This window comes from Ranitomeya imitator, chromosome 3, assembly GCF_032444005.1.
Source record: "Ranitomeya imitator isolate aRanImi1 chromosome 3, aRanImi1.pri, whole genome shotgun sequence".
NCBI lineage: Eukaryota > Metazoa > Chordata > Amphibia > Anura > Dendrobatidae > Ranitomeya > Ranitomeya imitator.
The window spans coordinates 229,971,023-230,211,912 of record NC_091284.1 but is presented as its reverse complement, the minus strand read 5'-3'; the positions used below and the strand labels follow the sequence as shown (position 1 = coordinate 230,211,912).

The following is a 240,890-nucleotide window of genomic DNA, read 5'->3' as shown; positions in this document are numbered from 1 at the left end:
TATGTCACGAGAAAACAATGTCAGAATCACCAGGATCCGTTGAAGCGTTTCGGAGTTATAACCTCATAAAGGGACAGTGGTCAGAATTGTAAAAATTGGCCTGGTCATTAACGTGCAAACCACCCTTGGGGGTAAAGGGGTTAATGTCGTTGGCGATTTGTTTCTCTGTAGATAACTTGGCTAGCTTGATTTCTTTTTTACATTTCTTATTTTGATTATTATACTCCTGAAATGTTATTTCCGTATTCTCGGCTTTCACGATTTTGAATGCCCTTTGTTTTTGTCTTATTGAACTTTGTACTGTCTTATTCATCCATAATGGGTTTTTTTTTCATTCCTTGAGATTTAATTACCAGAGGGTATAAGTTTTCTGCAGTATTCTAGTAGTATTTCCTTAAAAATGCCCCATTTATGTTCGGTATCCCCAGTTACCATGACGTTGTCCCAGTCTATACGATTAAGCCCTTCCCTTAATTTGTTGAACTCAGCTTTCTTAAAGTTCCAGGTTTTGGCATTTCCCCTTTTTAATGTTTGATGAAAATAATAGTGGAATTTACTATGTTATGGTCACTGCTTCCCAAATGCTCCCTGAATGTTAATTCAGATTACGGTATATGTTACTACTATACCAATAAAAACCCAAAAGAAAAATGGACACTAAGAGCTAAAATATAACAATTTTATTAAAGAACCATATAACTAGAATACAAAAAAATACATAGATAAAAACCAAGTAATGGGATGCAATGAAACAAGATAAAAGAGGCGACACTAGTGCCACACACGGAACAAATGACACACCTATAGAGCAAAAAAATATAATCAAAAGAACTATTCCAAAGTTATGGACCGTTACACTGATACCAATAAGTGCACAATATCATACATAGATCACTGCGGTTGATGTGCATTGCGTAATGTACATAATGAGATCATACTGGTGTTCCACAAGAGTAACTAAGAATAAAATATAGAACATATAATGATTGCTCTCAGATAAAGTGCCAATGCAGGGAGATACCCAGTATGCAAAAGGATATAAAATAAAGTGCCTAATGCAGGATATATTTAATTGCTATCCATAAAGTGCATAATACGGGCTAGATGTATATAATGTGGCATATATAATACTAAGGCTACAGGTAAGAGTCAAATATAAAGGGAAAGTTCCATACAATAAAGTAGATAGAGCCTATAATCTGCCTACATAATACTGATGAAAAGGTACACATACAGAGTACCAACCTGCTGCCCCCCGAGGAAGCAGCACATGCGAAACGCGCGTCGGGGCTCCCCTCTCCGCACACGGCAGCAGGTTGGTACTCTGTATGTGTACCTTTTCATCAGTATTATGTAGGCAGATTATAGGCTCTATCTACTTTATTGTATGGGACTTTCCCTTTATATTTGACTCTTACCTGTAGCCTTAGTATTATATATGCCACATTATATACATCTAGCCCGTATTATGCACTTTATGGATAGCAATTAAATATATCCTGCATTAGGCACTTTATTTTATATCCTTTTGCATACTGGGTATCTCCCTGCATTGGCACTTTATTTGAGAGCAATCATTATATGTTCTATATTTTATTCTTAGTTACTCTTGTGGAACACCAGTATGATCTCATTATGTACATTACGCAATGCACATCAACCGCAGTGATCTATGTATGATATTGTGCACTTATTGGTATCAGTGTAACGGTCCATAACTTTGGAATAGTTCTTTTGATTATATTTTTTTGCTCTATAGGTGTGTCATTTGTTCCGTGTGTGGCACTAGTGTCGCCTCTTTTATCTTGTTTCATTGCATCCCATTACTTGGTTTTTATCTATGTATTTTTTTGTATTCTAGTTATATGGTTCTTTAATAAAATTGTTATATTTTAGCTCTTAGTGTCCATTTTTCTTTTGGGTTTCTATTTGATATATTGTGGCGGAGCTTTCACCTCCGATGCCCTTTCTGTAGGTTTAATAATACTATACCAATAAACTACACTGTATTAGTAATCTATATATTTTATAGCATTCTGAAACATATTTAGATATGAACTTCTTTACCTGCTAGACTGGATTGGATCCTTGCAAAGTCTATCTGGCGAAAAAGAAGTACCTGAAGAAGCATGAAGCTGAGGAACTTAAAAGGCAAAGAGGATCTGTGTTCATGAAAAGCAAGGCAAGTCTGAAGCATGGAATGAAAAGAAGTCGTGTCTGGTTTGGCTTTCATCCACTATCATGTGACAAGGCCCTTTATAGGGTTGTAATTAGTGATGAGCGAGTATACTTGTTGCTCGAGATTTCCCGAGCACGCTCGGGGGTCTCCGAATATTTGTAAATGCTCGGAGATTTAGTTTTTGTTGACGCAGCTGCATGATTTACATCTGTTAGCCAGCATAAGTACATGTGGCGGTTGCCTGGTTGATAGGGAATCCCCACATGTACTTATGCTGGCTAATAGATTTAAATCATTCAGCTGCGGCGATGAATACTAAATCTCCGAGCACTAATAAATACTCGGAAGACCCCCGTGCGTGCTCGAGAAATCTCGTGTAACGAGTATACTCGCTCATCACTAGTTGTAATTGATTTTTAAGATTGATACCTCCAATAGGTACCAGTAGAGTGCTACTTGTCTTCCTCTCTGAAGAGGCTATATACCATTTTTTTTAAAAAGAACAAGTAATAGTGTGAAAATCATCTTGCATATTAGACATCATGAGGTTTATTGCTAATAATAAGCAGATTAGTTTCATAATACACCAATATAAAGGTAAAAGCTCTATTTTTCTGACACAAGATACTTGTATGATACAAAGATAGCTACCAGCAGACACCACTAGGAGGAGCTTAAAAAATGATTAATTAAATATTTATTTTTGAGCTCCGTTATAAAATCGTCCTTATTCATCTCTACCAGTGCTGGTTACAGGCACTAAATTTTGGACCTATTAGATTTAAAAATGCACAAATGAAACACAGATATACTCGAGTATAAGCTGAGATTTTCAGCCCATTTTTTTAGGCTGAAACTGCCTCTCTCGGCTTATACTCGAGTTACCCCCACCAGTCTGTCTCCCCTCTTCTCCGGTCCGTCTCTGTTCCCCAGGAAAGTTTCTTACCCCCTCCTTCACAGCAGTGGTGGAGCAGTGTGATCCTGGCATGTATTGAGTCCCGGAGATAGCTGCGTGCCAGTAACATATGGAGCAAGCGGTAGCCGTACAGCAGGTGGAGGTTGCTGGCAGCCTGTATTTTTAGTGCCGCACGCTTCACTTCCGGTGACGTCACAAATATTCATAAGCCATATAGAGCGGGACTGGAAGTGAAGTGTTCACAGCGAACATACAGGCCTCCCGCAACCTTCACCTGCCATACGGCTACCGCTTGCCTCCATGCCTGCTACTGCTGCTCCATACGTAACTGGCATGCCGCTACCTCCGGGACTCCATACATGACAGGATGGCGCTGCTCCGCCGCTGCTGTGAAGAAGTGGGTAAGAAACACCCCCATGGGAGACTCGCGGACCGATGGGGTGAGGGGAGACTCACGGACCCAGTAGCTGCTGCATCTTTCCCATCAGCGTATACTCGAGTCAATAAGCTTTCCCTGTTTTTGAGGTAAAATTAGGTACCTCGGCTTATACTCGAGTATATATGGTATATATACAGTACATTTAAAGGGAACCTGTGCAGACTATTTTACTACTAAATTCAGTTGTTTGTTGATGCAATTACACCCCAACCCCATATACCTCCAGGCTAATTTACAAATGACTTTAAAGATTGACTTCTTAGTATTTGTTGTGGAGACATGTGGGTCAGTAGGTGCTCTTGTCCACTGGACTCGCTGTCTTTAGAAAGACCTCATGGGCCGCGGGTTCCTCCCACTGAACGCCCGCACTCCTTCCCTGTGGGCAGAACACTACTCAGACAGCACAGGGTAAATGTACCACACTCCGTTAAGACTTTATTGGGTCACCAACAGTCAACAGCATATATTACATTCCCAGCAAGGATACAGGATACTGCAGGAGACAAAGTCTCACCCTCCCACTCACTCGTCAGGGATTAGAACCTCTGTGACTTCAAGGCATCTAGGGCCAACTACCCCAATCAGCTGCACCCCACTTTTGGCGAGCACCCACTGAGAGAAGGTAGTGGCAAGCTTAGAAAGCTGACCAAGCACAGAGAGGTATGTGGCCAGGTGACCGGATTTTCCCATCCTGAGTTCTCCAGACGAACTTGTGTACTCAGCGTTGAGCAGTGGAGCAGTTCTGTAATCCACGAGCTGGAACCATGGTCCTTAGGCTGAAGTCCTGTAGCATCACACAATGACAGGAGCAGGCCCTTTTTACATCTGTTACCTCCCTTTTCAGGGCATTGTTCCCTTATAATATATTTATGGCTGTTTCCTTATTGTTCGCTAGTTTAATTAGAGCGCAAAATTGTCCTCCAAATGATGCAGACTAGTACATCTCAGGGAGCTGATGCAATCTGTAATCAGCATGCAAAAAGGGGCACTAGACAGTCTCACATGAAACAATGGCTCGTCTCATGATTTACTGAACAAAGGAATAATAGGTTTGGCATAGTAAGAGTAGTCTACCTCCCCCCCTACCCCGCACATGTGGCCAGATTAAGAGTCATCACACTTGTACATTGGATTACGACAATACAGGACTATTAGGCTATGGTCACACTATCAGTATTTGGTCAGTATTTCACATCAGTATTTGTTAGCCAAAACCAGGAGTGGGTCAAAAATACAGACTTGGTGACATGTTTCTATTATAGCTTTCCCCTCTGTTTGTTCCACTCCTGGTGTTGGCTTACAAATACTGATGTAAAATACTGTCCAAATACTGCTAGTGTGACCGTAGCCTTATTGTAGTAGGATTTACACACGGGATACCACTTGTGATGTTGTACATGTAGTCCGAACTGTGAACAATGTGGTACAGAGAAGGAGAAGCAGAGCAGAATGACATATTTATTTGTTGAAAAAGTCTCAGTAAAATGTATTCATTGACAACCCTGGTGTTTATATGTGTGAGAGTCCAATGGGTGGTCCTAGACATACAGGGAAGACTCTCAATCACAAAGTAGGACCGCCCACTGTACTCGTATGCATACAGATGCCAAGGATTTCAAAGAATAAAATAGAAGTTTTCCTGAATCTATGCCCACAAAAAGATCAGGGGTAGACATATACAGCAAGTGCCCTGCCAATTTACACTTAAGAAATCACTGATATCTATTATTGCAATTCAGTCTTGGATATAATAATGTTGACATGGATTTGTCACCAGATTTTACAATATAAAGTGTATACATTATTACTTAGATCATATACCAGATCTACTTACTTTGAAAATCTGTGTCAGAATAGCTTGATATTTTTTAGATTAAGGTTAGAAGTGCTCATTTTAATATCTAGAGAGACATTTTTCAAAAGGATTATACAGTCATTCTGCCATGTATTATCAAAGCTAGAATACCAGCCACATCAGTTCTAAGAAAATCTATTGAGTAATGTATGCAGTTTGGAGTATAAAATTTGGTGACAGATCTAGGTATATGTTCAATTCCCTTCATTACAATGTTTTTTTTTTCAGGAAAGTTTCGCTCTAAATGGCAAATATTCTGATCACATTGTTCAACAGGAAAAAGGGGCATACACATGAACATATTTATTCTTTGTTTTTTCTGTCATGCAGACATTATCACTGCAAGAGCTGCAAGAGGATTTTGATGCAACATCCCCAACTGATTCCAACAATAACAGCACCGTGAGCGGCACAAACAGTACCATCAGTTACATAGCGTCAAATACGCTGACTGTGGAGGCATCATTTCCGGTCACTATTCCGAATGGTGTATCAGCCCAAGCACAAACTGAGGATCCCATCATCATGGCACCTCCAATTGTCCATTTCCATACTGTCATCATTGATATGAGCGGTGTGTGTTTCGTCGATCTGATGGGTATCAAAGCATTAGGAAAGGTAGGGACTGTCAGGTTGCTGTTGGTCACACCCTGCTAAACCGTGCACAAATTTTTAGAAAAGTGGATGGAAGTAAAACATACAAAAGTTGCAAAATGTCTTTTCTACTACGGTTTTGCGCAAAAGTTTGTAACTTTTATGTATTAGGAAATTGGTGTAAGCATTTTGATGAATTTCCCCTTAAGTGTTTTTTATGATTAGAGTTTAAAGAGGTTCGGTCAGCTATTCTGTGATGACTGTTTAAAGGGATCCTGTCAGAAACTTTTAACCCCTCTCCCCATACCATTAATTTGATTGTGTTGACTTTGAAAAGATAAGTTAAACATGCCTCCATCACACCTATCCTCAATAAGCCCTCTCTTGACCCATCCTCTGTATCTAGTTATCGCCCTATATCACTTCTCCCCTATGCCTCCAAGCTACTGGAACAACACGTTTACCTTGAACTGTCCTCCCATCTCTCTTCTTGGTCCCTCTTTGACCGCTTACAATCTGGCTTCCGGTCACACCACTCCACTGAAACTGCCCTAACTAAGGTCACCAATGACCTGTTAACCGCCAAGAGCAAGCGACACTACTCTGTCCTCCTCCTCCTGGACCTGTCGGCTGCCTTTGACACAGTGGACCATTCCCTATTATTACAGACCCTCTCATCCCTTGGCATCACAGACTTGGCCCTATCCTGGATCTCATCATACCTAACAGACTGGACATTCAGCGTCTCCCACTCACACACCACCTCCTCACCTCGCCCCCATCTGTCGGAGTCCCACAAGGTTCAGTCCTAGGGCCCATGCTCTTCCCCATTTACACCTTTGGCCTGGGACAGCTCATAGAATCTCATGGCTTTCAGTATCATCTCTATGCTGATGACACACAGATCTACATCTCTGGACCAGATATCACCTCCCTACTAACCAGAATCCCTCAATGTCTGTCCACAATTTCATCCTTCTTCTCCGCTAGATTTCTGAAACTTAACATGGACAAAACAGAATTCATCATCTTTCCCCCATCTCACGTGACTCCCCCAACGAATCTATCCATTACAGTAAATGGCTGCCCACTCTCCCCAGTCCCACAAGCTCGCTGCCTTGGGGTAATCCTTGATGCTGATCTCTCCTTCAAACCACATATCCAAGCCCTTTCCACTTCCTGCCGACTTCAACTCAAAAATATTTCATGAATCCGTTCATTCCTCAACCAAGAATCTGCAAAAACCCTAGTTCATGCCCTCATCATCTCTCGCCTTGACTACTGCAACCTCCTGCTCTGTGGCCTCCCCTCTAACACTCTCGCACCCCTCCAATCTATTCTAAACTTTGCTGCCCGACTAATCCACCTATCCCCCCGCTATTCCCCAGCTTCTCCCCTCTGTCAATCCCTTCACTGTACTCCCTATTGCCCAGAGACTCCAGTACAAAACCATAACCATGACGTACAAAGCCATCCACAACATGTCTCCTCCATATATCTGTGACCTCGTCTCCTGATACTTACCTACACGCAACCTCCGATCCTCACAAGACCTTCTTCTCTACTCCCCACTTATCTCCTCTTCCCACAATCGTATACAAGATTTCTCTCGCGTATCACCCCTACTCTGGAACCCTCTACCCAACATATCAGACTCTCACCTACCATTGAAACCTTCAAAAAGAGCCTGAAGACCTACCTCTTCCGACAAGCCTACAACCTGCAGTAACCACCGATCGACCAAACCGCTGCATGACCAGCTCTACCCTCGCCTACTGTATTCTCACCTATCCCTTGTAGATTGTGAGCCTTCGCGGGCAGGGTCTCTCCTCCTGTATCAGTTATGACTTGTATTGATTAAGATTATTGTACTTGTTTTTATTATGTATACCCCTCCTTACATGTAAAGCGCCATGAAATAAATGGCGCTATAACAATAAATAATAATAATAATAATAAGTCAGTCGATCCCTTTGTGACCCCATAGTGCTGCTGCAGCAGCAAGAGATCGTGATTTGAAGTTCAGTATTGAAGTGCATTGGGGCACGACTATGCACTTACAGCATCGCCTCGGTTGCATTCTCAAACCAACAGCACCTTTTCCTGGCTGACTGTCAGGTTGTTTGCTCTGGTACATGGCCACTGACCTGTCAATCAGCCAGGCAGGGGTGCTACTAGATAGGCAATACAACAAAGGTAAAGGAAGTGCAAGTGCACTGTCAAGCCCCATTGCACTTCCAGACTGAACTTCCCTTTGGGATCATAATGGGATCAACTGGCTTATCTTTGAAAGGGCTACACAGTCATATTAATGTGTTCTTTCTTTTGGGTGAGGATGTACAGGTTTTGTCAGGTTTCCTATGAGTAAATACTTGTATGTCACAAAAAAATAACAATTTGTATTTTCTAATAACTTTGTTATACCTCCTAGATATGAAATAATAAATTGAGACAGAGGTGTAACATTTCTCAAAGGAGTGTGTCCCTACACACAATTGTTCATTGAACGGAAAAATCTGCAGTGGGGACAGGTCCTCTTTAAATGAAACCTGTCAGCAGGATTGTGCACAGTAACCTACACACAGTATCAGGTCGGCGCCGTTATACTGATTTCAATGATACCTTGGATGATGAAATCCGTCTTGTGGTTGTTGTTTAATCTTTATTGTCAGTTTTGAGTAAAGGTACCTTCACACATAACGATATTGTTAACGATATCGTTGCATTTTGTGACGTAGCAACGATATCGTTAATGAAATCGTTATGTGTGACAGCGACCAACGATCAGGCCCCTGCTGGGAGATCGTTGGTCGCTGAACAAAGTCCAGAACTTTATTTCGTCGCTGGACTCCTGCTGACATCGCTGGATCGGCGTGTGTGACACCGATCCAGCGATGTCTTCACTGGTAAACAGGGTAAACATCGGGTAACTAAGCGCAGGGCCGCGCTTAGTAACCCGATGTTTACCCTGGTTACCATCCTAAAAGTAAAAATACAAACAGTACATACTTACCTACCGCTGTCTGTCCCCGGCGCTGTGTTCTGCACTCCTCCTGCACTGGCTGTGAGCGTCGGTCAGCCGGAAAGCAGAGCGGTGACGTCACCGCTCTGCTTTCCGGCCGCTGTGCTCACACAGACAGTACAGGAGGAGTGCAGAGACGCAGAGCGCCGGGGACAGACAGCGTTAGGTAAGTATGTACTGTTTGTTTTTTTTACTTTTAGGATGGTAACCAGGGTAAACATCGGGTTACTAAGCGCGGCCCTGCGCTTAGTTACCCGATGTTTACCCTGGTTACCGGCATCGTTGGTCGCTGGAGAGCTGTCTGTGTGACAGCTCTCCAGCGACCAAACAGCGACGCTGCAGCGATCCGGATCGTTGTCGGTATCGCTGCAGCGTCGCTTAATGTGAAGGGGCCTTTAATGATATGCTCGTGCTCCACGGCCTCTGGGGTAAGGGTCTGCATGTGGTGCTCTGATTAGGTATCCATGCAGACTGCTGACAGGTCACTGATCCCTCACTGACCTGCCCCCTAGTTTACATAATGAATATTATATACACATAATAAAATTTAAAAAAAAACATCTGCAGGCAGGCACCAGCCGTGGCACCTGCGCTGCAGCATAATCGCATGTGTAATGTGCATATGATTATTATGGATGAGGTTATCCTGATATTTAAAAAAAATCCATTTGAGAATAGCGCTCGCCACACCTGCGCAGTAGCAGGTATCAGTGTATATAGAGGTGATCCGATAGCTGCCGTGCCATCTTACTATTTTCAAATGGATTTTTATTTTTTAAATATCAGGATAACCTCATCCATAATAATCATATGCACATTACACATGCGATTATGCGATTATATAATATTCAGTATGTAAACTAGGGTATAGGTCAGTGAGGGATCAGTGACCACTTAATCAGAGCAGCACATGAAGACCCAACACACACACACACACACAGGCCGCCCCGGAGCACGAGCATATCATTAACTCAAAACTGAAAATAAAGATTAAACAGCAACCACAAGACTTATTTCATCAACCAAGGTATCATTGTAATCAGTATAACAGCGCCGACCTGACACTGTCTGTAGGTTACTCAGCACAATCCTGCTGAAAGGTTCCCTTTAAATATAATTTTCATTTTAAAATTAACATTTACTCTAGTGAAAATATAACTTTTATTTTTAATTATCTCTATATCTTTGATATATTGACTATTTGTATATGCACAGATTAGGTAAATATTGTACATATGTTTGTGCAGCACAAGGCTGCCGCCAGAGTAGGGTTATCAAACACATTGTTTGAGGGCTACATATGGCCCCTGAGGTGGTCATCTGCGGCTTGCAGGGCACTGGAGTTCCCGAGACATCCTTGGGACAATGAAGGGCACATAGAAGGAGGACCTTTAATGGGATCACGCTGGAGTAAAGGGTGTTAGAGTGCAGTGTCTTGGGGCGGAGACGTCGTTTTCCTGCGCTGCTAGTGATAGGTGAAGATGGAGAAGAGGATTTTTTTAACCTGTACCAGACATCCATTGTATCAGTACGGCAGAATGAAAGATGATGCAGTCCAAGAGCAGAGCTGGCATCATCATCAGTGGGTGCCAGTTTTATATCATAGCTGCAATAGTCATAATTAGTATTAGTACCAATATTGGCCGGTTAACACCTTAGATACCGCTGTCAATAGTGACAGCGGAATTTAGATGAATATTTGAGGTATTGGGCTCAGTCTTTAAGCATAATCAGCACACTACATTCTTGGAGTACCAGTAGTTGCCATGCAACCTGAGGCCAAGTAATAACCTTCAGGTCAGACAGCTACGGTGGCCTGTAAGGTCCTACAATAAGCAGGGTGTAACAGGTGAATTGTCAGTGTGAGGCTACAGTCACACAATCAGTATTTGGTCAGTGTTTTACCTCAGTATTTGTAAGCCAAAACCAGGGGTGGGTGATAAATACACAAGTGGTGACGTGTTTCTATTATACTTTTCCCTTGATTGTGCCACTCCTGATTTTGGCTTACAAATACTGATGTAAAAAACTCACCAAATACTGAACATGTGAACGTGGCCTAAAACTGATAGATCTAAATTTCTGCAGTACAGAAGTATTGCAGGATATTAGATCAGTGATCAGGCAAGTAAAAATTCCATATAGAGTTAGTAAAAAATGTATCAAATTAAACAAAAAAATCAAAATAAAGTAAGGAAAAATAAAATATTTTTCCACCAAAAACCCTATTTTATTGAAAAACAAAACACATTTGGTATCATTGCGACCTAAGATATGAAACTGTTCCATAACCCATTTGATGAACATAGCAAAAAAAAATACACAAAAAGGTGCAGCTTTTTCATAATATTGACAGACAAAAAAAAAATAAAAAGTGATCAAAAAGTTATATAGAAAAAATGTTATCACAGAAAACGTCATCTTTTCCCACAATGAAAGCAGCCCATCAATTTCCATTTTATTCTATGAGCGGCCCAAGTACCCGGCCGGGTTTGAGAACTCTGCACTAAAGCAAATTACAACTGGAGCAAAAAACAGCTATATACAGGCTCATTTTCAGTTTGCTGCCCCTAGTGACAGCTTTGTGCTATAGCAGTTTACCTGTGCATGGAAAGATTCTGACAATACTATTGAATGAATCCATTTCTTCCTGTCTCTTTCAACAGTTGTGTTCCAGTTACCAAAGGATCGGAGTGAACTTCTATTTAGCAGATGTACAAGGTATGAAACACTTTTCATTCCCTACTCAACCCAAGAGTGCAGAACCTAACCACAGATCTCCGCGCTGACGATCTGGCCAATTACTTCAAAGAAAAAATTGATCATATCCAACAGGAAATTATCTCCCAATCCCCTCATACCATGCACTGTCCTCCTTCCCCCTCTGCACCTAGCTCACTCTCTGACTTTGAACCAGTCACAGAAGAAGAAGTAAGCAGGCTCCTTGTATCTTCTCGCCCGACCACTTGCACTAGTGACCCCATTCCATTACATCTCCTCCAGTCCCTTTCCGTGGCTGTCACCTCTCACCTAACAAAAATACTCAACCTCTCTCTCAGTTCTGGTATTTTTCCATCCTCATTTAAGCATGCCATCATACATCCATTACTTAAAAAACCATCCCTCGACCAAAACTGTGTCGCTAACTATAGACCTGTCTCTAATCTTCCCTTCATCTCTAAACTCCTCGAACGCCTGGTCAACTCCCATCTTATCCGCTATCTCTCAGATAACTCTATTCTCGACCCTCTTCAATCTGGTTTCCGCTCTTTACACTTTACTGAAACTGCCCTCACTAAAGTCTCTAATGATCTACTAACAGCTGAATCTAATGGTCACTACTCCATGCTAATTCTCTTGGATCTCTCCGCAGCATTCGACACTGTGGATCATCAGCTCCTCCTCACTATGCTCCGCTCCATCGGTCTCAAGGACACTGTTCTCTCCTGGTTCTCCTCCTATCTCTCTGACCGATCCTTCACTGTATCCTTTGCAGGTTCCTCCTCCTCTTATCTTCCCCTTACTGTCGGGGTTCCTCAAGGATCAGTCCTAGGCCCCCTTCTCTTCTCTTTGTTTACCACCCCTATGGGATAAACAATCAGTAGATTTGGTTTCCAGTACCATTTCTATGCTGATGACACCCAATTATATACTTCTCCTGACATCATGCCTGGCTTTTTTAGAAAACACCAGTGACTGTCTTACCGCTGTCTCTAACATCATGTCCTCCCTCTATCTGAAACTGAACCTGTCAAAAACTGAACTCCTCGTGTTTTCTCCCTCTACTAACCTACCTTTACCTGACATTGCCATCTCCTTGTGTGGTTCTACCATTACTCCCAAGCAACATGCCCGCTGCCTTGGGGTAATACTTGATTTCGAGCTTTCATTCACCCCCCACATACGATCACTGGCTCGCTCTTCTTACCTGCATCTTAAAAACATTTCTAGAAATCAACCTTTTCTGACTTTCGACACTGCAAAAACTCTTACTGTTTCACTTATTCATTCTCGTCTGGACTATTGTAACTCTCTACTAATCGGCCTCCCTCTTACCAAACTTTCCCCACTCCAATCTGTCCTGAATGCTGCAGCCAGGATCATATTCCTCACCAACCGTTACACCGATGCCTCTACCTTGTGCCAGTCATTACACTGGTTACCCATCCATTCCAGAATCCAGTACAAACTTATTATCCTCATCCACAAAGCACACCATGGCTCAGCACCACCCTTCATCTCCTCCCTGGTCTCATCCTACCACCCTACCTGTGCTCTCCATTCTGCTAATGACCTGAGGTTAGCATCCTCAATAATCAGAACCTCCCACTCCCGTCTCCAAGACTTTTCACGTGCTGCACCAATTCTTTGGAATCCATTACCCAGGTTAACACGATTAATCCCCACAGTTTTAAGCGTACCCCAAAAATGCATTTGTTCAGACTGGCCTACTGCCTCAACGCATTAACCTAACTATCCTTGTGTGTCCCATTCAAATAACTTAAACCATGATCAGGTTCCTCGCATCATGTTTTCACACTTTATGCAGTTAATAGTCCTCTGTGTCTGTACTGCTACATACTTAGGCAGTTAACTGGTTCATGCAGCTTTACATGAACACCCGAGCCTTATACTATGGCTGGGCCGAATAACTAAAGCAATTGTTACCATCCACCTCTCGTGTCTCCCCTTTTCCTCATAGATTGTAAGCTTGCGAGCAGGGCCCTCATTCCTCCTGGTATCTGTTTTGATCTGTGTTTATTGTTATGCTGTAATGTCTATTGCCTGTACAAATCCCCTCTATAATGTAAAGTGCTGCGGAATATGTTGGCGCTATACAAATAAAATTATTATTATTATTATTATTATTATTAACACTTGCATGTGTTATGTTAGGGGTTGTCAAGAATTTTCCTAAACGTTTATCTTGTTTCTGCTACTCTCCTGAGTAATACTTTTTTTTTAAATTCCGCTGTAAAGTTTAAAAGATTTGGGCCTTTATAATTAGTGCAAATTTTAATAGGGGCACGGCTCATAGGTTTTTAATGCAGAGCGGTTTAAAGACACGTCCACAGAGAATCCCATGGGCACCGCCCCCTTGTATAAACCATAAATATTGTGCCACATCTCTGGAACTCTATGGTGAAATTAAAAAGAAAACATGTATTACTCAGGCGAGCAGGGGGAATAAAATAATAAAAGCAAATACTTGACTTTTTTTTATAAGGGTTTGGGAAATAAAACTGAAACTGTCAGCAGGTTGTTGCTATATAATCTGAGAGCAGCATAACATAGGGTAAGAAAGCCTGATTCCAGGGATGTATCACTTACTGGGCTGCTTGATGTAGTGATTGAGATTTAGTAGAGCTAAGTTTTCTGCTCTTTATATCCCCGCCCACTCCCCTGACTGGCAGCTTCCTGTGGGCACTGTGCATTGTGAGCAAGCTACTACTCAGTGGTGGGGGGCGGGGTTACGCTGATTAGCCTGACTACTTGGCACCTGAGCTGTAGTCCGGTAGTGATAATTTTCTGCTGATAAAATGCTGATTGTATTGAAACTGGTACAACACGCAGCCTAATAAATGATACATCACTAGATTCAGGCTCCCTCACCCTATATTATGCTACTTTCAGATTAAGTAGAAAAAAACTGTTGGTAAATTCCCTTTAACTACTTTTGACCTGTTATTAAGGGCTCAGTGTTTGGTCAGTTTGTCAGTTTTTGCTGTTCCATAAGTGATTTGATTTCTTCATATAAAAAAAAATTAATGGCAAAATTTCTCCTAAATATTGCTATGTTAGTGCTGTCCGTGTTTTTTCTCAGACCCATAGACTTGTATGGGTGATTTTGATTTAGGATGAAAAATGAACACATGTGCATAATTTATACAATGGGCTGTGCTCAAATCTGTGAAACACAGTAGTACACGAACGTGGTTCATAGATGTCTGAATGGAACCCAAGGTGAGCGGGGCTGAGCTGCGGTACTGCGGCATTGCATGCCATATTATGAGATATTTTCAAATAGAAGTATTGCTACTAGGGGAAACGTGGTGCCTTGTGGAGGCATTATATCACTATACACAGGGAATCCCTGCTCTGCTGTACAATGTCTATAGATATGGCAAAAACAAACGATGAATCATGGAAGCACAGGAGAAGGCTGTGGACTGATTCACACTTGAAGTTAAGGTATTTTACATTTTTTTCTCCAACATTTTGTCTTTCAGCTCAAGTGTATGATGACATTGAACTTGGTGGAGTTTTTGCTGAGGGCGGTCTGAGTCATGATCACCTCTTCCTCACTATACATGATGCTGTTCTTTATGCCCTGGCAAATAACACAGGAACAAGGCATATAGCATCTGAGAAGGTATCTTATCTTATGATTCATATATATGTTATAATGCAGCCAATGAAGCAACCAAAATAAGAAACTTTCACCACCTGTCAAATCTAAGAGACCCATAATAATTGGGACTACTGTCTATCTAGTATCTATTTAGGGGGAACTCCAGGTTTTCATGGGTCCTAGGCGAAAGAGTCTCAGTGGGCTCCTTTAACACATACCACAATTCATGATGCACAGATACGGCAGAGAAATATAGGTGCAGTACAATGCCAAAGATTTCACTTCTTACATTACATGAGTGATATCAATAGCTCAGAAACTGGACAGTACAGTCCTCCATACAGTATTATACAGAATAATCAACCCTATATATTGCTCCATACAGTATTATGGGCACCACATAGCGCTCTATGCAGAGTAATGAGCCCAATATATTGCTTCATACAGTATTATGGACACCACATAGTGCTCCATACAGAATAATGAGCCCAATATATTGATCCATACAGTATTATGGACACCACATAGTCCTCCATACAGAATAATGAGCCCCATGTATTGTTCCATACAGAATAATGGAACTCATATAATGCTCTGTACAAGAATAATGAGCGCCATATATTGCTCCATACGGTATAATGGACTCCATATTATGCTCCATACAGTATATGATGGGCACCATATAATGCACAAGTATATGATGGGCCCCATATATTGCTCCAAACAGAATGGGCCTCATATAAAGCTCTATATATATAATTGGCTCCATAAGATGCTCCATATATAATTGGCCCCATATTCTGCTCCATATGTTATTGACCCCATATATTGTTCCATATATAATTGTATAATTGGCCCCATAAGATGCTCCATTTATAATTTTCCCCATATATTGCTCCATATGTAATTGGCCCCATAAGATGTTCCATATATAATTGGCCCCATATATTGCCCATATGTAATTGGCCCCATAAGATGCTCCATATATAATTGGCCCGCTATACTGCTCCATATATAATTAGCCCCATAAGATGCTCCATATATAATTGGCCCTCTATACTGCTCCATATATAATTGGCCCCATAAGATGTTCCATATATAATTGGCCCCATATATTGCCCCATATGTAATTGGCCCCATAAGATGCTCCATATATAATTGGCCCGCTATACTGCTCCATATGTAATTGGCCCCATATACTGCTCCATATATAATTTGGCCCATATTCTGCTCCATATATAATTTGCTCCATAATTTGCTCTAAACCTTAGAAAAAAAATGAAATCCTCACCTCTCCTCGCTGGTCACTGTACTGTTCTGGACTCCTCGGCATCTTCCGGCTCTCTGCACTGTGACTGCTCAGGCAGAGGGCGCACACTAATCAAGTCCTCGTGACCTCTAACCTGAAAGTCAGTCACAATATGGAAAATGCCGCAGGGCAGGAACAGGGAGAGATGAGTATCACAAGTACTGGGGCTCGAAGCAAGCTACGGGGGAGCCCACTTGCGGGCGCCGACACTAGCACAGGCACCGAAACTCATAGCGCACCGGTGTTGCCGACGTCGAGTGGGCACCCCTGCCTGCTCAGTGCCCCGACACTTGCTCGGGTCCGCCGATGCTGCCTCTACTAAAAAGTTCCTATGGTACAATTAGCGGATATTACTGTTTCATCACTGGACGATGCAAATTGACTGCTTTAAAAAGGTTTGCGCAAGATTACAAAAAAAGATGTTTTCTTCCAGAAACAGCCAACTTTTTGTACAGGACTGTCTTGTATTGCAGATTTCTGCAATAAAAATCTAGGACCAACACATGGATTTCGGTAAAGGGTGTGCTAGCAGATCCCACACAAGGATTAGACCAATTGTCATTTCAAAGGGAATCGGTCAGCAACATTTCCCGACAATCTGTTTATATGCACATGTAGCTCTTCCAAAGACAACTCCAGTAATACCTTTAGATGGTCAGTCCGTTCCCCCATTACTAAGAAATCAGCATTTGAATTAATATGCAAATAAGGCTGAATGTTGTGAATTCTGTGGCTGAATTCACTCCTGTGGTCACAAGTGGTACTGCAGCTTCTGAGCTTCCTCCCTCAGGTGTTCTGGTGAGTTCGTTAACTGCTTCATTACTTAACTCCGCCTGATGCTGCTATCCTTGCTCCTTGTCAATGTTTCAGTGTTGGATCTGAGCTTCTCCTGATTGTTCCCGTGACCTGCTGCTCTGTATAGCTAAGTGCTTTTTGTTTTTTTTGTTGTTTTTTTTTTTTCTGTCCAGCTTGTCTTTTGTTTTGCTGGTAGCTCTGAGACGCAAAGGGTGTACCGCCGTGCCGTTAGTTCGGCACGGTGGGTTTTTTTTGCCCCCTTTGCGTGGTTTTGCTTTAGGGTTTTTTGTAGACTGCAAAGTTCGCTTTACTGTCCTCGCTCTGTCCTAGAATATCGGGCCCCACTTTGCTGAATCTATTTCATCCCTACGTTTTGTCTTTTCATCTTACTCACAGTCATTATATGTGGGGGGCTGCCTTTTCCTTTGGGGAATTTCTCTGGGGCAAGTCAGGCCTATTTTTCTATCTTCAGGCTAGCTAGTTTCTTAGGCTGTGCCGAGTTGCCTAGGTAGTTGTTAGGCGCAATCCACAGCCGCTTTTAGTTGTGTTTAGGATAGGATCAGGTGTGCAGTCTACAGAGTTTCCACGTCTCAGAGCTCGTTCTTGTATTTTTGGGTATTTGTCAGATCACTGTGTGCGCTCTGATCGCTAAGCACACTGTGTTTCTGGATTGCCTTCATAACACCTGTCATTAGCAAACATAACAGTACAAGGAGCCCCACTAATGATTCTCAATAGAGGGAAAGAAAAAGTTCTGACATCATTTTTTTTTTTTCTGCTCTGTGTTCACTTTTTTTTTTTCCCCTAGACATTTGGGTGATTCTGGACACAGGTGTGGACATGGATATTCAGGGTCTGTGCTCTTCAATGGATAATCTCGTTATAAATGTACAAAAAATTCAAGATACTATTGATCAGAAATCTATGTTAGAACCAAGAATTCCTATTCCTGATTTGTTTTTTGGAGATAGAACTAAGTTTCTAAGTTTCAAAAATAATTGTAAGCTATTTCTGGCCTTGAAACCTCATTCTTCTGGTAATCCTATTCAACAGGTTTTGATTATTATTTCTTTTTTGCGCGGCGACCCTCAAGACTGGGCATTTTCTCTTGCGCCAGGAGACCCTGCATTGAGTAGTGTCGATGCGTTTTTCCTGGCGCTCGGATTGCTGTACGATGAGCCTAATTCAGTGGATCAGGCTGAGAAAAATTTGCTGGCTTTGTGCCAGGGTCAGGATGATATAGAAGTATATTGTCAGAAATTTAGGAAATGGTCAGTACTCACTCAGTGGAATGAATCTGCGCTGGCAGCTTTGTTCAGAAAGGGTCTCTCTGAGGCTCTTAAGGATGTCATGGTGGGATTTCCTATGCCTGCTGGTTTGAATGAGTCTTTGTCTTTGGCCATTCAGATCGGTCGACGCTTGCGCGAGCGTAAATCTGTGCACCATTTGGCGGTACTGCCTGAGGTTAAACCTGAGCCTATGCAGTGCGATAGGACTATGACTAGAGTTGAACGGCAGGAATACAGACGTCTGAATGGTCTGTGTTTCTACTGTGGTGATTCCACTCATGCTATTTCTGATTGTCCTAAGCGCACTAAGCGGTCCGCTAGGTCCGCCGTCATTGGTACTGTACAGTCCAAATTCCTTCTGTCCATTACCTTGATATGCTCTTTGTCGTCGTTTTCTGTCATGGCGTTTGTGGATTCGGGCGCTGCCCTGAATCTGATGGATTTGGATTATGCTAAACGTTGTGGGTTTTTCTTGGAGCCTTTGCGGTGTCCTATTCCATTGAGAGGAATTGATGCTACACCTTTGGCCAAGAATAAACCTCAATACTGGGCCCAGCTGACCATGTGCATGGCTCCTGCACATCAGGAAGTTATTCGCTTTCTGGTGTTGCATAATCTGCATGATGTGGTCGTGTTGGGGTTGCCATGGCTACAAACCCATAATCCAGTATTGGATTGGAATTCCATGTCGGTATCCAGCTGGGGTTGTCAGGGGGTACATGGTGATGTTCCATTTTTGTCGATTTCGTCATCCACCCCTTCTGAGGTCCCAGAGTTCTTGTCTGATTATCAGGATGTATTTGAAGAGCCCAAGTCCGATGCTCTACCTCCGCATAGGGATTGTGATTGTGCTATCAATTTGATTCCTGGTAGTAAATTCCCTAAAGGTCGATTATTTAATTTATCCGTGCCCGAACACGCCGCTATGCGCAGTTATGTGAAGGAATCCCTTGAGAAGGGACATATTCGCCCATCGTCATCACCACTGGGAGCAGGGTTCTTCTTTGTAGCCAAGAAGGATGGTTCGCTGAGACCGTGTATTGATTACCGCCTTCTTAATAAGATCACTGTTAAATTTCAGTATCCCTTGCCATTGTTATCTGACTTGTTTGCTCGGATTAAGGGGGCTAGTTGGTTCACTAAGATAGATCTTCGTGGTGCGTATAATCTGGTGAGAATCAGGCAAGGAGATGAATGGAAAACTGCATTCAATACGCCCGAGGGTCATTTTGAGTATCTAGTGATGCCGTTCGGACTTGCCAATGCTCCATCTGTGTTTCAGTCTTTTATGCATGACATCTTCCGTGAGTATCTGGATAAATTCCTGATTGTTTACTTGGATGGCATTTTGATCTTCTCAGATGATTGGGAGTCTCATGTGAAGCAGGTCAGAATGGTTTTTCAGGTCCTGCGTGCTAACTCTTTGTTTGTGAAGGGATCAAAGTGTCTCTTCGGTGTGCAGAAAGTTTCATTTTTGGGGTTCATCTTTACCCCTTCTACTATCGAGATGGATACAGTTAAGGTCCAAGCCATCCAGGATTGGATTCAGCCGACATCTCTGAAAAGTCTGCAAAAGTTCCTGGGCTTTGCTAATTTTTATCGTCGCTTCATCTGTAATTTTTCTAGCATTGCCAAACCTTTGACCGATTTGACCAAGAAGGGTGCTGATTTGGTTAATTGGTCTTCTGCTGCTGTGGAAGCTTTTCAGGAGTTGAAGCGTCGTTTTTGTTCTGCCCCTGTGTTGTGTCAGCCAGATGTTTCTCTTCCGTTCCAGGTCGAGGTTGATGCTTCTGAGATTGGAGCAGGGGCGGTTTTGTCACAGAGAGGTTCTGATTGCTCAGTGATGAAACCATGTGCTTTCTTTTCCAGGAAGTTTTCGCCCGCTGAGCGTAATTATGATGTGGGCAATCGAGAGTTGCTGGCCATGAAGTGGGCATTCGAGGAGTGGCGTCATTGGCTTGAAGGAGCTAAGCATCGCGTGGTGGTATTGACTGATCATAAGAACTTGACTTATCTCGAGTCTGCCAAGCGCTTGAATCCTAGACAGGCCCGTTGGTCGTTATTTTTTGCCCGCTTCGACTTTGTGATTTCGTACCTTCCGGGCTCTAAAAATGTGAAGGCGGATGCTCTGTCTAGGAGTTTTGTGCCCGACTCTCCGGGTTTATCTGAGCCAGCGGGTATCCTCAAGGAAGGAGTCATTGTGTCTGCCATCTCCCCTGATTTGCGGCGGGTGCTGCAAAAATTTCAGGCGAATAAACCTGATCGTTGTCCAGCAGAGAAACTGTTCGTCCCTGATAGGTGGACGAATAAAGTTATCTCTGAACTTCATTGTTCGGTGTTGGCTGGTCATCCTGGAATCTTTGGTACCAGAGAGTTAGTGGCTAGATCCTTCTGGTGGCCATCTCTGTCACGGGATGTACGTACTTTTGTGCAGTCCTGTGGGATTTGTGCTAGGGCTAAGCCCTGCTGTTCTCGTGCCAGTGGGTTGCTTTTGCCCTTGCCGGTCCCAAAGAGGCCTTGGACACATATTTCGATGGATTTCATTTCTGACCTTCCCGTTTCTCAAAAGATGTCAGTCATTTGGGTGGTCTGTGATCGCTTTTCTAAAATGGTCCATCTGGTGCCCTTGGCTAAATTGCCTTCCTCCTCTGATTTGGTACCTTTGTTCTTTCAGCATGTGGTTCGGTTGCATGGCATTCCTGAGAATATTGTTTCTGACAGAGGTTCCCAGTTTGTTTCAAGGTTTTGGCGAGCCTTTTGTGGTAGGATGGGCATTGACCTATCCTTTTCCTCGGCTTTCCATCCTCAGACTAATGGCCAGACCAAACGAACCAATCAGACCTTGGAAACATATCTGAGATGTTTTGTTTCTGCAGACCAGGATGATTGGGTGTCCTTTTTGCCGTTGGCTGAGTTCGCCCTTAATAATCGGGCCAGCTCGGCTACCTTGGTTTCTCCATTTTTTTGCAATTCTGGGTTCCATCCTCGTTTCTCTTCAGGACAGGTTGAGTCTTCGGACTGTCCTGGTGTGGATTCTGTGGTGGATAGGTTGCAGCAGATCTGGACTCAGGTAGTGGACAATTTGATCTTGTCCCAGGAGAAAGCTCAACTTTTCGCTAATCGCAGACGCCGTGTGGGTCCCCGACTTCGTGTTGGGGATCTGGTTTGGTTATCTTCTCGTCATATTCCTATGAAGGTTTCCTCTCCTAAATTTAAACCTCGTTTTATTGGTCCGTATAGGATTTCTGAGGTTCTCAATCCTGTGTCTTTTCGTTTGACCCTCCCAGACTCCTTTTCCATACATAATGTATTCCATAGGTCGTTGTTGCGGAGATACGTGGCACCTATGGTTCCATCTGTTGAGCCTCCTGCCCCGGTTTTGGTGGAGGGGGAATTGGAGTATATTGTGGAGAAGATTTTGGATTCTCGTGTTTCTAGACGGAAACTCCAGTATCTGGTTAAATGGAAGGGTTATGCTCAGGAAGATAATTCCTGGGTTTTTGCCTCTGATGTTCATGCTTCCGATCTTGTTCGTGCCTTTCATGCGGCTCATCCTGGTTGGCCTGGGGGCTCTGGTGAGGGTTCGGTGACCCCTCCTCAAGGGGGGGGGGGTACTGTTGTGAATTCTGTGGCTGAATTCACTCCTGTGGTCACAAGTGGTACTGCAGCTTCTGAGCTTCCTCCCTCAGGTGTTCTGGTGAGTTCGTTAACTGCTTCATTACTTAACTCCGCCTGATGCTGCTATCCTTGCTCCTTGTCAATGTTTCAGTGTTGGATCTGAGCTTCTCCTGATTGTTCCCGTGACCTGCTGCTCTGTATAGCTAAGTGCTTTTTGTTTTTTTTGTTGCTTTTTTTTTCTGTCCAGCTTGTCTTTTGTTTTGCTGGTAGCTCTGAGACGCAAAGGGTGTACCGCCGTGCCGTTAGTTCGGCACGGTGGTTTTTTTTTGCCCCCTTTGCGTGGTTTTGCTTTAGGGTTTTTTGTAGACTGCAAAGTTCGCTTTACTGTCCTCGCTCTGTCCTAGAATATCGGGCCCCACTTTGCTGAATCTATTTCATCCCTACGTTTTGTCTTTTCATCTTACTCACAGTCATTATATGTGGGGGGCTGCCTTTTCCTTTGGGGAATTTCTCTGGGGCAAGTCAGGCCTATTTTTCTATCTTCAGGCTAGCTAGTTTCTTAGGCTGTGCCGAGTTGCCTAGGTAGTTGTTAGGCGCAATCCACAGCCGCTTTTAGTTGTGTTTAGGATAGGATCAGGTGTGCAGTCTACAGAGTTTCCACGTCTCAGAGCTCGTTCTTGTATTTTTGGGTATTTGTCAGATCACTGTGTGCGCTCTGATCGCTAAGCACACTGTGTTTCTGGATTGCCTTCATAACACCTGTCATTAGCAAACATAACAGCTGAAGTGCTTTCCTAAGTCTGTGTCACTCCGGCTCTATTCTCCGCCCAGTTCTACCTTCTCCTGCTTGACTGCTGTGTGACTTTAAGAAAAGAAGCTAAAGAGCTATAGGAGAAGCAGGAGAAGACGCTGGGCTGGTAATTGGGCCAGAATTACAGAGGCTTGGGCTTTTTTAGCCTGATTCAAATGCAGATTGCTAAGTCAGGAACAGAGGAACAGACCGACTAAGGCATTGTTAAATTCTATAAATAATTGGGAGGGAGGGTCTTGCTGACAAATGGCTTTTAGATCAATAACAATCTTGTAGTGACGTTTTACATAATATTTTCCATAAGAAATTAAAATGCCATTCAGTACCCTATTAGGCTGGCTCTATTTCAAAACTGATTAAATAAATACAGATTATTGTGCTTATAATCAGGAATAATTGCAGTCACTGTTTGGGCTGTTTTGGAATCTTGTATCTGACCAGGAAAATAATTTTTGGAGTCTTTGCTTCTTCCGCACCAACCTTCTGAAGGACATGTAGCCTTAGAAGTCATGTATGCTTAGAGACTGAATTTACTGCCTTTATATTGTAACGAGTATAAGATTAGTTGTTCATATTGACATTTTTCTACTGTACATTCCTCTGGTGTGTGTAATAGATATATGCTGTACTATTCACAGATAAGAACTGTAGACTTGAATTTCATAGAAAATATAAGGTCACTGGGGTCATCTTTACCAAACATTAATTCAAGGTCTCTGCTTTTGACTTTTCCTCCACTGAATTTGAGATGCTTCTAAGACTGAATTCACATGTATATTGTCATCTCTGTCCTGTAATAGCAGCGGAAAACTGAAGTTTGAGATCTGCCACATGACTGATACCAATGATTTATAATGTGGTCTGTCAGGTTCTATCATGGTGCCAGTAACTTTTTCAGATACCATATGTCTGTGTGGGGAATGCAGGTCCTTAGTTCAATATTAGATGTCTACTGACTAGGCAATCTATAGATTAATGTGTAGACAAAAAGTTGAATATTTGGCCAGAGTTACACTACCGTAGAATATGGCCAAGTGCTATGCGAGAAAACATCCAGTGTTACTCTATCAGTGTTTTTTTTTTCTCAGGCATATTCGGCGTGCATGTAATATCACAATAAACTGCGATTGGCACCGAGACTCGGCTGAGACTCGCAATGCAAGCCTGTGGGTGCGAGAAAAAAAAAAAGATGTTAGTGACATAGATAGAATAAAAGCCAGCAATTCAGCAGGACCTGACAGGATAGAATAGATGGATTATATAAAGTATATACACATAGAATAGATATATAGATGTCAGTGACAAATACAATTAGTGCAGTGTGTGTGCAGCTCACTGTGCATGTATTTAATTAATAAAAGATTATTTTTCAGAAAAAAATCGTGTTTGAGCCCGCGTAATTTTCTTAACCAGCAAAGGAAATGCCTATGGCTGGGGGCCGATGTTTATAGCCTGAGAAGGGAGTAATATCCGTGAAGATTCCCAGTCTATTAATATCAGCTCACAGCTGTATACTTAGCCTTTACTGGTTATTAAAATGGTGCACCCCTCCAAAAAAATTCCGTAGGGTCCCCCAATAATTTATAACTAGCAATGGCTATGCATACAGCTGCAGGCTGATATCAATAGCCTAGGAAGGGGCCATGAATACTGCCCCTCCGAGGCTAAAAAATATCAGCTCTCAGCTGCCCCATAAGAGGTGCATCCATAAGCTGTGCCAATTCTGGCACTTAGCCTCGCTCTTCCCACTTGCCCTATAGCGGTACAAAGTGGGGTGATAGTTTGGGGGGTTGATGCTACCTTTGTATTGTCAGGTGACATCAAGCCCAGAGGTTAGTAATGGAGAGGCGACTTTAAGACTCCCCCATTACTATCCAAGTCCTTTACTTGAAAGAATGAATCAGACTCCTTTAATAAGTCTTAATTAAACCATACACACCGCAACGCCCATCCCAGTTATGCCAATGTCCTCTGCAAAAGAATTAAAATAACAAACAACAATATTCCTCACCTTTTCGCAGAGAAGATGATAATCCATTTGTCTCACGACGGGTCCATCTGTGCTACATCTAGATGGCAGGCTGCATTGTTGCATGATGAGACCAATTCAGCAGAGACACTGAGCAGCATGTGCTCAGTGTCTCCCTGTGAACTCCTATTACCTGTCTGATGGCACCACGAGCGTGAGAAAGGTCATGAGAGTTTACAGCCAATGAACTCACTTCACCTAACTGACGTCAGCGCTCGCACTGTGGGAAAATTTCTAATGGCGCAATAGCATGCATCTTGCCAGAAATATTATTCATGTCAAGGAGTGGAGTAACATTTCTGATTTAAAGTCATCACTTTACATGAATTTTTGGGGGGCTTAACCACACCCCATTCCAGCCCCTCTCCAGCTTCACCATTTTGGCACAGCTACTTGAAGCTGGCGTGAAAATGCCAAAAGTTGCAAAAATGTTACAACTATTGAAAATATTTATGCCAATTTTCTGGCATAAACATTTTGATGTATTGACCCCTGTGAGTCTTGTGGCCCACTTAGTTATGTAATCTGAATAAAAAGGCAGCTTTTCTCAACATTCATTGCACTTTAGAATCTCAAACTGTTCAAAAAAGTTGAAGTCATGCCAGGATCTATCTTATTATTTATTCTGAGTATGTTCACTCAGTCCAAGCCCATTATATCTACACCCTTTTAATGATCCAGCAACTTTGCTTAGGAAATATAGAAACTTCTTTTTCCCAACTATTGTCTTTCATAGTAAGCTACTTATATTGATATTTTACTGGTATCGTATTTCTCCTCAATTAAATGGCTCTGCCAACATGTTACAATACATCAATAATGACGCCCGCATCTATTTCAGGGTTCTGGTGACACAGAGATTTGTGTGCAGGACACACAAGATGAAATCAGTGAGGATTATCCAAATCTTGAAGAGGTGAGTGAAAATGAACTCAATGGTGGACACTGTTTAAATTAATCTCCATGTTGCTATCAGTTTTCAAAAGCCGTGCGTTGCGTTACTGTATAACTTATATGGCTATGACTTGTAAAAAAAAAAAAAGGATTTTAATCAACAATGTGATGCGTGTCATAAAAAAATACAATTATGTCAAATCACAAAGTAAAGCTGCTGTGAGCTATTTAATAGGTAGATTGTTAAAGCTGACTTCGTGTGTACACACTCTGAAAATATTAATAATGAATCGGCTAGGTAGTAACTTTAAAGAGTCTGTCAGCATAAAATGACTGTTCAAACCAAGCACACGCCCTTGGCGCACTTTTGACAGTGCACCTTCCCAACTATTTGTTTTCAATCTATCTGCACCTATCTTTACAGGAGCCAGAGGAGGGTGGAGATAGATGACAAGCAAGTAGGTGGGAAGGTGCACTGGACTGTTTGACCACACGTGTCTGTGCTTGGTGTGAACACTCATTTTGTGCTGTTTCTACCTGATTTAACACAGCCTAGCTTGTCCCCACAGTCCCGATCAGCAAGTCTAACTGCTCATCGGTTACGCGTCCTATTTCTTTCTCTACTGGCGCTCTGGATCTACTGCTTGGGTCCCTCACTAATCCCATGAACTCAGTCCTGTTACCTTCGTCATTTTGCAAACTCAGGGTCTCATGACACTTCGCCCTATCCAAAGACCCCTCTTTTGTGGAAGGCCACTCTGTCTCTTTGGTCACTTCAAGGTCGTGCTGTTTCCTTGTCCCCAAGTCTCCTTTTCTTTAGTTTACCCACAACGGCAGCACTGCTCACATACACTTCCTACTTGAACATGAGCTTGTTCCTATCTGCGGAATTACAGTAAGTGGTCTCTTTCCCTAACCCTAAGACCCTCCCACTATGGGCTTGTCCTAAACATTAACTTTATCCTTACCCTAACGTCACTTATCCAACTACAGTCACTATCCTATCACTCCTATCTTATGTCCTGAGCCCTAAACTATGTCTTACATAACTTATAACATAACTATACATAACTTATAACATTACTTACACACTACACATTATTCACATTCACGTGATTGGTGTCTTTAGTTGTAGGAACGCTACAGCCTTTGGCCACTACCCATATACATGCACCACTGTATTCATTGAGCTTATCTTTTTTTATCCAGGCTATGTTTGGCAGTATGTTCCAAGCTGAAATCCAAACAGCGTTGTGAAGTCTAATTTGAACAGTGCAAATAAAAACAATGCTTCATTCCTTCTAAAATCATTGGTTGGTGACACTGGGGTCCTCAAGGCACAGTTGCTAAAGTAATTTCAAGCCAAGGAATCCACCCTCTTCAATTTTGGAAAAGCTAAGTCTACTGCTTTTTAATAAAAAAAGAAAAAAAAGAAGGAAAGAAAGTGACTCAGGTGACATGAAAGCTGCTTGGAAAGTGAATTCCCGCTCGTACCTCAGTCCCAATACTGTTATTGCGTCCGTTTCAATGTGCCTGTTGTGGATGAAAAGTTCATCAGTGTCTCCCAAGGATCTTTTATAAATGTAATAAAGGAAACAAAAGAAAATGGAAAATCCATGCTAATATATTTTTCAGTGAACTCAGCTATGTATGTACCAGAACAGTTAATGGTTTAAGGCACTGTAAAAACTTGATAATTTTTGGACCAATGTTGACTTTGCAAACAAGCGCAAAGTAATAAATAATTATTTTATGCTGCTTTCTGAAAATCAAGCAATGAATGTACAGACTTAATATTTATGCCAGTAATTGAAATCAAACCATTTATGAGAAGTCGGAGCTTTAAATCACTACCTATTGCAGGGATTACTAGCAGATTAATGTTATTATTATCATCCACAGATGTGAAGTATGCACCATCCTGTACTACAAAATAATACCGTACAATGAATGTCAATAGCCAAGGTGTTTACGACTTCAGCACTAAAACTGCGGAGCCAATAACACGCTATGCTGCAGTCAAGAGATAATACGCACGGCGTTTCTAATGTATATAGAAGAAAAAGTTCTACAATTTTATTTATTATATGTGGATGTTGGTCCCTGTCTTTGCCATTGTAAAATCTCATGTATTAAACTATTGGTCACAAGAGTTAAAGAAATTACATTATTTATTGTCCTGTTACTGCCTATAGTTTTATACAGATATATTTGAGACAATATATTACCAATCATCCTTGCTTTTGTTTTTTGACTTCGGTAACACCAGCATAGACAAAGCAATTCAAGGACAGAGGAATCGCGCCGACCCTTGTAATTAAATTCATGTTTTTTTGCCTTTCATATCCAATAGAGATCCAACAGTGGAATCACTAGCTCATGCAATTTAAATGGTAATGTGAATTACTAAGGCGACGCACACTAGCAGAACGCTAGTGTGAACGTAGCCTAAAGCTGTTGCTATCATAAAAAAATTACAATCTTTATTTCATTCTAATTAAAAAGTGCATGATACAGGTAGGCAAGTAAAATCCATGCAGTTTTTAATAAGGATGAAATAAAGATTGGAGTTTTTTATGATACCATCAGCTTTTTCTCTTCACATTAACACCAGCTTAGACTTGATCTACTAGAATTTAAACAAGCACTCCTCCCTTCAAAATTTTTATCCCCTTAATATATTTCAGTCAGCACTATAGCATTATATAGGGTCCCATGCACCTTGTCATATACGCACCCTCCCACATTTTCACTGTTTTTCTGCCCCGGTCCGTCCCACGGTGTAATCTTGTGACCGCAGCTTCTGTGTGGCCGGAAGTCATAATCTACGGCACAAGCCCTCCATGAAACACTGGAGCAGCAGGCAGGTCACAAACTGCAGGAGACGGACTGGAGCGGCGGCACAAACAGAAGAAATCGAAGGTTGGAATCAGACAGGGGGCACAGGACTTGGATTTTAAGCACTACTCCAGGGGTGAGATAAAATAAAAGAAGAGATGGAGTGGTGCTTTAAAAAAAAGTCGCCAAACAGAAACCAGATGGACCACATAATAATCAGCATGGTTTCTCTGCTTCCGTTTGCATCAGTTAGCAAAAGTATTCCTTTTGGGTATGAATTCTTCCAGACTCGGTTCTGAAAGCCAATGGTTCCATCTGCAGTACCTGTGATTTGTCAGTTCTCCTTATTAACTAAAATGTGCCTTCTTTTACTACTGAAAACTACCGGAGTAGAAGAGCATCCAACTTCAGGGACCCTCCATAGCTGAAATTGGACTATTGTAATGTAGCATACCTATGCAGTATTATATCTTTCTGGAAGTGCAAATCATTTGTTGTGAACAATTCCTTAAAATTCTGTAAAGATTATCAGTAACTGGACTATACAAAATTGTCCAAAGCCGTACAAAACAAATGCAAAGCTCCCTTTAACACTACTTTAAGTGGTTACTTATTTCTGGGGAAGCATCCTTTATTAATATATTAGTATATTTGGCACAAGTACAGCACCCTTTATTTCTACATTAATATATTTGGCACAGTACTAGTCAAATGTTTGGACACACCTGGATGAAAGTATGTTTGTTAAGCTATTTTGATGTAAAGGCTTATTATTAAATGCCTAATGCCAATCAATTGTGTTATGACAAGGAAGGGTGAGTCTTAACTACTCCATTTGGTAGCATGCCATGTTCTTTGCTTGTATTTGTCAATTATATGGTAAAAAAAACAGTTTAATTTAGCAGAATGAAATAGCAGCTCATCAAATTAAAGATAGTCAGTACAGAAAACGGCAACAGCTTTTAGGGACTGATTTGCAGAGACAAAAATGTACCAAATCGTCCATTTTTAATATGGATTTTGAATTGCAAAAGATAATCTGCAGCTCTCCAAATTTCAAATCTGCACTGCAGGCCAATTTAGTCTGAATGAGATTTTATGTAGATTATAGAATTTACAGAGTTTCACAGTTAACCCCTTTACCCCGAAGTCTGTTTTCACTTTCATGACCAGGCCATTTTTTTTCAATTCTGACCATTTCACTTTATGACCATTTCACTTTATGAGGTCATAACTCTGGAATGCTTCAATGGATCCCACTGATTCCAAGAATGTTTTTTTTCATTACTTATTGTACTTCATGAAAGTGGTAACATTTCTTTAATATGACTTAAGTTTGTTTGTGAAAGAAATCAAAAATTTGGTGAAAATTTAGCAATTTTTAAACTATTAATTTTTATGACCTTAAGGTTGGGGTCACACTTGCGAGTATGATGCGAGAAACTCGCATGAGTCTCTCGCATCAAGCCCGGCACTGCCGCAGGCTCTTGGGAATGGAGCACTCAGATATATAGAAATACATGCAGCCGCACGCTCCGAGTGCCGGCGGCAGTGCCTGGTATTGACGTGTGAGAGACTTGTGCGAGTTTCTCGCATCACACTCGCAAGTGTGACCCCGGCCTAAATCAGAGAGTCATGTCACACAAAATAGTGAATAAATAATATTTCCCACATGTCTACTTTACATCAGCACAAATTTTAAAACATATTTTTTTTTTTTTGCTAGGAAGTTATAAGGGTTAAAAGTTGACCCGTGATTTCTCATTTTTACAACAAAATTTACAAAACCATTTTGTTTAGGGACCACCTCAAATCTGACCCTATATGACACAATATACCCAAAAGGGACACCATTCTAAAAATGGCACCCCTCAAGGTGCTCAAAACCACATTCAAGAAGTTTATCAACTCTTCAGGTGCTTCACAGAAATTAATGAAATGTGGAAGGAAAATATAAACATTTAACTTTTTTCACAAAAATGTTCCCTTTTTACTCTTTTTACCTTCACAAGGGTAACAAGAGAAAATGGACCATACAATTTGTTGAGCACTTTCTTTAGAGCATGCATACCCCATATGTAGGGGAAAACCACTGTTTGGGCACACGGCAGGGTTCGGAAGGGAAAGAGTGCCATTTGACTCTTTGAATGTAAAATTTGCTGCAATAATTAGCAGACGCTATGTCTTGTTTGGGAAGCCCTTGATGTGCCTAAACAGTGGAAACCCTCCACAAGTGACACCATTTTGGAAACTGTACCCCTCAGGGAACTTATTTAGATGTGTATTGAGCACCTTAAAACCCTCAGGTGCTTCACAGAAGTTTATAACGTTGAGTCGTGAAAATAAAAAAAAATCACATCTTTCCCACAAAAAAGTTTTTTAGCTCCAAATTTTGCGTTTTCAGAAGGGTAATAGGAGAAATTGCACCATACAATTTGTTGAGCAATTTCTTTTGAGCATGCCGATACCTCATATGTGAGGAAAAACTACTGTTTGTGCGTACGGTAGGGCTCGGAAGGGAAGGAGCACCATTTGACTTTTTGTATGTAAAATTCCCTGGAATAATTTGCGGATGCCATGTCACGTTTGGAGAGCCCCTGATATGCCTGAGCAGTGGAAATCCCCCATAAGTGACACCATTTTGGAAAATAGACCCATCAGGGAACTTACCTAGATCCGTGGTGAGCACCTTGAAACCCCGGGTGCTTCACAGAAGTTTATAACGTTCAGCTGCAAAAATTAAAAAAAATCACATTCCCCCCCCCAAAAAAAAAAATAAAAAAATAATAATGTATTTTGTATAAGGGTAACAGGAAAAAATGGACCCAAAAATTTGTTGGGCAATTTCTCCTGAGTACACAGATACCCCATGTGTGATCGAAAACTACTTATGAGGTACAGTGCAAAGCTCAGAAGGGAAGGAGTGCCATATTACAGTGCAGATTTTGCTGCACTGGTACGAGGGTGCCATGTCACATTGGCAGATCCCCTGAGGTGCCAGAACAGCAGAACCCCCATAAGTAACCCCAATTTAAAAATGACAGCTCTCAATGAATTTATGTAGGGGTACAGTGATTATATTGACACAACAGGTGTGTAGCTGAATTTTATACCATTGTGTAATGAAGAAAAAAATATTTACATTTTTACTTTCAAGATTGTGTGTTAGCCCCAAATTTACATTTTCATAGTAAAGAAATGGGTAAAAATGGCACTACAATTTGTTCCACAATTTCTGTTGAATGTAGAAGTAACCCATATGTGGCTGTACAGTACTGCTTAGCCACACGGCGAGACTCTGGAGGGACAGAGCGCTCTTTGCCTCATGGAGCGCAGATTTTCCTAGAATAGTTTACAGGCACCATATACAGAGCCCATTACTGCTAAAAAAACAGAATCTCCCCTCAAGTAACTCTATTTTGGAAATTATGCCCATTTGGGAATTTATCTACAGGTGTAGTGATGATTTTGACTCCATGAGTGTTTCCTAGAAACAAGCAGTAGTGGATGTTGCTGAGTGAAAATTGCAAACTGAAATTGTAGTGACCAGTACATTATGCCCAGCTCATGCTTCTGGAGACACGCGCCCGTAAATTAGGTGGGCTCTCATCACTACAGAAATACCAAACATGTGGACGCTAAATATGGTTGAGGCACACTGGAATTCAGAAGTGAGGGGGGCATTTGGATTTGGGGCAAAGAATTTGCTGAATTACTTTTGTGAGGTGGGGAGCCATTTTGTTTTTCCAGAGCCTGTGTGTTACCAATAACGTGGAAGCCCCCTATATTTCCGTTAACAGATGGCGGACCCGAATGAGGACTTGCTTTTTTTTGTTGATTGAGTTGAAACTTTTATTGGAAACATTTTACACAGCATTTGGGATCACATTTATCTGGCGCTTTACGCTGAACGCTTACTTTGGGGTTTGCATGTAAATCTCTGAGTGACATGACAGATGAAACCCCTGAGGGATCAATTCAGAGGCAGCAGAGTTACTCTGGACTCCGTCTGGCCTCTGTTCAGCCTCTTTTCAGAAGTGCACAAAACAGCGGTCGACCGCGATATTATGCAATACTAAAAAGACAGACAACGCCGGATCACAGGTCTTAGGCAGTTCCTCCATCTGCCTCATCATAGGGTATCTTCCGCCGGGGGTTCTGTTTCGATCACATAATTCAGAGATTTTCATGGAAACCCCGGAGTAAGCGCTCAACGCAGAACTCAGAATAAATGTGCGCCAAGCCTTACTGTGATCATTGGGAGGCAGAATGAAAAAAAAAATCAACAGCATGTGAATAATTGTTTTTTTTTAAATTTTTTGTGCAATTCCTCATGCGTTATAAGTGATTAGGTGAATTTATTTATTCTTCGGGTCAGTGCGATTACAGAGATACCAGATTTATATAGTTCTTTTATGTTTGGCTGCTATCACACACTAAAAGACGATTTTTATTGCAAAAACGAGCTTTTGCATCTCCATATTTAGACAGCTATAATTTTTCTGTATGTCAGCCGACAGTCATGTGAGGACTTGTTTTTTGTGGGAAGAGATGAAGTTTTCATTGGTACCATTTTTGGGCACATGACATTTTTGATCGCTTTCTATTCCAATTTTTTTTAAAAACAGAATGAACAAAAAACAGCAATTCAGGAATACTTTTAGTTTTTTTATACTGTTGTTCTGTGGTAAAATTGAAAAACAGCTTTATTCTTGGGGTCAGTATAATTACAGTGACACCGAACTTATATATTTTTTTATGTTTTGGCGATTTTAAACAATAATTTTTTTTTTTACAAAAAACAATTATTTTTGCATTGCTTCATTCTGAGAGCTGTAGCTTTTTATTTTTCTGTTGATGGAGCTGTATGACAGCTTGTTTTTTTTAGGACAAGATGGCGTTTTTAGTGATAACATTTTTATTTACATTTGTCTTTTTGATTGTGTTTTATTGCACTTTTTGCTTGGCGGTATGATGATAAAGCATTGTTTTTTGCCTCTTTTTTATTTATTTGTTACGGTATTCACTGAAGGGGTTAACTAGAGGGACAGTTTTATAGAGTGGGTCATTCCGGATGTGGCGATACCAAACATGTGTACTTTTTTTTTTTTTTACACAATGAAATGTTTTTATTGGATTAATATTTTTTCGTTCTTTATTTGGGGATTTAAAAAATATATATTTTACACATTTTAATAATTTTTTTTCACATTTTTTACATTGTCCCAGGATGGGACATCACTGTATTGTGACATAGCTGATCTGATACTTTGCAATGCTTCTGCACTGCAGGTCATCAAAGCAGCGTATGACAGGCAGGGAAGGAGGCGTCTCAGCTCCTGCTCTTAGCAGGCACAGAGAAGTCACCTTCCCTGAAGGATCCCGCTGTCATTTTGTGGCCAGAGGTCACCATGGAGACCATCAGCACGCTGTGCTGATGGAATCACACAAAGAGACCACTCCCTGTGTGATCGCCTCAATGTCGCTGTCACTATTGACAGTGACATCAGAGGAGTAAAAGCTGTGGTAGCACTGATCGTGGGCATTGCTGCAGTGTGTCAGCTCTCAAACAGAGCTGACACCTGCAACTGCTTGTCGTGGGTCTCTGCGTGAGCCCCCGCGATTGTGCAGCAGTACATGTGGAGCGCCCCCGTAGGGCCGTGGGGTACTCGGATCTGGGCCCTTCTGTTCTCAGTGGGGATGTCACAGTGGCTGACCCGGTCCGTGGCCCTCGGGAGGTCCGTTGAAGTTGTGGGGAAAGGTCTTTAAAGGGATAATGTTCATGACGCCACCTGTGGAATTCGGTCAGGGTAACCGACGCTGCTTAGGGGTCCGCTGGGGTGATGTTATGGCAGCTCAGCTAGATGGTATACCTTCCCACAGGTGAAGTATGTTCCCAGTGAGTGAATGATGAATGGTGGATGTTGCAAGGCGCAGTGAATAACGAGGACACAAGGTTGCAGTCTCTTTACCTTTTACTGAAGGCTTCAGCATCCACAGTCCAGGGTAGGGACCACAGGGTAGGCAGAGTCCGGCCGGTCTGAAGGCACATCCAGAGTCCCCTTATCCGGGTGGAATTCAATAGCCTTCCCCTAGCGCACAGTAATACAGCAGGGCCCTACTTGCATAAGCTCCAATAAGGTCCTCACTGTTGTTACTCCTCTCACTGTTCCCCGTGGTCGGATAGAACAAACCCGTATGACGGGTGGCCTGGGTAAATGGTCGGGCAGTTAACGTGGAATTAACTGTCCTGCCAGTCTCTGAAGTAACGGCATAGAGCTCTCTACTCCCTCGGTGTTCTGGCTACCGGTCCTGCGCTTCAGAAAGAGGCAGCTTGCTTCTAGCTGGTCTCCCTCTGATGTTTCACTCCTGTTGCTATGACTTCATTGCTCACTCACTGCAACACAATTCCTTTCATGTCCTTTCTTAGGATGCTGCCGCACGTGGGGCAGGCGCAGCTCCGTGTCCCTTCCTTCCGAAGGCCGCAGTCTGGAGCTGACTGGAACCCAACCCAGCCAGCCTCTGCCAAACTCGGTCAGGACCCACTGACCATCTCCCTCGCCCTCCAGTCAGCTTCTGTCCCTTTCTCTGACTAACTTCCTCCCCAACCCACGAGTTTTACCCAAGTGTGAGGAGTGCCCTAATAGATAAAAGCATGGTTCCCCCTGGTGGACTGGAGTGTGAAGTGTGTGTAGTGGTTGTGATACCTGGACAGAAGATCTCCTTCATTGCCTTCAGACGTAACAGCACTCCCCCTGGTGGAAGGATAACATTACAACATTACTGCAAAGAGCCAGGACTCTGGGGTGCTGTACAGCCCCCCATTAAGTCTAGTACTCCCGGACTGGGAAAAAGAAAACAACAACACATCAGCAAAAGACATGCAAAATTTTTGAAATGCTAATAAACAAGTTAATGTATAATAAGCTTCCCTTTATGGGAGGGGAGAACACTTGAACGTTACAAACAACAACATATTTGCATTGTGTGTACAACTTTCAAAGGCAAATTGAAAAACAATTACTATCTAACTATGAAACATAATTACCCGTACAGGTATTCTACCTTACTAAGTGCAAGTACCCTCTAAGGATATTAATTGAAAAAAAGAAAGAAGAGAAAAGTGGAGCTGCACAGCCATATATGTATGACAGCCGTAACTCATGCGTGGTGTGCTGGAGGAACCCGTCTTCAGACCGGAGGTGCTCGCATGAAAAAAAGTAGTGAATCCATGACACAAAATAGAAAATGCGGCAGCACTCACCGATCTTGTGTGGTCCGAATACTTTATTAACCCCTTAGTGACAGAGCCAATTTGGTACTTAATGACCGAGCCAATTTTTGCAATTCTGACCACTGTCACTTTATGAGGTTATAACTCTGGAATGCTTCAACGGATCCCGCTGATTCTGAGAATGTTTTTTCGTTACATATTTTACTTCATGTTAGTGGTAACATTTCTTCGATATTACTTGCGATTATTTATGAAAAAAAACGGAAATATGGCGAAAATTTTTAACATTTTGCAATTTTCAAACTTTGTATTTTTATGCCCTTAAATCAGAGAGATATGTCACAAAAAATAGTTAATAAATAACATTTCCCACATGTCTACTTTGCATCAGCACAATTTTGGAAAAAAAATTTTTTTTGTTAGGGAGTTATAAGGGTTAAAAGTTGACCAGCAATTTCTCATTTTTACAACACCTTTTTTTTTTAGGGACCACATCACATTTGAAGTCATTTTAAGGGGTCTATATGATAGAAAATAACAAAGTGTGACACCATTCTAAAAATTACACCCCTCAAGTTTCTCAAAACCACATTCAAGAAGTTTATTAACCCTTTACGTGCTTCACAGGAACTGAAACAATGTGGAAGGAAAAAATGAACATTTAACTTTTTTTTGCAAACATTTTAATTCAGAACCATTTTTTTTTATTTTCACAAGTGTAAAAACAGAAATGTAACCATAAATTTTGTTAAGCAATTTCTCCTGATTACGCCAATACCCCATATGTGGGGGTAAACCACTGTTTGGAAGTGAAGGAGCGCCGTTTGACTTTTTCAATGCAGAATTGGCTGGAATTGAGATCGGACGCCATGTCACGTTTAGAGAGCCCCTGATGTGCGTAAACAGTGGAAACCCCCCACAAGTGACACCATTTTGGAAACTAGACCCCTTAAGGAACTTATCTAGATGTGTGGTGAGCACTTTGAACCCCCATGTGCTTCACAGACGTTTATAACGTTGAGCCGTGAAAATAAAAAAATCGTTTTTTTTCTACAAAAATGATTTTTTGCCCCAAAATTTTTTATTTTCACAAGGGTAACAGGAAAATTAGACCAAAGAAGTTGTTGTGCAATTTCTCCTGAGTACGTCGATACCCAATATGTGGGGGTAAACCACTGTTTGGGCGCACCGCAGAGCTTGGAAGTGAAGGAGCGCCGTTTTACTTTTTCAATGTAGAATTGTCTGGAATTGAGATTGGATGCCATGTCGCGTTTGGAGAGCCCCTGATGTGCCTAAACAGTGGAAACCCCCCACAAGTGACCCCATTTTGGAAACTAGACCCCCCATGGAACTTATCTAGATGTGTGGTGAGAACTTTGAATGCCCAAGTGCTTCGCAGAAGTTTAGAATGCAGAGTCGTGAAAATAAAAAATACATTTTTTTTCCACAAAAAAGATATTGTAGCCCCCAAGTTTTTATTTTCATAAGGGTAACAGGAGAAATTGGACCACAATAGTTGTTGTCCAATTTATCCCGAGTACACTGATGTGCCATATGTGGGGGTAAACCACTGTTTGGGCGCACGAAAGAGCTCGGAAGGGAAGGAGCGCTGTTTTGGAATGCAGACTTAGATAGAATGGTCTGTGGGCGTTATGTTGCGTTTGCAGAGCCCCTGATGTACCTAAACAGTAGTAACCCCCCACAAGTGACCCCATTTTGGAAACTAGACCCCCCAAGGAACTTATCTAGATGTGTGGTGAGAACTTTGAATGCCCAAGTGCTTCACAGAACTTTAGAATGCAGAGTCGTGAAAATAAAAAAATATTTTTTTTCCACAAAAAAGATTTTGTAGCCCCCAAGTTTTTATTTTCACAAGGGTAACAGGAGAAATTGGACCCCAAAAGTTGTTGTGCAATTTATCCCGAGTATGCTGATGCCCCATATGTGGGGGGTAAACCACTGTTTGGGCGCACGGCAGAGCTCGGAAGGGAAGGAGGGCTGTTTTGGAATGCAGACTTAGATAGAATGGTCTGTGGGCGTTATGTTGCGTTTGCAGAGCCTCTGATGTACCTAAACAGTAGTAACCCCCCACAAGTGACCCCGTTTTGGAAACTAGACCCCCCAAGGAACTTATCTAGATGTGTGGTGAGAACTTTGAATGCCCAAGTGCTTCACAGAACTTTAGAATGCAGAGTCGTGAAAATAAAAAAATATTTTTTTTTCCACAAAAAAGATTTTGTAGCCCCCAAGTTTTTATTTTCACAAGGGTAACAGGAGAAATTGGACCCCAAAAGTTGTTGTGCAATTTATCCCGAGTATGCTGATGCCCCATATGTGGGGGGTAAACCACTGTTTGGGCGCACGGCAGAGCTCGGAAGTGAAGGAGGGCTGTTTTGGAATGCAGACTTAGATAGAATGGTCTGTGGGCGTTATGTTGCGTTTGCAGAGCCTCTGATGTACCTAAACAGTAGTAACCCCCCACAAGTGACCCCGTTTTGGAAACTAGACCCCCAAGGAACTTATCTAGATGTGTGGTGAGAACTTTGAATGCCCAAGTGCTTCACAGAAGTTTATAATGCTGAGTCATGAAAATAAAAAAAAAAAATTTTTCCACAAAAAAGATTTTGTAGCCCCAAGTTTTTATTTTCACAAGGGTAACAGGAGAAATTGGACCCCAAAAGTTGTTGTCCAATTTATCCCGAGTACGCTGATGCCCCATATGTGGGGGTAACCCACTGTTTGGGGCGCACGGCAGAGCTCAGAAGGGAGGGAGCACCATTTGACTTTTTGAGCTCAAAATTGGCTGTCGTGTTTGGAGACCCCCTGATGTAACTAAACAGTGGAAACCCCCCAATTCTAGCTCCAACCCTAACCCCAACACACCCCTAACCCTAATCCCAACCCGATCCATAATCCTAATCACTAACCCTAATGATAATCACAACCCTTACCACAAAAGAACAACCTAATGTCAACCCTAACCATAACCCAAATCAAAACCCTAAATCCAACACACCCCTAATCCTAATCTCAACCCTAACCTCAAACCTAACCCTAATCCCAATACACCCCTAATCACAACCCTAACCTTAACCCTAATCCCAAACCTAACCCTAATCCCAAGCGTAACCCTAATGCCAACCCTAACCCTAATACCAACTCTAATCCAAACCCTAACCCCAAATCTAACCCTAACTTTAGCCCCAACCCTAGCCCTAACTTTAGCCCCAACCCTAACCCTAGCCCTAAGGCTACTTTCACACTTGCGTCGTTTGGCATCCGTCGCAATCCGTCGTTTTGGACAAAAAACGGATCCTCCAAATGTGCCCGCAGGATTCGTTTTTTTGCCCATAAACTTGTATTGCCGACGGATCATGACGGATGGCCACACGTCGCGTCCGTCGTGCACTGGATCAGTTGTGTTTTGGCGGACCGTCGGCACAAAAAATGTTCAATGTAACTTTTTTTGTACGTCGCGTCCGCCATTTCTGACCGCGCATGCGTGGCCGTAACTCTGCCCCCTCCACCCCAGGACATAGATTGGGCAGTGGATGCGTTGAAAAACTACATCCGCTGCCCACGTTGTGCACAATTTTCACAACGTGCGTCGGTATGTCGGGCCGACGCATTGCGACGGCCCCGTACCGACGTAAGTGTGAAAGAACCCTAACCCTAAATTTAGCCCCAACCCTAACCCTAGCCCTAACCCTAGCCCTAACCCTAGCCCTAACCCTAACTCTAGCCCTAACCCTAGCCCTAACCCTAGCCCTAACCCTAACCGTAGCTCTAGCCCTAACCCTAACCCTAGCCCTAACCCTAACCCTAGCCCTAACCCTAGCACTAACCCTAGCCGTAACCCTAGCTCTAACCCTAACCCTAGCCCTAACCCTAGCCCTAACCCTAACCCTAATTTTAGCCCCAACTGCTCTTCTTCTGTTGGCCGGCAGATGGCGATAGATGGCGGGCGCACTGCGCATGCGCCTGCCATTTTCTTTTCCCCGGCAGCCAGGAGGAGCAGCAGGAGGATCCAGGGACACCGGTAAGTATAATAGGGTCCCCGAATCCCGCTATTTCTCTGTCCTCTGATGTGCGATCACATCAGAGGACAGAGAATTACAGAGAGTTAATTACCGGCGATCGCAAAACAGGGGTCGGTAAAACCGACCCCGATCATGTTCTTTGGGGTCTCGGCTACCCCCGGCAGCCGAGACCCCAAAGATTTTCCCGGTGCCGGCCTGCGGGCGCACTGCGCATGCGCCCGCCATTTTGAAGATGGCGGCGCCCACCGGGAGCCACGAGGAGCACCGGGGAAGATAGGTGAGTATCGGGGGGCTATCTGGGACCCCTTTTCTCTGTCCTCTGATGTGCGATCACATCAAAGGACAGAGAAATTAAAAAGAGATCGCGGTTTGTTTTTTTTTGCGATCGCCGGTAAACGGTTAATTACCGGCGATCGCAAATGCGGGGTCGGTAAAAAAAAACCCGAATCACGTTCTCTGGGGTCTCAGCTACCCTCGGCAGCCGAGACTGTTATGCTGTGCTATCAGGCAACACAGTGTGCAGTAATCAGCGCACATACAGTGATATGGCAATAACCCAAAAACAATAGAACAAGCTCTGAGACGTGGAATCTCTGCAGACTGCAATACCTGAACCTATCCTCACACAACTAAAAGCAGCAGTGGATTGCGCCTAACACTACCTATGCAACTCGGCACTGCCTGAGGAGCTGACTAGCCTGAAGATAGAAATACAAGCCTGACTTGCCTCAGAGAAATACCCCAAAGGAATAGGCAGCCCCCCACATATAATGACTGTTAGCAAGATGAAAAGACAAAACGTAGGAATGAAATAGATTCAGCAAAGTGAGGCCCGATATTCTAGACAGAGCGAGGATAGCAAAGAGAACTATGCAGTCTACAAAAAACCCTAAAGCAAAACCACGCAAAGGGGGGCAAAAAGACCCACCGTGCCGAACTAACGGCACGGCGGTGCACCCTTTGCGTCTCAGAGCTTCCAGCAAAAGAGAATAGCACAGCTGGACAGAAAAAACGGGAACAAAAACAAAGTAACACTTATCTAGCAGAGCAGCAGGTCACAGGAAAGATGCAGTAGCTCAGATCCAACACTGGAACATTGACAAGGAGCAAGGAAGACAGACTCAGGTGGAGTTAAATAGCAAGGCAGCCAACGAGCTCACCAAAACACCTGAGGGAGGAAGCCCAGAGGCTGCAATACCACTTGTGACCACAGGAGTGAATTCAGCCACAGAATTCACAACAGTACCCCCCCCCTTGAGGAGGGGTCACCGAACCCTCACCAGAACCCCCAGGCCGACCAGGATGAGCCACATGAAAGGCACGAACAAGATCTGGGGCATGGACATCAGAGGCAAAAACCCAGGAATTATCCTCCTGAGCATAACCCTTCCATTTGACCAGATACTGGAGTTTCCGTCTAGAGACACGAGAATCCAAAATTTTCTCCACAATATACTCCAATTCCCCCTCCACCAAAACAGGGGCAGGAGGCTCCACAGATGGAACCATAGGTGCCACGTATCTTCTCAACAACGACCTATGGAATACATTATGTATGGAAAAGGAGTCTGGGAGGGTCAGACGAAAAGACACCGGATTGAGAATCTCAGAAATCCTATACGGACCAATAAAACGAGGTTTAAATTTAGGAGAGGAAACCTTCATAGGAATATGACGAGAAGATAACCAAACCAGATCCCCAACACGAAGTCGGGAACCCACACGGCGTCTACGATTAGCGAAAAGCTGAGCCTTCTCCTGGGACAAGGTCAAATTGTCCACTACCTGAGTCCAGATCTGCTGCAACCTGTCCACCACAGAATCCACACCAGGACAGTCCGAAGACTCAACCTGTCCTGAAGAGAAACGAGGATGGAACCCAGAATTGCAGAAAAATGGAGAGACCAAGGTAGCCGAGCTGGCCCGATTATTAAGGGCGAACTCAGCCAACGGCAAAAATGACACCCAATCATCCTGGTCAGCAGAAACAAAACATCTCAGATATGTTTCCAAGGTCTGATTGGTTCGTTCGGTCTGGCCATTAGTCTGAGGATGGAAGGCCGAGGAAAAAGATAGGTCAATGCCCATCCTACCACAAAAGGCTCGCCAGAACCTCGAGACAAACTGGGAACCTCTGTCAGAAACAATATTCTCAGGAATGCCATGCAAACGAACCACATGCTGGAAGAACAAAGGCACCAAATCAGAGGAGGAAGGCAATTTAACCAAGGGAACCAGATGGACCATTTTAGAAAAGCGATCACAGACCACCCAAATGACCGACATCTTTTGAGAAACGGGAAGGTCAGAAATGAAATCCATCGAAATATGTGTCCAAGGCCTCTTCGGGACCGGCAAGGGCAAAAGCAACCCACTGGCACGTGAACAGCAGGGCTTAGCCCTAGCACAAATCCCACAGGACTGCACAAAAGCACGCACATCCCGTGACAGAGATGGCCACCAGAAGGATCTAGCCACTAACTCTCTGGTACCAAAGATTCCTGGATGACCAGCCAGCACCGAACAATGAAGTTCAGAGATAACTTTACTAGTCCACCTATCAGGGACGAACAGTTTCTCGGCCGGACAACGATCAGGTTTATTAGCCTGAAATTTCTGCAACACTCTCCGCAAATCAGGAGAGATGGCAGACACAATGACTCCTTCCTTGAGGATACTCGCCGGCTCAGATAACCCCGGAGAGTCGGGCACAAAACTCCTAGACAGAGCATCCGCCTTCACATTTTTAGAGCCCGGAAGGTACGAAATCACAAAATCAAAACGAGCAAAAAATAACGACCAACGGGCCTGTCTAGGATTCAAGCGCTTGGCAGACTCGAGATAAGTAAGATTCTTATGATCAGTCAATACCACCACGCGATGCTTAGCTCCCTCAAGCCAATGACGCCACTCCTCGAATGCCCACTTCATGGCCAGCAACTCTCGGTTGCCCACATCATAATTACGCTCAGCAGCAGAAAATTTCCTGGAAAAGAAAGCACATGGTTTCAACACTGAGCAACCAGAACCTCTCTGTGACAAAACCGCCCCTGCTCCAATCTCAGAAGCATCAACCTCGACCTGGAACAGAAGAGAAACATCTGGTTGACACAACACAGGGGCACAGCAAAAACGACGCTTCAACTCCTGAAAAGCTTCCACAGCAGCAGAAGACCAATTAACCAAATCAGCACCCTTCTTGGTCAAATCGGTCAATGGTCTGGCAATGCTAGAAAAATTACAGATGAAGCGACGATAAAAATTAGCAAAGCCCAGGAATTTCTGCAGACTTTTCAGAGATGTCGGCTGAGTCCAATCCTGGTTGGCCTGGACCTTAACCGGATCCATCTCGATAGTAGAAGGGGAAAAGATGAACCCCAAAACTGAAACTTTCTGCACACCGAAGAGACACTTTGATCCCTTCACGAACAAGGAATTAGCACGCAGTACCTGGAAAACCATTCTGACTTGCTTCACATGAGACTCCCAATCATCAGAGAAGATCAAAATGTCATCCAAGTAAACAATCAGGAATTTATCCAGATACTCACGGAAAATGTCATGCATAAAAGACTGAAAAACAGATGGAGCATTGGCAAGTCCGAACGGCATCACCAGATACTCAAAATGACCCTCGGGCGTATTAAATGCCGTTTTCCATTCATCTCCCTGCCTGATTCTCACCAGATTATACGCACCACGAAGATCAATCTTAGTAAACCAACTAGCCCCCTTAATCCGAGCAAACAAGTCAGATATCAATGGCAAGGGATACTGAAACTTAACAGTGATCTTATTAAGAAGGCGGTAATCAATACACGGTCTTAGCGAACCATCCTTTTTGGCTACAAAAAAGAACCCTGCTCCCAATGGTGATGACGATGGGCGAATATGTCCCTTCTCCAGGGATTCTTTCACATAACTGCGCATAGCGGTGTGTTCAGGCACGGACAAATTAAATAAACGACCCTTAGGGAATTTACTACCAGGAATCAAATTGATAGCACAATCACAATTCCTATGCGGAGGTAGGGCATCAGACTTGGGCTCTTCAAATACATCCTGAAAGTCAGACAAGAACTCTGGGATGTCAGAAGGAATGGATGACGAAATAGACAAAAATGGAACATCACCATGTACTCCCTGACAACCCCAGCTGGTTACCGACATAGAGTTCCAATCTAATACTGGATTATGGGTTTGTAGCCATGGCAACCCCAACACGACCACATCATGCAGATTATGCAGTACCAGAAAGCGAATAACTTCCTGATGTGTAGGAGCCATGCACATGGTCAGCTGGGCCCAGTACTGAGGCTTATTCTTGGCCAAAGGTGTAGCATCAATTCCTCTCAACGGAATAGGACACCGCAAAGGCTCCAAGAAAAATCCACAACGTTTAGCATAATCCAAATCCATCAGATTCAGGGCAGCGCCTGAATCCACAAACGCCATGACAGAATACGATGACAAAGAGCATATCAAGGTAATGGACAGAAGGAATTTGGACTGTACAGTACCAATGACGGCAGACCTAGCGGACCGCTTAGTGCGCTTAGGACAATTAGAAATAGCATTAGTGGAATCACCACAGTAGAAACACAGCCTGTTCAGACGTCTGTGTTCTTGCCGTTCAACTTTAGTCATAGTCCTGTCGCACTGCATAGGCTCAGGTTTACTCTCAGACAATACCGCCAGATGGTGCACAGATTTACGCTCGCGCAAGCGACGACCGATCTGAATGGCCAAGGACATAGACTCATTCAAACCAGCAGGCATAGGAAATCCCACCATGACATCCTTAAGAGCTTCAGAGAGACCCTTTCTGAACCAAGCCGCCAGTGCAGATTCATTCCACAGAGTGAGTACTGACCACTTCCTAAATTTCTGACAATATACTTCTACATCATCCTGACCCTGGCATAAAGCCAGCAAATTTTTCTCAGCCTGATCCACTGAATTAGGCTCATCGTAAAGCAATCCAAGCGCCTGGAAAAACGCATCAACATTACTCAATGCAGGGTCTCCTGGCGCAAGAGAAAACGCCCAGTCCTGTGGGTCGCCGCGCAAAAAAGAAATAATAATCAAAACCTGTTGAATAGGATTACCAGAAGAATGAGGTTTCAAGGCCAGAAATAGCTTACAATTATTTTTGAAGCTCAGGAACTTAGTTCTGTCACCAAAAAACAAATCAGGAATAGGAATTCTTGGTTCTAGCATAGATTTCTGATCAATTGTATCTTGAATCTTTTGTACATTTATAACGAGATTATCCATTGAGGAGCACAGAGCCTGAATATCCATGTCCACAGCTGTGTCCTGAAGCACTCTAATGTCTAGGGGGAAAAAAAAAAACTGAAGACAGAGCTGAGGAAAAAAAAAATGATGTCAGGACTTCTTTTTTCCCTCTATTGAGAATCATTGGTTTGGGCTCCTTGTACTGTTATGCTGTGCTATCAGGCAACACAGTGTGCAGTAATCAGCGCACATACAGTGATATGGCAATAACCCAAAAACAATAGAACAAGCTCTGAGACGTGGAATCTCTGCAGACTGCAATACCTGAACCTATCCTCACACAACTAAAAGCAGCAGTGGATTGCGCCTAACACTACCTATGCAACTCGGCACTGCCTGAGGAGCTGACTAGCCTGAAGATAGAAATACAAGCCTGACTTGCCTCAGAGAAATACCCCAAAGGAATAGGCAGCCCCCCACATATAATGACTGTTAGCAAGATGAAAAGACAAAACGTAGGAATGAAATAGATTCAGCAAAATGAGGCCCGATATTCTAGACAGAGCGAGGATAGCAAAGAGAACTATGCAGTCTACAAAAAACCCTAAAGCAAAACCACGCAAAGGGGGGCAAAAAGACCCACCGTGCCGAACTAACGGCACGGCGGTGCACCCTTTGCGTCTCAGAGCTTCCAGCAAAAGAGAATAGCACAGCTGGACAGAAAAAACGGGAACAAAAACAAAGTAACACTTATCTAGCAGAGCAGCAGGTCACAGGAAAGATGCAGTAGCTCAGATCCAACACTGGAACATTGACAAGGAGCAAGGAAGACAGACTCAGGTGGAGTTAAATAGCAAGGCAGCCAACGAGCTCACCAAAACACCTGAGGGAGGAAGCCCAGAGGCTGCAATACCACTTGTGACCACAGGAGTGAATTCAGCCACAGAATTCACAACACGAGACCCCGGAGAATATCCGACTCTGGGGGGCGCTATTTACTTTTTCCACATCGCCATTAATTATCGGCGCTGTAGTTTAAGTACCCTTAGCGGCCGCCGTTAAAAGGCGTATCGCGGTCGCTAAGGGGTTAAAGACAGTTAAAACAACGACATCTTCACGGCTCGAGGGAGCAGAAGCTGAGGGGAGGTGAGCAGGGAATAACAACGATGGCCGTTTCGCGCCGACAACAGCGCTTCAACGGGTCTCAGAGGATTACACTCTAATCCTAAATTGGTGACCCCTGTGGCATACACTTTATGATCTTTGGGTTCTACGCCCGAAACAACATGTTTAGCTTCTCCTGCCGCTACCGCTAGGGGAAGCCTATCGGGATTACACTCTGTCCCTAATTTGGCGACCCCTATGGCAGTTATCTCAATATTTTCAGGTTTTACGCCCAAAACAGTGCATAAACACATTCTCTGCTGCAACTGCAGCGCCTCTAGCTGCTGCTGCCAGAACTGCAGCTCCTGCTGCGCAGACTTCGTGGACCCGCCTATCCACAGCAAATCTTCGTAACCCCACCGAGTTACCGCCAGAACCCTTCAATCTTCATGGCCCCGCCGAGCCACAGCAAGACAGTCTTGAGAAGAGAAGAAAAAAAAATCCAGCTGACTTTGCACAATGCTATGCAGCACGCTTTGGGGTATGCCTCAGTTCACACAGCCCTTCGCATTCTCCACCATATGTAAAGCTGCAGTAGCATCATACGCAGTGAAGAAGCAGTGACCCACAAATTCAAACACAAAAGTCTCTTTTAATGTGTTTCTTCACAGCATTAAAGTCCAATTCACATAAATGCATATAACTTCAGTGGATATTATCAGTGACCAGTTTACACCAGTTCAAAGCAATACATATCACATGGCTTTAGATTTGCGGTCCCTAAACAGGCCAGACTTCCCTTGTCCAGTTTCCCTTGGCGACCGCACGCCATTTCACAGTCTCTATACGTCTCCATAGACACAGCCTCATATGTTGCAGACACTACACACGCCAGCCCTCTTCTGACTAGTTCTCGTGGGTGTCCTGCATCGCTGTATCACAGTCTCTTTACAGACTCTTTACTCACACAGTCGTACACAGTTCAGGATATCCTCCGGATAGCAGCCGGGCACCATATCCACCTGTTTGCAATCGTTGCACATGCTAGTCCTCTTTCGGGTACAGGACATCCACCTCCGGGCACAGGACTGTCCACATCCGAGACCACTACCATGGACGACTTGCATCTCTGTGTACGATGCGGGTGCCAGGCTATTCAGCTGCCCTGGGTGCTGGCTCTGCTGGCCTCTGCCTCCATGCACTTGGCAGACCAGCACACACCAGACTGACACTGACACACACTTGGCCTCTCCTGGTCAGACACCTGACACCCATACTCCTTACTGCAGGGCTTTTAAACACACACAAACCTGTGGCCTTCAGCCACATGGAAAACCCGGAACGGAGATCCGTGACTCTCATGCACACCTATGGACTTCATCCGTCTGCATGCACATTCTGGGGAGAACAAACAGCGCCTCCTAGCTGTATCAGAGGCCACAGCCTCACACCACTCATACTCATGGACCACCCAGTAAGCCCCATATTTTTGGTGTGAAGGGGTAGAATCAGTGCCCACGTGTAACTTCTGACACCAATCCTCCAAATGTCCTGCAGAGCAATTGTCCTCCGCCTGTTCAGATGGGACCAAGGGTTCTGTTGCTTTTATTGCATTATCATTAGCAGTAAACAGTTTAGCAAGTGTGGCATATCTGGGTAAGTACAGCGCTTTCTCTCTCCACAGTTAAGGACCCCCCACCCCCCTTGCGGACATCAACCACCCCTCTGGCTGTCAGGATGGTGGGCCTACTGTCTGAATGCACAGGTTCTACCAGGGTCTGGTAGTCTTTACCTCTGAGGCCTATTGCTGCCCGACACCAGATTAACATTTCACTCCTGGGGGTTATTGCAGTGGGGATCGGATCACTCACTGTGACACGTCCAACTTCTCCACCAGACAATTCTACCTGTTGTCTCTGCATCAGGGCTCTGATTTCTTTTTGCAGGACACGCTGCTCACTGGAACCAGCAGTTTCGGCCACCTGTTGTAACAAGACAATAACCTCGGCAAGACAGTTTTCTGTGACATTAGTACCTAAGGTCATCATGGGGTTACATTCTCGCCGGTCAATATCAACAATCACCAGTCCTTGGGCCTTCAATCCTACCCGTGGTAGTTCATGCAGCACCCAGATGGCCCTGTCTTTAAAGGGACACTGTCACCTGAATTTGGAGGGAACAATCTTCAGCCACGGAGGCGGGGTTTTTGGGTTTTTGATTCACCCTTTCCTTACCCGCTGGCTGCATGCTGGCTGCAATATTGGATTGAAGTTCATTCTCTGTCCTCCATAGTACACGCCTGTGCAAAGGCAATCTTGCACAGCGCAGGCGTGTACTATGGAGGACAGAGAATGAACTTCAATCCAACACCCCAAAACCCCGCCTCCATGGCTGAAGATTGTTCCCTCCAAATTCAGGTGACAGTGTCCCTTTAAATTGTGCAAAGTCCAGGTCAGGGTTTTGCAAGGCCAGGATGCGCAGCTGTGTCCTGTGGGTGCTGGACTGGAGTCCCTCATTAAACTGCTCCTTTAATAGGTTGTCCCCATCCTGCACACTGTTAGGGTCAACCTGTTCAAAGGCCCGTAGTGCTTCCTGGAGATTAAGGGCATAGTCCCGTATGCTATCCTGTGCTCTTTGTTTGCACCCGAAAAACCTCATCTTACGGCAATTTCTGCGGGTGTCAAAAGTGTTTTTAAGTTTGGCAAATATCTGCTTAACAGTTCTTTTTTCAATATCCAGCCAGGATTTCACTTCTCTTTGTGCTGCGCCAATTAATTGATCAGTTAGAATGTTGACCTTTTGATGTTCTGTCAGGGGATATAGTTCAAATAGGCTGCATAGCCTTTCCTTAAAGTCACTCAGAGTGTGGGACTCCCCTGAATACTGTGGCAGCCAGGCCACTCCTGGCATATAGGGCATGGATAGCGGCATTATAGGAGATGTTACTACGGCGGGGTCCAGCCGGTTTGCAGGAGCTGCGGGCACCGCAGGGCCTAGTGGCATCATGGGGCCTGCGGCTGCGACCGCAGCCAGATCTCCTCCTGGGTCGGACATGTCCCTTCCCCCATGCTCTTCGTGCTCTTTTGCAGGCTCCGCTCACAAAGGTATGCCCCTTTCTTCTCGCGCTCCACACGGCATGACAATGGCGGCTTCCACAGTTTAACACAGTCTATGGCACACAGTACCTGGCGATGCCAGGGCATGGATCCTGTTCATGACGACAAGTTGAGTCGCCTGCCAGGGCCTAGGGGTATTCGGTACCGGGTCTGGTCATTGTTAAAGGGGAGGTCACGGTGGTGGCGACCCGGTCCGTGACCCTGGGCGCCAAAGAAAAAGGGGAACAGTCTTTAACCCCTTCATGACCTTGGGATTTTTCATTTTTCCGTGTTCGTTTTTCACTCCCCTCCTTCCCAGAGCCATAACTTTTTTATTTTTCCGTGAATTTGGCCATGTGAGGGCTTATTTTTTGCGGGACGAGTTGTACTTTTGAACGACATCATTGGTTTTAGCATATCATGTACTAGAAAACGGGAAAAAAATTCCAAGTGCGGTGAAATTGCAAAAAAAGTGCAATCCAACACTTGTTTTTTGTTTGGCTTTTTTGCTAGGTTCACTAAATGCTAAAACTGACTTGACATTATGATTCTCCAGGTCAGTATGAGTTCATAGACACCTAACATGACTAGGTTATTTTTTATCTAAGTGGTAAAAAAAATTCCAAACTTTGCTAAAAAAAAAAAAATTGCGCCATTTTCCGATACTCGTAGCGTCTCCATTTTTCGTGATCTGGGATCGTTTGAGGGCTTATTTGTTGCGTGACGAGATGACGTTTTTAATGATAGCATTTCGGTGCAGATACGTTCTTTTGATCGCCCGTTATTGCATTTTAATGCAATGTCGCGGCGACCTAAAAAACGTAATTCTGGCGTTTCGATTTTTTTCTCGCTACACCGTTTAGCGATCAGGTTAATGCTTTTTTTTCATTGATAGATCGGGCGATTCTGAGCGCGGCGATACCAAATATATGTAGATTTGATTTTTTTTTATTGATTTATTTTGATTGGGGCGAAAGGGGGGTGATTTAAACTTTTATATTTTTTTTATTTTTTTCACATTTTTTTTAACTTTTTTTTTTAACTTTTGCCATGCTTCAATAGCCTCCATGGGAGGCTAGAAGCAGGCACAACGCGATCGGCTCTGCTACATAGCAGCGATCTGCTGATCGCTGCTATGTAGCAGAAATGGAGGTGTGCTGTGAGCGCCAACCACAGGGTGGCGCTCACAGCCACCGGTCATCAGTAACCATAGAGGTCTCAAGGACCTCTATGGTTACAATGGAGACGCATCGCCGACCCCCGATCATGTGACGGGGGTCGGTGATGACGTCATTTCCGGCCGCCCGGCCGGATGCGGTAGTTAAGTGCCGCTGTCTGCGATTGACAGCGGCATTTAACTAGTTAATAGGTGCGGGCAGATCGCGATTCTGCCCGCACCTATTGCGGGCACATGTCAGCTGTTCAAAACAGCTGACATGTCCCGGCTTTGATGCGGGCTCACCGCGGAGCCCTGCATCAAAGCAGGGGATCTGACCTCGGACGTACTATCCCGTCCGAGGTCAGATAGGGGTTAAAGGGGATGTGAAAATAATAAAAGTTTGTGACGCCACGTGTGGTTCTCGCTCAAGAGTGACCAACGCTGCTTACAGGGGTCCTCTGCGGGTGATGGTGCTGCAGCAAAGATGGTTTCACTTCCCACAAATTAAGTGGGGTCCCCAGGGCTCCCGATGTGTTTGGCCAGAGTGGTGAGGTGCCAGAATAAATGACGGACACGGCGTTGCAATGTCTTTACCTGGTTTACTGTTGGCAGTCAGTTTCAGTCCAGCGTACTGGCAACAGGTGACGGTGGAGTTCAGGCAGCCTGGAAACGGATTGAACCCCCTTGGTTAGGTCAGATTGGGAGCCTTCCACTATGCACTGAATATTAGTACCTTGCTGCCTGCGGCTTTCTGGTAAGGTACGCTATCTCTCCTGTCCTGGGACAGTACCTGCACGGTAGGCAACTCGAGCCGTTTCTTTGTGGTCTCTGTTAACGGTGTCTCCGGGCTTTGGTTGTTGCTGTACCTCAGGTGTAATGCGGACAAGTCACTTTCAGTTTCCTGCCCTCCAGATCTGCCACAGGACTTGTAGTTCCACACAGCTTCTGTCTCCCGGTGCCCGGTTTCTGCGCTTTAGCCTGGAAGGAGACCAGTCACTGCTCCCTTCCACCTCTTTGGTTCTCCTGTGCTCCATCTCTGTTCCTTGTATGCACGTGACTAACTAACTCCTCCTCCAGACCAGAATGTATATTATCTAGGGAAGCTCCCCTGAAAACCAGGTTCACAGCTCCCCTTTCTGGCCTGGAGTCAGAATGTGTTGAATATACAGCTTACCTTCCAAAGGGATTCTCCTCGTTTCCAGGCATGGCATCACCCACCTCAAGAGAAAAGCAATACCACTGTGGTACCTGAACCCCTGGGGTGCAACAATTGTGTTAGCTGTATACTGCAGAGAGTCAGCGCACTGGAGACAGGAACAGAAGCAGAGCGCCAGGAAACGGGACCGAGGTGAGTATGTGGTGTTCTTTCTTTTTTTCATTTGCATGGGTTGTCTGGGTGGGCATGGAGATGCTATGGGGGTATCATTCTGTCAATGGGGCTCATGCAGCATTTAGGGAGGCTGTGTGGGGCTCAAGCAATATATAGGGAGACTGTGTGGGGCTCATGCAGTATACAGGGAGGCTGTGTAGGGCTCATGCAGTATATAGGGAGGCTGTGTGGGGCTCAAGCAATATATAGGGAGACTGTGGGTCTCATGCAGTTTTTAGGGAGGCTGTGTGGGGTTCATGCTGTTTATGGGGAGGCTGTGTGGGGCTCATGCAGTATATATGGAGGCTGTGTGGGGTTCAAGCAATATATAGGGAGACTGTGTGGGGCTCATGAAGTATTTAGGGAGGCTGTGTGGGGTTCATGCTGTATATGGGTAGGCTGTGTGGGGCTCATGCTGTATATAGAGAGGCTGTGTGGGGCTCATGCAGTATACAGGACGGCTGTATGGGGCTCTTGCAGTATACAAGGAGACTTACAGTTGTGGCCAAAAGTATTGACACCCCTGCAATTCTCCAAAAATAGCGCTAAGCAAAACCGAATAGAATCATATAAACTTTATTTAAGACAAAAAATAACAAAGATAAAAACATATATATAATCAATATAAAATAGGGGAAAACGAAATGCAGGAACAACCGGCAGGTATGGCTGAAAAAGTGGCTAAATGGACATAAAATTACCTGCAGAATTTCATTATATGTATAACAACACGCAGCATCACTTGACAAATGTGGAATATGTAGAATATGTTGAAAAATCTTGCGTATATATCACAATTTCAGGGGACGAGCTTTCCTTAGCGAAACGCGCGTCGGATGTGATGGGTCCCTGGCTGGTGGCTTCCATTAGGTAATTATGCTCCTTTCTTCACATACAGTGGGTATATGATTATACTCCCCGACACCGCGGCTGGCGGTGATCTTGCACCCTATGTTTATTTATTCTTATATTCCTTGTGACTTTGCACATTTGTGGTTATATATTAATTGATGCTATTATATATGTGTACTTTTTATGTATATGGTGCATGATCTCTATCAGCTGCTGTGTCAGTGGGTGCCCCATGTAATAGGGGAAATTAAATAAAGTTTATGTTCGTGATGCCACCTGTGTTATTCGGTCAGTGGGGACCGATGCTGCTTTAAGGGGTCCTCTGGGGTGATGTTATGGCAGCTAGATGATACAACTTCCCACAGGTGAAGTATATCCCCAGGGCTCCCGGTGTGTAGATGGGGGATGGTGAATGGTGCAGTAAAGAACGAGGACACAGGTTTGTAGTCTCTTTACCTGGTTTACTGAAGACTTCAGGCAGCCACAGTCCAGGGTACCAGATCACAGGTCAGGCAGGGTCCAGCCGGGGCAATCACGGTCTGTCATGTGGCCCCTCTGGAAAATGAATTGCCCACCCTGCCTTATTACATAGCATCATCTCTTGTTATGTACAGCACAGCCCTTATTATGTAGCATCATGTTATTTATAGCACCATTCATTATATAGCGGATTTTATTGTTATTTTTGTTATTTTTAGACCCCTGTCTTTATTTCAAAATGTCCCCTCTTATCAGATATAAAATAAAATGACTGCTAATGGAATAAGGGAAAGCTTCTTTTTTAATGGAGGATGCTAATAGACTAGTCTTTTTGCCAGTTGCTGCTCCTCCAACAGTTACCGTATATACTCGAGTATAAGCCGAGATTTTCAGCCCAAATTTTTGGGCTGAAAGTGCCCCTCTCGGCTTATACTCGAGTCAAGGTGGGTGGCAGGGTCGGCGGGTGAGGGCGTGAGGGCGCTGAGGTATACTTACCTAGTCCCGGCGCTCCTGGCGCTCCCCCTGCCGTCCCACGGTCTTCTGTGCTGCAGCGTCTTCCCCTCTTCAGCGGTCACGTGGGACCGCTCATTAGAAAAATGAATAGGCGGCTCCACCTCCCATAGGGGTGGAGCCGCGTATTCATTTCTCTAATCAGCGGTGCCGGTGACCGCTGATAGAGAAAGAGGCTGCGGCACCGAAGACAGCTGTGACAGGCAGAGGGAGCGTCAGGATCGCTGGGACTAGGTAAGTATGTCATATTCACCTGTCCGCGTTCCAGCCGCCGGGCGTTGCTCCATCTTCCCGGCGCCTCCATCTTCCCGGCGTCTGCGCTCTGACTGTTCAGGTCAGAGGGCGCGATGACGCATATAGTGTGCGCGGCGCCCTCTGCCTGATCAGTCAGAGCAGAGACGCCGGGAAGATGGAGGCGCCGGACCGGACGCTGGGAGCTGCAAGCAAGAGAGGTGAGTATGTGTTTTTTTTTTATTGCAGCAGCAGCGGCACAGATTTATGTGGAGCATCTATGGGGCACAATGAATGGTGCAGAGCACTGTATATGGGGCACAGCTATGGGGCACAATGAACGGTGCAGATCACTGTATATGGGGCACAGCTATGGGGCACAATGAACGGTGCAGAGCACCGTATATGGGCACAGCTATGGGGCACAATGAACGGTGCATAGCACTGTATATGGGGCACAGCTATGGGGCACAATGAACGGTGCAGAGCACTGTATATGGGGCACAGCTATGGGGCACAATGAACGGTGCAGAGCACTGTATATGGGGCACAGCTATGGGGCACAATGAACGGTGCATAGCACTGTATATGGGGCACAGCTATGTGGCACAATGAACGGTGCAGAGCACTGTATATGGGGCACAGCTATGGGGCACAATGAACGGTGCAGAGCACTGTATATGGGGCACAGCTATGGGGCACAATGAACGGTGCAGAGCACTGTATATGGGGCACAGCTATGGGGCACATTGAACGGTGCAGAGCACTGTATAGGGCACAGCTATGGGGCACAATGAACGGTGCAGGGCACTGTATATGGGGCACAGCTATGGGGCACAATGAACGGTGCAGAGCACTGTATATGGGGCACAGCTATGGGGCACAATGAACGGTGCAGAGCACTGTATATGGGGCACAGCTATGGGGCACAATGAACGGTGCAGAGCACTGTATATGGGGCACAGCTATGGGGCACAATGAACGGTGCAGAGCACTGTATATGGGGCACAGCTATGGGACAAAATGAACGGTGCAGAGCACTGTATATGGGGCACAGCTATGGGGCACAATGAACGGTGCAGAGCACTGAATATGGGGCACAGCTATGGGGCACAATGAACGGTGCAGAGCACTATATGGGGCACAGATATGGGGCACAATGAACGGTGCAGAGCACTGTATATGGGGCACAGCTATGGGGCACAATGAACGGTGCAGAGCACTGTATATGGGGCACAGCTATGGGGAAATATGAACGGTGCAGAGCACTGTATATGGGGCACAGCTATGGGGAAATAATGATCTATTTTTATTTTTGAAATTCACCTGTAAATGCTGCATTTCCACCCTAGGCTTATACTCGAGTCAATAAGTTTTCCCAGTTTTTTTGTGGCAAAATTAGGGGGGTCGGCTTATACTCGAGTATATACGGTATTTTGATTTGTAACAAGAGAATGCAATGAATAACGAAAATACCTAGACATATATGGCGACCACTGATTGACAGAAATTTTACTATTGACATTTACACACTGTGAAGTTCTTGGATCTACTACCAAAAATTGTATGCACCACAAATTATCATTTTATGGGGATCGGCACCCTCTTTTTGTGAAACAGAGTTTGAAATTCCTTGATTTCATTCATACATTTGTGACCAGGATGTAAACATTTCAGTCCGTTCCTGTGAAAGAAAGTAATGTAAGGCTATATAATTGGTTGTGATCCGGGAATATTTAAAAATCATAATTATTTTTTAAGCAGAACAAGTAGCTAAAAACATTCAGCACCCTCTAGCATCTTCTGCTGGTCAAAATAGATCATTTTTAAATATATGGTATGTCTAGTGCGGTCATTTTCTCATAGTCAGAATGTGGCTTAGACTTTAATATATAAACTGTGTTATCAATAATACTCGATTCACATTACTATCAAGGCTTATTATTCTAATACATATCTAATGGTTTTCTAATAGGTCACAATGGTAACGTAAATGGAAAACATAACAGATCTTAAGTGAAAATATTCACTTTAATCTTGAAAATTGACGATTGAGATCAACCACAGGGTCATTCCACTGATCCATACTGAAGATCTACCATGCTGCTAGTAGAGACAGCTTTGCCTCTGTTGCATGGTAAAAGCATAGGTGGGACTGAAGTTGGTTGGATTCAGCAAACCGGCCAGCTTCAGAGCAGAGTGAGCAGGCTCTAAGGCAGGTGTCACATTTGTAAAAATCGCAGTCGCCAACATTTCAGCAGGATGTGCATCCAAGGATGCGCATTCAGCTGAAACATATTTGGGTGCAGAGACCCGTTGGGTCCCTGCACTGCAATATACGCCTCTGGGCAGTCAGAGACCGGCAGCTGGTGACAGCGTGCCAGTCACAGGTGGTGCATCGCCCTTAGCACATATGCCAAAGGCAGCTAGCGGTTTCTGCGCCAGTTATAGAAAAGGACGCCTCGCGTCATAGTAGAGTGGGAAGGGAAGAAGAAACAGGGTTTTTTTTCTTCTTTTAAATGTGTTAGAGAACAGGCGCAGAATGGTGGAGGTTTGGGCCAAGGAGCTGGGGCATCATACCAAAAAGAGGCTCCGAATGGGGGACATATAATATTGGAAACGCTCAGGATGGGGACATTACACCAGGACTTGTGGCATTATTATTGGAAGGGGAGCAGAATAGGGTACATATATTACTGGAAGTGCTCAGGATGGAGACATTACACTAGGATGGGGGACATTAATACTGGAACAAGCTCAGGGTGGTTGACATATTACTGGAGAAGGTCCCAGGACGAGGAACATGTATTACTGTTAGGAACCAGTATGAAGACATTACACCAGGATAGGGGACATTATTACTGGAAGGGGCCCAAAAGGGAGGACATTATACCAGGAAGGGGCCGAGGAGGGGGCCATTATTACATTACTGGAGAACAGCCCGTATGTCTTTATATGACTTAAAACACTACAAGAGCAAAAGAGTCGTCGCCAGGGCCGTGAGGTACCCAGTACCGGGTCCCGTGTTCACAGGGGGATGTCACGGTGGCTGCGACCTGGTCCATGGCCCTGGGTGCCCATGTAAAAGGGAAAATCTTTAAAGAGGTCTTAAGAATAAAGTTTGTTCGTGACGCCACCTGTGGTATTCGGTCAGTGGGGACCGACGCTGCTTTAAGGGGTCCTCTGGGGTGATGTTATGGCAGCTAGATGGTAACTTCCCACAGGTGAAGTATATCCCCAGGGCTCCCGGTGTGTAGATGGATGATGGTGAATGGCGCAGTAAAGAACGAGGACACAGGTTTGCAGTCTCTTTACCTGGTTTACTGTAGGCTTCATGCAACCGCATTCCAGGGTACCAAATCACAGGGCAAACAGCGTCCGGCCGGCTTGGAAGCGAATCCAGAATCCCCTTTACCAGGTGGAGTTAAAAGCCTTCCTCTAGCGCGATGGTGTTGTAGTCCCTTATTTCCTATGGCTTCTAATAAGGTCCTCACTGTTCTTCTCTGTCCCCCATATTGGATAGGGCACAAACCCGTATGGCAGGTGAACAGGTGACTCAAGCCTTTTAACAAGGACTCTATCATACCCCGGGCTCTATGCGTCACTGTGCCTCCTGGGTATTGAGGCGGACAGGTAACTTGCAGTTTAGCTGTCCTGCCAGTCTCTGCTGTAAGTCGTAGAGTCCTTTACAATTTCGGTATTCCGGCTACCGGTTATCTGCACTTCAGAGGGAGGCAGCTCATTCTCAGCTGGTCTCCCCTGATATAACTCTCCTGTGCTTCGATCTCCTTCACGCTCACTGAACGATGTTCTACTTTCGGAATTATCCCTGTCCAGGAGCTGCAGCACTTTCTCGTGGCTGCACGGCTCCTCATACGTTCTTCCTGCCTCAGACTCCTCCAGTCTGCTCTCTGGCACTATCTGACTGGAACTAACTCACTTTCTCTCCAAACCACATTATATACAGTACCTCACCTAGTCACCTAGGAATAGGATCAAAAGCTCCCCCTTGTGGCCTGGAATGTGAACATGTTGTGTGCATTGTGGTTACCTGATAAAGAGATATCCTTCATTGCTTCCAAGTGTAACATCACTCTCCCCGTGAGGAAAGCAATATCACTGTGACGACCAGGACCCTGGGGCGCCACACTAATACAATCTGACCAACATGTAGGAGGGGACCCAGGTACAAGTTTTGCACTGGGGCCCATCGAATTTTAGCTATGCCACTACCACAGTCTAAGGCAAAGAGTCTGCAAGTGGCACATGTTCTTTACCTGTGTAACTGGCCATTCCTGGACCACATGCTAGCCCTGTAACCTACGCAACTGTAAGTGGATGTCTTTTCAGCTCTTAATAGCATTTCCACTGATGGGATTTGCACATGCCACTACTTTAGCCGGTCCTAGGGGAATCTTGGCCTTCAGCTTTTAACCCCCATACAAGACTCTGGACTTATGCAGGCACCCTAGGTTACATCCATGGAGTGGCTGTTGTCCTATGCAGTGAGATGGAAGAATGTTCATGATGTCAGGTAAAATTCTGGAGATTATTGTTACTATTATATATTTTTAGAGCACCATTGATTACATGGTGCTATACATGTGGAAAGGGTTTATATACAAAATATAACTATACATTACAATGCAATGAAGAAAATTACAATGACAGACTGGTGCAGAAGGGGCAGGGCCCTGCCCTTGTGGACCTACGGTCTATAGAAATGATAGGCACAAAAACGGTAGTCAGAATAAAAGCCGCGGTCAGCAGCTAAATAGGCAAATACCAGAAGCAGTCCTAAACTAAGAAACAGACCAGGGAAGTAGCAACTTATATTTGGCAACACTGGCAAGCTGCAGGAGGTTTAAATAGAGTGTGGCACCACTCAAGACTCACAGCATGAAGCTAATTAGCATAACAATAAAAGTACTAACCCAAAGGCTTCTCAAGTCCTAGAAATCACTGAACAGAACTGCTTTTGTGCTACCTCACATTGTCTGCAATGAAAATTCAGCCCTCACTATACACAGATGCAGAGGTAGTGGGCGAGTTCAAGCCGAGATGTTACAGTACCACCTCTTTAAAGGGAATCTGTCAGTAGGTTTTTGCTATGTAACCTGATAGTGGCATATTGTAGGGACAGAGAGTCTGATTCCATGAATCTGTCACTTGCTCAACAGCTTGCTGTAGTTTCAATACAATCAGAGTTTTATCAGCAGCAAAAGATCACTATGTTCCAAGCACTCCAGCTAATTTGTGTAACCTTGCCACTGATTGGCAGCTTGCTGACAATGTACACATGAAGCTGCCAATCAGGGGTGTGGACGGGGTTATACACAGCTCAGCATTCTTAACACTGCTACATCTACAGATCAAGACAACAAGTCCTTACATATAGCAATAGCCCATCAAATAAGGGCATTCAACAATAATAGACCCAGGCGCACTACTATAATCAAGGGTAATTAAGAGATGCTGCTAAAGCCAGTAGTAAAAACAACTGATGAAACCAAAAAGAAGAAAAGCACTACTGCAAGGCATGCACACTACACCAAATAATAACATATAATAATTTTATTGACACACAATTACAAAAAAAGCAATCATAAAACACAAGTAAAAACATGTGAGAACACCACTCATACCCCCTGCAATAAACAAATTCAGTAAATGCAGTGATTGTAACAATCTGATAACCCTGAAGCAATAAAGCTTCTGATATATAGGTAATCAGAGCATATATAGATTTGGACGATCCCTGGTATGCCCTTAAAGGGACCAAATCAGAGTGAAAAAACTTCGTGCTCAAAATCCAGCACAAAGCACCCCTGCAATTGGGGTTGTAGTGGAAGGACCCAAACCCGGGTTATGATATAAACGCTGTGGGTTACAGATCAGTCAGATAAGACTGATAATGGTGAGCGATGGCTGATGAGTCACTAAAAGGAGTAGTCACCAAAACAATGGCCAAATATGCCAGAAAAAACACTCACAGTTATATAGCTGGGAAACGATGAGCCAGGCAGGAACATCCAAACAGCTGGGGATGTGAATGGGGGACCCCGAAAAGACCCCACGCGTATCGCCGTAACCCAGAGGTGTATCTAAGGTTTCTGGCACCCAGGGCAAGAATTCATTTTGGCGCCCCCCCTCCACCAAGGACATATGCGATTTGCACACTTAGTAATGTACCCATGAGCTCCTCTCCCTAATCCACTCAATATTCAGAGGAAAACTAAGAGAAGCAAAAGAGAAGCTCGATGTCACAGGACCATAAGTATGAAAGTTGCATGTGAGTGAAGTGTCCATGTGACGACTACTGGAACCTGCAGAGCTGAATCCTGACATCGCAGCTTCTGAATTCTCACAACTAATGCACTGCACACTTTTAGGATTCTCCCTTGCTGTTAGACAGTCATGTCAGCACAAGCATGTGGTTTATATATTTCTGTCCACATTCCAACTAGACGTGCCCGGCCTCACTCAGTTCATTTTCATTGACTGAGGCCACACATGTCTAGTCAGCATGTGACCGCATGTATGTAAATCACGGACACAAAGAGAATCGTGGCAGCGTGCAGTGCGCACTGTGAGAAGTCAGAAGTCTGCAGTCACAAAGAATGACTGCAGACTCATTACAAACCTGGACATCCCCTTTAATGCTCTTAACAAATAAAAACATGAGAATTAGTTAGTATCACAAATAACATTTACATCCAGGTACCTTAAAGATGTCGTCGTCTCTGGAGCCGTTCTTCTTTTCTTCATCTTGTCCAGACCCCATGATGGGTTTTCTCATCCACAGCTCGTCTCTGCAGACTTCCATCTTCTCCACTCTTCTGCAGAAAATCTCCACATGATGCCCTTAAAGATACAAGTGCCATTATAATGCTCCTGAATAAAAAATTGCCCCTCACTAAATTGTCCTCACAAAATATGACCCCCACATTGTCCCTCTTATGGTACATGCTCTTTACACTGACCTCTCCTTTCCATACCTACCCCTCTTCACACTGTCCTCAAACATTGTGTCCCCCCTATAGGGCCCAGTGTTTATACTGTACCTCATCACACTCCCCCTCCTTGGTATACTGTCCCCTCCTGGCTGTGCAATTACAATGTCCCCCCATGCTACGCCCCCTCTACTCAGTTTCTATTCTGTGGCCACTCACTTTTCTCCCCCCATACTGTCTCCTCACACTATTCCCCTCCCTCCTCATACTGTCTCCTCTCACATCCCCCCTGTTTGCCATACTGTCTCCTCATATATTTACCCCCTCACTTTCTCTACTGCCTGCTCACCTGACTCCCCATACTGTGTCTGTACACATACCATCACCCTCATTCCCCGTACTGTGTCCACATACATTTTTCACATCGCTAGTCACACTGCGTCCGCATTCATTTCCCCATTTGCTCCCAATACTGTCTGCACCTCATATATGCCCCAATTCCCAATACCTCCATCATTGCTTTCTGCTTCACCACCTCATATCATTGCCCATTCCACCACCTCCATCATTTTTTCCTCCCCCACCATTGTCTTTTACCCCACCACTCCCATCATTACCCCATTCCACCACCTCCACCATTTCCTCTTCCCTCACCACCCCCATTATCGCACTTTCCACCCCCGCCGTCATTGTTCTTTCCACCACCATCATTGTTCTTTCCACCACCTCCATCATTGCTTTTTCCCCCACCATCCCATCATTGCCCTTCCACCCCCTCCATCATTGCTTTTTCCCCTACCACCTCATCATTGCCCTCTTCATCACCCCCATCATTGCCCTTTACACCACCTCCATCATAGCCTTCTCCTCCACCACCCCATCATTGCCTCCTTCCCCACCATTCCCATCATTGTCTTATCTACTACCACCATCATTGCCTTCTCCCCCACCTCCATTGTTTCCTCCTCCCCACCATCCCCATCATTGCCCTTTCCACCACATCCATCATTTCCTCCTCCCCCACCATCCCCATCATTGCCCTTTCCACCACCACCATTGTCCTTTCCACCACCATCCTTGCCCATTAGACACCTCCATCATTTCCCCCCCTCCACCATCATCATTGTCCTTTCCACCACCACCATCCGCGCCCTTTCCACCACCTCCATCATTTACTCCTCCCCACCACCATCATTGCATTCTACCCCACCACCATCATTGCCCATTCCACCACCTCCATCACTGCCTTCTCCTCCCACCCCATCATTGCCATTTCTACCACATCCATCATTTCCTCCTCCCCACCATCCCCATCCTTGCCCATTCCACCCCCTCCATCATTTCCTCCTCTCAAACCATTGTTTTTTCCCCCACCACTCCCATCATTACCCCATTCCACCACCTCCACCATTTCCTCCTCCCTCACCACCCCCATTATTGCCCTTTCCACCACCGCCATCATTGTTCTTTCCACCACCACCATCATTGTTCTTTCCAACACCTCCATCATTGCTTTTTCCCCCATCACCCCATCATTGCTCTTTCCACCACCTCCATCATTGCTTTCTCCCCTACCACCCTGTTGTGAGTTCCGTTCTGGAGCTCCCTCCTGTGGTTGCTAATGGTGTGTTTGCGAGTTCTGCCCTTGGGCTCCCTCTGGTGGTTTCGAGTGGAATTGCTGCTCCGTTAGGTAGCTGTAGCAGCTGCCTTCACTAATCGCCTTGCCTGGGTTTGTTATTTAAACCTGCTCTGGGCTTTAGTCCACGCCTGCTGTCAATGTTCTTGGTTGGATTTGATTCTTCCCTTGGATTTCTCATATGGCCAGTCCTTGTCTGCAAAAGATAAGTTTTGCTAGTTTGTTTGTCCATTTGTTTGGACTCTATTGCTTTGCATTTTGTCTCTTTTGTCCAGCTTGTCACTATGTCTTATTTAGGCTAGCTGGAAGCTCTGGGAAAGCAGATTTGCCCCTCCACACCGTGAGTCGGTGTGGAGTTCATTTTTGTAAACTCTGCGTGGATTTTGTAGTTTTTAATACTGACCGCACAGTATCCTTTGCTCTCTGTCTATCTAGTTTAGTATTGGCCTCCCCTTTGCTGAATTCTAATTTCATTTCTGTGTTCGTCATTTCCCTCTCCTTTCACAGTCAATATTTGTGGGGGGCTGTCTTTCCTTTTGGGGGTTTCTCTGAGGCAAGATAGCTTTCTATTTCCTTCTTTAGGGGTAGTTATATCTTAGGCTGTGACGAGGTGTCTAGGGAGTGTCAGGAACATCCCACGGCTATTTCTAGTTGTGTTGTTAGGATTAGGGACTGCGGTCAGTAGAGATACCACCTTCTCAGAGCTCGTTCCATGTTGCGTTTTAGCCACCAGGTCATTTCAGTGTGGCCTCTTAACCACCAGGTCATAACACCACCCCATCATTGCCCTCTTTATAACCCCATCATTGCCCTTTTCACCACCTCCATCATAGCCTTCTCCTCCTCCACTCCATCATTGCCTCCTTCCCCATCATTCCCATCACTGTCTTTTCCACTACCACCATCATTGCCTTCTCCCCCACCTCCATCATTTCCTCCTTTTCCACCATCCCCATCATTGCCCTTTCCACCACATCCATCATTTCCTCCTCCCCCACTATCCCCATCATTGCCCTTTCCCCCACATCCATCATTTCCTCCTCCCCCACCATCCCCATCATTGCCCTTTCCACCACCATTCTTGCCCATTCCACCACCTCCATCATTTTCTCCCCCCTCCACCATCATCATTGTCCTTTCCACCACCACCATCCTTGCCCATTCCACCTCCATTATTTCCTCCCCCTTCCACTCCCATTATTGCCATTTCCACTACCTCCATCATTTCCTCCTCCCCCACAGCCATCATTGCATTCTCCCCCACCACCATCATTGCCCATTCCACCACCTCCATCACTGCCTTCTTCTCCCACCCCATCATTGCCCTTTCCACCACATCTATCATTTCCTCCTCCACCACCAACCTCATCCTTGCCCATTCCACCACTTCCATAATTTCCTCCTCCCCCACCATCCCCATCATTGCCCTCTCCTTCCCTACACACACACAGCATCATTTACCTCTCTGCACATTCCCCCGCAGCGCTATGCATGCACACACACAGCACCTCTCACCTGTCTGCACGCTCTCCCGTGACATCATCCAGCGGCGCCGTTATCTGTATGAGAGAGAAAGTGCGGGCAGGAAGCAGGACAGATCGCTGCACATGCGGTATGTCCACTCATGTTCCTTTGCGGACATTGCGGACCGCCGCATTAGGCGGCCTGACTGCACTCTCCTGCCAGCTGCACCTGGGGCAGATGCCCCGGCTGCTCCCCCCTTAGATAGGCCCTGCCGGAACTTGAATGGCTTTGTCAGGGGAAGGAGGTCTCTAGGTCCTGTCAGCAGCACTCTCTAGATTCTTGTGTCATTCAGGTACAGTTTATTCCTTGTTAGGATAATATATCATTGTATTATTTGCCTCACCTATCTTGAAGCTCTCTTTGTTTATTTGGGCTGTCTTGTGATTTGGCGCTTGCATGCCTTATTGGTACATTTATGCCTTATTTATTTGCACAGCTTTATAATATGTTATCAATTATAGATAGAAAGGGCATTTATGTCATCTGCAGTAGTGCTTGCTTTTTTCTTTCTTTTTTGGCATTTCTAAAAAAACAAACTTAGTATTAGCCTGAAAATAAGCAACAGCACCATCTTGTTGTCAATTGATAAATTACGGTGATACTAATTTCTGATGCTTTTTTGCACATATTTGATTTGATTTTTGGCACCATGCACTTTATTCTGTTGCTGATTACAACATTATATATTTCTATAGAAATCATGCTAAGACATATTGTTTAGACCACATCAAAAAGGATGATCAGAAGGCGATCGTTAAATAGTAAAAAAACAATATTTATTGAAAAACATCATTTAAAAACCATATTACCAAGGTGTATACAAAGAGAGACAAAACTTCCCATTAATCACAACCATCCATATTCCACGCACAACTGCGGGTAATACTTGGCTGTTATATATATGTATCTTTAACTATCATGGGGAGTAGCTAGCACTAGGTAATACATAAATAAATATATAAATAATTTATACCAAACTATGCACAGGAGGGAACACTTGACCAATCACCAATCATGTAATATATCAAATCCTATAGCTGGTCAGGGATACAAATCCTTACATAATTGCTTCCATGTTAATACCTGTGTCATATTGCCTCCACCCCAGACTATAACACACCTCACCACAGCAGGTATAAAGCTCTACTAAGGAGCCACACATTTATTAGCAAGTGCTCTGGTAATTACCTTAGACCAACTGTGGTGGGTATGCCACTGACACTCGCAGCAGCGCGTCTGCCCCGACGCGCGTTTCGGACTCCTTTCTCAAGGGGCCTGATATGCACACACTGTCTCCTCAATTTATATTACCCGGCTGCTGCGGAGTGCACCGCGTAACCGGAAGTTACATTCCCACCCCCGGATATGACGCGTGTCGTTGCCTAGTCAACGGCAACGCCGGCAAGCGTCGGCGTCATAACGAGGGCAGTGCCGGGGCGGGCCCTTACCACATCAACAAGCAGGCACGGCAGTGAGGGGACCCGGCACGCGTCAGAGGAAGGAATATGGAGACCAAACACATACATACACATAATACAATACAATTGCAGCCGGTAGGGAAACGGTCAGCGACAATGCACCCAATTGCTATATGTACAACACAAATTGCACAGAATGGAATATCAACAAATACATATTGGCAACAGAATAACAATATTAGGGCACAAGCTCTGTACAACTGATAGTGTTATCCGGATTAGTTTGTTTCATAATTCATCCAGGGCATGTGTCCATTTCTTGCCGCTTCCCACACCTCCTCAGGTGAACTGTGTGCACATGAAGCGAACAAATATTAAAAGGTAAATAGTAAAAACAATATAATTAGGAAAGAAAACAATGAAAATTAAAAAAAAATGAAAAAATAGAAAATAATAATAAAAATTAAAAAATATGGGGACAGTGACAAATGGGTTATAATAGTGGGACACGGTTACAAAAAGGGGGCATAGCTAATATTCTCATTGAGTCCAGATGGATGGACTGTGCCCAAAGTCCATATCCACCTGGACTCATATTTCCCCCCCGAATGTCCATATCGAGCATATCAATCCCCCGTAATCCCCATTACAATCGTGGTACCTTCTAAAATGACAGGGAATGGTTTTTAATGCTGTGAATCCTCCACCGTTGCCGCAGCCACAATACCCAAAACATGTTCTCGAACTCGTATTTTCAATGGCCTAGTAGTCATACCAATATAGATCTTCCGGCATGGACATACCGCATAGCAGATCACATGTCTGCTATTACATGTGATCCGCTTTTTGACCGTAAATATACGTGACCCATCCTGATTCTCTAATTTGTCTACTCGGTCGATGTTAGTGCACGCCACGCAGTGGCCACATGGAAAACATCGATTCCGTGCTCTCACCTGGTCCAGGAATGTATTACTAGGTATTCCAGTATAATGGCTGCGGACCAGGTGATCCCTTAGATTCCTAGATCTTCTGGCTGCAATTGCAGCCTTCTGATGCTTTTTTGCACATATTTGATTTGATTTTTGGCACCAAGCACTTTATTCTGTTGCTGTTTACAACATGATATATTTCTATGGAAATCTTGCTAAGATATATTGTTATCAATTGGGGACAATATTTAATGTTTTTCTTTTTTGACATATGAATAATATGATGGGGATATTTTAGAGTAGCCTCAATTTTTCCAGTTACCTTTGTTCCTGAATTTATACTTTTTTAAATGAATTAATAAAAATTTGAATGTTTTATATGAATCTTTTTGGTCACTTCAATTCAGTTTTTTACCCAAGGGAAATATCTGATGGGATGTGCAAAAAATAAGGTGATTTATCGACAGCTGCAGAAAAAACTGTGCCAAACAGTTCAGTAAGTGACACATCGCTGGAATGAGGCTCTCTGTTCCTACAGCATGCTGCTCACAAATTCCATTGCAAAACCCTGCTGACAGATTGACTTTAACAGGGCCCATAGGATCAGGTTTATAAGGAAAGAACTGATGGAATTTCCTTACCAGGCTGTTGGCAAAAAATATCTCTTCATTGGCCCATAACCTTTCCAATGTACAAGATACTTGTAAATATCTCACTACCTGGGAATCTAAGAAGACAAAATGAGATGCAGCACCAGCTAACCGATGTGTGGGTGCAAAGCTTCCCAGGCAAAACCCGATCTTATAGATATGTAAAAAGTAAGGAAATGGCAGCACTTCAATGCCCCCCAAAATGACGGTATTTATTTGCCCAGCATGGCAACATGTTGGTTTATGTGTGATCCTTTCTCAAGGAAAGTATAACAACAATATGCCAAAATACAAAGATAAAAACTGATTTGTGTATTACATATAATTTCATATTTGCATACACAGTATTCCCTTACTACAATGTCATGGTCCAAAGTACATGCCATATTAAACAGTTATTAAAGTGCGATGCAAACATAACTACTCAAAATAGGACACATGTAGAATTAAACACAATCCAGACTCACCCCAACAGTAATGCATGTTACATTCAATTATCACCGTCGCCGGCATCTAACAAACTTTACTGTGCCTGCCCTTGACATAAGCGCTCTGCAGGAAACACCACGCATGCTCTTGGCCGCACGGCACCATATTGGTAAGGTGCATACTAGTGCGCATGTCCACGCCAGCGCACGGCTCACTCAGCGCAACTTTATATGGAAACCTTTTCCTATGTGATAAAAACAAACCCCCGCATGCGTTTTGGCTCCGTAGAACCCTAAAACTTCAAAATATAAAAAAGGCTACTATTGCAGGTGTTAGAGTCGCCTGCAATCATCTGACCACGCCATCGCTGTGACATCAACGTAGACCAGTATTTCCCAAACTCCAGTCCTCACGGACCCCAACAGGTCATGTTTTCAGGATTTTCATAGTGCTGCACAAGTGAGAGAACTCCTGATACTTCCATCACCTGTGCAATACTAAGGAAATCAACTGTAATTCATTGACAATTGCTGCCCCTTGTCAATCAAGATCCCCCCCGGCTGGCGCCAACCGGAGGACCCATGCATACAATGATTGGATTGGGGAAGCCATGCATACAACAGGGGGAGCCACACATACCAGGACAGGACGGGGAAGCCATGCATAGCAGGACAGGGATGAGGGGGCAATGCATACCCGGCTTATACTTGAGTCAATAAGCTTACCTAATTTTCCGTGGCAAAATTTGGTGCCTCGGCTTATACTCGGATCAGCTTATACTCAAGCATATATCTATTTATTAGGTCTTAGGTAGGCTATGTGCACACAGTGTGTTTTTGATGCGTTTTTGCTTCATTTTTTTCAGCATGGAAATGGGCCACAAACTCTATAGAATTCTTATGTAAGCTAATTCAATGACAATACTTAAGTGTTGTGCATATGATCAGTAATTTTCCTTTAGTATTTGCAGTGCTTTTTTTCTGCAGAATGTCAATCTTTTGTGCGTTTATGCAGCGTTTTTCACCCATTGACTTCAACTGAGTCAGTCAAATCCACAGCAAAAATGCAGGTATAAAAATGTTTACGGATTTGTTGAATTTTTGTTTTGCATTTTACCCTCTTCCTATAGTGTTTCCCACGCTGTCATCTGCATGACAACGTGGGAAACACCGGTGCAGTAGTTCTTATTGGCAGTAACGCTAGAAAGCTCACCGCAGGTCAGCAGGCGTGCGCTGATGAGACTACTGCTCACATCGGGCTACACCTGCTGTTACTGATAACAGTGACAGCAGGAGCTGCTGATTGGAGACGTAGTCGCATCTGCAGGTGCCTGTGCTCACAGTGAAAAAAAAAGTAAAATTACATACATATTGAAATAAAAAAAAACATTATACTCACCTAATACCAAATCCCTGATGCCCTTGTCTCCTAGAAATAATGTAAAATAATAAAGCAACATATACTCACCTGTCCGCCTAAGTCCACATAATCCCGAGTGTCTCACAGCGATCTCATGTGTAGAACAGTCACATCGGGAGATGTGAGCGCTCTACCCAGCTGCCGGCGATACACTTACAGGAGGTAATCGCTCCCACAGTGTATCACTGAGCTGCCATGAGAGAGTTCACCGGAGTTCATCTGCTGATCCGGTGCTCTCATGGCACAACTGTGCGAGATCTATCTCACGGCAGCTCAGTGAAACACTGCCGGAGCGATTTCCTCCTGCAAGTGTATCACCGGCTTTGAGAGCAGTCACATTAGTGACTACTCTCAAAGTGATCAGCATTGTCGTGGGACATTATGGATTATCTTCTCTGCAGACAGGTGAGGAATATTGTGGTTTAATATTTTATTTTTGTTGCAGGAGACGTTGGCTTCGGTGGATTAGGTGTTCGGGTAGTATGATTTAATTAAGATTATTTGAAATAATGACAGACTCCTTTAATAAAGGACTTTATTCTGGGTGTCTGTGGTTTTATACAGTATCACTATGGGTTTCCTTTTTTCCCATTTTCTATGGCAGTAATGTATCTTCAATGTTCTAGAGTAATCATTCTTGGTAAATCATGGTGCAACCTTTATCATTTTTAAACTTATATGCTTTTTTGTTTGGCTCCTGTTCAAACGACCTTGGTTATGCTGGTATTTTTCTCTATTTGTCTTTGAGAGCAGTCACATCAGTGACTGCTCTCAAAGTGATCAGGATCGTCGTGGGATATTATGGATTACCTTTTCTGCAGACAGGTGAGGAATATTGTGGTTTAATATTTTATTTTTGTTGCAGGAGATGTTGGCTTCGGTGGATTAGGTGATTAGTTAGTATGGTTTAATTAAGATTCATTAAAAGAGTCTGTGTCATTATTTCAAATAAAGAACTTTATTCTGGGTGTCTGTGTTTCTATACAATATCACTATGGAGTTACTAATGGATAGGTTTCTTATAGACGCCTCTCCATTACTAACATGTGGGCTTGATGTCACCTGACAAGGTGATGGAGTGCCCCGTCAGGGCAGTGGGGTACTCGGTACCAGGTCCTTCGGTTCATTCTGTATTCAAGTGCAGAACAGTTTATCAACCTCCATGGGCTCACTGCATTTTCCTTCAATTTATTCAAAAGTGCTCTATAATATCAGCTACATACTTTCGGCCATGTAAAACACAATTCTATTTTTAAGTCTAATCTGGCAAAGTGCAATAATTCACATTCCCTTTAAGGGCGAACTCAAGTCTCTTTTCTGAGGTAGTGCAAAATATTAATACTGTAACAACAGGAACGATGTGAGGGACCGTTATCAACCCCCAACGTTGGACTTGGGTGGGCTGCAAGGCGTGTATCCCGACCTGGAATTCTGCCACACCAATGGGTTTTTCTTTAGGTCTCTGTAAAACAAAGCAGTTCTCGCAACAAGATTAGCAGCAGTCTTTCTTAGAAGCAGTGTCTGTAAAAGCTTCCTTTTGTAAAACCAGTAGGAAGCACCTTTAAGAAGGTGCAAGCTATATGCAATGGACAGTTTTTGATCATGCACAGTTCATGATTCCCAGTTCTTTTAATAATAATAATAATCTTTATTTTTATATAGCGCTAACATATTCCGCAGCGCTTTACACACATTATTATTGCTGTCCCCATTGGGGCTCACAATCTAAATTCCCTGTCAGTATGTCTTTGGAATGTGGGAGGAAACCAGAGTGCCCGGAGGAAACCCACGCAAACACGGAGAGAACATACAAACTCTTTGCAGATGTTGTCCTTAGTGGGACTTGAACCCAGGACTCCAGCGCTGCAAGGCTGCTGTGCTAACCACTGCGCCACCGTGCTGGTTGCATGAGTTTTAAGCAACTCATGCAAACAGGTGCAAAACTTGTGCAAACATAGGATCCTCCTGAAACTGAGGACCCCTTTAAGAAATAACCCTGGTCAGGTTTTAAGCAGCAAAAAGGCAAACGGTTAACTATTTACAGTCTTGTTCCATCATTTTACTTGGGCAATTTCCAGGGCAATACTTGGCATTGGGTTCCTCTTGGCCTGTGAGGAATCGGTTCCAGAATCACACCTGGTGCTAGAGAAACGTCATGGGTTTGATCTTCATGAACGGTTAAGTCATGTGCAGTGATGAAAGTTTGCGTAGCTTGAGTACGCGTGAGGACTGACGAAGTTGTCACTGCTGTCTGTGGTGGAATCAGTACACACAGTTGTTTTTGTCACGGTACAGGCAGGAATCACAGTGGGAATAGTGGCTGTTGCAGCAGCATTGTCACTGGAGGGTGCTGTTGTGGTGGTGGCCGCTTCTGCGCTAGGTGGCACTGCTAGTACCTTCACTTGGGCTGGCTTTGGGGTAGTGTCTCGATGTTTGTGGACATTTAAAGCATACCAATCCCTTTTGCCAAAATGTCTAGTGTAGGTGACACAGTCCCCTGGGCACAGATCCCTATCCGGGTGTCCTTCCCACAAGTGCAACTCCACGTCCTTCCTGTTTACGAAGATCTCCGCATAGAGTCCCTGCTGCTTAATAAAGCCCCAGCCTCCTTGTAGCTTAAAGGTGACCACTTTGCCCTGCTTACACGGGGCCTGGTTGACAAAGCGGTCCTTGTGGGCCTAGGCTTTGGCCTGCAGATCCCTTTTGTCAAAGGCTCTGCGTTGGGCCTGGCATTCTTCCTCCTTTTCATCCCATTTACGGGCGAGCTGTCCCTGGTACTCATCCCAGCTCAGGACCTCCACAGTCTCTCCCTTCTGCTTAGCGTTCGCGGGGAACCCCATGAGATCGGGTCCTGGGTTGACCCATCGATAAATTGTCTTTTCTGCATACACCTCTGCAGGTAGGCTGGGAGGTTGAATTGGGGCCTTTAAGAACTTCTCCATCCCGGAGGCCTGGTCCCACAGTTTAAAATGTTGGAGCCGGCTGGACCCGCAGGGAGGTTGCGCTGCTATGGGGCCTATCAACAGTGCTTCAGTCACCGGGGCAGTGTCGGCGTCCTTACCTGCCTCAGCGGTATCTCCGGTGCCGGTCAGTCCTGTCAGTGGCAGAGTCCGAGGTGGTGCTGGAAGCGGTGCTGGAAGCGGTGCTGGTGGGTCTTCCGCGGGTGCCGTCTGACACATGGCCTTGGTGCCCAGCTGCATCCGCAGGAGCTGGTCTATGAGCTCCTCCACTCCGGCCTGCAGGAAGTCAGGGCCAACAGGTGATGCCTGGCTGCGGTGTCTCTCCAGGTGGCTCGGGGAGTCCTCCGCTTCCACCCCACGCTCTGGTTCCAGGCGGCTGGCCATGGCGTCCTCCTCTTGGCTTGCTCCTTCCTGGTCTCTTTCCCCCTCTCTCCTCCGGGGGTGGTTCCTTTTTCTTTGTCACCTGCCGCCATTTAGGATCAGGAGGCAGATCTTGGCTGCTGACGGACACGACCTCAAGGTACAGAAGTATTTGGACTGGGCGGCCATTATCTTTTCGCGCTTCTCAGTTGGTTCACGCCCACGATGGCATGCCTTTCTTCTCCGGCGCTCTTCGTGGTGCGGTAATGGCGGCGGTTTTGGCTGGAATTTTTGGCGGCAAATTACAGTTCGTTAGTCACACAGTCTTTTAGCACAAATCACTGTTAGGCAGAGTTCTTAGTGCACATGACCCGATTTTCAGGCTATAGTGGATCCTGTTCGTGACGCCAAAATTGGAGCGCCCCGTCAGGGCAGCGGGGCACTCGGTACCAGGTCCTTTGGTTCACAGGGGGATGTCACGGTGGTTGACCCGGTCCGTGGCCCTGGGACGTCCATGTAAAAGGGAAAGGTCTTTAAGGGCAATGTTCGTGATGCCACCTGTGGTATTCGGTCAGGGTGACCGACGCTGCTTTAAGGGTTCTGCTGGGGTGATGTTATGGCCGCTAGATGGTATACCTTCCCACAGGTGAAGTGTGTCCCCAGGGTTTCCCGATGTGTGGATGGTGAACGATGAATGGCGCAGTGAAGAACGAGGACACAGGGTTGCAGTCTCTTTACCTTTACTGAAGGCTTCAGCATCCACAGTCCAGAGCACCAGATCACAAGGCAAGCAGAGTCCGGCCGGTTTGGAGGCAAGTCCAGAGTCCCCTAGTCCAGCAGGAAATCAGTAGCCTTCCTCTAGCGCTGCAGTGTTGTACTCCCTTACTGCTAAGCTTCTCATAAGGTCCTCACAACTGTTGTAGATGTTATATCTCTCTCCCTGTCCCCCAGATAGGATAGGACAAACCCGTATGACTGGTGGCTTGTGGCAGTTTATAGGGACACTATCATGCCCCAGCCTCTAAGGGGTGCCACCATGCCTCCTGGGTTTAGGGCAGACAGGTAACATGAAATTCGCTGTCCCGCCGGTCTCTGGAGCAAGGCATAAAGATCATTACTCCCTCGGTGTTCCAGCTACCGGGCTTCTGCGCCTCAGAAGGAGGCAGCCTGTGTAGGGCTGGTCGCCATCTGATATCCACTCCTTTGCTATGACTTCCTTGCATGCTCGCTACAATACAGTTCTGCCTTCAATGTCTATTTCTAGGAGCTGCAGCTCAGAGGGCATGCACAGCTCCGTGTCCTTCTCCTTCGTTCTCTGACAGGATCTCACCCCTGCCAGGGACCAACTAACTGAGCGGAGCTGAGCCAGCAACTCCCTCACTTTCCCCACAGGCCACTAGTTTTACCAATGTGGGGAGTGACCAAATAAATAGGAGCAAAAGCTCCCCCTGGTGGCCTGGAGTGTGAAATGTGTTGTATGTTTGTGATACCTGGATGCAGTTATCCTTCTTTGCCTCCAAACGCAGCATCACTCTCCCCGAGAGGAAAGAAATACCACTGTGACGACCAGGACCCTGGGGCGCCCCAGTGACATAAACCCCACAAATATCAGCCCCACTTGCCACCGCTACAAGGCAAGTGGGAAGAGCGAAGCTATGCTCTAGATTTGGCGCATCTTATAGATGTGTCTTTTCTGGGGTGGCTGAGAGCTGATGTTTTTAGCCTTGGTCCCTTCCTAGGCTATTAATATCATCCCTCAGCTATCTGTATAGCCTTTTCTGGCTAGATTTTATAGGGTAACCCTATGTCAATTTTTTCTGGGGTCCCCCTGTAAACTAGCCAGTACAGGCTAAGCAAACAGTTGTGAGCTGATATTAATAGCCTGGGAACCTTTATGGCTATTGGCTCCTTCCCAGAATATTAACATCAGCCCTCAGCCATTGGTTTTCCCTCTGCTGGTAATAAAAATTACGCGGAGTCCACGCATTTTATCTTTTATTTTTTTCTTTAAAATTAACAGTTGCTGTCTGGTTACAGCCTATGAACTTTTGTTCTGATAACGCTCCTACATGGGCTGGTACAATGTGTGCTTGTACAGTATGTGTTTGTTTGTGTGTGCTTGTGTTTATTTAATCGGCTTAGTAATGATGATGTTGGGCTGACACCTTTTAATTACTAAAGGTACCGTCACACTCAGCAACTTTCCAACGATCACGACCAGCGATACGACCTGGCCGTGATCATTGGAAAGTCCTTGTGTGGTCGCTGGAGAGCTGTCACACAGACAGCTCTCCAGCGACCAACGATGCCGAAGTCCCCGGGTAACCAGGGTAAACATCGGGTTACTAAGCGCAGGGCCGCGCTTAGTAACCCGATGTTTACCCTGGTTACCATTGTAAATGTTTAAAAAAAAAACACTACATACTTACATTCCGATGCCTGTCACGTCCCCGGCGTCCGCTTCCCTGCACTCCTCCTGCATCCTGTGTAAGCGCCGGCCGTAAAGCAGAGCGGTGACGTCACCGCTGTGCTCTGCTTTACGGCCAGCCGGCGCTGACACAGGATGCAGGAGGAGTGCAGGGAAGCGGACGCCGGGGACGTGACAGACACCGGAATGTGAGTATGTGTTTTTTTGTTTTTTTTTTACATTTACAATGGTAACCAGGGCCCTGCGCTTAGTAACCCGATGTTTACCCTGGTTACCAGTGAACACATCGCTGGATCGGCGTCACACACGCCGATTCAGCGATGTCAGCGGGTGATCCAGCAACGAAATAAAGTTCCTTCTAGCTCCGACCAGCGATGTCACAGCAGGATCCAGATTGCTGCTGCGTGTTAAACACAACGATATCGCTATCCATGACGCTGTAACGTCACGGATCGCCATCGTTATCATTGTAATGTTGTTCAGTGTGAAGGTACCTTAAGCCTAGAGCTAGGTGTCAATGACAGCTACTGAAACCAAGCCCTAATCCCGTTACCCTGATGCCACTGCATCAGCATGAAAAAGGGGTGTTGAACCAAGAAATGACATCCCCAAAAAAATGTTTTAATATCTTTATTCAGCTAAAAAATCCTTCATTGCTGTACAAAATCGCATGCAAAAATGCATACAAAAAACGCACCAAAAACGCGCTTATAAAGCAGCAGCGTTTTTCCTGCCAAGAGATGCAAAAGCTCAATACTCAACATGCGCATGTAGCCTAAGGGCTTGTTTTCACTTGCGAGGAGCACGTCCGTGTCTCGCATGTGGAAACGAAGCTCTGGCGCCGGCACTGTGGAGCAGAGCGTGCGGCCGCATAGGAACACATGGAGCCGCACGCTCCTCTCCGGAGTGCCGGCACCAGAGCTTCGTTTCCACATGCGAGACACGGACGTGCTCCTCGCAAGTGAAAACAAGCCCTTATATAGATTTATGGGCTTTCCATTTCTATTCACTATTTCTCTAACTGTATAGCGCAATAGCAGCATTGCATCTAGTTATCTAAATGTTTAACTCCATTTATTGAAATGCAGCCTCAAACTGGCAAAAAACCTCCAGCATACTTCATTGCTATCTGCAGACACTCATTGTACCACAGACCTCTGACAAACACACTACATTCTGTTGCAGCCAAATATTTCACATTGTGACTTATAATTCCACAATGCCTGCTATCATTTTTCTGCACCCCCGTTCATGAGTTTTTGTTTTCAGTTGAGCCACTTGACTTACAACCAGGTCAAATGTTTGTTTGGGCAGCATTTCTTCCATGAAGACAACTTCTGGCCAGACTTAGGATATGTTCCCATGATCAGTAAATGCTGCGGGTTGGACGCTACGTACATCCGCAGCATGCAAATGTTACAGCAAAGTGGATGGGATTTCAAGAAATCCCATGCCCACTATGCATGCATCAGTGTCATGCCGTTCTGTCTGTTTCTGGTTTTCGGCATGACAATGCATATGTTTGCGTTAACCCTTTACTCTTTTCTCCCTAATTTGAGCTGGGATATTGTTGGCTTTTACCTGAATGGAGCCTTCTCAGTTCCCTATATATATATTCTATATCAGAGCTAGATAGCAGAAAAGCTGGTAATTCAATTGCCGGCTTTTGCTATCTCCTTATCAAACCCGACAGGATGTGAGACATGGTTTACATACAGTAAACCAATTCATATCCCTTATATTTTTACATATTCCTCACTAATAATGTTAGAAGTGTCTGTGAGCTCTAGGTGTTAAAATAAGGGCCTCGCTGACCTTTCCCGGCGCCTGCGCACTGCAGTACTTTGCTCTGTCCTCAACAGGGCAGACAAAGTACGCCTGCGCCCGCCGGAGCCGCAGCGTGAAGACAAGAAGAGGACGTCATCGTAAGAAGATGGGAGGCCCCGGACCGGACCGCGACACCCATCGGACCGGACCGCAGCGGGACCGTCCCTGGGTGAGGCGGCTCAGTATTGGGGTATCAGGTGCAGTAATAGGGACACATACGGCAGAGGCTCAGTATTGGGGTATCAGGTGCAGTAATAGGGACACATACGTCAGCCGCGGCTCAGTACTGGGGTATCAGGGGCAGTAATAGGGACACATACGGCAGCAGCGGCTCAGTATTGGGGTATCAGGTGCAGTAATAGGGACACATACGGCACCAGTGGCTCAGTATTGGGGTATCAGGCGCAGTAATAAGGACACACATGGCAGCAGCGGCTCAGTATTGGGGTATCAGGGGCAGTAATATGGACACATACGGCAGCAGCGGCTCAGTATTGGGGTATCAGGTGCAGTAATAAGGACACACATGGCAGCAGCGGCTCAGTATTGGGGTATCAGGTGCAGTAATAGGGACACATACGGCAGCAGCGGTTCAGTATTGGGGTATCAGGTGCAGTAATAGGGACACATATGACAGCAGAGGCTCAGAATTGGGGTATCAGGTGCAGTAATAGGGACACATACGGCAGCAGCGGCTCAGTATTTGGGTATCAGGGGTAGTAATAGGGACACATACAGCCAGCGTCGGACTGGAGCACCTTGGGCCCACCAGAGAAAATCATTCTTGGGGCCCACTATGTAGCTACATAGAAATAGATACAAGACCACCAATTGTGCGGTAAAAAAGCGCTAATATCAGGGTATAATATAAGGTAGTTCACGTCTTAATAATATAGCAAGGGTTGGGGTAGCCCCCTCATAGAATATAATGTAGTCCCCTGAGAGAATGCAGTTCCACCACAGAATATAATGCAGCCCCCCATAGAGTATACTGTAGCCCCCCATAATATAATGTAGTACCCTGAGTATAATGCAGTCCCCCCACAGAATATAATGTAGCCCCCCAGGGCCGTATTTAGAGTTTCTGCTGCCCTAGGCACTTTTAGTGCTGCCTCCCCCATTGGTGAGTATGACACTATCGGCAGTGACTTTGGCAAGAATCGCTGATGTGAAAGTCGCCTTTTGCAGCAGATCCGGCAGTTTTTCTGCATCTGCCGCGTAACGGATCACTTACAGCAACACTGCATTCGGCCTCATTCATTCCCTATGGGATTTGCGGCACTTGCCGTGATCTGGCAAATGTGGTACCATACCTCCCAACTTTTGAAGAAGGGAAAGAGGTATAAAGTTTGCGGCAAATTTTAGGCCACGCCTCTGACCACACCCACAACTAGTCACACCCATATCCACATCCCAACCACAGCCATTTAGCACTGCTGATCACACTGTTTTCTATACAATAATTATAAACAAAAAGAAATATGGCCACACATAATAGCCACACATGATGCTCCATACTGTATAATGGCTACACACACTTCTCCATACTGTATAATGGCCACCGCACATGATGCTCAATACTGTATAATGGCCACACATGATGCTCCATACTGTATAATGATCCCACATGATGCTCCATACTGTATAACGGCCACAAATGATGCTCCATACTGTATAACGGCCACACATGATGCTCCATACTGTATAATGGCCACACATGATGTTCCACACTGTATAATGGCCACAAATGATGCTCAATACTGTATAACGGCCACACATGATGCTCCATACTGTATAATGGCCACACACAGTTCTCCATACTGTATAATGATCCCACATGATGCTCAATACTGTATAATGACCCCCCCTCCTGTATGCATGGCTCATATTCCCCCCTCCTGAATGCATGGCTCATATTCTCCCTCCTGTATGCATGGCTCTGGCTCATATTCCCCCCCCCCCCCCAATGCATGGCACATATTCCCCCCTCCTGAATGCATGGCTCTGGCTCATATCCCCCCCTGAATGCATGGCTCATATTCCCCCTCCTGAATGCATGGCTCTGGCTCATATTCCCCCCTCCTGTATGCATGGCTTCTCTCCACCACCCCTCTCACCCCTCCCGCTCCTGCATGGCGCGCCGGCTTATGTCCTCCTTCATCCCTCCGTCCCTCATACTCACCTGACCGGCGTCACCTGCCCCACACAGTCCGGCATCCCTCTGCCTCTGTCCCGACTCCCGGCGCAGCACTTTCTTCCTGCGTGAGCGGTCATGTAATACCGCTCATTAAGGTCATGAATATGCGCATATTCATGACCTTAATGAGCGGTACCACGTGACCGCTCATTCAGGAGGAGCTGCAGACGCCGAGACCAGGCATCGCTGGAGCAGGGTCAGGTGAGTATCGTCTTCAAGGAGGGTGGGTGGGAGCCGGCGAGCGCGGGGGGGGGGGGGGGCCTGGAGCAGTGGGGGCCCTGGAGCAGTGCCTGGGCCCACCGGAGAATCCTCCGGTTCTCCGGTGGGCCAGTCCGAGCCTGCATACAGCAGCAGTAGCTCAGTACTGTGGTATCAGGGGCAGTAATAGGGACACATACGGCAGCAGCGGCTCAGTATTGGGGTATCAGGGGCAGTAATAGGGACACATACAGCGGCTCAGTATTGGGGTATCAGGTGAAGTAATAGGGACACATATGGCAGCAGCGGCTCAGTATTGGGGTATCAGGTGCAGTAATAGGGACACATACGGCAGCAGCGACTCAGTATTTGGGTATCAGGGGCAGTAATAGGGACACATACGGCAGCAGCGGCTCAGTATTGGGGTATCAGGTGCAGTAATAGGGACACATACGACAGCTGAGAGCAGAGGCTCAGTATTGGGGTATCAGGTGCAGTAATAGGGACACATACGGCAGCAGCGGCTCAGTATTGGGGTATCAGGCGCAGTAATAGGGTCACATACGGCAGCAGCGGCTCAGTATTGGGGTATCAGGGGCACTAACAGGGACACATACGGCAGCAGCAGCTCAGTACTGTGGCATCAGGGGCAGTAATAGGGACACATACGGCAGCAGCGGCTCAGTATTGGGGTATCAGGGGCAGTAATAGGGACACATACGGCAGCAGCGGCTCAGTATTGGGGTATCAGGGGCAGTAATAGGGACACATACAGCGGCTCAGTATTGGGGTATCAGGTGAAGTAATAGGGACACATACGGCAGCAGCGGCTCAGTATTGGGGTATCAGGTGCAGTAATAGGGACACATACGGCAGCAGCGGCTCAGTATTGGGGTATCAGGGGCAGTAATAGGGACACATACAGCGGCTCAGTATTGGGGTATCAGGTGAAGTAATAGGGACACATACGGCAGCAGCGGCTCAGTATTGGGGTATCAGGTGCAGTAATAGGGACACATACGGCAGCAGCGACTCAGTATTTGGGTATCAGGGGCAGTAATAGGGACACATACGGCAGCAGCGGCTCAGTATTGGGGTATCAGGTGCAGTAATAGGGACACATACGACAGCTGAGAGCAGAGGCTCAGTATTGGGGTATCAGGTGCAGTAATAGGGACACATACGGCAGCAGCGGCTCAGTATTGGGGTATCAGGCGCAGTAATAGGGTCACATACGGCAGCAGCGGCTCAGTATTGGGGTATCAGGGGCACTAACAGGGACACATACGGCAGCAGCAGCTCAGTACTGTGGCATCAGGGGCAGTAATAGGGACACATACGGCAGCAGCGGCTCAGTATTGGGGTATCAGGGGCAGTAATAGGGACACATACGGCAGCAGCGGCTCAGTATTGGGGTATCAGGGACAGTAATCGGGACACATACGGCAGCAGTGGCTCAGTATTGGGGTATCAGGGGCAGTAATAGGGAATCATACGTCAGCAGTGGCTCAGCATTGGGGTATCAGGTGCAGTAATAGAGAACATATGGCAGCAGCGGCTCAGTATTAGGGTATCAGGTGCAGTAATAGGGAAACATACGGCAGCAGTGGCTCAGTATTGGGGTATCAGGTGCAGTACTAGGGACACATACGGCAGCAGCAGCAGCTCAGTACTGTGGTATCAGGGGCAGTAATAGGGACACATACGGCAGCAGCGACTCAGTATTGGGATATCAGCAGGATGAGGAGTTTGTGCAGGTTGGGAAAAGATGGTGATGGGGCTGGAATATGAGACGTGAAACGTGTCTTTGTTGTATTCTCTGCAGGTGAGTTGTTGCTGGGAGTTGTCGTGTCGGTCTGGGCCAGATGGAAAAGACGGGAAAATGAACGATTCCATCAGAAAGGACGTCAGCGGTAAGTCATTATCTGTAACTGTGCTGTGATCTCTTATATGTTCTGTAGGACTGGTATCTACCACTGACCATATGGCAGTAATATCAATATTGGTCTTTGTATAGAGATTATTTTCAGCAACAGCGCGGTCATCTGCTGAGGTTCTCCTCCACTATTAGGGTGCGCCACCGAGTTGTAATCAAGGTTACCTGGTTAGGGGCCCACTCAGAAGCTTCGCCCCCCCTGAACCAAAACCCTAGCTATGCCTCTGGCTGTTCATGTCTGTTTGCTAAAACTGGAGCTAATGTACCAAGCTGACAGACAGCCATGAGCCACAATTCATGGGACTGCCAGCGACCTGTGGCTCCCGCCTCACCGAGCTACAGGTTGGGGACCCCTGCTGTAAATGAAGGTTTCTGGTTTGGCTGTAATCCCTAAAGTACAGTTAGTACTTAGTTCCCATAGGTGGCAGCAGAGTTCCTGTGTGTTTGCATACAGTACAGTCAGCACACCCTGCCTGCAGTCACATGGTGCACCAGAAGACACTGTGCACAGAACTACCCTCCCATGCTGCCTTGCAGCCAGAGTTTCCAGCAGTGAGGCAGCATCAGGGATGTCCAGACCCCGCTGGAGAGCCACAGGGGGCGCCCTGCTCGCTTTGCTGTTCCTTGCGGTGGGCTTATTGGTGGCTGCGCTTCTCCTGAGGACGTACACACTGCCCAGCAGACTGGTCTCCTGGCAGGGACCCGGGGCGGCAGAGGTGGCGTTTACACCTGAGGAGAGGAAGCAGCTGAGGACAGCCATAGTAGGTGAGTGCCGGTAGTAATGTACTAATAGTAATGTACGATGTGTGAGCTGTGTATATGGAGAGTATCCATACAGGAGTATTACCCGGAGAGCAGAGTTACCAACGTGACTTTTTATTTTGTATGGACACATTGGAAAGCCATAATAAATCATTAGGATTATCAGTGCTAGATGTCTACAGCCCATAATTCTGATATGGAGACATCACTGTAAAATAATAATTACAGTCAATATAATCTATATAGGATTCTTCAGCCTCCAAACCTGCATCATTTTTACAGCCTGTCCTGGGTTTTCTGACCACCTCTGCAGAGAGCTGTGCATGATGGGTGTACGCATGAGTATATCATGTGCTGTATGCGTGGCTTCTATGGACTGTATGTACAGTATTGTGACATGATGACATTCTGTATCAGCAGCACATGTAGTCAGGTTATCAAACCTCTGTATATAGAGACTGCTGAAAATGTTTAACCCCTTATAAGACCCAGGGGCCATTTTTCATTTTTGCGTTTCCCCCCCCCTTCTTCCCAGAGCCATAACTTTTTTTTTTACCGGCAATATGGCCATGTGAGGACTTATTTTTGTGTGGGACAAGTTGTACTTTTGAATGTCACCATTGGTTTTACCATATCGTGTACTGGTAAATGGAAAATAGTGCTGTTTTTTTGTGTGTTTTTTTTAACCCCTTAACCCCCAAGGGTGGTTTGCACGTTATGGAGCGGGCCAATTTTTACAATTCTGACCACTGTCCCTTTATGAGGTTATAACTCTGGAACGCTTCAACGGATCCGGGTGATTCTGACATTGTTTTCTCGTGACATATTGTACTTCATGATAGTGGTAAAATTTCTTTGATATTACCTGCGTTTATTTGTGAAAAAAAAAGGAAATATGGCGAAAATTATGAAAATTTCGCAATTTTCCAACTTTGAATTTTTATGCAATTAAATCACAGAGCTATGTCACACAAAATACTTAATAAGTAACATTTCCCACATGTCTACTTTACATCAGCACAATTTTGGAACCAAAATTTTTTTTTGTTAGGGAGTTATAAGGGTTAAAAGTTGACCAGCAATTTCTCATTTTTACAACACCATTTTATTTTAGGGACCACATCTCATTTGAAGTCATTTTGAGGGGTCTATATGATAGAAAATACCCAAGTGTGACACCATTCTAAAAACTGCACCCCTCAAGGTGCTCAAAACCACATTCAAGAAGTTTATTAACCCTTCAGGTGTTTCACAGGAATTTTTGGAATGTTTAAATAAAAATGAACATTTAACTTTTTTTCACAAAAAATTTACTTCAGCTCCAATTTGTTTTATTTTACCAAGGGTTACAGGAGAAAATGGACGCCAAACCTTGTTGTACAATTTGTCCTGAGTACGCCGATACCCCATAAGTGGAGGTAAACCACTGTTTGGGCGCATGACAGAGCTTGGAAGCGAAGGAGCGCCATTTGACTTTTTAATGCAAAATTGACTGGAATTGAGATGGGACGCCATGTTGCGTTTGGAGAGCCACTGATGTGCCTAAACATTGAAACCCCCCACAAGTGACACCATTTTGGAAAGTAGACCCCCTAAGGAACTTATCTAGAGGTGTGGTGAGCACTTTGACCCACCAAGTGCTTCACAGAAGTTTATAATGCAGAACCATAAAAATAAAAAATCATTTTTTTTCACAAAAATTATCTTTTCGCCCCCAATTTTTTATTTTCCCAATGGTAAGAGAAGAAATTGGAACCAAAAAGTTGTTGTACAATTTGTCCTGAGTACGCTGATACCCCATATGTGGGGGTAAACCACTGTTTGGGCGCATGGGAGAGCTCGGAAGGGAAGGAGCGCCGTTTGACTTTTCAATGCAAAATTCACAGGAATTGAGATGAGACGCCATGTTGCGTTTGGAGAGCCACTGATGTGCCTAAATATTGAAACCCCCCACAAGTGACATCATTTTGGAATGGAAAGTAGACCCCCTAAGGAACTTATCTAGATGTGTGGTGAGCACTTTGACCCACTAAGAGCTTCACAGAAGTTTATAATGCAGAGCCGTAAAAATAAAACAAAATTTTTTTCCCACAAATATTATTTTTTAGCCCCCAGTTTTGTATTTTCCCGAGGGTAACAGGAGAAATTGGACCCCAAAATTTGTTGTGCAATTTGTCCTGAGTGCGCTGATACCCCACATGTGGGGGGGGAACCACCGTTTGGGCGCATGGGCTCGGAAGGGAAGGAGCGCCATTTGAAATACAGACTTAGATGGAATGGTCTGCAGGCATCACATTGCGTTTGCAGAGCCCCTAATGTACCTAAACAGTAGAAACCCCCCACAAGTGACCCCATATTGGAAACTAGACCCCCCCAAGGAACTTATCTAGATGTGTTGTGAGAACTTTGAGCCCCCAAGTGTTTCACTACAGTTTCTAACGCAGAGCCGTGAAAATAAAAAAAAAAATTCCGCCCAAAATTATTTTTTAGCCCCCAGTTTTGTATTTTCTCGAGGGTAACAGGAGAAATTGGACCCCAAAAGTTGTTGTCCAATTTGTCCTGAGTGCGCTGATGCCCCATATATGGGAGGGGAACCACCGTTTGGGCGCATGGGAGGGCTCGGAAGGGAAGGAGCGCCATTTGGAATGCAGACTTAGATGGAATGGTCTGCAGGCGTCACATTGCGTTTGCAGAGCCCCTAATGTACCTAAACAGTAGAAACCCCCCCACAAGTGACCCCATATTAAAAACTAGACCCCCCAAGGAACTTATCTAGATGTGTTGTGAGAACTTTGAGCCCCCAAGTGTTTCTCTACAGTTTTGTATTTTCCCAAGGGTAACAGGAGAAATTGGACCCCAAAAGTTGTTGTCCAATTTGTCCTGAGTACGCTGATACCCCATATGTTGGGGTAAACTCCTGTTTGGGCACACAGGAGAGCTCGGAAGGGAAGGAGCACTGTTTTACTTTTTCAACGCAGAATTGGCTGGAATTGAGATCAGACGCCATGTCGCGATTGGAGAGCCCCTGATGTGTCTAAACAGTGGAAACCCCCCAATTATAACTGAAACCCTAATCCAAACACACCCCTAACCCTAATTCCAACGGTAACCCTAACCACACCTCTAACCCAGACACACCCCTAACCCTAATCCCAACCCTATTCCCAACCGCAAATGTAATCCAAACCCTAACTTTAGCCCCAACCCTAACTGTAGCCTTAACCCTAACTGTAGCCTTAACCCTAGCCCTAACCATAACCCTAGCCCTAAACCTAGCCCTAACCCTAGCCCTAGTCCTAACCCTAACCCTAGCCCTAACCCTAGCCCTAACCCTAATGGAAAAATGGAAATAAATACATTTTTTTTTAATTTTTTTATTTTTCCCTAACTAAGGGGGTGATGAAGGGGGGTTTGATTTACTTTTATAGCGGGTTTTTTAGCGGATTTTTATGATTGGCAGCCGTCACACACTGAAAGACGCTTTTTATTGCAAAAAATATTTTTTGCGTTACCACATTTTGAGAGCTATAATTTTTCCACATTTTGGTCCACAGAGTCATGTGAGGTCTTGTTTTTTGCGGGACGAGTTGACGTTTTTATTGGTAACATTTTCGGGCACGTGACATTTTTTGATCGCTTTTTATTCCGATTTTTGTGAGGCAGAATTACCAAAAACCAGCTATTCATGAATTTCTTTTGGGGGAGGCGTTTATACCGTTCCGCGTTTGGTAAAATTGATAAAGCAGTTTTATTCTTCGGGTCAGTACGATTACAGCGACACCTCATTTATATCATTTTTTTAATGTTTTGGCACTTTTATACAATAAAAACTATTTTATAGAAAAAATAATTATTTTTGCATCGCTTTATTCTGAGGACTATAACTTTTTTATTTTTTTGCTGATGTTGCTGTATGGTGGCTCGTTTTTTGCGGGACAAGATGACGCTTTAAGCGGTACCATGGTTGTTTATATCCGTCTTTTTGATCGCGTGTTATTCCACTTTTTGTTCGGCGGTATGAGAATAAAGCGTTTTTTGTCTCGTTTTTTTTTTTTTCCTACGGCGTTTACTGAAGGGGTTAACTAGTGGGACAGTTTTATAGGTGGGGTCGTTACGGACGCGGCAATACTAAATATGTGTACTTTTATTGTTTTGTTTTTTTATTTAGATAAAGAAATGTATTTATGGGAATAATATTTATTTATTTTTTTCATTATTTAGGATTTTTTTTTTTTTTTTTACACACTTGTAAAAAATTTTTTTAACTTTTTTACTTTGTCCCAGGGGGGGACAATACAGAGCGGTGACGTCACCGCTCTGCTTTCCGGCCGCTGTGCTTACACAGGGCAGAGAAGCAGAGCGCCGAGGGACAGACAGCGGAAGGTAAGTATGTAGAGTTTTTTTTTTTACTTTTACGCTGGTAACCAGGGTAAACATCGGGTTACTAAGCGCGGCCCTGCGCTTAGTAACCCGATGTTTACCCTGGTTACCAGCGAAGACATCGCTGAATCGGCGTCACACACGCCGATTCAGCGATGTCAGCAGGAAGTCCAGCGACGAAATAAAGTGCTGGACTTTCTGCAGCGACCAACGACATCACAGCAGGATTCTGATCGCTGCTGTGTGTCAAACTGAACGATATCGCTAGCCAGGACGCTGCAACGTCATGGATCGCTAGCGATATCGTTTAGTGTGACGGTACCCTAAAGGTACCGTCACACTAAACGACGCTGCAGCGATACCGACAACGATGTCGATCGCTGCAGCGTCGCTGTTTGGTCGCTGGAGAGCTGTCACACAGACAGCTCTCCAGCGACCAACGATCCCGAGGTCCCCGGTAACCAGGGTAAACATCGGGTTACTAAGCGCAGGGCCGCGCTTAGTAACCCGATGTTTACCCTGGTTACCAGCGTAAACGTTAAAAAAACAAACACTACATACTTACCTTCAGCTGTCTGTCCTCCGGCGCTCTGCTTTCCTCTGCACTGTCAGCGCCGGTCAGCCGTAAAGCAGAGCGGTGACGTTACCGCTGTGCTTTCCGGCTGGCTGGCGCTGACACAGGATGCAGGAGGAGTGCAGAGAAGCACAGCGCCGGGGACAGACAGCTGAAGGTAAGTATGTAGTGTTTGTTTTTTTAACGTTTACGCTGGTAACCAGGGTAAACATCGGGTTACTAAGTGTGGCCCTGCCTAACATAGGGTTAGGGTTAGGATCCCTAGGGTTAGGGTTAGAGTTTGGGTTAGGGTTTGTGTTAGGGTTTGTGTTAGGGTTTGTGTTAGGGTTTGTGTTAGAGTTTGTTTTACAGTTTGGGTTAGAGTTTGGGTTAGAGTTAGAGTTTTAGGGTTAGGGTTAGAGTTTGTGTTAGGCTTAGGGTTAGGATCCCTAGGGTTAGTGTTTGTGTTAGGGTTAGGGTTAGGATCCCTAGGGTTAGGGTTTGTGTTAGGGTTAGGATCCCTAGGCGTTAGGGTTAGAGTTTGGGTTAGGGTTTGTGTTAGAGTTTGTTTTACAGTTAGGGTTAGAGTTTGTGTTTTAGGGTTAGGGTTAGGGTTTGTGTTAGGGTTAGGGTTAGGATCCTGTTGTGAATTCTGTTGTCGGGCTCCCTCCTGTGGTCATGAATGGTACTTCGGCTGGTTCTGTCCATGGACTTCCTCTGGTGGGTGTTTCTTAGTTTCCTTCCACAGCTGACGAGGTTAATTCGTTAGCTGGCTGCTCTATTTAACTCCACTTAGATCATTGCTCCATGCCACCTGTCAATGTTCCAGTATTGGTCTAGTTCTCTCCTGGATCGTTCTTGTGACCTGTCTTCCCAGCAGAAGCTAGGTTTCAGCTTGTATTTCTTTGGTTTGCTATTTTTCTGTCCAGCTTGCTATTTTTTATTGTTGTCTTGCTTGCTGGAAGCTCTGGGACGCAGAGGGAGCGCCTCCGCACCGTGAGTCGGTGCGGAGGGTCTTTTTGCGCCCTCTGCGTGGTCTTTTTGTAGGTTTTTGTGCTGACCGCAAAGTAACCTTTCCTATCCTCGGTCTGTTCAGTTAGTCGGGCCTCACTTTGCTAAATCTATTTCATCTCTGTGTTTGTATTTTCATCTTTACTCACAGTCATTATATGTAGGGGGCTCCCTTTTCCTTTGGGGAATTTCTCTGAGGCAAGGTAGGCTTTATTTTTCTATCTTCAGGGCTAGCTAGTTCCTTAGGCTGTGCCGAGTTGCATAGGGAGCGTTAGGCGCAATCCACGGCTATTTCTAGTGTGTTTGATAGGATTAGGGATTGCGGTCAGCAGAGTTCCCACGTCCCAGAGCTCGTCCTTTATTATCAGTAACTATCAGGTCATTCCGTGTGCTCTTAACCACCAGGTCCATTATTGTCCTGACCACCAGGTCATAACAGGATCCCTAGGGTTAGGGTTAGGGTTTGTGTTAGGGTTAAGGTTAGGATCCCTAGGGTTAGTGTTAGGGTTTGTGTTAGGGTTAGGATCCCTAGGGTTAGAGTTTGGGTTAGGGTTTGTGTTAGGGTTTGTGTTAGAGTTTGTTTTACAGTTTGGGTTAGAGTTTGGGTTAGGGTTAGAGTTTGTGTTTTACGGTTAGGGTTAGAGTTTGTGTTAGGGTTAGGATCCCTAGGGTTAGGGTTAGAGTTTGGGTTAGGGTTAGAGTTTGTGTTTTAGGGTTAGGGTTAGAGTTTGTGTTAGGGTTAGGGTTAGGATCCCTAGGGTTAGGGTTTGTGTTAGGGTTAGGGTTAGGATCCCTAGGGTTAGGGTTTGTGTTAGGGTTAGGATCCCTAGGGTTACTAGGGATCCTAACCCTAACCCTAACCCTAGGTATTTATGTTTATAGTGGGTTTTCTAGTTGATTTTGATGATTGGCAGCTGTCACACACTTCTCATCATGCGTTTCAAAAACGCAAACGCAGGAAAAAACGCGTTTAAACGCAAAAACGCATGCACCTAAAAAACGCTGCGTTTAAACGCGTTTTTGAACCAAATGCGTTTGCGTTTAAAACGCTGCGTTTTAAAACGCAAGTGTGAAATCAGCCTGAGACACATGTTTTTCTGTCCGGTGTATTACCAATTTTTTTGTAATGATTTCCGTTTGAACACCAATGTCTTTAGCTGCTTTTTTTTTCACCTACGTACCTTTGTAATCTTGTCTGCTATTTTATATGTGCAATAAAATTTGTACGATTTTTTCATGATAAAACCCCTCTATTCTTTATTTAGATCTTTAATATTTTTGTCCGCTCATAGCATGGTCTGATGATTCCTTTTTTGGATTATTTCCACCTTTAGATCCTTTTCTTTCTTTTTGGTATTATGTTTTGGGCCTGAGAGGTGAGTCCCGTTGGGCCTTTGTGACACTCTTATAGGTTTATATATAGTGATGAGCGAATATACTCGTTACTCGAGATGTCTCGAGCATGCTCAGGGGTCCTCCGAGTATTTTTTAGTGCTAGGAGATTTAGTTTTTCTTGCCCCAGCTGAATGATTTACATCTCTTAGCCAGCTTGATTACATGTGGGGATTCCCTAGCAACCAGGCAACCCCCACATGCACTTATGCTGGCTAACAGATGTAAATCATTCAGCTGCGGCAAGAAAAACTAAATCTCCGAGCACTAAAAAATACTCGGTGGCTCGGGAAATCTCGAGTAACGAGTATATTCGCTCATCACTATTTATATGCTATATACCGGAGACTATGAGAACATCATAGTGTATGTAATGTGCTACTTAGCCGTAATACTGTATATAGGGATGGCTGTGTGACCATCAAACTGTGAATAGGGAGCTGCTACGGTGCCATTAATAGGGAGCTGCGGGGACCTTATACTGTATACTAGATGGTGGCCCGATTCTAATGCATCGGGTATTCTAGAATATGCATGTCCACGTAGTATATTGCCCAGTCACGTAGTACATTGGCCAGCCACGTAGTATATTGCCCATTTACGTAGTATATTGCCCAGCCACGTAGTATACAGCACAGAGCCACGTAGTATATTGCCCAGCCACGTAGTATACAGAAGAGCCACGTAGTATATTGCCCAGCCACGTAGTATAGAGCACAGACACGTAGAATATTGTCCAGTGACGTATATTGCCCAGCCACGTAGTATACAGCACAGAGCCACGTAGGATATTGCCCAGTGACGTAGTATAATGCACAGCGACGTAGTATATTGCCCAGCCTTGTAGTATACAGCACAGAGACACATAGGATATTGCCCAGTGACGTACTATATTACCGAGCCACGTATGTCACAGGTTAAAAAAATAAACATACTCACCTAATGATCCGAGGGCCCCTGGTAGTTGAACATACTCACTATTCTTATCGCTGCTCCTCAGCGTCCCGTCTCTCTGCTTCTTGGGATCCAACGGCGCTGTGCAGATGGGCGCGCGGCTGCCGCCATCTTGCGTTCCCAGGATGCTTTGCGAAATTACCCATATGACTTAGCGGTCTTGCGAGACTGCTAGGTCTTATGGGTAATTTCGCAAAGCATCGCTGGGAAAGGAAGATGGCGGCAGGCGCGAGCGGGTCAGCGGACAACGGAGGGTGAGTATAGCAGGTTTTGTGTTTTTGTACTATTTTTAACATTACTTTCTTTTACTATTGATGCTGCATCATAGTAAAAGGTTGGGGACACACAGGGTTAATAGCGGCGGTAACGGAATGCGTTACCGCCGGCATTAACCCTGTGTTAGCGGTGACCGGAGGGGAGTATGGAGCGGGCGTCGGGGACACGGACTGCGAGGAGTAAGCAGCGGAGCACCGGGGACACTGACTGCGGGGAGTGGAGCGCCGGGGACACTGACTGCGGGGAGCGGAGCGCCGGGGCAACTGACTGCGGGGAGCGGGCATCGGCCACTGACTGCAGGGAGTATGGAGCTGCCATTTTCTTCCGGACTGTGCCCGTTGCTGATTGGTCGTGGGTGTTTTGCGGCAACCAATCAGCGACTTGGATTTCCATGATAGACAGAGGCCACAACCAATGAATATCCGTGACAGAAGGACAGACAGACAGACGGAAGTATCCCTTAGACAATTATGTATATAGATACTATATGGTGGCCCGATTCTAACGCATCGGGTATTCTAGAATATGCATGTCCACGTAGTATATTGGCCAGCCAGGTAGTACAGTATATTGCCCATCCACGTAGTATCTTGCCCAGCCACAAAGTATATTGCCCAGCCGCGTAGTATATTGCCCAACCGCGTAGTATATTGCCCAGTCATGTAGTATATTGCCCAGCCACGTAGTATATTGCCCAGCCGCATAGTATATTGCCCAGTCATGTAGTATATTGCCCAGTCATGTAGTATATTGCCCAGCCATGTAGTATATTGCACAGCCATGTAGTATACAGCACAGAGCCACGTAGTGTACAGCACAGTCACGTAGTATATTGGCCAGTCACGTAGTATATTGGCCAGTCATGTAGTATATTGCCCAGCTACGTAGTATATTGCCCAGCCACGTATGTAACAGGTTAAAAAATTTAAAATAATTATATACTCACCATCCGAGGCCCCCCTTGTAGTCCTGTCGCCTGTGTGCGGTGCACGCGGCAGCTTCCGGTCCCAGGGTTGGTATGAGCGCAGGACCTGTGATGACGTCGCGGTCACATGACCGTGACATCATGGAAGTCCCTCTCGCATAGCATCCTTGGCACCGGAGCCTGCTGCTTGCACTGCCGAGGACACCGCGCACGTCGGAGGGTGAGAATACCGTTTTGTTTTTTTTAAATTATTATTTGTAACATTAGATCTTTTTACTATCGATGCTGCATACGCATCATCAATAGTAAAAAGTTGGTCACACAGGGTCAATAGCGCCAGTAACTGAGTGAGTTACCCACGGCATAACGCGGTTCGTTACCGCTGGCATTAACCCTATGTGAGCGGTGCCTGGAGGGGAGTATGGAGCGGGCACTGACTGCGGGGACTATGGAGCGGGCGCCGGGCACTGACTGCAGGGGAGTAGGGAGGGACTAATTGGACTGTGGCCGTCGCTGATTGGTCGCTGCAGCCATGACAGGCAGCTGGCGAGACCAATCAGCGACTTGGATTTCCATGACAGACAGAGGCCGCGACCAATGAATATCCGTGACAGACAGAGAGACAGACAGAAAGACAGACAGACGGAAGTGACCTTTAGACAATTATATAGTAGATATATACAGTGGCATGTAAAAATGTGGGCACCCCTGGTCAAAATTACTGTTATTTCAAACAGTTAAGGTACCGTCACACTAAGCGACGCTGCAGCGATACCGACAACGATCCGGATCGCTGCAGCGTCGCTGTTTGGTCGCTGGAGAGCTGTCACACAGACAGCTCTCCAGCGACCAACGATCCCGAGGTCCCCGGTAACCAGGGTAAACATCGGGTTACTAAGCGCAGGGCTGCGCTTAGTAACCCGATGTTTACCCTGGTTACCATCGTAAAAGTAAAAAAAACAACCACTACATACTTACCTACCGCTGTCTGTCCCCGACGCTCTGCTTCTCTGCTCTGACTGTGAGCACAGCGGCCGGAAAGCAGAGCGGTGACGTCACCGCTGTGCTTTCCGGCTGCCCGGCGCTCACAGCCAGAGCAGAGAAGCACAGCGCCGGGGACAGACAGCGGTAGGTAAGTATGTAGTGGTTGTTTTTTTTACTTTTACGATGGTAACCAGGGTAAACATCGGGTTACTAAGCGCGACCCTGCGCTTAGTAACCCGATGTTTACCCTGGTTACCAGCGAAGACATCGCTGAATCGGCGTCACACACGCCGATTCAGCGATGTCAGCGGGAGATCCAGCGACGAAACAAAGTTCTGGACTTTCTTCCCCGACCAGCGATATCACAGCAGGGACCTGATCGCTGCTGCCTGTCACACTGGACGATATCGCTAGCGAGAACGCTGCAACGTCACGGATCGCTAGCGATATCGTCTAGTGTGACGGTACCTTTAAGCAAGTTGAAGATGTAATGATCTCTACAAGGCCTAACGTTAAAGATGACACATTTCCAGATAAGTCAGCTCAGATAACTTTGACCAAGGTTTCAGACCTTAATTAGCCTGTTAGGGTTATGGCTTGTTCACTATCATTGTTAGGAAATGCCAAGTGATGCAGATTTCCCAGCTTTGAAAAAACTCAGCCTCTTTTTACCTTGTACCAAAAACAGCAGCCATGGGTTATTCTATGCAGCTGCCTAGCACTCTGAGAACGAAAATGGTGAAGGCCCACAAAGCAGGAGAGGGCTATAAGAAGATAGCAAAGCGTTTTCATGTTGCCGTTTCCTCAGTTCAAAATGTAATTAAAAATGGCGGTAAACAGTAGTAGTGGAGGCCAAGATAACGTCTGAAAGATCAAGCAAAATTTCAGTGAGAGCTGCTCATAGAATTGCTAGAGAGGCAAGTCAAAACCCCCTGCTTGACTGCAAAAGACCTTCAGAAAGATATGTCAGACTCTGTAGTTGTGGTACATGGTTCCACTCTTCAGAGACACCTACACAAATATGGCCTTCATGGAAGTCATCAGAAGAATACCTCTCTTGCGTCCTCACTATAAAATTCAGCATCAGAAGTATGTAAAAGAACATCTAAAAAAGCTTGATGCATTTTGGAAACAACTCCTATGGAATCATGAGGTTAAAATAGAGCTTTTTGGCCACAATGACCAAATGACAGTAGAGACCAAAAGTTTGGACACACCTTCTCATTTAAAGATTTTTCTGTATTTTCATGACTATGAAAATTGTACATTCACATTGAAGGCATCAAAACTATGAATTAACACATGTGGAATTATATGCTTAACAAAAAAGTGTGAAACAACTGAAATTATGTCTTATATTCTAGGTTCTTCAAAGTAGCCACCTTTTGCTTTGATGACGGCTTTTGCCTTCGCTCTGCAGTCCAGCTCACCCCAAACCATCTCGATTGGGTTCAGGTCTGTTGACTGTGGAGGCCAGGTCATCTGGCGTAGCACCCCATCACTCTCCTTCTTGGTCAAATAGCTCTTACACAGCCTGGAGGTGTGTTTGGGGTCATTGTCCTGTTGAAAAATAAATGATGGTCCAACTAAAGGCAAACCGGATGGAATAGCATGCCGCTGCAAGATTCTGTGGTAGCCATGCTGGTTCAGTATGCCTTCAATTTTGAATTAATCCCCAACAGAGCACCCCCACACCATCACACCTCCTCCTCCATGCTTCACGGTGGGAACCAGGCATGTAGAGTCCATCCGTTCACCTTTTCTGCGTCGCACAAAAACACAGTGGTTGGAACCAAAGATCTCAAATTTGGACTCATCAGATCAAAGCACACATTTCCACTGGTCTAATGTCCATTCCTTGTGTTCTTTAGCCCAAACAAGTCTCTTCTGCTTGTTGCCTGTCCTTAGCAGTGGTTTCGTAGCAGCTATTTTACCATGAAGGCCTTCTGCACAAAGTCTCCTCTTAACAGTTGTAGAGATGTGTCTGCTGCTAGAACTCTGTGTGGCATTGACCTGGTCTCTAATCTGAGCTGCTGTTAACCTGCGATTTCTGAGGCTGGTGACTCGGATAAACTTATCCTCAGAAGCAGAGGTGACTCTTGGTCTTTCCTGGGGCGGCGGTCCTCATGTGAGCCAGTTTCTTTGTAGCTCTTGATGGTTTTTGCCACTGCACTTGGGGACACTTTCCAAGTTTTCCCAATTTTTCGGACTGACCTTCATTTCTTAAAGTAATGATGGCCACTTGTTTTTCTTTACTTAGCTGCTTTTTTTCTTGCCATAATACAAATTCTAGCAGTCTATTCAGTAGGACTATCAGCTTTGTATCCACCAGGTTTCTGCACAACACAGCTGATCGTCCCAACCCCATTTATAAAGCAAGAAATCCCACTTATTAAACCTGACAGGGCACACCTGTGAATTGAAAACCATTCCCGGTGACCACCTCTTGAAGCTCATCCAGTAAATTCCAAGAGTTTGCAAAGCAGTCATCAAAGCAAAAGGTGGCTACTATGAAGAACCAGAATATAAGACACAATTTCAGTTGTTTCACACTTTTTTGTCAAGCATATAATTCCACATGTGTTAATTCATAGTTTTGATGCCTTCAGTGTGAATGTACAATTTTCATATTCATTTAGTTGGACCATCATTTATTTTTCAACAGGACAATGACCCCAAACACACCTCCAGGCTGTGTAAGGGCTATTTGACCAAGAAGGAGAGTGATGGGGTGCTACGCCAGATGACCTGGCCTCCCCAGTCACCCGACCTGAACCCAATCGAGATGGTTTGGGGTGAGCTGGACCGCAGAGTGAAGGCAAAATGGCCAACAAGTGCTAAGCATCTCTGGGAACTCCTTCAAGATTGTTTGAAGACCATTCCCGTTGACTACCTCTTAAAGCTCATCAAGAGAATGCCAAGAGTGTGCAAAGCCGTCATCAAAGCAAAAGGTGGCTACTTTGAAGAACCTAGAATATAAGACATTATTTCAGTTGTTTCACACTTTTTTGTTAAGTATATAATTCCACATGTGTTAATTCATTGTTTTGATGCCTTCAGTGTGAATGTACAATTTTGATAGTCGTGAAAATACAGAAAAATCTTTAAATGAGAAGGTGTGCCCAAACTTTTGGTCTGTACCTTATATGTGGAGAAAAAAGGGCACAGAATTTCAGGAAAATAACATCTCTCCAACTATTAAGCATGGGGATGGATCAATTATTTTTTTGGGATGTGTTGCAGCCAATGACATGTGAAACATTTTACGGGTAGATGGAAGAATAGATTACATGGAATTTCAACAAATTCTTGATGCAAACATTGTTTAAGGGGTAACGTTTCTCCTTACGGAAAGTGACATACCGACCCTGGCATGTCAATGTAAGGAGGCTTATTCGCCGTGCAATGCTCCTATGGGAAATTAAATATGCTAATTGCCTCTAGTAAGAGGACTTGAACTCTATAACACCAACTGTTGGAAGCAGCGATCTAGCCAAATAAAATCTCATACTTTGATCTGACGAGGGGCAATACCCCAACACACTGTGCCTGCAAATTGAGATTCTGATTTGACTTTTATGCTAAATCATATTGCAAGGATCCTTAACAGGTCAATAGTGACTTGTAGGATCGCTGCTTCCAGCAGATGGTGTTATAGAGTTCTAGTCCTCTTCCTCTCTGTTGAAAAGAGGTTGGCTTCTACAAATGGATAATGATTGTAAACACATGTTAAAGTCCACAATAGACTACCTCAAAGATGCAAGCTGAAGGTTTTATAATGGCCCTCACAGTCCCCTGACCCGGACATCATTGAAAATTCGTGGCTAGACCTCAAAAATAACATTGCATGCAAGATGACCCAGGAATCTCACTGAACTGGAAGAATTTTCCAAGGAAGAATGGATGAAAATCCCTCAAGCAAGAATTGAAAGACTCTTGGTTGGCTACAAAAAGTGTTTACAAGCTGTGATACTTTCAAAAGGGGGTGCTAGTAGGTACTAACCATGCAGAGTGCTCAAATGTTTGCATTGGCCCATTTTCTTTTTTGTAATTTTTAAAATATAAAAGATTTTTTTGCCTAAAATATAAAAGGAAATGTGTCACCTTTAACTTTAGGCCCTTTTGCAGAGGCGTAGCTAAGGTTTTGGTTCACGAGGGGTGAAACTTCTGAGGGGGCCCTTAACCAGATAAACTTGAGTACAACTGGGTGACACACCCTAATAGTGGTGGAGAACCTCAACAGATGACTGCGCTGTTACTGAAAATAATCTCTATATAAAGACCAACATTGATATTACCACCATATGTAAATGCCAGTCTTACGGAACATATAAGTGATTACTGCACAGTTACAGATGGTGACTTACAGATGACTTTCTTTCTGATGGAATCATTAAAGGGAACCTGTCACCCCGTTTTTTCAATATGAGCTACAAATAGCGTTAAACAGGGCCTAAGCTGTGCTTTACAATAGTGCTTTTATTGTCCCCTGTTTCCCCACCTTTGCTGCCAAAATACCTTCGTAAAGTTGCCGTTTTTACCCGTCAATCACGCTGGTCTGGTCAAATGGGCATTGTTAAATCACTGCTTCTCCCCCCACTCCTCGGCGTGTCTGACGTAACTCGATCTGTGAATCGCACAGATCGTGCTCTTATTTTTGCAGTTGCGCAGTGCATTTGGCTCTTGCACATGCACATTATGCTTTGCCCAACTGTGTGTATAGCATACAGGACATCACCGCACATGCAGCACAGAAAAATGTGCTGAAAAACTCGGCTTATACATGAGTATATATGGTATTTGATCCCTCTGGTAAACATGGCTTAATACTTGGTGGCAAAACCCTTGTTGGCAAGCACAGCAGTCAGACTTTTTTTGTAAATGATGAGGTTTGGGCACAAGTCAGGAGGAATTTTGGTCCACTCCTCTTTGCAGATCATCTCTAAATCATTAAGATTTTGAGGCTGTCGCTTGGAAACTCAGAGCTTCAACTCCCTCCATAAGTTTTCTATGGGATTAAGGTCTGGAGACTGGCTAGGCCACTCCATGACCCTAATGTGCTTCTTTTTGAGCCACTCCTTTGTTGCCTTGTTTTGGGTCATTATCTTCCTTGAAGACCCATCCACGACTCAATTTTAATTTCTTGGCAGAGGCTAGGAGGTTGTCACTCAGGATTTTTACCGTACATGGCTCCATCTATTCTCTCATTGATGCGGTGAAGTAGTCCTGTGCCCTTAGCAGAGAAACACCCCCAAAATGTAATGTTTCCACCTTCATGCTTAACGGTGAGGATGGTGTTCTTTGGGTCATAGGCAGCATTTCTCTTCCTCCAAACACGGCGAGTCTCATCTGACCACAGCACCTTTTCCCAGTCACTCAAAGAATCATCCAGGTGTTCATTGGCAAACTTCAGATGGGCCTGCACATGTGCCTTCTTGAGCAGGGGGACCTTGCGGGCACTGCAGGATTTTAAACCTTTATGGCGTAATGTGTTAGCCATGGTTTCTTGGTGACTGTGGTCCCAGCTGCCTTGAGATCATTAACAAGTCCCCAGTGTAGTTTTAGGCTGATCTCTTACCTTCCTCATGATCAAGGATACCCCACAAGATGAGAGTTTGCATGGTGGCCCAGATTGATGTCGATTGACAGTCATTTTTTATTTCTTCCATTTTCTTACTATTGCACCAACAGTTGTCTCCTTCTCACCCAGCATCTTACTTATGGTTTTGTAGCCCATTTCAGCTTTGTGCAGGTCTATGATCTTGTGCCTGACGTCCTTATAAAGCAAAAAAAAAAAAAAAAAAAGTGGAAAACCAGCTCACCTAATAGGCATGTATTGTGGGGAAGCCCGGATACCGTGCAGTCATCACGTGGAACAATGGAGCAAACAGGAAAAGAGAAAATCCAGCTTCCAAAAATATCCAAATTTTATTGAGAATAAAATCCAAAGTCCAATGACATGGTTCACAGGAGAATGAGTAGCAGCAGGCTACGCGTTTCAAACAGTGTGTTCTTTTTCAAAGCTGCTCATTGTGCATCAGAGCATTGTTAAATACCAGATGCAACCAATCACAATGGATGAATCTATCACCTGACACATAAGTAAATTCGTACGTTAAAAACATCACAAAAACCATCAAATAACCAACAATTAAGAAAACTGACATGCAAAGATACAAAAAATAACATAAAAAACTAAATACAGAAGTGATATCTTAATAGTGGAACATAATTTCTTTGCAAGCATTTAAGCCCGCAGGATAGCAAGTGTTGAGGCAGAACATCCAATAAGCTTCACGCGTCATTAAGCGTCTTTTGAAGTCTCCTCTCCTGGCTGACATCGCAAGCTTCTCAATGCCGACAACAGGAAGAAATGCTGTGCTCCTCTGGTGACAGGTAATAAAATGCTTTGAGGCATAAGACATGGAGCGATTGCTATTAATGGAGACAAGAATATCAGTAATGTGCTCAGAGATACGAGTCTTAAGCGTACGAGTAGTATACCCTATATAACTCAATTTACATTTTGTACATGTAATCATATATACTACATTCTTGCTATTACAGTTAATAAATCGCTGTATTTTGAATTCTTGTCTATTATCACTGTCATAAAAAGAATGTGCGACAACCGAATGAGCGCATGTGCGGCATCTGGGAGCACCGCAGCGGTAAAAGCCAGTGTGATGTAGCCAGGTGCGCAAAACATTCCCAGAATCAAAAAAACTTGGAGAAAGAATGTCAGATAAAGTGGTGGCTTTTTTTGCAACCACTTGACACCCTGAAGATAGAATAGTGGATAAAGTTTCATCCTCATACAAAATGGGAATGTTTTTTAAAATGAGAGACTTAATAATTTTGTATTGGGGGCTATATTTGATGGAACAAAATGTTTTTAAACCCTGACTGTCACTCCTCACCTCATCTCTTGGCATGAGCATATCACTCCGCTTATTCTTATAAAGCTTTTTGGTTTTGTCCATGTTGTAGAGGTTAGAGTCTGACTGATTAATTGAGTTTGTGGGCAGGAGTCTTTTATGAAGGTGACTATGTAAGACAGGTGTCTTTAATGCAGGTAACAAGTTGATTAGGACCGTCTAACTGATCTGTAGAAGCCAGAACTCTTACTTAGGGTATCAAATACTTTATTTCCAGTTCAACACCTGACAGCACCATTGGAGGACGTCCTTCTTACCCTCAGTGGGACAGGAACAATAAACGGTTAAAAGGACCCTCCCCATGCCACCCACCAGTGTTTTTCCTGTCCCACTGCGGATAGGAACGGCAAGCGTGTCCTCCGACGGTGCTGTGCAGATGGTGGTAATCCCCTTCCCACCGCAAGACATCTGCTGCTGATACCTGCGATGGGGGGTCCCTCAGCCTCCCCAGTGTAGCGCTGCTTCTGGGGTCGGATCCGCTTCCTCCGTTCCGGGTGCTCTCGGTCTGGGCGCCATGCCGCTGGGATGTGTGCGGCGGACACTCCACTTCCAAACTACTGTTTGGGTGCACGGCGGAGCTCGGAAGGGAAGGAGTACTTTTGACTTTTTCAACGCAGAATTGGCTGGAATTGAGATCGGACGCCATGTTGCGCTTGGAGAGCCCCTGATGTGCCTAAACAGTGGAAACCCCCCAATTCTAACTCCAACCCTAACCCCAACACACCCCTAACCCTAATCCCAACCCTAACCACACTCATAACCCAAACACAACACTAACCCTAATCACAACCATAACCCTAACCATACCCCTGACACACCCCCAACTTTAGCCCTAACCCTAACTTTAGTCCCAACTATGAGCCTAACTCTAACCCTAATGGGAAAATACAAATAAATACATTTTTTTAAATTTTATTATTTTTCAAAACTAAGGGGGTGATAAAGGGGTTTTTGATTTGCTATTTATAGCGGGCTTTTATAGAGGGTTTTTATGTTTGGCAGCTGTCACACACAAAAAGACGCTTTTTATTGCAAAAAATAGTTTTTGCATCACCACATTTTGAGAGCTATAATTTTTCCATATTTTGGCCCATAGAGTTATGTGAGATCTTGTTTTTTCCAGGCCGAGTTGACGTTTTTATTGGTACCATTTTCGGGCACATGACTTTTTTTGATCACTTTTTATTACGATTATTGGGAGGCAGAATGAACAAAAACCAGCAATTCGTGAATTTCTTTTTTTTTGGGGGGGGGGGGTGTTTGTACCGTTACTCGTGTGGTAAAATTAATAAGGCAGTTTTATTCTTCGGGTCAGTACGATTACAGTGATACCTCATATTTTTTTAATGTTTTGGTGCTTTTGTACGATAAAAACTTTTTTATATAAAAATTTATAATTTTTGCATCGCTTTATTCTGAGGGCTATAACTTTTTTTTTTGCTGATGACACTGTATGGACGGGATAGTACATCAGATGTCAGAAAGGGGTTAATACTGTGTACACTTCTGGTCTCCGGTGTATAAGAAACACTTGGCTAAACTAGAACGGGTGCAGAGAAGAGAGACCTAGGTTATTAGAGTACTAGGGGGTCTGCAATACCAAGCCAGGTTATTACACTTGGGGTTATTTAGTTTGGAAAAGCGAAGGCTAAGGGGTGATCTTATTACAATGTATAAATACATGATGGGACAGTACAAAGACCTTTCTGATGATCTTTTTACACATAGACCTGAGACAGGGACAAGGGGGCATCCTCTGCATCTAGAGGAAAGAAGGTTTAATCATAATAACAGAGGCGGATTTACTGTAAGAGTAGTGAGACTATGGAACTCTCTGCCGTGTGATGTTGTAATGAGTGATTCATTACTAAAATTTTAGAGGGGACTGGATACCTTTCTTGAAAATTATCATATTACAGGTTATTTACAGTAGATTCCTTGATAGGGCGTTGATCCAGGGAACTAGTCTGATTGCCGTGTGTGGAGTTGGGAAGGAATTTTTTTCCCCAATGCGGAGCTTACTCTTTGCCACATGGGTTTTTTGCCTTCCTCTGGATCAACATGTTAGGGCAAGTTAGGTTAGGCTATGGGTTGAACTAGATGGACTTAAAGTCTTCCATCAACCTTAATAACTATACACTATATAATATAGTGTATAGTGATGAGCGAATATTTACATCTGTTAGCCAGCATAAGTGCATGTGGGGGTTGCCTGGTTGCTAGGGAATCCCCACATGTAATCAAGCTGGCTAAGAGATGTAAATCATTCAGCTGGGGCAAGAAAAACTAAATCTCCTAGCGCTAAAAAATACTCGGAGGACCCCCGAGCGTGCTCGAGACATCTCGAGTAACGAGTATATTTGCTCATCACTAATAGTGTATGCTTGGTCAAGCAAGATATAGAACCAGTAAACCTGATATATAATATGACTTGTATTTGATGTACAACATGTCTACATAGAGCATTCATGGTACACAGTTTGTGTGCATGGAGTATAAATGGTAAGGAATTTATGTATATGATGTTTTATGATGTATAAATAATAAAAGATAATGGGTAAATGCAAATACATATTATATCACGATCTGTCTTCAGGAAAAGTGATAAAATGCTGCAAGGGTAATTGTATAGCAAAGTCTGCCATTCACAGCACAGACTGTAGAAAGGATATTGTGTGCCAACAGTAGACCCTATGTGCATAGTCAATTATACCACAAGTCTTCCTATCCCATTATCAGGTGCTATCCGAATTCCGACAGTTTCCTTTTCTGAAGAGGAGCAGAATTTTACAGCGCTCGCTGAGTTTGGAGAATACATCAGAAAAGGTATGTATCAGGTGAAACACTGATTTTTATCAAAACTACACTAAACATAAGATATACTACATTATGCTGTCCACAGATTAGGTGGCAAAAACTTAGTGACGGATTCCCTTTTAAGTAGTAACTTCCTCTATATCCTTCTAAATGTTTGTCGTTAATACTGCATTTACAGTATGGTACTAATATAAGATGAATGATAAATGTAGCAGCTACAGAGATAATGCATGCAGGACAGCTGCCATTCACAGTATTGGTAGTTGAATTTTACCAGCCTCTCATTATCTAACAGGACAAATACTGGTAATCAATGCATGTAGAAGTTTATGACTCCGGGTTTGTCACAAAGAGTTTTTGACTTAGATATTGGTGCATAATCAGCTTGAAAATGAATGTAAAAGCACTCCAAATACATTTATTTACATATAACAATGCACACAAGCTCCATTTATTCTCCTTGATCTTTTTGTTTTTTGACTGATTAAAAAAGCATAACATCTTCCAGTTTCAGCAAAGTGGATAGGATTTATAGAAAACTCATGCCCACTGTGTCTTTTTTATGCAGCATAAACTGACCTGCGGTGCCTGCTTCAAATCCGCAACATGCCCATTTTTCTTGCGGGTACACTGAGTTTTTAAGTGTAGATTTTCCCCATAGACTTGCATTGGATGTAGGAAACCCACATATGAGTCCTTAGTAATATACTCCAGTGATCTCTCTGTCTGCTGTTTCTCCCTACTTCACCTCTACAGTCCTGATCAATAGGTCTCCTTTACATATTCCGCTTCCTGTTTCTTATACAACCTGTGCCCTGGAACGTCCTCTCGGGTCACTAGTTCCCCATGCTCATTCCTTTTTAGGCCCGTTACTTTCAAGAGTTATCACCTCGGAGTCTCATGGCTAGGTGTCATCTCCTAGGACCCATCTCAGGAAGGCCACTCTGTCTCGCGGACAATTATGCTCATGATCTCTCTATCTCTTCTTCGGTTTCCTCTCATTTAGGGTCCCCCTCGAATGCGGCACTGTGCACTGTGGACCTTTACGTCCACTCACTTTGCACTCCAGGCCTTTTCTGAGTTTCTCACAGGAAGCAGTCACTTTCCCTTTGCATTAGCTCCTCACACTATTGGCTAGTCCCAACTATTAACTCTAATTTACCCTATAGTCAATCTATATGTATACAGTTGTATGAAAAAGGTGTTTGCCCCTTCTTGATTTCCTATTGTTTTGCATGTTTGTCATACTTAACTATTTCATATAGCCAACCAAAGTTAAATATTAGATAAAGATAACACAAGTAAACACAAAATTAAGTTTTTAAATGAAGGTCTTTTATTATTAAGGAAAAAATGAATCCAAACCTAATGAGCCCTGTGTGAAAGTGATTGCCCCTCCCCCTTAAAAACATAAATTAACTGTGATTTATCACATCTTTTGGAAAACTGAGTTCAAATTAACTTGCTACACCTGTTCTCAATAAGTGATTAAAAAAATCACTTAAATAGGACCTTCCGGACAGTGAAGTAGACCAAAAGACCCTCAAAAGCTAGACATCATGCCGCGATCCAAAGAAATTCTGAAACAAATGAGCAACAAAGTAACTGAGATCTATCAGTCTTGAAAAGGTTATAAAGCCATTTCTAAAGCTTTGGGACGCCAGCAAACCACAGTGAGCCATCATCCACAAATGGCGAAAACAAGAAACAGTGGTGCACCTTCCCAGGAGTGGCCAGCTGACCAAATTTACCCTATAAGTGCAGTGACGACTCACCCAAGAAGTCACAAAAGAACCCACAACAACATCCAAAGAACTGACGGCCTCACTTGCCTCAGTTATGGTCAGTGTTCATTACTCTATCATAGCAAAGAGACTGGGCAAAAATGGCCTTCATCGCATTGCTGTGCAGTAAGAACATAAAGGCTCATCTCAGTTTTTCCAGAAAATATCTTGATAACAAGACAAATGTTGATTGGAAGGAGTATGTCCCATTATATCTGGCGTAGAAGTAACACAGCATTTCAAAAAAAGGAACGTCATCCCAACAGTAAAATATGTTGGTGGTAATGTGATGTTCTGGGGATGTTTTGCTTCTTCAGGACATGGAAGACTTGCTGTGGTAAATAAAACCATGAATTCTGCTGTCTACCAAAAAACCTGAAAGAAAATGTCCGGCCATCTGTTTGTGACTTCATGCTGTAGTGCACTTGGGTTATGCAGCAGGTCAATGATCCAAAACATTCCAGTAAGTCCACCTTTGAATGGTTTAAGAAAAACAAATTGACTTTGGAGTGGCCTAGTCAAAGTCCTGACCTTAATCTGATTGAGATGCTGTGGCATGACCTTAGCCCTCCGTCACATACAATATTCGGACTAACGAGTTCACATACAATGTGCCTGTCAGGCGCCTGCTGGAAAAATACCTATAATATCTAATGTTTGCAATTCCAGTGCTCTAAAAGTGATCAGTGACCTTCATAGGGATGTAATAAAAGAGACTACACATAATCAGTTGCAAAAAAAAACATTTACTTAACATAAAACTAATAACTACGAAATACAAACTTTTCAAAACTCCCGCCAAATAGTCCCCAGTTCGACTCTCTCAAAAAAATGTACAAAGAAAATTTTTGAACACAAACTTAATTTTAAGGTACCTTAAGTACTATTAAAAACATATTCAATCAGAAGTAGATGCTGAGGTTTCCCCAGAAAAGTCACACTTGCAGAGCAAATAGCAAGAATTACACACCATTTTTGCATGTGTCAGGCAAATTGCTTTATGACATTTGAGACATTCATAATTTGAAAGCCTTCTGGTTCCGCTTTCCGTTTGGCAGGTGGTGCATCTCCTTCTTTTGTGAGGTGGTGCAGATGGTGACTTTTCACCATCATCTTCTGGGCGGAACCTTTTGAGCTGAACTTGAAGGCGAGAGGGGATACCGATTGTTTTCACGCTTCTCCTGCGTAGCTCTCCAAGTACTAGTTCATGGGCCAATTTTTTCAGATACAATCGTCTACGGAGTGGTTCAAGCTTGTTTTCAAGATAAATTACTTGTGAATTTATACCACCCAAATTCAACATAGCAAAAAATATGACCATTGGCCAGCGTTTGATGTTTCTGCTGACGTTGAAAGTGGAGCACATCTGATCTGCTGTATCCACACCCCCTTTGGTGGCATTGTAAAATGTAATTATCTCCGGTTTTTTTTCTGCCCCAGTCCCAGGATCGATGGCAGCATCATCATGAAGTGTTGATAGAAGAAGTACGATTTTTTTGGCATGTGGTACATAGGAAACTAAAGCCTTTCCATTATGGAATGCAAACATACTGCTGTACTGTTGTCTCTCTTTCACACTTACAAACTGTGGCGGCAATTCCCTTTTGTTTTTTCTTACAGTTCCCACATATGACAGCTTCTGAATTTTCAGATAATCAATCAGATCACAACTTGTAAACCAATTGTCAGCTGTAATATTGCGACCCGATCCAAATAAGGGTTCAGCCAGTCTTTTTACAACATCAATGGGTTTGTTGCTCACACAGTAAGGACCTTCTGGTTGTTTTCCTGCATAAACTTCCAGGTTGTAAGTGTAGGTCTTACTGGCATCAACAAGGGCATACATTTTTATTCCATATTTGTTTGGCTTTGATGGAATATATTGACGAAAGGCACATCTACCACGAAAACCAGGGAGCATTTCCTCAATAGTGAGATTCTCTCCAGGGTAATAACTTTGTTTACAGTTTACAACAAATCTTTGAAATATATCACGAATTGGAGCAAGTCGGTCATGTGTTTTGCGTTCGGTTCGGGTAGTTCTGTCGTCAAACCGAAGGCAACGAATTAGAATCTTGAATCTGTTTATGGACATAACAAGGCTAAATTTTTCAACTCCATCCCCATCTTTACCCCAAAGTTCCTCCAAACTTTGTCTATTTGCCCTATAAGCTCCTGCAAGGTACAGTAATCCAAAAAAAGCACGCAGTTCTATTTCATCTGTGGGCTTGATGGTTCTGTTGCAGATGTACTTGTCCTTTATAATGTCTATATATTGGTTGGTATATGTGACAATAGAGTCCAGAATGTCATCTGTAAATATACTGTTCCAGCATTCAACTGCAGTTTTTGCATTACGTGCAGTTCCTATTACTGCAGGAAGGTGAGTAATAATGTTTAAAGGTTCCCTACGTTTTTTTCTGGAATGGCTTCTTGTTCCATTTAGTATTTTTATCTTTTCCAATATAATATGATCCAACTTCTTCATCCTCACCACTGTCACCATCTTGCTCTGTTTCAGAATCCAGGACACATTCTTCCACCTCATCATGAGAATCAATCTCACTTTCCTCTCCTAAATCCTCATTCAGTGTGAGGTCTCTATCATCTAACAGCATGTTTGTTACTTCCTCAACATCAAGTTGTTTGGATAAATTGTACATTTTCCTCTCCATTTCAGCAGATAATCTGAAGCAAGAGAAGGAATATGTTAGGGAACTACTGTATATGCCTGAGCAGCACACTTTCTTTTATAAAATCTCCCTTATTTCTATGAAATATCCTCACATTTTGTGCTATACATTCATAAAACAAGCTAAATAAACTATTGTGATGAATAAAAACATAAAATACCAACCTTACTGAATGTGACGTATTCACATACAATGAGCCTGAGAGATCTGTGCAGCTATATCCTCTCCCCTGAAGCTCTGAAATCCAACTGTGATATCAGGTTTCACAGACCTTCAAGAGACAGGAGACTACCTGGAGGGAGGGGGTTTCCTCACAATCTGGTGAGGAAGGAGAAATGAAAGTAAAAGAGAAGCGCCTGTCAGATCAGTTGTATGTGACGGAGGGTTAAAAAGGCTGCTCATACTCGGAAACCCTTCAATGTGGCTGAATTACAACAATTATGCAAAGATGAGTAGGCCAAAATTCCTCCATAGCGTTGTAAAAGACTCATTGCCAGTTAGCGCAAACGTTTGATTGCACTTGTTGCTTCTACGGGTGGTACAACCAGTTATTACGTTTAGGGGGCAATCATTATTTCACATATGACCCTGTATCTTTCGATTTCTTTTTCCCTTAATAATAAAGACCTTCATTTAAAAACTGCGTTTTGTGTTTACTTGTGTTATTTTTGTCTATTATAAGTTGTTTGGTGATCTGAAACATTTACATGTGACAAACATGCAAAACAATAGGAAATCAGGAAGGGGGCAAACACCTTTTATACTTATAACACTGCAGTGGCAGGTAAAAGATTGGGCGCCCCATGTCAAAATTATTGTTATTGTGAACAGTTAAGCAAGTTGAAGATTAAATGATCTCTAATAAAAGGCCTAAAATGAAAGATAATGCATATTCTTTGTAGTTTAGGCAACATTTGTATATATTTTTTATCTTTTACATTTTAAAATTTCAAAAAAGGAAAATCGGCTGATGCAAGAGTTTGGGCACCTTGCATGGTTAACACCTAGTAGCACCCCTTTTTGAATGTATCACGGCTTGTTAATGCTTTTTGTAGCCAGACAAGAGTGTTTGAATTCTTGTTTGAGTGCTTTTCATCTATTCTTCCTTGGAAAATTCTTCCTATTCTATGAGATTCCTGGGTCGTCTTGCACGCACGGCTATTTTGATGTCTAGCCACAGATTTTTAATGATGTTCAGATCAGGGACCTGTGAGGGCCATTGTAAAACCTTCAGCTTGGGCCTTTTGAGGTAGTCTATTGTGAATTTAGATGTGTGGCTTAGGATCATTATCAATTTGTAGAAGCCATCCTCTTTTCAACTTCAGCTTTTTTACAGATGGTGTTATGTTTGCTTGAAGAATTTGTTGAAATTTCATTTAATCCATTTTACCCTCTACTTATGCAATGTTTTCCTTGCCATTGGCTGCAACACAACTCCAAAGCATGATTGATCCTATCCTATGCTTAATGGTTGGCGAGATGTTCTTTTGCTGAGATTCTGTGCTCTTTTTTTTTTCCACACATACTTTTGATCATTGTGGCAAAAGAGCTCTATTTTAACCTCATCTGTCCACAGGACTTGTTTCCGAAATGCAGGCTTATTTAGATACTTCTGATGCTGAATATTATGGTGCAGATACAGGAGAGGTTTTCTTCTGATGACTCTTCTATGGAGTATAAATTTTATTGGATACGTTTAAAACACCGTCAATTCACACCACAAAAACCAACAAAAACACTGAGAAAACACAAACCCATCCACTTGGATGTTGCTAGGCGTCCCTGGTGTGGTGCCTATGCTTTCACCTTCCTGACTGCGGAGGTTGGCACCCTAGGGGGAAGCGTTATGGCACCCCCCGCTCAACGATGATTGCCCCTAGGGTACCAAGATATGTCCTACAGTCACTAAAAGTTCCCCCTCCCAAGATAAATAGATAATGGAACCCCTATTTCTAGACATATAACACTCCTACACCGAAGGATACCCTAGTCCCCAAAGTGATTTTAAAAGCATTTAGAGAACACATATGGCATTGATGGCAGTCAGAGATGATTTGAATAATTATGGTCCATATCTTATCCATAAATCACCATCCATAAACCATGAAAATGATTATATTTGTTTCAAAAAATGGATACACATCTAAGGTGTATGTAAAAAATGATGAAAATAACACATCTTTGTCCAATTGCTATCCTCACATAAGAACAGCCACGAAACCCAATTGTTTTCTATATCCTATCATAACAGTGTGTGAAAACAAACAATTTACATGAACGGTAATTGTGAAGGACAGGCTCAATTGTTTAGACCATAGTACCATGCTTCCCAATCATATAATTAACAAGTGGATATAAATCCCCAAATAGTTTCATCAAAGATGCACTTTGGCATGATAAATCCCAGATGATCAACTTATAAGCCATAAAGCTCCTCCTCCAATATCAGCTCAATATCATGAGGACTGCCATATATATCGCCATCAAAAGATCATGGCATAAAGGTAAACCTGGTACTCATCTGACAAAATGCCACCTGCCGTCTCTGCCTCAATGCATTTCGCCCCTCTGGCACATCAGGAGGCCTGATATAACAGCATGTGTCTCGATAAGTTGTGAAGTGTTACCACTGATCTACTAACCTCCATTTAAATATCCCGCTATATCGTGTATATCGTGTATGGAGCCATCCTCCTTTGTGCATGATAGACCGGAAATCCACACATACCAGTGCATTGTGGGTAAATCTCTACTGCGCATACTCTGCATGGAGCGCACAGCCATTCTTTTGCGCTCCAAGCCAGACCGCATGGAAGCTCAGAATCTACTTCCGGTTTCCGGTAACTATATCTTCACTGACAATGTTTCATGTGGAAAGCGCGGCCATTTTGTCCGCATTCCAGACTGAGCCGTATAAGATCCATCAGATCCACTTCTGGTTTATGATGCATCACAGATACAACTATCACCACGCATGTCACGGCCCAAGGTCCCATACACTGCGCTTGGTCAAGGGAGCCAAATGCTGCAAATAATGTCTCGCATGGGTAATTAGACCCATAGCTCACTTAGCGCAGCCTACAGATATATCCCCTCATAGTCATCCATATATAATGTATACTCTTATCAGGTATGGAAGAGATATCTAAATGTAATAAAAGCAAACGACAGCTGTACGTTTATACCAGGGGTCTCAAACTCGGCAGAGTAAATGGGCTGCACGTAAAAAATCATTTAAGCTGGCTGGCCGCATTCCTTTCAAACTTAATACAGCAAAAAATTATTGTTAAACAATTGTTTATTTGAACTACTATAACAATTCTATAGTACTGTACTAATACTGCTAGGTTTAAACTTGACGGAAATTTGCAGGCTTAAGGTACCGTCACACATAACGATATCGCTAACGATATCGTTGCTTTTTGTGACGTAGCAACAATATCGTTAACGAAGTCGTTAGGCGTGACAGCGACCAACGATCAGGCCCCTGCTGGGAGATCGTTGGTCGCTGGGGAATGATGTGTGTGACTGGTAACCAGGGTAAACATCGGGTTACTAAGCGCAGGGCCGCGCTTAGTAACCCGATGTTTACCCTGGTTACCATTGTAAAAGTAAAAAAAAAACGCTACATACTTACATTCCTGTCGCGTCCCTCAGCGTCAGCTTCCCTGCGTCCCCCAGTGTCAGCGCCGGCTGTAAAGCAGAGCACAGCGGTGACGTCACCGCTCTGCTTTCCGGCCAGCGTTTACACAGTGCAGGGAAGCTGACGCCGGGGGACGTGACAGGAATGTAAGTATGTAGTGTTTTTTTTTTTTACTTTTACAATGGTAACCAGGGTAAACATCGGGTTACTAAGCGCGGCCCTGCGCTTAGTAACCCGATGTTTACCCTGGTTACCCGGGGACTTCGGCATCGTTGGTCGCTGAAGACCTGTCTGTGTGACAGTTCTCCAGTGACCACACAACGACTTACCAACGATCACGGCCAGGTCGTATCGCTGGTCGTGATCGTTGGTAAATCGTTAAGTGTAACGGTACCTTTACTCCACATGTTTATTTTAACAATCCAGTTTAATTGTCGCAAAGCTCATTCTGGCTGCTCAGTTGGCAGCGTTTTGCGTAAAGATGTTCATCTGTAAGTCTTGACCGTAGTTCTGATTTGTTAAGCTTCATTGAAGAGAAAAACTGTTCACATACGTATGTACTAAGAAGTATTGGAAATTTTTCTTGTGCGACAAACCTATAGAAATCTGGAACACCAATGTCCATATATTTTTGTTTAAGAACAGTGTCGCATTGCAAGTCCACAATCTCCATCTGCAGATCTTCTGAAACACAAGCAATGTCTACCGCAAACGGAGTGGCGAAGAGTGCAAATTCAGTTTTATGCTCCTGAAACTCATGAAAATGTCTATCAACCTCTTGTAGTAACTGAGACATTATATTGGAATAGTAGTTAAACGTTCTGGTTCAGCTCGTACCAGCGACTGCATAGCTGAGTCAAATTGCCAGAGCGCAGCTGCTGGGCCCACAAAAACAGCTTACATCTAAATGCTTTTATATTATCAAACATCACTGTAATCATCTGCTTTGGGCCAAGGAGCTTCAAGTTGAGTGCGTTGAGGTGTTCTGTGACCTCTGTTAGAAACGCTAAGTCAGATAGAAAAGCTGGGTCAGAAAGTTGGAAAGTGTCATTATCTTTCAGTGCCATAAAAAGCGCTATCTCCTGTCTCAAAGCAAAAAATCTTTTCAACATTCTTCCCCCGGCTCAACCATCTGACCTCGGTATGATATCCATATTCACTGGCCATATCAGACAAGAAAGAAGTGAACTGCCTATGGTTAAGACCTCTTGCCCGTATAAAGTTAACAGTCTTAACCACAAAGTCCATAACTTCTTTCATTTGTACACTTTTTCCGCACAGGGCTTCCTGATGCAGAATGCAGTGTATTGCACTGAAAGGACCTGACAATGAAAGCTGGTTTCGTTTTGCTTTCAATAATCCCACAAGACCAATGTTTTCAGAACACATTGCTGGTGCACCGTCCGTGACCACAGACACCAGTTTATCCCATGGCCGTCCTGCTGTGTTGATGCAGCCTTCAAGTTCTTTAAAAATGTCACGAATGGTCGTTGTGCCTCTCATTGGTAATAAATCCAATAATTCCTTGGTTATGTTTAGGTTTTCATCAACCCCACGAATGAACACAGCACAGTATGAAGTATCTATTACCCCGGTGCTCTCGTCAAGCGCTATGGAAAATGCTTCAAAACTTTGTGCTGCTGTAATCAGTTGCTGATGAACGTCACTAGCAAATTCAGTGATTCTACTAGCAACAGTATTTGCTGACAAGCTTATACCTTTGAAAAGTTTCTTTTTGTCTGGACAAATAATTTCACTTGCTTTTATAAAACAGTCTTTAATGAACTGACCCTTCGTAAACGGTCTTGAATGTTTTGCTATCATGTTACGGAGTTCAAAACTGACTTTCACAGAAGCTTCACTTGGCTTGTTAACACTAGAAAAGAAGTTTTTTTTTTTTTTAAGAGATGATTTTAGCTGCTGAAGCTTTTCCTCTCTGCTTGTCAGACAGTGCTTCATACTGTTCTCCATGCTGCGTCATGTAATGTTGACGCACACTGTAGTCCTTAAGCACTGCGACAAACTGAAAACAAATAAGACACTTGGCTCTCTCTCCAACCTCCGTGACAAAATGTGTTCCCACTTTTCCTGAAATATTGGTTTTTCAGCAGCAATCTTGCACTTTTTTGATGACGTTGCCATTTATGATTTTAAACAGGTCCTCTATGTATTGAAAAATATGTCTGTTAGCAAGTCCGTCCTGCTCCTATAGAAATTCATCACAGTCTGCGGGTGTATGCACTGACGGGGCCATGGACTATAATGGGGACGGCAGAGCGAATATGTGCTCTATCGTGCATCATTTTCAGGTCTATTTGCATACTTGAGGCAGACATTCAGACATAGTAGACTGCGTCCAGTAGGTGTATACGCCCGAAAATTATGTACGACAGAGCACACGTTGACTGTCAGCACCATTATATATTCTATGGCCCCTTCGGCACATATGTCAAAATCCCATTTTATATTGGTTCGGACATAAGCCCTGACGGGACCAACGAACATGGGCAAGAACACAATGTTAAAGAGGCCTTAGCAATATTGAGGCTGCTGTGTTCTGCCCTTACATCGCTTAGTTCACTTCCAGAGAATATTAGGTCAGTCTTATATTGACAGTTCACATGTAGGACCCTGCATATTCCAGGCCCCAAAGATGGCTAACCTAAAGGCCATTACTTGGCCTCAGGTTACCATAGGCTTAAGAGTAAGCCCCTCCCCTGAAATAGCCATCTAGATGCCGCTGTCACAATTGTAAGCGGTATCTAAGGGGTTACACGGCCGCGATCAGTGCTAATACCGACCGTGGCCGTTCAAATAGGTTGTCTGCATGTGATCCGGCGCTATCATCTCGCTGTACACACACAGCCATAGTCACCTGCAAAATCCTGCAATGGGGGGAAAGTCACGCCGCCGCTCTCTGCGCATTGGCGTGATGTTTTTACACAGCGCCAGAGGGATGTCATCACGCAGGGCCACAGCCACTACGGAGCGGCGCACTCCTCTCTTTTAGCATGAGACAAGTGGTGACACCACAGGCCGCAGATGCCTGCCTCAGGGGCCATATGCGGACCGCGTGTTTGAGACCTCCGGTTTATACTCTTGGGTGCAATTGCATCCATCCTGAATGTCCATTCACATTCTCTTTTTTAAATTGTCCCTTTCCAAATTACCACCTCTAGGATTCAATTTCATCACTTCTGTTATCATGAATTTGATGTTATCCAGGTCTCCCTGGTAATATAGCCTCATGTGTCTGGCCAAGGGAGTATGCCTATTGTTTTCCCGATATAGTCCTTAGAATAGAGGACAGGTGGCCATATATACTATCCCCATAGTTTTACAATTAGAGAAGTCTCTCTGATAAAATAGCTTACCCGTGGAAGAGCTCTTAAATGATTTATCTACACATATGGCAATTTGCACATCTATAGAAACCAAATGGTTTCCTGTCCAACCACGTCCCCTTTGCTGCTGGTCTCCTGTAATGACTATGTACCAGTATATCTTTCAGGGACTTCCCTTTTCTAAAGGTGATATTAGGGCGTTCCCCAAGTCTGATCAGAATGTTAAACTGAAAACCTCATATTTAGTTATATTAATTTTTGCCTAGCGGCTTTAGATCAACGTATGATTTTGGGATGTGCGGTTCATGCTCCTTTTTTTTTTTTTCTTTTTTGCAAAGCATGTTCTAGTCTTCTTCTTGGACCAGCACTCCTCCCATTTGGCTCAGGTGATTTTAACCCCTTCATGACCCAGCCTATTGTGACCTTAAAGACCTTGCCGTTTTTTGCAATTCTGACCAGTGTCCCTTTATGAGGTAATAACTCAGGAACGCTTCAACGGATCCTAGCGGTTCTGAGATTGTTTTTTCGTGACATATTGGGCTTCATGTTAGTGGTAAATTTAGGTCAATAAATTCTGCGTTTATTTGTGATAAAAACGGAAATTTGGCGAAAATTTTGAAAATTTCGCAATTTTCACATTTTGAATTTTTATTCTGTTAAACCAGAGAGATATGTGACACCAAATAGTTAATAAATAACATTTCCCACATGTTTACTTTACATCAGCACAATTTTGGAAACAAAATTTTTTTTTGTTAGGAAGTTATAAGGGTTAAAATTTGACCAGCGATTTGTCATTTTTACAACGAAATTTACAAAACCATTTTTTTTAGGGACCACCTCACATTTGAAGTCAGTTTGAGGGGTCTATATGGCTGAAAATACCCAAAAGTGACACCATTCTAAAAACTGCACCCCTCAAGGTACTCAAAACCACATTCAAGAAGTTTATTAACCCTTCAGGTGCTTCACAGCAGCAGAAGCAACAAGGAAGGAAAAAATGAACATTTAACTTTTTAGTCACAAAAATTATCTTTTAGCAACAATTTTTTTATTTTCCCAAAGGTAAAAGGAGAAACTGAACCACGAAAGTTGTTGTCCAATTTGTCCTGAGTACGCTGATACCTCATATGTGGGGGTAAACCACTGTTTGGGCGCACGGCAGGGCTTGGAAGGGAAGGAGCGCCATTTGACTTTTTGAATCAAAAATTGGCTCCACTCTTTAGCGGACACCATGTCACGTTTGGAGAGCACCCGTGTGCCTAAAAATTGGAGCTCCCCCACAAGTGACCCCATTTTGGAAACTAGACGCCCCAAGGAACTTATCTAGATGCATAGTGAGCACTTTGAACCCCCAGGTGCTTCACAAATTGATCCGTAAAAATGAAAAAGTACTTTTTTTTCACAAAAAAATTATTTTAGCCTCAATTTTTTCATTTTCACATGGGCAACAGGATAAAATGGATCCTAAAATGTGTTGGGCAATTTCTCCTGAGTACACCAATACCTCACATGTGGGGGTAAACCACTGTTTGGGTACATGGTAAGGCTCGGAAGGGAAGGAGCGCCATTTGACTTTTTGAATGAAAAATTATTTCCATCGTTAGCGGACACCATGTCGCGTTTGGATAGCTCCTGTGTGCCTAAACATTGGCGCTCCCCCACAAGTGACCCCATTTTGGAAACTAGACCCCCCAAGGAACTTATTTAGATGCCTAGTGAGCACTTTAAACCCTCAGATGCTTCACAAATTGATCTGTAAAAATGAAAAAGTACTTTTTTTTCACAAAAAAATTCTTTTCGCCTCAATTTTTTCATTTTCACATGGGCAGTAGGATAAAATGGATCATAAAATTTGTTGGGCAATTTCTCCCGAGTACGCCGATACCTCATATGTGGGGGTAAACCACTGTTTGGGCACTCGGCAGGGCTCGGAAGGGAAGGCGCGCCATTTGACTTTTTGAATGGAAAATTAGCTCCAATTGTTAGCGGACACCATGTCGCGTTTGGAGAGCCCCTGTGTGCCTAAACATTGGAGCTCCCCCACAAGTGACCCCATTTTGGAAACTAGACCCCCCAAGGAACCTATCTAGATGCACATTGAGCACTTTAAACCCCCAGGTGCTTCACAGAAGTTTATAACGCAGAGCCATGAAAATAAAAAATAATTTTTCTTTCCTCAAAAATGATTTTTTAGCCTGGAATTTCCTATTTTGCCAAGGATAATAGGAGAAATTGGACCCCAAATATTGTTGTCCAGTTTGTCCTGAGTACGCTGATACCCCATATGTGGGGGTAAACCACTGTTTGGGCGCACGGCAGGGCTCGGAAGGGAAGGCACGCCATTTGGCTTTTTAAATGGAAAATTAGCTCCAATCATTAGCGGACACCATGTCACGTTTGGAGAGCCCCTGTGTGCCTAAACATTGGAGATCCCCCAGAAATGACCCAATTTTGGAAACTAGACCCCCAAAGGAACTAATCTAGATGTGTGGTGAGGACTTTGAACCCCCAAGTGCTTCACAGAAGTTTATAACGCAGAGCCATGAAAATAAAAAAAAAAATTATTTTCTCAAAAATGATCTTTTAGCCTGCAATTTTTTATTTTCCCAAGGGTAACAGGAGAAATTTGACCCCAAAAGTTGTTGTCCAGTTTCTCCTGAGTACGCTGATACCCCATATGTGGGGGTAAATCACTGTTTGGGCACATGCCGGGGCTCGGAAGTGAAGTAGTGACGTTTTGAAATGCAGACTTTGATGGAATGCTCTGTGGGCGTCACGTTGCGTTTGCAGAGCCCCTGATGTGGCTTAACAGTAGAAACCCCCCACAAGTGACCCCATTTTGGAAACTAGACCCCCAAAGGAACTTATCTAGATGTGTGGTGAGCACTTTGAACCCCCAAGTGCTTCATAGAAGTTTATAATGCAGAGCCGTGAAAATAATAAATACGTTTTCTTTCCTCAAAAATAATTATTTAGCCCAGAATTTTTTATTTTCCCAAGGGTAACAGGAGAAATTGGACCCCAATAGTTGTTGTCCAGTTTCTCCTAGTACGCTGATACCCCATGTGTGGGGGTAAACCACTGTTTGGGCACACGTCGGGGCTCAGAAGGGAAGTAGTGACTTTTGAAATGCAGACTTTGATGGAATGGTCTGCGGGCGTCACATTGCGTTTGCAGAGCCCCTGGTGTGCCTAAACAGTAGAAACCCCCCACAAGTGACCCCATTTTAGAAACTAGACCCCCCAAGGAACTTATCTAGATATGTGGTGAGCACTTTGAACCCCCAAGTGCTTCACAGACGTTTACAACGCAGAGCCGTGAAAATAAAAAATCATTTTTCTTTCCTCAAAAATGATGTTTTAGCAAGTATTTTTTTAGATTCACAAGGGTAACAGGAGAAATTGGACCCCAGTAATTGTTGCGCAGTTTATCCTGAGTACACTGATACCCCATATGTGGGGGTAAACCACTGTTTGGGCACACTTCAGGGCTCGGAAGTGAGGGAGCACCATTTGACTTTTTGAATACGAGATTGGCTGGAATCAATGGTGGCGCCATGTTGCGTTTGGAGACCCCTGATGTGCCTAAACAGTGGTAACCCCTCAATTCTACCTCCAACACTAACCCCCCCACACCCCTAACCCTAATCCCATCTGTAGCCATAACCCTAATCACAACCCTAACCACAACCCTAATTCCAACCCTAACCCTAAGGCTATGTGCCCACGTTGCGGATTCGTGTGAGATATTTCCGCACCATTTTTGAAAAATCCGTGGGTAAAAGGCACTGCGTTTTACCTGCGGATTTTCCGCGGATTTCCAGTGTTTTTTGTGTGGATTTCACCTGCGGATTCCTATTGAGGAACAGGTGTAAAAAGCCGCGGAATCCGCACAAAGAATTGACATGCTGCGGAAAATACAATGCAGCGTTTCCGCGCGGTATTTTCTGCACCATGGGCACAGCGGATTTAGTTTTTCATATGTTTACATGGTACTGTAAACCTGATGGAATACTGCTGCGAATCCGCAGCCAAATCCGCACCGTGTGCACATAGCCTAATTCTAAAGGTATGTGCACACGCTGCGGAAAACGCTGCAGATCCGCAGCAGTTTCCCATGAGTTTACAGTTCAATGTAAACCTACGGGAAACAAAAATCGCTGTACACATGCTGCGGAAAAACTGCACGGAAACGCAGCGGTTTACATTCCGCAGCATGTCACTTCTTTGTGCGGATTCCGCAGCGGTTTTACAACTGCTCAAATAGAAAATCGCAATTGTAAAACCGCAGTGAAATGCGCAGAAAAAAACGCGGTAAATCCGCCATAAATCCGCAGCGGTTTAGCACTGCGGATTTATCAAATCCGCAGCGGAAAAATCCGCAGAGGACCAGAATACGTGTGCACATACCGAAACCCTAACCCTAGCCCTAATCCTAACCCTAGCCCTACCCCTAACCCTAGCCCTAACCCTAGCCCTAACCCTAACCCTAGCCCTAACCCTACCCCTAACCCTAACCCTATTCTAACATTAGTGGAAAAAAAAAAATTTCTTTATTTTTTTATTGTCCCTACCTATGGGGGTGACAAAGGGGGGGGGGTCATGTATTATTTTTTTTATTTTGATCACTGAGATATAATCTATCTCAGTGATCAAAATGCACTTTGGAACGAATCTGCCGGCCGGCAGATTCGGCGGGCGCACTGCGCATGCGCCCGCCATTTTGGAAGATGGCGGCGCCCAGGGAGAAGACGGACGGGACCCCGGCTGGATCGGTAAGTATGATGGGGTGGGGGGGGGACCACGGGGGGGGGATCGGAGCACGGGGGGGGGAATCGGAGCACGGGGGGGGGAATCGGAGCGCGGCAGGCGTGGAACGGAGCACGGGGGGCGTGGAACGGAGCACGGGGGGGCTGGAACAGAGCATTGGGGGGTGGAACCGAGCACGGGGGGGTGGATCTGAATGCAGGGGGGGGGTGATTGGAGCACGGGGGGGGTGATTGGAGCACGGGGGGAGCGGACAAGAGCACGGGGGGGAGCGGAGCACTGGATGGAGGGGAGCCGGAGCAGTGTACCGGCCAGATCGGAGGGCTGGGGGGGCGATCGGTGGGGTGGGGTGGGGGCACACTAGTATTTCCAGCCATGGCCGATGATATTGCAGCATCGGCCATGGCTGGATTGTAATATTTCACCCGTTATAATAGGTGAAATATTACAAATCGCTCTGATTGGCAGTTTCACTTTCAACAGCCAATCAGAGCGATCGTAGCCACGAGGGGGTGAAGCCACCCCCCCTGGGCTAAACTACCACTCCCCCTGTCCCTGCAGATCGGGTGAAATGGGAGTTAACCCTTTCACCCGATCTGCAGGGACGCGATCTTTCTGTGACACAGCATATGCGTCACAGGTCGATTGGCACCGACTTTCATGACGCATACGCTGTGTCACAGGTCGGGAAGGGGTTAATTAGCAGGAGACTGCAAAGTAAGGGGTCTAGCCCATTTTGGCTCTCACTGAAGAGCTGGAGGAAGGTGAGTTTAAGTGCTCCTTTCATTTTGGTGTTGGTGCTGTGTGGCGGCCATTGTTGCTGTGGCTTTGTGCCGGTGGGGCGGCGCGGTCTGGAGTCTTGGGGACTCAGTCTTGCAGCATGGGTGCTGTGGGGCAACAGGCCGTCCGCCCTGCTGGTGCATGGCCGCTGTGGCGGTGGGCGCCGCACGGCTCCGCTCCGTTAGGGCGATAGGACCCACTACGAGGTTTGCCGTGAAGGGGCAGTGGGCTTCATACAGTCTGATCAGAATGTTAAACTGAAAACCTCATATTCAGTTATATTAATTTTTGCCTAGCGGCTTTAGATCAACGTATGATTTTGGGATGTGCGGTTCATGCTCCTTTTTTTTTTTTTTTTTTTCTTTTTTGCAAAGCATGTTCCCCTATATTGTCTTTGAGATCCGGGTCCATTTTAAGGATTTCCCAGTGTCTGCTGATTATATTCCTAACACTATGGTGTTGATGGTCAAAGGTACCTATAATTCTGGTGATTTTCATTTGGTGTCTCTTTTGATCTACCTCCTTTCTGCAACAGATATTGTCTATCCTTTTTCGGCAAATTTGTATGCCGTATCAAGAACAAGCCCGGGATACCCCTTCTCCCTAAATCTATTGTTCATGTCTCCCTCCTGACTGTGGAACATCTTGACGTTAGAGCAATTTCTCCTTAGTCTTAAAAATTGGCCCTTAGGGATCCACCCTTTGGGAGGAACCGGATGGTGGCTATTCCAGTTCAAGAGGCTATTGGTACTTGTTTGTTTACGGTAGATACTAGTTGATAAATTCCCGTCAAGTTCTTTTTTAATATTCACATCCAGAAATGCTATTTCATCTTCATGAATTTCTGATGTGAACCCCAGGCCTACCTCATTGACATTCAATTCCATGATGAATTGTTCAAACTAATTCTTTGTGATTGTCCAGGTGATAAAAATGTCGTCTATGAACCTGTACCAAATGGCTACTAATTCATGCCACCATCCGATGTCCTCTCTAAAGACCAATGTCTCCTCCCACCAGCCCAGGAACAGGTTGGCATACGATGGGGCACAGGGACTCCCCATCGCAGTGCCCCTGATCTGGTGGTAGTACTTCCCATTGAAGGGAATGTGTTGTGGGAAAGAGTGAACCTAAGGAGAGACATGACAAATTTGTTGTGTTCCCTGCAAGCTAACGACCTTTGTTTGAGGAAGTGACTGACACCTTTAATACCTGCATCATGTGGTATGTTGCTCTAAAGTGCTTCCACGTCTATTTTGGTTTTTTACCCTGTGGACTTGGGGGCACACAGATCACTGTAAATTATCATGAGATTAAAAGCTCTCCTTTTGAATGACCCACTTAATAGCCTACTTTTCATTATGTATGGTTTATTCTTGCTTTGATTACATTTAGATATCTCTTCCATACCTGATATGAGTATACATTATATATGGATGACTATGATTTATCTGTAGGCTGCGCTAAGTGAGCTATGGGTCTAATTACCCATGCGAGACATTCTTTGCGGCATTTGGCTCCCTTGACCAAGCACAGTGTATGGGACCTTGGGCCGTGACATGGCTGGGGCATGCGTGGTGATAGTTGTATCTGCGATACATCATAAACCAGAAGTGGATCTGATGGATCTTATACGGCTCAAAATGGCCGTGCGTTAAACATGAAACATGCTCAGTTCAGATATATTCACTGCAAACTGAAAGTAGATTCTGAGCTTCCGTGCGGTCTAACTTGGAGCCCAAAAGAATGGCTGTGCGCTCCATGCAGAGCATGCACAGTAGAAATTTACTAAAGTTTTTTTGAATATATTTTATTGGATCATGTGGTCGTATTTTGTGGTTTCCACACCTTCCCCTTCTCTATGTTCGATGTAATTGCGACTGATCCATTTAAGGTCCATGATCATTAGCGAACACGATTAAAGATATAAATATTCATGTAATCATTTACTGATAAGTAGTGTTGAGCATTCCGATACTGAAATAACGGGTATCGACCGATATTCGCTGTATCGGAGTTCCGATACTTTTAGAATATCGAATACCGGAATCGGAAGTTCCCATAATGCAATGAGCCAGTTTGATTTTATTCAGCCAATGAGGATCCTAAGGCTATGTGCACATGATGTGGATTTAGTGCGGATCTGCAGCGGATTTTTCCGCGCAGAAATGCTGCAGATCCGCACTGTGATTTACTGTACAATGTAAATCAATGGGGGGAAAAAAAGCTGTGCAGATGGTGCTGAAAAATCCGCATGGAAACGCTGCGGATTTAAAAGAAGTGCATGTCACTTCTTTTGTGCGGATCTGCAGCGTTTCTGCACCCTTCCATTTTTTTCATTTTTTAGTGTTTTTTTACTTTTCTGTTAAGGGAAGGGGGGGGGGGGGGGGATGATCAATGTGCATGGTGTTCAGATCAGCTGAGAGAAATGGTGTCTTTGTTATAAGCGGTTTTGGTTTCATGAGAAATGTGGGTCAGATTATATTTAAAGATGAGGTTTACAATTTGTCCAAGAAGTTATCCAGGGCTGGGACTCCTTCCTTCAAACCTTTACGTTTCTGGGTTTCTGCCACCACTTGGGATGGGCGAGTAGTGGTATCAAATGGATCTCCGGGCAGGATCTGCCAGAGGTCAAATACGCACTGTGGGAAGGCCTGACCTCCCGTGTTGGATCTGAGGTCCGCAGTGAAACCGAAGGATTCATTGACGGGGAGATAAGCCTTCACGACAAACATGGGTGTTCCAGCCACCTGAGCCTCCTCAAAGACATGTCCTCGTTTCCTGTTGAGTACGCCGTAGATGCCGCCAACCACCTGCTCTGGGCACTGAATCTCCACCAGGTAGATGGGCTCCATGAGCCTGGGTTGGGCTGTCAGGGCTGCAGCGTACAGCACCCTCCTAGCAGTGGGGATGATCTAGCCACCACCACGATGAATTGCGTCGGCATGCAACGTGACATCGTGAATGTCAAACCTGGCACCTCTCATGTTTTTCTCACACAGAACTCCCTCCTTGATGGCCCACTGGAATCCAGCCACAACGCTGTCCTTGATCTCATTCAGGTACTGGACACCTTTTGTGATGTCAACTAATATGTTGGGTCCGGTTCCATCGGGACCGAAACACCAAATCTTTCTGGCCTCGGCCACATCCCACTCGTACTTTTCTGCCAGGTATCTGGCGTGCTGCTTCAATTCCTGCCTGGAACTGACATCTTCCTTGTCGATGTCTTCAGCCAGGCCGTCGGGGAAAGGTCGGGCCTTCATGTACAGACGATTGTGCTTGTTGGGGTATTTGGACAAGCAGAGTTGGTCGGACTCCTCTCCGACAGTCTCCCTGTACGATACAACGGGGTCCGATTTCTTGATGGGGATACATGCATGATCTTCTTCAAGGTCTTTAAGGCAGATTTCTAAATGTAATTCCCTGGCCCCTGCAATAATGTGTTCTCCAGATTCTTCAGTTATACACTGAACCATAGGATCAGACTTGGCCTGACGTTTCAAGCCTTCCACCAGTTTGGGAGGTCGGCAGGATTCTTTGCCTCTACAGCAACACGTACGACGGGACTAACGCTGAATTTCATCACCCTCATGTTGTGGGCATGCTCGAAGGTGGTGATTGTTCCAGTCTTCACCAGGAACTGGTCAACTCCTACTAGGCCGACTATGTTGCCGCAAGGAACATCCTCAATTAGCTCGACATATCGCCCCATCATAAGGATGATCCTCTGAATAGGCTTCAAGTAGAGATCTTCCTTCTTTCCTGGAGTGTAGTTAGGACCCATAATTCGCACTTTCTGACCGGTTGACACAATTCCAGAAAAGACACGACCAAAGGCGTAGAATCGCCCCTTATCAGAGGTGGGAACCATTTTAGAGATGTACATCACCAGGGGACCCTTGGGGTCACAGTTTTTCACACCCAGAGCGACCTCATCATCAGGTGGCCCCTCGTACAGTAGCTCACACCGGTATCTCTGTGCCGTGACCGGGGAGGGTAGGTGGATGGTGATCATCTGTAAGAAGGCTTCTCCGGCCGGCAGCCAGCGCCTCATCACTGCCTTGAGAAGCTGTTTTCCTTCCTTATCTCGGTCCTCAGCGTCCAGCTTGGTGTCCAGTTTTTCAACCAATTTGGCAGTCTCCTCTTTCTTAAAGTTCATGATAGCGTCAAATATCTTGAAAATGGGGTCCAGGATGAGCTGGCTGAAGGTGCGTGGCAGCTTCTTTCCCTCAGCATTGCTTGCAGTTTTGCTGAATTTTCCGCATGCGGGATCAAAATACTTGTCTCCCCATAGTTTCTTCATCATGTCTTCCACTTTCTTTGCTCTCTCTGTTGGAGGGAGCTGGGCCTTCTCACCTTTGGCGGCAAATTTGGCGACGTACATTTCTGCAAACTGCTTGAGGGTGAAGGCCCAACCATGCAGACCAGAGCCAAAGCCGACCGTGCCGATCACTGGGTCGATCATGATGTTGCCCATGGGGCCAGATTCTCCCTCCCCATACGTAGAGATTATGACGTTGACGTTCTCCACTATCCTCTGGAAGGTCAGGTACAATTCCTCGGGTCCCAGCTGCAGCTCCAGCAGCGCTCGGTCCATTTTGTTCATCATGAGAACTGGTTTGTTCCGTTCAGCAATGGCTTGTCGCAAAACAGTTTCAGTCTGAATGCAAACACCTGATACACAGTCCACGACCACAAGAGCGCCGTCTGTAACACGGAGTGCGGCCGTCACTTCTGATGAAAAGTCCACGTGCCCGGGGGAATCGATGAGGTTTATAAGGAAACCAGAGCCATCCTTGCACTGCTTGATAAAAGCCAAGTCGTTGTCCGATAGTTCGTAGTACATGGAGATCGTCGTAGACTTAATGGTGTTGCAGCGTTCTTGTTTGTCTTTATGTGTGTCTGTGAAACGCGTTTCTCCGGCGCGGGCAGAAGCGATGATGCCGGCTTTACACACCAAAGAGTCAGTCAGGGTGGATTTGCCGTGGTCAACATGAGCAATCACAGACATGTTTCTAATGTTGGACTTTTTGTCCATAATCGCTCGGATCTGGTCTACGGTGAAGTTCACCATGGTGGCGGATGTCTCCGGATTCCCCGGGCAGAGCGAAGCAAGAGCCGCCTCACAGCAGGAGGACTCGGGAAGAAGGAGGAGGAGGCGGAGCGATGACGTCACTCAGAGACTGCTGCGCCCTGCACCCTTCCATTATAGAAATCCGCAGTGGTAAAAACCGCAGAAAATCCGCATCATTTCCGCATAAAATCTGCATAAAATCCGCGTCAAATCTGCACCTGCGGTTTTTGCCAGGAGATGCGGATTTTGTGCAGATAATTCTGCACCTCATTCCGCAACGTGTGCACATAGCCTTAGAAGTGTGGGCACATCCTGTTAGGCATGTTAACTAATGGCATGGCTGTGATTGGCTGCTGAAATGATGTCATGATGCACTATAATGGAGTGTGGGCGGAGACTGCATGTCTGTGTGTTAAGGCGGGGTCTGTGCGGGCCTCTCGTGGGTCTGTGCGGGCCTCTCGGGGGTCTTTGTGTCTGTGCAGGCATTGTCCGATGGACGATCTCCCCTATAGAACAGTGACATCGGGTGATGTCACTTCTCTATAGGACCTCCAGTGACACACTGACAGGAGACAATGGTTCCTGCAGTGCATCACTGAGAGGTTACTGTAGTTCACTGGTCTCACTTTATGGCATTTGCTGCGTGGGAACTTTCTCACACAGCAATGCCAAAAGTGAGACTAGGGACTATTTTTTACAGTGGCGGAGGAAGAGAGTGAGTAAGGATACCTTCCTCCCGTCATTGTATTCCTGGAGCCCCTAGAGAGCAGTCGCATCAGCTGATGTTGCTCTCCACGGGAGATCGTCGTGAGACACTCGTGGATTTCTGCGGATCAGGGAGTATATTGTTTGTTATTTTAATATTTTTTACAGGTGACACTGGCTTCGGGGAACAAAGTGACAAGTGATGGTGAGTATTTAATCTATGTTATATGTACTGTATGTTATATGTATGTATTGTATGAATGTACTGTATGTATGTATTGTATGTCTATATGTATGTAGTATGTATGTTGTATGTTCTGTCATATGTTGTATGTACTGTCATATGTTGTATGTTGTATGTACTGCCATATGTTGTATGTATGTCATATGTTGTATGTTCTGTCATATGTTGTATGTACTGTCGTATGTACTGTCATATGTTGTATGTTCTCTCCTATGTTGTATGTTCTGTCATATGTTGTATGTATGTCATATGTTGTATGTTCTGTCATATGTTGTATGTTCTGTCATATGTTGAATGTACTGTCATATGTTGTATGTTATGTCATATGTTGTATGTTATGTCATATGTTGTATGTACTGTCGTATGTACTGTCATATGTTGTATGTTCTGTCATATGTTGTATGTACTGTCATATGTTGTATGTTCTGTTGTATGTTCGTGTTTTTTTTTTTTTTACATTCAACACATTAGCCGGATGATGGGACTACTACTGTCCCATCATTGGCTAATGTGTCAATCACTGTCACTGTAGCAGGCATAGCCCAATGGCACTTGTAGTTCCATCGGATGATGCCTGCACGCGCACACCCCCCCAAGGACCCCCCCCCACAGCCCGCTGCAGACCCCCCACAGCTCGCCACAGATCCCCCACAGCCTGGCACAGACCCCCCCACAGCCCGCCGCGGACCCCCCACAGCCTGGCACAGGCCCGCCGCAGACCCCCGTCAGCCCGACACAGACCCCATACAGCCCGCCGAAGGCCCCTCACAGCCCGGCAAACCCCCGACAGCCCGGCACAGACCCCCCACAGCCCGCCACAGACCCCCAGCAGCCCCTCGATCCCCGCAGACCCTCGCGACACGCACATCTTCCCCGCACACACAGTCACCTCCCACACTCCGACCACGCACTCTTCCCCCCCCCTCCCGATCTGCAGCGTTTCTCACAGCAAAACCGCAGATCTTTTTTAACCTAAAAGGAAAGAAAGGGTTTATTTTAATTCCGATATTTGTGTCCCATTGACTTGCATTGGTTTCCGGTATTGGAATCGGCGATACCCAATATTTTTTGGGTATGAGTGCGATCCAATCCGATCTGATATTTCCCGATATCGGAAGGTATCGCTCACACTACTGATAAGATGTCGCTAAGTACTATTCTTGTTGTGGTATATTGCCATTTTCCTTTTTGTAGTTTTTAAAATGGAAAAAAAAAAACAACTTTTTTTTTTTTGCCTAAAAGGAAATGTCATCTTTAACTTTAGACCTTTTAGAGATAATTTCATCTTCGAGTTGTTTAAATGTTCACAATAACAGTAATTTTGATTAGTGGTGCCCAAACTTTTACATGCCACTGTAGACCGTACACTCATTGCATATTACGACACAATAAACATTACAGCACTTAACACCATTGGTGTCTTCAGGGATAGTCATTGTTCACTACCATTACAACACCAGTGTACATACCTGCCCGCCATCTACTTGGCAGCTGCTGTACTCGGTATTGCAGTGTTGTCCTATGGAAGTGAATAGTACAATGGTACAGTACCCAGCACTACAGACACCAAGTGTACAGCGTGCAAGTTTCTAAGTCTGGCTGTTTAGCTGTTGAAAGAACATGAATTGCGCCTATTCATTAACGGATTCTGGGCCTAAGGGCTCTCTCACACATCCGATTTTTATGTTTGTGCTCTGTCCGTGGTTTTCGCGGATAGCACTCGTACATTAGATATTTTATGGGGCTGTGCATGTGTTCAACCATTTCCTCAGACCAAGGGGTCCGCGGAAAATATCGGAGACATGTCGAATTGGCAATGCAAGGCTATGAGAATGGAGAAGGTAGAAAATCTATTTTTTTTTTAATTTCTACATTATGTATCACAATTTTTGCTCCTGGCTTCCAAGTGTAATATTTCAACTGCTTATGTTTAAAGACTATGGAAAAACGACTATATTCAGCACAAACTTTGATTTTATGACCACAGGCAAGACAAATTTCATATTTATTGTATTAAAAAAAGGAAATTACCGTATTTTTCAGACTATAAGACGCACACAGGTTTTAAAGGTGGAAAATAAGGAAAAAAATATTTGAAGCAAAAAAATGTGGTAAAATATTTAGTAACATAAATAACATACTATTATATGTGCTGTTATTATATAATAGTATGTTATTATGTTGGAAGCTGCGGGTAGAAGATGGTGCTGCGGGTAGAAGATGGTGCTGCGGGACCAGTGTGGTGTCTGTACAGTACTATATGAAGATGCTGGAGGGTGAGTATAAGAATGGGGGCACAGGGCTTATATTTAAAGCACCACTCCAGCACTGAAAACTAACACTGGAGTGCTGCTTTAAAAACCCATGGGAGAACTATAACTCCCAGCAAGTCCTGCAGATGCTATGGCATGCTGGGATTTATAGTTCACCACAGGAGTGGTGGAGTGCTTTATTATGTGTTGTAAAGACTAACCTTTTAATTGTGGCAGCCAGCCACACTGTGGTGAGGTAAAAGCTGGAGCATCCCATGACTGCACACACAGAGTCCTCCCTCTTGTTGCCTCTCCACAGCACAGGTCATAAGAGGAAGCCAGCAGATTCTAATGCCCTTAGGGATATTTTTAGAGTAGACAAATATAATTTTATTAAATATAATCAATACAAAAATAAAGCAAAAGCATAACCAGAACAACAGATATTCAGTGAAAAACAGCTAAAATATTGCCGATGCCAGCAGATAAACTGCATAGATAATAACGATGAGAGAAAAAAGAAAAGGCGTGTCCCAGCGGACGCAGCGGCATACAAACTACAAGGTAAACGGCCAGAAAATACAGTAGCAGGTTAGTCATATATGCTGGGGATAGGTATCCAAGTCCTAGCTATCAGTGATGTAAAAGGGGCTATATATTGCTGTGGTGATCAGTCACTGGTGCTCGCAATTATAAACGATCACCCAGCAAAGCCCAACAGTGGTAACAGCATGACACCAGCAATAGGTAGGATTCAAAGTCTAACAGCCTGGGCTAAATGTAGCGTACTTGGCCATTCACTGGGTAAGAGGAGTTGAATATAAATATTGTTTACAGATGACCAGCATGCTTCACTTTGCACACTTTGTATTGATTATATTTAATAAAATTATATTTGTCTACTCTAAAAATATCCCCTTTTTTTGTATTATCCTGGGATCCACTATCGAATTATATCATAGGACAGAGTCATTTATTCTATTGTCCTATTTTTACTAGCACTAGGACCCAATCGGTTGCTTTTTATAGCAACTGTCGGTAAAAATGTTAGGCCTACGGGGCTAATTTCCGTTTTGGCCACGGAAAATCTTTTTAGGTTATAAGATTCTAATGCCCTGTCTGAAGGACCTGTGAGGACATCAGAAGAGGGAGGGCTCCGTGCCATCATGTGAAGCTCCAGCCCGCCCACTTCATGACATCACACAGGTCCTTATGCCTCAGCATCCAGCACAGCCAGGCAGGTAAGCAACGATCTTGTCTCCCCTGGCCCCTGCTGCTGCCCTCTCCTACTGGACACGATCTCCCCAGCTGCTGCAGGAATCCAGCGCTGGGGAAACCATGTGTTTGTCCCTGTATAAGGGAAGGAGTATTCATATGCTGCTCTCAGCTCACTGCTCCCAGCTGACAGGTAGATGGGGAAGCAGCTAATGAATATTCACTGCACTTTAATCATCGAGACCATGTGGTTTCCCCAGCACTGATTCCAGCAGCAGGGACATTTTTGTGCCTCCTGCAAGTGGGATCACAGTGCGATCCCACTCCCTGCTGCCGCTGCCCCCTCCCCACCTTACATCCGTACCATAAGACGCATCCACACTTTACTCCCAAATTTGAAGGAAAAAAAGTGCGTCTTATGGTCGGAAAAATACGGTACACCATAACACATTTTTATTTATTTTTTGTTTTTGGGTCTAGAGTGTGTTTTCATAACTCGTTATACCTAAAACAAATAGAAAACAGTTGTTGTTTCACAAAAACTTTGCTTTTGTGATCAGGACAATGACATTTTGAAATTTGTCTGTTTTCGGGAGAATTTTCCATTCATATTCAATGTCCTCATTGTCCTGATCACAGAAGGAAAGTTTTTGTGGAACAGCAATTATTTTCTATTTATTTCAGGTATATCGGATTAGGAAAACACACTTTGGACCAAAAAATAAATAAATATTTGTTACATAGTGTTATGGAACAGTATAATTGATGGCTTTTGGGCCTGGCAGGTTTATGTCATGTTTTGGGTGTAATCAGGCTCATCATATGGTTGATGTAGTGTGTCTTTAGTGTGACCTCTTGTAAAACTCAGATATACTGTAATGTATAATGAGCCCTTGTGGCCACCTTTTATGTTTCAGATTTTCTTTCTCTAAATCAAATTTTCTTTATTTCCAAATTAGTTTTTCCGAGAGTGTTCTCCTCAAGTATTATTAAACCTGAAGTGGTGGCAGAATACAGCCACCTTTTTGCGGTACAAGGCTCCGACCAAAGTCTACAGCCTTACATGATCCTTGCTCACTTGGATGTTGTACCAGCTCCTCCTGAAGGTTGGGATCTTCCACCTTTCTCTGGAGAAGAACATGATGGCTACATATATGGAAGAGGAGCACTGGATGACAAAAGCTGTTTGATTGTGAGTCTAAAAACACTATTTGCACTGTTGATACATTGATAATGTAATACTACAATTACAACTCTTTGGACTAAAAGCAAACTAAAAACATTATGTCCACCTGCATGCTGCTAATTTACTGAACTTGAGAAATGATTAATTTGCTGGATCTATATATCATTATTTCATTTTCACTGGATTTTCTAGCATGCAGGCTATGGCCTTAACCACTAGGTCTGTCAGAATACTTCAAAGGTCAGTTTTAATCATTAGATCAAGAAATGTTATTGCATCAACCTATAACCTCAATATATGATTAACAGAAGATCAGCACAAGGTGCAAGCATCTGCTCTTCTCATCCCTTCTTAACCACAGCTTTGTGGCCAGGTGACAATGGGAAATACAAGTCTACCATTTTGGCGATAGATGGGGTCCAAGCGATTGTAGTCAGATCTGGGAAAAAGTCTCTCCCTCTCTCTCTCTTCCAACCCCCCTCCCCCCCCCCCTGAATTTCTCCATTGAAATTGTGGCAATAACACAAATGATGCATCCGTCGTTACACTGGATGTGTCACACACGTTTTTCACTATTTTCGTGACGTCCATCGATACGTCATTTTACTGAACAACGACGCACAGCAGAAGACGGAAGTGTGAAAGAAGCCTTAGCCAGCATAAGTACATGTGCTGGTTGCCTGGTTGCTAGGGAATCCCCACATGTACTTATGCTGGCTAACAGATGTAAATCATTCAGCTGCAGCAAGAAAAACGAAATCTCCGAGCACTAAAAAAATACTCAGAGGACCCCCGAGTGTGCTCGAGAAACCTCGAGTAATGAGTATATTCGCTCATCACTAATAATAATTATTATTATTCTTTGTTTATATAGTGCTATCATATTCCACTGTGCTTTACAGACATCGTCATCACTTTTCCCACTGGGGTTCACAATCTAAATCCCTTATCAGTAGGTCTTTAAAGTAAGGGAGGAAACCAGAGAACCAAGAGGAAACGCACGCAAAACACAGAGCCACCGTGCTGTCCATATCCAAGAGCTGTGTTCAATTGGTCTTCACTACTTTCAAAAGAACGAATGCTGCAGCAGTGCACATGATCAACCACCGCTCCCTTCACACAGGTTCAGTTCCTGGGATTGGTGTGGGTCCCAGCTGTCAGACCACCAGCAATTGAGAAGTTATCCTCTATCCTGGTGATGGGGGATAATTTTGCATATTTGTCCTGCTACTATGTTTTATCTTTTCATCAATCAGAAATAGTCTTCCAGTTCCTGCAGCTGAAAAACTTTCCCACAAAATGATGTTTCCAACACCTTGCTTTAATATGGTAATAGTATTAACATAATTACATGAAAATGCAATCTTCAGAGAGTCTTGTTTTGAAAGTCTGAGATGCTATTAACTAATGTTTCACAAAATGTAAGCGGGTTGTGATGTTACTTTTATTGAGTGGTAGTTATAGTAGTTTTATCACTACTATAAGGCCTGATTAGTGGAGTGCTGTGGAAAGCGTTAGGCCTTCTCGATTTCAGCTGAACCCTGGAGCTCCATATGTTGGTCATCAGTCTGACCAAGTAATCTTGGTCTGTTTTGTGTATTCTCCAGGGAGTTCTTCAAGCTCTTGATTTACTGCTGAAAAGAGACTACAAACCCAAACGGTCGTTCTATATCGGACTAGGACATGATGAGGAGGTAAGTGTCAGGTGAAAAATGTAAGGTTCCATTTTGCTGCTGCAGAAAATTGAAGGGATTTGCTGGCTCGATCTGACACAAAAAGCTCAGCCATAGACACTCTATTGCCGTGAGCCCACATAAAGAAGTTGTGTGTAGATAAATACAAAACCCGTATTTGAGGTTAGTGGTAACTCTTTGGTCACCTGAAGGAACAGGGACTGTGATGCTAATCGAACTCTAGTAAATTGTTTACAAAGGCCATGTTCAGTATTTGGTTGGTGTGTTACCTCAGCATTTGTAAGTCAAAACCAGGGTGGGTGAAAAATGCAGAGGTGGTGACGTGTTTATATTATACTTTTCCTCTGATTGTTCCACTCCTGGTTTTGGCTTACCTGAGGTAAAAACGTCACCAAATACTCAAGTACCCTATATACTCGAGTATAAGCCGACCCCCTCTAATTTTGCCACAAAAAACTGGGAAAATTTAATGACTCGAGTATAAGCCTAGGGTGGAAAATGCAGCAGCTACTGGTAAATTTCAAAAATAAAAATAGGTACCAATAAAAGTAATATTAATTGCGATATCAGTAGGATAAGTGTTTTTGAATATCCATATTGAATCAGGAGCCCCATTTAATGCTCCATACAGTTTATGATGGACCCAATAAGATGCTCCATACAGTTCATGATGGGCCCCATAAGATGTTCCATATTAAAATATGCCCCATATAATGCTGCACAAAGGTTAATAATGGCCCCATAAGATGCTCCATAGACACATTTGCCCCATACAGTACTGCATAAAGGTTAATAAGGGCCCCATAAGATGCTCCATAGAGACATTTGCCCAATATAATGCTGCACAAATGTTGATTATGGCCCCATAAGATGCTCCATAGATATATTTGCCCCATCTAGTGCTGCACAAACGTTGAATATGGCCCCATAAGATGCTCCATAAAGATTTTTGCCCCATATGCTGTTGCTGCGATTAAAAAAAAAAAGAAATGACATACTTACCTCTCATCGCTCAGGCCCTCGCTACTTGCAAGTTACGGCACCGCTGTGTCTTCCGCATCCTCTGCACTAACGTTCAGGCAGAGGGCGCGGACTAACCACGTCATCGTGCCCTCTGACCTGAGCGTCAATGCAGAGGACGCAGAAGACGGAGCGGCGCCCGGAACGAGGAAAGGTGAATATTGCGCAGTGCTCCCCCTCCCCATTATACTCACCTGCTCCTGGCGTGTCCCCGCATCCCCGATCTCCGGGCGCTGACAGCTTCTTCCAGCCTTGAGCGGTCACCGCTCATTACAGTAATGACTATGGGAGTGGAGTCGCGTCCATATTCATTACTGTAATAAGCGGTAACATGTGACTGTTCAACGCTGGAAGAAGCAGTCAGTGCCCGGAGACCGGAGATGCAGGGACCGCGCCAGGAGCAGGCGAGTATGTCACAGCCGCCGCTCCCCCTCCCCCGCTGACCCCCTTGGGACAATGACTCGAGTATAAGCCAAGAGGGGCACTTTGAGCCTAAAAAAAATGGGCTGAAAATCTCGGCTTATACTCGAGTATATACGGTAAATGTCCTGCTTGTGTGCATTTTGCCAAAGATAGTCAGTATTGGAATGAAGTGGCATCAATTCAGTTTTATTTACCCCTTTTCTTATTTTCCGCTCCTAATGTGTTCCACAGGTGTCAGGGCACAAAGGAGCAATGAAAATTGTTGAGAAACTCCAGTCTCGTGGGGTGAAATTGCTGTTTGTGATGGACGAAGGGTTGGCAGTCCTTGATGGAATAATTCAAGGAGTGAAGAGGCCAGTGGCTCTGTAAGTCACTTTCTTTTAGGGCTTGTTCCAAATGAGCATAATGTACAAGTGTAATATCCAAGTTAAAATCATAGACCACAGTGACCGCACACTGACCAATGTACATCAAACTTATGGGGACAAAAAAATATAAAATCGGATCCCATATGGATAATCCATATAGTATCTGATTTTTACAGATGTAAATTATTAACAGAGGAAACTGTATTTATTTTCTGCCGATGTATGAAAATGGATGCTACCTGAATGTCTCATGGATACAAAAAATTTAAATAGAAAGCATGAATAAAAATTGTTCGCGTTTTCATGCGCTCGTCTGAACCTGGGCTTAATCGTGTTACTACTGAGATTGCTATTGCTCACAGACTTGCAGATTAAGGGCCCAATTAATTATTTGTCTGGTTTTTAGGTCACCTTTTTATCTTGTGGTATTTTTTGACTTTTTGTGCCAATGTCTTCAAAATTTTTCTTTCCACACAAGGATAAAAATCACATTGAAAATCAGCTACTGGAAAAGTAGTCTCTTGCAGCAATATTCCCTAAACCTTCTTTATTAAACCACTAAGCGTTTCAACCCTGTACCAGCATCTTTCTCAAGAGTAAAATAAAACAAAAGATCATACCCTATTATTTTTTACCCTTTTGTATGCTTCTCCCACCAGTTATTGATTCTCCAAATTCTTCAAAATGGTGCACGTGGTTGATGAATTTTGTGAAAAAGCAAAAATACTGTTTATTTTTTGTGTTACCTTTCTAGAGCAAAAAGTTATATGTTCCTCTAAAATGTTGCAAAATTTGCACAAAAATTTGGTATGTATGTGAAGTCCCTTCAACAGGGGAGACGTTAGCACATTTGTGAAAAATAATAAATTGACATTTGCAGCTAAAATATCTGAAAGCCCCATGCACAATGCAGAACATTAAAAAAAAAAAAAAAAGCCCACATGTAAAATAGGTATTAAGAAAGGCGCAAATGAAAAACAGGAGAAAAATGCCAAAAAATGGACAGAAAAGAAGGGCTCAAATGCAATAATGAATCTGGTCCTTATAGATTACTCTTCAGCAACTTTCTGGACTTTGACATTATAAAATCTCAAGGAGAATCTTGATCTTTTCTTTTAAACTGATAAGTTTCCAATAAATATTAACTAACTGTTGTAGAAGAAAATTGTCCTAGTTTGTCATCTTCCATCCCAATATTCTCATTGTCCATTACCAGATATATAGAAGCAGTAAAGTAACAGTTACCAAATTATTTTAAAAAAAAACCGTTATCAAGCTCCAATCAAATTAAGTCAATGACAAACTTCTTACTAACCAAGGATGAAATTGTACATCGTTTTTGTAATATTGATCTTGTTCGTTCTACTAGGGGACCTGTGCTGTGAGATCAGCAGGGTGAACATGGCTGTATTATGCATATTTTGTTACAGTGCAACTTGGGAGGTCATAAAAACACCACAATCATTTTGATAGTGGCTGTGTCTGGTGCTGCAGCTCAGTCCCATTAACTTGAATTAGAAGTTGAGGTGAACTGTAATCACAGAGAAATCTAGATTGACGCACATAATTTAAAGGGGTTGTTCACCATTAGGCTGGGGTCACACTAGACCGTAATACGGACAAGTGCAATGCAATAAAAAAAAAATCGCATAGCGCTCGTCCAAATGTTAATCTATGGGGCAGCTCCTATTATCCGATATTTTCTCGGCCGTATTCAGGATCCGAGTGAAATCGCAGCATGCTGCGATTGTCAGCATATCTCGGCCGAGAATCGTCAATGAAAGTCTATTGGGGGCGAGTGTGACTTGCGAGAAATACGCACCGGTGTTCTATAGAAAAGCCAGCAATTCAGCGCAGTGTACAGTAAAATCACACTGACAGAATAGGTAGAATAAATGTGTACACATAATATATATATATATATATATATATATATATATATATATATATATATATATATATATATATATATATATATATATATATATATATATATTCAGCGCTAGGTGATGCGCCCTCTGCTGGATGAACTCATATGAACTCGAGCCTGGGAACTTTTCAGAATTTTTTTCCCACGCTCTAGTTCATATGAGTTCATCCAGCAGAGGGCGCATCACCATGCCTCGAAGTTACTACAGCACATTCCCCTGCATTCCATTCATTCACCAAGTTTTACAGTCAGGAGCACAGCTGCATTAGCAGAGCTCCTGGGTGTAAAATGATTTAACCCCTTCAGATGGATTTACAGCATGACTGTAACGATGGAAGGTATGGAATATTGTTGTTGGGTTTTTTTAACTTTGTTTCAGGTGACAAGGGTCTTCAGGTGGATTAAGAGTATAATAAAATATTAAAACACCCTGTGTCTTTATTTCATTAAAATACTTTTTAATAACGTGTGTGTTTTATTAACCATTTCGTACTATTGGATTAATAATGGATAGGTGTCATAATTGATGCCTCTCCATTATTAACCTGGCTTATTGTCACCTTGCAATAGCAAGGTGACATTAACCCTTCATTACCCCATAACCCACCGCTACAAGGAAGTGGGAAGAGAGAGGCTAAGTGCCAGAATAGGCGCATCTAACAGATGTGCCTTTTCTGGGGTGGCTGGGGGTAGATGTTATTAGCCGGGGGGGGGGGGGGGGCGTAATAACCATGGACCCTCTCTAGGCTATTAATATCTGCCCTCAGTCACTGGCTTTCCCACTCTGGTGGAGAAAATTGCGCAGGAGGCCGCGCCAATTCTTTCCGGGATTTAAACCTTTAATTTAATAGCTAGAGACCCCGAATTTGACACAAAGACACTTCTTACATTGCTAAAGAGGAATATGTAATAAAAGAAGGGATTTGAGATGGTTTACTGTATGTAATCCATGTCTCATATCCTGTCGGGTTTGTGAAGGAGATAGGAAAAGCCGGCAATTGAATTACCGGCTTTTCTGCTATCTAGCACTGTATGAAATATAAATATATGCATGTGTATATGTGTGTATATATATATATATATATATATATATATATATATATATATATACTTAGACTGTATATATGTTTTTAATAATTTTTGAGGCCATGGATCCATTCTATGTCCGTTTTGCAAGCCGGCGAGAAAATCTCGCCGTACGGATGCCATACGGATGTCACATGGATAATTTGATGCGAGGAAATCGCATCCTCGCACTGCACACGGATCACTGTTTTGTAAACATTTGTGCGATTCTCGTCCGTGTAAAACGGACCGTATTTTTATACGTTGTGTGTGTCCCCGGACTTAGACTGCCCCTTCTTAAAGGGAAGTTGCTTCATGCTGCCCTCACTACAGGAGTCTTGCTTTGTCTTTCCAACTAGGTAAGTTCTACTGTGAATTGGCAATTCAGAGTAAAGCCATATACTGAAAAAGCTGTCTGTGGACCACATAGGGAGAGACTTGTATCTCAAGGGAAGCAAGACAGCGAAAAGCTGCTGAAGACAAGCCTTTTGGAATAGACTAGTCAACCGAGCCACATGGTCCCCGGCTGGCCATTTCAACTTTTGATTTCTCTGAAGTGCTGGCGGTTCCGTAGAAGGCTGTGATGTAATACCGTATCAAATGATTTTGCAAAATCCAGATGTATCACATCAGCTGCATAACCAACATCCAGATCTACACTTACTGCCTCATAGTCAGGTACCATCTTGGTTAGATACAACTTGCCTTTCATGAATCTCTGCTGGTTGTCAGATATTATATTATTTACTGGAATATATTTTTGCAGATGACCTCTTATAATGCCCTCAAAAATGTTGAACACCGATGTCATCCAACTTATCGAACGCTATTTGCACTGCACTGCCTTCTTACCATTCTTGAAGATCAGTACTGCATAAGATACTCCAATACTATATAAGGCACCTATCCATTACTAACCCCATAGTGATATTGTATAAAAACACAGACGTCCAGAATAAAGTCCTGTATTTGAAATAATGATACAGACTCCTTTAATAATCTTAATTAAACCATACTTACCGAATGCCTAATCCACCGACGCCAACGTCTCCTGCAACAAAATGAAAATAATAAACCACAATATTCTTCATCTGTCCGCTGAGAAGATAATCCATAATGTCCCACGATGCGACTGTTCAACAACAGCCGGCGATACACCGACAGGAGGTAATCGCTTCCACAGTGTATCACTGAGCGGCCGTGCGAGAGTTCACCTGGGTGTCACAGGAAATATGAAACTATTGCAGGTCCTGCCCTACGTGTCAGTTAACTGCCCCCACCTCTCACTTTCGGAGTCCCCTCGTGCCACTGCCCATTATTGAAGTGCCATTCGAGAGAATTGCTATGGACTTGGTCGTCCCCTGGGGAAATCTGCTCGTGGTCATCAATGCATATTGGTCATCATGGACTATGCCTCATGCTACCCTGAAGCAATTCCCCTAAGAAATTCCTCCTCAAAAAGTATAGCCCTCAAAATTTGTCCATGTCTTTTCCGGGACAGTTTTACCAAAGGAGATCCTGATCGACAAGGGAACACCTTTTATGAGTAAGGTGATGAGGGAGTTATGCAAGGTCCTGCATATCTCCCAGTTGAGGACTTTAGTGTACCATTCTCAGACAGATGGCCTTGTCGAAAGGTTCAATAAAACACTGAAGAGCATGCAGAGGAAAGCCATAGAAAAGGACGGTCGAGACTGGGACTGTCTCTTACCGTATCTGTTGTTCTCCATCTGTGAGGTTCCACTGGCCTCCACAGGGTTCTCACCATTCGAACTTCTGTATGGCTGACATCCAGGAGGTCTCCTAGATATAGCCAAGGAAACCTGAAGTCACGCCCCACAGAAGCGTCATTGAGCACATGGCAAAGATGCAGCAGAGGAGTGCAAAGCTGATACCCATCGTAAAAGAACACCTCCAGGCCCAAGAAGCTCAGGCCAGGGTCTAAAACTGGTCAGCCAGAGTAAGGCAGTTCAATCCGGGAGACCGATTTTCTTGTGCTCATTCCTACAGTGGAGAGCAAGTTCTTGGCCAAATAGCAAGGGCCGTATGAAGTGGCGACCAGGAAGACGGAAACCATATGAGGTCAACCATGTTAACCTTGTCAAGCCATTTCAAGACAGAGAGCTCGCTTAAACTCTGTGCTTGTTGGCCAACCCAGAAGGCAAGGTTGGAGTTGTTGCCATAGTGGAGACTCTGTCGAAGGCCCAGAAACAGCAGTGGCGGGAGTTGCTACAGAAGAACATGGGCCTGTTCTCAGAATTGCACGAAGGTCATACAACACAAAGTTCTGATGGAGCCACATATGCGCGTAAACGTGAAGCCTTATCGGATTCTGGACGCCCATCGAGAAATGATCTCCAAGGAGGTGGAGAGCATGTTAAAACTCGGGGTCATTGAGGAGTCCAGGAGCAGTTGGTCGAGCCCAATTGTCCTGGTCCCAAAGCCCGATGGTGAATGGAGGTTCTGCAACGACTATTGGAAGTTGAATGAGGTCTCCAAGTTCGAAGCATATCCCATATCACTCGTCGATGAGCTAATTGAAAGACTTGGACCTGCAAGGTACCTTGGATTTGACGAAGGGATATTGGCAGATCCCCATGGCACAGGAAGCCAAGGAGAAGACTGCGTTTTCTACGCCGGATGGATGCTTCCAGTATGTCTTCATGACCTTTGGACTGCAGGGGTCTCCGGCGACCTTCCAGAGAGCTATAGATAGAATCCTTGCACCTCATAAGCAATATGCCGCTGCATACCTGAACAATATTGTTATCGTTAGCCGGGATTGGGAGAGTCATCTGGAACAGGTCCAAGCGGTGTTTGATGCTATAAGGAAGGCGGGGTTTTCAATAAATTCCAAGAGGTGTGTCTTGGGGAAAGAAGAAGCCAAGTACCTGGGATATGTAGTGGGTTGAGGCGAGCTCAAACCCCAAATCAGTAAAGTAGGGGTAATTCAAACATGGCCGAGACTGCTGTCCAATGAATAAATTAGAGCCTTCCTGGGGATCATGGGATACTACAGGAGGTTCATCCCGAACTGATGGCCGCGCCCCCGACTGACCTCCTTAAGGGGATGAAATCGGTAATGGTCAAATGGTCTGAAGAGGCAGAGACGACCTTTCAAGAAATGAAAGGGGCTCTGTGTAAGAAACCACTTCTGGTAGCCCCGGACTTTAAGAAAAAGTTTATACTCCAAACAGATGCCTCAGATGTCGGTGTAGGAGCAGGACATTGTTACTTTGTTTTGCCTGTTTTAAAGGCTGTTTATTTTCTGTTTGTGCTTCTGGGGTTTATGAAGCAATAAACCCCTAAGAACTTTTAAAGGAACGAGCGGTAGTGTTACCGCGGGTAATAGTCACAGCTGCGGAGTCATGCTGACATTTGACAGCATGATCCCGCAGCTCTCTGACCTACGGTCTTACCAGCAGTAGCGTTACCGCCGATAAGAAATACAGCGCCAGTGTTTCCCATGCTGTCACACAGATAACAGCGTGGGAAACACCATAGGAAGACAGAAAAACACCAAACAAAAACTCAGCAAATCCGCAAACATTTTTATACCTGTGTTTTTTCCTGCGGATTTGACTGACTCAGTTAAAGTCAATGGGTGAAAAATGCTGCAGAAACGCACAAAGAATTGACATGCTGCAGAAAAGATGCACTGCAAATACTTAAGGAAATTTACTGATCATGTGCACAACACTTCAGGATTGTCGTTAGCTTGCATAAGTATTCCATAGCGTTTTTGGCCCATTTCCGCATGGAAAAAACGCTGTGAAAATGCATCAAAGACTCACTATTTGCACATAGCCATAGGGTATGTACACACGTTGTGGATCCGCAGCATTTTTTGTGGTGCAGAAACGCTGCAGATCCGCAAGTGATTTACAGTACAATATAAATCAAAAGGAAAAAAAAAATGCTGTGCTAATGGTGCGGAAAATTCCGTGCATAAACGCTGCAGATTAAAAGAAATAGCATGTCACTTCTTTTTTGCAGATCTGCAGCGTTTTTGTACCCATTCCATTATAGAAATCCGCAGGGGTAAAAAACGCAGTAAATCCACAAAAAAAACGCATCAAATCCGCACTTGCGTTGTAACGGGGTCTACTGTGCTGTAGTACCTCTTACAGCACCCCCCGTGTTTCAGGAGGTCCACTCCACTTCTGCTGGACTCAGAATGAAGGACGCTGGCTAGAATTTCTTGATTACATGGGAGCATATAAAAGCTGACTGCTACTCCAGGTATTTCCAGTCTAAAAAGAACACACTTTATTTACAACACACAGAATATATAACACAGATACACAGGGCAGGCCAATAGAAAAAACAGGCCAGACATACATTACAATAGCCGCAGGAGGCTGGAGCCTGCTGGTATTTACTGTGGGAATTACAAAGGTGGGGGAGGTCAGAAAGAGAATATCTTGTCCAGGGGCGCAGCCTGTGGACTGATGCATTTCACATGGAAACTATTATACATACATATACTGCATAACATATTCTTGGTGCTGGGGGTTCTGTAACAAAAAAATCCACACAAAAAACGCATCAAATTTGCACTTGCGTTTTCTGCCAAGAGATGCAGAATCCACACCAAAAATTCCTAAGCCTAATCCGCAACGTGTGCACATGGCTTTAAAATGAAAGGTAACGCCTTCATACACAGCCGATAACACTGGATCCACCAATCACAATAGATGCTTTCACAGCTGACCCTGCTCCCCTTCTCTTCACAAAGGCCTTTGCACAAGCTCATTAGATGCTTCAATACAAAAAATATGGTCAGGGTCTGACCAATGTTGTTATTTTTGTCTATTTTGTTTCCTAAAATATAATACAAAATCTTGCAATTTTCACACTGACCACTAGGGCCCTTTTAAGACTCATACTTCTTTTTGAAATATGAGTCTTAAAAGGGCCCTAGTGGTCAGTGTGAAAATTGCAAGATTTTTTATTTTCAAAAACATGGTTGCATAAAGACCTAGGTCCATCAAGTTCAACCTTTCTCCATCAAGTGTACATTTCTTGACTAATCTAGCTATAACCCGCAATGTTATGTGTATCAAGGAAATCGCCCAGCTGTTATAGTGTCTGCCATTACTACCTCTTGTGGTAGGGCATTCCACAGTCTGACTGCTCTAACTGTAAAGTATCCTTTTCTGTTTAGCTGTCGGAATCTCCTTTCTTCCGTAATAAGTTCCCCCTAGTCCTCAGGACAGTCCTTGGAAGGAGGAAGTCATGTGCCAGTGTTTTGTACTGGCCACACATATATATATACATGTAAATCAAATCCCCTCTGAGGCATCTTTTTTGTAAACTAAACAAGCCCAACTTTTCCAACCTCTCCTCATATGAGAGGCCTTCTATCCCTTGAAATAATCTAGTTGCCCGTCGTTGAACTGATTCTAACTTAGTAACATAGTAACATAGTAACATAGTTAGTAAGGCCGAAAAAAGACATTTGTCCATCCAGTTCAGCCTATATTCCATCATAATAAATACCCAGATCTACGTCCTTCTACAGAACCTAATAATTGTATGATACAACTTCTGAATATCCTTTTTAGAATGTGGAGCCCAAAACTGGATCCCATATTCTAGATGTGGCCTCACCAGTGATTTATAAAGGGGTAATAATAGGTTGGGATCGTGTGATTTTATCTCTCTATTTATATAACCTAAAATCTTGTTTGCTTTTGCAGCTGCTGCTTGACATTGAGTACTGCTGCTCAGCTTACTTGTACATATTGTGATGCTTTTAAAAAAAAAAAGCATTTTAATTTACTGAATGGCATGAGGTAACTATGCATGGGGTGATGTTTATTTGATAAATTGTAAAAAAAAAATGACAACATTGTTTTGTCAATTATAGAGTCGGTACCACTGAGAAAGGATCCATCACTTTGAACTTGACTGTAAACCAGCCTCCAGGACATTCATCAATGCCTCCTTCTGAAACTAGCATTGGGATCCTTGCAGCAGCTGTGTCCAGGTAATAACTAGTATACGCTACAAGGAAGACAGTGTTAGGCCTGATTCAAACCTCTGTGTTACACATACATGTTGTGTCCTTTTTTCGCGTTTTTTCATGTCTGTGTTTTTTCATTAGCTGTGTGTTCATGCAAAAAACAAGGAGACATGTCTGTTTTTTTTTCTGGCAACACAGATGACAAGTCTATGGGTAAGTGAAAAACGCATACAGCACTCGGACAGCATCTGGGTGCTGTACCTATTTAACATTGCAAAGTATAAGAAAAGTTTAGTAATTTATTTATCGATCTGAAAACCACTGATGACCACACTGATGGTAAAAATGGACACACAGATGTGATACTGATGGTGAAAACGAAGACACTGATGGTAAAAATTGACAGACTGATGACACACTGATGGTAAAAACACACTGATGACACACTAAAAACAGACACACGGATGCAAAGCACTGATGACACTGGTACAGACACGTGAATGAGGCCTAACTATAAGCCTGCTAGACGTTGTCACTCCAGTGTATTGTCTTCACTCCAGTGTATTGTCTTCAATCAGATTCTTTTACTTCCTACAACCCAAATTCCCCAAAAATTGAGACACTGTGAAAAGTGAAACAATCATATTTTATTCAGAACATAGAATACAGAACAGAAGTTTTAAGTAAAGGTACCGTCACACTTAGCGACGCTGCAGCGATACCGACAACGATCCGGATCGCTGCAGCGTCGCTGTTTGGTCGCTGGAGAGCTGTCACACAGACAGCTCTCCAGCGACCAACGATGCCGGTAACCAGGGTAAACATCGGGTAACTAAGCGCAGGGCCGCGCTTAGTAACCCGATGTTTACCCTGGTTACCATCCTAAAAGTAAAAAAAAACAAACAGTACATACTTACCTACAGCCGTCTGTCCTCCAGCGCTGTGCTCTGCACTCCTCCTGTACTGGCTGTGTGGGCACAGCGGCCGGAAAGCAGAGCGGTGACGTCACCGCTCTGCTTTCCGGCTGACCGACGCTCACAGCCAGTGCAGAGCACAGCGCTGGAGGACAGACTGCTGTCGGTAAGTATGTACTGTTTGTTTTTTTTACTTTTAGGATGGTAACCAGGGTAAACATCGGGTTACTAAGCGCGGCCCTGCGCTTAGTTACCCGATGTTTACCGTGGTTACCAGTGAAGACATCGCTGAATCGGTGTCACACACGCCGATTCAGCGATGTCTACGGGGAGTCCAGCGACCAAATAAAGTTCTGGACTTTCTTCCCCGACCAGCGACAGCACAGCAGGGGCCTGATCGCTGCTGCCTGTCACACTGGACGATATCGCTAGCGAGGACGCTGCAACGTCACGGATCGCTAGCGATATCGTCTAGTGTGACGGTACTTTTAGGCTATGTGCACACGTTGCTGATTCTCTGCGGATCCGCAGCGTTTTTTTTGCAGTGCAGAGACGCTGCAGATCCGCAATTGATTTACAGTAGAATGTAAATCAATGAGAAAAAAAAAATGCTGTGCACACTTTGCGGAAAATCCGCTGCGGTTTAAAAGAAGTAGCATGTCACTTCTTTTTTGTGAATCTGCAGCGTTTTTGTACCCATTCCATTATAGAAAACCGCAGGGGTAAAAAACGCAGCAAATTCACAATAAAACTGCACCAAAAACGCACAAAAAACACTGCGGAACCACACAAAAAAACACAACAAATCCACAGGTGCGTTTTCTGCCAGGAGAGGCAGAATCCGCATCTGAAATTCCTAAGCCTAATCCGCAACATGTGCACATAGTCTTAGACATTTTTCCATATTTATCTTCATTTAGATATTGATGGCAGCAATACATCTCAAAAAGGTTGCAACAGGGCCATGTCAACCATTGTTTAGCATCCCTTCTTCTTTTTGCAACAGTCTAAATGTCTGGGTAGTGAGAAGACCAGACATTTTTCATTTGCTCATTATTGATAGTGCCTTTAAAGATGTGCAAGCCAGAGGCACCGATGCATCCCCATACCATCAGAGATGAAGGCTTATAAACAGTGCACTGTGTAAAGCACCAGTAGCAGTGAAAAGGCAGTGACCCAAAGTTCAAACATAAATGTCTCTTTAATGCATTATCTTCACACAGAAAAGGTTCCAGGCATATAACTTAAATGCACATAATTTCAGTGTTCAGTTCACACCAGTTCATTACAGCATCCATTATATTGCAGTCACTACACATGCTAGTCCTCCCCTGACTAGTTCAATGGGTGTCCTGCACCGCTGTATTACAGTCTCTACTCACAGCCTTACACAGACCTTGACATCCTCCTGTCTGCAGCTGTGGCACATGCTGGTCCTTCCTTTGGGCATAGGACAGTCTACCTCCGGTTCACCTCCGGGCACAAGACCTGTCCACATCCGTGACCATTCATCGTGGACCGCAGCACTACTGTGTATGCTGTGGGTTGTCAGGCTTCATTCTGGACCTGACACACCTGAGACTCCGCAGACTCAAATCTAATACCTCTCTATGCTACAGGGCTTTTAACAATTGTAATCACAGCCACACCTGCGACTACAAGCCCTCTCATGGCTTCAATACGTCTCTGTGCGCATCCTGGGGAGAACAAACAGTGCCCCCTAGCTGTAACAGGGGTCACTATCTCACAACTGGTAACACATTTCTCTTCTCTTGAGGCCACAGGACATGGCGTCTGTGGCTTCCATAAAGAATTTGAAATTGTTAATAATCTGACCACAGAACAGTTTTCCATTTTGCCTCAATCACTTTCAAATTAGCTTTGGCATAATAGAGGTTTAACTTGCATTTGTGGACTTGACACCAAATTGTGTTCACAGACAATGATTTTTAGAAGTATTCCTAAGCCCATGCAGTCATGTGCAGGAATGAATTATGCCGATTTTTGAATGCGGTGCCGCCTGAGGGCCTGTAGATCACGAGTATCCAATATTGACAATCGGCCTTCTGCACTTAAATTTCTCCAGATTCTCTGACTCTTTTGATGATATTATGTACTGTAAAAGGTGAGCTATGCATAGCCCTTACAATTTTACCTTAAGGAACATTGTTGTGAAATTGTTCCACATTTTTAGACTCAGTTGTTCAGATTGGTGAACTTCTGACCATCTTTGCTTCTGAGAGACTCTGACTCTCACATCCTCTTTTTATACACAGTCACATAACATAATTTAAAATTGAGCCTACACCTGTTTTTCATTAGTGCCATCTCTTTTCCAGACTTTTGTTAACCATATCCCAACTTTTTTTGAGATATGTTGCTACCATCTATTCATCTATTTCTAAATCGGTTTATTTTTTCACATTTTTTGTTCTGTTGCAATTCAAATATGGCTATAACAGATTTCCAAATCATTGCATTTTTCTTTTCTGTACATTTTAGGGTCTGCTCACATCTGCGTATTCAAAATGGCTCAGATGTCCATCCTGAAAAGTAGGACGAGAGCAATGCGAGTGTGTTTTTTTTTTCTCACCTAGCTTCTTTATGACATACGTATGCAATATGTATGCAATGTGTTTTTTAATATCATCTTTTACATACTATGATGTTTTATGTAACTTAAAGATAGTTTAGAAAACTAATAAAAAAAGTTATATAAAGCTAGATAGATGATAGAAAGATATTAGATATATACCGCATATACTTCAGTATAAGTCGACCCAAGTATAAGCCGAGGCACCTAATTTTGCCACGTAAAACTAGGAAAACTTATTGACTCAAGTATAAGCCGGGTATGCATTGTCCCCTCATCCCTATCCTTGTATACATAGCTCCCTGTCCCCATCCTTGTATACATGGCACCCCGTCCTTGTATACATGACTTCCCGTAACTGTATGCATGGTTCTCCGTCCCCATCCTTGTATACTTGACTTCCCGTAACTGTATGCATGGCTCCCCGTCCCCGTCCTTGTATGCATGGTTCCTATAAAAAAAAAAAAAACAACACATCCTACTTACCTTTCCTGCGTGCCCTTGCTGCATTTCGTTCCGGCGCCAGCAGCTCTTCCGGCCGAGCGAACACGTGTCCCCATTCATTAATGTAATTAATATTCACTCCACGCCTATGGGAGTGGAGAGGGGTGAATATTCATTACCTCAATGATTGTTCGGTGGAAGACTGATACCGGAAGGAGATGCAGCGAGTGCGCTCAGGGAAGGTATGTAGGCTGCGGCTGTAACTGTGCGTGCTATAAGAGAAATGAATATTCACTGCAGAGGGGCCCAGTTACAGCCGCCAGCTCCTGCGTCTGTGACCTGCTGCTCAGCCGCTCCCCCGCCGGCTTTCTGGGACAATGACTCGTGTATAAGCTGGAGGGGGCAGCTGTAAAAACTCAGTTTATACACGAGTATATACCGTAATAGATAAATGGATATCCTGCTGATGTACCACTTCATAAGCCCCTACATATTATAAACTTGCACCCTTTAGTGCCTTTGATGTCGAATTTATTCCACAGTTTGTTTTAGGCTTGTTTAACCAAATAAATTAAAAAAAAAAAAAAAACATGTAGGGTCCCCCCTATTTTATGAAATCAGCAAAGGTAAAGCAGACAGCTGTGAGCTGATATTATCTGGCTGCCCACAGCCGCCAAAGTAGTGGTGCATCACATTAGATGCACCAGTTTTGGTGCTTTGTCTCGGCACTTCCTGATTTTATAAGGCACCACCATTGCTAACCCAGTAATCTCCCACACTTTCAATCCAAAGTAGTCCACAACTGGAAACTTGAAAAACCCTTAAAAGAGAAAAAAAGACATTGTTTCTCGTTCACCAATTTATTCGAAAATAAGGGTCCCACAAAGGTTCGACATAGTCCAGCGCTTTCCACTACGTTCCCCAATTCCATCGTTAAAAGCTTATGGAGACTTGTTCTGAGGCTCCATAGGCTTTTACCAGCAGCCATTCCTGGCTCACGCTGTGCTCCACGAGACCTAGCAGCTATGAACATCGGTTAAGTCAGTAACAATAATGCTCAGTCGCCGATTCTCACAGAGGGCAGCGTGACTCGGTGACTCTGAGCGTTATCGTTGCTGATGTACTGCTCTTCAGATCCGCTAGATCTTGCGGAGCACAGCGTGATCTGGGAGTGGCTGCTGCTAAAAGTCTATGGAGCCTCAGAATGAGTCTCCATAGGCTTTTAATTACAGAAAAATGGGGAATGTCAAGGAGAACGCTTGACTACATCGAATTAGTAAAGAACAAATATGGTGAGCGAGTGACAGTGTCTCGTTTTATTTATCTCTATTTATGTTTTTCAGATTTCCATTTATGGACTACATCGGATTCCCTAGACTACGTTTTTTATAAACTGGTGAACCAGAGAAAGTGTGAGGGAGTGTTTATTCAAGTAAAACATTTTTTGTGTTTGTGTCTCCATTACTAACACCAGGGCCTGATGCCAGATATGATTTTTGAAAATTCACAGCTGATATCAACCACAAGCCTTATGAGGCCGGTGTCACACTGGTGTTTTAAACGGCTGTCTGTCCCCGGCGCTGTGCTTCTCTGTACTGGCTGTGATCACAGCGGCCGGAAAGCACAGCGGTGACGTCACCACTCTGCTTTCCGGCCGCTGTGCTCACAGTGAGTGCAGGAAAGCAGAGCGCCGGGGACAGACAGCCGAAGGTAAGTATGAAGCGTTTGTTTTTTTTTACTTTTAGGATGGTATCCAGGGTAAACATTGGGTTACTAAGCGCGGCCCTGCGCTTAGTAACCCGATGTTTACCCTGGTTACCAGCGAAGACATCGCTGAATCGGTGTCACACACGCCGATTCAGCGATGTCAGCGGGAGAGCCAGCGACCAAAGAAAGTGCTGGCCCTCTAGCCCCGACCAACGACATCACAGCAGGATTCTGATCGCTGCTGCGTGTCACACTGAACGATATCGCTAGCCAGGACGCTGCAACGTCACGGATCGCTAGCGATATCGTTTAGTGTGAAGGTACCTTTACCCCATTTGAAAACACAACAGGGCAACAGGGTACTCGAAGGCGAAGAGCCATAATTGGCACATCTAATGTGATGCTCCACTTCTGTGGTGGCTGTGAGCTTGTATTTTTTCACTGGGAAGGGCCCAATAACTATGGACCTTTCCATCCTAATAATATAAGTCCACAGCTGTGTGTTTTACCTTTGCTGGATTCATAAAATGGGGGGACCACACATTTTTTTTCATTTATCTATTTATTAGGTTAATTTACCATAAAAAGCTCAACAATAAACTGAACATGAAAGGCACCAAAGGGTGCAATTTTATAATATGTAGGGGGAACGGTGAAATTGTATATCTTAATCTATCTATTCTCATGGTTCTGGCTGTGAACTTCCTGTGCTTAGCTGATGCAATTTCCTGATTTCCTTTGAGATGTGTGCATAAAAATCGGACAGAAAACGCATGGTCCATGTGCCGTCGTGTTTTTTTTTCTTGCACTCATTGACTTGCATTGGCGAGTCTCATTCGATAAATGCGGTCACTCACAGCATGCTGCAGTAATTTTTTTCTTAGCACGATTCCACCTGAGGAAAAGTCTTTAGTAACTTATAATGCCCCCTCATTGTATCGTACCACCCACACAGTATACCTACCCCTTACAAGCCCACAAACTGTTTGATGGCTCCAAAACTGTATGATGGCCCCCTAGATAACATCCATATAGTATAAAGCTTCATATAGTCCTCAATATAGTATAATGCACTCCCCATAGGCCTCTGTATAATATAATGCACCCCCTATAGGCCTCTATATTGTACAATGCACTCCCACAGTCCTCTATATAGTATAACGTACTCCCCATAGGTCTCCATATAGTATAATGCACTCCTCATAAGCCTCTATAGTATAATGCACTCCCCATAGACAGGCTCTATATAGTTTAATGTATTCCCCATAGGCAGACTCTATCTATATATATAATTGTCTAAGGGTTTTTCCGTCTGTCTGTCTGTCTGTCTGTCCTGGAAATCCCGGCTCTCTGATTGGTCGAGGCCGCCAGGCCTCGACCAATCAGCAACGGGCACAGCGACGATGATGTCATAATGGTTGCCATGGCGACAATGATGTCATAAAGGTTGCCTCGACCAATCAGCGACGGGCACAGTCTGCCGCGAATTCTGGAATCATCATTGTCCATATACTACGGAGACATGCATATTCTAGAATACCCAATGCGATAGAATCGGGCCACAATCTAGTATTGTATAATGCTCTCCCCATAGGCAGACTCTATATTGTATAATGCACTCCCCATAGGCAGACTTTATATAGTATAATGCACCCCCTATAGGCAGACTCTATATTGTATAATGCACTCCCCATAGGAAGACTCTATATTGTATAATGCACCCCCCATAGGCAGACTCTATCTATTTATATAATTGCCTTAAATTGTCTGTCATCCACTTCCGGCTGGACGTCCTCGAATCCCACAATCCACCACACCACACCGGAAGTACGCCAACCATCATATTGGAATACCCAAGTGATGAGTATTCCAATATGGCACCCGCTGGTGGTACCAGGCCCTTGCGCAGTACCACCAGCAGGTCATCGCCGGACCTGCCAGGTCGGCGGGGGAGCGGCAGCTGTCAAATCATACTCACCTGCTCCCCGTGCGTCTCTGCATGTCCCTGCTTCTCCGGTGCTGACAGCTTCTTCCTGTGTTCAGCACTCATGTAGTACCGGTCATTAAAGTAATGAATATGGACCTAACTGCACTCCCATAGGGGTGGAGCGCATATTCATTACTGTAATGAGCGGTACGATGTGACCGCTGAACATAGGAAGAAGCAGCCGGAGACTTTCTGTCAGTGAAAAGCTGTTCCCATTCCACCTCAGCGCGCCGCTCCGTCTTCCGCGTCCTCTGGCTGAGATGTTCAGGTCAGAGGGCACGATGACGTGGTTAGTGTGCGCAGCCCTCTGCCTGAACAGTCACTGCAGAGGACGCCGAAGACGGAGCGGCGCCCGGCGTTGGAATGGGGACAGGTGAATATCGCAAGTGTCGGGGGGCTTGCTCAGGACAAGAGGTGAGTATGTCATTTTTTTATCGCAGCAGTATATCTGGCACATGTTTCTGTAGAGCATCTTATGGGGCCATAATCATTATGCAGAATTATATGGGGCACATGTTTCTATGCAGCATCTTATGGGGCCATAATCAACCATTATGCAGCATTATATGGGGCACATTTTCTATGGCGCATCTTATGGGGCCATAATCAACTATTATGCAGCATTATATGGGGCACATTTTCTATGGAGCATCTTATGGGGCCATAATCAACCTTTATGCAGCATTTTATGGGGCACATTTTCTATGGAGCATCTTATGGGGCCATAATCAACCATTATGCAGCATTATATGTGGCACATTTTCTATGGAGTATCTTTTGGGGCCATAATCAACCTTTGTGCAGCATTATATGGGGTTTGGGGATGAGAGATTCTCAGTGCTGCAAAGCCTGCCCCCATTGGGACGTCACCACCCTCCCGATGCGATAGTATCGGGCCTCCATCTAGTATAGTATAATGCACCCATATATGGAGATTTTATATAGTATAATGCACCCCCAATAGGCAGACTTTACAGTATAATGTGACCCCCCAAAGGGAGACACTGTATAATATAATGCACTTCCCATGGGCAGACTCTATATAGTAAAATGCACCCCCATAGGCAGACTTTATATAGTATAATGTACCCCCATAGGCAGACTCTATATAGTATAATGCACCCCCCCCCATAGGCGGACTCTATAATGTATAATGCACCACCCATAGGCAGACTATACAGTATAATGTGACCACCGCAAAAGGGAGACTCTATATAATATAATGCACCCCCATAGGCAGACTTTATATAGTATAATGCACCCCCCATAGGCAGACTATAGTATAATGCACCCTGTAGGCAGACCCTATATTGTATAATGCAGCCCTATAGGCAGACTCTATATAGTATAATGCACCACCCATAGGTAGACTATACAGTATAATGTGACCCCTCCAAAGTGAGACGCTATATAATATAATGCACTCCCCATGGGCAGACTCTATATAGTATGATTCACCCCCCATAGGCAGACATTATATAGTATAATGCACCCCCCATGGGCAGACTCTATAATGTATAATGCACCACCCATAGGCAGACTATACAGTATAATGTGACCACCCCAAAAGGGAGACTCTATATAATATACTGCACCCCCCATAGGCAGACTCTATATAGTATAATGCACCCCCATAGGCAGACTCTATAGTATAATGCACCCCCGTAGGCAGACTCTATATTGCAAATGCACCTCCTCACAGGCAAACTCTATAGTGTGCTCCAAAAATCATACAATGATCTAATGCCTCTCGGCAAGAACATATATAACTGAACTTGAGGTTCTTAGTTTAACATTCTGATCAGACTGTATGAAGCCTACTGCCATGTCATGGCAAACATTGTAGTGGGTTTTATCGCCCTAACAGAGCGGAGCCATGCAGCGACCACCGCCACAGTGGCCATGCATCAGCAGGGCAGACGGCCCAGGGTCTCCAGACCATGCTGCTCCACCAACACAAAACCACAGCAACAACGGCCACCACACAACACCAAGTGAAAGGAGTCCCCATCACTCCCACGGATTGGAGCCACGTGCCGACCACCGCCACAGCAGCAATGCAGTGGCAGGGCAGACTGCCTGGTGTCTCACAGCACCTATGCTGCAAATCGGTGTCCCCGTGACTCCAGACCGCGCCACCCCACCACCACAAAATCATAGCAACAATGGCCGCCACACAGCACCAACACCAAGTGTAAGGAGCAATGAAACTTAACCTCCATCAAGCTCTTCAGTGAGAGCAAAAATGGGCTAGACGACCCCTTACTTTTCAGTCTCCTGCTAGTTAAAAATCACCTGTGCCAAATGAGAGGAGAGCATATCCGAAGAAAAAAAGGACAGAACATGCAATAAGCTGAAAAAAAGAGAAAGGACAGCACCTCCAAAAATCATACAATGATCTAATGCCTCTCGGCAAAAATATATATAACTGAACTTGAGTTGTTTAGTTTAACATTCTGATCAGACTGTATGAAGCCCACTGCCACATCTCGGCAAACCTCGTAGTGGGTCCTACTGCCCTAACGGAGCAGAGCTATGCAGCGACCATCACAACAGTGGCCATGCACTGGCAGGGTAGACTGCCCAGGGTCTCCAGACCACGCTGCTCCACTAACACATAACCACAGCAACAATTGCCACCACACAGCACCAACACCAAATGAAAGGAGTCCCCCCACAGGCAGACTCTATACTGTATAATGCACCCCCCTATAGGGAGACTCTATAGAGTATATTACACCCCCCATAGGGAGACTGTATATAGTATAATGCACCGCCATGGGGAGACTCTATATAATATAAAGCACCCCCATAAAAAATAAAAGACAATACTCCCCTTTCCTCCTCATTCCCCGCTGCTCCGAGTGCCCATACATCTCAGGACAACAGGCGCCAAGTAATGACATCATCGCGCCCACTGTCATTGTCTGAGTCAGTAATGCTGCCCACTCTCAACAATGCGGTCAACTGTATCGGCATCCAGACTATGCAGTTGAACTTGCGATGACTGGTGGGGAACATGGTGCTGGCACTGGGCCATCTCTACTTCTTTGGGGGCCCCATAGTGGCCGGGTAGCAGTATAGGGAGATCGACTCTCCCTGCTCTGCCGCAGAGTGTAACTGTATTTGCGCGCTGTGCACGCCGATAGTGTTATAGTAGCGTAGCTTCTAGTGGGTTCCTCAGAGCACGGGGCCCGGAGTGACCGCCCCCTCTGTAGCTACACTACAGGATCACCCGTGAAAGCACCAAGGTAGAATTACAGAGAAAAATAAGAATTTAGGGAGGAACCACAGCTTTAAGCACTCTTCTCCCAAAGGCAAGGTCAGAAGATTAAATCATATCCATAGTGGAATGAGCCTTTAGACCTTCTGGAACTGCTTTGCCACTTGCAGAATAAGTTAAAGGGAACCTGTCACCTCGAAAATCGCGGGTGAGGTAAGCCCACGGCATCAGGGGCTTATCTAGATTAGATTATAGTCACCCAGGGGCGGTCCCGGTGCTGGTCCGGTCAGATGGGCGTCTCTGGTCCGCTGCGGCGCCTCCCATCTTCTTTCCATGACGTCCTCTTCTGATTTTCAGCCACGGCTCCGGCGCAGGTGTACTTTGTCTGCCCTGTTGAGGGCAGTGCAAAGTACTGCAGTGCGCAGGCACTGGGCCTCTCTGACCTTTCCGGCGCCTGCGCACTGCAGTACTTTGTTGTGCCCTCAACAGGGCAGACAAAGTACGCCTGCGCCGGAGCCGTGGCTGAAGATCAGAAGAGGACGTCATGGAAAGAAGATGGGAGGACCAGAGACGCCCATCCGACCTGACCAGCAGCGGGACCTCCCCTGGGTGAGTATAATCTAATGTCTTTTTCTCCTCTTTCAGGTAACATCGGGGGCTTATCTACAGCATTACAGAATGCTGTACATAAGCCCCTGATGCCGGTGGGCTTACCTCACCCGCGATTTTCGGGGTGACAGGTTCCCTTTAAAGAAATGGCCTCCCTGATCCTTCTAGTTATTGTGCAGTGTTATTGGGCCTCAAGCCCTTCCTGGGTCCTTGAAAGGATACAAACAATGATCACGCATTCCTCCAGGCCTCAGTAAGACAGATACTTAACAAAAAACATCAGCTCTCAGCTCTATAAGATTTGCCAAATCTGGCGTTTAGCCTCGCTCTTCCCACTTGCCCTGTAGAGGTGGCAATTGGGGTTCATATTTGTGGGGTTGATGTCACCTTTGTTACTGAATGGCTAATCTACGGACGCCCTCGTCTCCTGCAACAAAAATAAAATAATAAATCACAAATAATAAATCACAAATATTCCTCACCTGTCCACCGATAAGGTAATCCATAATGTCCCACGATGATCCTGATCACTTTGAGACCAGTCACATCAGTGATGTGACTGCTTTCAAAGACAGCCAGCAATACACTGACAGGAGGTAATCCCTCCCGCAGTGTATTACTGACCTGCAGTGAGAGTTCAGTGGAGTTCATCAGCTCCAATGCTGTTACCTACGGCACTACCGCTGTGTGAGAACTTTCCGTAAGTGAGAGCAACGGAGCTGATAAACTCTGGTGAACTCTCACGGCGGCGCAGTTATATACTGCGGGAGGGATTACCTCCTGTCAGTGTATCGCCGGAGGCCGGGTAGAGCGGTCATATCTCCCAATGTGACTGTTCTACACGTGAGATCGCCGTGGGACAATCTGGATTGCCTGGACTATGGCGGAAAGGTGAGTATAGGTTGGTTTATTATTTTACAGTAGACAAGGGCGTCGGGGATTTGGTGTGAGTATAAAGGTTTTTTATTTTTATGTGAATATGTAAGTAATTTAACTTTTTTTTTTTTAAACTGTGAGCACAGGCGCCAGCAGCTGATACTACTCTCTCATCAGACATAGCCCGATGGGAGCAGTAGTCTCATCGGCCCACTCCTGCTTTTTTACTGCAGCTCACCGCTGCGGGTAACAGTCAGCTGCGAAATCACACTGACATCTGCCAGCATGATCCTGCAGCGCTATGGCCAACAGTACCGGAGGTAGTGTTACCGTGGGCGACTGTCACAGATGCGAGGTAACATTGACATCTGCCAACATGATCCCGTAGCGCTATGACCGACAGTACCAGTGGTAGCATTACCGCGGGTGACAGTGATAGCTGCGGGGTCATGTTGACATGTGACAGTATGACACCGCAGCGCTCTGACGGCAATCTTACCGGAAGCTCCTGTCATCGCACGCACTGCGCAGTTTGTGCAATGACAGGTGAAAATAAAGCCTACAGCATTCGCTGCGGGCTACAACATAATAGCCACGATCTCTTCCCACAGCTGTGAACTGGACAGCCCAGGGGGTGTGCCCTGGTCACACCTGAGAGGCAGGAGGAGCTCCCTCAATGCAAGAGATACAGTCAGAGTCCGACCTTTGGCTCTTATGCCCATGGCTGCCGTAATTGAGGTGTGCAAGTGTCGCTCCCAGACACACACACCCCCACTAGTCAAAATGGCAGCTCCCAGTGGCACACACAAATGTCAATAAATAAAAAACTATTAAAGTAGTTAATTTAATTTTGTATTAAAAATAATTGATTATATAATCAATAATTATTAATACAAAAATTAAAATCACGGCATCTTCCCTTTAACGTCTAGACAGTATGAAGCTTTTCTTCCTTTGCATTTTTTGGACTAGAGCAAAATTAAGGAAGAACTATCTCCTATAATCTATGAAACCGGGGCGCTACTTAAGGTTGGTAGGATGGATCAGGCTTCAAAATTACACTATAATCTAGTATCTGAGAAAATGGAGGACCTCTGGAAAGGGCCTGAATGTCACTGAATCTTCAGGCAGATGTTAAGGCTACCAGAAGGGTTATTTTAAGAGAAAGAACCTTGACTTGTGCTGATACAATGGGCCCAAACTCTGTAACTCGGTAACTCTGTCATAGCTGTTAAGACTAGATTTAAATCTCATGGCACTACTTTTTCTCTTAAAATGGGCCTGTATCTAGATGAATCTTTAAGAAATCTAGATAACCAATAATTCCCTGCTAAAACATGGTTATGCAGGGCCCCAAGAGACACCTGGACTTTGAGGGTACTGGTGGATAGACCTAATTTTTAGGAACTCCAGAATATGTCTAACTGGTGCCACATCCTCTATCTTTGATCCCGAAGAGGTTAGAAACTTTCTCCATGTTCTAGCAAATTCAGTCGTAGCTGCCTTCCTGCTTTGAAGTGTAGTGGAAACAAGATTAGGAAAACCTCTTTTTTAACAGTGCCCTCTCAAATTTCACACCACTACACTATGTTCCAAATTATTATGCAAATTATATTTTTATCGGATTTTCCTAAATGGTCAGTGCAAATGACAGTCAGTCTAATAAAAGTCATCACCCGTTAGAGTATACATCGAATTTTATTGAAGAAACCTCCCAATTATCTATCTATATAATCGTCTAAGGTCCACTTCCGTCTGTTTGTCTGTCTGTCTGTCTGTTTTTCTGTAACGGAAATCCCGCGTCCCAGCGACAGGCTTAGACCGGCCGCGAATTGGCCCCTCCTTACTCTCCTCAAGTCAGTGCCCCCTCCCTACTCCCCTCCAGTCAGTGCCAGTGTTCTCCCCATCCCGATCCAACTTTCTACTATTGATGCTGCCTATGCAGCATCAATAGTAAAAAGATATCATGTTAAAAATAATTTAAAAAAATAAAAAATGGTGCTATTCTCACCTTTCACCTATGCGCGCGATGCTGCCGCCAGCTTCCGTTCCCAGTGATGTATTGCAAAATTACCCAGATGACTTAGCGGTCTGGCTCATCGGGACAGCTTCTGTGGACGCCGGAGGGTGAGTATATAACTTTTTTATTTTAATTTTTTTTAACAGGGATATGGTGCCCACACTGCTATATACTGCGTGGGCTGTGTTATGTACTGCGTGGGCTGTGTTATAGACTGCGTGGGCTGTGTTATATACTGCGTGCACTGTGTTATATACTGCGTGCACTGTGTTATATACTGCATGGCCTGTGTTATATACTACGTGGGCTGTGTTATATACTACGTGGGCTGTTCTATATATTATGTGGGCTGTGTTATATACTGCCTGCCTGCTATATACTACGTGGGCAGTGTTATATACTGCGTGGGGAGTGTTATATACTGCGTGGGCTGTGCTATATATTACGTGGGCTGTGCTATATACTACATGGATTGTGCTATATATTACGTGTGCTGTTATATACTACGTGGCTGCTATATACTAAGTGGCTGCTATATACTACGTGGCTGTGCTATATATATACTATGTGGCTGCCTGTGTTACGTGGGCTGTGCTATATACTATGTGGCTGCTATATACTATGTGGCTGCTATATACTATGTGGCTGCAATATGCTATGTGGCTGCTATATGCTATGTGGCTGCTATATACTACGTGGCTGCTATATACTACGTGGCTGTGCTATATACTACGTGACTTTGCTATATACTACGTGGCTGTGCTATATACTACGTGGCTGTCCTATATACTACGTGGCTGTCCTATATACTACGTGGCTGATTGTGTTATATACTATGTGGCTCTATTATATACTACGTGGCTGTGTTATATACTACGTGGCTGTGCTATATACTACGTGGCTGTGCTAAGCGTGACGTACATACATACATGCATACATATTCTAGAATACTCGATGCGTTCGAATCGGGCCACCATCTAATAACAGTATAATCTCCAAAATGAATAAAAACTCAAAATGTATTGTTCCACATTATTAGGCACAGTAGAATTTCTAAACATTTGATATGTTTTAAAGAACTGAAAATGCTTATTTGTTGAATTTGCAGCATTAGGAGGTCACATTCACTGAACAAAAAAGCTATTTAACTCCAAAACATCCTAACAGGCCAAGTTACATGTTAACATAGGAACCCTTCTTTGATATCACCTTCACAATTCTTGCATCCATTGAACTTGTGAGTTTTTGGAGAGTTTCTGCTTGTATTTCTTTGCATTAAGTCAGAATAGCCTCCCAGAGCTGCTGTTTTGATGTGAACTGCCTCCCAACCTCATAGATCTTTTGCTTGATGATACTCCAAAGGTTCTCTATAGGGTTGAGGTCAAGTGAAGATGGTGGCCACACTATGAGTTTATCTCCTTTTATGCCCATAGCAGCCAATGACTCAGAGGTATTCTTTGCAGCAAGAGATGGTGCATTGTCATGCATGAAGATGATTTTGCTCTTGAAGGCACGTTTCTGCTTTTTATACCATGGAAGAAAGTTGTCAGTCAGAAACTCTATATACTTTGCAGAGGTCATTTTCACACCTTCAGGAACCTTAAAGGGTCCTACCAGCTGTTTCCCAATGATTCCGGCCCAAAACACATCTCCTCCACCTCCTTGTTGACATCGCAGCCTTGTTGCGACATGGTGGCCATCCACCAAACATCCACTACTCTATCCATCTGGACCATCCAGGGTTGCTCGACACTCATCAGTAAACAAGACTGTTTGAAAATTAGTCTTCATGTATGTCTGGGCCCACTGCAACCGTTTCTGCTCTTGAACACTGTTTAGGGGTGGCCGAGTAGTAGGTTTATGCACCACAGCAAGCCCTTGAAGGATCATACACCTTGAGGTTCGAGGGACTCCAGAGGCACCAGCAGCTTCAAATAACTGTTTGCTGCTTTGTAATGGTATTTGGGCAGCTGTTCTCTTAATCCAATGAATTTGTCTGGCAGAAACCTTCCTCATTATGCCTTTATCTGCATGAGCTCTGTCTGTGCTCTGTTTCAGTCACAAATCTCTTCACAGTATGATGATCACAAAGTTTTTGTGAAGTATCTATTTTTTTCATACCTTGTCCAAGGCATTGCACTATTTAACGCTTTTCAGCAGCAGAGAGATCATTTTTATTTTTCATATTGCTTGAAAACTTTGGCCTGCTTAAGAATGTGGAACATCATTTTTAAGTAGTTTTCCTTTAATTAGAATCACCTGGAAAACTAATTATCACATGTGTTTTAAGATTGTTTTCAGTGATCCATTGAGCCCTGAGACACAATATCATCCATGAGTTTATTTGAAAAACAAAACAATTAAATCTTTATGACACTTAAATCCAATTTGCATAATAATTGGGAACACAGTGTATATATATATATATATATATATATATATATATATATAATATTGTTATCCTATGAGTAAAGATATTTAATACACCAGAAATGCGTCGGATTTCCTGAGGTTTCATTTTATTATGTTTTAATCTACTTTTCAATTAAGACAGATTTTATTTATATCCTGGATGGATGTGCCGATGTACTTCCCTTTCGTCCACTATTTGTCTAAGCTCGTGTGACTCTAGCCTAAAGGAGAAGATCGGGCTCTTTTCATTGAGACTAATGTACATGTGGATATGCTGAAATTATAGGAAGTTAAAAACTAAAAAATAGCCCCAGTGTGAAAATTGCATGTTGTTTTTTTTTTATTTTAATACAGCTTGTGATATGGGGAAAAAAATGGAAACAAAAAAATTTGGCACAATTTTTTTTAAACAATAGGTTATTTTTTAATGATAGTTTCCTTATAGCATGAACAGCTTTTATCCCAAAAGCATTGCAACCTGCACAGTTTTCTCAGTGCTTGTAGTAATTGAGTGGACATTTTCATTGTTTAATTTCAGATAAGGAGTTCAATTCTCATGTCATGAACTTGTACCAGTTGTGAGCATCACATGACCAAAATATACTTTTTGTCTATTGCTATGTGCACACGTTGCAGATTAGCCTTAGGAATTTCTGGTGCAGATTCTGCATCTCTTGGCAGAAAACGCAGCTGCGGATTTGTCGTTTTTTGGTGCGGTTTTGCTGTGGATTTTCAGCGTTTTTTACCCCTGCGGATTTCTATAATGGAATGGGTACAAAAACGCTGCAGATCCGCAAAAAAGAAGTGACATGCTACTTCTTTTAATGCGCAACGTTTCCGCATGGAATTTTCTGCACAGCTTTTTTTTTCTCATTGATTTACATTGTACTCTAAATCAATTGCGGATCTGCAGCGTTTCTGCGCCGCAAAAAATGCTGCGGATCCGCAGGAAATCCGCAACGTGTGCACATACCCTTAGGCGCTACGATCCCATGATGAGCTTTTGGTGAGTTTTTGATGTTTCAGATTTTCTGCAGCAGTTCCGCACCTATATTTAAATTGGGTTAGTTGCATTTTTTTTATTGCGTTTTTCATTGCATTTTTTCAAATGCGTTTTTAACACAGTTGTGATACAGCATTTTTTGTTTAGTTAGAATTTTATGTTTTAAACAAAGCTGCTTTAATAACTTTATTGACACAGTCATGTGTGAATTACATGTGTTTTTTGTGGGTTTTTGCCTCGGAAATGCATGTTCATTTTTTACTTGCGGATTTTTTGCATCTAATGCAAGTCTATTGGAAAAATCTGCAGTGAAAATACACAGCGTCAAAGACTCGCCAAAAACTCATCGTGGGCACACAGCCTAAAGGTTACCATTGAAATGACCACTAGTGGAGATCTAGAAAACCATTAGAAATTTTCACATTTCAACAAATTTGCTTTATTTCCTAAAACCATAATATCTCTTAATTTAATTTTGTCTATTAAACTTTTACAATGTTGCATTTTTTTTAAAACTACACAGATTAGAGAGAATACCAATGCCAAATATGTTTGGAGAAGGTCCAGAGGCTTCCATGTTTGAGCATCTGGCAGGAGAGGTAAAAATTATTCTATTATACCAATGTCATTCAACTTTTAATGCTAATATTATGGGATGAGTGTAGATTTGGGATTTAAATAAAGATAATTATATAAATCAATCAGTAATTTATAAGTTTGCAAAGAAAAAACAATCGTATAATTTCTCTGCATAAAACAAGATCTCATACAACAATGTAAATTTAAAAAAATGCCTGCTAAAGTTTGGAGAAGAAAAAAAAGTGGCTTTTCTAGAAAAAAAAGTGTATACCCTTTTATTATAGCACTGTCCTTTTATCTTGGGCATTAATGCTGTATGACAGTATATTTGCTTAGTGCGGGTATTTACCGTACCTTATGATTGTCGGTCTGTATTTTACAGTTTGCATTTCCACTGAATGTCATCATGGCCAACCTCTGGCTCTTCTCTCCAATCATCAGTAGGTAAGACTTGTATCATATACAGAGTTAGGAAACTCCTATGTCAATTAAAAACTGCTTGGCAGGGGGTGACTTAATTTTAGACATAAGCTGTGGGTAGAGGAGGAAACCTGATAGACCATGTCACCAACATAGCGGTCATGAATGTCATCATTTTGAATTCAACTCTTTCAAATGTGAAATTGCTAATTGCACCCAAAAAACTGGTGTGCTTCATGAGAATGAAAAAAGTTACACAAACATAATTTTTTTTCTGCTGTACAAACAATGTGAAGAATTACATATTCCCAAGCAGAATGTGTTGAAATTGTCCTCACTTCTTGTAAGCAAATCACACTTCTCATCCTGGAAGATTTCAAAAATTCTATCTAAACAGGACCCCCTTTACCCACAGCGCAATTGCCAAACTTCTGATGGTGTAGAATAGATCATCCTGGGTCAGGTGTCACAGCAAGTGCCATTGACAGGTGGACCAAATTCTCTGAATTGAGGGACGGCATGCCACCCATTTTCACAATTTTTTTTTACAGACTAAATGAGGCCAGAACAGTTGTTTTTGGTTTTGTGTTTGCTGGGAACATAACATGTTTATTGGAATTTCTCAAAAAGCTTGGCAACTGCACTGTGAGTAATGTGAGTCTTGTTAGAGTGGAGTTGGTTGAAATCCACCACAATGACACTTGTGGTTAGGTCAGCAGGAATGAGCAAAATCTGTTTTAAGATAATTCCTGTCATGCTGCTACAATGCAGGTAGATGCGGGCTTCACTAGATGGCAGTAGAGAGGAAGCAGGTCTGCACCTAAACAGAGCTGACCTGCAGAGCAGCAATGAGGCTACCACAGGTGGCAGCAGATTAGTCAAACAAGCCAGGTCAAATCCTAGACTGTAGGGCAGTACCAAAGGAAGTCTATGTAAAATCTTTAAATGGTGGCGCAAAGTGTTACAGCTATTGTAAATTCCTGCAGCGATACCAACAAACTTCCACAAATAGTTTGTAAACGAATAAGTATGCAATAGTATACACCTAGGTATATATGGGAACGCGCTGAAAAAATAGCAAAAAGGGAATGACAAATGAAAATATCCTTTAAAATATCCTTTAAAATGACTAACAACTTATCAGAAAAATGTCCCAATGTGTTGCAGTCTAATACCCAGACTAACACGGGTATACCCCCGATGAGCTCACTTAATATAACAAAGGAGTTGATGAAGAGTGCGTGTGCAGCGCCCCAGAGACTTGGTCGTTGCAGTAACGTTGCTCTGCCACTAAGGGGAGTGATGGTACATCTGATGGAACTAAAGGAGTTCATCTGACCAAGTATCACCAGCACACATTACACTTCACACTCCGGCCACTAGGGGGAGCAAAAGGTTTTATTTATTAGGCCACTCCTCACACTGGTAAAACTAGGGGTTGGATAGGAAGTTAGTCAGAAGCTGACTGGGTTTTGTTCAGGCAACATCCTGTGGCAGGGGGTGTTGCGGGGAAGATTCAGGGGGGTCCCTGTCAGGCGTTTGAACCTGGCAGGCACCTAGCGACAAGGATAGAACATTACGGAGCCGCGCCTGTGCTATCTGCGGCGGCATCCAAAGAAAGGACACGAAGCGAAGGATATTGTGGACAGTGAGAAACGAGATCAAAGCAAAAAGGAGAGCCAGTAGGAGTCGTGCCCGGAGAACGGCAACATCCTAGTGAGGCGTGTAGCCGGTGCCTGGAACACTGAGGAAGTAACTGACTTTATGCCTTACTTCAAAATACCGCAGGACAGTTAATTATAGGTTGGCTGTCTACCTTACATCACCTAAGCAAACATAGGGGGCAACGCGTGGAGAGGGGCATCTCTAGGGTCCCGGAAGAGCTCCGAGCCTTCCCGTCAAACGGGTGCGTCCTAGCCATAACAAACCTGGGGGACGGAGAATAGAAAGAACTAGAAATACGAGAAAGAACGAGAACAGAAGCTGTGAGGACTATCCCGAATGCTCAGCAGGGAAGCACTACAACACACAGGCGCTAGTGGTAGGCAACGATTTTCCCCTGCAAAGGGAACTCTGGATGTGCCTTCGGACCGGCCGGTCTCCGACAGCCCTGTTGACAGTGCTCTGGATTGAGGATCCTGAAGTCACCAGTAAAGAGGTAAAGAGACTGCAACCCTGTGTCCCCGTTATTGATTGCACCTCACACCATCGCCATCTACATTATCGGGAAGCCCTGGGGACACACTTCACCTGTGGGAAGGTATACCATCTAGCTGCCATCACATCACCCCAGTGGACCCCAAGCAGCATCGGTCTCCCTGGCCGAATTCCACAGGTGGCGTCACGAAGCATTAGCTGACTTTCATCATCCCTTTTATTGGACGCCCCTTAGCAGGGTCACGGACCGGGTCCTGCCACCGTGACATCCCCAGAACTGAGCCAGAGAGGACCGGTACCGAGTAACCTGTGTCCCTGTGTCTGGGGGCGCTCCACATAAAAGTCTTCCTACCTCCGTTGATGATTTAGAAGACTGTAGTGTTACTCCTGTTGTTCCGGATAGATCCAGGCAGAGAGTATTTTTTCCTGTAGTGTTAATGAAGGTTCAGCCACCTGCTTAAAATACTCTCTCTGCCTGGATCTATCCGGAACAACAGGAGTAACACTACAGTCTTCTAAATCATCAACGGAGGTAGGAAGACTTTTATGCACTCTTCATCAACTCCTTTGTTATATTAAGTGAGCTCATCGGGGGTATACCCGTGTTAGTCTGGGTATTAGACTGCAACACATTGGGACATTTTTCTGATAAGTTGTTAGTTATTTTAAAGGATATTTTAAAGGATATTTTCATTTGTTAGTCCCCTTTTTGCTATTTTTTCAGCGCGTACCCGTATATACCTAGGTGTATACTATTGCAGTACCAAAGGAATAAGCAAACTCGCGGTCAAAAACAAGCCAGGGGGTCTGTAACAGTCAGGAGCGGATAAGCCAAAAGACAGAAACAGGTCAGGATACAAGCCAAGTCAAAACTAAGGAGTCTGCACACTAAAGAGAAACACTGAGTCAAGACAGGAAAAGGGGAAAACAGAGACACTGGTTCAGACAGCAAATGCAGCAGGACCAATCGGCGCAATCAGAGTCAGCTACAGCAGCACTAGGCAAAAACTATAACTGACATCGCCTGCAGGAAGCAGCGGCGATAAATAGCTAACCTGAACCAAGACAGAGGCCGAGAAAGGTTAACTCTTGACATGACCAGAAAACACAACTCAAAACCAGGTCTGGATCATGACAATTCCTGTTCTGGTGAGGTAGATCCTCTAAGCCTCAAGTCCTCGAGGGCACACGGAGCATGAGCTAACTCCGGAATCTCAAGAGCAGCAGGACAGATTTAGAACCCAGCAGGAAAAGAAACACCATATGCACAGAAGATGGGTGTCCTAATGAACCTTAAATAGGATTAAGGAGATGATGTCACTGAGCCACACCAAGCAACTTTCAATACCTGACGTGGACCAGAACTGAGGGCAGAAAAAACAGATGAAGAAAGCGTTTTACCCCAGACAGGTTTCTAACATGTCATCCTTCACATCATCTGTATGGAAGAAAAATCCTGATTTTACCGTAAGAATAAATAAAGTAATATTAACGGCTATATGCAAAAAATGTACCTAAAAACTAACAGGCAGGCAATTGCAACTTATCTGTCTGTTGTGCACGGCACCGTTCTTCCCCAGCGAAGAGCAGTCATATACCAGTCCTGCCCGGGATTCAGCTGCCTCTGCTGACGCAATGGGTCGGGACTTCTGATGTCATTCTGATTGACAGCCAGCTTTCCCAGTTAGGCAGTGGTGATCCTGCTGTGAGTCAAAATGACATCAGAAGTCACATTCTGTAAGCGGAGCAGAGAAAGAAACCTCTGCTCTGTAGACGTGACGTCAACAGAGGCTTCTAACTCCCTGGTAGGAGCAGTCTGTGACCGCTCTGTGCCGATAAGAATGGCGCTGGACAGAACAGGCAGGTAAGCTGCCATTACCTGCCTGGAAGTGCTCAGGTACATTTTTTTTTTTTTTTTTAGAAATTCCTGAATACTCCCTTTAACATGAAACACCCCAGTGTTTTCTGGTAAAATTCTGTAATAGTTTGATGTGTCACACCTTTCTATTTGAAAAACTGAAATGGAATTCAAGATGGTCGCATTCAAGATAGATGCCATGTTGGTTACAAGGCCTATCAAGATTCCTCCTTCACCACAGCTTGTGTCTAAAACTGGATCACCTGCTGCCTAACCATTTTCATATTATATGGCTGTTTTCTTATCTGTGAGACACTAAGTTATTTAAAATATTATTCTGTAGGTAATTGTCATTTTCGTTTTTTATTTAGACTGCTAGAGCAGAAGCCATCCACCAATGCTATAGTGCGCACAACAACTGCAGTAACCATCTTTAATGGTGGTGTAAAGGTACTGTGCAATGTATGGTTATAATGTCATTATTTTCTTGATAAGTGGCATTGTCATTAGTTTAAGGGACTAATCAGTGGGAGCCATTACTTTAATGCAATGCTTCGACCTGGTACTGTTGTGTTTTAACCCCTGAATGCAATATCACGTACATATACTGTACATGATTGTGGGTGGAAGATACAGGCTTTATTAAGTAGCTGAAGTGTATTTATAAAAGACGTGGACGGAGATAAGGTTGTTTGTTAACCAATTAAACTCCGCTGTCAATATCCGACAGTGGCATTTAAATGGTAGTGGCACCACTGATTACGCTCAGTGGCTCCCATCGGCTCCAATGGTTTACTATGGCATCCAAGGGCCTACAAAAGGCCCCCATTGCTGCCATGTTGGTACTACTCCGAAGCCCCGTCACACTTAGCGACGCTAAAGCGATCCCGACAACGATACCACCTGTCAGGGATCGTTGCTGCGTCGCTATGTGGTCGCTGGTGAGATGTCAAACAGTGAGATCTTCCCAACAACGCAGCAGCGATGCGGCGACCTGTAGCGACCTGTACAACGATGTCGTTGGTCGTTGTGACCCTGTCACATGGCAGCTATTATAACGATTCAGACCTAAATGAGGGACGTCCTGTGTGACGTTGTAGTCACACAGGCATGCATTTGCATTGCCTTTTCCGCGCCCATTCAGTTCCGATTGGTGGTTTGCAGATTTAGGAAAAATGAAAACGCATTTGAGACCCCAAACGATACCTACCGTGCACAAAATATAGGTGTCAGAAGAACCGTTGAAGAATAGATACATCGAAGAGGAGTCGCAGGCCGGAGAACTCTACAACGATCTGCAAACCACCACGCGGTCAGGTACAAAGGATGGAAGCGCTACTATGTCGCCTTCTGTTGAAGGCATGACCGCCAATCAGAACGCAGTAGCGACCACCAATCGGAGCGGAGGGGTGGGGAAAAGGCAACGCAAATGCACGCCTATGTGTCGGTGTCTGAGTCGTCAACGAGGTCGTTGGTAAGGTGTCAAACACAGCGATGTGTGCTACCCAACGGGACCTCAATGATCAAAAAAAGGTCCAGGCCATTCCGACACGACCAGCGATCTCACAGCAGGTGCCTGGTCACTGCTACGTGTCACACATAGCGAGATCGCTACTGAGGTCGCTGTTGCGTCACAAAACTTGTGACTCAGCAGCGGTCTCGCTAGCGACCTCGCTTAGTGTGAAGTAGCCTTTAGCCACATCCTGAGCTTCAAGGCCAAGATTGACACTACAGTACATACTGGAAAACTATAGCATTATGGTATAGCATAAAATAAGCGACCGGTTCATGTCCCCTGAAGGGACTAAAAAAAATAAGTGGAAAAAAAAATATTTAAAAAGTTTACTTTTTTAAAATATAAAAGATCAAATAACCCCACCCATGTAAAAATATAGAAAGGAGATAATAGACTAGTCCAGCACCACCCCATGGCAAATTTTTTTCATTGTCGCAGTTGATCGACAGGTTTCTTCTAGAATTCTACATAGGCAAATGGATCAGTGCAGAAAGAATCTCGCCAAGGAAGGAATTGGCTAGTCAAGTCTCTATGATAGATTCTTAACGTATTTGTGGGGCCCAAAGGGTTTGTACTTGTACACATCACAGACTAGAGCACAGTGTAATGTTATGTCGTTCAAAGAATAGCTAAAACCAAAAAGCTATTAGAAGTATAAACCAAGATGCACTTTTATATATATATGTGTTTTTATTTAGTCAAATGTGATTCCTGCCATGGCAAGAGCTACTATCAACTTTCGACTTCATCCAGCTCAAACAGTGCTCGAGGTAAGAAATATTCCATTTTCTGTATAAATAGTGGATGCTCATTCATATGAAAAACAAAGACGTGTTATAGATTGTGTTAGCACTGTTGCATGCCTGGATGTCACAGCCAGGATCTGCCTCTAACAGAGCTCCACCATAACTGTTAACCTGTTACTTGCAGCTGTCAATCTCTGACAGCAGCATTAACAGCGCGCTGGCATAGGGGTGCTGTAACATGGTGCAGGGCGGTAGCTGCAGGTGAGGGTACTTGTATTTCGCGCTCCGACACGTTAAATGAACATGGGGGTCTTGGCTGTGTTTGTGTGCTTTTACTACCTGGGCAATACACCTCTGCAGACTGCATGGTGCTACTATATCAAGGAGGCCAGGACCAAATGTTAGAGAATGAAGTAAAGGCCCCTTCACATTTAGCGACGCTGCAGCGATACCCACAACGATCCGGATCGCTGCAGCGTCGCTGTTTGGTCGCTGGAGAGCTGTCACACAGACCGCTCTCCAGCGACCAACGATGCCGGTAACCAGGGTAAACATCGGGTAACTAAGCGCAGGGCCGCACTTAGTAACCCGATGTTTACCCTGGTTACCATGCTAAAAGTAAAAAAAAACAAACACTAGATACTTACCTACCGCTGTCTGTCCTCCAGCGCTGCGCTCTGCTTCTCTGCTCTCCTCCTGTACTGTCTGGGAGCCGGAAAGCAGAGCGGTGACGTCACCGCTCTGCTTTCCGGCTCACAGCCAGTACAGGAGGAGTGCAGAGCGCAGCGCTGGAGGACAGACAGCGGTAGGTAAGTATCTAGTGTTTGTTTTTTTTTACTTTTAGCATGGTAACCAGGGTAAACATCGGGTTACTAAGTGCGGCCCTGCGCTTAGTTACCCGATGTTTACCCTGGTTACCAGTGAAGACATCGCTGGATCGGTGTCACACACGCCGATCCAGCGATGTCAGCAGGAGTCCAGCGACGAAATAAAGTTCTGGACTTTGTTCAGCGACCAACGATCTCCCAGCAGGGGCCTGATCGTTGGTCGCTGTCACACATAACGATTTCATTAACGATATCGTTGCTACGTCACAAATAGCAACGATATCGTTAACAATATCGTTATGTGTGAAGGTACCTTAAGGGAGACTAAAGTCCAACATTATACTTGTTCTTACTGAACATAAACTTGATAAGAACTATATATATATAATAGGCACATTTATTCATAAAAGTTTCTCTTGCACTTCTCCGCTTCATTTAATAACACTTTCTCTTGCTCTTCACATTTTGTATCTCATGACAATCCAGCAAACGATTATGGGAGATTTTGTCTTCATTTGGGAGGGCCCCACAGGTCGAGGTGTAATCCTATGACCGCTCCCAGCTATTCTCAGTTCTCAGCTATCTAACGAGGACCCCGCCGCTTGGGGTGTGTTGGTACGACTACTCACTAGAACCTTGAAAGTCCACTGTTCTCCATAAGACAATACAGGTCCTTCTCAAAAAATTAGCATATAGTGTTAAATTTCATTATTTACCATAATGTAATGATTACAATTAAACTTTCATATATTATAGATTCATTATCCACCAACTGAAATTTGTCAGGTCTTTTATTGTTTTAATACTGATGATTTTGGCATACAACTCCTGATAACCCAAAAAACCTGTCTCAATAAATTAGCATATTTCACCCATCCAATCAAATAAAAGTATTTTTTAATAACAAACAAAAAAACCAACAAATAATAGTGTTCAGTTATGCACTCAATACTTGGTCGGGAATCCTTTGGCAGAAATGACTGCTTCAATGCGGCGTGGCATGGAGGCAATCAGCCTGTGACACTGCTGAGATGTTATGGAGGCCCAGGATGCTTCAATAGCGGCCTTAAGCTCATCCAGAGTGTTGGGTCTTGCGTCTCTCAACTTTCTCTTCACAATATCCCACAGATTCTCTATGGGGTTCAGGTCAGGAGAGTTGGCAGGTCAATTGAGCACAGTAATACCATGGTCAGTAAACCATTTACCAGTGGTTTTGGCACTGTGAGCAGGTGCCAGGTCGTGCTGAAAAATGAAATCTTCATCTCCATAAAGCATTTCAGCCGATGGAAGCATGAAGTGCTCCAAAATCTCCTGATAGCTAGCTGCATTGACCCTGCCCTTGATGAAACACAGTGGACCAACACCAGCAGCTGACATGGCACCCCACACCATCACTGACTGTGGGTACTTGACACTGGACTTCAGGCATTTTGGCATTTCCTTCTCCCCAGTCTTCCTCCAGACTCTGGCACCTTGATTTCCGAATGACATGCAAAATTTGCTTTCATCAGAAAAAAGTACTTGGGACCACTTAGCAAAAGTCCAGTGCTGCTTCTCTGTAGCTCAAAAGTGGCTTTACCTGGGGAATGTGGCACCTGTAGCCCATTTCCTGCACACGCCTGTGCACGGTGGCTCTGGATGTTTCCACACCAGACTCAGTCCACTGCTTCCTCAGGTTCCCCAAGGTCTGGAATCGGTCCTTCTCCACAATCTTCCTCAGGGTCCGGTCTCCTCTTCTCGTTGTACAGCGTTTTCTGCCACATTGTTTCCTTCCAACAGACTTACCATTGAGGTGCCTTGATACAGCACTCTGGGAACAGCCTATTTGTTGAGAAATTTCTTTCTGGGTCTTACCCTCTTGCTTGAGGGTGTCAATGATGGCCTTCTTGACATCTGTCAGGTCGCTAGTCTTACCCATGATGGGGGTTTTGAGTAATGAACCAAGCAGGGAGTTTATAAAAGCCTCAGGTATCTTTTGCATGTGTTTAGAGTTAATTAGTTGATTCAGAAGATTAGGGTAATAGGTCGTTTAGAGAACCTTTTCTTGATATGCTAATTTATTGAGACAGGTTTTTTTGGGTTATCAGGAGTTGTATGCCAAAATCATCAGTATTAAAACAATAAAAGACCTGACAAATTTCAGTTGGTGGATAATGAATCTATAATATATGAAAGTTTAATTGTAATCATTACATTATGGTAAATAATGAAATTTAACACTATATGCTAATTTTTTGAGAAGGACCTGTATAAGTCCCAATATGGTGACCATTGCATACACAATTGAGTTCCCTTTCACTGTAGACAACTGTTCACTAAATTCCTACTAATTCAATTACTACTTGTTCAGTCCCCTCTACGTGAGCCTTCCAACTATTGACTCTATCTATTCCCCAACAAGTACATAAAATTAAACAGACAGAATTATATTTTACAGTGGCATTTAAAAGTCTTGGCATCCCTGCTTTCCTTTGTTTTTAGAAAAAAATGAATATTTATAGATTCATATTTTACATTTTAAAAATTATAGAAAGGAAAACGGGCCAACACAAGTTTTGAGCACCCTGTATGGTTAGTACCTAGCAGCACCTCATTTTGCAAGTATCACATTTTGTAGATGCTTTTTGTAGCCAGACAAAAGTTTTTCAATTCTTTCATCCATTCTTCCATGGAAAATTCTTACAGTTCTGTGAGATTCTTCGGTCATCTATACGATATATATTATCATTTTTTCCATTTGAAAAATTGTAAAAAGGAAAACGGGCCAATGCAAAAGTTTAGACACACTTGGAGATTTGTTTGTGTGCTCAGATAACTATGACCAAGGTTTCAGACCTTAATTGGCCTGTTAGGCTATGTGCACACTTTGCAGATTCCACTGCGGATTTTTCCGCAGCGGAATTGCAAAATCCGCAGTGAAAACCCATCGCGGTTTTTACTGCGGATTTATCGCGGTTTTTACTGCGTTTTCTTCTGCGGATTTTCAACTGCAGTTTTCTATTGGAGCAGCTGAAAATCCGCAGAAAAAAAGTGACATGCTGCGGAATGTAATCCGCAGCGTTTTCGCGCGGATTTTTCTGCAGCATGTGCACAGCGTTTTTTGTTTCCCATAGGTTTACATTGAAATGTAAACTCATGGGAAACTGCTGCGGATCCGCAGCGGTCAAATCCGCTGCGGATCCGCAGCAAAATCCGCAAAGTGTGAATATAGCCTTAGGGTTATGGCTTGATCACTATGCCTTGTTCACATGGTTTGCGATAGCAGCTGGGGGTCTGCTGAAGACCTCCGTGCATGCCATTTCAAAGCTTTATTAAAATCCAACCTGTGGCTGAACTTCAAAGGAGAATGTGATTTTTGCATACATAAATACTGTGGTATTGCGGTTTGAAGTATAAGCGATAAGACAATCACAGGTTCTAGTCCTTTAAGAAGTCTATTAAATACAGGAAAAGGTTTTTTTTAAAAAGTGTTAAAAAATACAAAAACAGCAGCACGGTGGCTCAGTGGTTTGCACTGTTGCTTTGCAGCACTGAGGTCCTAGGTTCAAATCCCCCCAAGGACAACATCTGCAAGGAGTTTATATTATCCCCATGTTTGCATGGGTGTCCTACAGGTTCTCCAATTTCCACCAACATTCCAAAGATATACTGATAGGGAATTGAGATTGCGAGCCTTCTTGTATTTTTGACTAAAAAAATTGACTATACCGACCTGACATCATATGGTTTATATGACAATCAACTGTCCTGAGTTATTATAAATAAATATTCATTGGTATTTTTAATCAATGCACATGAGTTTTTTAAGAGTTCTTTTGCTTTTTGTGGTTTTCTGCTTTGATAGACCCTTGTGTATACTATTCAGGTTTTGTAGATCATGCTAAGAGCATGGTCTAACAAGCTTGTGAGTCAGAGCAGAGCCAACAATGTATAAAGCATTGCAGTGATCTTGCATATCAATGCTTTATAACCGCGATCAGACTGCAGAAGTGAAATTCCAATAGACAAAGTCCCACAGTAAAAAAAAGAAATTGAAAGTAAAAAAAATTGTAAAACTATTGAAAAATAAATAATAATAAAAAACATATACAAGTATATATATATATATATATATATATATATATATATATATATATATATACATATATATATATATATATATATATATATATATATATATATATATTGTACCAATAAAAAAGTATTTTTATGAAAAGAAAAAAGAAGTACACATAATTGGTATTGCCGCTTCTGGAACGACCCGATTCATAAAACTATCTCACTAGTTAGCACCTTCAGTGAACACTGTAAAAAAATAAATAAATAAAAAACGAGGAAAAAAACTATCATCATCATACTGCTGAGCAAAAACTGGAATAAAACATGATCAATAAGACGAATGTCCCACAAAAAACAAACCGCCATACAGCTCCATCAGCAGAATAATAAAAATAAATAAATATTTTTTCTATAAAATAGTTTTTATTGCGTAAAAGCCCCAAAACATTAAAAAAAGTATATAAATGTGGTATCGCTGTAATCGTACTGACCCAAAGAATGAAGCTGCCTTATCAATTTTACCAGTCGCAGAATGACGTAAAAAAAAAAACAATAAAAAAGCAATTCCTGAATTGCTGATTTTTGTTAATTTTGGCTACCAAAAATCCGAATAGAAAGCAATCGAATGAAATCTTGCCGAAAGTGGTACCAATAAAAATGTCAACTCGTCCCACAAAAAGCATGCCCCCTCACAAGACCCTGTTAGCAGAAGTATGGAAAAATTATAGCTCTCAAAATGTCAATGCAAAAACTAGTATTTGGAAGGAAAATAAGCGTCTTTTAGTGTGACAGTAGCTAAACATAAAATACTAATATACCGTATATACTCGAGTATATGCCGACCCCCCTAATTTTGCCACAAAAAACTGGGAAAACTTAATGACTCGAGTATAAGCCTAGGGTGGAAAATGCAGCAGCTACTGGTAAATTTCAAAAATAAAAATAGATACCAATAAAAGTAAAATTAATTGAGACATCAGTAGTTTAAGTGTTTTTGAATATCCATATTGAATCAGGAGCCCCATATAATGCTCCATACAGTTCATGATGGCCCCATAAGATGCTCCATACAAAATACGCCTCATATAATGCTCCATACAGTTTATGATGGGCTCCATAAGATGCTCCATATTAAAATATGCCCCATATAATTCTGCACAAATGTTGATTATGACCCCATAAGATGCTCCATACAGGCATTTGCCCCATATAATGCTGCACAAATGCTGATTATGGCCCCATAAGATACACATTTGCCCCATATAATGCTGCACATGGCCCCAAAAGATGCTCCATACATATATTTGCCCCATACAATGCTACACATGGCACCATGCAGATATTTGCCCCATATAATGCTGCGCATAGCCCCATAAGATGCTCCATACAGATATTGGCCCCATATAATGCTGCACATGGCCCCATAAGATGCTCCATACAGATATTTGCCCCCATATAATGCTGCACATGGCCCCATAAGATGCTCCATACAGATATTTGCCCCATATGCTGTTGCTGCGATTAAAAAAATTAAAAAATCACATACTCACCTCTCAGGCCCCCGGCACTTGCTATATTCACCTTCTCCCCATTCCACTGCAGATCGCCGCTGTGTCTTCCCGTCCTCTGCACCAACGTTCAGGCAGAGGGCGGCGCACACTAATCGGGTCCTCGCGCCCTCTGACCTGAGCGTCACTGCAGAGGACGCGGAACACGCAGCGGCGCCGACGGTGGAACGGGGGAGCAGGTGAATATAGCGCACTGAGTTATACTCACCTGCTCCTGGTGCGGTCCCTGCACGTCTGTTATCCGGCGCCGGCAGCTTCTTCCTGTAGTGAGCGGTCACATGGTACCGCTCATTACAGTAATGAATATGCGGCTCCACCCCTATGGGAGTGGGGTCCATATTCATTACTGTAATGAGCGGTACCATGTGACCGCTCACTACAGGAAGAAGCTGCCGGCGTCGGGGAACCAGGGACGTGCAGGGACCGTGCCAGGAGCAGGTGAGTATTATTGCACAGCTCCGCTCCCCCTCCCCTGCCAACCCCTGGGTATGACTCGAGTATAAGCCGAGAGGATAAGGTACCGTCACATTAAGCAAAGCTGCAGCGATCCAGACAACGATCCCGATCACTGCAGCGTCGCTGAGTGGTCGCTGGAGAGCTGTCACACAGACAGCTCTCCAGCGACCAACGATGCCGGTCCCCTGGTAACCAGGGTAAACAACGGGTTACTAAGCGCAGGGCCACGCTTAGTAACCCGATGTTTACCCTGGTTACCAGCGTAAACGTAAAAAAACCAAACACTACATACTTACCTTCCGCTGTCTGTCCCCCGGCGCTGTGCTTCTCTGCACTGACTGTGAGCGTCAGCCGGAAAGCACAGCGGTGACGTCACCGCTGTGCTCTGCTTTCCGGCTGGCTGGCGCTCACAGTGCAGAGAAGCAGAGCGCCGGGGACAGACAGCGGAAGGTAAATATGTAGTGATTGGTTTTTTTTTTACGTTTACGCTGGTAACCACGGTAAACATCGGGTTACTAAGCGCGGCCCTGCGCTTAGTAACCCGATGTTTACCCTGGTTACCAGTGAAGACATCGCTGAATCGGCGTCACACACGCCGATTCAGCGATGTCTGCGGGAGATCCAGCGACGAAACAAAGTTCTGGACTTTCTGCGCCGACCAACGATGGCACAGCAGGATCCTGATCGCTGCTGCCTGTCAAACTGAACGATATCGCTAGCCAGGACGCTGCAACGTCACGGATCGCTAGCGATATCGTTCAGTGTGACGGTACCTTTACTTTCAGCCCAAAAAAGTGGGCTGAAAATCTCAGCTTATACTCGAGTATATACGATAAATCTTTTATCGCTGTAATAGCACCGACCCAAAGAATAAAGTCGTCTAATCACTTGTACCACACTAGAAACTACATAAAATTACTACATAAAAATTCCCAGTAATGTGATAATGTGTGCAAACTGTAAAGCGATGCAGAATATGTTAGCGCTATATAAAAATAAAGATTATTATTATAAAAAACTAATTTTTGACCTCCTGTTGATTTGTTCATTCCGCCTATGAAAGATTGCAGTAAGGCTCGGCTCACATTTTATCACATGCACTACGTTGAGCGCTTACATCTGTGTTTTTCTCTATTTATCTCTGTGTAAATCTCTGAAATACATGATTCAGATGGAAGATGCCCTATAATGAGGCAGATCGAGTCACTTTGAATGTTGTCTTGCCTATGATCCAGCGGTGTACGTCTTTTCAAGAGTACATAAAAGTGCGGTCAGTCACAGTTTTGTGTACCTCTGAAAAGAAAGACACTGCTGAACAGAGGCCAGACGGAGTCCAGAGTAACTCTGCTACCTCATTATAATGAATGGATCCCTCAGCGGGTCATCAGATTCACGTCATTCTGAGATTTAGATGGAAACCCCGATGTAAGTGCTCAACGTAGAGCTCAGAATAAATTTGATCCAAAATATTCTGTAAAATGTTCCAAAACAAAAGCTTCAACTCAATCCACACAAAAAACAAGTCCCCACTCAAGTGTGTCATCTGTTACTGCATTGTTACTGTTTTGCTCCTAAAAATATAAATTAAAATTTTTATTATTTTGTGAATCCACCTTTGGCTTTCAACACTGCCTACAGTTGTGGCCAAAAGTATTGACACCACTGCAATTCTGTCAGATAATACTCAGTTTCTTCCTGAAAATGATTGCAATCACAAATTCTTTGGTATTATTATCTTCATTTAATCTGTCTTAAATGAAAAAACACAAAAGAGAATGAAGCAAAAAGCAAAACATTGATCATTTCACACAAAACTCCAAAAATGGGCCAGACAAAAGTATTGGCACCCTCAGCCTAATACTTGGTTGCACAACCTTTAGCCAAAATAACTGCGACCAACCGCTTCCGGTAACCATCAATGAGTTTCTTACAATGCTCTGCTGGAATTTTAGACCATTCTTCTTTGGCAAACTGCTCCAGGTCCCTGATTTTTGAAGGGTGCCTTCTCCAAACTGCCATTTTTAGATCTCTCCACAGGTGTTCTATGGGATTCAGGTCTGGACTCATTGCTGGCCACCTTAGAAGTCTCCAGTGCTTTCTCTCAAACCATTTTCTAGTGCTTTTTGAAGTGTGTTTTGGGTCATTGTCCTGCTGGAAGACCCATGACCTCTGATGGAGACCCAGCTTTCTCACACTGGGCCCTACATTATGCTGCAAAATTTGTTGGTAGTCTTCAGACTTCATAAAGCCATGCACACGGTCAAGCAGTCCAGTGGCAGAGGCAGCAAAGCAACCCAAAAACATCAGAGAACCTCCGCCATGTTTGACTGTAGGGATCGTGTTCTTTTCTTTGAATGCCTCTTTTTCTCTTACCCCATGACGGCACTAACGAGAGAGGGATCCGCCCTCAGGGACAGGAAACCCACAGGTTAAAAAGGCGGGACCTCTCCTCCACCTCAGTTCGGTTTCCTGTCCCCAACGGGGATCCCACAGCTCACCATCCAGGAGTCCAGGGACCATCGGGCCGAGTTCAGGCAGCGGGGGGCCCTTCCACGGTCTCAGGTGGATTCCTCCCTGAGGGCGCGGTCCGGGGTCGGCGGGCCTCGTAGATGTGCGCAGAGGGGAGGCAGTGAAGAGACCAAGAAGAGAGCCTGCCTCTTCCCTTTCAAAGGAGGACGATCGGTAATAGGTAGCGGCGGCTACCTGGAGTTTTCTCCGCCGGTCCATGAGGTGCACAGGGGGTGGTGACGCCGGTCACCGACAAGCGGCAGAACGCTGGGAGCAGCGGCGGCTGCGGAAGCTCCGTCCCTCCTGTGAGCTGGTAACCAGTGAGCGCGCGCGCGAGGTTCGGCGATTTACTGCGCAGGCGCGGGGGTCACTTCCGGGGCGGCGCAGGGTACCTCTGGGTAAACCGGAAGTTGCCTGGCGCCGCTCTGTCGGTATATATCCGGAAGGAAAGGGGCATACCGCTGCTCAGAGATTACCACCATGAGTGGAATAGAGCAGTCGGTGGAAGAAATTTCACAGGCCCCTGTGACAAAGAACCCGAAGGAGCGCCATTCTTCAAGAAAACCCACGCAGCGCAGCAGCTCATGATCCCAGCGCAGCAGAGGCTCTGGTGGATCCAGGAGGGAGACGGTGGTTCAAGTGGAGGAGGCATCCTCAAGGCCACAACCGGTATCTTCCTCACATTAGGAGGGTAAGTGACCTCCGTGAAAGTGTAAATTCTAATAGGGGTTTATTGTTTCCTAGGGAAAGAAATGCCAGGGGAAAAATAAACATAGAGAGTGCCCGCTTTGTTCAGCAGATTTGCCGGATTCATGGGTTAAAAAACTCTGTGCGTCATGTATTAAGAACACCATTGATGAGGAGACGCCAAGTTTCACATCTGAATTAAAAGATTTAATTAAAACCCAAGTAGCAGACGCACTAAAAAGCGTAAAAAACCGTAAAAGAAAACGTAAAGAAAAATCTCCAGATTACAGCTCCAGCAAGGGAGATAACACGAGTGAGGATTCAGATAGCTCTACAGCTTCAGCATCCTCCTCCGCATCTTCAGAAAGCGGTCGCAACTGTTTCCCAATAGATGAAACGGATGCGCTGGTAAAAATGGTTAGGGCGACAATGGGTCTGGCGGACACTCGTTCCAAAAAATCTGTACAAGATCTTATGTTTAGTGGCCTCGAACAAAAGAAGTACAGAGTATTCCCATTAAACGAAAAAATACAAGCCCTAATAAAAAAGGAGTGGAAAAGACCAGACAAAAAAGTACTGTTAACACCCAAAAGGAAATATCCATTTGATGACCCAGCCTGCGCCTCATGGGGAAAGGCGCCAAAATTAGACGTCGCCATCGCGAAAGCCTCTAAAAAGTTCGCCCTGCCTTTTGAGGATATGGGGACCCTCAAGGATCCTATGGATAAAAAGGCCGATGTCTTCTTAAAGGGGTCCTGGGAGGCCGCCAGCGGGGGGCTAAAACCCGGTATAGCTGCTACGTGTACAGCTAGAGCGCTAATGGTCTGGCTGGATCATTTAGAGACTCAATTAAAAAATAAAACCCCGAGAGAGTCTATACTGGACTCCGTGTCAGCGATGAGAGGTGCCGCTGCGTATTTAGCAGATGCCTCAATAGACTCAGTTAGGCTGACGGCAAGATCAGCTTCTTTCTCAAATGCGGCTAGGAGAGCACTATGGCTGAAGTGCTGGCCGGGGGACCTGCAAACTAAAGCCAAGTTGTGTTCCATACCGTGTGAAGGTGAATATTTGTTCGGTCCCACCCTAGACGATGTCCTCGAAAAAGCGGTGGATAAAAAGAAAGCCTTTCCAGGATTCCTAAATCAGTCTTATAGGCGGCCCTTTCGAGGGAGGAGGTTCACACAAAGACGCCCCCCAAAAAAACAAAAAGAGGGGTGGGAAGACAGAAAATTCAAAAGAGGAGGTTTCATGTTCAACAAACCGGATAATAAAAAACAGCCACAATGAGGGTGTGCCCCAGGTAGGAGGGAGACTGACCCACTTTCTTCCAACCTGGGAAAAAATTTCTGGAAGTGCCTGGACTCTAAACATCATAAAGAAGGGCCTCAGACTAATTTTTCACACAATGCCACACAATCAGTTTGTGGTCACACCACAAAGAAAGTCGGAGATCGAGCAGCTGAGTATCCAGAGGGAAGTGATCAGTCTTCTGGAAAAGAAAGTCATACAGGAAGTTCCGCAACAGGAAGAGACGAGCGGGTTTTATTCTCCACTCTTTCTTCGAACAAAGCCGGACGGAACTTTCAGAGTAATTATAAATTTGAAACAACTAAACAGATACCTGGTAATAGAAAAATTCAAAATGGAAACAATAAAATCATGTGTCAGATCCCTTATCCCGTTTTGTTTCATGACTGTTATAGACTTAAAGGACGCATACTATCATGTGCCAATCCATCCGGAGTTCCGGAAATACCTCAGGATTGCAGTAATGATACAAGGGAAACTGAAACATTACCAATACAGGGCTCTTCCGTTTGGTCTAGCCATTGCCCCGAGGGTATTTACAAAATTAATGGCGGAAGTAATGGCCCATATAAGGGAACAAAACATATTGATTGTGCCTTATCTGGACGACCTCCTAGTGATGGGCAGTTCCTCTCTACATTGCAGCCAGCAACTAAACAGAGTGATGGTAGCCCTATCGAATCTAGGATGGTTTTTGAACCTGGAAAAGTCCAGGCTTATCCCGTCTCAAGTACAGTTGTACTTAGGGATAGTAATAGACTCAACAAAGCAAGAGTGTCGTCTGCCGGAAGAAAAAGTATCCAACATGATACATCTAGTGAAGCAGTTGAGTGTCTCTCCTCTGATCACTCTAAGGAGAGCCATGTCCATACTGGGGTCAATGACATCCTGTATCCCAGCGGTCCAGTGGGCTCAGAGCCACTCGAGAGATCTCCAGTGGGAAATACTAGAGGCGGTATCCCACGCAGGAGGAAATTTAGAGAAGCAATTGAAAATATCCTCTCGGACAAAAACTTCCTTAGCTTGGTGGACAGACCCGTCCAATCTCAGGAGGGGGGTTCCATGGGTGTGGCCAGTCTCGATAATCCTGACCACAGACGCAAGTCCTTGGGGGTGGGGGGCCCACCTAAACAGGCAAATTGCCCAAGGTCCTTGGTCAGGGGAAGAAAAAGACCTTACTTCAAACATGAAAGAGCTTTTAGCAGTTCAGTACGCCATCAATCATTTTTTAACATTCCTCTGTTCCCACCACGTGAGAGTACTGACGGACAACAGGGTGGTAGTAGCATATTTAAATCATCAGGGAGGGACGAGGTCTCAATCCCTAATGAAAGTAACAAATCTCATCATGTCACAAGCAGAAGCCAACTTGTCAGGGTCAGAAAATCAAACTGCAGATTTTCTAAGCAGAACCCAATTAAAACAAAGGGAATGGGAGTTAAATACAAAAATATTCAAACGCATAGTGGATCTTTGGGGGGCCCCGGATATAGATCTATCTGCAAACAATCAAAATCGGAAAACGGAGGCCTTCTGCTCGATAGATCCTCGGGGGAGTCCAGTGGCTATAGACGCGTTGTTAATTCCATGGAAGTTCCATCTAGCTTATGTGTTTCCTCCGATAGCTCTAATTCCCTTAGTCTTGAAGAAAATCAGGGAGGACAGAGCCAAAGTGATATTGATAGCTCCGTTCTGGCCGAAAAGAGTATGGTTCCCATGGCTACGCCTAATGTCCATAGCGGATCCATGGGTACTCCCAGATATCCCAGACCTTCGGCATCAAGGGCCAGTGAATCACCCACAAATAAAAAGTTTGCATATGACGGCCTGGCTTTTGAAAGGGAACTGTTAACAAAAAGGGGGTTTTCTTCAAATCTAATTTCTACCCTGCTGGCCAGTAGAAAACCTATAACTACCAGAGCATACGGCAAAGTCTGGAAAAAGTTCCTCTCCACGTCAGCAGTTACCCTATCAGATCAGATGCCAATCCAGGAAATTCTAGAATTTCTTCAAAAAGGATTAGAGAAAGGCCTAGCAACAAACACTCTGAAAGTTCAGATTGCAGCATTGGGTGCCCTTTAAAACCAGGATTTGGCGGGGAATCACTGGGTAAAAAGATTTATTAGAGCATCTACTAGGTCCAGACCAGTTATACATCTCACCGCTCCTCCCTGGGATCTGAACTTAGTCCTTTCAGCACTAACTAAGGCACCGTTTGAACCTTTATCTCAGGCTTCACTGAAAATAATATCTTGGAAAACCTGTTTATTGGTGGCCCTAACCTCAGCTCGCAGGATTAGTGATCTGCAGGCCTTATCAGCTTACCCACCTCTAACCCAAATATTAGATGACAGAGTAATCCTTAAAACTGACCCTTCTTACCTTCCCAAAGTGGCGTCAAAATTCCACAGATCTCAAGAGATAGCGTTACCATCTTTTTGCCCCAATCCAAAAAACAAAAAAGAGGAGGCTCTACACACACTAGATGTAAAGAGATGTCTAACACACTATCTATCAGCCACAAGGGAGTGTAGGAAAGGGAGGGCTCTGTTTGTCTGCTTTCAGGGACCAAATAAGGGTCACAAAGCATCGAAAGCCACGTTGGCAAAATGGGTAAGAGATGCCATCAAGATGTCATATACCTCTTCCGGAGAACAAGCTCCGGACACAATTAAGGCCCATTCAACCAGGTCGGTGGCAACCTCTTGGGCTGAACGTGGTGGAGCATCAATAGATCAAATATGTAGAGCAGCCACTTGGTCTTCCCCCTCTACATTCTTCAAGCACTATCATCTTAATCTATCTTCTCCCTCAGACTTAACTTTTGGTAGGAGAGTTCTTGAGGCAGTAGTCCCACCCTAAACTTTCATTCTTTGAAATTCTCTCGTTAGTGCCGTCATGGGGTAAGAGAATATCGTAGTTACTTACCGATAACGGTATTTCTCTGATCCCATGACGGCACCTGTATATTCCCACCCTTCACGTATGGGTGTCCACACTACTAATAATTTAAGTCACGAGGTGTGCATATATAAAAATATATATATATATATATATATATATATATATATATATATGTATATATATATATATAGAGAGAGAGGAGCTTATATAAGTTATATAGTTATGATTTGTTGTGTAAAATAACCAATTAAGTTACAGCAGAAATTCCCTGCAAGGCTCTGTAAACCAACTGAGGTGGAGGAGAGGTCCCGCCTTTTTAACCTGTGGGTTTCCTGTCCCTGAGGGCGGATCCCTCTCTCCTTAGTGCCGTCATGGGATCAGAGAAATACCGTTATCGGTAAGTAACTACGATATTTTCTCCTGTAAACTCTATGTTGATGCCTTTGCCCAAAAAGCTCTACTTTTGTCTCATCTGACCGAAGAGCATTCTTCCAAAACGTTTTAGGCTTTTTCAGATAAGTTGTGGTAAACTCAAGCCTGGCTTTTTTTATGTCTCGGGGTAAGAAGTGGGGTCTTCCTGGGTCTCCTACCATACAGTCCCTTTTCATTCAGACGCTGACGGATAGTACGGGTTGACACTGTTGTACCCTCGGACTGCAGGGCAGCTGATCTTGTTTGGATGTTAGTCGAGGTTCTTTATCCAACATCCGCACAATCTTGCGTTGAAATCTCTTGTCAATTTTTCTTTTCCGTCCACATCTAGGGAGGTTAGCCACAGTGCCATGGGCTTTAAACTTCTTGATGACACTACGCACGGTAGACACAGGAACATTCAGGTCTTTGGAGATGGACTTGTAGCCTTGAGATTGCTCATGTTTCCTCACAATTTGGTTTCTCAAGTCCTCAGACAGTTCTTTGGTCTTCTTTCTTTTCTCCATGCTCAATGTGGTACACACAAGGACACAGGACAGAGGTTGAGTCAACTTTAATCCATGTCAACTGACTGCAAGTGTGTTTTAGTTATTGCCAACACCTGTTAGATGCCACAGGTAAGTTACAGGTGCTGTTAATTACACAAATTAGAAAAGCATCACATGATTTTTCGAACAGTGCCAATACTTTTGTCCACCCCCTTTTTTATGTTTGGTGTGGAATTATATCCCATTTGGCTTTAGGACAATTCTTTTTGTGTTTTTTTCATTTAAGACAAATTAAATGAAGATAACAAAGAATTTGTGTTTGCAATCATTTTCAGGAAGAAACCGAGTATTATCTGACAGAATTGCAGGGGTGTCAATACTTTTGGCCACAACTGTAAATCTTTCTGTCTCATTGCTACAAATCACCCATTTCCAATCTTTTACGGTCCTCCTTTCGTACTTTTTTGCAAACTCGAGCCAACGATTCCTATGATGATATTGAAATAGAAACGATAAACTTGGCACACACAAATATGTAGATACAGTGAATAAAGATTTAATGAGATATCGTACATACAGTATGTTACTTTATGTACGATACCTCATTAAATCTTTATTCACTGTATCTACATATTTGTGTGTGCCAAGTTTATCATTACTAGTATCAGGGCTTGGGCACCACTTTCCAGTAGTGCCTACGATATCTATATAGATATTGAAATAGAGACTTCTACACATTTTCCAGGCCACCATTTCACACTTGTGTAACGTGCATCGCACAGTGCTTGCATTGACGTCTGTGGTCTCACTAATTACGAAGCATATAAGCCACCTCCTCTGCAGTGTTTGTCACGTCAGAACTGATACAAATTGTGATGAGTCGACTTGTTGACACCAATATTTTGCCTAGACGTCCACCTCTTGGCTTTTTATTGGATAGACGGATTTAATTTTGTATTCTTCCAACTGTCTTGGCACTGACATCATGCAATTTTCTTGGCGGAGAGACTGCTAACGATGAGCTGGATAATGCAATTTCTCTTTTCTTGGGAAATCTTCTTCATGGCTGCTCCTCTATTCGAACCAGTAACCTTCCGCTTGGGAATCAACCTAATAACACACTGAGCTATTAGGGAATGTGAGAACAGGTTGCATTTTGTATTATGCCAGAAGAAAAAGATTTTTCCACCATCAACAGCAAAACAATAATAATGCAGTGACATGACAAAAATCTGTGTAGCTAATCATATGCTAAATATATAGCAATTAGACAGAGGGGCTCTGTTCTTCTGTCCTGTGACTGCTATATGGCTCCATATGGGTAATAGTGTAACATTAAGGATATGACTAACTGATAATTACAGCATACGGTTTTTTGGCATGGTACCTATGTATCCATACTGATAGTAACATTTATGTTATAGACCATGCCCATTACATATTTTTTATCCCTATAATATGTTTGTTGCGCTTTCTTCCATTGGGACTTACAATGTTGTTATGCTATATAATTTTCCATGCATCTGTCACTCAGGTATTGGTATTTGGTTGTTGTCCTTTTTAACCGTGTGTGTGTGTATTTTATATGATCGTTAAATGAAGTGTATATCTTCTTTGCCAAAACTCCTTTCTGTGTAATTGCTACATATTAATTTTTTGGAGTGGCATTAATATCCACCCCCATCTTTGGGCCTCAATATAGTTTAGGTGGACTTTCTGCAAAAATGTACCTAGCAAATCTATTGCTATTCACATGCTAAATAATTTCAAGTCAAATGTATGTATGAGATAGCCAAGATGATTGTCTATAAAATGATGGTAGTGTTAGGTCTCGAGTTCCCGCTTCTGCACAGGGGGAATCTCGAGCCGTCTCCGCTGCGGTCCCCCATTCCTATACAGCCGCAGTGGAGCCTGCTCAGCAGGGACGTCGGTCCCAGCGTCTTGCTCGGTCTCACTCTGTTCAGAGAGTTACTGCTGCTTCTTCAGCTCCTGCCATTAAAGTCAGTGCTGGTCAGCAGCGAGTAGACTTCTCTGGGACTAAGTCCTTGTCTGCGCACACTGAGCATGCCCAGGGCAAGATCTCCCGTTGGAGATCGAGGGTCATGTGCTCAGACTCTGCAGCGCATTCTATTGGTCCTCTTGGCAGGTCTTGGAAGGGCAAAGTTTCTGTGGCCACTTCCTGTCCTGCAACTATATAAACTGCGCATGACCGCACGGCCATGCGCTAGTGTACAATTTAATACGTGTGTTTGTTGTGAGTGCAAGTCGTTCTTTAAATACCCCTACCCTATTGTATGACTGTTCGCGTATGGTGTATGGCTGCTATCTAGCGCCCGACTAATCACTCAACGTGTCACACACGTATCAGCGTCTATTGCTGTGACCGCCAGTGCGGTGCCACGCGCCAGTGTGCGCTTCCTGACCCACGTCTGGGTGCTTTGTGGTACCTGCCAGCACGGCACAGTTTGCACTTCGGTGCTATAATTATATATTTCCTTACACACCCAGTAGCGGTGTAGTGCCAGCAAGGGTCTAATCGGACTACAATCGCTGTTGGGGTTAAGTTCGCTGACCACTTGCTCGCGCTCTATGTGCGGTACCGCGGTCCTTTGATGCAACAGGATCGCTTTCTTCACGCTGGGTGAGGTTTAACCCACGCATGTATACTTTTGGATACCGCCATATAGTCTGTCATTTCCTAGCAGCAGGTTTCACCTGCACGGTGGACCCCGGACTGCGAACGCATCTATATCATCTCTCTTGGTGCGTTCCGCCAGTCCTAACAGGTAGTCTCTCGTTCAAAGCTGTAGTGGAGCCTGAAAGCCAAAAGTTCAAAATATTGTTACTCTTATGCTCGTCAGTGTATACATTGCGTCCCCCATGTCTCCTGTGATGTATATACTCCAGTCTTGGTATCTCGTATGGCATGTATTTACAACCATTTCGGTTTCTTCTGTGTGATGTATTCAGCAGTCTTGGTGTCTACGACAGTTCTACGAATTCCATGGACAGCTAGGATAACCAGCAACCAATCTTGATCATATAAATCCAGATATGTCGTTTTAAGGCAAGACATAAAGTAACCTATTTTGGACATGCATGAAACGGAAGAAAAAAGGAAGGGGACGGCACTACTCTCCACGTTGAGACCTTCGGCTTCTGTGCACATTAAGTGCATTCATTCAAAACAGCAGTCCCGATTCCACCTCAAGCTGCCGGGTGCTCCTCCGGAAAACCACATGGAAATCGACTTGTTGCAAGAGAAAAAAGGAAGGAGGGCACTCACCGGTCTGAAGCTTGACTTGACTTTATTAGAAATCCATTAAAATGTCATGGCCGGGAGAGTGAACAAGGAGCTCATGTTAGCAGTGTAACGACGACTGCCTTTTCGCGCACTCTCTGCGCTTCCACGGGTCTGTACATGAAAAGACGTCGGGAGGGAGGATCATATGCCCCAGCCGCGGCATACTCCTCCCATTCCCGGTCCCTCCACCTGGCCATTAGATACAAATCACAAAAACATTTAAAACATAATTAAAACTGTATAAAGCATCCATAAATCTTATCCATTAGACAATAAAGATAGCACAAATGACAGGAACAACAATTATTAAACTCTAATCTCCCCTATTGGTAACCTCCAATCCTGCAAGTGAATGACTAACAGAAAGAAAAATGCTCTTCTGCTGACAATGTCCAATGAAGACGCAACTAACTGTCCTTTAATAATTACAAAAAGACCGACTTGTCCAACTTATCATTGAACCCCGTCGGTCCCATCGCATTAGTACGCATTATCCACTTTGACTCGCGTCTAAGGAGGAGCTTATTCCAATCCCTGCCCCGCGCTGGTAAGCGGACCCTCTCAATGCCTGCAAAGGAGAGGACTCCAAGATTCCCCCCATGCGCCTCTCTTGCGTGAATAATCAATCTCGGCACTCCTTTGCCCGTTTTAATTAACCTGTAGTGCTCCTGAAAACGCACATACATGGGACGTATGGTTTTACCTACATAATAGAATCTGCATGGGCAGAAGAGAACATTTGCGACATGGTCCATTTTACAGGTAATGAAATCCATTTTCCGGGTGCTCAATTGCCCCTATGTGTAGGACCCGACTGGTGACATGGAATTCACAGAAGGGGCAGTGCCCACATCTGTGGTTGCCCTTGGGGGGCTCCCCTTTTTTCCAACCAATTTTTGTCTTCTTCTTTCTCAATACGGTTCCTCACCAATTTTTTCCCCCAGTCTGGTGCTGCGTCTGTTCGCTATTAAAGGGCCCCTAGCTACTACCTCCGCTAGATCCTTATCTTTCTCCAAGATGTGCCAATTTCTTCTTATAGAAGCCTGAATTTGCTGGTCCATAGCGCTATACCTAAAACAGAAATTGAATCTTTTGTCTCTTTTTTTCTTTTTGTTACCAACTGACTACTTCCCTGAGTTTTTGTACCTGTCGCTCCACCATTTTTTACCTTCTCGAACGCTGTATTCAACAAATCCTTTGGATATCCTCTTTGTCGGAATCTATCATATAACTCCCCTGACTGTCTCAAAAAGCCTTCCTCCATGATGTTGACCCTCTTGACCCTCAGAAACTGGCTATATGGTAGTGAACGTTTCATATGTGCGGGGTGAAAACTATCATGGTGCATCATCATATTCGTCGCTGTCGGTTTCCTGTGGATCGATGTACATAGTGATCCCTCTTTGATTTCTACCAGTACATCTAAAAACTCCAACCGCTGTCCTCCGAACGAAGCAGTGAACGTCATATTCATCGTGTTGTGTGTATTAAGGTGGGTTACAAATTCATGAAAAATTTCCGCAGACCCATCCCACACGATGAATATGTCGTCGACATATCTTAAATATAATTTGACGTGCTTTAAATATGTTTTCTATGGAGTATATGTATCTCTCCTCAAAGAGTCCTAGGTATAAATTGGCGAATGTACATGCTGCCGGAGTCCCCATCGCTGTTCCAACTTCCTACCGGTACCACTTGTCCATGAAAGTAAATGCATTATGGGACAAAACTAACGACAATCCCTCACACACAAAATCCACGAATTGGCAATTTTTACCCACCGTGCTGAGTATTTGGCGGATGGCCTGAACCCCCATAGTTTGGGGAATCTTAGTGTATAAACTTTCGACATCAATGGATGCCATAGCAACATTTGGTTGCCATGTAAACCACTGCACATTACTTAAAAATTCGTTAATGTCTCTCAGATAAGACGGCATGTCTTTCAATAGTGGGCGCAAAAGCCAATCGATGTACTGGGACAGGGGCTCTGTGAGCGACCCTATTCCAGACACGATATGTCTCCCCGGAGGGGAAACGATCGATTTGTGAATCTTGGGAATGTGGTACCAGTGTGGTTTCGATGGGAACTCCGGCAGCAGTCTCTCCCAAATTAACATATTTTCTCAAGTATGACCTTAATTCACTTTTATACCTCTGCCCTGGATTTCCATCCAATGGTTTATATGTCTTAGTATCCGAAAGCTGTCTGATGGCTTCTGCTATACACAGGGGTCTGGGGAGCAAGACCACCTTGCCCCCTTTATCAGCCGGTCTAACCACCCTTTGATCTCTGATAATGCCTTCATTTCTGAATCTGTCAAATTAGATGGAGCCTTTCGGTATACTAGAGCCTCTATATCCCTGATCACCTGTGTTTCTAATAGGTCAATCAGAATACCCGGTGTTACTGGGGGCATATAGTTAGAGGCAACGCCTCCCAAAAAGGGATTAAACGTCTCAATTTCACCATTTGACGTGATCCCCTCCACTCCCGTCAGATCTACCAACAATTTGGCATCTCTGACTGTATCTAATGATATATCCATATTAGCCAAGAAACCTAAAGGGCCAATGCTACAAGGGCTATCACCCTCTAAAATCACATCAGTAGGGGATTTGTTGAAGAAGGTTTTATGTAAGTGGATTTTTCTAACCGATTTAAACAAATCAATCCTGAAGTTAACAAAGTCAAACTCTTCCGGGATGTTATACCCCAGTCCTTTGGAAAGTAATGATAAATGTGGTAAAGTCAGCTGACGTTCATTAAGATTTAATATGGACTCCTCTAAAGGAGCAACTAGTATTTGTGTGTCCATGAGATATCCTTCCTTTTGCGCTGACGTCCCATTCCGTTGCCTCTTTCTCCCCCTCCGTGTCCTTCTCCTAAAGGGATGATTGAATCACCTGTCTGGCCGCCATAAGCTGCCAATTGTTCCACCGAGCTATTTGATGCGACTGCTCCCTCACTTAAACTGGAGTCTGACAGATAGTCTCTTCTCTGTTTAGGACTCCTATTTCTATCTGTCAGACTCCAGTTTAAGTGAGGGAGCAGTCGCATCAAATAGCTCGGTGGAACAATTGGCAGCTTGTAGCATTGGCACTTTAGGTTTCTTGGCTAATATGGATATATCATTAGATACAGTCAGAGATGCCAAATTGTTGGTAGATCTGACGGCAGTGGAGGGGATCACGTCAAATGGTGAAATTGAGACGTTTAATCCCTTTTTGGGAGGCGTTCCCTCTAACTATATGCCCCCAGTAACACTGGGTAATCTGATTGACCTATTCGAAACACAGGTGATCAGGGATATAGAGGCTCTAGTATACCGAAAGGCTCCATCTAATTTGACAGATTCAGAAATGAAGGCATTATCAGAGATCAAAGGGTGGGGGGATACAGTGGTTAGTCCGGCTGATAAAGGGGGCAAGGTGGTCTTGCTCCCCAGACCCCAGTATATAGCAAAAGCCATCAGAGAGCTTTCGGATACTAAGACATATAAACCATTGGATGGAAATCCGGGGCAGAGGTATAAAAGTAAATTAAGGTCATACTTGAGAAAATGTGTTAATTTGGGAGTGATATCGCAAAAGAAAGCGGAGAGACTGCTGCCGGAGTTCCCATCGAAACCACACTGGTACCACATTGCCAAACCGATCGTTTTCCCTCTGGGGAGACCCATCGTGTCTGGAATAGGGTCGCTCACAGAGCCCCTGTCCCAGTACATCGATTGGCTTTTGCGCCCACTATTGAAAGACATGCCGTCTTATCTGAGAGACATTAACAAATTTTTAAGTAATGTGCCGCGGTTTACATGGCAACCAAATTTTGCTATGGCATCCATTGATGTCGAAAGTTTATACACTATAAAAAAACATGTCTAGACACTGATAAGCCACCCCCCACATAGTAGGTGATAAAGGGAGGTAGTGGACATTTGCAGGTCACTACTCAGCAGACACTGAAGCAGACGAGACACAGGCTACATCTTGGAGGAAAACAAGACACTGAAGAATGTGAGTATATCCTAGCCAATGCCTTTATTTTCAATTTTCTGTCTCTACATCTCCTAATTTCTTGCATTTCTTTCTTTCTACATGCATCAGAATGTCTTCTTCTTCTGATGAGGAGCAACGCCCTGGCATGGCCTTCCGTACCGACACCACCACGATGCAGCAGGACCCTGGCATGGCCTTCCTTTCTACGAGCGCTGTGGACTCTGGCATGGCTGCCCACTCTATGAGCACAATGGACCCTGGCATGGCCTTCCGCTCTACAAGCCCTATGGACTCTGGCATGGCTGCACGCTCTACAAGCGCTCTGGACTCTGGCATGGCTGCACGCTCTACAAGCGCTCTTGACTCTGGCATGGCTGCACACTCTACGAGCACTCTGGACTCTGGCATGGCTGCACGCTCTACAAACGCTATGGACTCTGGTATGGCTGCACACTCTACGAGCACTATGGACTCTGGCATGGCTGCCCACTCTACGAGCACAATGGACCCTGGCATGGCTGCACGCTCTACGAGCACTATGGACTCTGGCATGGCTGCACGCTCTACGAGCACTATGGACTCTGACACGGTGCAGCCGGACCCTGACAGCACCCCCACGGACACGCCACGCCATATGAGCCCACCAATACCTCCCAAAACCCGTCAAACTAAAAAAAAACAAAAAAACAAAAAAAAACAGAGAACTCTTAGCATTCCTCCCCCTTCACCTCCCAATGTGTCTGTAATGTCAAGTTTGTCTCACCCTTCCAGTGCGTCTCAAGCCTCTCATGTGTCAAGCCCCATCCCCGAACTACTAGACCCCACTAGTTTCATTGCCCCTTCTCCTGTCACCTCTGCGTCGTCCATGGTTAGCCAGGCCTCAGTGCTTCACACCCCCCCGTTTACATCCCTCAACCCCAAGCCGGCGCAGTTAAATACATTTTTTTGGTTGCTAAAAAAATAAATACAATTTGATTTGCCACAATTATGTTTGGTTTATTGGGTCTATTGCGCCGGCAACACACACCGTGCGCCAAATAAGAAACTTCGCCACACACTTAATTTTTGGGCCACATCATATCTCCAGTAGTTATAAAAAAAGACTGCAGCTTAGTGTGTCTTTAGTATAAAGATATGAGGTGGGCCAAAAAATAATAGAGGTATTATCATCATGCGCACAAAAAACGCAAACGCAGGAAAAACCGCATATAAACGCGTACAAACGCGACAGTTTTTTTTACCGCATTCGTTTAAAAAAAACGCCGCGTTTGTACGCGTTTATATGCGTTTTTTCCACCCCTTGCGGATGCGTATTAAACGCTGCGGATTTAAACGCAAATGTGAAATTAGCCTTAGTCATTCACTTGCAGGATTGGAGGTTACCAATAGGAGAGATTAGAGATTAATAATTGTTGTTTCCATCATTTGTGCTATCTTTATTGTCTAATGGATAAGATTTATGGATGCTTTATACAGTTTTAATTATGTTTTAAATGTTTTTGTGATTTGTATCTCATGGCCAGGTGGGAGGAACCGGGAATGGGAGGAGTATGCCGCGGCTGGGGCATATGACCCTCCCTCCTGGCTTCTTTTCATGTACAGACCCGTGGAAGCGCAGAGAGTGCGCGAAACGGCCATCGTCGTTATACTGCTCACATGAGCTCCTTGTTCACTCTCCCGGCCATGACATTTTAATGGATTTCTAATAGTCAAGTCAAACTTCAGACCGGTGAATGCCTTCCTTCCTTTTTTCTCATGCAACAAATCTATTTTGGACATGTATTACTATATGTGATAAAAACTTTACAATGCTTCCACATATTCCACTAATTCTGCGAGAGCTTTTTTTGTAACACATTTGACTTGTAAGTGGTGAAGTTATTTTTTTTTCCATTTATTTATGAAATTTTCCAAATTTAGAAAAATGGGCTAAATTCAAACTCTGAGTTTTTATACTTTTAAACCAGACAATCACAGCACACACAAACTTTAATTAACATTTTTCATAGGTCTATTAGAAGACTTTAAAGTTTAGGAGCAATTTTTCAAGTACATTTATTATAGTCCTATTAAAACTATTTTCAGGAAGTTGTTAACCCCTTCTCGATATGCGCCATATATGTTCTGCGCTGCTGGTGCTGTGTTCTTGCAAAGCGAAGCACATATACGGCGCTGCTATTTCCGGTCACTCCGCTGCATCGCATCTCTTGCAGCAGGCACGTCGCACCCGGGAGCTGTACCATCTCCTGCGTTGGCGATCGCTGTGATTGGCTGATCAATTCTGACCAGCCAATTACAGCGATGTCACACTAAACTTTGAAGAAGAAAAAATCAATGTGACATGCTGTGATTGGTCCTGTCTCAGACAACACCAATCACGGTAGTCACATTGGATGAGGTTACGCGACATCACCTCGGCTGATTAACTCTTCTGGTGCTGATTGGCTGAACAATAGTTACTGGCCAATCAGCGCTAAAGGGGTTAACCTAAAATTGCGATCACCACTCTGGACACCATCTTTACCTTAGAGTTGGCATGCAGAGCGGTTGTATACACCCTATGGTACCTGAGAGAGAGAGAATGTCATTGATGGCCATAGCGATTCTCCTGCGAACTGTGCTGTGTCCCCTGCCTTCTCCTGCAATCTGTCTCCTGTGCCGTGTACTGGCTGCTGTGTGACCAATCTCTGATCACAGCAGCAGTTATCCAATCCCTGTTCCAGATCCCCCTCCTATAACCCAACCCACTCCCAATTGTATTTTTGGCATTTTTTTTTTTTGCTTTTTACTTTGCATGGCGTCATGCGCTGAGCATTCGTGTTCTTCCCGTGGCCCCAACACTCTGATCAGTATCACTGCTGATCAGAGTCTGCACCAAGGGACTTTTAATTTTGTAGATATAGTTAGAATAATGGACGTGTAGAGGACGTGTAAGGGACATCCGTTTTTCTTTAAAAAAAAAATAGCAGTTAGTACAGTGTAACTTTATGGGTAGGAAGGTAGCGTTTTTCTTTGGCAAAAAAAAAGTTAGTGCCGAGTAACTTTATAGGAAAGGCATTAGTGTAGTGAACGTCACTGTATTATTTTTTTTTATATAAACTTTTACATCTACTGATTTTTCTTTTCGTTTTTTTTTTTTTTAAGTGTTTCTTCTAAATTTTGACTTTCTACTTTTGTTTATCTACTTTTTTCTCTACTTTTTTCCTTTCTACTCTTTATAATAAATAGTACCCTTCACACAATACCCACACAAAACATATGTAAAAGTACTACTTAAACAAACATCCCCAGTGTTTTTGAAGAATAAACGTGTCCCATTTGTCAAGACACTATTCACCAGAGGAGGCATACGCTTTCCTTGCCTTCGACACGGATTCAGGCAGTGAGGAAGATCCCACTTTCCTCTATTTCTGTTTCTCCTCCTCCTGATCTAGTGAAGAGGGATCCCCAGCAAGGCACCCTAGGCCCCAGGCAACCCCTACAGCAATCGATCTCATATGGACTCCAAATACTGAAAACTATCAGCCTGGTGTTCCAGGTTTCATGGGCAGCTCATGAATCCAATTTGACCTTACAGGCCTCACTAAAATTGACTTTTCAAATTCTTTTTCAGTGAGGAAATAATAAATCTTATGGTGAACCAGACAAATTTGTATGTCTATTTTTCACCCAAAATCCCATGTCCTCATACGCCAGATGGACTCCTGTAAATGCAACAGAAATTGACATTTTGGGGCACTGTGTTGCATATGGGCATAGTCATAGTACTGATATGCTCTATAGCACACCGGTATTCCATATCACCTTGACAAGGACACGATTTGAAGTGATCCAAAATGTTTTCATTATAGGGATAATGTGCAGTGTCCTCCCCGAGATGATTTTAACTTTGATCATCTAAATAAAGTTTTGCCAGTAGTTGACCACTTCAGCAGAAAATTTGTTGAGGCATACAACCCCTAAAGGGACATCGCTATAGATGAATCTCTGGTTCATTTCAAAGAGAGGCTAAAATTCCGACTATATCTGCCAAGTCAGCACAGGTAAGGAATTTTATTGTACAAACCATGCGAGAGTGCCTCAGGGTACACCCACAGATTTAGGTTCTACAAGGGTAAGGACACCTAGATTAATCCCCCTGAATGCCCCCCCCCCCCCTTCCGTCCTGGGGGTGAGTGGGAAAATTGTGCGTGAATTGCTGCACCCACTGCTAGATAAAGGTTATCACCTCTACGCAGATAACTTTTCCAACAGCATCCCACTCTTCAAGACTCTCTCTGTCAGAGGTACAGTTGCATTCAGTACCGTGCAAAAAAATCAGAGAGGTCTTCCTAATACGCTAATTTGACAACTGCTGAGAAAGGGTAAAAGCAGAGCACAATGCAGCAACAGCATGCTTTTAGAAAAATATAAGGACAAGAGGGATGTCCTTATACTGATCAACATACACCGTGACAATAGCTCCCTTGTCACTGTTCGAGGTACCACAACACAAGTGCCGAAGCCAGATTGTATCTTGGATTACAAACCATACAGTGCCATGCGAAAAGCTAAAGTATGGTCCAAAAAATTGGCTATGCACATTGTTCAGATGGCACTGTACAATGCTTTTGTTCTGTTTCGATCTGCAAGCAATAAAGAGACCATCCTACAGTTTCAGTAGGTAGTTATCAAGGCCCTAATGTTTGGCACTCAGGAAGGTGAGGGCTCCAGTACTTCTGAAATTGATGGTGCCTGTATCTTACCAGGTCAGCATTTTCCCAGAGAGGTTCCCCAAACAGCAAAGAAGGGGAGATCACAAAAAAAGTGCTCCAAGAGGGGAATACGAAAAGACACAATTTCCATTGTGAAACCTGCCCTGAGAAACCTGGCCTTTGCGTTAAGGATTGCTTCAAAGTGTACCACACTTCTATCTACTATATAATTGTCTAAGGGTCACTTCCGTCTGTCTGTCACAGAAATTCATTGGTCACGGCCTCTGTCTATCATGGAAATCCAAGTCGCTGATTGGTCGCGGCAAAACAGCCACAACCAATCAGCGATGGGTACAGTCCGGCGGCAACATGGCCGCTCCTTCCTCCCCGCAGTCAGTGCCCCTCTCGATACTACCCTCCGGTCACCGCTCGCACAGGGTTAATGGCAGCGTTAACCGACCGCGCTATGCCGCGGTGTAACGCACTCGGTTAACGCTGCTATTAACCCTGTGTGACCAACGTTTTACTATTGATGCTGCCTATGCGGCATCAATAGTAAAAAGATCTAATGTTAAAAATAATTAAAAAAATAAAAAATCGTTATATACTCACCGTCCGTCGGCCCCTCGGATCCACAACAGGCCTTTCCCGCTCGCGACGCTCCGGTAACCGCTCCATGCTGCGATCTCGCGAGATGATGACATAGCGGTCTCGCGAGACCGCTACGTCATCATCTCGTGAGACCGCAATGCACTATTCAGACCGGAGCGCACGAGGACTCGGCGTCGGTAACCACTTTGCTTGGATCTGGGGGCTCCGGAAGGTGAGTATATAACTATTTTTTATTTTAATTCTTTTTTTTTAACAGGGATATGATGCCCACATTGCTATATACTACGTTGGCTGTGCAATATACTACACGGGCTGTGCAATATACTACATAGGCTGTGCTTTATACTACGTGGGCTGTGCTTTATACTACGTGGGCTGTGCAATATACTACGTGACTGGGCAATATACTACGTGACTGGGCAATATACTACGTGACTGGGCAATATACTACGTGGCTGGGCAATATACTACGTGGCTGGGCAATTTACTACGTGACTGGGCAATATACTACGTGGCTGGGCAATATACCACGTGGCTGGGTAATATACCACGTTACTGGGCAATATTCTACGTGGCTGCGCAATATACTACGCGGGCTGTGCAATATACTACATAGGCTGTGCTTTATACTACGTGGGCTGTGCTTTATACTACGTCGGCTGTGCAATATACTACGTGACTGGGCAATATACTACGTGGCTGGGCAATATACTACGTGGCTGGGCAATATACTAGGTGACTGGGCAATATACTACGTTACTGGGCAATATACTGCGTTACTGGGCAATATACTATGTGACTGGGCAGTATACTATGTGGCTGGGCAGTATACTAGGTTACTGGGCAATATACTACGTGACTGGGCAATATACTACGTGGCTGGGCAATATACTACATATGTGACTGGGCAATATACTACGTGGCTGGGCAATATACTACGTAACAGGGCAATATACTATGTGGCTGGGCAATATACTAGGTTATTGGGCAATATACTACGTGACTGGGCAATATACTACGTGGCTGGGCAATATACTACATACTACGTGACTGGGCAATATACTACGTAGCTGGGCAATATAGTACGTAACTGGGCAATATACTACGTGGCTGGGCAATATACTACGTGACTGGGCAATATAAAATGTGGCTGGGCAATATACTACGTGGCTGGGCAATATACTACATACTACGTGGCTGGGCAATATACTACCTCACTGGGCAATATACTACGTAGCTGGCCAATATACTACGTCACTGGGCAATATACTACGTCACTGGGCAATATACTACGTAGCTGGGCAATATACTATGTAGCTGGGCAATATAGTACGTCACTGGGCAATATACTATGTGGCTGGGCAATATACTACGTGACTTGGCAATATACTACGTGATTGGGCAATATACTACATGGCTGAGAAATATACTACGTGGCTGGGCAATATACTACGTGGCTGTGCTATATACTACGTGGACATGCATATTCTAGAATACCCGATGCGTTAGAATCAGGCTACCATCTAGTAATCTTTTATAATAATCTGATGTACTCCGCACGATTTACACATACCCCCACATTATAAATTCATACACCAGTAAAACCAAAAGAATTATAATCATTGCTATAATACTATGCCTCTAGATAAATTCCTTGAGGCATCTAGTTTCCAAAATATGGTCACGTGGGGGGGGGGGTTCCACTGTTTAGGCACATCAGGGTCTCTCCAAACGCGACATAGCATGTGCAGAGCATTCCATCAAAGTCTGCACTCCAAACCATCATTTTTTCCCTTCTGAGCCCTGCCGTGCGCCCAATCTGTGGTTTTGCCCAAGTATGAGGTATTGACGTACTCCGAAGAAAATGGACCCTAAAAATTGTTGTGCAATTTTTCCTGTTACCTTTGAGAAAATAAAAAAATTGGAACTAAATAACATTTTTGTGGAAAAACAGTTTTTTTTGTTTTTTGTTTTTTTTCATGGTCCAATGTTATAAATTTCTGTGAAAAACCTGGGGGTTCAAGGTACTCACCACACATCTAGATATGTTCCTTGTGGGGTCTACTTTCCAAAATGGGGTCACTTAAGGGAGGGTTTCCACTGTTTAGGCACATCAGGTGCTCTCCAATTGAGACATGGTGTCCGCTATTGATTACAGCCAATTTTGCATTAAAAAAGTTAAACGGTGCTCCTTCCCATCTAGCCCTGAAGTGTGCCCAGACAGTGGTTTTCCCCACATAGGGGTAACTGCATTCTCAGGAGAAATTGCACAACAAAGTTTTGGGTCCATTTTCTCCTGTTACCCTTATGAAAAAGAAAATTGGGTCTACTTTCCTCATTAACATCCCTGGCGCCTGCGCTGTATTTTTTTTTCGGGTATGCGCAGTTTGCGCTGCCCTTCGACTCCCATCACACAATGGGAACTTACAGCGCAGGCGCCGGGGACGTTAATGAAGGAAGTGGAGGCGGCCTATGGCGCGCGGAGTATTGAGTGATGGCTGGGAGGCGTTTGTGTCCGGGGGGAAAAGACATGACCCCGGACAAACTACAGGTATGAGGGGCACATTTCTGATGATCTTTTTAATCATAGACCTGAAACAGGGACAAGGGGGCATCTTCTACATTTGGAGGAAAAAAGGTTTAAGCATAATAACAGACGCGGATTCTTTACTGTAAGAGCAATGAGACTATGGAACTCTCTGCCGTATGATGTTGTAATGAGTGATTCATTACTTAAATTTAAGAGGGGACTGGATACATTTCTGGAAAAGTATAATGTTACAGGGTATATACACTAGATTCCTTGATAGGGCGTTGATCCAGGGTACTAGTCTGATTGCCGTATGTGGAGTCGGGAAGGAATTTTTTTCCCCAAGGTGGAGCTTACTCTTTGCCACATGGGTTTTTTTTTGCCTTCCTCTGGATCAACATGATAGGGCATGTTAGGTTAGGCTATGGGTTGAACTAGATGGACTTATAGTCTTCCTTCAACCTTAATAACTATGTAACTGTTATAAAAACGGATATTGCAGCGTTGAAAGGGACCCCAACTTAAAGAGTCACCTTGACAGAATGCAGCATTAGTGCTGCACAAGGTGGCTCTTTTAGTTAAAAACGCCTGTTGGGTGACAGGTTCCCTTTTAATGCTACCTGATCTGTCTAAACTAAGATTTTTTTGCCTTATTGGGTTTTGCAGGATTCATTTTGTGTTAGGGAATTGGGAAAATTATTTTCGTATCCTAATCCATTTGTTAATTTCGCAGGCATTGGACATAGTTCGGAACACCATAAGTGATGACAGAGTAGAAATTTCAGTCCTTAACTCATTTGACCCTCTGCCTATTAGTCCCTATGATGAATCAAATTTTGGATATCAGACTTTACAGCGAACAATTCATTCTGTCTTCTCAGCAGCCCCAGTTGCTCCAGGTAAGATGATATGCAATATATTATGTTTCAACCTTTGCTTGTCCCTGACAAATTTTGTGAATAACTTTATTCGCTTGTCCCTGACAAGTTTTGTGAATAACTTTATTCAGCTTTATTCTACCTGCCAAGTTTTAATAAATACATAAATTAATGTATCTTATGTGTAATCCATTTCAGTACATTTTTGAAAAATAACCATCAAGACCAATCATGTTCTAAAACCTACTTAAAAATGAGACAATTTGTATTTATTCACAGAAATGATGACATACATTAGACTAGAACACCATAGGCCTACATAGACCTGTGTTTCATAACACGTTATTAATCAAAAGTCTACTAGCTCCTTAAAAAATGTGTTACATTTTTGCTTTTTTTGTGCACATGGAAAGTATATGTAAGAAGCCCACGCGAGGTAGTCGTGGGAGAGCTTCTGTTCCCACTCTCTTCGTCATCCTATGGCCAACTCATGTCCCATTCCCGGTGTGCTGCTGTGAATGAGGTGCATATCACTTAATTCAGGACCGCAGGCCACTTCTGACTCTAGGAATCCCTCGTCTTGGACCAGGGCAGCAATCAATCCAGGAGACACAAGGTTCATAAAAACATCCAAACTTTTACTTGGTGAATAGCAGTACTTACAAGCAGGTATAGAGGATAAGGCCCGACGGGTTGTTATCTTTCCCACAGGTATCGAACGCAACTTCAGCCCTGGTTCTCAATATAGGTAGAAAATCCCTTTTACTATCTCTTCTAGTTCTAGGGGATCTTCTCCTTTTGTAGCAGTATATCGGGATTCAATCTCGCTCAACCCCTAATGGTATGACTCCAGTTTCTTCTGCAGAAGGAGCGTGACCACGGGTCAAAGTTCCCTGGCCGGCAAAGGGAACACGTGCAGAGGTGTTCTCTGGTAATCCACTGCTCTGAGGTTCTGGGCTCACTCTGTACCTAGCAGCCCCGGTGCTGAGTCTGTCACTTGTCACTGCTCAGCACTCACTGACTCTGTCACTGCCTGTCTTTGACACTAACTCTCAATTCCCCCTCCCAAACTGGGCTGGCCATTATAGTTAACCCTGTCTAAGCTAACTGCAGCCCCGGTGAGTGTTACCTTTTTATAACATACATGAACATCAAATACTTTGAACCCTTTAGGCTGTGTGTCCACGTTGCATTTTTTATATGTTTCCTCCGAGTTTTTTGCCACAGCGGAAAAGCTTAAAAACGCAATCCCATGCAATCCTATGGGATTCCGCAGTTGCTGTGCCCATGCTGCGGATTTTCCCACTGCGAAATCGCATAGCGGTAAAATCCGCAGCATGTTCACTATTTCTGCGGAATCGCGGCGATTCTGCCGCCATAGGATTGTATTGAACGTTCACTTTACACATGTGGCTATGCCCACCATGCGTAAAGTGAGTGCTTCATGTGTGGATAGTACCCAGGTATGGAGGAGAGCCCTGGGTACAATATTCCTGTAAAAAAAAAAAAAGAATTAAAATTAAAAATAGTGATATACTTACCTTCCGATGACCCCCGAAGTCCTCCTGCCTCTTAGCGGTGCACGCGGTGGCTTCCGTTCCCAGGGATGCATTGCGCAAATCACCTGGGATGACGTTGCGGTCACGTGACCGTGATGTCAGAAAGGTCCTTCACTCAAAGCATCTCTGGGAACGGAACGTACCGGGAGCGCCACTGAGGAGATCGGGGGCCGTCGGAAGGTGAGAATAACCATATTTCTTATTTTTTTTTATTATTTTTAGCATTCTATCTTTTACTATTGATGCTGCATAGGCAGCATCAGTATACATATTAATCCAAAAGGACCTAAAGCTCCAACGAGACTTGGTCACATTCCGTATAACTACATATAACAAAAGAGCTACGCACAAAAATAAAACGTGGCTCAAGGAATGTAAATAACTACCAAATTTTATTCATAAATGTCTACACATAAATTAATAACATCAGAGTACCTCAAAAAAGCAACAAGAACACATTCAGGCAAAGGCTTATAACAATAAAATAAATACATAAATACTACATCCTACTCCCATTAGCCCGTATACAGAGTAGTATCTAGACACAGTGAGCCCTACATACAGCGTCACACAGACCACCTGGACTACATAGACCTAAATGGAAAGCGCACTAGCAGGTCACTATCATGTTTCTATAAGTCTAAACTCAGCCCAATGGGGGCAAGACTCCATTGTACAATAGTGAATGTGGTATATTACCGGTGGTATGTCTTTGCCTGGATGAACGTCCCACCCCCAGGCAGCATCAATAGTAAAAAGTTGGTCACACTTGTCAAGCACTATGTTTGTGACCAACCTGTCAATCACTTTTCCAGGCGATGCTTCAAATCGCTTGGAAAACGCAAGCATTCTGCAAGCTAAAAACGCTTGTATTACCCGTTGCAGGGAGTTGCAGAAATGCTGCGGACATTTCCGCAGCATTTCTGCAATGTGGGCACATAGCCTTAGAGTATCAAGGATCAGACCATCAACCCCCACCACTCCTACATATATAAATATTAGCTATTAATTTTACCCTCATTTCTTGTGTATAGTATAGGGATAGTGATTTTTTTACTTTTTTTAAGTTTGTCACAGAATAGGTGTACATTAAAACCAGCAACATTTTTTTGACTGCATTCTACTATAAATTCTATAGTAAATGACTCCTCTGTGCTTGCATTGTATATAGTACAGAAATAATGTCCAGCCTGTGTATTTCATTAGGTGTCTGCATTGGAAATACTGACAGCCGTCATTTTGTTAATCTGAGTGACAGCATATATCGTTTTAGCCCTTTCAAATTGAAACCTGAAGATCTGAGCAGGTAAGAGTTGACTGAAAGAACACTCTTATTTTAGGAATCTGAAATTACTCATTCACGTTGGCTTACTGATTTTATAAATATATTATGAATTCACATCAGTGTCATTTAAGAAGAATCTGTCACCAGGTTTTTGCCACCTAATCTGAGAGCAGCACAATGTAGAGACAGAGACTCTGATTCCAGTGATATATCAATTACTGGGCTGCTTAGTTTAGTGTTGAGAAAATCACTGTTTTATCAGCGGGAGATTATTACTAAAGGACTAGAAAATCTGCCAGGTAGTCAAGCATATTCATGAGCTCAGTATAGCCCCGACCCATCACTGATTGGAATCTTACTGGGTACACAGTATATGGGCATAAAGTTGCCAATCAGTTATGAGGGGCAGGGTTATATAGAGCTCAGCATTCAGAGATCTGGTAGATCAGCAGCAAATAAAACAGGGATTTTATCAAAATGATAAAGTAGCTCAGTAAGTGATACATCGCCGGAATCAGGGTCTCAGTCTCTACATTATGTTTCTCTCAGATGGTGTAACAAAAACCTGGTGAAACATTCCTTTTAAGGGACTGGACATATTTAATTTTTATGATTTGACATACAGATATTAAGGGTCTTATCTCTGAAACTGCACTCTCAACTAATGTAATGAACTATAGACTTTAAGTTTAAGCTGATTGCTGTTTCTCAAGGTCTGTATAGAAATAAATGAAAGAGACAGGAAAATCCTCATTTCCAGACCATATGAACAAAATATATCCTATATGTAGAAAATCCAATAAGTGTTGTAAGTAGCCAATTCTTTAGTCTGCATTAGAATAACTGAGTTGCTTCTTATATTTCAGAATCCATGGGTTAAACGAGCGAATTTCACTTGAGAACTTAGAATGTCTTACACAGTTTTACTATCGTTTGATTCAGAATGCTGACTCTGATAAAGTTCCTGTTGTTCATCGAGCCACCCATGAGTTATAATGATGGTGATAAGGGTGAAGATGCTAAAAGTATGCCACCAATAAGTCCTATCTGCAATATGACTTGAATGGATGACGATATCATTGATCAAACTTGAATATTTAATTTTTTGACCAGAAACAGGGATTGTTTAAGGAGGCAATGAAACTGCTGCTAGTAGAACACTTGCTTGGTCATGATAGACTACTAATCACTAATATTACAAGTATTATATGACTGTAATTAGAAAGTTCAGTCTCAGCCTCAATAATAAATATAGAAAAACTACCAACTTGTTTTGATAACTTTGTAAAGACAAGTAATTAGAGAGGAACAAATTAAATTCTCCTCAAGTTTTACAAAAATATCATGTTCTCCAGAAGACAGAATTTTTGCAATTTCCTCTATGTGAATTCAGCAAAATGTGGACTCTATAATGTTAGACCATAGAGGAACAGGTAAACGGTTAAAAAAAAATACTCCCCTCACTGCTCCCTGTCACACCACCTCTCCAGACCGCAATCTGGTCCTCTGCAGCTCTACTTTCATACAGGGAGGGCCATGTATATGGATACACCTAAATAAAATGGGAACGGTTGGTGATATCAACTTCCTGTTTGTGGCACATTCGTATATGGGAGGGAGAAAACTTTTCAAGATGGGTGGTGACCATGGCGGCCATTTTGAAGTCGGCCATTTTGGATCCAACTTTATTTTTTCCAATGGGAAGAGGGTCATTTGACACATTAAACTTATTGAGAATTTCACAAGAAAAACAATGGTCTGCTTGGTTTTAACGTAACTTTGTTCTTTCATGAGTTATTTACAAGTTTCTTTTTGTTTACAGCCATTGACATGTAGCAGAGGTAAACACATGAGCGGATAGAAATTGTGTTGTCTGGTGAATGCAGTACCCGGGTTATTGCAGCACATTTCAATGCAAGACACTGTCACCATTCCTATGTTATTTAGGTGTATCCATATAAATGGCCCACCCAAAAATTTTGCCTCATCACTGAACACAATGTTTTGTGTAAACTGAGGGTCCTGTTCCAATTTTTGTTTTGCCCATTCTGCAAATTGCTCGCATCCTCTTTGGCCTCGTTACTCCTGGCCATCTTTTCTAGCAAGAGTAGGCTTCTGACATCACCACCCACCATCGCTGCACATCATGATGTTGACAGTTCACAGTGACATCAGAGGCCTAGTTGTGCTGGAAGCCAGGGCCTGGAGTGAAAAAGCTGAATAGAATGCACATAACTTGGACATGAAGTGTGGAGGACCGGCCTGTGGATAGCGGGACAGGTGAGCACTGAGGTAAGTAATATATATATATTTTTTTCCATCCTATGTTTATTATGCTTTGGGGTTCATAGAGACACCAATGCATAATAATGAATATTCAAATCAAATTTACCGTACCTGTAAAATCCGCACAATTTGGCAAATTCAAATTTTGCCAGATTTGATCATCTCTACAATAAAATATTTTTGTGCCAGTTTACACACAATTGTAAAACATCTCAATGCAGGAGACTCATATTCAGAACCAAAGACCAGATCAGCAAAGCCTTTCCCAAAGAATTACAGTTATGCACCTTAGAAGGCCCACAACCGCTCTAAAAAGCATGGGTTGAAAAAAATAAATTGTATATTTTAGATTCTGAATTAATTTTGCTACAGTCTTTTTATGAAAATTCATTCAAAAATGTATTTTGCTTTAACTGGTGGTCATAGACTTTAATCTACCAAGGAAGTATTGAGGTTAGTTCAGAATAATAGACTAATGTATTTGAATTCAAGTTTTCACCCCATATTCTAGTTGTTTCTTTTGGACTTGAATTCTTATTGAAGGACTAGTTGGGCTTTGGGAGAGGGGTCAACAGCGGCAACTTCAATGTAAATTTAACAGGCAAAAACAACAGGTAATGTTTGGAGACAACACAGGGGGCTAGAATGGATTTTCATACCTCCACTCTTAAACATTAATGGTTTGCCCTATGAAGCACTGTTCATTTTTTTTTTTACATAGATTTGTATCTGACATTAAGGCTGGGTTCACATTGCGCTAGAGGCGTCCGTTAGACGGACTACGTTACACCGCGGCATAACGCGGTGTAACGCAGCCCGTTAACGCCGCCATTAAGTCTAATGTCGGACGCATCGCTAGCGCACGCCCACAATGGGCATGCGCTAGCGATGTGCCGTCATTGAGTGACGGACCCTGGGATGCGGGCTGCAGCGATTCCGGGTCCGTCACTGCTAGCGCAGATAGAGCATCTGCTAGCTCTATCTGCGCTAGCGCGCTGACATACTGGCACTTGCGTTAACAGCAGCCCGTTAACGCATGTGTTGAACGGGCTGCTGTTAACGCAATGTGATCCTGGCCTTATGAGTTTGAATGGCTTATTCCAATTTTAACATTCATTTGTTTCTGATTGATGTCTTCTGATAATTAATTTGTAGTAAAGTGCACATGTTCTGGAAAAGCAGTCAAAAATGTTTTTTTCTGATTATTATTTTTGTAACCCAAAAACCTAATAAATGAAAATAATATAACCTAGTCAGAACTTTTTGTGGATCTATTTCAGTTCTCTGAATCACTGATTGCATTTACTTATTTATGTACTTGTTTGCTAAAGTGGTATTCCCATCTCCAAGATTATATTCCAACTAGATGGTGGGTCAATATCAAAATAGCACTTAGTAAACCACGGGAAAATACAAAGTGGTAAGTCAGGTCACATTCCAAGGTCAAAATACCAGAGAAATAGCGGATAAGCAAAGGGGCAATAACAAATGGGTAGTCAGAACACAGTCCAGGTCCAAAAGTCAGCAGCAGAAGATCTGTGTTACAGCACAAGGATCAGGCAAACACACACTAGAGGGAACAAGGTTTTGACTGGCTGTGATCTGGGCCAGACAGCTCACCTAAATAGCAGGACGATTACCAAGAACAGGGAGCACCTGTGGAAATCTCTGCACCTTCCAGTCTCAAATAGGTCAACTGAGCTGTCAATCAAAGCACTGATAGCTCAGTACGCCACAGCACAGGATAGGATAACAGATGTCCATAACTGAATCCCAAACACTCCGAGCAGAGGAATCGTGACAATGTGTTTTTAACAGGGTTGCGGAGTCGGTGTCCATTTTGGTGGAGTCGGTAAAAAATGGACAGAATCAGACTCCTAAAATATATAGTTAATTGGGTAAAGTATTGTAACGGAGGCCAGGGTGGCAGCCGTACCGAGGGATTGCTGCTGCTTCCTCATCACACCCTGACGCTCCGCTACAGAAATATCATGTCCATTTTGTGGTGTGCTGTGAGTGTCAAGTAGTTCACCCACCTGTGAGTGAGAATCCTTCACAGCATACAGGGCTCCAATCTGTCGCAGACACACACAAATGTTATCAAAGTCCCGATTCATTTTCAATAAAACTTTACTCAATTTGTGCATCTTCATAACAGACTTAATCCAACAATCTTCAAAAGACATAAGAACTTCTCCTCCTGCACTTTCCCTCGTCCTTTCCTTCAGCTAATCATCTAGCACCGTGGCTTCCAGACCCGCAGTCCCCTGGGAATTCCAGCTTTCTGATACTAGGTGCTCCCCGTCCATTTTCCCCATCCTGGGTGAAAAATCAGGATGCCTCTGCAATTCCTGATCAGACCGTAAGTCCTGGACATCACGGGAGGTAACCCACAGACAAGCCACCGACCCTTCCAGACTGCCTCGCTTTTCATGTGCTTTAAGATCTAACATCTCCAGACCTGCTTCCCTCAGTACTTCTTCTGTCTCTTTCAACTGTATCTCTGTAACTCACCCACAACTACTACCACTACTTCTAGAACAATTCCTCTCACTCTGCTCTAGCTCCTCCCACTACCTGAAAATTACCTCAGAAAGGCACTCTCCCTGCCAGTACACTGGCTCCGCTTCCTTTCTCAACTGTAACTACTCTGACTGAAACCAGTTCTCAACACAATCTAATCCCCTACTCTACAGTGCCCCCTTAACACTAACCCACAACTACACTGCCATAACCCTTACTAATGCTGACCTACCACTGCCACTGACTGTCCCTATTCCTGTCCCTAACACACAGATATCAGAATAGTGTCAGCCATTATCATATTAAACCGTGTCAGCTATCATAAACTACACAGGGCACACAGCAAACACAAAACATACCCAGTTTCATTAGGTAGGCATGCACAGGAATCCAGGGCTCAAACCAGCGGCCTGCATACCCCTTACATACCTCCCTCCTAAAACCATGGCCGTCCCCGACCATACGGTACTGGTGGAATTTACACATCACAATAAGTACAGTGTAATGGCATCTTATTAAAACATCAATAACTTCAACAATTATTATACATTACAGCAAAAGAACTTTGCTCCAGTCCACCACGCTTGACCCGTTTCTGGTCAGAACTGGTAGCGGTCCCACTTGGTTGGGATCCTGGAACAAACAGTTTATTTCTTTTCTAACCAGCTCACCATCACGTGAGCACAATCCTGGCGTAACCCGACACAACCCTCGGGTTGTCCAGATTCCAACATGGATCCATTTGACCCCGTTCTCTTCCTGAGACCCGGACAGACAGTTCTCCATAGGACTCTCCAGGTCCACTGACCAGTCCTAAACTGACTTGAATGTCCACACTCTTCTTCATGGCCCACATGGCCAAATTACCACAGCTCCAACCATTCAGGAGCATGCAGTCCATTCTCTTCTGACCCGGCTCACTCATCAGGTCATCCTGCATATGTTTCCCCCCCTCCCTCCTATTTACAGACCACGGTCCCTTGAAAACTTGTGTGCTGCTCAGTTTACCTCCTGCGAAACCAGCTAAATATTAAAATGGATAAATCTCCTGGTCCGGATGGCATACACCCACAAGTACTAAGAGAACTAAGTAATGTAATAGACAAACCATTATTTCTTTTATTTAGGGACTCTATAGTGACGGAGTCTGTTCCACAGGACTGGCACATAGCAAATGTGATACCAATATTCAGTGAACCTGGAAATTATAGGCCAGTAAATCTAACCTCTATTGCTGGTAAAATATTTGAAAGGTTTCTGAGGGATGTTATTCTGGATTATCTCAATGAGAATAACTGTTTAACTCCATATCAGCATGGGTTTATGAGAAATCGCTCCTGTCAAACCAATCTAATCAGTTTTTATGAAGAAAGAAGCTATAGACTGGACCAAGGTGAGTCATTGGACGTGGTATATCTTGATTTTTCCAAAGCGTTTGATACCGTGCCACACAAGAGGTTGGTATACAAAATGAGAATGCTGGGTCTGGGGGAAAATGTGTATAAATGGGTAAGTAACTGGCTTAGTGATAGAAAGCAGAGGGTGGTTATAAGTGGTATATTCTCTAACTGGGTTGCTGTGACCAGTGGGGTACCGCAGGGGTCAGTGTTGAGACCTATTTTCTTAAACATATTTATTAATGATCTGGTAGAAGGTTTAAATAGTAAAATATCAATGTTTGCAGATGACACAAAACTATGTAAAGCAGTCAATACAAGAAAAGATAGTATTCTGATTCTGCTACAGATGGATCTGGATAAGTTGGAAACTTGGGCCAAAAGGTGGCAGATTTAACAATGATAAATGTAAGGTAATACACATGGGAAGAAGGAATCAATATCACCATTACATACTGAACAGGAAACCAATGACATGGAGAAGAACTTGGGGATCCTAGTTAATGATAGTTACCTGAAGCAGCCAGTGCCAGGCAGCGGCTGCCGAGGCAAAAAGGATCATGGGGTGCATTGAAAGAGGTCTGGATACACATGATGAGAGCGTTATACTGCCTCTGTACAAATCCCTGGTTAGACCGCACTTGGAGTACTCAGTACTGTATACAGTTTTGGGCACCAGTGCTCAGGAAGGATATAATGGAACTAGAGCGAATACAAAGGAGGCAACAAAATTAATAAAGGGGATGGGGGAACTACAATACCCAGAGAGATTAGCAAAATTAGGATTATTTAGTATAGAAAAAAGACGAATGAGGGGCGATCTAATAACCATGCATAAGTATATAAGGGGACCATACAAATATCTCTCCAAGGATCTGTTTATACCAAGGAAGGTGACGGTCCCAAGGTGGCATTCTCTGCGTCCCACCAACATAGAAGCGGATTCTTTACTTTTCTTTCTGAAGCGTAACAATATTGTATCTTACAGTTATTAGGTTCTTTAGAAGGACGAAGATCTGGGGATTTATTCTGACAGAATATAGGCTGAACTAGATGGACAAATGTCTTTTTTCGGCCTTGCTAACTATGTTACTATATTACTATGTTACTATGTCTCTTCTTGTAAGTTAACTTGATATTTGTAAATTGATGAATGTTTGTTATTTACCTGTTATCAGCTCCTACAATTTATTGGCTTGTTAACTTTGCAAAACATGGATGTACAGTAGAGTCACTGATCATTGATATTTTCTGATATGCTGATTACACATTATACCAGGCCTTGCAGTTTGTTGACTTGCAAACATTGAAGGATAAACTAATCAAACAATGCGAGTTAATCTCATCACATCTTCCCTTTGACCTGTGAATAATGGCTTAAAGAACAGTTGTGAACTATAAAAAGGGAATATGCCTCTGTAACGAGACATCCAAATATCCAATAATGGCACAGATGATTGGCCTCGGGGAGACCAAAACATCCAACACCGCGGAGACACCATCACGTGTTTCTCAACGCAGTGATTCCAGAACACTGCCCCCATCCCTTATGGGAAATATGCAGATGCATGTAAAGAAGCTGCGGAGACACCATCACGTGTTTCTCGACGCAAGCAGTGAATAGCCAGGCCTTTCCCCGGGATGGAACAACCACGGGAAGGGCAGCATCCTATGAAGGAAAGCCACCTATGCCAAGCATGGTATCCATCCACAGACAGCTGTTTCGGGGTTTTTGCCCCTCATTTTGGTCTCCCCGAGGCCAATCATCTGTGCCTTTATAGCCTTTTTACTAGGCACTGCTCCTAATAGCCAGATTCCTACTCCACACTGATGAGGGGCAAAAACCCCGAAACAGCTGTCTGTGGATGGATACCATGCTTGGCATAGGTGGCTTTCCTTCATAGGATGCTGCCCTTCCCGTGGTTCCTTCCCGGGGAAAGGCCTGGCTATTCACTGCTTGCGTCGAGAAACACGTGATGGTGTCTCCGCAGCTTCTTTACATGCATCTGCATATTTCCCATAAGGGATGGGGGCAGTGTTCTGGAATCACTGCGTTGAGAAACACGTGATGGTGTCTCCGCGGTGTTGGATGTTTTGGTCTCCCCGAGGCCAATCATCTGTGCCTTTATAGCCTTTTTACTAGGCACTGCTCCTAATAGCCAGATTCCTACTCCACACTGATGAGGGGCAAAAACCCCGAAACAGCTGTCTGTGGATGGATACCATGCTTGGCATAGGTGGCTTTCCTTCATAGGATGCTGCCATTCCCGTGGTTGTTCCTTCCCGGGGAAAGGCCTGGCTATTCACTGCTTGCGTCGAGAAACACGTGATGGTGTCTCCGCAGCTTCTTTACATGCATCCAAATATCCAAGACTTCCAAAAGAATTAAAGAACAAGGGACTCATTGAAGAACCACAGCCAGGAACATTTTACAGACTAGCTGTCAGATCATGGCTCTATCACGATGGACAAAGATTTTACATTCCCCAGAGTTTTTCTCACGGTGCTAGCGGGGATCTCACCGAGGTCACTGCTGTTCAGCACGGCTGAGAATGGAGCTTCAGTGATGGTAGGTAACCTCGATGATGTCACCTCTAGTCACTGAGGCTGCGCTCGCAGCAGTTCGTTCCCCAGTGGTTCTCAGCCTGGATAGTCGCATCTTGGCACCGTCCAGGTTGAAAACTTTTTCTCCCTCTGACATGGATTATGGCGTGGGACACAACAACGGACAGGTATGGTATATTGTTTTTTTATTGTTTGGTTTATTACAGGAGATCGAGGGCTTTGGAGGAATTAGGCAAGGTCATAAGTATGGTTTAATTGAGATTATTAAAGGAGTCTGTGTCTTTCAATTAAAGGACTTTGTTCTTGCTGTGTCTTTATTTACAATACAACTGTAGGATTAGTGATGGATAGGTGTCTAATAGACACCTCTCCACTACCAAGCCATGAGCTTGATGTCACCGGACAATACAAAGGTGACATCAACTCCACAAATATTAACTCCACTTGCCACCACTACAGGGCAAGTGGAAAGTGCTGGGCAAAGCGACAGAATTGGCACATCTATTAGATGTGCCTTGTCTGGGCATCTGTGGGCTGCTATTTTTAGGCTGGGGTGGGGGCAATATCTGTGGCCCCTTACCAGCCTGAGAATACCAGCCCCCAGCTGTATGCTTTAGCAAGGTTGCTTGTCAAAAAGGGGGGGACCCCACGCTGTGTTTTTTATTATTTAAATAAAAAATACGGCATGGGGACCCTTTTGTTCTTGATAACTAGCCTTGCTGAGGGTTGCAGCCCCTAGCTGTGAGTTTTGCCTGGCTGGTTAACAAAAATACAGCAGCAGATGAATACTCCCATATGCCATTCCTGCTCTCGCTGTTATTAGTGGCAGCAAGTGTCGGATGATGGGAGCAGTTGTCCCATCAGCTGACACCAGTGATTGGAGGTAAACTTTGTACCTCCGATCACAGCTGAGCACTCACGCTGTCTTTTGACAGAATGGGAACCGCGGCTCTCTGACCAGTGGGGATGATTTCACCGTTGATCAGAAGCGGTGTTTTCCGCGTTGTCTTGCACATTACAGAGCAGCAAACACTGGATGTTTGGGTTCCACATTCAAGTGAATGGGGTCTGGGTACTGTTCTGGTACCCAAACCCGAACTTTTTGTAACGGTTCAGCCGAACCTGCCGTACCCGAACATCCAGGCTTCTGCCCATCTCTAGCAGTCAGGATTTGGACCCTCCGGTGACCTGAAACCCATGGATACATTGGGGAAAGCCATAATTTGGAGAAGCCAGATTGTGAGTTTTACTCTCACCCTGCGTGGCCTGAGTAGTATTATGCCCAATGTATAAAGAGAGCGGGCGTTCAGTGGGATGATTCCTGGTCCATACAGTTTCGGCTAGTAGGCAAGGGCACCCGCTGACCTCCATGCTTCCACATTTAGGGTGCCAGATAAAGGTGCACTCCTTGTCATTGGTTATTGGACATACATGAATTCATTTTTTAACTTATCTTCTATAAGCAGTAATTCAACTCCGATTTCATATATTCAATGTTTGCATAATATAGCATTTAACAGAGTGCAGATTAATTGGTTATATATAATGTCACGTTATTACTGTAAGAGTTCCTTAGTATCAGGGCTGTGGTGAAAAATCAGACACGACTGGAAGAAATGTACATGATTTTTTAATTCACGACACCAAAATTCATTGAGATCACAGGTTATCTTGTAGTCTGCCAAATTGCTATAGGGCAGTGTTCCCCATGGGACAATCAAGTTAACCGCTTGGGTATTTTCAGCAATTCCATAGACAATGAATTGAACAGAGGCTGAGCACACGCACATCAGCTCCATTCAATACAGGGTTCCAGAGAGGGACAGACTTCCATCAGTCAAATGCCAGATGAGCTGGTCTGTATCAGAGTGCAAAATTATTTACAATATTGATGTCCTCAGGACGATGATATGATTAACAGCTGGAGCAGATCACAGAGCCATTGGCTCCCTGCTCCGACAGACCAGCAGACCACAGGCTGCTTTCGGCCTGCGACCTGTTGGTGGCCAACGCTATACTGTGCATAGTACTGTGTATCTAGGGGCTTTCAGACATCATGATGCCATGTAAGTAGGGGCTATAGGCTATCATACTGTTTCTTTGAGGCTATTGGCCATCATATTGTGTATATGGGACTATGAGGCATCATACTGTGTATATGGAGCATAATAATGTATACTGTATAAGGGACTATGGGCATCATACTGTGTATATGGGGCTAAGGGTCATCTTACTATGTATTTGGAGCTATGGAACATAATCCTGTGTAAATGGAGCTATGGGCTATCTTACTGTTACACCCACAGGGCATGATGATGTATAGTCGACTCACTAGACCACTGATGGTGCAGTGGTAGCTGTATACACAATACTCAAGAGACAGGAGAATGAGCTTCAAAAACCAAGGATATTTATTAAAGAAAACTTAACAAAAAGGAAAAGGTGCCTGAGGGGAGAACCCTCTGGATCACGACACTTTATCACGCAGTGAAGCATAGGTCAAGGTATACCCCTATACAGGGATTCTCTGTCGCAGCACCAAGTGGCCTAAATGCAGACCAGAGAGACGACTCATACAGACCATATAGAAGAGACTGTGAAATACCGGCTCTGTGGCTGGAGAGAATCCCGGAAGCTCCATGTAGTCCCAGAAAGGCTAATCCAGCCAGTAGTGGTATCTAGATGGTTCCGTGAGGAGAAGCTTGGTCAGCCTGGAGTGGAAACTGGAGTGTCCAGAAGGATCCAGGATAGGGAACTGTCAGCAGAGGATTCTGAGGAGACAGAGGTATTAATATAATGTAAAGCAACAGTCTTCAAATCGCAGAGCACAGCAGAGTGTGGCCTAAGCAGGAGGCAATGATCCTACAGAATGAACACATTGCCCAGGCACCTCCTAAGATCATTTCCAGAAGACCTGCCAAGGGGATGCAGGTTCCTAGCAGAGAACGGAGCCACCGATCATCTGGAGCCACGGACAGGGCGATTGAGGTGCATGGCACCGCGTGAGGAGCACCGGTCTCCCTATCCATGAGAGACGTGACCCATGGCTGAGGACATGACAGTACCCTCCCCCTTACGCCCCCCTCATTCTTTACTCCTGCCAGGAACTTTCTAAGGAGGACCAGGGCATTAATGTTCTCAGTATCAGTAGCATAGCTACTGAGGGGGCGGTCACCCAGGGTCCTGCACTCGGAGGGGGCCAATCCCTAGCTACGCTACTGTAACTGTGCTCGCCGATATAGTTATATTCTGTGGCAGAGCAGAGAGAAAGAGAATCAATATCCCTGCTCTGCCGCTTTGGGGCCCCTGAGCAGGCAGGGGGCCCGGTGCCAGCAGTGGGCCTCCTACCTGTCATCGCAAGGTAAGCTGTATCGGCATCTAGCATTGATGAGAGAAGGAGCGTTATGCTCCCTCTCCCATCATCCCCCTGTCAGCGTCTGGCGTCACCGACACTGACAGCAGGCACGATGACGTCACTACCCGGTGCCTGCTGTCAGGAGATGAGCGGTAGCTCGGAGCACCGCTGGAACAAGGAGGAAGTGAGGTGAGTATTGTTTTTTTTATGGGGGCTGCCTTATACTACAGCAGGTGTGTCAAACTGCAATCCTCAAGGGCTGCAAACAGGTCATGTTTTCAGGATTTCCTTGTACTGCACAGGTGATAATTTAATCACCTACACACATAATGATTACAGCACCTTGTGCAAAGCTAAGGAAATCTTGAAAACACGCATGGTTTGCGGCCCTTGAGGAATGCAGTTTGACACCCCTGTACTACAGGGTCTGCCTATGGGGTACTGTCATATACTACATGGACTGCCTATGGGGGTGCTGCCTTATACTACAGCAGGGGTGGGCAATTAATTTTGCCATGGGGCCGCATGAGAAAGGGGGATGGTTTTAAAGGGCCGAACTAATATAATTACCGTATTTTTTGGACTATAAGACGCACCGGACCATAAGGCACGCCCCAAATTTGGGGTGAAAATTGCAGAAAAGAAGATTTTTTTATAAGATGGGGTCCATCTTATTGTCCGAATTTACAGTATCTTAGGGTAAGATTCTTACCTGAGGGCTGGCGGTGGCAGAGCAGGGTCACAGGAGGCATGGTGTTGGCAGAGGTGGGGTGATGCGGTGTGGCGTGCACCTGAGCAGGGTCCCTTCCTGCTTAGGCGGGCGACGCCACGGCCTGGTGTCCATGGGGGGTTGCAGCAGTGGTGGTGCGGCGGCAGAGGTGCGGTATGGCGTGCGCAGGGTCCCTTCCACCGGTGAGGTGACACAGCGGCCAGGAATGTGATGTGTGCACCAGAGCCGGGTTGAATATCGATGGCGGCGGCCATCTTCCCGAGGCCGAGCGTGCGCAGATGGAGTGCTCTGCTTCACGGGGCTTCAGGAAAATGGCCGCTGGAGGCTGCGCATGCGCAGATGGAGATCGCGGTGGCCATTTTCCTGAAGCCGAGATCTAAATCTGCAATCTCGGCTTCAGGAAAATGGCTGCCGCGATCTCCATATGCGCACGCGCGGCCTCCCGCGGCCATTTTCCTGAAGCCACGTGAAGCAGAGCACTCCATCTGCGCACGCGCGGCTTCGGGAAGATGGCTGCCGCCACCGATGTATAGGTAATCAACTCGGCTCTGCTCCTCAGAAAACAGCTGGCAGAGCGGTGCCGAGGGCGGCTGTCAGAAGTGGCAGCTAGCTGGCGGGCCACTTAAAATCAGGCGGGCCGGATGCGGCCCGCATCCTGCCCAGGCCTGTACTACAGGGTCTGCTGCCTTATACTACAGAGTCTGCTTATGGGTGTGCTGCCTTATACTGCTGAGCCTGCCTATGGGAGTGCTGATTTATACTGCAGGGTCTGCCAATAGGGGTACTGTCTTATACTCCAGGGTCTGTCAATAGGGGTACTGTCTTATACTACAGGGTCTGCCTATAGGGGTACTGTCATATACTACATGGTCTGCTTATGGGGGTGCTGCTTTATACTACAGGATCTGCCTATGGGGTACTGTCTTGTACTACAGGGTCTGCCTATGGGGTGCTGCCTTATACTACAGGGTCTGCCTATGGGGGTGATGCCTTGTACTGCAGGGTCTCCCTATGGGGGTACTGTTTATACTACAGGGTCTGCCTATATGGGTGCTGCCTTATATTACAGGGTCTGCCTATGGGGGTACTGTCTTATACTACAGAGTCTGCCTATGGGGTGCTGTCTTATACTACAGGGTCTGCCTATAGGGGTGCTGCCTTATACTACAGGGTCTGCCTATAGTGGTACTGTCTTATACTACAGGGTCTGCCTATAGGGGTGCTGCCTTATACTACAGGGTCTGCTTATGGGGGTGCTGCCTTGTGCTATATTGAGGACTATCTGGCACATTATACTATATGGAGGTTATCTATGAGGCCATCATACAGTGTGGGGATTACAGTGAAGGGGCCATCATACAGTGTTGGAGCCATCAAACAGTTTGAAGGCCACTAAGGGGTTAGTATACTGTGTGAGTGGTACTATACAGTGAGGGGGCATTTTACTGTGTATAGGGGAGCTGTACAGGGGGGAAGACTCATGACATTATTAAGTGTAAAGTCGGCACTTATTGTTACTTTGACAGTCAAAGTAACCCGAGTTCCCCTATAACAATAATTGCCCACTTTACATTTAATAATGTCATGAGTCTTCCCCCTGTACAGCTCCCCTATAGACAGTAAAATGCCCCCTCACTGTTATTCCTTTCTAGGGGGCAAAATATGGGCAGTGTTTTCTAGGGCACTTGCACCCAGCATTATTATATTATAGAGGGCTGCTTTAGAATTTAGAGGGCACAGAGAACAACACAGTAGGTTCAGTAATAGGGACACATACGGCAGCAGCGGCTCAGCATTGGGGTATCAGCAGGATGAGGAGTTTGTGCAGGTTGGGAATTGATGGCTGGAATGTGAGAAGTGAAACGTGCCTTTGTTGTATTCTCTGCAGCCGAGTCCTGGGTGGACGAAGTTGTCATGTCAGTCTGGGCCAGATGGAAAAGACGGGAAAAATAAACGATTCCATCAGAAAGAATGTCAGCGGTAAGTCATTATCTGTAACTGTGCTGTGATCTCTTATATGTTCTGCAGGGCTGGTATCTACCACTGACCATATGTGTTACAAAACTGCAGCACAGAACTAGGAGAGATGGGGGAAAGCTGACCCTGTCATGTCTCACGACTTGGGAAATCATTCAATGTTTGCATTGCTTGTGTTCGATCCTTCTTTCTAGGCAGAAGTTTGCCTTTCCCTGTATTTTGGCCCAACTCTCTCACTGTAGTCCTGTGATGTATGTTTGTTCTCGCCCTTATTCTCCATTTTGTCATCATTCCTCCATCTGTATGCATCCTACTACATGTCCTCTGTTGAATATTCCTTTTTACCTGCTACTTTCATCATAATACAAGAATTTCAGTTAAAGCAACCCTCTTTTCCTGGAGTCTTCTTACATGAGATCGTGGCTGAGTTAAGCTGTCTGATTAATCGGTATGAACGTGAGTACAGGTGAATACGGAAGCGCCTAAAAAGAAGGGTCTATCCAGGCACCACTACGTTCTACATATCCATGAGTCAGAATAGTAAAAAGGAATAGCCTGCCTTCAGAGACAGTAACTCAAGGTCTGTGCTGAACCTCAGTGGAAAGGGACATTTCCCAGATAGATAGTAACCCAGTTCCCAGCCAGACCCCAGCGTGCATAGAAGCACACACTGCAGATAAACAGGGAGAAGTATAACCCTCATCCTCCACTCTTCCTCCCTGCAATCAAATCATGTCTGAAGCAAGGAATACAATGTCCCTACCAGACTTACAAACACAGGAAAGAGACCCAGATCCCCATCCACCAGCTAGTGAAAGGGGAAAACGTACAGTCAAACCTACATGGAAAGTCATGGAGAATTTAGAGACTGCAAAATGTGTCGTGTATAGTGATGTGTCTTCACTGTGGGAGAAAGTGCTAAATCACATAGACACTGTATCAAGGCCTGCTTCTCATGAGTTACCACTTGAGTCCTAGAACAATTATGCACAGCATACCAAATGTATATGGAGAAGACTGACCAATACATTATTCTCCTGAAAAAACTGAATCTGCCAGAGACTTTAAACGAATTGCAAAGTTTCCAGCAGCTTAATTCTGAAAGAGACTGCACCGTACGCGACATTACAACCAAGTTAGAAGCTAAAATTGCACGGACACCAGATGCATCAACTCGCTCATCTAAATTGTCCAAGCACTCAAAACGCTCATCTAGGTCAAGTTCATCAAAATATTCCACTCTCAGCGAGCAGCTTATAAGAGCACGTGCTAAGGCAGAAACGTCTAAGATACAAGCTGCCTTTGCGCAAAGGAGAGCAGAAATGGATGCAGCCACAGCACAAAAGAGAGCAGAAATGGATGCGGATGCAGCACGCAAGGAAGCTCTGGAGAAGGAATGTGAGCACGCGACAGCCATGGCAGAGTTAAGGATCCTGGAGCGAGCTATCAGTGGGAGTCAAAGAGACAGCATCAGTTTGTGTGAAGTGGAGGCAGAAGACCCTATTGAACGCACAAGAGACTACGTGCTAAGCCAAAATGGCGAACCGCAGATCATTACTAACACTCCTGATGGCGTTCATGCTTCTCCAGGGCACCAGGATGCCGATCCACTTACAGAACCCTGCATTCAAGGTCAGTACAATGCTCCCAAACTTGAACTTCCTTCGTATTCCAGTATGCGCCAAGACCCCGCATCTCACCAAACTCCACAGGCTAATATCTACACGCAACCCAATATGCCGGCAGGTCATTATACTCTCGACAACCGCGCAGTGCCAGCTCCGCATGTAGCAGAGACTATACCCACCAAACCGGTTGCTGGACTAAATGCATATGCCACCCCATACTTACCCACGTTTCAAGGCCAGGACGTCTCCACCCCTCTGTACAACACTGCTCAGCCTACATTCGTGCATCCTAAGTCAGAAAGAACAGACATGTCCGACTTCGCGAGGTACATGATTCGCTGCGAACTTACTAAAACCGGTCTCACAAGGTTTGACGACCAACCTGAAAATTACAGAGGTTGGAAAAATGCCTTTAGAACCGTAACTAGTGACCTTGGCATCACTGCTGCCGAAGAGCTGGACCTGCTAATCAGATGGCTAGGACCACAATCCACAGAGCATGTCAAGAGACTCAGGTCTGTACATATCAGTAATCCAACGGCTGGTCTCATGGCTGCATGGGAAAGACTAGAGAAGAACTTTGGCAGTCCAGAAGCCATAGAGGATGCACTGTTCAAGCGATTACAGAGTTTTCCAAAGATATCAAGCAAAGACAGTTCAAAGTTCCTAGAGCTCAGTGACTTGCTGTTAGAGCTCCAGCTGGCCAAGGCAGACACCCACCTACCTGGCCTCAGCTACCTGGACACTGCTCGTGGAGTAAATCCCATTATCTCCAAGCTACCGTACAACGTGCAAGAAAAGTGGACTACACTAGGGTCAAAATACAAGAAAGACCATCAAGTGTCATTTCCTCCATTCTCCTACTTCTGTGAGTTTATAAAAGACGTGGCAGAGTGCAAGAACGACCCAAGCTTTTCCTACGAAGAATCCAGTGGCCTAGCTTCACCTCCTTCTAAATACGTCAGCGCACGCTCGAATGACAGAAACCGCAGGGGTCCAGTGTCAGTGAAGAAGACCGATATTCTTCCCTTACCAACATCAGCCCCAGGCAAGAGTAACAAGGGTGAAAAGATAGAGAACCCAAATCGTGAATGTCCCATCCACAAGAAGCCACATCCCTTAAAAAAGTGCATCGGCTTCAGGAAGAAACCGCTCCAAGAACGCAAGGAGCTTCTAAAGAAGTTCGGGGTATGCTACAGATGTTGTGCTTCTACTGAACACCTTGCTAAAGACTGTAAAACTACAATTAAGTGCATGGAGTGTGACAGTGAGGACCACGTACAAGCACTCCACCCATTCCGTCCTGACTCTACACTTACTCCTTCCCCCACCACGAGCCATGGCGGGGAGGACGCAGCTCAAACTGCAAGCCATACCACAATATCTTCTTCATGCACAGAAGTCTGCGGAGAAGACCTCTGGGACAAGTCCTGTGCGAAGATTTGCCTGGTGAACGTGTATCCCAACGGTCACCCAGAGAAAGCCGTGAAGGTGTATGTCCTTCTGGATGATCAGAGCAACCAATCACTTGCAAGGTCAGAACTCTTTGATATGTTTAACTTAAAGGGAAATGCTTACCCTTACACCTTAGGTACCTGCAGTGGTGTTACAGAGGTTTCTGGGAGAAGGGCCAGTGGTCTTACAGCGACATCTCTCGAGAACACCGTCGAGATACCGTTACCTACACTGTTCGAGTACAACCAGATTCCATCCAATCGAGAAGAGATCCCAACGCCAGAGGCTGCTCTTCATCAACATCTCAAGAGGATAGCAAACAAGATACCAGCCCTCAACAACAATGCAGATATCCTGATTCTGCTGGGCAGAGACATTCTCCGGCTGCACAAGGTACGTCAGCAAATTAACGGACCACACGATGCACCATTTGCCCAACGCTTAAATCTAGGCTGGGTAATCGTAGGCAATGTTTGCATACACAAGATGAAGAGACCTAACAACATCTCCTCTTACAAAACACACATCTTGTCAAATGGTCGCAGCACCCATTTCCAACCATGCCCACATCACTACTGGGTGAAAGAGAAAGTGAGCAACACCAAGTGGCAACAGGAATCCTTCAACAACATGAACACGCACCAGCCCTGGGATGAAAACCTCGGGTCATCAGTGTTCGACTCTACAAGTAGTGACAACAAGTTGGCACCCACAAGGGAAGATAAAGAATTCATAAAGGTTATGGATAAAGAATTTGCTCAAGATGACTCCAACAGTTGGGTAGCTCCTTTACCCTTTCGTTTCCCAAGAGTGAGGTGGCCGAACAACCTGCAGCAAGCAACTGCAAGGTTCTCATCCTTAAAGCGTACCCTAAAGAGGAAACCAGAGATGGAGAAGCATTTCATTGACTTTATGCAGAACATCTTTGACAGAGATCATGCTGAACCTGCGCCACCACTGAGGGAGGGAGAAGAATGTTGGTATCTTCCATCCTTTGGTGTCTATCACCCTCGCAAACCTAATCAGATCAGAGTCGTGTTTGACTCCAGTGCTCAGTTTGAAGGCCTCTCAATAACCTGCTCCTAACTGGGCCCAACCTGAACAACAGCCTCCTTGGAGTATTGATCCGCTTCAGACAAGAACCTGTCGCCATAATGGCCGACATTCAGCATATGTTTCATTGCTTCATCGTGAAAGAAGACAACAGAAACTATCTTAGGTTCCTATGGCACAAAGACAACAATGTCAACAATCCGGTCATAGACTACCGGATGAAGGTCCATGTCTTCGGCAATAGTCCCTCACCTGCTGTGGCGATCTATGGTCTGAGACGGACAGCCCAGGAAGGTGAGAGAGAGTACGGATCCGATGCTCGGCAATTTGTAGAGAAGAACTTCTACGTGGACGATGGGCTCAAGTCCTTGCCCACAAGTGAAGATGCAATTGACCTACTCTCCAGGACACAGGAAATGCTATCCACATCAAACCTCAGACTCCACAAGATTATCTCTAACAGTCAAGAGGTAATGAACGCGTTTCCATCTGAGGACCATGCCACAAACCTAAAAGACCTCGACTTGGGTACTGATGTTCCTCCAACACAGCGCAGCCTTGGTCTACTGTGGAATATCAAACGGGACACCTTCACCTTCCAAGTGTCACCCTATGACAAACCCTTTACCAAACGAGGAGTCGTATCTGTCATAAATAGCATCTATGATCCTCTCGGGTTTGTAGCACCCATCACTATTCAAGGCAAGATACTGTTAAGACAGCTTACGGCCGAGAACACGGATTGGGACACCCCGCTTCCAACTCAGAAACAGCAAAGGTGGGAAGCATGGAAGAAGTCTCTGGAGTTCTTACAGCAACTCCAAGTTCCACGTTGTTATTCTCCAAGATCACCTTTGACTGCAATCAGAAGAGAAGTCCATATTTTCTCTGATGCATCTACTGAAGCCATAGCCGCAGTAGCTTATCTGATGACCTTAGGAGCCAATAAGGTACATTGTGGTTTCATCCTGGGTAAGACCAAATTAACTCCAAAGCCTGCACACTCTGTACCCAGACTCGAGCTTTGCGCTGCGGTATTGGCAGTAGAAATTGCTGAAGTTGTACGAGACGAAATGGACATTACAATTGATTCCTTTACCTTCTACACAGACAGCAGGGTGGTACTTGGGTACATACACAACCAAACGAAGCAGTTCTATACATATGTGAGCAACAGAGTAGAGCGCATCAGAAGTTTTTCTACCCCTGAGCAGTGGCATTACATCTCCACCGATTTAAACCCATCCGACCGAGGTACAAGACTCACAGCTGCTTCTAAGCTTGGTGATAGCATGTGGTTGGCGCCTCCTAGTCTCCTGTACGAAGATTTCTGTGCTTACAACACCAAAAATGTTTATGAGCTGGTGGAACCAGAATCTGACAAGGAGATAAGACAAACTATCTCTGCTCACTATACTTCAATGACATCTAGGCGAGGTTTGAAGTCTCACCGCTTTGAACGCTTCTCAAGCTGGTCCTCCGTTGTACGAATTGTAGCTCGTCTTATCCACATTGCTCGCTGTTTTACAAAGGACAAGCTCTCAGGGTGCCATGGTTGGCACGTGTGTAAGAGTCGTCTTACTGCCGACGACATAGACCATGCTGAACAAGTCATCATCAGGTGTGTGCAACAAGAAGAATATTTGCACTTGCTTCAAAACCGTCACAAATGGCAGACGCCCAGTCCCAATCTCCAAGAAGGAGACCTCGTTCTCTTAAAGGACAAAGAGGTTCATCGCAATGACTGGCCAATGGGACTTATCGCCAAGGTCCTACCCAGTGAGGACGGAAAGACTCGTAAGGTAGAAGTTAAGGTGACAAAAGGGGGCTCTACCCGAACCTTCTTCCGCCCGGTCACTGAACTCGTGCTGCTTCTACGAAAGGAGGACATCACATGAACTGAACATGCTCCTGGACATTGCTCACGGCGGGGAGCATTCCTCCTCGTCCCCCAGTTTTATTGAATATTGACATTTTCCATTGGATTGAACTGTTAACATTCCCATTGGATTCTGGGTTGGTGGAAGAGTTGGCATGTTTGCGGCTTCCCCAATCTGAAGATGGGTTTAATATATTTGGACTTATCTTTCGGTTTGATCTACGGGTCGACAACAACGAGTTTGGACTTTAAAATCTTTGATGTTTATTATTGCATGCATGTTTTCTTTCCTCTTGTTTTTTCAGGTTCGAACGACTTCGAAGAATTACGGACATCGTGAAATCCAAGGATTTCAGACGGATAGTGTCATGTCTCACGACTTGGGAAATCATTCAATGTTTGCATTGCTTGTGTTCGATCCTTCTTTCTAGGCAGAAGTTTGCCTTTCCCTGTATTTTGGCCCAACTCTCTCACTGTAGTCCTGTGATGTATGTTTGTTCTCGCCCTTATTCTCCATTTTGTCATCATTCCTCCATCTGTATGCATCCTACTACATGTCCTCTGTTGAATATTCCTTTTTACCTGCTACTTTCATCATAATACAAGAATTTCAGTTAAAGCAACCCTCTTTTCCTAGAGTCTTCTTAGGGTACCGTCACACTATACGATTTACCTACGATCACGACCAGCGATATGACCTGGCCGTGATCGTAGGTAAATCGTAGTGTGGTCACTGGGGAGCTGTCACACAGACAGCTCTCCAGCGACCAACGATGCCGAGGTCCCTGGGTAACCAGGGTAAACATCGGGTAACTAAGCTCAGGACCGCGCTTAGTTACCCGATGTTTACCCTGGTTACAAGCGTTAAACTAAAAAAAAAAAAAAACAGCACATACTTACATTCTGGTGTCCGTCAGGTCCCTTGCAGTCTGCTTCCCGCACTCAGTGACTGCCGGCCGTAAAGTGAAAGTGAAAGCACAGCCGCTGTGCTCTGCTTTCACTTTACGGCCGGCAGTCACAGTGCGGGAAGCAGAGACGGCAAGGGACCTGACGGACACCAGAATGTAAGTATGTGCTGTTTGTTTTTTTTTAGTTTAACGCTTGTAACCAGGGTAAACATCGGGTAACTAAGCGCGGTCCTGCGCTTAGTTACCCGATGTTTACCCTGGTTACAAGCGAACGCATCGCTGGATCGCATCGCTAGATCGGTGTCACACACACCGATCTAGCGATGACAGCGGGAGATCCAGCGATGAAAGAAAGTTCCATACGATCTGCTACGACGTACGATTCTCAGCAGGATCCCTGATCGCTGCTGCGTGTCAGACACAGCGATATCGTAGCGATATCGCTGGAACGTCACGAATCGTACCGTCGTAGCGATCGAAATGTTATAGTGTGACGGTACCCTTACATGAGATCGTGGCTGAGTTAAGCTGTCTGATTAATCGGTATGAACGTGAGTACAGGTGAATACGGAAGCGCCTAAAAAGAAAGGTCTATCCAGGCACCACTACGTTTTACATATCCATGAGTCAGAATAGACCCTGCACTAAGACTAGGCTGAAACCCTACAATGGAGTGGGTGACCCGTTCCTTGTGAATAGACCCACCGACGATCCTAGTCTAAACTCCGCAAAGACCTATAGATAAGGGGAAGGAGGTCCCTAAAAGATCTAAGGACTGGATGCAAAAAAAACAGGTCACCCCCTAATAGGAAACAGAGAGAAGGCTGCAGAAGCAAACTGAAAACAGAAACAAAAGATAGCAGAACCAGAGATCCCAGAACTGCAAAATATCAAACACAGAAAGCTGTCTAAGCACCTAGCCAGAACTCTAGTGGATTAACACTGTTGTCCAGCAAGGAATGGGAGGCAGGTGCTGGGTAATAAAGGGTGATACAATCACCTGACGAAGACAACCCAGCATCAGGGGAAAAAGACCAGCAGCCAGAAAACCACAACAAGGTGGTGGATGGTCAAAACAAAACAGATTCTAACAATATGGCGGTAATATCCATGTTGGTCTTTATATAGAGATTATCTTCAGTAACAGCGCGGTCATCTGCTGAGGTTCTCCACTATTAGGGGGTGTCACCGAGTTGTAATCAAGGTTACCTGGTTAGAGGCCCACTCAGAAGCTTCGCCCCCCCGAACCAAAACCCTAGCTATGCCTCTGCTCAGGCTCCCAGGATCTCTCCTCAGGACCATATCCCATCCAGTCAACCAGAAAGAACGACCTGCCACCTCTTCTCTTCATAGCCAGGATGTCCTTAACTTCATAGACATCCTCAGAACTGACAGGAGAAGAAAAATTACCTGGGTCCTGAACAAAGCGACTGAGAACAACCGGCTTCAGCATGGAGACATGGAAGGAGTTGTGCATCCGTAAAGAGACAGGCAACTTCAAACAATGGCACACACAGTTGATTCTAGAGCACTTCAAAGGGACCGATGTAACGAGGAGCCAGCTTATAAGAAGGAACCTTAAGACAGATGCGCCTGGAAGACAGCCATACCTTATTTCCGGGTTGGAAAGGTGGCAGATCCAGATGTCTCTTATCTGCATGCTCCTTGGTTCGAACTGATGCCTGCTCCAGTAAGGTCCTGGTCTCAGTCCAGACCTTCGTGAAGTCCTCGGCCAGGCATTCAGCCACATGATTGCCGGAAGTAACAGGCAATGAAGTCAAGACCCTAGGGTGCTGTCCATAAACAATGAAAAATGGGGAGTTGGATGAGGATTCACTAACATGGTTATTGTAGGAAAACTCTGCCCAGAGCAGCAGGTTGGCCCAGTTGCTGTGGTGACCATTCACGAAGTGTCGCAGATAGTTGGTAAGGACTTGATTCACTTTCTCTATTTGGCCATTAGATTGTGGGTGATAGGCAGAGGAAAAGTCCAGGGTGACATCCAACAGCTTACAGAGGGACTGCGCAGAATCGGGAGATGAATTGAATTACTCTGTCAGAGACAATGTGGAGCGGAAGACCGTGAAGCCGAAGGACATGCTGGATGAAGATATCTGTGAGTTTAAGAGCGTAAGGGAGACCAGACAGCGGAGTGAAGTTTTTCATTTTGGAGAACAGGTCAACCACAACCGAGATTACTGTACAACCGGACGATGCTGGCAGATCCGTGATGAAGTCCATGGCAATGTGTTGCCAAGGAGCAGACAGAATTGGCAACGGGAGGAGGTGACCAGCTGGCAGTTTCTTAGGTGTTTTATTATGAGCACAGGAGGGACAGGCTACAACGAAGTCCAGAACATCATGGCGCAAGGTGGACCACCAGTAGTGTTGAGATGTTAGCTGTAATGTCTTCTTTTGATCAGTGTGGCCGGCAAGCTTAGAAAAATGACCCCAGTGTAGTACTCGCTTCTTGTCCCCTTCAGTTGCAAAGGTCTTAACGGGGGAGGAGACGTGACAGCTTGACTGGAACCACCGCGATCATCTTAGACGATTCAATAATATTTAGAGGCTCCTCTTCAAGGTCATCAAACAGGAAGGACCTGGAAAGCGCATCAGCTTTGATATTCTTCTCTGCAGGACGAAAATAGAGGGAGAAATTGAACCAAGCAAAGAATAAAGGTACCTTCACACTGAACGATATCGCTAGCGATCCGTGACGTTGCAGCGTCCTGGCTAGCGATATTGTTCAGTTTGACACGCAGCAGCGATCAGGATCCTGCTGTGATGTCGTTGGTCGCTGCAGAAAGTCCAGAACTTTATTTTGTCGCTGGACTTCCTGCAGACATCGCTGAATCGGCGTGTGTGACGCCGATTCAGCGATGTCTTCACTGGTAACCAGGGTCGCGCTTAGTAACCCGATGTTTACCCTGGTTACCAGCGTAAACGTAAAAAAAAAAAACATTACATACTTACCTTCTGCTGTCTGTCCCCAGCGCTGTGCTTCTCTGCACTGGCTGTGAGCGCCGGCCAGCCGGAAAGCACAGCGGTGACGTCACCGCTCTGCTTTCCGGCCGCTGTGCTCACAGTCAGTGCAGGAAAGCACATCGCCAGGGACAGACAGCAGAAGGTAAGTATGTAGTGTTTGTTTTTTTACGTTTACGCTGGTAACCAGGGTAAACATCGGGTTACTAAGCGCGGCCCTGCGCATAGTAACCCGATGTTTACCCTGGTTACCAGGGGACTTCGGGATCGTTGGTCGCTGGAGATCTGTCTGTGTGACAGCTCTCCAGCGACCAAACAGTGATGCTGCAGCGATCGACATCGTTGTCAGTATCGCTAAAGCGTCGCTGACTGTGACGGTACCTTAAGGACCAATGAGCCTGGCAAGGGTTGAGTCTTTGAGCAGACTGAAGATAGGACAGATTCTTATGATCAGTGTAAATGATGACTGGATGAACTGTGCCTTTAAGCAAATATTGCCATTCCCCCCCCAATTGGGTAGTTATATTCGCAGGGCGAGAATCCTTTGGAGAACAAACCACAGGTCACCATCTTACCGGTAGACAGTTTTTGTGTGAGGACTGCTCCAGCTCAGCATTCACTTCAAGGAAAAACTGCTTGTGCTTGTTGATCATTGGTCTGTGAAGAGCCGAGGCAATTGAAAAGGATTGTTTGAGGGAGGTGAAAGCTGACTCGGCCTCAGGAGTACAATTCTTTGTTTAGGAACCTTTACAAGTCAGGGCGGTGAGGGGTCTTACCAGAGAGAATAAATGGGGAATTAATTGCCGATAGTAGTTGGCGAATCCCAAGAACTACTGAATGGCCTTGATTTCCTCAGGTCGAGACCACTTATGCACAGCAGAGACCTTCTCTGGATCCATCTCTAGACCTGTATCTGAAATTATATAGCCACGTAAGGGTAAAGACCTCTGTTCAAACAGACATTTCTCAAACTTCGTGTAGAGATAATTCTCCCTCAATCTTTGAAGAACAAGACGAACATTACTCCTGTGAGTTGGTAAGTTGGAAGAAAAGACCAGGATAACATCCAGATACACCGCCACACAGACAGAGCAGGTCATGGAATACGTCATTGACAAAATCCTGGAAGACGGTGGGTGCATTGCTTCACCCGAAGGGTATCACCCAATTTTTGTAGTGACCATCTCGTGTGTTGAAGGCAGTCTTCCACTCATCCCTGATGGTATTCTGATGAGGTTGTAAGCCCCACAGAGATCCAACTTGGTGAAAATCTTGGAACCTCAAAGACAATCAAAGATCTCTGGAATTAAGGGAAGAGGGTATCTGTTCTTTACCATTATTAGGTTGAGACCACCGTATTCGATGCACAGGCGAAGAGACTCATCTTTCTTCTTAACGAAGAAAAACCCAGATCCTGCTGGGGAGAAGGACTTCTGGATAAACTCTCAAACTAAATTCTCCTTGATATAATAGGACATGGCTTGAGTCTCAGTGGGAGAAAGAGGGTAAATATCTCGAGGCAGAGTAGATCCATGGACAAGATTGGATAATCGTAAGGCCGGTGAGGAGGAAGAGTCTCAGCTTCCTTGTCAAAAACATCTGCAAAGGAACAGTAGGCAGCAGGTAACCCAGGTAAAGCTGCAGGAGGCCACCGGGTAGAACCAGGCCATACTGGTTTGAGGCAGTGATCATGACAGGACTGACCCCATCGCAGGACATCTCTACACTGACAATCCAGGACAGGTTCATGGAGGCGCAGCCACAGAAGACCGTCCGAAGTAGAAACAGTGGTGAAAGATTCTGTAACACATAGAAGGTTATTTTCTCCCTGTGGATTGCTCTGATTTGAAGCTCCACCTCTTCGGTGATACCAAGAATGGGATCGTTCAGGTGTCTTCTTTCTACGGAGACGATGTGCTGGGACCGCTGCAGGGGAACGATTGCGATCCCGGATCGCCGGGCCACAGCTTGCTGGATGAAATTTTCACCAGACCCAGAGTCCAGATAGGCCATCTCGGAGAACCGCACCTTTCCGAAGATCACCTGTATGGATATAGTAAGTGGGGGAGAGGAATCATTCTTGCCCAGGGAGGCCTCCCTTACCTGTCCTAGGTGGAAGAGTTTTCCGAGCCTCTCCTGTTGATTCCTCTTCACCTTAACACAGTCAAGCTCCATGGCCTCTCTTTGGGATCTTGGGAGGGTTACTATAGCCACATTATGGGGTCATTCTCTATCATTTATACTCTGAGCAGAGTGTGTCTGACCCTATTCTACCAGTGCTTTATGCCTATCTTTGTATGTCTGCTTGGTTTTTGATCTGGTCCCGTCCCTGTTAGTCTTTCGTCTGTTGATTCTGTAAGTCACCGCCCTCTTTGTGTATGACCTTTGGCTCCGTCCTGACCTTCTTCCGGCTGTCCCTGCTGTACCTCACCGCTCTCTGTGTATGACAATATTGCTTTGCTGACCTAACTACTGTTTCTTCCTCTTCACCTCTGCTGTCCTGCGCAACTGTCAGCTCCCAGTGGGGCTTTGCAGTAGCTCCACCCCTTTCTCTGATGTGCGGTCACGTGACCACAGGTCCTGTTGGTGCCAAGTATTCCACAGCACCTCCACTCTTCTTAGGTCCCGAATCCTGGCTGCCCAAACCCACGCTAGATAACGGACCCTCGACCCCTTGTAGCTGTGGGTAAGAGTCCTCAGAATCTCCCTGTCTGCCTCCTCCGTAGCCGGGGTAGTGGTTACCGAAGGTCCTCACCTTACATCACCATTTGGATTGACCACACGTCTCCAGAAGTGCTCCCAAAAGAGGTTTCTCGAGAAGCGATTTCCTCATCCTTCATCTTCTTTACCGAAACTTCAGTTTCCGCCTTGTCCTGCTCCAGTCCCGGAGGATGAACCCATCCACATTACCTCTAAAACCACATAACCTGCAAACCCAGCGAACCATAACAGGTGAGGGATATGAGATCATCCAGGGTCTCAGGTAGATTCACTGTTTGTATCTTTACTGTAAGTTATATCTGTATTTTGTATGTAAACCCTTCTCATGTACAGGACCATGGAATCAATGGTGCTATATAAATAAATAATAATAGATTTCTACAAGCCCCACTCAGATGCATCAGACAGTTGCAGAAAATCTGCAATATTTGTATGGTCAGTGCAAATGTAGCACCTCAAAGGTCCTTATCCTAAAAAGCCAATACCATGATATAAGATATGGATTTTACTTCAGGGTAGAGGGCAGGGGTGGGGAACCTCAGGCTGGTGGGCCACCTTGATGACCTTTTATCCAGCCCCAGATTCCCAGGGACTGCAGTGCCTAGGCCAGCAACTGTACTTTGGGGGGCTGCCAGTCTTTTCATTTCTTCATGCTCTATGAGCATGAGCACGCAGTGTTCACTACTGAACACTGAGGTGCGTGCAAGGAATGATTGCATTCTGACACCAGTACCAGTGTCAGAACATACTTTGTGGGTAGAGTCAGGGCCGCATTTAGAGTTTCTGCTGCCCTAGGCACTTTTAGTGCTGCCTCCCCCTTTGGTGAGTATGACACTGTCGGCAGTGACTTTGGCAAAAATCGCTTATGTGAAAGTAGCCTTTTGCAGCAGATACGGCAGTTTTTCCACATCTGCCGCGTAACGGATCACTTACAGCAACACTGTGTTCGGCTTCATTCATTTCCTATGGGACTTGTGGACATGTGCGGCACTTGCAGTTTTGCTGCGATCCGGCAAATGCGGTACTTGCAGCAATGGAAAAAAACACTGCTAGCAGTGTTTTTTTGTCTCACCGCAAGTGCAAAACCGCAATTGCCGCACATGTCCGCAAGTAGCCATCACTACCTGTCCCTGCACCTTGCTAACTCATCCCTAACCATCCCTCTCTGACCTAAAACTGCACTATAAAGCTTAACAAAAACAATTTATCAACTGACATATTCCTATGATAATGAGGGCTCCAGGCTACGGCGTAGACTGGGACGGGCAGTCTCCGGGTCTCCATTCTCTCGCTGTGCACACCCTCAGTCTCTGCCTCAGTGCCTGTGCACAGACATCCCTCCACCGGACCCGGTAATCACTGCGCGCAGTAGCATACCGGCAGAGGTATATGTCGGTTTTCTGGCACCCGGGGAAAGAATTCATTTTGGCGACCTCCCAGCACACATGCGATTTGCACACTTAGTCACGTACCGACGAGCTTCTCTTCCTAATACTCTCAATGTTCAGTGAAAAACAGAGAGAAGCAGGAAGAGAAGCTCGTTGTCACAGGACTATAAGTGTGAAAGTCGCATGTGAGTGAAGCGTCCATGTGACAACTACTGGAACCTGCGGAGCTGAATCCTGACATCGCAGGCTTCTGAATTTTCACAACTAATGCACTGCACACTTTTAGGATTCTCCCTTGCTGTTAGACAGTCATGTCAGGACAAGCATGTGATTTGTATACTTCTGACCACATTCCGACTAGACGTTCCCAGCCTTGCTCAGTTCATTTTCACCAGCACGAGAAAATCCTGACAGCGTGCAGTGCGCACTGTGAGAAGTCAGAAGTCTGCAGTCACAAAGAATGACTGCAGACTCATTACAAACCTGGATATCCCCTTTAATGCTCCTAACATAAATAAAACATGAGTTAATTAGTATCACAAATAACATTTACATCCAGGTACCTGATAGATGACGTCGCCTCTGGAGCCGTTCTCCTTCTTTTCTTCATCTTGTCCGGACCCCATGATGAGTTTTCTCATCCACAGCCGTCTCTACAGACCTCCATCTTCTCCGCTCTTTTGCAGAAAATCTCCATATGATGCCCTTAAAGATACAAGTGTCATTATAATGCTCCTGAATGAAAATTGCCCCTCACTATATTGTCTGCACAAAACATGACCCCCACACTGTCCCTCTTATGCTACATGCTCTTTACACTGACCTCTCCTTTCCATACCGGCCCCCTCTTCACACTGTCCACTCACACTGTGTCCCCCCTATAGGGCCCAGTATTTATACTGTAATCTCTCATCACATTCCCCTTCCTTGTATACTGTCCGCTCCTGGCTGTGCCCTTACACTGTCCCCCATGCTACGAACCCACTACTCAGTTTCTATTCTGTGCCCACTCACTTTTCTCCCCCATAGTGTCTCATCACACTATTCCCCTCCCTCCTCATACTGTCTCCTCTCACATCTCTCCTGTTCACCATACTGTCTCCTCATATATTTACCCCCTCGCTTTCTATACTGCCTGTGCACCTGACTCCCCATACTGTCTGCACACATCCAATCACCCTCACTCCCCGTACTCTGTTGATATACATTTTTCACATCGCTACTCATACTGTGCCCGCATACATTCCCCCGCTTGCTCCCCATACCTACTGCATCCATCCCCCCATACTGTTCCCTCATACATGCCCCCCATTGCCCATAAATGCCCCCCATTCCCCCGTACTGTTTCCTCATACATGCCCCCCATTGCCTAGTACTGTTTCCTCATACATGCCCCCATTCCCCCATACTGTTTCCCCATCTCCCCCTTTGCTCTTCATTTTGTGTCCTCAAATATCCCCCCATACATTAAATCCCCCATCCCCACTCCAATTCTCCCCACACATAATAAATCCCCCTATCCTCACTCAAATTGTCCCCACACACAATAAATCCCTCCATCCCCACTCCCATTGTCCCCACACATAATAAATCTCATCCCCACTCAAATTGTTCCCCCCCTCCCATCTTGTATGAATGGCTCAGCTTCCCCCCCCCACCATCTTGTATGAATGGCTCAGCCTCCCCCCTTGTATGAATGGCTCAGCATTCCTCCCCCTTGTATGAATGGCTCAGCTTCCCCCCTTCTTGTATGAATGGCCCAGCTTCCCCCCCTTGTATGAATGGCTCAGCTCTCCCCCCTTGTATGAATGGCTCAGCTTTCCTCTCCCTTGTATGAATGCCTCAGCTTTCCTCCCCCTTGTATGAATGGCTCAGCTTTCCTCCTCCTTGTATGAATGGCTCAGCTTTCCTCCCCCTTGTATGAATGGTTCAGCTTTTCCCCCCTGTATGAATGGTTCAGCTTTCCTCCCCCTTGTATGAATGGTTCAGCTTTCCTCCCCCTTGTATGAATGGTTCAGCTTTCCCCCTTGCATGAATGGCCCAGCTTCCCCCCCCCCTTGTATGAATGGTTCAGCTTTCCCCCTTGTATGAATGGCCCAGCTTCCCCCCTTGTATGAATGGCTCAGTTTCCTCCCCCTTGTATGAATGGCTCAGTTTCCTCCCCCTTGTATGAATGGCCCGTCCTCCCTGGCTGTCATACTCACCTTTCCACAGCGCGCCGAACCCAGCTCTGTCCCGGCGCGGCAGCTTCTTCCTGCATGAGCGGTCACGTGGTACTGCTCATTGCGTCCATATTCATCACCTTAATGAGCGGTACCAAGTGACCGCTCACACAGGACGAGCTGCAGGTGCTGAGACCAGGCATCGCTGGAGTAGGTGAGTATGACGTCCTCAAGCAGAGGGGGGGGTTGTGAGGTGGGAGGCGGGCGCAAGCGGGGAGGAGACCCCGGACTTAACCCCTTAATCCCATATGACGTACTATCCCGTCGAGGTGACCTGGGACTTAATTCCCAGTGACGGGATAGTACGTCATAGTGTTTAATGCGACATCGCGACTTAAGTCGCGGTGATTGCATTAAATTTCCGGCGCCATCTTACCTGGAGGAAGATGGCGCCGACATCCCCGGGCATGGCTTCGCCCCCCAGGCCTCTGGATCGCTGTGATTGGCTGTTCAATTCTGAACAGCCAATCACAGCGTTCCTCATTGTTTCAGCCAATCGGAGCGGCTGAAACAATGAGGTCGCAGGCTAGGATCGAGTACCGATGTAAAACCCCCTCGGATTGGCGCGATCGCCGATCGTATCGATCGCGCCAATCGCAGGGCACAGCGGTGGTATTACCGCCGCTGTGCCCTGCTGTACTGGCCTGGATCGGTGCTGCAATAGCACCGATCGTAGGCCAGAGCCTAGTGCAGGCCCAGCAGGGCCTGCAGAGGCTGATTGGCACGATCGATGCGAACGACGATCGCGCCAGTCACCGGGCACAGCGGCGGTATTACCGCGCTGTGCCCGGCTGTTCCTTGCCCCGTGCCCGGCTTTTCCCTGCCCCGTGCCTGGCTGTCCCCTGCTCCCATACCCCCTGCCCCCTGCTGTACTGGCCTGGATCGGTGCTGCAATAGCACCGATCGTAGGCCAGAGCCTAGTGCAGGGCCTGCAGAGGCTGATTGGCGCGATCGATGCGAACGACGATCGCGCCAATCACCGGGCACAGCGGCGGTATTACCGCGCTGTGCCCGGCTGTTCCCTGCCCCGTGCCCGGCTTTTCCCTGCCCCGTGCCCGGCTGTCCCCTGCTCCCATACCCCCTACCCCCTGCTGTAGCGGCCTGGATCGGTGCTGCAATGCACCGATCACAGGCCAGTGACTAGTGCAGGCCCAGCAGGGCCTGCAGGAGCTGATTGGCGCGATCGACGATCGCGCCAATCACAGGGCACAGCGGCGGTCACGTTGTGACCGCTGTGTGCCCTGCTGGTGACCTGGCAGTGACCTGCCTAGGATCGGAGGGATCCTAGGCAGTTGCCATGGTCACCAAGCCCTGCAGGGATTGGTGGGATCGATGTTATCATTCGATCCCACCAATGACAGCTCACAGCAGCGGTGTGACCGCTCTGTGACCTGTCTGTCACCTGCAGGTGACCTGTGTGACCGCTCTGCAGGGATCCTCACTCTAGCTGAGGGACTCCTGCTGAGCGGTCACACAGCCAGATCCTGTCTTGCTGGGCCTTGTGGTGCTACAGAAGCCTGTAACACCACAATCCCCTGTGATACAAAAAAGCGAAAGAAAGAAGAAAGAAAACAGAAGAAAGAAAACCAAAGAAAGAAGAGAGACTACAAAAGGTAAGTGCTAACAGCCCCTACCCGGTCTCATTTCACCCCCCCCCCATCCACCCATCCCCCCCTTCGCCCTCTCCCCCCCTTCCCCCTCTTTTTTACCCCCTCCGTCCCTCTTTGCGCCGCCTCAGTGCGCACGTTTAGCAGCCGCCGAGCGTTGATTGGTGACGCAGTTCACCGATCAACACTCGTGCTCGCTTTTTTTTCAGCAGCCCCCTTTGCCCAATTCCGTACACCCATCCCGCAGCCGCCAAACTTTGATAAGTGACGCAGTTCACTTATCAGAGCTTGTGCCTGCCGTTTTCCTTTTTTTTTTTCCACCACACCTGTGCGCACACCCAGCAGCCGCGCGAACTTTGATAAGTGACACGGTTCACTTATCAAAGCTCTCGTGCCTGCCGTTTGTTTTTTTTTAACACATCCCCATGCGCTCACCCAGCCTCCGCATCTGATCCTTGCCTTCCTTTTCTTTTTTTCCCCACATCTCCGTGCGCTCACCCCGCGCGCATCTAACCTGTGCTTTTCTTTTTTTTTTCCCACATCTCCGTGCGCTCACCCCGCCGCGTCTAACCCGTGCTTTCCTTTTTTTTTCCCCACATCTCCGTGCGCTCACCCCGCGCGCATCTAACCCGTGTTTTCCTTTTTTTTTTTCCCCACATCTCCGTGCGCTCACCCCGCCGCGTCTAACCCGTGCTTTCCTTTTTTTTTTTTTTTTCCCCCCACATCTCCGTGCGCTCACCCCGCGCGCATCTAACCCGTGCTTTCCTTTTTTTTTCCTCACATCTCCGTGCGCTCACCCCGCCGCGTCTAACCCGTGCTTTCCTTTTATTTTTTTCTTCCCCCACATCTCCGTGCGCTCACCCCGCGCGCATCTAACCCGTGCTTTCCTTTTTTTTTCCCACATCTCCGTGCGCTCACCCCGCGCGCATCTAACCCGTGCTTTCCTTTTTTTTTTTTTTTTCCCCCCACATCTCCGTGCGCTCACCCCGCGCGCATCTAACCCGTGCTTTCCTTTTTTTTTCCTCACATCTCCGTGCGCTCACCCCGCCGCGTCTAACCCGTGCTTTCCTTTTTTTTCCCCACATCTCCGTGCGCTCACCCCGCGCGCATCTAACCCGTGTTTTCCTTTTTTTTTTTCCCCACATCTCCGTGCGCTCACCCCGCCGCGTCTAACCCGTGCTTTCCTTCTTTTTTTTTTTTTTCCCCCCACATCTCCGTGCGCTCACCCCGCGCGCATCTAACCCGTGCTTTCCTTTTTTTTCCTCACATCTCCGTGCGCTCACCCCGCCGCGTCTAACCCGTGCTTTCCTTTTTTTTTTCCCACATCTCCTTGCGCTCACCCCGCGCGCATCTAACCCGTGTTTTCCTTTTTTTTTTTCCCCACATCTCCGTGCGCTCACCCCGCCGCGTCTAACCCGTGCTTTCCTTTTTTTTTTTTTTTTTCCCCCACATCTCCGTGCGCTCACCCCGCGCGCATCTAACCCGTGCTTTCCTTTTTTTTCCCTCACATCTCCGTGCGCTCACCCCGCCGCGTCTAACCCGTGATTTCCTTTTTTTTCCCACATCTCCGTGCGCTCACCCCGCGCACATCTAACCCGTGCTTTCCTTTTTTTTTCCCCCACATCTCCGTGCGCTCACCCCACCGCGTCTAACCCGTGCTTTCCTTTTCTTTTTTTTTTCTCACATCCCTGTGCACGCACCCAGCAGCCGCTGAACTTTGGTAAGTGACGCGGTTCATTTATCAGAGCTCTCGTGCCTGCGGGTTTTTTTTCCACATCCCCGTTCACACACCCAGCAGCCACTGAACTTTGATAAGTGACGCGGTTCATTTATCAGAGCTCTCGTGCCTGCGGGTTTTTTTTCACATCCCCGTTCACACACCCAGCAGCCGCTGAACTTTGATAAGTGACGCGGTTCATTTATCAGAGCTCTCATGCCTGCGGGTTTTTTTTCACATCCCCGTTCACACACCCAGCAGCCACTGAACTTTGATAAGTGACGCGGTTCATTTATCAGAGCTCTCGTGCCTGCGGGTTTTTTTTTCACATCCCCGTTCACACACCCAGCAGCCGCCAAACTTTGGTAAGTGACGCGGTTCACTTATCAGAGCTAGGGCCTGCTGTTTTATACTTTTCTTTCACAGGTATTTTTTTTTCCTTTAGCTTTTTCTTTTCAGAGTAGTTTGCACCAAGCACTATCCCCCCACACTTACACATAGTTACCAATAAAGTACACTCAAGCACCACACTTACAAAAAAAATGTCCCGCTCGTCCCAACAGCGCTATTCAGTGGAGGAGGCATATGCTTTCCTTGCCTCCGACACTGATAGCGAGGGAGAGGATCCCACTTTTCTTTATTTTTCTGATTCTTCCTCATCCTCTTCCCACTCCTCATCTTCCTCCTCCGGCCCTGCGGAGCCGCCACGCAGACGCCGCAGGACAGAAGATGAGGCTAGGCCCATCTTTGATGAAGATGAAGCACCCACCATTGCTGAAGACGAACCAGCACACCCCACTGCGGATCCCATATGGACCACGCCCCCCGAAAATTACGAACCACTGAATCAAGTTTGACACCACCGGCCTCACAGAACTAGACTTTTTCAAAGTCTTTTTCTCTGAGGCTTTCGTCAACCTCATGGTGGAGCAAACTAATCTGTATGCTCGGCAATTTTTGGACCAAAACTCGGGTTCATCATATTCTAACTGGTCTCCTGTAGACGCAGTTGAAATGATGCAGTTTTGGGGCCTGGTCCTCCATATGGGGATTCTGAAAAAGCCTGAACTTCGGCAATATTGGAGTGTGGATATTTTATATAACACTCCAGTATTCAAAATGGTCATGACCCGGACGCGTTTTGAGGCCATCCATAAGTTCCTGCATTACAACGATAATGCACGGTGTCCCGCACGAGATGACCCCAACTTTGACCTTCTGTTCAAAGTTCGGCCGGTCATCAAACACTTCAACAAAAAGTTTGCAGAAGTGTACGTGCCTCAAAGGGACATCTGCGTGGATGAGTCCTTAATTCATTTTAAGGGGCGGCTCGGATTCCGTCAATACCTGCCCAGCAAGAGGGCCAGGTACGGAATCAAACTCTACAAGCTGTGTGAGAGTACTTCAGGGTACACCCACAGCTTTAGAGTCTACGAAGGGAAGGACAGCAGGATTGAACCGCCTGAGTGTCCTTCTATCCTGGGAGTGAGTGGGAAAATTGTGTGGGATTTGGTGCACCCACTGCTGGATAAAGGTTATCACCTCTATACCGATAACTTTTATTCCAGCATCCCACTCTACAAATCTCTCTTTGCGCGAGGTACCGCAGCCTGCGGTACTGTCCGCAAAAATCAGAGAGGCCTCCCAAAGACGCTACTTGGGCAGATTCTCAGAAAAGGTGAGAGCAAAGCCCAATGTAGCGACCACCTGCTGGTTGTCAAGTACAAGGACAAAAGGGATGTCCTTCTGTTGACCACCATACACGGTGATGGCAGCGCCCTCAGCACTGTTCGGGGTACCTCTGCACAGGTCTTCAAACCGGACTGTGTACTTGGGTACAACAAAAACATGGGGAGCGTTGATCTCTCCGATCAACTCCTCCAACCGTACAGTGCTTTGAGAAAGGCCAGGGTGTGGTACAAAAAGCTGTCCATGCACATCGTACAAATGGCAATGCTCAACGCTTTCCTGCTGTCACGATGTGCACGCAACACCGATACATCGTACCTTCATTTCCAGGAGGTAGTGGTTAAAGCCCTGATGTTTGGCACGAGGGAAGGAGCGGGCCCCAGTACTTCTGGAACTGAAGGTGCACGTATCGTACCAGGCCAGCATTTTCCTGGGGTGATCCCGCCAACTGATAGAAAAGGTAAGCCGCAAAAAAGGTGCCGAGTGTGCTACAAAAGAGGAATTCGAAGGGACACCATCTATCAATGCGACACCTGCCCCGAGAAACCTGGCCTGTGTATGAAGGATTGCTTTAAATTGTACCACACCTCCATGCACTACTAATTTACTTTCCAGGAAATAGAATAATTCCAAAGTTGGCACATCTACGTAAGTTCTCTGGGGGTCTACTTTCCAAAATGTTGTCACTTGTGGGTTTTTTTCCTGTTTAGGCACATCAGGGGCTCTGCAAACGGAACATGACGCCCGCAGACGATTCCATCAAAGTCTGCATTCAAAAACGTCAGTACTTCCCTTTCGAGCCCCAACGTGTGCCCAAACAGTTTTTTCCCACATGTGGGGTACCAGCGTACTCAGGGCAAATTGGACAACAACTTTTGTGGTCCAATTTCTCCTGTTACCCTTGGGAAATTAAAAAATTGGGGACTAAAAGATCATTTGTGTGGGCAAAAAATAGGATTTTTTATTTTCACGCCCAGGCGTTATAAACTTTAGTGAAACACTTGGGGGTTCAAAGTTGTCACCACACATCTAGACAAGTTCCTTAGGGGGTCTAGTTTCCAAATTGGGGTCACTTGTGGGGGGTTTCCACTGTTTAGGCACATCAGGGGCTCGTCAAACGGAACGTGACGGCCGCAGACAATTCCATCAAAGTCTTCATTCCAAAACGTCACTACGTCCCTTCCGAGCCCTGACGTGTGCCCAAACAGTAGTTTTCTCCCACATATGGGGTACCAGCCTACTCAGGACAAATTGGACCACAACTTTTGTGGTCCAATTTCTCCTGTTACCCTTGGGAAATTAAAAAATTGGGGACTAAAAGATCATTTTTGTGGGCAAAAAATAGGATTTTTTATTTTCACGCCGGGCGGTATAAACTTCTGTGAAGCACTTGGGGGATAAAAGTGCTCACCACACATCTAGATAAGTTCCTTAGGGGGTCTAGTTTCCAAAATGGGGTCACTTGGGGGTTTCCACTGTTTAGGCACATCAGGGGCTCACCAAACACGACATGGCGTCCGATCTCAATTCCAGCTAATTTTAGCTTGAAAAAGTCTTATGGCGCTTCTTCCCTTCTGAGCCCTGCCATGCGCCCAAACAGTGGTCCCCCCCCACATATGGGGTATTGTCTTAAGGTACCTTCACACATAACGATATTGTTAACGATATCGTTGCTTTTTGTGACGTAGCAACGATATCGTTAATAAAATCGTTCTGTGTGACAGCGACCAACGATCAGGCCCCTGCTGGGAGATCGTTGGTCGCTGAACAAAGTCCAGAACTTTATTTCGTCGCTGGATCTCCCGTGGACATCGCTGGATCGGCGTGTGTGACACCGATCCAGCGATGTCTTCACTGGTAACCAGGGTAAACATCGGGTAACTAAGCGCAGGGCCGCGCTTAGCAACCCGATGTTTACCCTGGTTACCATCCTAAAAGTAAAAAAAACAAACAGTACATACTTACCTACCGCTGTCTCTCCTGTTGTGAATTCTGTGCCAGAGCTCCCTCCTGTGGTCACAAGTGGTACTTCGGCTGATTCTCTCTGGGAGCTTCCGTTTGTGGAGGAAAGTGGTACTGCTGCTTCTGAGTTTCCTCCCTCAGGTGATCTGGTGAGGTCGTTAGGTGCTTCTCTACTTAACTCCACCTAATGCTTTGATCCATGCTTCCTGTCAATGTTCCAGTGTTGGACTTGTTTTTCCCTGGATCATTCCTGTGGCCTGCTGCTCTGCATAGCTAAGTTCTTCTTTGCTATTTGTTTGCTATTTTTTCTGTCCAGCTTGTCTAATTGTTTTGCTGGAAGCTCTGGGACGCAAAGGGTGTACCTCCGTGCCATTATTTCGGTACGGAGGGTCTTTTTGCCCCTTTGCGTGGTTTTCTTTAGGGTTTTGTGTAGACCGCAAAGTTATCTTTCCTATCCTCGTTCTGTTAAGAAAGTCGGGCCTCACTTTGCTGAATCTATTTCATCCCTACGTTTGTCTTTTCATCTTAACTCACAGTCATTATATGTGGGGGGCTGCCTTTTCCTTTGGGGTATTTCTCTGAGGCAAGGTAGGCTTATTTTCTATCTTCAGGCTAGTTAGTTTCTCAGGCTGTGCCGAGTTGCATAGGCAGAGTTAGGCGCAATCCACGGCTGCCTCTAGTGTTGTTTGGAGAGGATTAGGGATTGCGGTCTGCAGAGTTCCCACGTCTCAGAGCTCGTTCTATTATTTTGGGTTATTGTCAGATCACTGTATGTGCTCTGACCGCTATGTCCATTGTGATACTGAATTGCCTATCACAACAGTACAGGAAGCCCAAAAGTGCTAATGATTCTCAATAGAGGGAAAAAAGAAGTTCTGAGACCATTTTTTTTTCTTTGCACTGTGTTTTGCCTTTTTTTTCCCCTAGACATTTGGGTGGTTCAGGACACAGGTGTAGCAATGGACATTAAAGGTCTGTCTTCATGTGTGGATCAGCTCACGGCAAGAGTTCAAAATATTCAAGATTTTGTGGTTCAGAATTCTTTGTTAGAACCGAGAATTCCTATTCCAGATTTGTTTTTTGGAGATAGAACTAAATTTCTGAGTTTCAAAAATAATTGTAAACTATTTCTGGCTTTGAAACCTCGCTCCTCTGGTGACCCAGTTCAACAGGTTAGGATCGTCATTTCATTTTTGCGTGGCGACCCTCAGGACTGGGCATTTTCTCTTGCGTCAGGAGATCCTGCATTAAGTAATATCGATGCGTTTTTCCTGGCGCTTGGATTGCTGTACGATGAGCCTAATTCAGTGGATCAGGCAGAAAAAAATTTGCTGGCTCTTTGTCAGGCTCAGGATGAGATAGAGGTATATTGCCAGAAATTTAGAAAGTGGTCCGTGCTCACTCAATGAA

General features: G+C 44.6%; 2 protein-coding genes and 1 pseudogene across 6 annotated transcripts in view; 2 read left to right on the top strand and 1 right to left on the bottom strand.

The window, feature by feature from the left end:
• The window catches only part of SLC26A9 (solute carrier family 26 member 9), a 183,268-nt gene extending 155,016 nt beyond the window's left edge, over positions 1 to 28,252 (top strand). For all 5 annotated transcript variants that reach the window (XM_069756258.1, XM_069756254.1, XM_069756255.1 and 2 more), the window contains 6 exons: positions 2,075 to 2,182; positions 5,720 to 6,007; positions 11,672 to 11,726; positions 15,236 to 15,378; positions 26,050 to 26,124; positions 27,312 to 28,252. In XM_069756258.1, coding sequence (XP_069612359.1) covers positions 2,075 to 2,182; positions 5,720 to 6,007; positions 11,672 to 11,726; positions 15,236 to 15,378; positions 26,050 to 26,124; positions 27,312 to 27,359 — 717 coding nt within the window. In that variant the 3' untranslated portion in view covers positions 27,360 to 28,252. The remainder of the gene's footprint in view (positions 1 to 2,074; positions 2,183 to 5,719; positions 6,008 to 11,671; positions 11,727 to 15,235; positions 15,379 to 26,049; positions 26,125 to 27,311) is intronic.
• A 53,364-nt stretch (positions 28,253 to 81,616) lies between these two features.
• Positions 81,617 to 204,974, top strand: PM20D1 (peptidase M20 domain containing 1). The gene is made up of 13 exons (XM_069756253.1): positions 81,617 to 81,884; positions 102,034 to 102,120; positions 129,577 to 129,809; positions 131,411 to 131,497; positions 133,172 to 133,305; positions 142,176 to 142,295; positions 160,583 to 160,658; positions 161,021 to 161,082; positions 165,445 to 165,523; positions 167,288 to 167,359; positions 198,448 to 198,613; positions 201,358 to 201,457; positions 202,303 to 204,974. The coding sequence occupies exons 1-13, from the start codon at positions 81,689 to 81,691 to the stop codon at positions 202,430 to 202,432; spliced, it is 1,542 nt and encodes a 513-aa protein (XP_069612354.1). The 5' UTR covers positions 81,617 to 81,688; the 3' UTR covers positions 202,433 to 204,974.
• LOC138669617 (elongation factor 2-like) lies at positions 121,570 to 124,282 on the bottom strand (annotated as a pseudogene).
• Positions 204,975 to 240,890: the final 35,916 nt, after the last annotated feature.

What these genes read in the sequence shown, in the direction of transcription:
- PM20D1 (XM_069756253.1), top strand. Translation starts at nt 81,689, where the DNA reads ATGTCCAGACCCCGCTGGAGAGCCACAGGGGGCGCCCTGCTCGCTTTG. An exon ending in GCTGAGGACAGCCATAGTAG is followed by an intron (nt 81,885 to 102,033) that starts GTGAGTGCCGGT and finishes TCCCATTATCAG; the next exon opens with GTGCTATCCGAATTCCGACA. An exon ending in GTGAAGAGGCCAGTGGCTCT is followed by an intron (nt 133,306 to 142,175) that starts GTAAGTCACTTT and finishes TGTCAATTATAG; the next exon opens with AGTCGGTACCACTGAGAAAG.